At 47.9% G+C, this 286,012-nt stretch overlaps 7 protein-coding genes across 21 annotated transcripts in view; 2 read left to right on the plus strand and 5 right to left on the minus strand.

Annotated features, from left to right (window-relative positions):
- Window positions 1-2,700: 2,700 nt before the first annotated feature.
- RAB11FIP3 (RAB11 family interacting protein 3) lies at window positions 2,701-83,198 on the minus strand. 3 transcript variants are annotated; one of them, XM_074919624.1, is made up of 15 exons: window positions 82,722-83,198; window positions 60,158-60,251; window positions 42,170-42,261; window positions 28,713-28,900; window positions 25,334-25,507; window positions 20,995-21,129; window positions 17,707-17,742; window positions 14,868-14,961; window positions 12,966-13,069; window positions 10,800-10,940; window positions 9,769-9,850; window positions 7,671-7,808; window positions 6,628-6,783; window positions 6,067-6,207; window positions 2,701-5,343 (listed from the first exon to the last, which is right to left on the minus strand). In XM_074919624.1, exons 1-15 carry the CDS (start codon window positions 83,031-83,033, stop codon window positions 5,230-5,232), a joined length of 2,001 nt encoding a protein of 666 aa, XP_074775725.1. In that variant the 5' UTR covers window positions 83,034-83,198; the 3' UTR covers window positions 2,701-5,229. The 3 variants fall into 3 exon arrangements, with proteins under 3 accessions (XP_074775725.1, XP_074775726.1, XP_074775727.1); XM_074919625.1 differs by lacking the exon at window positions 20,995-21,129; XM_074919626.1 differs by lacking the exons at window positions 28,713-28,900; window positions 42,170-42,261; window positions 60,158-60,251; window positions 82,722-83,198 and adding an exon at window positions 27,605-27,717.
- Window positions 83,199-85,681: 2,483 nt separating this feature from the next.
- Window positions 85,682-92,205, minus strand: DECR2 (2,4-dienoyl-CoA reductase 2). Of its 2 annotated transcripts, none has more exons than XM_074919627.1 (9): window positions 92,057-92,205; window positions 91,863-91,931; window positions 91,392-91,443; window positions 89,773-89,908; window positions 89,206-89,330; window positions 88,711-88,804; window positions 88,314-88,418; window positions 87,524-87,712; window positions 85,682-86,759 (listed from the first exon to the last, which is right to left on the minus strand). In XM_074919627.1, exons 1-9 carry the CDS (start codon window positions 92,155-92,157, stop codon window positions 86,725-86,727), a joined length of 906 nt encoding a protein of 301 aa, XP_074775728.1. In that variant the 5' UTR covers window positions 92,158-92,205; the 3' UTR covers window positions 85,682-86,724. The 2 variants fall into 2 exon arrangements, with proteins under 2 accessions (XP_074775728.1, XP_074775730.1); XM_074919629.1 differs by having other exon boundaries at window positions 87,495-87,712.
- An 868-nt stretch (window positions 92,206-93,073) lies between these two features.
- NME4 (NME/NM23 nucleoside diphosphate kinase 4) lies at window positions 93,074-95,536 on the minus strand. Its single transcript, XM_074919630.1, has 5 exons — window positions 95,396-95,536; window positions 93,777-93,907; window positions 93,529-93,630; window positions 93,344-93,456; window positions 93,074-93,269 (listed from the first exon to the last, which is right to left on the minus strand). The coding sequence occupies exons 1-5, from the start codon at window positions 95,484-95,486 to the stop codon at window positions 93,149-93,151; spliced, it is 558 nt and encodes a 185-aa protein (XP_074775731.1). The 5' UTR covers window positions 95,487-95,536; the 3' UTR covers window positions 93,074-93,148.
- Window positions 95,537-98,439: 2,903 nt separating this feature from the next.
- Window positions 98,440-154,610, minus strand: XPO6 (exportin 6). Of its 2 annotated transcripts, none has more exons than XM_074919467.1 (24): window positions 154,197-154,610; window positions 137,589-137,679; window positions 136,111-136,223; window positions 132,809-133,006; window positions 130,011-130,170; window positions 129,524-129,601; window positions 123,853-124,306; window positions 120,295-120,421; window positions 119,405-119,514; window positions 117,028-117,136; window positions 116,177-116,266; window positions 113,901-113,970; window positions 112,015-112,174; window positions 111,223-111,315; window positions 109,640-109,784; window positions 109,035-109,181; window positions 108,061-108,250; window positions 106,736-106,891; window positions 105,332-105,446; window positions 104,660-104,831; window positions 104,063-104,224; window positions 101,281-101,379; window positions 100,098-100,328; window positions 98,440-99,156 (listed from the first exon to the last, which is right to left on the minus strand). In XM_074919467.1, the coding sequence occupies exons 1-24, from the start codon at window positions 154,197-154,199 to the stop codon at window positions 99,055-99,057; spliced, it is 3,375 nt and encodes a 1,124-aa protein (XP_074775568.1). In that variant the 5' UTR covers window positions 154,200-154,610; the 3' UTR covers window positions 98,440-99,054. The 2 variants fall into 2 exon arrangements, with proteins under 2 accessions (XP_074775568.1, XP_074775567.1); XM_074919466.1 differs by having other exon boundaries at window positions 116,177-116,269.
- A 6,849-nt stretch (window positions 154,611-161,459) lies between these two features.
- Window positions 161,460-179,028, plus strand: SBK1 (SH3 domain binding kinase 1). Of its 6 annotated transcripts, XM_074918913.1 has the most exons (5): window positions 167,926-168,040; window positions 169,425-170,123; window positions 175,086-175,288; window positions 175,403-175,605; window positions 176,178-179,028. In XM_074918913.1, exons 2-5 carry the CDS (start codon window positions 169,966-169,968, stop codon window positions 176,958-176,960), a joined length of 1,347 nt encoding a protein of 448 aa, XP_074775014.1. In that variant the 5' UTR covers window positions 167,926-168,040; window positions 169,425-169,965; the 3' UTR covers window positions 176,961-179,028. The 6 variants fall into 6 exon arrangements, with proteins under 6 accessions (XP_074775015.1, XP_074775014.1, XP_074775016.1 ...); XM_074918914.1 differs by lacking the exons at window positions 167,926-168,040; window positions 169,425-170,123 and adding an exon at window positions 161,460-162,189 and having other exon boundaries at window positions 176,178-179,026; XM_074918915.1 differs by lacking the exon at window positions 169,425-170,123 and having other exon boundaries at window positions 167,927-168,040; window positions 176,178-179,024.
- An 11,209-nt stretch (window positions 179,029-190,237) lies between these two features.
- On the minus strand, window positions 190,238-284,707 carry DNAAF8 (dynein axonemal assembly factor 8). The gene is made up of 34 exons (XM_074919564.1): window positions 284,534-284,707; window positions 282,762-282,921; window positions 279,901-280,011; window positions 278,615-279,085; window positions 275,763-275,859; window positions 275,223-275,358; window positions 274,787-274,789; window positions 274,116-274,259; window positions 273,298-273,366; window positions 271,991-271,993; window positions 270,691-271,059; window positions 268,650-268,809; window positions 254,273-254,464; window positions 251,510-251,665; window positions 246,656-246,850; window positions 238,087-238,203; window positions 235,712-235,856; window positions 233,234-233,537; window positions 230,324-230,430; window positions 226,948-227,102; window positions 225,494-225,638; window positions 222,568-222,699; window positions 220,937-221,131; window positions 219,333-219,659; window positions 217,668-217,730; window positions 215,980-216,033; window positions 213,707-213,876; window positions 208,198-208,393; window positions 204,499-204,593; window positions 202,177-202,297; window positions 199,363-199,580; window positions 197,688-197,773; window positions 193,595-193,664; window positions 190,238-190,442 (listed from the first exon to the last, which is right to left on the minus strand). Exons 2-34 carry the CDS (start codon window positions 282,906-282,908, stop codon window positions 190,365-190,367), a joined length of 5,031 nt encoding a protein of 1,676 aa, XP_074775665.1. The 5' UTR covers window positions 282,909-282,921; window positions 284,534-284,707; the 3' UTR covers window positions 190,238-190,364.
- Window positions 284,708-284,890: 183 nt separating this feature from the next.
- Window positions 284,891-286,012, plus strand: part of ANKS3 (ankyrin repeat and sterile alpha motif domain containing 3) — a 19,201-nt gene continuing 18,079 nt past the window's right edge. For 4 of the 6 annotated variants that reach the window (XR_012634584.1, XM_074919000.1, XM_074919004.1 and 1 more), the window contains exon 1: window positions 284,891-284,953. The gene's annotated coding sequence lies outside the window, so the exon portion shown is untranslated. Of the gene's footprint in view, window positions 284,954-284,973; window positions 285,192-285,764 lie in introns of those variants that run through there. The other 2 variants (XM_074919001.1, XM_074919003.1) reach the window with 2 other exon arrangements.

Raw genomic sequence — 286,012 nt, forward strand, 5'->3', positions numbered from 1 at the left:
CCGCAGGGGGTCCCACGGTGTGATGTGGGAGGCTCCCCAGGGTGATGGGGTGCCCCCCCATACCCCTGTGAGCCGCTCAGGGTGGGAGGCATCATCCATCCCCCTCCCACCCCGGCTGCCAAGGGTTAACCCCATCCCAACCCCATGGCGGGATCGGCAGCAGATGTGGAAGGATCTGGAAATCCCTTCTCCAGGCCGGGGTCCCGCAGCGCAGGCTCTGCCCCCAGCACCCTCCCGCCGGCGGCTGGGGCACATTCCTGCGCTGGGCCCGGGCTGGGGGCGCAGCCGGATGCAGCCCCGCTGCCACCGCCTTGCCGGGGCATGTGGGACATGGCCACGGTGGCCCTGGCCGTGGCCAGGTCTTTGGGGAGTTTGAAGGTGCCTGCTGGCTCCCTGGGGAAGGGGGTGGATGGGCTCTCACCAGCCACCCTGTGGCTTTTTGGGTGCAGGGGGGGGCTGGGATGGGAGAACACCCTTAGGGTCACGCCAGGTGAGGGCTGGATTCAGGGTGAGCTGGGGAAGAGCAGCTCTGCTTTCCAGGTGGCTTTGTCCCTCCATGGCTCATAGCGGCGCAGTGACAAGCCCACCGAGCTGGTCAGCGGGGCCAGAGCGTGTCAGGGAGCTGGGCTGGGGGCTCTCGGCAGCCCCCAGCCCCTGCATGCACCCTGTGCCCGGCCTGGGGCTGCAAGTGCCCGGCACCGTGTTCCTGCCGCCAAGGTCAAGAGCAGCTGGGACCCCACCTGCGGTGGCTGGAACCCCCTGGCACCACAACTGGGGCACAAGCCGTGCTCAGTGCCTGCCGGTTTCCCCTGTCCATGGCCTGAGCATCCCACCGTAAGGAGGGGAGAGGCTGGAGCTCTTCAGCGGTGTTCAGAGCTGCGTTTCAGAAGCAGCTCACCTTCCCCGAGGAGTTTCAGAGCTATGAAAGCAAGGTCCACAAATCTCTAACCCTGTTGGAAATGTGTTTATTTAAATGCATTTAATTTTTTAATAATAAATAATAACAACTCTGGGCTGCCGGCAGCTGCTCAGAGGCTCGCTAGCGTGGTGCCGAGCCCCTGCCATGGAAGAGCAGCTCCGAGCAGCTCCAGAGCTGTTCTGAAGGATGCAGAGATCTTCAGGGCTTTTCTGGAGCAGCTTCGAAGAGGCTGGAAAGTTTGCAAGCCATTTAGAGACCTTTTCAAAGGATGTGCAGAAAAGTTTGAGTGCTTCCAAGCAGCTACAAATATATTTTTGAGGAGTTTCAGAGCAGCTTTGGAGCAGCGCGGAACTGTTTCAGGGTTGCTCATGCCTCTTCGGTATCATTTGGAGGGGGTTTAGGGTGGTTTCAAACTGTTTGGAGAAGTTTAGAGACGTCACTGAAAAGTTTTAATGCTGCTGAGAGGTACATTAGAAAGGTCCGGAGGAGTTTCAGGGGCCTTTCAGAGGGTGATAGAGCACTTGAGGCATTTCACAGACACGCAGAGGAGCCTTAGAGTGCTTCAGAGCTGATACAAGATCTTTTTTATGATCCATTTTGAGCTATTTCAAGGAGTTTTAGAAGAGTTTAGAGGGCTTTGAGAGCTACTTCGAACCGCTCCAAGCAGATTTAGCACCTTGGTGCCTTTTAGGGCTGGTTTGAAGGGCCTGAGAGCTATTTGAACAATTCAAGTTCTTCAGGGCTGCCCGGGTCTGTCCCTCCAGAGCTCCGAGCTGTTCAGAGGTGGTTTTACAGCTCCTCAAAGCGACCCAGCACCGCACCGATGCTCCTGGAGGCATTTACTTACCCCATTTCTAGAGTAGCTTCAAGCTGGTGGGAGGTTGAGCTTTTCAGAGGAATTTTTAAAGGATTTTTAAGAGGCATTTAGAGAAATCTTTGTGCACACTGGGGCTGCCTAGAGGGGTGTAGAGCAGTTTGGAGTGCTGCAGAGGTGTTATAGAGATACTCAGAAATGTTTTAGAGCAGCTCAGTGCTGCTCAGAGCAGTTCAGAGGAGCATGGAGCAACTTGAAATAATTTGGGGTGTTTTAGAGAGTTCAGAGCATGTTAGAGACACCTCCCAGCACGCAGCAGCACTGAGCACTTTGCAGCAGCTCCGGGTGCTCCAGGGCTGCTTAGAGAAGTTCAGAGGAACAGCCAGGAATCATCTGGAGGCACTCAGGGAGCTGAGAGGGTATTTTGCACATTAGAGCCCTTTGGGGCGGCTTACAGGGGCTGGGAGGATGTAGAGGGAAGCTTAGTGGGGTGTGGAGCAGCTTAATAGGGTGGTTTAGGGCCTTTAAGGGATTTTTAGTGTTTCAGAGCAGCTGAGTGCTCAGAGGGGTTTAGCACCGAGCAGAAAAGGCAAGGGAAAGCCTCACCTGGGGCAGACCCAAGCAAGACCCTGCCAGTGCTGAGCCCCAGCTGGGCCCCATCTCAGCTCCCAAACCCCTCCAGAACAGCAGGAGGCCCGGGGGGGGGAAAAGATAGACAGACAGGGCCAGCTTCAAAAGTCCCTCACACCCCAGACCCCTCTGGGAAGGCAAAGGGTGAATCCCCCCCAGTTCCCACCTTCGCAGGTTTTAGCTCCCTTTGACCTCGGCCCCTCGGGAGCCAGCCTCCCCCCTCCTCATCCCCCCAGAGTCAGGGCACTCTTCCAGCTCCCATCCAGCCCCCCCCGGATGCAGGGGATGCTCCGACGCTCAGAACCACCCCTGCAGAAAGAACATCTCTGGGCAGGAATAGTAACAGCTTTTAATCTGACAAGAATTGATACATCATTTAAGACAATACTGGTTTTGCCTCTTTTTTTGGGGACTTCCTTCACATACCGGTGGGGAAAGAGGAACATTTTCGGGAAGTACACTTTTTTGTTTTTCTTTTTTTTTTTCCATAGGGACTTTAAAGCATGGTGAATGTGCAAGTCAGTGCTTTGTTTGCTTAAAACTTTTTCCCGGTGCTTATTTACAGTTACAGTACCTCTTTGTGAGCGACAGGAAAAAAGACGATTGTTTGAGAACTGGGGATCCATGATCCCAAGTCGAGAAAGGCAAATCTCCAATATTTATATATTTATACATATATATATATGCTTTGTGTATACACAGATACATTTCTCTCTTCTTTAAAGTATTAAAAAAATGATCAACCTTCATTCTATAAAAATACCTACTCTACAAGATAGAAAAAATTTCCCTCTCCAAGTATACACTGATTTACACCCAAAGCTTCTCTGGAAATGTACATTACGTGGCTTCTTCCCGCGGACTCGGGGCAGGGAGGGGGGTGGATGCCAGGGAGGGCTGGGTGTAGGGGAGGGGGTGTGGGAGCGCTGGGTGCCCCCCTCACCCCAGGTTTCTGGGTCTCGCCCCCACCCCGCTGCGCCTTGCCCAAGGCCACGGGGGGGTGGAGCACCCAGAGGCGAGGTGTTTAAAGAGAGGGGGGGAAGAGGCAGGGTCATGGCAGCAGCGGCTCGGCTGGCTCCAGGTCCCAGCGCAGGGGACCCACGAGCCACCGGGACCCGCAGCAGGGACTAAGGCTGCAGCAGCTGCCACCTCTCCCAGCCAGCAGCACCCTACCGGGGACAAGCGGCGACCTGGCTGCTGTGCCACCGCGCCAGCGTGGGAAGAGAGATGTGCCGCGTGCGTGGAAGCGTTTTGGGGAGGAGCAGGCACCCCAAGGAATTGCTGTGGCTTCTGTTTTCAGGCCACTCTGGCATTTCTAAAACCTGACAAGCAGGAAAAAGAACCGCTTTATGGGGCCCGACACACTACATGAAGCTGGATCCTTGGGAGTCCGCTGGCTGTCTCCTCCCAGGAGCCAGAGGGGAGCTGGGCGGTTAAAGCTGCTGCTCCCCAGGGTCACGCTAGGCCGTGGCCACTTGTGCCAGCAAGCCAAAAGCTGTCCGATGTAAACATGGCTTTTGTTTCCCAGGGAGCTGTTGTATTCTCTGGTCTCCTCTCCCCAACGGCACAGAGATTTCAGTCCAGGCTGACGCCAGGGGCTGATAAAAGAGAGCGGCTGCTCCGTCCCATGCTGCAGCACAGGGAACAGTGGGGAAAGGCGGCAGGAGCAGGCTCTCCCTCCAGGACTGCAGCTATCACCAGCAGAGCCCTGCTCCGGCTGGGAACGGCACAGGCCACTGTCCCCACACCAGGGACCTCGGGAGGCGAGGTGGAGAGCTCAGCCCTCGCCCCTGCAGCTCCCTGGCCACCCTCAGCCGCTGCACGTCCCTGTGCTGGACCGGGTGAGCCAAGGCGGGAGCAAGAGAGGCGGCCAGGACCAGCCTCCAGTGCAAGTTGAAGAGTCACAGCCTTTCCTCCAGTCCCTGCAGGCTGGACAGACAGCACCCGTGTGTCTCAGCTGGGGCCGAGGGGACCTCTCCTCCCAGAGCCGGCTCAGACACCCGCAGACCCCAGGGCCGTCGGCAGAAGAGCCGGGAGCAGGGAGGGCGGCAGCGGAGCCGGGAACACCAAGGCCTGCTGACGGTAGTGAGCCACGGACAGCAAAAATAAATAAGGAGGGAGGTGACAAAGTGCGCTTAGGCCCTGTCCCAGAAACGGCCGCTCCCCTGCCTCTTTCTGCCACAGGCAAGCGAGAGAGGAGCCAGCATGCTCTCTGCACGCAACCCCTTCCCGAGCAGAAGCAGCAGGGCAAGGATTAACTGCGCCAGCTGAATGAGGACATTTGCATTAAGTTAATTTAAAAAAAAAAAAAAAAAAAAAAAATCAAAACCTCTACAAGTCCGGGACATGTTTCCCTCTTTCCCAGATCTGCCCCAGTGAGTGAGTGTGTCAGGGACACTTTGGCAAAGCAGATACTTGGGCTGGACAGGGCAGCAAGGGAAAACATCAGCACTGCTGCTTCCTTCTCCATCCGTTATACCGCAGTTCAGAGAAACCCTCCCCTTCCAGCCCGCGCGGTGGGAAGCTACTGTTCGCACCCCGCGCGCCAGAGGGTCTGACGCCGCTGTCGGGACAGTTCCCAGCTTCACAGGTAGCTTCCTCCAGCTGTCCGTTGCCCGTGTTTCTTCTCCAGGTTCCCTTTCACCCCTCAAAACCAGAAGGGTTTCAAAATAACGGAGTCAGACAACAAAGCCTTGCTGCTGGTTTTCTTTTTCCCTGGTCCGCTGGCTCATTTACCCACTGACCTGACACGATGCTTCCTTGTGCCTTCATCAAGAGCAAAGACGTTTCGGGTCCCTCTTTATCCTCTCAGAGCACCAAATCCAGACCCATCGACGAGCGCAAAGCTGGCGGCTCTCGGCCGCGCTTACTTAACTTCCAGGATGGAGGGGTTTGTCTCCATGATGGCCACGATGATCCTGTCGATGTAATCCTGCAGGCGGAAGTTGATCTCCTCTTGCTTTTGAATTGCTTCCATGAGCTGCAATGGAGGGAGAAGTCACTGCCTGCCACTGCCCAGGGACAGAAGTGGGGCTGCTTGTGGCTCTGTGCACCCACAGAGGTCTCCCCACTTCTTCACCCTGGCCTGCAATGTCCCTGTAGTCAGGGAAAATGCCCTCAGCTGCTGGCTCTGCTCACTCCTGTCTTTCCTCAAGTTCTCAGCTGGATGAGACCCCGGAGAAAGCAGGGAGCATCACATCTCCCTTTGGCCTCCGAAACATCCAGGTGTGTTTCCCCATTTATTGGGGTCTGAAAGATTTAATTCTGGTGCTTTGCACACCAGTATCTGGGGTACAGCCACAAAGCAGGGAGAACACATATTAGAGAAGACAAGATCTCCAGGGTAGGTGTCCCATGTCCCTGGGATTTTAAGACAGCTACAGAGAGACTGCACCCCCCCACCACGCTGGCTGGTCTGTCCCAGTAAGAGGAACAGGGCAGGCAAAGAGGAACTGCCAGTATCAGCAAAGTGGAAGGGAGCAGCTTTCCCTATTGCCAGGCAGGAGGGCTGGTAGGCAGGCTAAGTCCTGCAAGCTCTTCAGATAGTTGCATGGGTACTACTTTACTCATGACAGCTTTCAAGGGAACTTTGGGAGCAAGCTGTACCACAGGCAGGGCCACATCACCTCCTCCCAGGCCATGAGATGCACCAGCCACCCTGGAAAGATTCAGTGTGAGGTAAGCAGTACCTCGTGTCACGTACCTCATCTCTGGAGACCGAGCTGATCTCCGCTGCCAGGGATTCAGAGAAGGAGGCTGAGAAGAGGTTCTTGGCTCCCTGGATGCTCAAGTTAATGATCTGTCCATTCAGTTCATCGTTCTGCTCCTTCAGGTTCCTGTTATCCTGTTCACAACAGACAAACCAGATGCTGCTGAAGCACGTGGTGCCCTCAGAGCAGATGCAGCTGGGGGAGGCAGGGGCTTTCATCCTAACTAGCAGCTCACACGGCACTGGGAGCAGTGCACAGGCTCCTGACTCAGTCTCAGCAGAGCCTGGAGAACCTCTGGAAGCATGGGATGTGCTGGGGAGATCCAGGGGACATCAGAGAAAGTGGCTTAGAGTGTACATGCTGTCCTTCAGAAGCAGCGGCCAACCTCTCCTGTCCCAGGACAGGAGATCAAGAAAGCAGTGGGCTGCCAGATCCACAGTCAGCTCCTTGGGAGGGAGCCCCCGGGCCCCCACTGACCACCTCTCAGTGTCAGGGAATCCCCTTCTGCAGACCGAGCAGCCAAGCCACTTCCCTCCCTGCCCAGCCCTACATACCTGCTTGAGCTGCTTGATCTCTTGCTCCAGCTCTGTCTCCCGTGTCCTGCTGTTGTACTCCTGGAGCCCCATGCTGCTGCTCCTGCCTCTTCGCTGCTCAGCTTCCAGTTTGAAGAGTTGCAAGTGCTCCAGCTGCTTCCTGAGGTCCTCAATGAGCTGCAGCACAAGGGAAGAGGACAACCGAGTGCTACTTCCCCAGCGGCTTGCACTGGTTGTGGCTGGTGTGACAGATGGGAGCAACCCCACCGACTGCTGCGGCACGATTAACAGACCCCTTCTGAGGGGGCACATAGCTTCCCCTTCCTCCCCCACACCTTTAGCAAACAGGAGAGGGGCAGCTACTTAAATACACAAGAGCAGCCCTGGAAGGACTTTGTTGGAGCACCAAAGATGCTGGCTCTGGCTCTGCAGCAGCAGACAGAACGCCCCCCCAGCAAGGTGGGCACCTGCTCAGGCAGCTCCCTCCTGCCACAGTGCTGTGAATCCCCGTCTCAATTGAGTGCTCTCAGTATCACCACAATGACAATAGTTTCCACTTTGAGGCTCAAAGCTCCTTTTCTACCACAATAGCAAGTGCTGATTGAGCCTCCAGTTGGAATTACCAGCTACAGATGCCTGGAAGGGGTTGGATGGGTTGTGTTTGTGCCCCCAAGCACACAGAAGCTGACAGCTCTCACCCCAGCAGCCTCACACTCCCCTCTCCTCCAGCCTGCTAACGCCTGCTGGCTCCACGTGCCATCATCACTGTGTTTCTGCCACAGCTCCTTCACTGCAGAAGAGAAATGGGCCCCCTGAGAATGGGTCAGGGTGGCACAGCCCCACTGTGTTTGCAGATGCAGACACGCTCGGCTGAAATTTAATGCAGGCAAAAGTGACAGATTTTATATAGTTAAGCTGCTGTACTACCTTTCTCTACCCAGGCAGGACCAAATGCTCCAGTTACACCTATTTTTGGAGAGGCTGTGAAGGCCAGCTTCCCCACATAGCCCTGATTTGGGGGCAAGCAGAACAGGGCTGCAGCAGGCAGCCCCAACTCTACTTACCTCCTGTGTTGACTCCTTCTCCTTCTGAAACTGGTGCCTTTCCTGACTCAGCTTGTCCCCCATCTTCCTCTTTTTCTCCTGCTCCTCTGCAAGCTGCATGGTAAGGTCTTCGATCTCATCCAGCAGCTTCTGCTTCTCCTGAAACAACACGAAAGGCAACAGTCACAGGGCCAGACTTCATTCAGCACTGCCAGGGCTCTTCCCACTCGCTCAAGGACACGGCGCACGCTGAGAACCGCAGGGAAGGCTCTTCTCGCTGACGCATTCAGATGCTCTGCCTGCTGGGATTTCATTTGCTGAGGGCTTCAGAGCCCAAGTGCTTTGGCAGCAGCAAAAGCCACACACCAAAATAGCACTGCCAAGAGAGAGGCAATAAGAGACGACTAAAGAATAAATGCATCCAGGCAAGTATCTGTACTTGTGCAGCTCTCTGGGCAGCACGATGCTGGTATGGGACACGGCTTGGGCAAGACTGTGGCCAGCACAGAGGCTACAGGCCAGGAAGAGACATTAAATCATAAGGCTCCTTAGGTCTGAATTTTAGAAAAGCCAGGAACCCACGAGCTTAAGCCACTCTAGGGATGCTCATTCTTGGTTTCAGATATGAAAGAATTTAATCGAGGACTGACCCAAGAAGGAACATGACCAGTTCATGCCAGGATGTAGAACACAAAGACCAGCTCTCCTGCTCTGTACCCTTCTTGTACTAAAAGCTGACTGAACATGTGAGACATCAGGCAAAGCTTGTCACTGTGATGACAACAGCCCTGTGCAGGACACTTCCCTGTACAGCAGCACCCTTCTGCCTAGGACCAGTTCAACCCCTCCCCAGGCTCACAGCTTCCAGCCTGGCTCTCCCTGTGAGGAAGGTTTTGGCTTTCAGAAAGCCAAAAATGCCACAAGACAGCCAACATCGGTGTTGGCCTATGCCATGAAGGAGACGAGGAGCAGCTCTGAGGGGGAGCTCCAGCTGCTGCTGGATATGGGTGTCCTGCTCCATGGAGCAGAGCACCAAAAGCACCACACCAGCAGGAAACACAACTCTGGAAAAAAAATCCTGATTTTGGACAACAGACAGGAGAGCAGCCCATCAGCACGGCCTCTCCTCGGCAGGGAGGGGCAGTAATTGCACCTCTCACTTTTCGTTAATCCCCAACTGTGGAGAAAAGCAGTTCTGAAGACAGATTAAGGATCAAACCCAACTTTTCATGGCTTAAACACACCTAAGCAGAAAATTTACCCTCAGACCCACAGTGGTTTTCCCTGGCCTCAGTGCACTGTGCTTACAAGATCTCGGCAGATGAAGACCACTTCATCGTGGCCACGTCAGGCAGAGTCAGGCAGCGCTCTCCCGCGGGCTCAAACACTGAGAGTGGATGAAATGCCTGAGGGCCTTTGGCTGGGCAGAGAGGTCTGATTTCACTTAAATTTTAATTTTACATCTGCCACAGACATGAACAGAAAGAAAATGCCGCCTTTGTACCAGATGTTACATCTGTAACCCGCATTCTCTCCAAAAATGAGGATCTTGTCCATCGCATGGAGACTGCAGCTCCTTGACAAGCCTCCCCCCGGCCCCGGCCCTGTCAGTAGCTGCACGGCCTCAAATCCTGAGCAGGGGGAGAGGATCTGGGAGATAACATGGCACTTTGAAGACTCAACCCACAAATCCCAGCGAGGGCTTATCTGCCTTGTCAGGACATGCAGATGCAGCATACCTGCTCCTCTTCCTCCCTTGCTGCAGCCGCAGGGATGGGGACAAGCTTCCACGAGAGGGCACGAGTCCCCTCCTAAGCAGCCAGGACAGGGCTGCCACTGCTGCACGCTGCAGCTGCATGCAGGCTGCACTGCCACAGTGAGATTTATTAAGGGTTTGTTAATCCCAGCTTTCAAGACGAACACTGGGAACCCGCCCAGGTAGTGGTATGGGATAGCTCTGGTCCGAGGCAAGGTCTGCAGGGACTGGAAGGCGGAAGCAGCTGATTTGCTCATTACATGAAACAGATCTCACACAGGCCCTTCTTGTAAATGAGAATTTCAGCCCAGAAGCCAGAAACACAGCACTGGCTTGGGCACTCCAAGCACACACGGTCCTCACCTCCTCAAGTCTTTCAATGTTAGCTTTTAAACAAGGGACGCAGGATCTCAGCTCGCTGTTCTCATCATCCAGCTGCTGCAGCCTGCAACAGTAAAGAAATGTGTAAGAAACTCACCCAAGCATCCCAAGTGTTGGTCAAAACATCACTAGGAGCTATTGAAGGCAAGCCAGCGCAGGGATTTATCTTTTCAAAGCAAATGCTGAGACTTCCACTGTTTCTACTCCCAGGGGAGAAAGTGGGGCACCCTCACGACTTCTGGCAAGTCTGCTGTCCAGTGCCACCCCTCCTCAATCAGGCCCAACACTATTCTTTAGGCTGAGGGCTTCACTAGTCCATGGGAAGCCTCAGCACTAGGCACCAAAAAGCAGAGAGGGCTTCAGCTTGACATTCTCCAGGTAAAGTAACACCCTTTTGTCATGGTAACTGTCCTGCAACAAGCCTGGTAAAAAAAACCCTACTGCCTTCATCTTTTATTTACTGCAAGGGTTGAACAATAGCAAAACACATTGTGGAAAAGCAGCAAAAACCCTGTTAAATAAATGAAACCTCTGCCACACCACTTTTTCCTTTGGAAGCCAACAGGCAGCATGAAGTATCCAGGAAACTGTCTGTTGGACCAACTCTTCCCAGATATTTGTCTGTTTCCATGAAGGTGGGAAACATGTCAGCATCAAACATGCTTCCATGTGTCATTCATGGGACAAGCACTAACAATCCACTTCATTCACACACTGTGAGGCAGGCACACGGATAGAGAATGCAAGTGAAATTTAAACTGCCTCAGGGAAATTCAAATATAAAGTCTGAGGGGTCACGGAAGGGCCTGATTTTAGAAGGAAGGTAGGAGAAGTAGCCAAAACTCAGGGGTTATGATGACTTTAGTTACACCTTTAACCAAGTTAAACTCACTGTCTACCACACTTTGTCTCTCCAAAGGCTGCAGCTGCAAGGCAGCAGCCTGTACGTTTATGCCAGTGTGTACGAGTGGGTCCAGAAGACCTGCCACCACCCAGCCCTGCCCCAGCCCCACCTGGCCTGCAGGTTCTCAATCTCAATGCTCTTCTCCCTCTCCATTTTGCTCAGCAGCTCCCTCTGCTTCTTGATCTCCTCCAGGAGTGTTTGGTCAGCTCTCAGCTCCTGCTCCTTCAGCTGTTCCTCGAGAGCATTTGCTCTGCAGAGAGGAGAGAGAGAGGATTAGCTGTTCCTGATGGCTCACCCCCGGCACGCTGCCTTCCCGATGGAGGGATCAGACTCTTTTCCCAGCCCTTCTCCCATCGCACAGCAGAGCTGGGAGAAGCAGACTGTAAAACAGAGTGAACTTTCAGGGAAAGCACACCTATTGTCATCTCAAGTAGCAGGTGTATGAGGGCTTCACTTCATCCTGGAAGATGCAGTGGGAAAGCAACATGGTCCACAAAACCCCCAAGGACTACTGCTGACCAACATGACAGTCAAATAAAATAAGCCAGGTGGCACCTGCTGGTATTGTCTCTGTTTAGTTTTTTTAAGTCTCCAGGATGCATCAAAATCCTTTTTAAGGAGGAGGACAACAGAGGGGTGAAGTGAGGGTGAAAGTGCAGTAATCATTTTATAACACACAGCCCGTGGGTCACAGTCACAGCATCACCCTGAACAAGCTACTTAATTGGAATCTCACAGAATCATTTAGGCTGGAAAAGACCTTTAAGATCATCGAATCCAACCACAAAACCCAGGGTTGTGGTTTCACCTGTAGCGGCCATGGCAGAGAAATCCTCCTTCAGCTGTTTCTAGGATTTTGGTCTCCTTGACCTTTACTCTGCCCTGACATAGTCTTGTTACCCAGATAAAAGACTACAACAGCTCCAATCCTCTTCCTTTTCACTCTCTTATGTCCCCAACAACAGATATGGGATCTGCAGGTCAACCTTCTCTGTGTGCCAGCATAACAGCAATTTCCACACAGTCCTGAGACTGTGACAGCACAGACAGCGGCTGTGTTTGCTCAGACAGGGCAGAAGGATTTTCCACCATGGCCACCTGCCCTCGGGAGCACCGCAGGGCATCACCCGACCCCAGCAGCGGGCTGAGGTTTGCCAGGAGGCTGGGGTGCTGGAGTGTGTGCAATCACTTTGCATAGGCAGGTGGGAAGGTTTTTGCCAGATCAACCTATTCCTCAACCAGCAGTGAGTACACTTGGGGCTTCACTTGATTAAAAGCCGACTGACACTTCCGGGCCAAGCTGCTAAGTGAAAACATTTCCCTTGTTGCAAAGTTTATCAGGGCTTAGAGAAACCTTTGTTTGAACCACTCTGTTCCCTGACATGATTGTTACTTAACAGTCTTACAGCCCTATAGATAAACTCCTGCTGGGTTTATCTGCCAAGGGTAAATATGCTGCTGGAAGAGAGAAGCTTGCCAGATTAGTAGAAGTGATTACATCAAATGGGATTCAAAGGGCTACACCCCAGGCATGATCTGAAAGCAACAGATCAAGGCTGACTGTGGGGAGTGTCAAAATGGGTAGTAGGGACCCTGTTGTACCTTCCACCCAAATCTAATGGGTGAAATAAAGGCCAGAAAGAGTCCATACAGAGTGAGTATGAAGTATATATCCTCCCTGAATTCGGAATCTTTTCGAGAACATGACCCCTCTGCGGTTCTCTGAGCCAACCCCTAGAGCTCCAGAGCTCCACAGAGACCTTTCAGGATGAACATGTGGGGCAGGGAAGCACATTAAAAAAAAAGATATGTAAAAAAAGACCTAAAAAGCACTGTTATAGTTACAGTCATCTGAGCAGAACATTGCATTTGCCATTTGTCCTGGCTGAGCTGTATGCAGTTTCCTGTGCTCCCTGGAACTTGCCAGAGCCCCAGGAAAGCGTGTGTGGGATGCTGCAGCCCCACACACAGCCCTCGTGCAAAGAAGGCAGCCTGAACCCCGGCTGGATTTAACCACGGCTGCCCTCTGCCAGGGTGGGATCGGATCACCGAGGGCAGAGCTGAGGAGCTTTCCTGCTATTTTCTGTCCGTCTCCCTCTCCTGCTGCTGCCTTTCCCCACACGCTCCAGCAGCTCCTGAGCAGCTCGTGCCTGCGTGCGGGCAGGCAGCTGGCCGGTGGGGAAGGCACGGGGTGCTGCAGTACGTGGAGGGGGAAAAGGCCCCACAGGAGACACTAAGCTGCGTTTTGGCTGCGGCACAAGCTGGGCTCCCTTACCTGTGCACGAGCTGCAGGTTTTCCTGCTTGAGGCGGCTGTGCTGCTCGCCGTTAGCAGCTGTGTCCTTCTCCAGTTCTGTCACCCGCTTCTCCAGAAACACCACCTGGGTGACAGAGACGGGGGGATCAGCCACCTGTGTCTAAACCTGCTGGTAAAGGGGCACCAAGAGCTGGAGCATCTCCCCCCACCTCCAGCACCCCGTGCAGGTGCTCCCTGCTGGTCTTGGGGCTGCCTCGGTTTGTTGCACTGATTCAGGGCAGTCACCCCAACACAGCTCCCGGCATCACCTGCGTCACCCCCCTTCCCTACACAGGGCTGCCAGAGCTGCAGGAGCCATCACTGGGGCTTGCTCCTGGGCAAGCTACTTAAAAATGGCTGGTTGCCACTGGACTCAGGTAGCCATGGCTTGATTTAAAGCATCCTTTTAAAAAATATCTTTTTACACCCTGGTTTCTCAGTTTTTGATGTCTCCCATGTACCAAATCAGAGCCAAATGCTTCACTCTTTCCTTTCTTCACACCCTTCATGATGATATCCTACAGGCAGGTCTAGAGGGAAAGACCCCAGTGGGATCACCAGAGCCCCAAGGTTGGGGATAACCACCCGCTGCCTGAAACAGAACTGAAAGACCCTGGGTTCACGGCTATATGTAAATAAAGTCACGTAGGAGGAAACAATGCTTGCTGGTGGGAAAGGATCAGAGATGAGTATTTTCTCCCTGTACTTATATGGGGCTTATTTCAGCTGCATTTGCATTTTCATTCATTTTCCCTAAATAGTGAACAACTTTGAGGAGCAAAGGGGTCTGGGAGTGTCCCTCTACTTCCCACCCAAGCAGGAGTGTGGGTGGGTGGGTAACCACAGAAGGACAGAGTTTCTGGTCCCAAAAATCCCATTTACACCCACAGAAGAACAATCATGAAAGCGAGGCAATTAGGAGTATGTCTGCAAAACCCAAACCATCGCTCTGAAGGGCAAGCGATGTGCAAGTGTATTAAAAAAAGAAACATGCAGAGATACAAAGCCTCTTCCAGAGTACATACATGGTTTCCCAAGCCAGATGCCTTGAAGAGCACGAGTGTTTTATTCAATTTTCAGACTTGGAAAAATGTTGATTTTTAATTTTTTTTTTTTAAAGGTCTTCCATGAATTATATCTGAGTGCAGCCACACACGTATGTATTTCTCTTTCACATGCTGCTCCATGCAGCTCTCTATTCATGATTCCAGAACGAAAAAGCCATTTACAAGGAGCTTCAGGACTGCAGCAGACATTTACACAAGCCACAACTCACCTATCTTCAATCTTCCTTCTTTCTCTTAGCTATTCTTAGCTAGGGGTGCTCAGACAAAAGCTTTCTTGTGCTCCTGCCCAGTTCCCATATTGTCCTATAATGCTTTTCTCATAACACCCCAGTAAAACCCAACAGGACCAGCACAAAACCAGCTTCATATCCCGATGGCACAATCAGCAGCAGCAAGAGTGTGCCAAGGAAAGGAAGTCCTTCTTTTGCATCGGGCAACTTTGCTCATCTCAAAAGCAGAAATTGAGAATGTTTTATTATGTGAAGCAGAAGTGAAAATCGAGCCTGCACACAGCTCCCTGCTCCTCCCGGCCAGCCCGAGGGAAGCCACCCTCCCTGCAAGCAGGGCAGCACGCCCCCACCCCTGGGAGAAGGCACCAGTGACACCTCCTGACTCAACCCCACCCTCTGCACAGTGACTCAGAGCGCTCTCACGTCCATCCCCTCGATGCCGAGGGCTTCCTACGTCCCACCTGCACTGATCTACCCAGGGCCAGCTGCTCTGTAAGAAAAGCTTCAGCCCAGCTCCTGCTGGGGCCTCTCAGAGCATCGCGAGCCACTGCATGCTCCGCAACAGCACGGACAGCACCGCTCTTACCTTGTCCGTGATGTCCTCTTCTGTGCACTCCAGCGTGTCCCGGTAAGACTCCTCCATCACCCCCACAGACAGCGTGCTCGTCTGATGCAACTGTCTATAACAGAGACAAACCACCCCGACCCCCAGCAACATGAACATTAGAGCGAACATCGCAGGACATGGCAATTTCCAGAGACAACCCCTCTTGCAGGATACGGTCCCCCTCTCCGCTCCTCGGCTGCCACCTCCTTTTCCAAGGGGATTTAATAGCACTGCACCTTCTTGGGCTGCAGGATTTACAGCAAAGGATGGTGTGGGCCAGGCCCTTCTTGCCGCCACCAGCTCCAAGGGACAGTGAAGCTCACCACCTCGGTGTGCCCAGGGAACAGGGCTGAGCGGGTGGCTCTTACCAGCTGAATGAACGCACCCTGCGAGGGTAGCGCAGACGTGGACACATGCTGCTGGGACTTCATACCATGATCATGTGTTCTTGCTCTTTGGAATGGGAAGAGATAAGAGCTTGTTCTTTTCACTTTCTTTCTTTACAACGTACCAAGGCCGTGTATTATCCAGCAAAGGATGTGTACTCCACTCTAGCCACTGATAAGGTTAATAAGAAGCAGGGGGGCACCGGGTGTAAGGGGAGGGAGAGGAGAAAACCCCCCTGAATCTCTTGTGAAACACTCCAGACCACATCCCCACACCAGCTGTGACAGCCGAGAGCGAGCTAATCATTAGCAAGGCCTTGCAACACTGGTGTCCACAGCTTTGTGGTGATCTAAAGGACACCCCATGGAAGGGCTGATCTGTGCTTAATCATCGTGGCATCGCTGCAGATCAGCTCCATCGTCTCATGGCACAAGAAACCACTATTGCCACAGGGAGGGGTGGTTGTATTCCAGCTGTGTGAACCCCAGGCAGATGCTGCCTGGAGAAAAGCACTCTGCTCCCCCACTGCAACACAAACGATGAGCAGGCTGATCTACCCTTGAAACCAGCACTGCTTCAAGCAGGAGGTGAACAAGAAAACCACAGTGGTCTCTCTGAACCTCAGTTTTTCCAAGGAATTTGTAATGTGGGCTCTCAAATTTACCCTGCTACACAATATGCTCATGCAAATATTCATGAAGCATAACTGGCATTTACCAAAGAGACCACAGCTGAGTACCAGGCTTATTTTGCATCCTCACCCTGAGTATATATTTAGATTCTAAAGTCTCTGGCACATTTGTCATTTAAATCATGCCAAGCACAACAGGCCCTAAGCAGCTGAGATTTCTTGGCACAAGCAAAACCCAGATAACAAAAATCAGGAAAAGGGCCCTTACCAAAATAAAATCAATTTCCTAAAAGCAAATGTTTTGGTATTATTCCATAATTATAGTATCTGCAACAGAGGGCTTTCTTCGGGCTGATCTTAAGGATCTGGCTCTACTCTGCGGCAGAACCCTGTTATCTCTCATGATCACAAACTAAACTCAACCGCTCTTGAATTAACCAATATTTACTTAAGCCCAGAAGTCCCAGTCTCAGAAAAGCATCTTGCAAATGCAAAGGGCCAGGAGGGCTCAATCTCCCATAAGACAGGACATCTCCATTCCCAAAAGTTTAATTCAAATCCTCCCTAAATTTGCTCTGCCAGACATGGGACAAAAAAACAGTCCTAAAACAGGAAACCTGGGGACAAGCTGCTCCCTTCAACCTTCTTTCCTGACAGTGTTTTGAACAAAGATCTAGAAAGTAAGATGACTGGAACTAGGAAATGTAATATCGAGGACCTGCTTCCTTGCCAGGAGGGGAAATTGTGCCAGGGGAGACTTGCTGACTGCAGGACAAACAGAGAAGGGGAAGGTGTGAGAGCACAGCTGGGAGGGAGAGGCGTACAGAAGCTGCATGGGTCAGTGCAGGGAGCAGATCAAGTGCCAGGGCACGGGGGGATGAGCATCACCCAATGCAAGCTGCCTATTCCTCTGCAGCATTCCTGCTCCGTTCAGAAACATGCAGAGAGAAAGCCAACAACTGCAGAGGGAAATCTCCATCCCGAGCAGGGCAGAGACAGGCAGGACAGTTAAGGTAAGGCTCAGTATATTCTTAAAAGCATGATGACAGGAACAGGAGGGATGGTGAAGTTGGGAAAGGAAAGGGGGCACCAGGCGTCATAGGGAAGGGATGGACCCTCTGCCCCAGTGATTCAGAGCAAACTCCAGCTTTCCCTTGTGTGGTCAGGGATAAAAATGCCCCCACGGAATGGGTGACTGGCATCACATGAGACAGTCCCACAGGACAGAAGCAACACAGTGTTAAACCTCAGGGTGGGGTCACCTGCAGCTGCCCCCCAGGAACCCCCAAAGCCCCTGACCGAGCAGGGAGGGCTGCTCCTGCAAAGTCAAGTGTCAAGAATTACTCTGAGCAAAGTAACACAGAACCAAGAGAGTTGTCTATGGTGGCTGGCTTTTTTAGGGTGCTGCAGGAATCCTTGAGTGGCTATACTGACTGGTCACGTCTTCTAGAGACTCACCATGATGACAGCAGGGATGAGACAGTCCAGCCAAGCATGCCCTTGTAAAGACTCCTCCCCCCTCCACATGCCCCCTCCTAGGGGGAAAGCACCCCTACTTTTGTCCTGGAAGAAATCAGGTTGACACCAGCCTCCAGCTGCATGCACGAGTGAAAAGCCCCCATTTCAGAAAAAAAAAAAAAGCTATGCAGACTATCAGAATGAAACCTGTTTTTCCCCAGTGCTACACAACACGTCCAAGAGTATGACACTACAAGCTTATTTTGATAGTCCTCCTCCTGCAGGGCTGGCAGCCAGCACGGACACCCCTCTCCCCAGGCAGTAATAGGAGCATGAGCTTACCTTGCCACCTTCTTGCTTGAGAGTCTTTTATTTGGACTGCGAAATGAAGAAAAAACAGGAAAGAGTTAGGAGAGCTGAGAGTGGAGAGCAAGGGAAACAGGAAACTGCGAGCACTCCGGGGCACATCCTTTGCGATGGCAGGGCAGCGCCCACGCGGCACACGCCACCCCACAGCCCGGCCACCCCCGGTGAGAGGCAGCGAGGAAACCGCTCACGTACTTCAATTAACAACGCGGCGGCTACCAACCAAATGGAATAAGGCCGCAGGAAACTTCACCCACCGCCTCCAGCAATGGTATCCTCTCACCAGCTGAGCCCTGAAAGCTGATCCTCAAGTGAAGCGCTAATAATAGCGGTGAGTTCGGTGGGCTTCAGCCCGGTGCCCACGGCAGAGCGAGCTCCATCTCCTGCACCCCGCAGCACCCCAGTCCTCCTTCCCCTGACACCCCCCGGGAGCTCCCTGCCCAGTGGCTGGGGGACAGGGCACACGTCCTGCCTGTAAATGGGCCCTTCCATCCTTCTGCACACTGCTTTGCACTTCTCAAAGATTATTCTCACCATTTGGCTCTGGATCACCAGAGAATTGCTGCCTACTTGTAGCTCAAAGATTTTAGGAGCTGTTGGTCATGTCCTGTTGTGGATTTTAAGCACGGGCACTGTTATAATCCCTGGGGAGGGGCACAAGCTCTCCTTAGCACAGATAACTGATGGAGATCACACAGCCCAGCTCCTGTGTGCCTGCGCCAGCTGCTACCATACCGCAGCGGTCAGGGTTTAGCTAATGCTCAGCGTGTTCCATGGTACGTACAGCCAAGGACTGCGTTACCCTGCCCCTCAGGACATGGTTGCAGGCTCTCCCCACTAAGGAAAAAAAGCCTTTTTCAGGATCTGCTACTTGCTAAGATGCTCATTCCAGTCCTTCAGTCATGACTGAGGCAGCTGCACGCTAGTGAAGCAAGCGGGCTTGGATCTCACTCCTCATCTTCCACCCAAACACACAGTGTTGTTAAACAGACACCACCAGGACACATCACTGACACCAAATCATCACTGAACGATGGCAGCAAACACGGCTCTAGCCTGAGAGGAGAAGCAGCAATTGCATTCCCTGGTGCTTAGCTCAGTTTAAAGAAAATAAATAAATAAAATCATCTGGAAGTCTGTTCCTGCCTAGAGCTGCAACAACTAGATTAGTTCTTAGAAGGAGGAATTAAAAATAGCCAAGAACAATTTTCTTTTTTAAAAAACAATGAATGACCAGGGGCTGTTGTCAGGGTTACCAGGACTCATGTCAAAAGTGCATCCTCTTTTTGCACCCCAGATTTCCAAGGAGTGCAAGAGCTGCTGCTGGCCGGGCTTCAAGGACACTCAGCACTCGCCTGAGGGGAGGAGGTCAGGCCCTTGTGTTTGCCAGCAATTGCAACGAGTCACGTATGTCCCCAGCACCGGAGGGAGAAAAAATATTTTTCTCTGCAAACAGCTTATCAAAAAGAAGTGCCGGCACCTGCGGGTCTCTCTGGAGGGGATGAGGCACCACCTCTGCTTCAAGGGCAGTAAAACAAAACATACTTTCACAAAACTGGTTCATCCCAAGCTCACTGTGGACTTCTTCCCTGCCTTCCTGTACCGTGGGCTTGGACAGCAGTGCCCCAATGGGGGACCAGGCTCCCCACCTTATTTCAAGTATAAAACACTACATATGCCCACAGCCTTTAAGAGTGAGTCTGTTACATGGTGGTTTGGCCTTCACCCCAGCTGCACGCATCCTCTGGGGCAGGTATGCTCAGCCTTTGCCTGCCAGGCACGGTGTGAGGCTGCTTGGCCCAGATTTTAGTCCTGTTTCTGCTGTTCTTTCCACCTGCAGTCTAGGACTTGTCCCTTGAACTGGGGGCTTCACGTTGCTGGTGATGCTGGGGTGGAACAACAGTTCCTGCCGCATCCCGCATGCTGCATGGGGACACCTCATCCGCACTGCGGAGAGGGTGGGTCAGCGTGCAAGGGCACCTGGAACAAGTTTCCAGTAAATTGGCACATGGGAAACCCTGAACACAGATGGAAGGACCGCACCTACTCACGCTGAGCCCAAAGGGCTCATGTTAAACCAAACCCTGTGGAATTCCCACTGTGAAACCACGGGATGGGGAAGCCTCCTCTGAAAATCTCATCCATCACAGGAGGCACCAAGGTGTTCGTTCAGCTTTGCAAGTAAATTTGGTATATCCAGGGAAGTCCAGCATTGTTCTTAACTGCATAACCCGAGACCCATCACTGAGCCTCAGAGCCTCCAACAGAACAGGCAACTACTTATCCGAGAAAGAGAAAGGGAGAGAAGTACTTTCTCCATTAAAAAAATTAAGGTCCAGTCCTATTTGTTTTCTAGTTCTCTTCCCATAGCTGTATAGCCCAGGAGAGCTCCCATATCACATTGTCCCTGAAGAGGACAGATAGAGACCAAGAGCATGACCAAAAAACGAGCTTGAAAAAACAGCAGATGCAAGAAGAATGATTATCGTTAATACCACCACCCTTCCACCCACTGGATTGCAAACAGCTCTGAAAAAATAAATAGAAATCCTCCCCACTTGTTAAATCAGCAAGTCCAGCCACTGGCCGATAGACCTAAAATGTTACATTCAAAAACTTGTGAAGTTCCTACACGAAGGCCGCTGTGTTTATCACATCCACCCGGCCAGTGGTGGCACATCGGTGGGCAGGCAGCTGGCAAAGCTGGGTGAAACAAGACTTTACTGCTGCAAAGCAAGAGCATCTACAGGAGAGGTCCCAAGCCACAGAGAGCAAGCTGATGTTTCCAGGTTACTGCTGCAGCGGGAAGACGGGCAGTACCTGCCCTTCCAGGCTGAACCAGCCACTGGGGTATGCCTCCACGCTGGGCACTGCCAGCCAGGAGACCTGGCAGTCTTTTCCTTGGTGACAGAAATACTGTACATGACCAGCTTAAGGCTTCAAGTCCTGATGCAAGGACTTCATTACTTGGAGCGTGAAGAAGCACCCACCACTCAGCAGGACATGCAAAGAGGCTGCCCAGAGCAGAAGGGAAGACTCTCACTGTCTGCCAGCCTCCGTGGCTCGGATTAAAGAAAACTTCTGCTCATCCTCCATAACATTATTACAACCTTTGCCACCTGGAGAGGTTCACTTTGTCTGGTGAAAGCCAATCCCTTTCGCAACCAGGAAATCAAGCAAAGGAAAGCTGTGCAAAACAAGGAAAGTCTTCCCTTCCACAACATCGTTCCCAACACCGGAATGGCCACACACAAGCCCAATTACCTATTCATTTCAAGATCACTCAGGCGAGCAGAAAGATCCTCAAGGCGGTTGATTTGTTTGTGGCACTGGCTACAGTAAAACTCAAATGCTTCATCTGCGATAATGCTGTGCAGTTTCGCAGCGAGCGGATGGGTGCTAGAGAAATCACAAGGGTCATTTTAAGAGGACAGAACAGACAGGGATGATTTTCATCCGTGGCTTCCACAAGCTGAGCGTACATTTGGGCAGAGGAGCTTTTGGTGTGAGATACAAGATTCACAGTTAAAAACTTTAGGGCAGATTGGGTCACCTCCCCCCCCTGATTTTAGAAGCCAAATCAGTCTATATGGAGTTGCTATTCACTAGCAGGATTTCCATCACCCTCCTCTCAGACAGAGCAGCTGAGCTTGGCCCATATTTCCAAACCCCTGTACCAGCTGGCTCTTGTGTAAGACCCTCCCAAGAGCCCAGGGTAAGTGAGATGCATGCTTTCCACAAAGCTACATAACTACAAAGTTTATTTTCTGACGTGATTTTCTAAGAAACCCATCTCAGGAGGCTCTGAGCAACAGTCCTGGTGTGCCTCGGTAAATGCAGACAAAACTCACACACCTCTGGACTGGGCGCTGTGTGCGAGAGCCAAATTCTTTGGCTGGCTGCACCATTTTCCAATGGGATGCTTTGAAAACAGATTTAAAAATCTGTGCTCCTGCAGGCCCTCTGTTAGTAACGCAGAGTCAGATTTTCATTGCAAAGAGCTTTTAAGCTAAGTTTAAGATGGAGGTTGTGATTCAACCTCTCTCTCTCCTACAAAGCGAAGCCCAGAGAAGCTAAGCAGCAGTGTTGCCTTACTGTAGGGAACATCATTTGGCCGGAGGACATGGGGGTCTACAGAACTTTGGGAAGCTAATGGGTGCAATCAGCTTTTCATTTTCCGCTGCTGATGTGGAAAGCTGCTGAGGCATTCACCGACACCTGGCAGAGCCATTTCCCCAACTTGACATGACCTGGGCAGGACAGCATTTGGCCAAGGGATTCTGAACAGCAAAAAGTCTGCTACTTGGGAGCCAAATATATGCCACAAATACTTTTCCCAACATCAGACACGTAAGATTCAGCTGGACAGGAGGCTGGGCCGTGTTGTATAGACCATGCTTTTGTCAAGAAAGGTTGGACTGGATGATCATTGAGGTCCCTTCCAACCTGGTATTCTATGGTACTCTGCAGGAAAACATGCTTCTGGAAGCCACAGACTTTAATCAAAGAAAGGTTAATAGTGAAAAAACAAAGCAGTTCAATAAGACAGACAGGTAAAGGTGTGAGCAAACACAAGCAAGCTTAAAACCAAAAGGCATCTGAAAGGACTAGTCAACCCCATGATACAGATACACACTGGCAAGTCCTGGCCCGGGAGATGCTGAGTGCACGGGACATCCCAGGAGGGGTCACTGACATTTTTGGTGGCAGTGGGATGTCAGCAGCCCAGCCACCCCCAGGGTCAGGCCTCTGAGTTTGTGCTGTCTGTACAGTATTTCCGAGCCCCCTTAGAACAGGTGACTGGACAACAGTAAATGCCAAATTGCTCATCTCTTCCCATTCCTGGAAAAAGAAAGTAATTGAAAAACATTCCTCCTACCCTCTAGGGCCGGTCTGGACCCAGCATAATCATTATCCAGCAGCAGTCAGTTCAGTTGCTCAGGCTTTGCACAGGGTAAGAGGTAAGAGCAGCTTTGTGGCACCTGGAAGAAGTGATGTGCCCTTTTCTGAGCTCTGCCCCCGCGCCTGGCTGCACTGAGCCCCATTCAGTGGGTCTTCCTCACCCCTGCCGGGAGGCAGAAACAGCTCGCCCGGCTGCGTGCTCCCCTGGGCGAGGTACAAACCCAAATCTAACAATAATCCAAACGGGAAAAGAAGCACAGAGGAGAAGCCACAAGCCAGCCTGGCAACTCTTTGGGTGCGTGCAGATATACTTGGCCTCTGGCTGCCTTGGTTGCTTGCCCGTTGAGTGGGTGAGCTCAACCACACTGCGCCTCAGGGCATCCCCACCTACCCCTTGTGGCAAGCTGCCACGCTCTGCGCCATATGCAGCCTTCCTGCCTCCTTCCTCCATCTCCTGGAGCACCGCTTGTCTTCCACAGGTCATCAGTGCTTACTGCCATAGCACGTTAGCAACCAAAATGGGTGCGTGCGAGGAGTTTTTCCTTTCCGCTGCCAATTCATTTCCCACCAGGAGTTGCAGAGAGACTTCTACTGGATGGATGTGCCAGGGAGGAGGTGGCAACCCAAGGGGAGGGATTGCAAACACATGTGCAAGAACTAAGCAGGAAAATGCAAACCCCACAGTGTTCCCTGAAGGCTCTTGGTTCTTGCATTAGTCCTCGGGTGAAGATATGGAGCTGTGGCGGGAAAATTTGACGTTATTCCTGTTTAGAGACTTTTGTAACATGGTTGTGTGTGATGTGACCTGTGTGTAACAGGGTGTGTGGTGATGTGACTGTTTACAAGTGATACCGTTCCTTGTATTCAAATCACAGGCAAAAAAAAAAAGTTCAGCCTGAAGCAGATATATCCTATAGTTCTTCAAGGTTTCATTACATTTAAATGCACTGGGGTGGCAGGACTTTGTTCAGAAAAACAGCATAATCTCAGAGAGCGATCAGCTAAGGACCTGCATGCACGCAATGATAATCCAAGGTAAGGGCTAGACCTGAAAGGCATGAGGAAATCCTCTGTTTCAAACAGACCTGCATTCTTTACTCTGGAGGTTTTGGAGGGTTTATCTGCAGCCTGTCTCCCTAGCAAGCCCCAGCAGCAAGTCTCCAGCAGAAACCACCATGAGCTGCGTGGCCATGTGCCGAGTGAGGCCCTCCTGGCAGAGGAAAGATGCTGCAGAACATGATCTTGTGGATAAGATCCAAAGAGAGAACAGCAGAGGGAAGATGGTGCCCTGACAGAGCAAGACTTGAACACTGGGAATGTAGGCAACCTGGGAGCTCCAGAATGATATTAAAGAAAAAGTTTAACTGATTGCAAAGCTCCTCTAGCCGAGTATTTTCTTGCCAGGAGCCTTCTGGACTCAGTTGGAGGCCCACCCTCAAGAAGAAATTCAAAATGAACACCAAAGCTGGTTTTTATCCAAGAGCACTTTCTATGATGCAGCACCAGCACAGACACACACACTGGGCATTTCTGCACAGTGGAATCAAAGGACAAGCGTGGATGAGTGACGTGTCCCTTCCAATGCAGGGCATCCCACCACATCAAGCTCTGGAGCACTGGTTTCCTGAAGTAATGGGTCCAGCATGCTTTGTAGCAACACTCTTCTATGGAAGATCTAGTTAACATCTTCAAAACTGCTGCTTCACCAGCAAAAAAGGAAGTCAGCCCTGACCTGCAGCAAAGCACAGGTGTGGGGATTTCACAGCAGTTCTTTCCTGTCAGCCCTGTGCAACCAGAATTGCCCAAACTCTACAAAGGGCTTTGGGAAGCTTGTAGAAAACAGACAGACAGCCAAAAAAAAAAAGTGATGACAAGTTTATATTGCTGCAGAAAGTCACAAGCACCTCATTCCAAAGAAAAAAAAGTATGTTCTTGTCTTCAACTCAAGCGTGTGGCTGGCAGGGGCCACTCCTGCCTTGCACATAGAGATGCACTGCCCAAGGCAGCAACACATCTCTGGTGTTATCCATCATCACAGAGACTCTGAGAGCTGCAGCAGCGGATGATCGTCCCAGCTTTTACTTTTTTTCCTTAGAAAGTAAGTATTGATGGGTTTTGTACCATCATATGAGCTCCCTACATGGGCTGGAAGGGCAACATTTGCCTGGTTTCAGACCCTAATGCAAGGAGTGCAGGAAAATGCTACAGCCTGCTTCTTGTTCCATGTATCCCTTAGGCTGTCTAGAGAAGGAAGGCTGCCACAGCTTGTGCAAATCCACTGAACATCATATCAAAGCCAAAAACACAAGCACAAAAGAGAAAGAAAAAAAGTCATCCAACAGGACCAAGGGTAAAGCTGCACAGTAGTTTTCTATACCAGAAAGTTCTGCAAGGAGCCACATCCCTAACAGGAGTGGGAATGTGATGCTGTCCTGGACACATGTGAAATGCAGACTGCTCTTCCATCTGCTGCCAGGCATTAGTGCCTCTGGATGGGAGGATGGGCACTAGACAGAGGTAGGCAATTCCTCTTCGACTTGAGCCGATTATCCTATTGTATCCAAAGTTCGCCAGGAACCCTCTCTTGCAGGCTGACCAGTGTGCAAACCCAAAGGAACCAACTCTCACACACAAAGCATAAGCGAAGACACTAAGCAACTGAAACTGGTTAAAACACTGCCATTGCTGTGCTGAGCGTTACCTGGGAGAGAGGAACGAGGCGCTACTAAAGCTGCTTTCCCCATTACACAAGCTGTCTGAGAACAGATCTGCTTCATTCCCTTCTCCATAATCCTCAAAATGCTCCTCTCCACTAATGACTGTAACGATGGAGTGGCTGAGGTCTGAGCCCAGGGGCAGGTCGTGCGGATGGGATCTGTGGGAACAGAGAAGATGATGTTAGAGGGTGGACATTGCAGCAGTCTTTCCAACTGTATCTAATACATCTGCTTTCCAAGCCATGGCTCCCATTTTGGCAGACTAGGCTAGCTCTTCCATACAGTGGCCATTCACCCTGTGCCTTGAAGGGGCAGCCCAAGCACCACCAGGAAGATGACAGCGATTTCTTTTTTTTTTTTCCCCACAACAAACCAATGTTTTTTCATGCAAGCTCCCCTGGCAGCTACAACACAGGATCTGCGGGCAGTCAGACTTGCAAGACAGTACCCAGGGTTGGTGGCAAGCCTGTGCACAGCATAGGTGCAACCAAAAGCACAGCAGAGAAAGAGCTTAGCATGTCCCAAACACAGCCTAAATATGTTTTGAGTTACGTTGTCAGGCTATGTGCTGGGCCCACGCTTGCTTATTGCTGCATAATCCTATCAAGAGCCCAGTGCCAGGGTTGAACACTAACTCCCCCCTCCCCATGACACAAATCCCAGTGGTTTACAGGCAGCTCCCAAACCTGGCAGCAACAGACCCCCTGGCAAGACAAAGCAGCCCTTTCCCTGCTCCTGCTGCAGAACACTGTATGTGCTCACAACGATCTTGGAGGGGGGAGTGCTGTTTCATGTGCTTTTAACACTGGATCCAGGAGGCTGTACTGTGTTAAGCCTCAGCCCAAACCCTGAACACACCCAGCATAGGTCCTGGGATGTCCTTTGCTTTGGAGTGGACACTGCTCAGCCCAGAAGTCATCATTTCTGTAAGCATCTTTTCATGTGTGCAGCACTGTATGAAGTCAAGCCACACGACAGCATGCACCCACTCTCAGAGGAGTTCCCTGTCCAGGACCACAGAGATTTTAAAATTAAACTGGGGGGAAAAGGCAGTGGGTATTTGTAAGAATCAGGCTGTGAAAGCAGCCCACATGTCTGAGCCACAGGTATGTGTTTTGGGGGGGACTAGCACTGCTCTCCTCTCCAAAATCCAATGGTGAAAAAACCAGATAGTATTATTATAAAAACTGATATTTCAAGGCTATGTCCCCATCTTCATCCACTTGCTACGAGAGATAAAATGAGGGTATGACTAGATTGCTGTATTAAATCAGAAAGAAAAAAGATTACAGATAAGCCATTTATGACAAAACCCTGCAATGTCTGAAGGATTTGCCCTTATCCTGCTAATAAAAGCATGTCAACCCTCCAGTCAAAACAGCAGCAGATCTCTATTTAACCACAGACAAGTCCAGTCCAGCTTGTGGGCATCTGCACATCCTCCTCGTGCACTCGAGAAGCTCCGTCTTCCCACAGCGGGATCCATCAGCAACCCATCCTCCCTGGCAGTGAGTCAGACGCTGCACCCAGCAGACCACTGCCGAGAGCATCGGAAATCTCTCCAGGAATAGAAGGCAGGGGGTGGAATTTTTAACTCGCATGCAAAACGCAAGCCTAAATCTCTAAATTTGGGGCTGTGGTTTGACAAGCACTGTAGAGAAGCAGATCTGATCAGGCACCTGGAAACCCTCAGCCAGGGATGCTTCAGGCAATAAATAGTACAAGTGTTTCATACATGCCTTTTGGGGCTCTGGCAGTTTCAATATCCAGAGTCCAACTTATCTTTACTACACACAGCCTAAATAACCACATAAGCTCAAACCATCTAAGGTATGTTGAGCTTTAACAGCTACTGAAAAGCACTGTTGAAGCTTTGATTCAGTCCACCAGCTGCGCTGGTCAGACCACACTTACCAACTGTCCCCTGGAAGAGCTCTGGGCACTAGAGGTGTAAAACCGTTCTCCTGCCTGGGGTATGAATGCACCAAACCCAGCCCTCAACAACTTACGAATAGACTTCCAGAGGTTTTCATCTCAAGCCTTCCAAATATTTAAGCCAAATTAACTTTTTCCTCGATTATTTTTTTGGCTACCTGGAATTTGCACACATGGAAGCACACCTGGCAACAGACACGACTATGCTTGGACAGAGCACCCAAAGGACATCCGACCTTCTCAAGCACACACTGGGAGTAGCAGGGAAGCCTCAAGAACAACCTAATCTTAAAAAAATTCCCGAAGTTTTTTGTACCTACAGGCAGGTGAATCCGAGGCACGTAATTTTCCCCAGAGGACGAGAGCATATGCTGGCTGCCATGGCCCCTCCAGGACCCTCCGCTCGGTAGTCAGGGAGTTCAGCAACCAATTATTTAACTGTCACTAAGCTGAACGTGCTTGGGTGAGGAGAGTCTAGCTAGGTAATCTCATTTCTGCTCTAATCCACAGCACCCTTTCATCCCCGGAGCCGAGCGCCCGGCAGCACTGACCACTCACCAGATCTGACATTCCCAGATGTGATTTTGGGGTGGGAGGGAAGCCTGGTGCTTTCTAAAAGCAATGGGAGCTGTAAGCACGCACCAAAGCACCAAGCCTGGGTGATGTGTTTTTTGGCCAGAAAAAATTTTGTGCGTTAACAGACCTTAAGGATGTTTCTAGCGGTTTCAGTGCAGACCGGTGCTCTTGGGTCACTATTAAAGGAGTTATTCTCTCCTCTCCTGCCCGCCAGCATCCCAGTTTCACCCTGAAAACCACTTTTCCTGCAAAATCTAGGAAGTGAGGTGGGCCCAGGAGCAGTTTTGCCAGCAGCACTTCAGACCTGGGGAAGATGATCTTAGCTCACGCTTCTGTGCTTCAGGCATGAGTTTAAAACTAGTTATTACAGGAGGTGGTTGTACATCAAAGGGCACATGCATGTTTAGGTAAAACAAGAATACGTTGAGTTCCCCTCCTGACTTGAAAATTATATGTTGCGTTTCTGGCTTAAGTGATAGATTAAAAACTGCAAGTATTTCAGGTGTTTGGATCATCTGAGAACTTATTTTAGAGGTTAAAGATGCTAATGAGGGTACAGAAGTTCTCCCAAGGCAAGCAACAATTAACTCAAAGAGATTGCCAGGCCAAGTGCCAAAACAGCCTACACATGGTGCAGTCTAATTATTATTATTATTATTATTCTTAAGAAGAGCTATTTTGGTCTTGCATGAAGTTACAAATACAAAGAACAAACCAACCAGTTTCAGCAAGACAGACTCAGCCCACTTTATTTAAATCCTCAGGCTGAGTCCCCCTCAGTCCTCATCTGCTCCCAGTTTGCCAGTTTCCTGCCCCTCATGGTGAGTTTTTCTCCTGGCCATTCCCACTCACCCATGCTCTGGCTCCTCAATAGGATCCGTGAACTCCGAGTGCACGGTGGAATCAATGGCACTGTCCGTTTCGACTTCGTCATGCATCTCGTGATGTACTAGTGTGCTGGTGTCTTCATCCGTGAAGGTTTCGCACTCGCTGTACGTGCTCTCTGAGCCCATGTAAGCACTGTCAGTCACCTCATTTGCCTGTTAAAAAACACAAGAGGAAAAAAATTAAGATAGTATAGCTATCCGGTTTCATCACAGAGCAGGACAAAACACAGATGGGGCAGCTAATTACTGCTGCATTGCATTTATCAGCACAGAAATCCAACCTCCTAAAACCATACCCACATCCAGGTGCTTCTCTGTCTCCAGGTCCAAGGACCGGGTGCTGCCCCGGGGTGCACCACAGCCTTTGGGACATGCATGCTTTGCAACAGCAGCATTTGGAAAACAGATTACAGAAATATATATATTAAGAGTTGGAGGGAGATTTTGTTGTGAGCAAGTATAGATTTGTCAAGTCCAGGAGGGATTAACCCACTGCTTACTCAGCAGTTCTGACCACCGTTGCTTTCACCCACTCCATTTTAAGAGGACACGTTATTAATCCGAATTTTCTGCAAAAAACACCATTCCAAACTACCAGTTAGCCCTTAAAGCACTTCTTCCCCAGTCTAGTGATAGGAGGGCACCTTCCATCCCTCAAGAAAAAATAAGCTGGTTTATAAATCTTCATTACAGCATCTATAACTTGCAGGGACTGCATCAGCAGGAGACTCAAATCTCTGCACTTCAGCTAGAACAGCATCTCAAATAACTTGCACTACCTCCCCACACCTGTAACCTGCAGGCTCTGGGAAAGCAGCATGATCTGTTTTTTAAGACACCATCCTAGATCATGAAGGACTGGATTTTCCTCCCGGTTCTGCCCCTTAGGCAGGTGTTCATCTTCGCTTCTGCCTGCTTGCTCGTACGTGTGGGCAGGGATGCTCCTCCCCGGACACGCGCTGCTGAGCCTCAAACCACCCCCATGTTTGGAGGAGAGCCGTGGCAGCACTAGAAGAAACACCCTCCTAAATCAAAAGCTCTGTTACCCGTCAAAGTGCCAGCTCATCTCCCAGCATTTATGGGATTTCCCCAGTGCACCTCAGAATAAATCAAATAATTTTTGGCTCTGGGATCTCAATCGTGGTGGGATCTGTCAGTGTTGGCGCTGAGCTCCAGCTGATCCCCTGTCACCAGAGGTGTCAGGCGGAGGGACGGGAGCCCTCCTGCCTGGCCTTGAGAGAAAAAGATGCTCGTGAAAAGCCATTTGCTCCATCTGAAGTTCACCCAACAGGACCAAACTCGCTCTGTTACTGACCGCACCCCCTCCAGCATGGCAGCAGGGCAAAGCAGCAGCATTTTGAACACAGGCATCAATGTCAATGCAAACCTCTCTTCCTCTGCTAGACAGCACACAGAGCAGCTTTCAGTGCTTTTTCCAAGAACTTTCAAGAAAATGAGATTTCTCAAAGCAGCCGGAAAGAAAACACACAGACATACTGTCCTTGCAAGCTTTTTGAATGAAAGCTGCCCATTCAAAGCAGGGTATGCACATGGCAGGATGAAGAGTCCTGCTCATTGCTGCAGACACCTATTTCCCGGTAGAAGAGCAGCTTTTAGAGCACTTGCTGTATTTGTACAGCAGGAGAGCACCAGACCAAGAGAGACAAACGTCCCGCTGCTGTTGTGTTGCCTTGACTTCACAAATGCTGCTCTTGCCAGCCTTATTCTCCTCTTTCGGGTAAATACTCCACACCCCAAAGAACTTCTGCAGCTTTCACTGGCACGAAGCGGCTCAAGATACAACCAACACCTCATTTTGTTTCACAAATTCCCAAGCTGCCTCAACATGTGTGAGGCCAGAAAGGGATAGCAAGAACTTGTATGGGCACTCTGAAAACTTTGAAGGGATGGATGGAGAACTGCTCAACAGTAGTTCCTATTCTATATGGACAGTGAGGAGCAGAGCAAAGTGACCAAGTCAGTGCCGTGGCTGTGCTCCCTGCTGAGCGCTCTCACCAGCCCCTGTGCCAACCGAGCGCACTCAGCTGGATGATGGAGACAGAGACACAAGAGCCCCTCCTGGAAGCTTGGCTCAGCTTTCACAGACCCACGCTGACCTACAGATACCCGCACCAATTCTAGGAAATGACCCTGAAGTTAAACATGACAAACTTTCACAAATCTGGAGTCTGAAGTCAGCATCAGGAGAAGATGGGGTTGTTCAAGTGAACTTGATTCAGTAGAGGAAAGGCTGCTGTGTCCAAGATCATTCCTAGCACAGAAGAAGACAGCTTTCACTACATTTTGAGATAAAAACAAAAGCCTCTAAAACCCCTACCCACTTTAAAAAGCATAAATCCATCAAGACTACTTATAAACCTAAAGCTAGGGACTTGCTTAAGTGCTTTACTGGATTTATGCTGCACTTCCTAGAAACACCAGTCACAACACAAGCAGGAGGAGGACGAGGGAGATTTGGAAGTGGAATCTTGATCTGCCAGCTTGCTCACGGACACACAAGGACATTGTGCTGTCCCCAAGCTGAGCCCAGCAGGTCTCCAGCCTCCAGAGGATGGCGTGCTTGGGCAATTGGAGTGTTTTTCCAAGCTATTTATAGTGTACACAAAGTTTAGGAGAGGCCAGGCTTCAGCATTTTGGATAATGTTGTGTTGTGGTATCGGTGATGTTTTGCCTTGGGGGGGGGAAAAAAATAAATCTCTAGCCCACACCACTCATCCCCAGCGCTCGCAGCTGCAATCACACTTTGGTGCTGGACTGGCATAGCTCGGCCAGGTGGGAAGCAGCAGGGACCTGAAGCAGCAGAGAGGGCCTAAGAGATGACAACAGCAGCCATCTACATCTGCATGCTTCAGAGGGATATTTTTTGCCTGTTTGAAAGAGATTTAATGCCAAACTGCAAATAACTTCCCTTGAAAGCTCCAAAGTAAATGCTGCTGGGGTTTTTTTGGGTTTTGATTGGGTTTTTTTTTGTGGGGTTTTTTTAAATAAAAAAAAAAAATCCCTTCCCACCGGAACAGCTTAAATTTAAGCATACACTGAAGTATTATAATGAGCATAAAGACAACTATTGCAAAGGAAAAAAAACAACAAAACAAAACACTCCAAACCGTAAGTAATTTGATTAAAAACCCTGTTGTTAGCATCACTGACACACTCAACATGAAGCATAACCAGGAGCTGAACAGTTCAGGGCATCAGTGCCCTCAGTTTGATGATTTATCTATCAGGTTGTTACAAAACATCTTATTGACAGGAAATACCAAGTATGGACTGGCTGAATGAGGGACCAACCTTTTAGAGCTAGAAGCAGCCACCAGAACAGCACATTAACCATCTTTCTTCAGCCACACCAAGAATGTGCAGCAATCTATTTTTTTTTTTAAAGAAAAATATTACCTGTACACAATTTGCAAATTTTCTTTGTATTTAGCAAAGACAAAAAATATTTTTCTTCTAACACTAGCCTAGATGAGGTTTCAAATGCAAGAGCCCTATTAAAATTAAACCTACATGGTCAATAAGTTAAGAGGCAGTTGAAACTGTAAACAAAATCCTTCTCCAGAGCACAAGCGTGGAGAACTTTGCTTTACATTTCATCACAGATTAAGTAACTAAACCTCAAGAAAAGATTCAAGGAGAAGATAGGCACAACAAGGGGACTTAGGTAAGGTATTACCAAATGCCTGAGCAAGCAAAGCAAAACCAAGCCCCCCTGCCCTGGGCAAAGGTGCAGCCGCAGGTCGCAGAAAACTTTATGGCCTCACAAGCAGCTGGTTTGTGCACTGACCCTTTAAACCTCCCTGACAACTCTCTTATTTGGCCAAGTTTGCCTTTCTGTGAGCAGGCAGAAAGTAAACACACTTTTCCCAGGTTAAAAAACCCCATGATACACTTAAAAGATGTCCATGGGGTTGGGACAGCCAGGCCAGGCTACAACTGCCTGGGGGACTTCCCAGGAATGTCTCCTCCACGTTCAGAATGGGGTTGCTGTCACCAGCATCAGTGTATTTTAAGTTTTTATCAGATAAAACGTGCCCTTAGATGCTTCAGGTAAACCTCAGATCTTAAAACTGCGACAGATGCACACACAGAGCCCCTGAAACAGGTTCATGGTTTGACTGAAGTTCCCACAGGCATCTCCCCCAGTGCCAGACCCAGATGCCCTGCCTGAGCGGGACACTGGCTATCCAATGTTCAAAGGTGTTCGGCAAAACACCAGGGATTTGAAAGCCTGGCAGTGAGCCCTCCTGCTTCTAGAAGGAAATATATGGATGAAATCAGCATCGGGGCGACATAATGGTCATATTCACCATATTCTCCCTGATAAAACAGGCGAGACGATCAACCACCTTTAGGAGATTTCAGCAGCAGTTCATCAATTCCTTGAGTAAAGACTGTCTGATTAAGTGTTGTAAAGTGCTGTAAAAAGGCATTGATTAAAAAAGCTGATGGAGTATGAGAAGAAACAAGACTGTTGGGAGTCACCTGCAAAGTCTGGTCAGAGACAAGTTAAGCTTTGATCTGTGACGGACAGAAGCTTTAGCCCAAGCTTTGGTAAGGTGTTGCCTTGGAGAGGGGGGAAAAGTCTGGCTCCCAGAGAGGCTCCCCCCGGGCATTTTCTGCAGGGCAGGTCCCTGATGTGTGCCTGGAGCTGTCCTGGCATCCCAGAGCTCTGCTGTCCTTGGCCACAAACACTGTGAAACTCGGAAAAGGAAGGGAGGGGAGAGGAAAAGGAAAAACAACTCTGTTTTCTCAGCAAGTGTAAGCCTATTTATGATGAACACCAGTTCTGACTGCACACAAGGGGAGACAGACTGGCTACGAAAACCACTCTCCAAAGACACCCTCGCCTGCTGACTGCGGCCAGGGCCCCAGTGCCAGTGCCAGGCTGGGAACACTGCCCTGCCCAGAGCCGAGCCAACACCAGCCCTGCAAACACCTGTGGACCCCCAACACCACATCTGTGGGACAGCCTCTGTCTGAAAGCGGAGATGAAGAGCATCCCCCCTGCTGGGTGCAGCATCCTCAGGGGCAGCCTGAGGGAGACACAAGCCTGCCCAGTCTAGCAGTAGGCAACCTCTGCTTAAATGGGCTTTAAATCACTTTAAAGCCAGAGAGAAGGGAGGTAAATTGTGTATATAGTCCCATGTGAGTCTGCATTAATAAAACCACCCTCCAAAGCCCTGCAGTGCCCCATGGCAGCTCAGCCTCCAGGCACCAGCAGCCAGAAACCCATAACATCACCGAGCAATCCCACACCAGGGGCCCAGCACCAGCAGCAAGGCACTGACTTCTTGGCCACAGTATTTGCCTCTTCCCAAGTATGTGGGCGATGTCTACTTTTCAGAGAAGCCAGGCAGCCTGCACTCAGCCTAGAGCGAAGGCAACTTTGACAACACAGCACTGAGAGTTCAGAGGCTTCTATGCTCACTAATACCCCTAAACCTCAAGGCCAGGCAAGAGAATCACATTGCATCTGTTGGGGCAAATCAAAAGCACCCAACCCAAAAAAACCCACATCAAAACTAAAAAACAAAATCACAAGACACCAGATCTTTCAGACTACCCTCAGCACCCTGAAAGCCTGCAGCTACCATTCCTCTTGGTCCACTTCCCCCAAGAAGACCCAAGCAGAGAGGACTATGAAGATACCATCACATGCACACATCCCATGGACTTTATCAAGGAAAGACCACTCCTAAATATGTTGCACATGCCAGCACACTCGATAAGAAAACAGCAAGCAGCCGAGTGAGGTGGATGCCCAACCTGCCTCTTCCTGGCACCTCCAGGGCTGAATGCCGTCCCCAGGACTGAAGACCTGCCTCCCTCTAGAAACGCAATCCTTCCTCATTTCATGTTAGCACTCAAAACCCACCTGCGGACACATTGCTTCCTCACCCAAGTCAAATCCAGCTCCAGGAGCTGCTGGCTGCTTCTGCAAGGCAGGAGGGAAGCAAAGTCCAGGAGATGCCGGGCGCGAGGCTTACCGACTCAGCACCGGTCCCGAACAGAGCGCCTTTTGTTCCCGACCTCCCAGCCTCCTCGATAAGGAGAGGTGAGCTAACACACACTTCCTTGCCGTGTGACTGCAGCCCTCCTGGTTACGTGAATACCAAAATAAAAGCACGCCTTCAAAGCCCCATGCAATGGCCAGCCCTGCTCCAGGTGCACACGCTTTCTTTTCCCATGAAACTATGACCAATTAAAAAGGTTACTTTTGAAGAGGGCCTATAGAGCTTCCAGGGTTTATCTCATCCTTCCTGATATTTCTGGTGAATATTTAAGTGCTAAATGACAAATTCCTTCCTTATAGCCACAAATAGAAAAATGAATAAAGCTTGTCTTGATCACTAGGGGAAGATCAGGAGCACTTTGCTACTGATAAGCAATTGCAATCACCGTTTGGGTGACTCAGACAGCAATCTGTGATGACAATAACGAGTCATGGGTGATAACTGAGTTTACAAACACACCAACCCCACCGCTGCCCGAGCTCTGTATTGCCCTCATCCAACAGCTGCTTTCTGCAAAAGCCAGTGGAGCCAGTGCCACAGGGTGACCTGATCCGCAGGATCCTCCCCCTCCCTTCCCCACAGCAGCCACTGATGTACAAAGTCCTCAACAGTGCATGGTTTGCCCAGAGCCGTAAGTTTTGCAGGTTTTGTCTTTTTCCATTTCCTCTCTACAGAAACTTCACATACTTCACTAACTCCCTTAGTCATGCCTGTCTAGCATAAACAAACTTACTTCCTTCCATTACGGTCACAAATCTCATTTTCCCATTTTCTCCGGGTTATCCTTGCTCTCCTCTAGGCCACATCCTTCCTGAAGCACAGTGCCCTGAGCAGGACATACTACTCAGCAACACCGACTGGAAGAATCTTGCACCTTGATAACCAGTTGACCTTCTGTGCTGAGTCCAAAACATGCAAGGATTCCTGCTAATGAGCACAGCAGCAGGACAGTTATGCTTTAACCCAAGCTCTCCTCCTTGATCTGTCCAGATCTGCTACTCAACCAAGCAGGTTGCAGCCCTTTTGCTCTCCCAGCTCTTCTGGGTGTGCTCCAAGACCTCAGGGAAGGTCTAGCACCACTGCGAGAAGCCCCATGTCGGATACCCCTAAAGCTAATTAGGAAACCCCAACCACTGCCAGTTTCAATTTTCAAACTCTTATTGAGATGCCTTTGTTTCCAACGCTGCTTGGCCCGCCCGCAGCCTCCTGATGCTGCTGTTCGTGCGCCCCAGCCTGCCCTGTGCTCTGCAGCCCAGCTCCCACATTTCTCTGTCCCATGCACTGCACTTGCTGTTCAAGATAAGGCTTCAAGGTCTTTGTTTTCCAAACTCCTGCCGACCTATTTTTGTGCAAGACAAACACTCCAACTACAATGTTTTCCAACCAGCAAAGAAATTTCTCACCATAATCTTGAACTAGAGTCCTGCTTTCAGGGATATTCATGCCTGATTTACACTCCCATCCTTTCCTCTAAGCAGTACTGAGTCTATACAATACATTAATTTCCTAGGTATTTTCAGGCTTTTTGTTACCAAGTTATCACCACGGACTGATTTTGGAGTTCAGTCCACCAGTTTCAGTAATTTGATACTGTATTTTTTGTACCTGATCAACAAATAGAGACTGATCACCTGTTTGCTGTGAAAGTGTGCTCCGCACGCGTGAGCGGGATGTGCAGCTCCCATCGTCTCTCTGTGCAGAGGAGCAGGAAGGTTTCACGGACAGTGAGGACACTGCTTAGGGCTCCACGTGCTTCCCCAAGGGACAGACAGATGAACAGACAGTGAATTGCATCCATCACATTTCACAGCCTGCAGTTCTGGCCACCTACAAGATTTCGATTGCAGCAGCTATTTATGACAAAACACCAATTCCAGCAGCCAACTTGAAAGAGGATTTGTGATTTTCTTTCATTCGGACACGACGATGCTTTCAGGTCAGCCCTGTGACCAGAAACCTGCTGAGGCCAGTCATCCCTGACAGGGGAACAGCACGGGTAAAGAAAACCTGAGCCGAGGGGTAAAGTGCTGCAGCCTTCACATGCTGCTGTCTCACCTCCATCCTCCCGTCCCCACTGCTGCTGCAGGGGTGCAGCAGTGCTGGCATGGCAAATGCGTTAGGGCAGCCAGGGAACAGCCCACAGGGTCTGGCAGAGCTGGCAAGCTGAACCCCACATCTTCCCTGTCTCTGCAAGCCCCTGGGGCAGTGGGCAGCTCAGAGGCAGGTTTCCTTTGAAGGCTGCAAAGCTTAACCCTGTCTTTTCAGGCTGTCTGGCCTCTACCAGATATGCATCTGCTGGTAACAGTGATATGGAGACACAGAGGAGGAAAAACCTCACGTAAACTGCTGAGGATTGCAAAGCAGGTTCACCACAAGGCAGAAACCACATACCTCAAATACTCTGTGCTCACCAGGAGAGCTCTCTGCATTAGGGGAAGGCAAATATTTTCCTGGGGAGTCTGTAATAAGAAAGGAGGGCTCAGAAAGTCCACTGGGCTACCAGGAGAAGAGACAGTAAGTCTACAGCAGACTCATAACAACCACTCCACGTGGGCTAGCTGCAAAACAGAAGACATGAGGAATGATAGCTGGTGCCTCCAGGGAAGAGCTCCTGCATACCACGCTCTCTCAGGTCCCCTTCGCAGAAACTCTGAGCAGCTGGAGAAATCCAGCAACTTGGATTTAAATTGCCTCACTGATTTTTGCCCTTCAAGAAGCATTAAATTCAATTGATCCACATGAAAGGAAATTCCAGCTTTAACAGAGGCAACAGTTCTTTCAGCAGCCGCCAGCTGTGCCTGCGGCCGGGCAGACTGGAGTGAGCTCACCAGGAGTATCGTCCTCTTCCCAAAGTGCACAAAACTACACGGGGGACCTCACCAATGACCATTTTACTCCCCAGATCCATTCCTATTGTGCTGTACAACTTGTCAGACATTTAGTCAGAGGGGACTTGCCTGGGAGGGGGGGTAAGGCTTGCAGGGTGTCCATGTGCATGCATAGTTAGTGCTGCTGCACGTCTGGTTAGTGTTGCTGTTGTGAGAAAGCAAAATTCCCCTCTTGCGGCTGTGCAGGGCTCAGCGCGACGCATTTTCCTGGCTGCTACCGAGAGGAGCCACGGCAGCTGCCCAGCAGATGGCAACAGCCCTGCGCAAGGCGCACAGCACCGCCTGCCCCTGCACCTCTCACCTGCAGGAGTTTCGGCTGCCCTATTTTGCAGATCTCAAAAAGGGCCTTCCTATCACCTTGCTGGCCCAAAGCACGAGTTCCCGTGGCTAAAAAAATCAGCATTTGCGCTATTTATTGTGCTCCCGGTCAGCCTTTACAGAGCACAGCCTCGCACTGGCTCTGCCTCTCCTCTAGCCCACCTAAGGTTACACATCTCCATGCCCAATCCCAGCATAACTCCAGCAGCACACCAGATTTTTGTAGCTTGCTTTCGTTTGGGGCATCAGCCTTGCTGCTCTGCATTGCTCAAGTGGGCTTATCTGCCCCCAGGAATCAGGGCAGAGAGCCCTTGTCCTTGAGCAAGGCACAGCAGGTATCAGGAAAGCTAATGCCAAATTCACCTTTCCCCCCCTGCAGAGCATTGCAAAGGAGCCCATGTACCTCAGAAACTGAGTCACGAGCTTCATGAGAGCTTGCAAGGAAGGCGAGGATAACTCCTACCTTCCAGTTAGTCAGGAGCAAAGCTGCACTGGCCCAGCCTGGGGGAAGACAGGCAAGGACTCGGGTGTCTCGACAGACAGTCTCCAAGCTCCCTTTACATAGGTTTTACAAAGCAGGGTAGCCAAAAACTCTATCATTACTTTCTGGTGACATTTCTCTGCAGAAGTAGAAAGCAGTAAGCTTGTCATCCAGCTGCCCTGCAACCACCACACTTCCACCTTGGTCAGGGAGAAACACTACCAGGGCCTGCAGGCAGGTAACCCCGGTGAGGTGATGCTCTCCCTGCTCCCGAGTGGGTGGACTGGGGAGGAGATTCCTCTTGCATATGTGACGGTGGAGCTCTGGGGACTGCAACGAGCCCCCTGCCAGCACAGCTGGATGAACGAGAAGCCACGTGGCTGCAGGAACCCAGGCTCCCGCGTTTCCAATCCCCTGTGAGCTGCTGTCTCAGTGGAGCCATGCAACCAGAAATCCTCTTTGAAAACAGTTTAACAGACAGAGCTGTCTGCTGGGCAGACCTGGCAAGGTGCAGCAAGAACCTGAAGCTCCACATCACACCAAGAGCATGGCTGAATTGTGGATGTATCTGACATTACAAAGGTCCCTGCACGAAGTGTCAAAGTTCAGACCTTGCCCCCTTTGAGAGGGAAGAAAACTGGAAGATGCAAGTGGTGGTTCTTCTCTCTGCAGAGCAAACACTCACTGAGACACACCAATACTGGGCACTCAGGGTCTTCCACAGATGTTCAGCTCACTCTGATGATAGCCACCAGAAGAGGATGAGTCACCCAGAAGAGCAACCTTACTAACAAAGAGAAGACATTTTCATTTAGACTGCTTAAAGCACTTGTTTACACTTGTTTGAACAAACATTTAGGAGAAAAGCTCTCTGTCAAGGCCCCAACACTTGTAAGAGCCAAGCACTCAAGCCACTGAAATTTTGTGCTGTTTAAGGGTGACTACAGATGATACACCAAATCCTGTAACTACAATTACTCTCAGTGCCAGGGCACAGCAAATGCAGCACCTCTCCCTCAGCCCACCTTTCAAACATCCTCTGACGAGGAGAAAAGCTAACTGTGCTGCTTCACCCCACGGCCCCTGCCAAAGCACGAGTGGCTCACCCAGTGTCTGAAGTCCACCAGCTGTGTTTTGGGGGCTGAGAAAGAAGTTGTCATGTTAAAGAGACTGTTTAGATGCCTGGTGATCCCATGGAGAGGCAAGTTTTTGAGCTGCATTCTCACCATGCACCAGGTCTGAAATGGGGACGTTTGAGAATACAAGTGGGAGGTCTACTTGGAGGAAAGGCAACACCCTCACTTCTGGAAGGGTTTTTTTCCCCTCCCTTTCTTCCAGGTGAATCCAAGCAAGGTGGAATACATACTGGAAAAGGGCATTTATTCTGTTTTCTTTCTTCAGAGTTTCCAGAGATGCTGCCTCCTGCACCTAAGGAAGAAGGACCAGCTGGATCCCCCCCAGCAGACAGCTCTGCCAGGCAGTGCAGCACAGCGCTCTGGTGAAAAACACTCGCTTGCTTCTCCCAGCGGGTTGCTTTGTACAATGGCTTCTCTCATACCCCCTTCCCTGAAATAGCTCCAGCTTTCCAGGGTACAGCACTATAGGACATGTGGAATAAAACACACATTGGAAGCTCACTGCTCAGCTGAACAAGAACAAAAAACCACGCGCCCCAAGACACCAATTTATTTTTACACTCGCAATGCTGAGCAGTATTTCTCGATCATGTTCTCATTTGCTGAACCTCTACAAAATCCTTGCAGGCTGGAAATTATTTCGAATCATGTATCCAAGACAACAAAGGTAATTCTTCCCCGGCATATTAAACATAGACACCAACAGAGCTCTGATCTTTAGACGATTACCCTGAATTCAGTGTAAGAATCCATTTACATCTTTCTGAAAAGGAGATTTCAGGATTCATCACCTTTTACCTTTGGGTCACCTTGTCGTTTCAAGGAAACGATGGCCCAGCAGCAGAAATACTTCATCCCAGCAGGGCACACACCCAGCTTGTTGGTATTCCTGCCCAAAATAGCTTGTAGCACTGACAGAGCTCATCTATGTTAAATCAGCCCTTAGAAAACATCCCTGCTCTGAATTTCAGAAGACTGTCCCTTGACACAGGTCTGAGGAGCAAAAAGCGAAAGCCCTTGCCTGCACAAGCACTGCAGCCCAGACTGTCACAGCCTCTAAACTGCTCAGCCCAGCGGTTTAAAAGCACATTCGTCACCTTGTACTAGATAAAGACTATGAAAACTCATCTCCCTTCCTGTTTCCTTCTACCCATCCATCACTGGCTTTTGTAACTATTTTTCAAAATGGAAAAAAAAAAAAATCCCTGATATCCAACATGTCCTTGAAAACCTTCTGGGGGAGGAACCCAGGATCACGCGCTCTTGAGGCTGTGTTCATCCGAGCAGTCCTAAGGGAAAAAGCGACCAGCTCAGGGTGACAGTGCAAGTCCGATGACTTGATGGAGAATGGGAGCCAGCAAACTGGCCCGGGAGAACACCCACGCTTGGCTGGGAAATGGGATGATGACCTGGTCAACTGTCAAGAACAAGCCAAAGTGAGAGCTTCTAGCCATCTTAAGTGATGGACCTGTGTTTCTCACCAACATGGGGAAGACCAGTTGCCCCAACACCCAGTTTATCATTAGGAAACTCAAAAGAACAGCTTGACTCTTTTATGAAGAAGTCACAAGGCCAAAGTAACATATTACAGACTATACAAAGCAAAGATGTGTATTTGCATGCAAACATAAAGGAGGCTGTGAGTCCCTTTGCAAGTAACAATTTGTGTGATAAGAACACCCAGCATCACCAAGACAAAAAGAGTCAAAAAGCTGAAGAGGAATGTTTGGAAAAGGAAAAGCAGAAGGAAGCTCTTCAGTCCCCACGTGGGACTAGGAGCCAGCCAGCCCTTTGATCTGAGGGCACCTGCAGGCTGGAGGGCAGGGAGCAGGAATGGAGGAAGCCTACCAAGCAAAGCCCAAAAGCCCATAAACACAGACAACAGGTCACTGCAGCAGCAGCCTCCCTTCTAAAGGGGAGAGCAGATACAGGACATCAGCACAATGCGCTCCTGTGCTAAGGAATACAAAAGGGAACTGAGGGATGGAGGCTATAACTTTAACAAAAGGGAAAAACAACATATCAGATAAGCATCCTTGATCAAGCCCAGGAATAGAGAGAAAAATCTACATTTTTGTCATCTGCTCTGCCTTTTATTGGCCAAACAGCACTGAGTGCCAATATCTGACTGCTCCGCTGTGCCTCCTGGGTAGGCTCCCAGCTGGTACATCTCAAAATCAGGCTCAGGTTCTCCAACCTCAGAAACCCCAGCAATAAGACAAATACAACTGCAGCAGGCACTCTTCCTGCATCGCCCAGAATGGGCACTTCAGAAAGGGTCTGTCTCCCTCCTTCACCTGGGGCACCGTGCTCTGGCAATTCTACAAGCTAAGACAGCACTAGCTGCGAGTCTGCTTGAACACAAATTTCAGCCTGAACAGCACTAAATGCTTGGTGCAAATTCTCTGGGCTAGTCACCCATAAATTAAAGGATTTGTCTTTACTAAGCATTCCTGAGTCCTATCACAGCAAATGCTCATCTCCCCCAGCCAAACCCTCCATGCTCAAGTCTCACACTGTATACAGTGACATTTCCAGGAGTTAACAGTGCTCATACTTGCCTCAAACGTGACAAAGTCATCAAATTCATCAGGACAGGCCGGGGCTTCCTCCTCAGGGGTATATCCCATATCATACAACTGGCTGTCAGGATCTGCAGAGGAAAATAAAAGAGAATCATCAAAAGGAAACCCACACCCTCAAGCAAAGGGCAGCTTCAGGAGACATGACAGCAGCAGGAAAGGAACTCCTTTTGCACACACCGGTGCCTTCAGCTTTCAGAAGGGACCTCTGCTTCCAGGCATCCCACCACCACCTCAGGTGGAAGGCAACTGGGCCAGCTGCTCCCTGGCAGAGGTCCTACGAGGCCCCTTGCTGCTCCGATGGGATTAGCACCTGGATTCATCCCTACCCCGCCATGGTTTCCATTCCTTTTCCTGGTTTCTTCCTTATCTCTGTTTCCTGCATCCTCTTATTCTTCTCCCAGAAGGCTTTAATCCTGCTGTGGGCAGGGAATACATTAGATCTATGTGTGACAGCCAACTACCATGGGAACCGCAGAGAAAGCAGGCTGCACCGAAGCTTTTATCATCTACTGCTCCTCCCGTGGCCAGCCACATCAGGAGCCATCCTCACAGGGGGACAGGAAAATAGGAGGTTTTCAAGGAGATTTCTTTAAAAAAAAAAAAATTACTTCTCCTACCCCCAAACACCCATCTGCAGCAGAGCTAAGTGGCATTTCTCTGAGCCCTTTGACCAAAGAAGAGAGCATACATTCCCCGTGCTCTCTCAAGCAACAGCTAATGCCTGATCCAGCACACGACCTAGATGACAGGCTGGAAACATCAAATCAAAATCAGATGCTGCAGTCCCAAAATAAATAGCGGGCTCAAAACCACATGCCTTGGAGCTGCAAACATCGCGGCACTAGGTTTGTGTGATGTTGATAAACTTGGCCGGGCAGAGGGAGTCATTATGTCAGAGCTCCTAGGAAAGCTCAGCGATCGCCCGGGTTTGGGGAGGGACAGGCTTTCCTTTTACGGCTGCTCGAGGCACACAGTGAGGGCAAAGCCACAAAGCAGGGTCTGCTTTCTGCATCCTTCAGGCTGGTGGCTTCCCAGCAGGCTGGCAGTGCAGGTGATTCAAACAGCTCCCCGACTCGAGTCCAAAGCGAAGGGGCACGTAAGTCGCATGACGTTTTGCTGCAGCCGTGCGGCACAGCCACCAGACAGGACTGTATGCAGCTCCCCTCAAGGGGTATATTCCCTATACAGTCACAGCCAGGGCTTCCACTTTGGGTCCATCTCCAGATATCAAGAAGGCCATTTTTCATTAAGGGATCTCTACATCTAGTACAAAGTCAAGGGACAGAGGGCACAGGACAGAGTAATGAGTCAGGCTTGCAGCAACACTCCTCCCATCCAAACACCCTCCCCAGTGCCTCTTTCAGCTGACCATTAAATGCAAACACAGTCAGGGCCCCAGGAAATACTGGAACCACCAACCTGATGGGTAAGCAGCTCATGGAGGTGGGACAAGCTGAGCACATGGCACAAAGAAACAAGCCCTCCCCAGCCTGGGTCTGGGGCTCCCAGGGGTTAGACTGTAAATCAAAACCAGGCATAAGCCAAATCTCTTTTCCACAAACCAGCATACGATGCTGTGCTCTACAGTAAAGCACTTGGCAGGGTCATGGCTTCAGCAGATGAAAGGTGCTCTTGTTCACAATTTATGACTTCAATATCTCCACTGCTCTCCCCGCTCAGTGCACCGGGCAGCGGTGCTGCTATGAGCTTCCAGCTGCTGGGGCTCCTGCCTAGAACCCTAAGCAAGGCAGCAAAATGCACCTGAAAATGCTGCTGCCCGAGCACATTGCTCAAGGCAAGGCAGCTTCAGGCCACCTCCTAGTCTAACTAATGGGTTTAGCACTGAATTATCTTAAGACTGTATTCTCCCTCTCCTCAAATGTTACTCTGTCCCCACCTGCACAGCTCCATCTGTGGGTCTGAGCCTAAAACTGGGAGTTTTCCCATTAGCTGTCCCTGTCGTTATTCTGGGATTTGAGGGCCTCCTTGCAGAGAAGACCAAGGGGATGGGGACAGCAACCTGCTTGCTGCAAAGCCATGGGAGCACCTGAGAGCAGGTCTCGCCAAGGAGTCGTCTCTCTGCTCGCTTCTGGGAAAACCAAATAGTGCTCCTCAAAGGCAACCCATGTCACACCATCGAGACAGAGCGGACAGCCAGCCACATCTCCTTCTGACTACAGACTGCAGCACGCAGGCAATGGCCACCTCCAGAGAGGTGCCTGGCAGCATCTAAAGAGCATCTAAACAGCCAGATCAGCTCATCAGGACTCAGGCTGCGGGCATGGTGCCCTGGTCCTGTGCCCAGCCAGGGCTCTGCCCTGAGCATGTCCCACCCAGCACGAGCCCCGGTGACAGCTCTGCTCCCAGCAGCCTCCGAGCATGCCCTGGCACAACAGTGCAAATGCTTCATCTGTGGCACATCTGAATCCCCAAGTCGACAGCAGCAGGACTCCAGCCGAACAGCTAGGTGTTGGGCAGCTGCCAGTGCTTCCAGCTGCTTGATCTCACACTTCTGCCAGGCATGGCTGGGTAACCCCACCAGCCTTACTGGTGCCCACTCTGCAGGGCCATCTCCAGGGCTCCTGGAACCACAGAGTGCCCCAGAGGCAGTGGAGCCAGTCACAGGCTGCTCCTTTCTGCATATTCCCATATAATTTCTTTTCCTCCCCCTCCAAGTAGACACACAAAAGCTTCCTGCTTTTCTACAGAGATATTTATTCTGCTCATTCCTTCCAAAAGGACTTGAAAAGGGAGGATTTACAGTCAAGTGAAGGCTTCCAGTTCCATTCAGAAGCAGGGGTATAAAGTGTAGGCAGACCACGCACAAACAGCTCCCCACCAGCAGTTGTCTCTTGCCCAAACTGTGCTCCTGGAGCCTTCCCAGCCCTTCGGGTGTTTTGTGGTATAGAGGTTGCTCCATCTGTCTGCAGAGCACCCAGCCCAAAGAGAGGGTCTCTGCACAGGCAGGGTTTCTTTTTACAGCAAGCTCTGCTGTAAAAAGCAAGGAAAGACCATCTGAAGAGCTCACCTGCACCCTTCCTGGTAGCATGGCCAACAGAAGCCATGGCCAGGAGACTGCACTCTGTGCCTCCACCTCCTCATGCTTCACGTCAGAGAGCAAAGACAAACACCACCACAAACAAAGGTTGACTTTTCTGCTCAATTCACTCCCTCCCCCTCTGAAAAAGCCATATGGTGCTTTGTGTATAGGGAGAGTTGCCATGGAGAGCTTGCCTGCAAGTCTTCCAGCACAACGGGCTGCATTAAGCTTTCAAATTCCTGCCCAAAGAGCCAAAGAAAGCCAAGAGACCTTTGCTGCTCAAGTGGCACTCCCCATGTGAAAAGCACCATCCTCCAGGTGCAGAAGGAGGCCCGTGGTGAGAGCTGGAGGACTCCGTTGGCTGTTCTCCCCACTGCACCGTAACAGTGCAGGAGGATAGCCACAGGCCACCAGCTGTAGCCCCACACAGCCCTGCTCCAGCAGCACATGGTGAGCACAAATACCAGAATTGCCACCATTTTCCCCCTTGGGCCTCAAAGCCAAATCCCAGCTGACATCCTACTCTCCTTCACAACCCCTTCTCCGTGCCCCTCACACCATAAAGCATACCTTCATTTCTTACAGCCATCCCTGATTTCACTTGACTTTTCCTTCCTCCTGAGAGCTGATGTGGTCAGCACCCTTGGAGTCACCTCTTCCCAACACGGCCCAAAATCACAGCTTGTGCTGATGACATTAGGGACTGCCTTTTGTCCTCACACCTGAGTGTCCACAAACAGCTTCTCCTGTGGTTTCAGCTCTACCCATCTCTCCCACAGATAGTCCTCTTAGAGCAGTGCACAGCCAAAAATCTTAAAACTACAAATCAGGCTCCAAGAGAGGCTCCAAGGAGCCTTACTGCCCAACGATCACCCTGAAAAGAGGCTATAAGCTATATGCTAAGTCTTTTCCCAAATTAATTTCACTAATTTATTTGACTGGAATATGTGGGCAGGGTACCAGGCATCTGGGTAAAGCTTTAACTGAACTATTGTGGCAGCACTGTTGTACCCAGGTAATGTGGTTGATGTAGAATTTGCAGAAGTAACTGTAACCACTAAGACCAGGCGTGTGTACTATATCATCCAGTAAAGCTAAAGTGAATTTAGAAAAAAGAAAATATGATGTAAAAAGCAAATTAAGTCTACTATGAGGCACCTGCAGCATCCTTGGGACACCTTCTCCTGCACCTGCCTTGAAGCTTCCTGCTCTCCAGCGCATGCTCATTCAAACCCCACTGAGATCACCACCTTCCAAGCTCATCACATCGACCACACCACTCACTTGGGAGACAGATTTGCCATCACACAAATTTTGCCACAAGTCCAGGTCTGACCAGGCAGCCAAAGCACTTTCTTTTCTCCCCCACATTTGATTTTCTGTGTTCTCCAGTGCTGCCCTGTTTCTTGCTGGCTTATGCCTCTGCACTAAATCCTGTATGTCCCCCTATTCTTAAGATGCCCTCATTCCTCCCAGCATTTCAAAAAAATCACTGTTCATCTACTGCTATGTAAAGCTTCTGACAAGGACCATCTCTGTCCAAACACATCTGCATGCTCTCCCACTGATGGAAGTATTCACTCTCGTCTCTTACACCAACTGCAAGCCAAGGGCAACCTCTGTCCAGTATCCATCAAGCCTCTATAGCCACTGGCCAACTCTGCAGAGCAGCAATGCCAACAGCAGACACACTGCCAGCTGCACAGAGATTCCTCCTGGATGTATGGCATACATGCAGCTAGGGAACAAGCAGGACAGGTCCTGGGCTCTTTGTGGGGGACAATGTGTGCCGAGCTCTTGCAGCAGCCAGAGGTGCACCCTTTGCTGTCTTGTTGTGCTGCTGACAGGAGAATTGCTGTGCTTCAGAAGGGCTCGGATGTGCAGTTGTAACCTGGGCTTTTCAAGAAAGGCAACAGAGCACAGAGCTATAGAAACAGAAGTCCCGGGGTACAGAAGACTCCTGAAATAGATTCTAAGGACTGCTTTCAGAAGACAGGATTGCAGTGAAAAGGCACCTTGAGTGAAGAGCTGTGGGTACAGTAGTGACACACAGGTCAGAAACAGAGCCAGTTTTATTGGCTTCATATAGGAATGACCTAGAAAAACAGAGCCTTTCAGAAGTATTTAAGTCATCTGCCAACGCACACTGTACATACTGCTGCAAGCCACAGAACCACAAACTCAAAGTGATTCGAACAGTATGGATTATGTGCAGCTAACAGACCTGAATTATTCAACGGAGGAATAAGGCTAGGAACCTGCATGAATGACACGAAACAAAAACAGACACCCCCCCCCCCAAAAAAAAAAAAAGACAAAGTTATGGTTAGTTTAAGAGAACAACTGATGTAAACTGAACTTCCTTACTAGGCACACTGCTTGAAAACAAAGGGGCAAGAGACACACAGCAAAGTAGTACAAAGTTACAGGCATTTAGGAGGATCTTGCATCCAGAGTCAGGACACAGAGGGGGAGCTACTGTCCAGTATTTCCAGAGGCAACTCAGGGTCTTGCACCTTCACCAAAGCTCAAGCACCCATGTGTTGTTAGCCCCTGCAGCACAGAGCTAGCACCAGTCCAGCCACCCACCCTTTTGCTTTCCATAAGCGATCCAGGAGTACATTTATAATCTGATGCTCACACACAAAGTGGTAGCACTGATCAGAGCTGGAAAGAGCAGCTTTGTGCTATCTGCTTCTCCTGCAGCTCAACATGCTGACTCCTCCAGAGATGAGACAACCAGCCAGGAGCACTTACTTGAAGACTCATTTTACAAGGAAAAATTATACAACAGAATAACCGAGTGGCAAGCTCAGGCTCCCAAGGAGGCAGTGTCAGAATTAAGGTTGCTTACACAACCCTCATCCGAGCCCCTCTTGGCTAATGCACTTTAGCAGGCCTTTGTTTCCTGAATATCACCGCTCATGGATTGGTACTTATCACATATTCCTTTTGATCCTCTTCCTACAGTGCAGGCCCTCAAGCTTTGTTTAGACATACCATCTAAAGACATAATAAAAATAATTAACTTTATGGTATCCAAGCATTTTGGAAGCTTAAATCTAGCTGCCTTCACTTCATCTCAGGTGAACATTGCTGCCTCCACTGCAGCGATGGACCACAGACAGGAAGCCACCAACTAACACACGGGGAAACTGGTATTGAGTTTAACATATGGGTCCTCGTTTTTAATTCTCAGCAGTTTGAGCTGTCTCTTCAGTGCATGCTACTCATCAAGACCAGCTCAAATTCCTCCAGACTTGTGCCAGCCTGGAACAAAGGCTCACAGCTGGAGGTGTGGAAAACGAGGAGCAGGCTTCTGGCCACCAGCAAGTGGTTCAGAGCCCCTTTGTCACATACCAGCAGAGAAGACAGAGAGACTGAGCCTCCAAAACAGCACAAAATGTCTTGGTGAGGAGACCTCCTGATGTCCTCTATCTCCTTCACTCTAGCTTCTACTTTCAACAACTCTGTATTTCAGAGAAAAAAGCTGGATTTTGCAGCCAACAGCTTTATTCTCTGTTCTGTGAAGAGGCCGAGGGAGGACCTCTTGAAAGAGAGCATTCAACTATGCAAACAACAGAACATCTTAACTTAGCTTCCCAGAGCACATCAGTGTAGACACAACCTTTGGGACATTCAGCAACCAGTCTCTTGTCAAGTATTTGAGTGCACCAAAGCAGAAACTCTTCTAGACGCTCCACATCCAGTCTGATTCAGGCAGGAGCACACAGAAGACAAGCGGCACCTCCTAGGTAAGATGGTCCCGCAAGCAAAGTAAAATTGCAGAAAACCCTGACTCAGGAGCCTGGATGCAGCAGAGCTTTCGACATAGCAGGTAACAGGCAGAACCAGAGCAGTTTCTCAGCTCACTCCTTATAGGCCACTCGCACCAGCTGGGGCACTGGCTGGCTGTCACCATCCCACCATGAAGCTTTTAGGCCTTCCACATCAGCTCCAACTCAAAGCTCCCACATAGAGAAATCAAGGTAACTGAAAACCAGTTCAATCCTCCCCAGCTTATAGCTTCTAATCCTGTGCCTGAGAAATGCCTGCGATGTACTTCAAGCACAGCTAAATATCATTATCAACGCAATGCCTGTGTGAATCCAGGCACAGCTTGCCCGCAGAACCACCCAGGGCCTGGATGCGAGCATTAAAAGAAGCCCTTTCAACACCTACAGCACTTGCAAATCATAACATGCAGACATTAGTATTTGTCATTCAGCATTTGCAGGTCTTACTTGCCATTTCTGTCCCCCTATTAGCAATACCACAAGCTGAGGACAACTAAGGCAAAACTGATGCTAAATGCCTTTTCAAAGCAATCACCAAGTCCTGGTAAGTGATCTGGATCAGAACCACCCACCTGCCTTTGGGCAACACATGATGTACAAGTGAACTGCAAGGCTGGCCAACAACGTACGGACACTTTCTATTCCAGCCAAGGCTCTGACTTCAAAAGCTAAGCTGAAAAACCATTAGTAAAAGCGAAATAGGTATTTACAAAGTGGGCAGGTCTGAGATCAGAGGCTAGGTCCTGACCAGAACTGAGCCTAAGTTTGAGGGGAAAGAAAATACAAAAGAGGAGACAAAGTATACGTGTAGGGAAACTTCTTCCCAACGTGAGATTTCACAGTTCAGAGCCATCTTTTAGAAGTGATAGTTGTGTTGCTCAAAAAATGTCCTGTCCGTTACAGTGAGTGTCAAGCAGCCAGTTTGCCCTCCTGCTGCTGGCCACAGTAGAGCAGTTTGGAGTCCCTATCCTCCAAAGTCCCTTGAAAGCTATGCAGATTAACAGGAAAATGCTCCTCCAGGCTCACATGATTGAATACCCTTCCCTGTTTCTTACCCTAACTCTCAACATTGCCAAAAATTCCCTTCTAAAATGAGCCAAATTGTGTCCCACGCATCACTGAAGGAGACAGGAGCTGTACTTTTTAAGAGTGCTTTTGCTCCAACTGGCTTCTGTAAAAAAAACATTGCCCAAAGAAAAACAAATTCCCAGGAGGGGACTATAGGACCCTATGGGACCCAGGAGGGTACTGTAAGATTGGGTTTTAATCCTCTTTTCAGCATAAGATTCCCCAAAGCAAGGAGGGCGGTGTCAGAGACATCGCACAGGTTGACAGCCCTTCCTGTCACTGGGACAACGCAAATAAATGACTTGATGCAGCGCTCCAAAACCACAAACTACGTCATGCAGACACCAGCAGGGATCATCAGCACTTCATTCAAAAGCCGATTTAATTACTAGGGATATAAACTTATTAAAATGCATTCAGACAGTTTTCAAAGGTTTTGGTAACGTTTCATTGGCTAGAAAAGAATCCACTGCCATTATTTGTGCCTGACCACTCTCTTGCAGATGGAAGGAGGACAGCTGAGGAACATGACTGTATAAGAAGTGTTAGACCTTTTTAATACAGAGTTCAAGATCCCTGAGAAGGGAACCAAGGGGTTGAGAGGTTATAAACATGACACTGCCTAGTTCCTACCACCTCAACAGGAGTGTTTTTATTAGAAGTTGCACATTATCTCTGCTGACCCCTCTAACTATTGACTGCATTAATAAAACTACATGCAAAACAAAACAGGCTTCAACAAGAAGAAAATGGAGAAGCAATGGGAGAACGTGAGTTGCTGACTGCTCTGCTCTGGAAGTCACAAGAGCAGCACAGAAGCAAAGCTGCCCTGCCAGGCACACAGTGAGCTGGGTCCTTTACTGCCATCCTGTCAGTCCCTAACTGGTGAATTCTGCACTGGTCATCTTGTCAGCAGGAGTCTTTATTATCTGAAGAAGAAATAAGCTGCTCAATGGCTAGACAGATTTATAGGAGCAGTCAGGCCGTACGCACTTGGAAAAGATGATCAGGGAGAAAGACATCCGAGGGACACACACCCCAACCCAGGACACATGGCTTGGTCCAGGCAGAACAGGATCGAGATGAAGTGTGCTGTGTTAGCCAGAACACCTGGGAAAGGTTTCTTTCAGTGTGGGGGATGCCCACCGGAGCCAGCCCGCCTGCAGCTCACCCATCACAGCCCAACCCAGCGGCTCTGCAATTAGGACCAATTTCCCAACAAAGCCACATCTCACACAGCCTCTCCTGTCTAAAAGCGAGACCAGGAAATGCCCAAAAGAAACAAGCTTTTGCCACATCAATCTGTCAAGGCGTCACAAGGGTACACTCAGCACACAGTCACAACCCTCCAGGCTGTGACAGAGCCGAGCAGGGCTCTCAGTGGAGCAGAAGTCATAGGTGAGTAATTATCCCTTCATTAATAACACCAGATTGACTGGATTCCTAACCAGAAATGGCCTGACCGCTCTGGCTTACCAGCTGGTGCAGAGGCAGAATAATGGGCTACTTATTTCTGAGCTTGGGAAGCCAACCCTACCCGATCTCTGGCCAGACATTTCTGGTGAGGATAAAGGAGACACCATCTTCCTGGGGAATCCTTCACTCTGGAGCTAACATCCAAACCTGAGAAATCAAAACAGGCAGGACCGAAACCACCACCACCCATCTGGAGCCACCAGCCCAGCCTCCTCCCACTCACTCCCCAAACCGCAGGCTAGCCCAGTCTCCCAAACATATTAGCAGCAACAGATGTGGAACAAAACAGCATACTCCCAACAAAGAAAATAAAACACATGATGGAGAAGTACTAAGACAGCAGATGGATGATGAGAAATGTCTATTTTCTAACTGAAATTGCCTTTGTTTTCATTTTAGTCATCATCTACATAGAAGAGCATGCTAAGAATCACTCTAAGGCTCTAATAAAACACTGCTCTATTTTTATACTGACCATCTCCCCAAGAAAACAGGTAGGCCCTGCAGTATTTTTTCTTCTTCTTTGCCACATAAATTAGTTTTCTTCTGAGCAAACTTAAGCCTTACATTTGCAATTTGAACTCTCTTTATCAGGCTTGGATTATGGGAGTCTAAGCAGCCACCAAAGGCTTCCTTTTCTCCTTTTCTTTACTTCATAGGACACACGGAAGTCCCTTCACTCTGTAATTTGCTGTGATTTGCAAGAGATCTGGCTACACAGTAATGCTTTCCTCTCACAAAGAATTGTGCACAAACAGTGATGCTTTGGGCATTTTAACCACAGGTCAGCTGCTTGCCGCAGTAAGAGAGGGGCAGCTTTGCAGTGCTATGAACTAAATTTCCCTCAGACTCCATGTGTATTTTGGACCTGCAGCCTGTTACACTCCAAGACGGTGACCAGACATAGCAAGATTTCTCTGGCATATGCTTCAAAACATTCACAAAGAAATCTCAAAGTGGGAGTAATGCTCATGCCAATCTCCCTTTCCCAGGGACCCCGAGGGCTGCTGAGCCTTAGTGGCAGTTTTACAGCAGCATGTTTGAGTAATTTCCCACCGTTTTCATCCCAGAGCTGCGAGGAGGTCTATGGACACAGTTTCTCTGACACTTCTGCGCTTCTCCCAAAAGTAGGTCAATGCAGTATGTCATCTGCCACGCTGTTTTTGGGAAGACACGTTCCCTGCTCAGGCATGGCGCTCATCAAGCAGGTCAGCCTCGTCCCTGATGTAACCCTTCACCCAGCTGCCATGTTACAAATATTAGTAAAACCAGTTGTTTACATAAATTAAAAATGAAAACAAAAAACCCCATGGTGACCCAGAAGTGCTCCCCCATCACCAGCATCTGAATCTTTTCCCTAGCATATTATAGCAGAAATAAATAGTGACTTAAATGAGCCTGAAGGCAACGTGGGCTGAGCGGTTCTGCTCACCGCTGCTCCAGAGCTCTGCAGCAGGCCAGGTTTCACAGCCGAGGAACATGTCCTGACTCCTTGCCACCCCAGCCACTGCTCCTGCTTTGAAAGAGAACAAGCAGTTACCCACTCATCCCAGTCTCCCTGCTTATGTTAACGCGGGGAAAGTTTGTAGTCAGTTAACCTTGCTGAATCCTGGCAGCTGCATGGCTAGAGATAAATAGTTTCACTGTGGTGTTTTCGTTCCTGGTTTTGCTTTTAAGTAGTAAATATCCTGCCTCTCAGTTGAGCCAGTTTGGTGTTATCCCTTTCCAGCATGAAAGCATTCCAAACCAGATAAGTGTGCGCATCAAGAGCGCCATGCACTGAGCTCCTATCTCCCCGCTGCTCTCACGGAGGTAACAAAGCTGCTTCCTGCCCCACACCAGCTGCAGGCCAGCGGAGGAGCATCCTCACCCTCCAGTCATGCAGCTTGTAGCTTGCTCCACCAGCAGCAATGCAGGAGACATGGAGGGAGTACAAACAGCTATTAAAAACAAGCTACCCTTGCAGAGGTAGGTGTCCAAGGGGTACAGCTGTCCCCTTGTTTCAGGAGGTGTGCTAACAAAGGATTTGACAATGGGCATCTGAGGAAGGAGCTCCTTTGAGGCTGGGCTAGCAGCTGCCTATGCTGTGCAGCGTTCTGGGGCTGCTGGGAGCAGAAGAACAACTTTTCCCCTCCAAAGATGTAGCATGATGTAGGCTAGAAGAAGAGAGCAAACACCCCAGTGACACCCACCCTGAAGCCTTCTCCTGTGTTTTCCCCTCACCTAGGAACAGCCTTTAGGGATGAAATCTGAGCTGGACTCACACCTGCTCAGTTCTGCATTTGTTTTCACTCACCTTCATGCAGAGGACCTCCATCCCACCCTAGCTCCCCTCATGCCCTAAGCCTTTTGCAGGAGAGTGACTCTGTGCCCCCAGACACACCTGACCCTCTCCTGTTAGAGATGCCTCTGTAGGGGAGGGATGGAGAGAGACCTCAGGCCATTTTGACTCCAGGGTACCACCAAAGCAGCTTGCCTCCATCACAAACTAGCACATACACTAATTCCCCACCCCCTGCGAGCAGGGGAAGTTACACAGACTCAACAGACAACCCTCACACATTTTCATGGGCAGGCCTAGTGGTTTCCAAGACAAGTGTTTAAGTACCACTATTTAAAGACAAAAACCAAGTTCAGTACTTCCAAGAAAGACTTGGCTCCTTCTGTCCCTAGCAGAAGGGGTCACAGACGATGAGCATGTGGACTTCAAACTTAACAAGCACAGTAACTACAAGCATCCCTCTGCACTATAGAGGAGAATCCTGATATGCAAAGAACAGCACTACAAAGAATAGCAAGGGATTTTTTGGTTTTTTGGTTTGTTGGGTTTTTGGCCTTTTTTTTCCCCCCCCAATATACATATACATTTTAAAGTGACATTTAAGTCTTCACTCCTTTCAGGGACAGAATTGGCATTCATCTTCATAAACTCCTTATCCCAACAAGCAGTACATACATAGCACCAAAAGCAGAGCAAGATGCAATGCAAAAAAATGCAGACAACATAATGAGAGCAATTTTGATTTTATTCTTGCTCATGAATCAATCTTGATTTCCCATTCATGGCAGCCCCTATTCCCTGAATGACAGCTGTACACAAAGAGGCATCTGTCCTACCTTCAGCCATCAAATGTGCTGCCTCCCTAATCGGTGATGGTTTAGCCAGGGTTAGGAACAGGCAAGATCAGCGGGGAAAGTCTTCACTGCAGCAATGCTGCATGAATAAGGAGATCAGCAGATCTGATGAGAACGTAGGAAGTGCTCATACCAGTGCCAGATACCGAGTTTAGTCAAACGTGCACACAAGCTCTCCTTCCATCTGCTAAGCTTCAGTGAAGACTTTCCTTTTAAAAAGAAAATGCCTTGAATATTAAATTGGGCCTGGGTACCCCCACTGAGAAAGTGTGCTTAGATGTCAGCAGTAGACTGATGTAAATACTACCATATTTCCAGCATCAGTCTGGAAGAGAGACCACTGAAGATGCACACAAACACAGCCACAGAAATAATTACTGGATTGGGAGTGTGTAAGGGAATGTAAGCTTTGGCTTCTGGAATCATCCCCATGCAACGAAAGCTTTCATTTTGCGTAGCAGAAGCCATCTGCAATGCAGATCCTACAGACGGGGGAAAAAAAAAAACAACCTACACACAAACCAAACAGTGGTTTATGTTACCAGACAGAGCCAGATATCCAACATGCTCTGCACCTTCAAAGCAGATCCGTGTCACCAGGGCAGCAGCCAGCCTGGCTCTCCAGAAATTAATTCAGAGCCACTTTGTGCTATCTAGCAGACTCCTACAAGCACTAAGTGGTTCACGGGCACCCAGAGCAGTGAGCTCAGAGATGTCATCTAAGCACTATCAGATCCAGAGGCACCTCCGAGACGCTGGGTCAGGAAGCAAGCAGCGCAGGAAGGGGAACGCTGCTGCTCCCCTTGCAGCAAGGCTGCAGAGCCCAACCTGCACGTGGGGCGAGCGACGCAGGGATAATTACTCAGCTCTGGTTTTGAGAACTGCTGTGCAGTTCCTTCTCCTGGCCGTAAGCTTTTAAGCTGTAACACTCCCAGCTTTCACCCAGGGGGAGGGCTGGATATGTGCTTTTCTTTCAGGAAATACTTAAATTGGCATTCAGGTACCAGGAGCACACCAATCATTTAGTGACATGAAATGCCAGCTGCGCAAACCACAGCCTCTCCTCCGACGATACACCCATTGAAATCCTCCCAGGGCTGCTCTCAGGAACCGAGTGATGCAGCCCCACAAAGACTCCGACCGACTTAAGTTGACGCTGCTGCCAGTTCCAATTACCAACGGCACAGTGTTTTTACACAGGCTCTTTGCAGCAGCCTGCCCGTGTGCTGCCAAAGCCAGCCAGGCAGCCCAGCCCAAGCGCTGACCGCCCGCCAGCCCTTTATTTGCTATTCAACACCCTGCCCTGCACCCGCCCCAGCCCTGCCTCGCTCCCCAGCTCCGCGCTTTTCCCTTCGGCCTGTCATTTGGAAACCCACCAAATGCCTCTGGTAAGCTGAACACACTCCTCCTGCTAAATGCCTCTTACTCAACCCCACAGGGGTATCTCCGCTGAGCTGCGGCTTGTTGGTTTGGCACAGTGGCCGACTCCTGAACCAGGTGCCCCCCGAAGCTGGCGCTGCCAGGGGTCTCCCCCAGCCTTGCCCCCAGCTTGCTCCTGCCAGCAGCCTGCTGTCCCTGCAAACAGGAACTCGGTTATAGCTTCCAGGTTTGGGTGTTGGCTCTGGAGCTGAATTTTCCATCTTCCCAAATCCAAAGAACTTTTAGCTGAAGCATTTGAAAAAAAAAAAAAAAAAAGATTTCCTCTTTTTCCATCCTCAGGCCTTCCCCTGCGCTCATGAACACATCTATTTCTCAGTGGATGCACTGTCTGCTCTTGATGCACAGAGGCCCCTTTGTTCAGGGATCAGAAGCCAAGGCAGAAGGGATGGACAAGGCCACAAGCTCCAGGAATGCACCTTCCCCTGCCTGACAGAGCAGATATTTGAACTGACACCAACAGTAATGCCCCTACGTGCAGGGGGGTACCTGCACAGAGCCCATTCTCAGCAAGCTGTTCTTTGGAAGACAGATGTTACAGATGTTTCAGCCCAGAGCATGTGCATGGATTACATGACTTGTTCATTATTGCTTTTGAGTTCGAGCAAGAGTATTTGTCTGCTACAAAGAGAAGACAGTAAATATGTCCTCCTGGATGCTGAGAGGCCTCTGTAGAAAAAAAAAACACAGGTGTCTGAAACTTAAAACGTTTTTAAATATCCTGACAAAGAAAGGAATCTGCTTGTGAGCACAACCTTTGTTGTTTGTCTGCATCCAGCTGTGGCTGATACTACCTGTACTTGTGTTTGCCAGCTCTCTCCCACTCCAGCAGCAGCTCCTGCATCCAACACGCAGCAGACTGGAGTTGCCCTTTGGTCCAGGCACCTTAGCTTCAAATTACAGACACCATCTCACTACCACCACTCCCGCTGTCATCTCCTGGCCAGACAAATAAGCAGAGACCTTACTCCTGGGTCTCAGTTTAAGTGACTCGTAAACAATCCCTCACGTTTCTCAGCAAGAAGATCCCCCACGAGCTGTAGCTTCTGATCATGATGAATGTAGCAGTCACGCTGGCTCCCTCCCTATTTCTCTTCCCCTGCAGACTAGAAAGATGTCCTGTTGGATCTCACTGAATGTAGCCAGGTACACCAGGTTGTCCTCTGGCTGTAGATTCTGCAGGCATTACACACTTCATCTGGCTTATTTAAGCATGCTTTATAACATACTCTCCTTCTGCAAATAAATATCATTACTGCCCCCACTACATTATCAGCTTTTCAAGTTTTAGAATACAAGGCTGTAAATAACTCTGAAAAGTGGAATTTTATCATCCCTGACTCACTGCCAGTGTTTGTTCCACAGTTTCCCCCTGTTTTGCTATTTGCATATTACAGAACCAGCCCATCATCCAGGCACCATTCACACAAACTTTAAAGGCAGGCGAACTGCACACTTTGTGGAGCAGGGGGACGACAAGGGATGTCCCAGCAACCACACGAGCAGGAAGGGCTGGGACACAGCAAGTTGTGAGGAGCCAAACCTGTCCCAGCAGCATCTCTGCGCCTGCCTGGCCATGCCTGGGCAGTCCCCTGTGGTCCATGTGCCAGTCTGCTCCTGACAAACAGCTCGGAGCTGGGCCTGAGAACTGAGCCCAATCACCCGCGAGCCACGGGCTCACCACCTCCCATAGAGGGGAAAGCCCAGGGGCCCTCCAGACTCCACCACCCAAGACACTCTAATGGCAATCATACACATGCAGCAGGCATAGATACATACATATACGAGAACCACATTTTCTTATTAAGTCTTCTCTTTGGGAAGGGTAGAAGGCAGACACAATTAGATAAAGACTCTCATTAAAGTCTCAAATCCAGCTTCTGTAGCATGCAAGTCACTTTGCTCTTTCCCTGCCATGGTCAACATCACCTGGTCAAAGATTACAGCAGCAAAGAGATCAAAATTGTTTCATGGCAGCGGAGAGGTGCCACAATGGCTTCCAGTGCCGTCTGAGTGGTTCAATGGTGCTTTGCTCCACACTGCAGGCGAAGGGAAGCTCAAGGAGTCCTAGATCAGCATGTTCCTCAGCCAGTGGGAACATACCTCAAACAGCTGGCTCAGGAATAGGACTGAGGAGTTTAGTATCCTCCCTGGACAGAAGGGCCAACTGAACACGAAAGCAGTTGTAAGGAAAGCAGCTGACTATGCAAGTTTTGCTAGTTTTGTAACTGCACCTTCAGTTTGCCAGGCTAGACCAGAAGAGCTGAAGTCACAGATATTCTCCTACAGAGAGTCTCCAAGAGAGGGGGGAGACAGAAAGAAATGTGGAGCATAGTCAGAAATAAACCCTTACCTACATTAAGACACTGCAAGGTACAAGCTTACATCAGGTCTCCCTTCAGTGACTGACCAAAGAACTACATAGCACCAGAAAATGCAACAGAACTATCTCTGGCTAAAAACAGGCCCAGCTAATTAACAAAACTGTTAAAAAGGACTCCCAGCAGCAAGTATAACCTTTTCTTTCTTCACACAGGGATGACCAATATTGACTGTCTCAACAGCAGCAGCAAATCCTCAAGATCACTTCAACGTGAGCTGGTGAGACTCAAAGAAATTCTCTCTGTACCCTATCCTGAGTTTCTTTAAAACTGCTTAATGCCATGCAATGTTAGAGAGCTCTGCCTTTCTCAACCACTGTAATAAATATGTATCAATCTCTTTCAAGTTTAATAAATAGAGATCCTAAAAGCTTTGTCTGGATCTGCTTTTTCCATTCAATTAATACAACACAATACCAGAGCAATGAATTATTGAAGAGAAATACAAGCCAGAGCTTTCACAAATACACTCTACTCCAATAGCAATTTATTACAAATTAATAGCATGCTGCATTTCTTCCTGCATTATGGGAACTGGAAATCAGCTGCACTGTCAAGCTACACCAGCCATGAAAACTTCAGAGCTGCCATAAAACACTACAATCCTGAGCACAGATAAACTAGGGGGGGGATGGACAACTGACAGAAAAACAGAAGTTACTTCTACTTTGATGGTTTTCTAGTCATGAAACAACGTGGTTTGTATAGGAATAATCAGTCTTTTCACATCTTTGCTTGTATCAGCACTCAAAAGCATGGTCGGTGTGCAGGGCTGACAACATGGTACATGTTCATTGCTGCCTGAAAGCAACACTGAAGTTTAAGACAAGCACTGCTGTGAACAGAACTGATTAATGTGCAAGTATGAGAATTCATATTTGCACATTTAAAGTTGTATCTGCTCAGCAGGAGGTGTCTGATATTTTTCACACCCTGCCCTTAAGGACACACTTGGCCCAAAATGACCCTCTAACAGTCATATTAGAGATGAATCCCAAATTAAAAAAGTATCTTTTCTTCAGCAAAGAAGTTCAAATGCTAACCAGCCAGAAAGATAGTTCACGTTTTCACCAAGTTATCGCTCTGGAAGTATTCGCAACAAGCCCATCAACAGCAACACGGGGATCGTCGCAGGTCTGTTTTGGGGGCCTGTTTAAAGATTACCTACCAGTTAGTGAGTTCAAAGCTCTTGTTTAATGTGCTTCTTGCTAGAAATCATCTGAGCACGCTGATCCTTAGTGCCAGCATTCAGATGTTAGACTCTGCAGCAGACAGACATCTCCAGCAGCGTGTCAGCCAAGAGTTGCTCCTCTGTCAGAGCAGCAAACCCCCACAAAACCATAGGTGAGAGCAGACACCCAACCAGGAGGGATTTTCCCTTGATGGCTTTTCTGTTTCCAATGTACATTTAGGAAGGAACTTTCCCAATAAACAGGAAAACATGCAACCACCACCACAACTGCTGTACCACTTTTATTAAATGCACCCAACCTCTCCCCCCAACACAGAGTAGGGACTTTTCAGAAAACCAAACCCGGTTTGTTTCACCGAGTGACTTAGTTCAGTGTACCCCTATGACATGAAATCTGGTATCTTCCTGTCCACACACGCGGCACAGCAGCAAGCTCACCTCCATTTTTGATAGCTCTGATCCCCCGATGGAAATCTTCGAAGCTGATGACTCCAAGTCCGCTCGGATCAAGATACTTTGTTAGGTCCTTTACCTGCAAGCACAAAAGCAGTGTTACTCAGAGTCCTTTGGGAAAATCGCATCTTCCATCAGAGAAACACCTTCTAACAAATTTTTCATCCTTACAAGAAAAAGATTTGAGCTAATGACAGTGAATTTCTTGAACTGACACCAAACTGTGGCCATTCTCCCTGTAGGGAACATAAGCAATCAGTACAAAGGGTTAATTAATACTTGACTGGTGCTCCAACTACTGCTTAGTCTTGACACATAAGTTAGGCAGTATTTCTTGCAACCCAGTCCTTCTCTGCCAGAGACTTGTTTATTTTTATGTTTTTCTAAAGAGGTTCTATCTTAATTGGGAAAACTCAGTACTAGGCTGCCCAGTAGAAGGGCCCAATTAAGAAGATTCGGTGATAATGAACTGCTCCACGTTATAAATTTAGGTCATATAACTGAAATATTTTCACAATTAGACAATGCCCGAGGGGAAAAGAAATCACGTCAGCTAGCGAGGATTAGGATGCGGGTGCTGGAGCAGGCACACATGTGGAGCAAGGGACAGTTGTGAGACCCAGCAAGGGTGATCTTGGCACTTCAAGCAGAGCAGGTTACAGTTTGAGGGCAAAACTAGAGTCATTCCTCATGGTCGAAACAAAGCCTTTGAAAAGGTCCATTTTGTTCCTTCCTTCCAGGCTGCCTCAAGCCTGCCCTTCAGAAAACCCTTTACACTACTGATGCTTCTCAAACTGAGGCAATCAGACATTTATGGTTGGACTGGATGATATACAAGGTCTTTTCCAACCTTAATGATTTTGTGATATTTTTCTGCTTTAAAAAAAAAAAAATGCAAAACCTCACCCTAAGAGATACCAAGGCACCTTTGTGTATTTTAGAGCCACATCTTTCAGCTCAGAAACAAGCCTGGGAGGAAGCAGGGTGCAAGAGGTGAAAAAGGGAATTGCACATTAGTTCTGTACTCAAAGGCTGCCCGCAGCTCTGCCCTCGCCCTGCCAAACACATCGACCTCTCCTCCTCCTCCAGAGCTGTCCCACAGGAGATCTTCAGGCAGTCTGCAGTACTGGACTTGTTCAGTCCTTGTGAGCACAAGCAGCTGCCTTTGGACTCGCTTGGACGATCTCTCAGTTTTGATTTGTTCTTGGGGAAGAAGACGGTGAATCACCAAATCTCTCCTTCCAGGGAAGGAAACCTCGCATCTAAGAGGAGACTTAACCTCCAGGGGTGAGGAGGACAACCGAGCCCAGCTGTGGTGCTCTGAGCTGCCTGACTCATTATGCATCAGCAGGGGTGTTGGTTTGCTTTCTGTTTTGTTCGTCTTAAACCTAGGTATGTGTTTACACGGGAAAAATCACATCTGCAACATGCTCAGAGCTGTTCACCCATGTGTCCACATGGTTTCAAACATGATGGGGGGAGGCAGGAGATGTCTCTGCTTCAGACATCCCACCTCCCCGCAGCAGCAGTGAGCATGATGCCGGCACAGAGGAAACCACAGGGCTGAGACCATAAAAAAACCCCCAAACAACTCAGCTGTGCCTCTATGGGGCTGTCACAAGAGAAACCCCCAAGCCTCAGCATGGCCCAGACTTGCCACCTGCCTGCTTATGCCATCATGAACGGGGAAGACAACAATACAAGCGTCTTTTCCAGATTTCTGGAGAACATTTTTGGTAGATAGATAACAAAACTGCTGAAGTCACACAGCACACATTGACTTGAATGAGTCAGGCTTCTTGTATGTTAAACAGAGGTATTTTAGACTAATAAAAATAACTCTCAGGAATGTGTTGGCTCCACTTAATGCATCTGGCAGCTTCTGAGTTCAAAAGCTGTAGCTTAATTTGTTATCTGGGTATATAGACAACAGAAATGCAAGTGACATTTAATCAGACTTTATAAGCCTATAAGTGATTATCATGACACACTCTAAAGTATACTTTCTGTAAAGGCCCAGCCCTGACAACACATGGGCCATGCCAGGCCGGGCAGCTCACAGCGCTGCTGCACTGTGGGCAGCTTCTCAGGACCAAGGAGGGTTTCAAGCCCCCATGGCAATACCTCAGCAAGGCACCTCTCCCACACTGGTGCTTGTGCAAGAGACAGAGCAGCTGGGTAAGTATTTTGTTTATGCAAAAGAGCCACCTATGTATTTAAATTAAGCTGTGGGCAGGGGGAAACAAGAGAAATGTTCCTTAAAACTTCACAACATTATGGATACAAACAAACAAAAGCCACCAAAACTGATGAAGCTCAAAGCCCACGGTAGAATGTCTGTGCTGATCCAAACCTGTATTTGCTCTCCAGGCTTAAAAAGAACTCAGACCATTAAATAACCAATTGAGACAACATTGCCAGACTGAATGTGAGTGGCTGCTGACATTCAGAAGAGCTCACTAGACACAGAAAACAAGAACATCAGCCGTGCCTGCCTGGTCCCCCCAGCCACTGCAGGAAGCTATCCAGGGAAAGCAGAGGCTGTGTCCTGTGGGTCAGCTCCCAGTATCTCCCAGCACCCACCATGATGGAGCCAGGGATGCTGGAGCGGGGGACAGGACATCCCTGCCCAGGTCCTTGACTGCCCACAAGCATCTGAACCTACCTCAACCACCCTTGAGCTCCAAGCTCACCACCTGCTCTGTGCAGGAGTGCCTTCTTTTAACTCTTGCAGCTATTTTCTGCTATTTCATCAACTACCTCCCAGTTCTAACACCGAAAGACAAGGCAAGAAGCAAGCGTGATCCCCCTGGACCATACACCCCTCCCCAAGAGGTCCCAGCCTGCCCACCCTCCCCTTGCAAGGCAACTGCTGCAGCCCTTCAGCCTTTTTAACCATGTTTTCTCTTCCCTCCTTTCAGCCCCCCCATCCATTTTGAAGACGAAGGCCAGAACTGCACACACTATTCGAGACAGGGTACATCAAGATCTTGATCAATGACAGGTGTCCTCAGTGTTACTCCAGTACCCCCCTCCCGAGGGGGGTTTGTTCACATCTGAGCTGTCATGGCACCGAGCCACTTCGGAATGGCCAGTGACAGCTCCAGCATCTTGCTCCTGGGTTGTAACCGCCACTTTTCTCCATTTCTTGATTTTGATGTCTAGGCTAAAAACCCTACCTTATTAGGACAGTTGGGAAAAACTCCAAGCATTATAGCTCAAACCATTTAAGATTAGCAAATCTTAGCAGCTATGAAGTCACAGATTTGTTGTTTTTAGCTAAAGACTGATCTGCAAGAGTGGAGTAGTTAACACCGCACTCCTATTAGCACAAAAGCGAAAGTTAACACTCTACCAAACTGCAGAGTTAAGCTAAAACCAGGCAGTTATAAGCTACAGTCACAGGGAGGTGCTGGCTGGTTTTGGACAGCAAGAAATATTCAAAACAAAGGTTTTGCTTAATGTGTAGCTGGTTACAAACTCTTTTGGAAGAAAGCAGCTAGAAATACAGAGCATTAAAGAGTCAAAGAGGATGACTCGTTTAAACAGTCGATTTAAATCCTGGTGGAAAGTGAGAGGTTTAAACTAATTGAAGTCAATCTACCTTAAGCTGAGCACAAGCCTGCAGAAGCAGAACGGGTGGTGAGCCCTGCTGAAGGGGATCTGCTCAGCCCTGTGCCGGTGACGAGGCACAGCCAAAGGTGGAATAAGCTCCTGGCATGAGTCCGTAAGGGATTTCTCCTGGTAAGTGACACACAGACGGAAGCAGACTGGGGAGGAGGAGGAAGGTTATCTAGCATCTCAACAACAGAATAAGAACTACTCATTGCACCAACCACACTACCGCATCTTCTTCTCTATTAAAGAGCTCTGCACACTGGCAGGGTGTTTTGTCTTCCAAAACCAACAAGATTTGCTGCCAAGCAAACTCAACAACAAGCCCTTTCAACCAAGCCACCTCCAAGCACATATGCCAGCACCGTGCCCCACTGCTGTACTGGCTGTTAACGGCTTCCCCACCATGTGGAGCACAAGGGTTTCCTTGCTTTGACACAGTAAGCGACTTTGAGGCTCAGCTATGCCAACAGTGACAACCCCAAATTAACACAAAGGCTTGGCAGCCACACCATGAAAGTTTTCCAGGGAGGTGAGGGATTCCCCAGCTGTGAGTGGCCCTGTTGAGCAGGCTGGAGGAAGAAGAAAAGGAGGCTCCAGACCTTTTTTCTTTATCCTTATGGATGCTCCATGTCTCCACCACATAGCAGACAGATTCAGCAGAACAAAATATCCACTGTGCTTCTGTTAAGTGTTCATCTCCGACGGAGCAAGGGCTGTGCTGGCCAGCTGACACCCTCCTTGTAACCCCTGAACCTGCCAGATCTCCTTCATATTCTGGCAGAAACTAGGCCTGAATCAGCTTCCGAAAAGAAATTTTTTTGAGTGGTGAAACAAGGGCTGGAGATTTCTAGTGGCCACAGCAGTCAGGGACCCCACAAGGAAGAGCCAGTAGAGCTCAGCTCCTGCAGTCGTATGGTATCTCACAGGGGTGATGCTTCCAGCCTAGCCACAACCAGGGCCAGGTCTTGCCCTATGCACCACATCAGCTAGTTATTAGATGATGCCCTACTGAGAGTAGTAGTCACCATTTCAGCACTGCTTTACTCTGCACAGACTCTGGAAGTAAATCCAGACAGGAAAGAGGAGGAATCAATATTGACATATCCATGATAAATATCCCCAAATACTCAAGGCAGGCCAGCAAGCAGGCTGCAGTTCCCACTGAGAACTTGCGCACCTTGCAGTCTCACACATGCTGCAATAAATAAAGACAGATGCTTTTGCCTTGAAGTTTCTCCCTCCTTTCCTTGGAAAGGATTTGACATGTGGTCTCAGTCTTCTGGGTAATAGCACAAGCACCAAGGTAAGTCATGTGGTCTGCTTAACAGGACTTCTACTCTCAGACCCCCAAAGGGACCAATCACATGGTTATGTGCAAGAACCTGGAAGGTGTGAAATGCCTAGAGAACCCAGAGAGCTGTTAGAAAGATGGCAAGAGATATGTTCAGATAAGGAACAACATGCCAGAGACCTACCAAGAGTCTGGTTGAACTGGGCATCTGACTTGGCGTGTTCTGGCCACTTGAGCAAACAACAGGGACAGACCTGCCCATCCAGGAAAACATCCACAAAAACAGTAAGCCCAGTCCAGATTCTGACTGGGTGACTGTGAGGAACTGAGGGAGCTAATGCCTCAACCATTCATTGAACTGTTTGCTGCACTGATATTCTAAGGAGGACCACTAAACATTGGCTCTATTGTGTAGGCTTGATACTCTGTATAAAGGATGCAAGCCTTGCTGGTACTGTACCCTTGAAGAAGAGCTGGAGGACTGGTAAGAGAGGAACATCTGTCCCAGAAGGAGCCAAAGGCAGCAACTGAGGGAAAGGTAAAAGGCGGAGGGGGGGGGGGGATCATGACTGACTCAATTGGACAAAAGGGTTAATGCACCTCATCCCTTCCCAACACATGCACAGAACACATGCTCCACCTTCCTCATCTCTCGTGATAATGAGTCCATGGAAAACCCACCTCTCCTTATCTAGTATGTAAACCAGCCGAAAAGAAACTTAAAAGATGACAGAAAACGTTGCTGGGTGTGCACCCACCACCTGAGACAATGCTGGAACCTGGGGTGGTGATCCAGATTCTTTAACTCTTTCTCTCTCTTCCTTTTCTTTCTTACAGATTTATCAATAAGAGGTCACATTTCTTACTGTCGTTTTTCAAGTTTAAGTTGTTTCTACCAGAAGGAAAACATTTTAACTAGTCATTTGATGTCATTTCACCTTAATTTAACCAGAGTGGATCACAAAACCATTACAATGGTCCCAGTCCAGGTCATAACCGTGACACAGCATGCTTTTTGCTGGCTAGGCCATGATTTTAGCCCAAAACATCAGATGAGCTGTTAACACAACGGCCAGAGGAAGACTTTCACCAGGGAACTTGTTGCCTTACTTTGACCTGCTGGCAGCACCCAGTGCTGTCTGGGGACTTGGAAAAAGCAGCAGCTCCCTGTGAGCAGTCCAAAACACACTGAACATTTCACTTATTAAAAACTATTTCTACAGAAAGGCAAAGGTTTTGCCTAAAAGGTGAGCACTGAGACACTCAAATCAGAGCTCTGAAAGCAACTGCTCAGTGCAAGGGCTGGCTGGGTATCTCAGACAGACATTCCAGCAACGAGGTTGTGGTGAGCAGAGAAAATACGCGGTTTCACATGTACATCCTGGTCGGCTCCAGTTCCCGGCCCTTCCATTGCTGACTGGTGGGCTGGGCAAGCTGGGCTGCACACAAACTCCCTTGACGGGAACCCGCAGTTGTCAGCAAGCTGCAAGGCAGGGACGATGGCAGAGAGAGACCATCCTCCTGCAGGGCTCAAAAGGAGCAGAGCTCTGCTACGGCAGGATGAAACAAAAACAGAGACACCTTGGGCCCCTGACACCTCACAGCCCCCTCCTACAAACCCACACCAGTCCCATGCACTTCTTGTCACCATCTCTATTCATCAATAGAAAATGTTTCTCTCCTCAATGCAATATTACAGGAGATTAATACGTTTGAGGACCCTACCCTTGCCTTTTCCCCTCCAGAAGAAGTGGGAGCCTTTGTGGTCAAATTTAGCCATAGAGCGAGGCAGGACCAGGTAAGGAAGCAGGGTCCTAGCTAGACAAGCTGCAGCTTCAGCATCAGCTTCCAAAGGAGCATTTTCCACCTGGTGCCTTTAAGGAAAGTCTACAGAGGAAAGCAGCCACCCCTTCAGTACGCAAGGACCCTGGGCACGCACAAGGGAAAGCAAGAAACTGCAGCCTTTCACCACCACTGTTAACAGGACCGAAAGATTTCCAAAACATTTATGTAGCTGTTTAATCAGCTTTGCATGATCAAGCATGTTGCATGCAGACATCATTCCCCACCCATCTGGTCATTCAGCTTGAGCACAGACTCTGAAGTAGTACAAACAAAATAAAACTTCAGTTTTAATCTAATGCTGAGCTTTTTCTATCAGTCTCTACTTTTCATTTTCTCTAGCTGGACCACGCTCCTCTCTGCTGCCCGCACACTCTGCTGCTTGGATCTCTGCCCAGCTTGGTGCAAGGCTCCACGCTATGTTAAACATGCCCAAAGCCAGCTTTTATCTTCTGTTTGGCCTTAAAAAAGGCTGCTCAACCAACCTCTCCTCATCCAAAGTCTTTGGACTGTAGCAGAGTCTGGTTTACAAGGACTTGTTTGCAGCCTGTGGTGTCCAGCAGTACTGGGCTTGCCTACGTGGTACTGCCAGTAATGAGGGTCTCGAGGAGGGACAACACCTGGGACAGCAGGAGCAGACCCCTGCCCGCCAGCAGCCACTGCATGTGCCATCACACTTTCTCTGCCAATTTACAACTTGCAGAGTTTCAGGCAAAACAGAGGACCAAAAATGCCCTAAAATCCAGTGGGTCTTGGAGCTTTAAACATAGGAAACTCATTTACACTAAATAGCCAGGTCAAGAGAAATTCTGGGAATACAAGGGCCCAGCAAAGCCTGCTTGACTGAGACAGGACATGAACACGCAGGCACCTCTCACATAAGGCCAACTACCCTCTTCTGTCTGCAAGAAGCCCATATATGCTCTGAACATCTTTTATGTCTGGGGGGAAAACAGTACTGTAAATCACACAATCTCTGAACTCCAGTGGAGAGTAAGCCAAGCACCACATTGGCATAACTGTCAAATAGAGGGGAATTTTAGCTAGTGACACTCTAAAGTGCAGGAGAGGGCTCACACCAGATGCTCTTCTCTATGGTTAGCCAGATCTTTAGCCTAAAGGAGTGCACAGGAATTCAACAGAGCAAGTATATGCCATGTAAAAATCTCTCATGGTTATGCAAAGGGGGATGCAGCATCTCTACCCTCCACATTTAACAGAAGGGTATGAGCTGATGTACTCATTTGTAAAAAAACACTTTGCTCTCAAGGCTAAACCCATCTTCTCCAAGAAAAGAAAAAAAAATTTAAATGCTAATTACAGAAGTCAGTAGTTGTGTTTTTTAATCTTTGGGAAATGTGCAAACACACTGGAACTGCTGAACCTCCTGCAGCCAAACATCGGAGCAGCTGTGCAACCTGCCAAAGACATAGCTGTCCTATACGACCATTCTCTTTAGATCGTGCAGTCGCCAAATCAATGGGTTGCAACATGATCAGCTGAAATGAACTGATCCCTGTTAATGCAGCATTTGTCTAGGCTAAGACCACATCTATCCTCCCTGTGCTGGCTGCTGAGAGAGCATTAACATGCCTACAATGTGAGTGTAACTTAATGTCGCTTCATGCAACATATTTCCCAGAGTGCTGCTGTGATCTGAACCATGGTTGCACCGATCCCAAAGCCAGGTCACACCAATCCCTTTCGGTGCTTTACTTCTGCATCTGCATCAACGTAAACAAGCGGGCTGAGTGGAAGACTGATAACTTGGGATTACACTGGCTCCAGCAGTGTTTATAGGAACCAACTCCGTAATTTGTTAAAGGATCTGGCACTACAGAAAGCAGGCAGAACCGCAGAGCAGGTTTCTATTCTGTTTCAATTACACCTAATTAATAAACCTTTAAAACACCCTCAAGGAGGCAGACCTCATTACAGGCAGAAGCAATGGTCAGTCCTGAGTAAGCAGGGCAAGAGCTGCATCATGTACTTTGCAAGTGGCGGTACTTACCCAGGGCTGCTGCGAGCGTGTTGCACTCTGAGCTCCAGGAGGAGATCAGCAGGCAGATTGTGTCTAATCAAGTCTCCATCTAGGGGTCCACCATAAGCACCACTCAGTGAAGATGCTTTCTGCAACGTCCCTCCCACATCAGTTCACCTGTCCTTGCTGTCACTTCAGTCCCAGAGACTTGAAGCACTGCAGGGCCCTCTGCTATCAGTCTAGTTATCGAAACCAAGAATCAAGACATCTTTCTGAGAAAGAGAAAAAGATTCAGCTTGGTTTAGTCTCATCTCTTCCTGCTCCAGAAGAAATAATCAAACCTACAATTTAACGCAAAAGGGGAATAAGCCTCCTGTGGTTCTACATCAGCCCTCAAGTATTTAAAGAGCTGTAAGGGGAGGGGGATCACCCACAGACTAAGGGAGAGAAGCCCCAGTAGCTCACCGTTTCCTTGAAAGAAACTAAGCAAGTTCCCCAAGGGGAACAAGCTCCCCTCCTTTCCTACCTGCCCAGGAAGACAACATTCTCACCATTTAACACATTTACTTGACTAACAAATCCTCCTTCCGTCTATCCAAGAGAAGAGCTGCTCAGCATGCCACCAACTTTTGATGCATGTCACCTATTTGGAGCAGTTTCTACACCAGTCTTGCACCCAGTCGACTTTGGCCCTAAACCCTGAGGCATGGTGCTGCTCCCCAGCCTCTCCCAGGGTCAGCAGGCTCCTTCTGCAGGCACAGGAAATACCAGAGGAGAGAGATGTGAATACATAACAAAGGAGAGAATTTCCTCCCCAGCAAACTATTACTTCTCCTTTTTGGAAGGGGAAAGAAGAAGTCTCCAAGTCAACCATGAGCCGAGAACAAGCCCAAAACTGATGCAGAGGAGCAAGTCTCCTGCACTTCCCTCCCAAAGCCACTGAGTGCCATACACATCGGGAGCATGCAAAGGGAAAGACCTTCCTTCCAATGCTCAAATTCATCCAGAAGAACAGTGTTTTGGACCCCTCATTCCAAAAAGGCCATTGAATTACTTGAGTGTGTCCAGAGAAGAGCAACGGAGCTGGTGCAGGGTCTGGAGCACAGGTCTGCTGGGGAGCGGCTGGGGGAACTGGGGGGGTTCAGTCTGGAGAAGAGGAGGCTGAGGGGAGACCTCCTGGCCCTCTGCAACTCCCTGACAGGAGGGTGCAGAGAGGGGGGATGAGTCTCTTGAACCAAGGAACAAGTTGCAGGACAAGAGGGAATGGCCTCAAGCTGCACCAGGGCAGGGTCAGGCTGGCTCTGAGGAAGGATTTCTGTGCAGAAGGGGCTGTTGGGCGTTGGAATGGGCTGTCCAGGGCAGGGGGGGAGTCCCCAGGATCCCTGGAGGGGTTGAAGAGTCGGGCTGACCCAGCGCTGAGAGATCTGGTAGACTTGGGAACTGTTAATGTTGGGTTGATGGTTGGACTGGATGATCTTCAAGGTCTTTTCCAACCTAGACAATTCTGTGATTCTGGGAGAAGCCAGAATATGTTTTAAAAAGCTGGCAGCCAAAACAGCCTGAGGACCCAGACCCTTCCTGCCCACCCTCCAAAGAAACCAGAGCAAATCAGTGCACCCAGTCAGACTCTTGGCGCACAGTGTGGAACCAAACTGCAGGGTGTCTTCACTAGCTTACCCATATTCAGCAGTTTGGGTTTTTTTACCTGCTGGTAGACATCCTTCTGCTCTGTACTACATAACAGGCGTGCGTACAGGACATTTTTAGACCAACCCTACCAACTCCAAGGCTTATCTGCAAGCAGCCATAATACCTCTATATTAACCATGGCTCCAGGAGCCTTGTGTGTTCTCAAACATTGAGTATGGCTATTTCCAAACTGTCTATCAATGGTTGTCACTGAAACATAAAAACATATTTAAAGAAACAACTTCAAGGATGGTTTTTGGAAACACTAACAGGAATGTAAGTTACACTGAAATGGTTTTATCCAAATTTAATTGCATTTGTCTCAAGTGTTCCAGATTTTCTGTTGCTATCTTAAGTGTTCAAAGGCTTCAGCAGCAACACTCTACTATGAACACACTCATTTGTTTAATGAAACTTGAAGAGTTTTCTTCCTCCACCCTCCAAAACATCGAAGGCATAGTTTCTAGCTTTTGTTCTTCTAATGACAGAGGAAACCTGTTCTCACCCTTCCAAACACACAGCTCCCAGGCAGGAGACTGCATGAAAGAAAAAAAAAAAAAAAAGAAAAAAGAAAAAGAGAAAGTGTTTGGTGCCAGGTTGCCTCTTAAATAAAATACATGCATTAATGTAGGCTGGAGCCACCCTTAGGGGAAGAGCCAAGCACCACAACCGAAGTCACCCCAGGGTCGAGGCAGGACAGCTACATCCTACCAGAGCGCAGAACTGGGGCAGAAAGCCTACGCAGGATTTCACAGCTGATCGGAACAGACAAAAGCAATTCCATAAAACATCCCAGGAGGTCACAGACTGAGGACTAGGCAGTTGAAAGATACTGAACATTTTGCAGTGCCTGGTGTAGTTTCATGTAAAGTCTCCTGCAACAAAACCAAGTATTTCTGCGATAAGGGCTGTCTGGGTTTATAAATCCAGGACTGCAAGTTTTGCTTATGTTTCCTCCCAACCAGGTTTGAAAGCAGCTCAGAAAATCTCATGGCATATCCCAGAATAAATCGTCTCACTAGGTCAGGAGTCACTTTTATTAACTCACCATCTCCAGAATACAATTTACATGCTATAATCTCTAAAACAAGACCATAATAACCAGAAAAAAGAAGAAACCCATTACTGCCAATGCACAAACAAGCAAACCATGAAAGCAAAGGGCAGAGAGTTGCATCTTTCAACTTGGAAACCCTGGGAATTTGGTGAGTGCAAGAAGCCTCTTGGGCTGCAGAGGTGAAGCCCAGGTGAGAGCAAGACATGAGCCTGTCCCTGATCAGGCAGTTAATATTAGAGGGCTGAGCATGAAAGAACTAACTTGCCTTCCCCAGCCAGACTGGGCCTGCCACACTGTCAAAACTAAGTTTATCATAATACAAACAAGCATGATTCAGAGACCAGCAAAGCATAAAGACTCATTTCTTTTTTAGAAGCGCTTCAAATTATTTCCCTCCTTTTGGCAACCCTTCATGCAGCCTTCAGAAAGGGCTGTTTGTACAAAGACAAGTACACTAAGCAGAAGAGCCTGGGGGGGTGGAAAGCCCAGAATGGTTTCTAGGCTCAGAGGTAGATTCTCAGGAGGAGGGAGAAGAGGTCATGCATAGCTTGGGAAGCCCCGGACTTCAGGGTGGGACTAAGTAACAGGCATACAAGCCTCACCACAACAACAAAAAAAATGACAATGTTGATGCTTCTCCAGCAGCCACCACATGCCCTGCTATCTCACCATGCCCAGCACCCATCAGCTCCTCCAAACAGAGGAACAGCAAGAGGTCTGCATTTTGCTCCCCACGCTCCAGCATGGCTTCGCAGGTCTCTGCCAGGCTGGCAGCCAAGTCACCTGCCCTTCACCAGGGCTCTGCCTCTGTGCTTTCAGTCCTACCTCTCCCACCGGCATCTCTCCTTCATCCGTTACACCTCTGCCATGCACTCACACTGCCACCAACGGATGGATGCTCCACGGAGCCTGGAGAGGTGCAGCACCAAGTCCAAGAGTGAGTTCCCTGCTGCACACCAAGGTCTCCAGCATCTCCCTTGGACCTTTCAGGGCTTCTGCTCTCTGCATCCTCCCCCTGTTCTCCTGCCAACACAGTAGTCCCAGAGCTCTCAGTAGCCAGGAAAGGATTAGCTAGTTGCTGCATCCATTTAGCAAGCATAGGAAAAAAATTCCATAAGGATATCCAAATTATTTTTTTTCATCCAGCTGTAATCTCCTCACACACACAGAGTGAGTGGGGTGAAGACCTGTCACTGCCCTGGAAAAAATAAGGAACGTGGCCATGAGAAAGGGAGGCAACAGAAACCTTTTAATACCTCCGCAGCCAAAGGCGGCAGCAAAAGCCACAAGGTCCTCATCAGCTTTTAAAGCCAGAGTGGAACTGAACATTATTTTCCCATTAGAAGAGTTTCACTTTCAACACAGCCATACTTTCCCCAGGCAGGAGAAGGGCCCCTCCAGCAGCCCCACTGTTTCATGCCGCGTTTGCTCAGGATCGCAGAACCACGGAGCGGCCGTGCGGATCCCGGTCCGGCACCGTGCCCTGTGTCCCGCCACAGCAAACATTCCCTATTTGTTTCCTGCCCTTGACAGCTTCTGTTCTCAAAAAAATTGTTGGTTTGGGCTCCTTTTACCTCCCGCACATTTTTCTGGAGCCCGGTTTCCTATTGGACTCTGGCAAACAGATTTTCCACAGCAATTGGCTCCACCGAGTCTTGCCAGATGATGCAGCTCCCAGCACCAAGTCCTCTCCCCTCGGTTTTACTCCTTCTCAGGGGACAGGAGTAAGCAGGAACAGCCCAGCAGTCTGAGAGCTGAAAATCCCTGCCAGAAGCAGCAGTGACTCAAACTCAACGCTACTGGTATTTCACTAAGGGATACTGTAACAGAGGGAACAATAGGTCTTTTTTCTGAAGAATTATAATGCATTATTAAAAAAACCCAAAATAAATAAAAATCAGGAGAATACCAGGATGCTCACAACATAACCTAACAGAGAGACATTCAGCCTGCAAACAAAGCTTGGTCACCAGCTGTAACCAGCCCTTGTACCCAGGACAGTAATGCTGCTCTTCCCATACAGCACCATGGGACAACCCCAGAGCTGTCACTGTCCCATGAGAGGACCCTGGTGGCCTCTGTAGCTCTGGGGACACACCAGAAACAGGACCCACACAGGCAACACCAGAATTGGTGTCATTTAAGCAAGCACTCAAATTTAGGTCAAATACCACTGCCACCCGATAGCTTGTTTCGACTAAACTAGTTGCCTCAAATAAGGTAATGCTCAGTGAGTAAATTCAGCACGTTGGTATCACCAGTATTTCTATTGCAAGAGGTTTTTTGCTTTTACAACAATAAGGAGCTGGCCAGGGAGAAGCCGTGCTTGGAGTATACCAAGCAGCCTGGACCCCTTCTCCCCAGCAGCCTCCACATGTGTCTCTGTTTTCAGAGTGGTTTTCTCCCTAGAGGTGGGAAAGACCCAGACTAAAACCAGGGCTAAAGCAGGCACCAGCCCCAGGGCGTTCACAGCCGTCAGGAAGCCTCCCTCCAGCAGCAGTGAGCCCCAGTGCAGGGCCACAGCTGGGAGGCAAGGGGCCAGTGGTGCTCCTGCTACACAGCTGCCAGCCAGGACTCTCACTTCCTCACCTCCATTGAGAAAAACCCCAGCCCAGCCCCAAAAACCACAACAGCAGGATACTGCAGAAGTACTTACCACCACTTACGTGGCTTTGATTTTGAGTTCTGCTTATGCTCACTTTCAGCCTGCTTTCTCCCTGTGGAGCAAACGCTATCCACTCCAGCCTGGTGGTAGCAGCAGTTTGGGAGGAAGTTGTCCCCAGTGTTGCCCTTGGTCATGTTTCCTCCTCTTCCCTCCTCCCCCACAACCCACGAGGCCGTTAATAACTTACCCTCTGTCCTGGACCAACTCCAGTAGACACTCTACAGAGAAGGGGAAACCGCATCACAAATCAAATTTTAGGAAGAAGAGACAATTTCTGTCCAACTCTGAGCAATGCAGAAAGTCCAAGCTGGCATTTCCACTGCCCCGTTACATCTTTGGGGCTACTCCTTGGGCTTGGATGTTTCAGGTTCCCTAAACAAGGTTCATGCCAGGCACCAGTGATCTGAACTGTGACCCCCACTATGTGTACAAGAGGATGAGGTCCCTTTGAGCCTGTAGGTATTCCAGTATCTTCCTGCTATCAAACCAAAATACACAAAGATATTAAGAAACTGTGAATTTTATGCCTTATGAAATCCTTAACGTCTCTCCCACTGTGTTCAGATAAAGTCCTGTCTCACTGGGAAGCCTCAGACCTGGACCTCCAGCTCAGCAGCACTGGTGGCAAGCATCAGCCTTCAGCAGCATCCCACATGTGCTTTGCCATCGTCACACAACCCAGCCATGTGTGGACCACCCTGATGCCTCCACCTGTGTCACCAGCGATGCACAGCCCATCACAGCCCCGCTGCCACCAGCAACGCTATGGCACAGCTCAGCATGGACCTCCTCTAGGTAGAAGCATCCTGTTATAGCTCAATTTGAAAGGGGAATGAAAGATGCAATGCTTTTAAAGTGGAAGATGAAGACTGAGAGGAGCTTTTGGGGGGGTTGCCAGACTTCAACAACTAGAGAAGCATGACTGTCTCGCAGATTTGGTTTGCCTAGTTAAGCAAACAGCTGTACTGCAGATGTCATGAAAAAGCTCCATCATGCTGTACACGGAGAATATGCACTACAGTCCGAGAGGAGTGGGAAATACTTTTGACATGTGGAAGCACAAGAGCCACTGAGAGTACAAAATGCACAATTCCCCAAGTACAAATTCACTATCTGTGTCAGCAGGCACATTTTCCAATGTGAACACAGTAGCAAGATCTCAAATCACTACCTAATCCTATTCATCCCTGTGAACACGCCTTCCTGCCAAACCATGGGCTCGGACCTGATGAGTCAGATGGCATTTTAAGCTTCAAGTTGTTAGAGCTCGCTTTCTGCCGCGTCCCTAACCAGCGCCGCACTCCCTGACCACAGCACATCAGCTGAAATGTGCCACCAGAGAGGCACGGCTGCCGCTAAGGAGAGGCTCTCCAGAACCAGTCCGACAGCATTGTACCCACATTTTCCACGGGTATTTGAATTTACACAAACAAACGGAGGCAAAGGCGGGCGGTGTTCACTCCAGGCTCACGTGGAGGAACCAGCCCTGTGCCTTACACCAGAAACCCAAGCAGGATTTGGAAAGGATGAAGCCAGGCAGGAGAAATTGGGAAAAGCTAGAGTCCACCCTCACCCCACTGCCTGCTGTCGCAGGGACTGTACCAGCAGCCTTCTAGTGCTGGGAACACGATGGTCCCAGGGGAGAGGGGAAGCCAAGGGCGGCCCAGCAGAGGCAGATCACCCTGCACAAGTAAAGCTGTAGGCTGTGGCTAATGGGAAGCCATTTGTTTTGCAAAAATTAAAAGCCAGGAAAAAAAAAAGTCTGAGTTCAAAGCGGATCTCATCTAACAGGAGGCAAACGAAAGTCAAAACAAGAATAAAATTGAGAGAAATTATGTAGGCAATTGTTGTAATGACTATCAATTACTGGCTGCATCGAGTTACATAATGATATAAGCAACTGAAATGCTTTGAGAGCATTCAGTTATAAGCAACACCAGGTCAAAATGACTCTGAAAGAGCCGAATCACTATGCTGTGGTGCAGTTTCATATTCCAGTCAGTTAATTATGATGACCCCAATCCAATTTTTATTACTCATAGCCTTAGAAAATATCCTACTCCTGAGAAGGCACAAAGCCTCTCAGGAATTCATCTCTTAGCCACTCTGCCCCACACCATCAAGAAAAACTTTGGAAGAATTTTTGGTGCATAAAAAAACCAACCCCTCAAAAAAATCCTTGCAAGCATTTTTAACAAATAATTAAGAAAACCCCTCACCCTGAAAACCTTTAGATGGGGTCCTTTTCCCTTGCTAGGGCTCCTGACTCAGCCTCTGGCAGAGCTCACCCAGTACAAACTGGCCTCACAGCTGGGGATTACTGGGTGCCACATCCACACCCTACTTCCCTGGACATGCCCGATTTACCCCCTTGCCCACAGCATTTGCCAGCTCCATAAAGGTGGAATTGATGCTTTTTCTTTCTTCTGGAAAGTGGGGGGGGGAAGACCATTTCTTTATTTGCAGAAATTTACTCAATTCCAGAGGAACGCATCTAACTTATCCACATCTGTAATTAAAATAAATCAACACCCTGCTCAGCAATAGCTGTATTCTCAGTCTGAAGGAGAAAGGAAGAATAGAAAGGTTTCTTAAGCAAACTGGTAGCTGGGATAAAATTACCATCACCACCCTCCTCCCAGCCCATGCAGACAAACCATGCCTTTGAGTATTCACAGTCCTGCCAGACTTGATCCAAGTCGGATAAACCATCAATCTGATTACAGCCACAAAAGTAAGTATGAAACATATCAAAAAGATCTGTTTGTCGTATGATACGTTCTAACCCTTCACAGCCACTCCGAGAAGGGATGCCTTCAAGAAGCTTAAAGCCAAAACTCAGCAGGAAAAGCAAAAACCCGGGAGCACAGAAATCATCTCTTTATTGGAGTCTTTGGGACATTTACAAATGGATAAACTTGCAAATTCCATTTTCAGCTAACCGGCAACCACCTCACCCAAAATACATTACGTGAAATATGTTGGCTTGGAAGCATTTTCGTCTCAGAGGGAGAAAGAAAAACTCCCATCTTTGAGCTCCCGCTGAATACAGATGTGTTATTAACGATGGTAAAACATCCTTTGAAGAGGGAGGCAGGCAGAGGCAGACAGCGCTGCGGTCTGCGCCCGGCCAAGCCAGCCCAGTATTTGAGGTGAGGAAGGGCTCATGCTTGAACCAGCAAAACAAACAGGAGCTTTGCCATGAATTTCTATGGTGAAAAACCGGGCCCTTGGTCAAAGCAAGCAAAATATTTCAGCCTCGTTCCTCTTCCAAAACACACATACATGTCCACAGGCACGCTCAAACCTATTATACACCCACAGCATCACCCTCACTTCAATCCCAGCTCCACTTTCAGTAGCAGACACCAGAGTTAAACAGCAATTAAAACCTCCAAAAGGTACAGCAGCAGCAACACAGTTGGAGGCAATTTAAGCTTCACTCACATTTACATGGCCTTTGAATCCATGCAAGATAATTTTAGAAATCTCTTTATAAACAAAGCCAGTATTTCCTCTGTTCAAAGGGTGTAAGAACCCTCAAAAAAATTAAAAAATAATTGAGGTTTCCTCATGACAGTGATCCAAACTATTAGATTTCACAGGGAAGTGGGAGAAGACTAAGAGGAATACGGAGGTTGTCCAAGATCAGGTGCAATGTCAGCAACTCCAGGAGAGGACTATGCTGGAGGTAAGAAGCATTTGATCCAGGGTCTGTATGGCAATTCCCAAGAGATCCATCAAAGGTGAGCAGGAGAAGCAAGCCTGGATTCACAGGGGGGGAGCCACTAAAAAAGCTGTAGTTTGACACTGTCCAGACTTCATTCCACAAAGTAACTGCCAAATCTTGCAGATTGTTCTGTTTAAAAATAAAAATAAACCCCACCATCCTCTGCAGCCACTATATGGAGTGATACCTGCTACCCCCAAAATGCAATTTCTTCTGCAGCACTCAGCTCAGGCTGGGCACCTCATTACAGAAAGCTGAAAAGGTGGTGGGAGGTTGGAAAAGCACAACAAACCTGATAAAAAGCTTCAGAAACCATCACACAAGGAAAAGTTAGTTAAAAGCTGAATATGGAGAGCTCAGCAGAGGATTAACTGATGTGGGGGCAGAGGAAGGCTGGTAGTGAAGGACAGATACTTGAAGGATGTAAATGTTAAAGAAAGCAAAACAAAGCACATTGAAATGAAGCCTGAATTGATCATCAAGAGAAAAAAAAAAGGTTGAAGATCTCTGTCAGCACAGAGGGCAGACACACCACAGAGCTTGGAGCCTTTGAAAATAGCTTAGACAAACTCTGGGACTTCTCTTAATTGAGCAAAGGCAGCGAGAACATGTGGTGCAAGAGGCTTTTCCACCTCCAATTGTCTTCTAGATCAAAACAAAAAAAGGAAAAAAATCCCCAAACAAACAACCCAGATGCCAGCAGGATAGCTTCTCTGCATGCCTCACAAACACTTGCTTCTTCTCTGCCCTGACGCAACCCTGCACTTCTAGCTAGTAACAAATGTAGTGAGAAAAGGCCTGGCCTCTGTCACTGCAATTGGACAGACACAGTGCAACTGTACAACTGGCAAGACAAATTACATGTTTGTTGTTTTGGAGATATTGCACAACGGCCTTAGATTCTGTCTAACACACAGAACTGCAAGACACAACCCTTCTTGCTTTACAAGATGACATAAAAGTTATGTAAAGCGTGCCCCTACCTCCCAACTCACTGTCTAAACCAACCTTACTCCAGTCTTCTGTGCCAGCCTGCAGGAAGCCCTCGTGCTGCCAGAGCTCCAAGGGGGCACCAGATCCCCGGTGAAACGCAGTGATAAAGGGGAGGGGAAGGACACAATAAAAATACAGCACTGTTATAAACTGCCTCACATGCTACTAGTGAGCGGTTGAGAGGTTTTGCATTAGAGTCAAGTAATCCTCAAGACCTTTCCACCCCATATCTTCTTGACAAGTCCACAGAGCGTATAGTGGGTTCAAGCAAGCATTTCACGTGCCACAACAGTTCGTGTCTGACAAACAGCCACCCGTTACAGCCATGTGATGGTCCTCCAGCAATCTGTATCTTCTCTGCTCAGGGCTATTCCCTGTGTAGGGGTGTCATCCCCAGCCGCTGGGCCCTCAACACCACCTTTTCCATACACTTTTTAATATGAAGGTACTGGCAATAGCCTCAATCCCTATTCACTTTTATCATTTCAGAGAAGAAAAAACTGTCTACAGCATGCCTTCATCTCTTATACTCCAAATTTCACTGCCAATACCACAATCATGAAGCTCTTTAAAGACAGTCTTTTGCCAACCCAAGCTACTCAAGCAAAAAACCAAACCAACCCCTCAACCCCCCATTTTTTTACCCATGGTTTTCATCGTGCAGAGAAAAAAAAAAAATCATAGCAGAAATTCACAACCATGTCATTTTTATGGAATAAATGTCAGTTGGTCTCTTTGACATTTAGCTAATAATTGTTTCAGCCAAATAATCTGACAGCACAGAGCTCAGTAGCCCATAAATGCCTCTGGTGTTTTACTGAACGCTAAAGACAACACTTGCTGCTCTCCAGCTCCCCAGTACATGTGGTTATGCACACACATATGCTTTCCTTAACCCTTCAACCTTCTCTGAACCCTTACATGAATCAGCTGGATGCAATGACTTGCTGTGCTTAAATTTTGCCGTTTGTGCCACCACCACTCCATGTGTATCTTCACACATCCACCCATGTGGGCAGAAGCCAGAAAGAAGGAGGGGGGAAAAAAAAAAAAAAAGAGGAAGCAGGTACCTCCTCCTCCTCTTGCTAGGCAAGAGAGACAGTAAGAGGACTGGAATTTGCTCCTCGGTAACTCCCTACCGATTGCTACCGATACCTTCATGAGCCATCAAACCCTGGCACCTCCCTTGCAAGCTTCCCAGCTCCAGTTGCAGTAAAACTTTTCTTCACCTCTTGGAAGTTTCCTTTCAGTTGTCTTAACACCATTTCACCAACTTGATGATGTTTCTACCCTTTAACTTTCACCAGAGCTAGATTTTTGTTTTGCAAAGGACCCCTTCTTGGCCCAAGCTACCTCTGCTTAAAACAAAATAGGTCAAGAAACTTCCCCAGAACTCCTCCCTTTATTACTCTGCTTATCTGCTGGGAGCTTACAGACCCCATCTCCTTCACACTCAGTGTGCCTTCATGCTTTTCTAAGCTGCAGGCTCATAATTAAGTCCTCTTGTATGCAGAGCCATCACCAACATGACTTTCTCTCTTCTGGCATGCCACTGCAAAAAGTCCAAGGCTGCATTCCCTGGGGCGCCCATTACCTGTTGGCTCAGCCCTTGTCACATCAACCTCACAGGGGTGTTCAGCACTTGCTGTACCAAGAGACAGTTGCTCTGCATGCCAAGAGCTAGCTGTACAAGTCTCTTGCTGAGGATAGATGTATCTAAAAAGCATAATGTATTTCAGCACGGACAGCATTACTGGTGGCTGTACTCAGTGGGAAGGAACAAGCAACTTTAAAGGGGCAGCCAAGGCAAAAAGCCTGGAGGTGACCACTTCTAAGCTGGGTCCATACAAACTGGCAGCTTTTAGTGGCACAAAACCTCCCTGGGCATCCTGCTTCAATTTAGCAGAGACTTAACAGTTCGCAACCGCTCCCCAGGCCAAGATCTCAACGTGCTTTACAGGCTTCCTGTCGCACCTTTGAAGCTCTGGCACAATTCCCATGTCGGAACCAAGGCACAAGGCGCTGCGCGGGGCCCGGCCTGGGCTGAGCCACGCACACTGCCAGCACTAACAAATGCCGGACCTGCCTGCCACATCCCTGCCACGCACACACCGTCTGCCTGCCCTTACTTCCCAGGCACCCGAGCTGCTCCGCACTGAAGGCGCAGGAGAGGCGTGCTAAGGTGTAAGAGTCCCCTGGTAAGCTCCCACCGTGCCCCGAAGCCATGGCTGTCACACCTACAGGCCATGAGCCTCCGCGGAGATGCTTGGAGAGACTGGCACACCGGCGCGAACGCCTGCTGCTGCTTTCTCTGCTGCCAACAGCAACGGGGGGACACGCAACAGCACAGAGTGCCCCGACCACAGCAGGAAGATGTAAGACAGAGCCTTTACGCTGAATAAAGCTTCTCTCACCCGGCAGATGCAGGAGTGCATTGCTGAGATGATCTTATAACTCCCTCCCAGTGCCATGACACTACCTGGTTAATCACGCAATGAGGCGGTAAGGCAATCCCGCCTGCACACACAGAGCCCCTTACCAGCAATCATCTGACAACGAAGTTACACAGCTCTACGTTATAGAGGTATTTTCTAAAATAAATTACTCTATCTTTAAGAGCTGCTTTTACCATGAGGACAGAGATAAAAAAACCCTCCTCCACCAAAACACTCCTTCACGCCCGATGATTTGCTTTGTCATGCCGCTTTAATACATGCACAGCAGCTACGGCTCCAGAATTAAAGCAGATCTTGGTGAGACACAGAAACTTTCTAACAATACCTGAACCCCTTAAAAAATAAATTTTTTTTCTCATAGCAAGGCCAGCACAGGCCAACATACAAAATGTCAACAAATTCATTTCCATCCCCTGGTATGCTACTAGAGCTCTCTCCATTTTGGGTCATACCAGGCAGCTTCGAATTACATCGCATCTGATCTGCTGCAAGGAAACACAAGCTCACCAGGGTACAAAGCAGCGGAACAGAGAAGAAAAGGGCATTCAGGATTATCAGAGCCGTGATAAGTGAGGTACTCCCTACTCAGCGTGGTGCCAGCAAGCCCCCGCAGGCACCCTCAACAGCGAGGAGGGCAAGGAGCTGCTCGAGATCCCAGGATCTCGCTGCTGGTCCCTTACAGACGGGAGCTGCTGGGGCAAACCTAAACGTGTTCGTGATGGAGAACAAAGAGAGAGGATGCGGGCTGCCAGCGGCACCGCCGAGATGCTCTGTTCCCAGTGGACGGGGACCTGGGAAAGGTGAGCTCCAGCTTCACCAGGCTCCCTTCATACCTCCTGCATCCATTTCAGTCCACGCATGCCCTTCACCCGGGACGACCCAAAGGCCGGCGATGCAGATGCCGCCCTTGCTCGTGTTAAAGGCTCCTTGGAGGGCTGCTGCCGTCAACACCACCCGCCTTCGCTCGTCACCCTTCCAGCACAGAGGGCACCGCCGAAGGCCCCGCACGGAGGCTCCCCGCCGGGTTACGCCAAGAGCAGTGCCCACAGCACGGAGCCAGCGACTCGCCTGGCGCCCAGCGCCCGCGGCTCCTTCCCTCAGGGACACGCAGCCCCGCGGACACCGGCGTCGGGCAGGTGCGATGGGAGGCCCAGGCCTGGCCGCGGGGCCCCGCGGTGGGCCCGGGTCCGGGGCAGGCCCCGGTGCCCGCGGAGGCACCAGCCTCACCTGCTCGGCGCCGTAGGCTGTGGCGAACTGGACGAAGTCCTCCACGCGCACGAAGCCGTCGCCGTCACGATCCAGGGCGTCGAAGACGGGGCGGAGGCGCGGCTCTGCTTCGGCGGGGCCCTCCAGGGCCGGGCAGCCCCCCTCCTCCGGCGGGGACCACGGCGGCGGCCCCAGGGCGGGCTCGGCGGCCTCAGGTGCCCAGAGGCCCGGCTCCGGTTCCAGCTCCAGCTCTGGCTCCGGTCCCGGCCCGGCCCGCCACGGCCCCCGGGGGAGCGGGGGCTCGGGCACGGCCGCCGGCGGATGCGGCTCCATTTTCACCGGCGGCGCTCAGCGCCCGCCGCCGCCCGCCCCACCGCTGCCCGGCGGCCATGCCCCGCGGCCATCACCCCCTCACATCGCGGCCGCCCGCCGGGGCGGTGCCGGTACCGGTGCGGCGATGCCGGTGCCCGGTGCAGTCCCAGCGGTAGCTCCGCCCGCGCCCGGACACACGGCTTTGTGCGAGGCGGCGCCGGCCCCGCCCGCCGCGCCGCCACCGGGGGCGGCCCCGCCGCCCCGCCCCGCCCCGCCCGCCCGGGAGCGGCGGCTCCGAGCGCCGGGGACACGCGGTTCCTCCCCGCCGTCTGGACGTTGCGGGGGAGGCGGCGGCGCCGAGAAACCAACTCCGCTGCCCGCCCGCCCGCCCGCGCCGCCGCTCCAGGGCAGCCCGCGGCGAACCGCCAGATCCAACCCGGTAGCCGCCGCAGTAGCCGGGGCGGTGACGTCACTCGTCTGCCCGTGCGGCGCGAGGCCGTGCGGAGGCCCCGCCCCTTCTCGTGCGCTGCGCGGGGCGGGCGGGGAAGGGCCACGCGGCGCGCGAGCACGTGCAGCCCGCGCCCCCCTCCGGGGCCGGGAGGGGTCACGGGTCACCGGCGGTGGGGGGGTCACCATTAACCGGGCCCCCGTGCGCCCCGCCGGGGGTCACCGTGCAGCAGGCCCTGCGCGCCCAGCAGCACCACCCTGCCCCGTGCATCCCGCCAGCCCCGCGCCCTTTGTGTCCCCCCCACGCCACACGAGCCCAGCCGAGCACCCCCTCAGACCCCCCGCACCCCCTCGGCCAGCACGGCCGCCGGTCACGGGCACAAACCCCCAGATATATCGACGTTTCCAGCCCGTTACGGGAGTTTGGCATCACCAAACACCGGTTGTGCCCGGCCTCGGCCACCGCAGCACGACCAGCCGCCACCAGCGTCTGCGGCGTGGAAACAGGCACCACGCCCTCGCTCTGCCTGCACAGGCCTGATCGTCGTCCTTCTGATGAATTAATTAACGAGTTTAGGGGTTTACAGCCTGCAGGCTGGGTGCACCGGCCACTTCTGCACTCACACACGCACACGTCAGTGGGGCCCGGGCAGCGTCTGCACCTTCGTCTCCTGGGCAGGGGTGCGGGCAGGTCCCTGGGCTGCCCATGCCCACAGCCGCAGCGCTCTCCTCCGCTCGCTCCCGCACTGCCTGGGCCATTGGGCCACCACCAGCCCCGCAGGACACACTGGGGTGACCCTGCTAATGCACCCGTCCAGGCAGACAGAATTACAACTCCTGGGCATAATTAGCAACAAACGTGATGAGTAAGAGTGTCCCTGGTCGCAGCACCCTTCCCAGCGCCCCACATCGCCAGGCTGCCCAGGGGAGGGATGCGGGGGGCATCTCAGGACAAGCCTGGTTGGGGCATGAAGTGTCCCCCAGCATGGCTTTCCCAAAGCTGGAGAGCCCCAGCACATTCATCCCCAAAAGCCTGAGTTCAGCAGCGTCTGTGGACAGGAAGGAGGAAGAAAACTCCCCGTCCGATCCAGCTGGCGCTGGGAAGGATCAAAACCTCTGCTCCAAATCCTTTTTCTCATCACAGCCATCCGCAAAGCTCATGGGGGTGGGAGGCGGCTCGTTTGTCAGCCCCACAGGCAGAAATCTCCCGGCTACCCCCCTAGGAGACATCTGCCTAAACTGTCCCCTGCAAAACCCCCTCAGCGTTACAATTCCTCCATTCCCAGAGAGCCCAAGCGAGCAGGTTTCCTACCTGCACTCACTGCTGCCCAGGCTGGGCAGGGGTTAACGCACCCGCCGGGCTGGAGAGACAAGCCCGAGGCAGGCTTGGGGAGGTGCACGGCCCAGCTGCCACGTTCCCCCTTCCCACAGTGGCCGCAGAGCCAGGACAGCCCCGAGCCCCCGCGCAGGAGCTTGCTCTCCACCTGGCACCCCCAGCCTCCGCTCAGGCTGTGGCCACCACGGTGGTTTCCACGCGCGGGCAGGCAACGCAGGCAGCCCTGCTTGGCTCCCTCCTCAGCGCACCGGGCAGCACCCGCGCCAGGCGGGCCAGGAGCACCGTGGCACAGCCCGGGCTTGGCAGCAGCTCTGGGGCTGGCTCTCCTGCAGCGCCCTTCCTGCGTGCATCTCTTCTTGCTGCAGGGAGGGTAGAAGCCTCACCCCCCTCCCTGTGAGCGCAGGGCTCTCCCTCCACCTCCACCCCGTGTCACCACGTCACAGCACAAATGACAGATGTCCCCCCCAGAGCCTGTGACGTGTCTCTGTGCCCCCCCACTGCCAAGGGTGAAGCTAAAGCAACACCTCCAGGACGAATCACATCTGTTACTACATGCAGGGACAGTCACTGTCTGTGGACTCACTTGGTGTGGTTAAACAAGACACAGTTAAATACGTGGCCCCTCCACCCTCCCTCAGGGCCCAATCCGAACCACCAGGCCCAGTGGGTGTGGCCACGCACAGGCTTTGCTCATGCAGGAGCGAGATACTGCAGCGATGCTCTGACCAGAGATGTGACTGCCTCCGACAGCTCCCACCACTGCCAGCTCATGGGAGGATGAAGAGGATGAAGAGCACAAGGGGCACAAGCTCCTTCCCGAGCTCCGAGCAGTCAGGGGCTGCAGGATCCACCCCCACACAGGCAAACATATGAGGGGTGTCACAGCTCAGGGTGGCAGTTCTTTACTCGTGGCCTGGAGCAAGGAACAAAACCTGTCAAGCCTACAATCAAGGAGGAAATGCAATCAGGAAGGAAAACAAGCTTCATGGAATTCAGTATAAGCTTAAAAAGTGCCACCAGCAGCAGGAGGCTGCTGGTGAGCAGTGGGTGTCCCCGAGGATGGGCTTGGCTCCAGCAGCCCCGGGCAGAGCCAGTGCAGCCCCTGCAGCTCCTCTGCTCAGGACACTGCTTGGGAAAGACTGAATTTCAGCTAGCCCTTGATTTACCCTCAGCTGTAGTATCCATACAAAAGACAGCATGAGACTGGTGTGACAGACAGATGAGTGCTGGACAGACAACTGGACATCTCAGGCTCCCAGCAGATCCAGGGCTATGGCCCCGCAGCAGAGAGCCAGCTCTGGTGGGATGTGACCTCAAACGACATCCCAGATGCATCTGCCTCGGCTCCTGGGCACTGCTGCCCCATGCCAGCCCCCCCCGGGAGGGTACAGGACCATTTCCCCTGCTGGGGGCCAGCTGGGCCCTTGTTTCCCTTCCAAGAGCTGCCAGGGCAGAGCTGGCCCCAGCATGAAGGCTGATCTCAACCCCAGAGGAGCTTAAGTACTCCCTGCTCCTGAAAAGGAGCTGCTGCTGGGGAGTTTGGGCAGCTCTCAGGCTGAAATGGGGGAGAGAGGAGGAAGAGGATGGTATCCATGGGCAGCACTGCCTTGGACTCAGGGAAGGCCAGGAGAGCAACATGGAGGGAGACACAAATGGACAGCGAACATCACAGCCCTGTGCTGTCCCTGTGCCCTCAGCCACACCGGTGCAGAAGGAAGTCATGGCACAGACTTGGGGGGTGGGGTGGCTTGCTCCCACCCTGCACCCCCAGTGCTCCCTCCCCAGGTGGACGTGGGATCGGCAGCATCACCACCACCAGATCGGAGGCGGCAGCTATCGGCTCCGACTCTGGGAGACGTCGCCCCGAGATGTCCCAGAGCAGCAGCGTTCGGTCACGTTTCTGTCCATCGTTCAATCCCAGGCTGTCCATCATTGATTTTTGTTTGTTCCTGCAGCCCAGAAATCTGCAAGACAGCACGGGGGTGGGTACACAGGCCTGCCCTGCTCGCAGAGGCTGCCAGACAGGACCCACGCAAGGGGAGAAGGGCTCCCTGAAAGTACCAGGCCCCAGCTCCCTTCCTGCCTCCACAGACACACGCAGGCAACATGAGTCCCACGTGCAATTCAACCGCAACACAAGCCACGCTGCAGTAACTTGTGCAAGGAAGACAGGGGAGGCAGAGGCTGTCAGGACTCTGTACCCAATCATGCTGGCACAGAAAAGGGGCATCACATCGCTTTGGGGGATGCTCAGAGGTGTCCAGACAAGCATCTTCCAGCAGGGACAAGAGATACCATGTCAACCACAGGCTCAGAGAAAAGACCCAGTAAGTTCTGCCCTTCCCAAGTCATTCCTAACACTGCCCATGAGATGGTCTCCACGTTGCTCTGTGCCTGCTCTGACTACAGCGTGGCAGTGACCCTGCTCCACCTTTCCAAAAGCAGAGGAAGGTTTGAGAACAAGCATTGCCCAGTTGAGACCCCAACACCCAGCATCTGCCCCCTCTTCCCCAAGGTAGTACAGGCCACACAGCTGCCACCAGCAGGGCAGAGCCTGGTACAGCTACGAGGTGCCCAAGGCACTTGAAGAAGGTGACGCCATACCCTCTGCTACAGCAGCCACACCCCATTGCCACGGGGCAACAGGGTTTCTGAGATGAGCCCTGCTCTAATCCCACGGAGGGGGAAATGCACGTCACCTAGAGTTTAGCAGAGGATGAAGCAATACCCAGCAAGGCGGGGAAGTTGTTGGCAGAGGTCAGCCAGCTCCCGCCATCCACGACCAGGGTGGTGCCCGTCACGTAGGAGGAGAGGGGGCTCGCCAGGTACAGTGTGCTGTGGGCGATCTCTGTCTTGTTCCCTGCGCGCTGGAGGGGGATGGTGTCGAACTGACTTGCTTCCTCGGCAAATCTCCCACCTAAGAGTGGTAGAAGAAAGAGTCAGCTAGGACTGTGGGACCACCTGCCCCTCACCACTGCCTGACGACACTGCAGCACTGCTCGCATAGGGCTTGCTGAGAGCCCCAGGGAACCTAGATGAGATCATGGCACAGCCCTGGGGACAACCCACGGACAAAGGCCTGAGAGTTAAATGATGGGAGCTCAAGCCCAGCAGTGAGATTTGTACTGCAAGTGAGTTCAAGACGGGACCTCAGAGACCTTTCCCAGCCTCCAAAGCTGAACCAGCACTCTGCTGATGGACTGCAAAAGCTAAGTCATCAGGCAAGGCAGCTGGCCAGGCTGAGCTTTGGGGGAGTATGTTGCATCAAGGAGCACAAAAAGCTGCCACTCAATAGAGAAAAATCGGTGCTGTGCAAGGTACTGAGGATGTGGAAAGGGCTGCTCCCCCAAAGAGACATGCTGGCCGAGTCACAGAACAGCCATGCACAGCAACAACGGCCCTGGTCGCATCACACGCTCCATGAGCTGCATGGCACTGGTGGCCCATCACAGTCCCCTCCCCGAGAGAGCCCAGCAAGCCACTGCCGAGACAGAGGCAGCAGTCCCAGGTTGCCTCACCCAGCCGCCGGTAGCCCTCGGTGCCTGTAATGGGGCCTGGCGCCAAGCTGTTCACTCGGATGTTGTTGGGTCCCCACTCCACAGCAAGGTGACGGGTCATGGCATCTGGGAAAGGATTACAACAGGAATGAGAAACAGAGAGCAGAGCCATTCCAGTAACTTTTTTGGGGGCGGTGGGGGGTGACAAAAAGCCACAGAGACTCTGGCCAAGAGCAAAGGGCCCTAGAAGAGCCCTGGGGGAGAGAAAAGCATCGTTCAAAACCCAGGCATGCAGTAACCACCTCAGTTCATATTCGCCTCTCCCAAGGACAGCTTCCCACCCCAATATTTGGGAAGAACCAGCTTCCTAACTGGCCCCGCACAGCTCACAAAGCCCCACCAAGGAGCATTTAGGTACCTATGGCAGCCTTAGCAGTACCAGCATGCACCTGGAGGGCCTGCCCTCGGTAGCTCAGGGTTGCCGTGATGTTAACGATGACCCCACCATGGTCCTGGGGAAGGAAAGGAGATGTGGCGTTAGACAGGGACCAGGGGTCACATAAGGGAGTGGTGGGACAAGAAAGCTGGGCCAGGAGGGTGGCGCGTGGCAGGGCGGTGGGTGGCAGGGCATGGAAAGGTGCCACAACAGTCAGAAGCCCCAGGGCTAGGGACAGGCAGGATTCCCAGTTCCTGCACAGTGGCTGCCATCCTTGGGAGGGAACAGACTGGATCTGAGCAGGGTGGGTGGCAGAGGCCTGGCATCACAGCCCAGGGTACAGGGGTGCTGTGCTTGCTCTCTTCTGCCCTCCACACTTCCCTGCATTTCTCAGGAGCAAAGTGCGGTTGGTTTGACACTAATTCCCTGCCTACCAGAAGCCTCTCCACCGAGTCCTCTGGTTCTGGTTCCACTTACCCGGAAATATTTCTCAAAGAGGACTTTGGAGGTGTTGAAGGTGCCAAGGGTGTCGATATCTATCACTGTCTTGAAGGCATTGAAGGAGAGGGCACTGGCTGGGCACAGAAAGTTTCCTGCAGCACCTGAAGAACAAGCAGTCACGAGCATAGTCAGGAGCGGGCCAGGAAAGATCAGGCAGGTTCAGGGCACTTCTGCAAGAGGGACAGTGAATGATACTGTCTAGGTAGCCTGGAGAGCACTTGGAAACAGCCCTGATAAGAGGATAAACAGCTTGTGGCTCTGGGTGCCCAGCAGCACCGTCAGCCTGAGAGCAGGAGGGTGTTGGTGCAGTGGGGGCCAGGATGATCCACACCCAGGCAAGCACAGGTGGCCACGTACCACAGAGGAGTCTCTGCTTCCTCTAAGCCCGTCCCCTCTGCGCTCCCAGGGGCTGCCCCCACACTCCCAGGCCAAAGCAGCAGAAGCCAGATACTAGGCAAACACAATCTCCGTGCAGGAAAATGAATGCCCTTCCTATCAGTGAGCCTGTGCCAAATCTTCCCCCTGGCTACTCCAGCAGCTCACCATTAATGAGGATGTCAATTCGCTTGAACTCTTTCAGTGCCTCATCCACTGCTGCCACAATGGTTTGGGGCTGCCTGACATCTACGGACAGAGGCAGGCACTGCTGGCCTGTGGCTGCCACCAGTTTTTTTGAGGCCTAGAGGGAAAAAAAAAAAAAGAGAGACTTGAGATTCTTTCTTGGACTTTCTCCTTCAGCGAGAACTAGACCCAGACCTTGTAACAGGTGAGCAAGAAGTCAGGCAGGAGCTGAGAGTCCCTGTTAGCACACAGCAAACAGCATGGGCAGAGGAGAGACCTGCCTAAACCCAGCCTGCTTCAGCCTGGCAGCACCCTGCAGCTAAAGCAAAGCTCCTGCACATCATGTCCCAACCAAATGCCAGGCTAGCCCCAAGGCCACAACTCCCTAAGCCCAGTTATGTCCTTGGCCTGTCATCAACGCAGCACATCCTAAGCAACATCTCTACAGGGCAAGTACAAAGGCTGAACCCTAACAAGGCAATTCTGGCATAAGCTCAGGCATAATTGACCTTTAGATCCAAAAAACATCAGTAGGCAAAAGGGCAAACGCGGACCAGCAGTTGCGAGGCTCTGCCCATGAGGCAGAGTGGGCCAGCTCTGAGGCTCAGCAAGTGCCACAAGCCACCCCCAAGGTGCTAATTAAGAACATGACTCCCCCCAGCAAATTAAGCACAGGGGATCTGCAAACTCAGCAGCAACCCTGCACAACACCCAGCAATGCTCCACGTTCCTGCTCGGGCTCATCAGGCCCTTCTGTGAGAAGCTTTGAGCCCCAACTAGCACATGCATACAATGAGCATCAAAAGCCTAGGCAAAATGTGAAATGACAGCGCCAACACCTCCGGGAGGCAGCCGGGTCACGCCAGCTCAGTCCCAAGCGCTGGTTTGACCTTTATTATATTTCAGTGAAGTCCACACACAGCTACCACAAAGCTCCCTCCCGGCTGCTTTCAGTCCGAGACTGCAGCACAAGTCACAGAGAGAAACAGAAGCTGTGAGCAGCCAAACTCCAGCCCGGGTCAGACACACAGAGGTGGGGGGTTGTTCTACTCAGCCATCTGCAGGGTAGCCAGTCTCGTACAGCTTCCTCAGTCACCTCTTTCCAGACCTGCATCCTCCCCTCTGCCTCAAAACACAAGATAACTGAGATTCTGAGCCTCAGTGTACCCACCTCAACGCACATAACCCTTGGACGAGGGGGTCCTGTCCCACACGAAGCTGAGATTTAAGTTTAACCCTGAGCTTTGCCACTTCCCTGCTGACAAACATTCACCAGTTTGTTTCTTTTTATCTCCCACAGAAAGACAACGCGGTATCTAGAAAAGGTACTCCCAAAGCTGACGGGTGAAGGTTGCGAGTTCCACAGTTAACTAACTGAGCTCCACAGTGCAGTGGGTGAAGCCCACCCTAAACCCGCACCCATCCTGCCCATCACCGCTGCCTGCTGGTGCTGAAGCACTTAAGAGAAGACAGGGCAGCACTGGTAAGCCGTTTCTGCTGTTCCACAACTCCCAGCTCCACCAGAGAACAGAGCAGAAGGATTTCCAGGTGTTCACACCTCTCCCTTCTGCCTGCCTGTCCTGTGGAACCCACAGACTCACCTCTGACACTCGCTGCAGGTTCCGGCTTGCAATGACCGTCCGGCAGCCATGCCTGCAAAGAAGGGGCTGGTGAGGACCACACAGGCCCGGCTCCTCACAGTCATCCCGGACCTCTGGGAATTACCAGGAGCTCAGCCGGCGGGAGGTGGCACAACGCCCTTACAGGGGAGGAACTGCTGCTCCTCCAGGCTTGCAAGTCTCAAAGAGGAGAGTCACAGCAGACTAGAGACCTGCCCCAGCCCTGTGACAGGGCCAGCCTCGGCCTCCCTCACCCCCATGGGCTGCCCCATCTCCTGCCCACGGCTCCCATGAAGACTCCGCTGCCCCCAGCTTCGCACCCCACCTCTTCCAGGCCCCGTTACCACAGTCCCCCAAGGGAAGGGGGGGCTTTTACCGCCGCCCGCCCCACCGGCGCCCAAAGAGGCCGGGCAATGCCACCCCGGGCACCGCCGCCCCGCCAAGCTCTCGCACCTCATGAAGATCTCGGCGATGCGGAAGCCGATGCCCGAACCGCCGCCGGTGATGAACGCCACCTGGCCCCTGGGGGAACAGAGGGACAGTCAGAGCCAAGGCCGCGGGAGGGAGAGGCCGTGCCCCCAAGGCCGCGGCCCCTCACCCGGCGCCCCCAGCGGACGCCCCGGACCCCCCAGCGCCGCGGCACTCACGCCAGGATGTCGGGGCTGAAGAGGTGCCGGTACTCGCGGAGACAGTCATCGGTGTCCAGGTCCGGCGGCGGCCGGGCGGCGGCTGCGGCGGCCTCGGCCATGGCGGCGCTTCCCGCCGCGGGGGCTGCCGGGAACGGCGGCCTCGCGCCCCCCGCGCATGCGCACGCGGCCTCGGGCGTCGCCTGGCAACGGCGCGCGGCCGCAGCAGCGTCCCGCAGCGCCGCCCAGTGTCCCCAGTGGCTCACTGGTGTGTGACACCCCGGTGTACCCGCAGCACCGCCCTTGACAGCCCAGGGCCTCCCCTCCCCGCTCTCTTCCACTCACCTGCAGAGCCTCCTGCTGCCCCCAGGGACGGCCCAGTGCTCCCACAGCTCCCCAGTACCACACCAGTTCCAGCCAGGGACACCCCAGTTTCTCCCAGAGCTTCCTAGTACCTCCCCAGGGCCATGCTGGTGCCTGCCAGAGCTTCCCAGTACTGCCCCAGTACTACCCCAGTGCCCCCTGAGAACATCCCAGTTTCACCCAGAGCTTCCCAGTACCACCCTCGTGCCCCCCAGGGACAGCCTAGCACTTCACAGTGACATCCCAGAGCTTCCCAGTGCCACCCAGGGACATCCCAGTGTCTCCCAGAGCTTCCTGCTACTGGCCCAGTGCTCCAAGGAACATGCCAGTGCCTACCAGAGCTTCCCAGTACCACCCCAGTAAACCCCTGGAAAAACTCAATACAACCCAAAGCCTCCCAGAAAGAACTCAGTGCCCCAAAGGGACATTCTAGTGCTTCCCAGAGCTTCCCAGGACTGCCCCAGTAGCCCCTGAGAACATCCCAATTTCTCCCAGAGCTTCCCAGTATCAGTCCAGTGCCCCCCTGGGAAATCTCAGTGCATCTCAGAGCTTCCCAGTACCACCCAGGCACATGCCAGTGCCTACCAGAGCTTCCCAGTACCACCCCAGTGCCCCCCAGAGCCCCCCAGCACTTGCTGTTGGCATCCGAGGGATGAGACTGGAGCCACAGCAGGGAGCACTGGTGTTTATTGTGGGGCCGGGGGGGTCTCCCACAGCTGGGGCTCCATTCCCATTCTGGTTGGGGCTACCCTAAGGCCCGTAGGTGTAGTCCTGGTCTCCGCTCTCCCAGGCCACTAGCTCATCCCGCTGGAACCAGAAGCCGATCTCCCTCCGGGCAGTCTCCACCGAGTCACTGGCATGGACCACGTTCCTGTGAGGGGACAGTGACGGTGACGTGGCCGTGGGGTCCCGGTGCCGGCCCGGCCCCGCGCTCCGTACCCCTACCTGCTGACGTGCATGCTGAAGTCCCCCCGGATGGTGCCTGCGGCCGCCACTGCCGAGTCAGTGTCCCCCACCATGGCCCGCGTGGACTTGACCACGTTGTAGCCCTCCCACACCTGTAGGACAGGGGAGACCTGAGTCCCCCAGGCCCCCCTGGGACCCCCAACACCCCCATCCCAGCCCCTCACCATGGCCACCAGTGGCCCCGAGGTCATGTAGGCGAGGAGCGCAGGGTAGAAGGGCTTCTGCCGCAGCTGCTGGTAGTGCTTGTCCAGGAGACCCTGGTCCGCCTGATGGCAGCGTGGGGTGACGGCGGGGACACCCGGCTGGTGCCCCCCACTGACACCCCCCTCCTGGTACCCCCCTGAGCCAGCTGCAGGGCTCGGAGAGCAGGGTCCCCCAGGTGGACGGGTGGCAGCTCGGTGGGGAGGGGTACCTGGAGCAGCTTCATGGCCACCAGCTTGAAGCCGCGCCGCTCGAAGCGCTGGATGACGTTCCCCACCAGCCGCCGCTGCACCGCGTCCGGCTTCACCAGCACCAGCGTCTTCTCCTGCAGCTCCGGGGGGGCTGCACGGGGACGGAAGGGCCAGTGTCACCGGGCGTGGGACACAGGCATGGGTTGTGGCAGCAGGACCCCCAGCTGCTCCTGGAGCACCATGGGCTGCTGCTCGGTCCCAGCAGGCAGCGGCTGGCGAGGGGTGACCCCATTCCCATCCCTGTCCCCATCCCGGGCCTGCATCCCCCTGGCTGAGCTGGGCCGGGCAGACTGGTGGAGTCCCAGCAAGGACCTAAGGGACACACTGCAAAGGCCTGACGGGCGTTAGGGACACATCCACGTACAGGAAACACCCTTTAACGCAGCGTGGGCTGGGCGGGCTCTGGTTTCAGCCGAGCACACCGCACAGCCAGGTCCTGGTGGTGGGACCGTGGGTGCCACCTTGCGTGCTCCTGCCCAGCCTCGGGTGCTTCCCCCTGCCCAGAGGCAGCCGGGCACCAGCCTGGCACGAAGCGGGTCCCTGGTCACAGTGAAATTGAGCACTGTGGGATGGAAGGGTCTGGCGTCGTCGCCCACAGCACAGCCGGGTCCGGTGTTGGTGTTACCCACGGCACAGCAGCGTCTGGCATCGCCGTCACCCGTGGCACCATGGGACAGCAGGGTCCTGCATCACCACCATCCCCCTCACCCCACCGCTGGCCCTGCCGGAGCTGTGCTGGCAGGAGGGGACACAAGTCCCCCAAGGGACAGCGCATCCTGTCTGCCGGAGGGGCAGAGGGGACAGGAAGGAGAGGGGACACCAAGCCGAGGCGTTTTACTGCCAGTCCCAGGCTTTGGGCTCCTGTCCTGGGCTGTGAGGCCAGGTCAGCCCCGGTTCCGGCGGGGGCAGAGCGGGGTAAGTGACCCTACAAATTCACCCACTTCGGGTGTTGCTGGACGTGGCCCAGCTGCGCCAGGATCCCACATTGTGTCCCCCCCCCCGCCAGGAGAGCGCGGGGGTCCCTCCATTGTGGCCCTGGGACCTTCAGGGTGGTGCCAGGGAAGCCACCAGCTCCAACCTCTGCCCCGTCCTGGCACAGGGGGTGGGGGGGCAGGAGACCCCGGCTCAACACCACAAACAACTGACAAACCCTGTGAGCCAGACACCCTGCCTGGGGGGCTGCCCCCGGGACAGAGTGACAGGGCGCTGGGGGACCCGGGGGCAGCGGGCACCATGCGGGCAGGATGGGGATGGGAGCCCCAAGGAGCAGGACAGGCAGGGACTGAGGACAGGGTGGGGACGGGGACTTTGTCCCCAGCGGTAGGACGAGGATGGGGACAGGGTGCCCCAGAGGCAGGACGAGGATGGGGACAGGGTGTCCAGCAGCAGGACAGGGATGGGTAGTGGGTCCCCAGGGGCAGGACAGGGAAAGGGCTGAGGGCGGCACCGCGATGGGGACAGGGTCCTCTGGGGCAGGACACGGGTGGGGACAGGGTCCCCAGGAGCAGGATAGGGAAGGAGCCGAAAGCAGAACGGGGATGGGGACTGGGTCCCAGGGCAGGAAGGGGCCATGTCTCACCGGAGCCGTAGCAGCGGGGCCCGGGGGGGTGGCTCAGGCCCGGCTGCCCCCGCAGCAGGCTCCGGGCCAGGCAGCGCCCCAGGGAGCCCATGGCGGGGCCGGAGGGTCGGACCTGGCCGCGGCGGGGCTCCGCCGCCCCGCGGAGGCTTTAAGGGCCCGGCCGAGCTCGGGGACGGGTCAGGTTTCCGTCCCTCCCCTTAAAGCCGCCGCGCCTGCACGGAGCATCCCCCCGCCCGGGGCACCCCCGCACAGACGCCCAGGCCTTGCCGCGGTGCCCATGCCGTGGGTGACCCCGGGGCAGCGCAGCCCCTGCCGAAACCCAGAGCTACTTCATGTGATGGTCCGGGCGAGGGGGGACCCCGGGTTCGCCCGTATCAGCCTGGGGGGGGCTTCAAGGGAGCCCGATCCCGTACTTACCCCCAGCCCTGGTGAAGGGCCACAGCGGTGGCGGGACACCGGGGTGCAAGGCCCGGGGGGGGCGGGCAGAGGCTGCCTCGGCCCTGCTCACCTGCAGCTGTGCCCGGGTGGGAGCCCCGCTCGTTAAAGCATCACTGCAGGCTGAGCGAAGGGGGGGAGAGGGATGAGTGGGCCCCTTCCCTCGCCCCAGTCCGGGCTGAAGGAGGCAGAAAACACAGGGAGTTTACAAAGGAGGGAGAGGCAGAGCCCTGTGCGCAGGAGAGCAGGATGCTCCTCTTAGAGCATCGAGTTTTCCTTCAGGTTGAATTAAAGGGGGGGGGAGCTGTGCCTGCGCCCGCGGGCAGGGCTGCAGGCAGGGGTGGGGGGACTCAGTGCTCTAGGGTCAGGTTTGTACAGAGACCCCGCAGAAACCACTCTTTATTCAGTCTCCCCTATATCCCAAACTCCCAAGACATCACTCAGGAGGGAAGCCCAGTGCAAATAGTGCTGCTAAAATACCTGCAAGTTCTAAACCTTCGATAATTTGAAGGAGACAAGGAACATCACCGCATACAAAGCCATTAATGGGCTATGGGGAGGCTGGTCTTGAGCCTGCATCCAACATCCATTTGACTTCTTGATCCCCATCTCCTGTTTCCTTTCAGCCTCTCCCAGGTGCAAGGAGTGGGGGGCTAGAGTCCCCCCACAGGCTGGGAGGGGACAGGGGGGAGGGTGTCTCAGGACCTGCCCTGCTCAGCACAGCAGCAAAAACATCTGACATGGCTTCTCAGGGGCAGACTGGTCAACGCTCTTGCAGAATAGGCTTGCTGCTGGCCAGAAGCTGCTGACACCCACCCAAAGAGGGGGCTCAGGGTGGGAAAATGCCCCTCTGCAGTGTCTGCTGTGCCAGGGGTGAAGGTAGAGGAAGGGATTTCTTTGAGGAAGATTAATGCAGGCAGATACACACAAACCAGGTGCCCTTCAATACTGGCCCAGCAAGCTGCCCCCACCCCTGCCCAGGGGCCTGCAGCCAGACCTGCACTTTAGGTGATGTCTGGCAGAGGAGAAAGAACTTCTAGCACAAGGGGTGGCAGGTTGGGGCCTGGGCTTTGGCCATCTTCCAGCTGCTGCCCTTGATCAAGGGAAAAACATGTACTTTCACCCTCTGTCAACCAAACATTTTGCAAGAAACAGAAGCACCACCAGCCCAGGGCACCCTGCCGGGAGGGGAGCAGGCCCATAGCACATGAAATGCCCCTATCCCAGTGCTGAAGGGAGCCACAGCCAGGGTGCTTGGTGGAGGACTGCATCTTAAAGGTTTTTTCCAACCTAAGTGATTCTGATTCTGCCACTGTCCCCCACTGCAGTTTGGAGCAGAACTGCTGTGAGGGACCAGGGAGAGGAGGTTTGGAGCCCATGCTGCATTTTCATACACCTAGTCACCACTGGGAAAAACAAGAACTTGGAGTTTTAAGTGCAGACAGCAAGACTGAGTTACTCCAAGAGGTGGCTGCTTTGAACCACATGCTCCTGGTGCAGGTTCTGGCTGGCAGGGAGCTCAGGGCCTTTCACCCTCAGAGGACAGACCATCAGCCACCTTCACCTTGGGCTTCACGCACCCAAGACTGGTTCACAGCCCTCAGCTGCAAGGGCCGTACCTGGCGAGGCACATCCTCAGCAGCCTGGACTCTGCTTCACATGCAACTTGCAACTCAAGCTGCTCACTGTAGGATGTAAAGCCCAAACATCAAACTGGTCCCAGTTCAGGCAGCCTGGATGCAAGGCTCTGTCTGTACACAGGTTATCCAAACAGCATACACTATCTCCAAACAGCAAACATGCACATTGCAGGATTTCACAAAACTAGAGGAACCACGGAGCAAGTGCTCCTACACTCTTAACTCACCCTTGATACCTCCCAGCTGCCCACATACAGCCACCTCACTCAAGTTCAAACCCACAAGTGTTTATGGGAGAACCCCTCCTCCAGGCTTGTTCCCACCATGCTGCCCTTATAACACCAGAGAATTAATGACCAGACTGATTTAATGCTTGATAAGCTGCCCCCTCAGCTACCTGACTACAGACCTCAGGGATTGCATGATCAGAGATTCACAAACCCCACAAAACCTGGTCCTGTCTGACTGGGGGACTGGGATTTTAACCTTACGCTCAGACAACACTATCAGGTCATTCTGGGCAGCAGCTGGCCTTCAGCTCTGGACTCCTATGATGCAGCACCATGGATGTTAGGAGATTCCTGCCTGCAGGCAGCTCTTGGTCAGTTCAGACAACATTCTGCTGGATGGAACAAACAGATCACCACACTGGGTAACAGAAAAAACACCAAGGAACATGGGTGGTAAACACAGTGAGGGGATAGTGGAGAAAGAAGTCAACAGTGGTCAGCACCGGTTCAGTACAGCACCTTTCCAGAGCTGCTGGGCCCACTGGGAGCCTGGACAGGCCACTCCTGCACCCAGGGCACAGGACAGGCAACGCAGGCCCCTGATGCCAGTCCTCTTGCCTCATCATGGAGAAAGGCTGCAGATCGCTGCCTGCACTGCAAAACACGTTTCCATCCAGCAGAAGGGCTTGGTGACAGGCCTACAAGGGAACTAAAAGAAGTTACAAGTTATTTAAAACAACAAAGTAAGCACTTTATTTCCATTAAGCATGTTGTTTTAGTATCACAATGGAATGATGAGAAAACGTTTAAAAAAACCAAAAAAGTCTCTAACCCCCACAAACAGCAGGGAGGTTTTCAAGGCAATTTAAAAACAAAGGGAGTGACAGAAGTGCCAAAACAGTCCCAACATCACGAGACTCCTCCTCCTCCTCGAGCTGGGCAGGGGCAGGAAGGTGGAATGACACGAAGGTACGAATGTCTGAAGTAGTCTTTGGCGCTTCTGCCTCATGTTTGATATGCACATGATCTCTCAAGACAACTCCACAGAAATGTCCAGACGCAACAAAGTGCTACGTTAGTAGAACAAAATCCCAGCGAGAGGACTTTCCGTACAGTTGAGATGCCCTGTGGCTGGGCGTTAAGACACATCCTGCAGACAGTGCTGACTCCAGCTGGGGGCCTTTGGGTTGGGAGAGAAAAAAGGAAGCGTGGCGCGTGAATCCAAGAAGATGTGCCCATGTGCAAGACACCGCGTCCTGCAGTACTGACAAAACCAGGGAGGAGAGAAGGTGGTGGCAAAATGAAACACGGATCCGTTCCCTACAGTGATCAAAACACGAGTCCAGTGCAGTAACTATAGTTTCACAGTTCCAGGGGGCAAACTGTCATTGCAGAGTCTGTAGTAACGCAGGTCATTCACCAGTCTGTGCACATTCTGGGTAAACGATGGCAGATCCTGGAAAAGATCAAACAACACATTGTACTGCAAACAGAATGGTACCTATAAGCACTGTCTTACAGCCGAGAACAGAAAGGAACAGAGAGGGCCAAACACCCACGTGTATTTTCATACATGGGAACAACAGACTCCTTCCTCCAGTCTGAGACCAGGAAACCCGAGTTTCTGCAGCCCACGTGCAGGGAGCAGACAGCTCCAGAGCTGCTCTGTGCAGAGCTGACTACAGATCTGGGCTCTGTTTGTGGCACCAGCTTCTCGGCGTGCAGTCAGGCACTACACAAACGGTCACGACAAGGCCATCTGCAGCATCAACTGCCAACAGCATTCCTGCCAAAGCTCCTGGGTGCCACAGACCCCACAGTGACGGCTAATTTTCCTGAAGAGCAACTGCCTTCTAGAGCCTAGTGACTCTCTCAAGGCTCCTTGGCCTCAAATCCCCATCGTCTCCCATGGGAGAGGAAGCACTCAATGGGCAAGCAAGCTGCAGCACTGCCATGATGTTCCACAGGGAGGTTACAGACCCTCCATTTGCTTTCAAATAGGAGGGGTTTGAAAGAATTGTGGGCCACTGCAGATACTCTGCTGTTGTCTTCACTGTAATACTCAAACATCTGGCCAGCAGCTGGAGCCAGATTTTGGCAAGGATCTGAGTGTCCCACTCTAGAAAATGTCAGTCTACCCCTATGAAAATTTCTTCCAGGAAACATATTCCCTAACTCCCACAGCATTCAGCAGTTTGAGAGATGAGATGGCAGTTCTGCTACCTACAGTGAAAAATCCTTGGCTTGGCATTGCTGAGTATGGAAGCGTGTGGAACAAAGGGCACTGCCTCAAAACACTGCCCTGAGCAGCTCACTGCTGCCTGCCAGTGTTCCAGGAGAAAAACCCTGCGCATCCTAGGAATACTGGCACCCTGCTGCAGCGGTTCCCCTTCTTACCCTGTCCATTTTGAAATTCCTTCCCAGTACGTTTTTCTGGTTCGAGTCCACACCATCACAGCTGGCCAGGAACTCGGGCAGAAAGGCTGAGTAGAAGCCATCAAAGTCCACCGAGGCCATATTGTAGGTTGCAATGCCGATCTCCTCCTGCAACAGGTCATGCGACTTGTGGACAAGCACCTGAAGTAGCACATTTACAAACTGGAACAGCATGGTTGTCCGGAAAATCTTCTGCACAGTGAGAGAAAAGCAGACTGTTAGGAGTCTTCACACCACAGAGGGACCACAGCAGCCAGAACATTGCTTCAGAAGGACAAATTGATCAAGGTCAGACCAGGCATGGCTGAACAGGGCCACTTCAACACCAGCAGCTTCTGAGCTATCAGCAGGGTCTGCAAACTCTTGTGAACACAGAGATAATTTTCCAATCCAAGATCACAAATGGCTACAGTAAACTAGATTAATATCAGCTTTAAAATTAACAGTGAATTTGGCCACACTTATCCTCATGTGTCTGACCCGAATTTAAGCATTTAAGCAAATGGCATCGAGTCCCATTCAAACTTGAGCCAGTTTTAGCCCTGCACAGTGTTCCTGAAAGCCATGGAACCTGGCTAGCTGCCTGAAAGTCTGAAACAGGCAGCTGTTAACATGATGGGCTGTCCTTCACTTGCAACCACAGATGTGAACCTGAAAGCTCTGCTTTCACAGGCCAAAAGGGCAAGACCATGGATTCTAACTTTAATTCTTCAAGACAGCAGCTAACAGGTCTAAATTAGGAGGGGCTGGAGGATGGGTCCTACATGGCAGCGATGGAGACAGCCACCTGGCAGTGACCCGACTGTAAATACTAGATACTCTACTGCTGACTCAGATGGGAACGCTGGAGGAACTCGGTCAGTGTCCCACTGATGATCCCAATTTCTACTTCTGTGTGTGCTCTTTGCTTTCCCTCATTGTCACAGGAGGGAACAGAACAGACTCAGGATCCGTCCCATGCGCAATGCAGCAGTATCAGGGAGGTGGTAACACCACTCTGACCAGCATTAAACACATCAGGATCACAGCAGTCAACCAAAGGCTGTAGCATAAAAGCCCCCAAATCTTGACCTCTGGTTTGTGAGTAGTTTAAAACAAGTCTCAGAACAGCACCTGCCTATGACACTGATCAACTAGTACCCACCTTGTGGTACAGCTTCTGCTTGGTGTTTAGCGTCTCCAGGTAGAAGAGATTCTGCTTGAACAGGTGAATGTCAGGTTGCAGGAAGGACTGGCCAAATGCCTACAAACAAAGCAGAATTGAAGGAAGGGGACCAGTATTACAATGAATATCAGACCTCCCAGGCAGAACACAATTTTCACCCTGACACCAGAACAAACTTCTGGGAGCCTTTGCTGCTTCTCAGTGCAGCAAACTAACAAGACAGACAACTGTCTAAGTTAACTGTGCCAGACCAACAGGAATGAAGAAATTTTAGTGGCAACATGGTCATATTCTTGCAGAACAGTTGCTAAATTGGGTCTGTTGGGAACAGGTGGGCCAAGTTTGCATTGAAGAGGAACACAGATGCTGAGCACAGCTCCCTTGGCAGGCAGTTTGCTTGTGAAGGGTTTGGCTGTTTCTCAGAGACATTACCTAAGGTAGCATGGCAAACGTGAACAAAACCAGAACACATGCACAGGTTTTGTTCTTAATCCAAGTAAGAAGACCAAGGCAACTGGCAGATGCATTTAATAGAATCACAGAATCATGTAGGTTGGAAAAGACCTTGAAGATCCTCCAGTGCAACCATTAACCTCACACTGACCGTTCCCAACTCCACCAGATCCCTCAGCACTGGGTCAACCGACTCTTCAACCCCTCCAGGGATGGGGACTCCCCCCTGCCCTGGGCAGCCCATTCCAACGCCCAACAGCCCCTTCTGCACAGAAATCCTTCCTCAGAGCCAGCCTGACCCTGCCCTGGGCAGCTTGAGGCCATTCCCTCGGGGCCTATCGCTTATCATTTGATTCAAGAGACTCATCCCCCCTCTCTGCACCCTCCTGGCAGGGAGTTGCAGAGGCCCAGGAGGTCTCCCCTCAGCCTCCTCTTCTCCAGACTAAACCCCCCCAGTTCCCCCAGCCGCTCCCCAGCAGACCTGTGCTCCAGACCCTGCACCAGCTCCGTTGCCCTTCTCTGGCCACGCTCGAGTCATTCAATGGCCTTTTTGGGGTGAGGGGCCCAAAACTGAACCCACTCATCAAGGGGCGGCCTCCCAAGTGCTGAGTCCAGGGGTAAGATCCCTTCCCTGTCCCTGCTGGCGACAGTATTGCTGATGCAAGCCAGGATGCCATTGGCCTTCTTGGCCACCTGGGCACACTGCTGGCTCATCAACATGTTACTGCACTAAGAAAGTAAAGATGGGAGCTGGGAGGTTGACCTGGGCATTACAAAAGCAGTAAAGAGCCTAAGGAACAGAATTTACTGGACCCTGATGAACTAGCCTGGTAGACCTGCACAGACTCTGTGATAAAACATCTTTCACACCCTGAACGCCTCTGAAACACTGCACATATGACGTAGGCAGATGAAATAAGTTCTGTGCATAGACAGGCAGAAGTTTACCAGTTGCTGCTTCAAGGCATCACAAATGAAGAGTTTATTCCCCCATACCAGCCATTTATTGTTAAACTGACAAAAACGGCCCAAGTCACTTCAAGACTGAGCCAGCTCTGGACTCAGATCTCTGGTGGAAACCAGTACACAAACTTTTTAGCATCCTCAACACAAAACACTGGCCGTGTGGAGAACGTTTACAGAACTTTAAAGTGTTGTATCAAAACAACATAGTAAAACAAATAGTACAGTATTGTCAACCAACCTGAAGTTAATACCAAGATTACCACATAAATACCTTCTGAAACAAGGCACTCGAGTGAGTTTAGGAATGTCACACTGCTACAGGTGAAAAAGATGCTCAGTCAGCCCTGCATGGGGACCATCTCGGGCCTCATTCACATCAAAAGATGCTCAGATAAGGACAGGCCAGAGGGAAACACCAATACAGTTTATGTCAGTGCAAGAGCTCCCTCTTCACTCGTGTGTCAGAAAGGACCCAGTCTCCAGAAGCCCTCCACGATGGGGCAGCTCTGCAAAAAGTCCTCCCACCTGAGTACCAGCACATGGCCCCCTGCTCCAGCGTTCAGTGCCCTCAGGGGAGCAAGCCCTGCTCTGAGGCTGCAGGGCATGGTGCAAACAGGCTTCCATTTATACTGACACGGGCTGGAGGTGAAGGGCCCCATGCCAGGTACTCTGACAGCAGATTAGTAGGCCGATTTTTTTTTTTTTTTTTTCTGATTTTACTTTAAGTTGCACTACCTGTTTTGGGCACAGTTCTTACATCTACGAACCGCACAGGAACTGATTTGGCCAGCTCTGACGTAAGCAACATGCGGAATACAGTCTGTTATTCTGCAAAATTTTAATTCCCCAACCTGAAAAGATTAGTGCTGCCCCTGCCTCCTCTATTCTCCAGGCTAAAGGCTATAGGATATTACCCCACTGACCCTTCTCTACCAGATCCAACGGTACAGCATAGAACAAGCCCATATATACCAAAAGATATCTTGATCTCAGGAAAACTTTCCTGTACCAATAGTTTGCCCTAGTGCTAACCACAAGACTTGTAACAGAGAAATAAATGGGTCAGCGTCAGTAATATATTTTTAGGTCCAGATGCAAGATGAGGATGGAAAGGAATTAACATTCCTAAGTGCTTGCTTCCCCACGCAGTGAGGCACCGTGCCTTGTGAGCACATCAGCGAGACCACTCTGCAAGTACTTTGATTTATAGAGGTTCTGGAAGGCAAGACCTCACTCAAGATACAGTCTAGCCCCATCACCCCCATGTTTAGTGCACTGCCACAAGTAGCACATGCTCCATTGCTGAAAGGATTCTGGCCAACTGCAGGAATAGCCGAGTTACCTGCATAATGGCACTGAACTGTGCTTCATTCTCCATCTGCTCTTCTGCTACTCCTCTTTGGACACTAGCCAACACACTAGATTTGAAGAAGTACCGCCAATTATGGTGGAGGACCCGGAAAAGCAGCTCGAACAACTCTGCTTTCACATCAGGAGATGAGCGCTAGGAGGAGAAGAGAACAAACAACTCAGTGTCCTGTGCTGGAACCACACGCATCCCCTGGATCCCACTGCTAGCAGCACCCTCTCAGGTGGCTACCCAGGGCAGTGCTTTGCAGCCAAGGTACCAGAGCATCAAAGCATTTCCTCCTAAGGCAGGCACCAAACTCAGCAGCTCTTGGATCATGCTAAGAACACATCACTGAGTTTTGAGTTTTACCTCCTGCTTTGAGTAATTTTAGCCTCTCTTGACAATTCCTGACACAATCCTCCACCCACACTGCTTCCAGTTCCCACTGACTAGTCACCCAGTTTTCAGTGCACAGGGACTGACATTTACAGCTCTTGGAAAGCTAAAAGCTTCATTGCTCCCACACCCCCAGCAACATCTTCCCTTCGAGTCTCCCCCTTCCTCCACCTCGTGTGAGAACAGCCCTACCTCTGCAATGATGGGGTAGACCTGCTCCATGCACAGTGAGATGACACTGGGTAGAAAAGGCTTGAACACTTGGCCTGGCTCTTGTACCACCACTTGCAGTATTTTCAGAAACTTCTCCACCACCCGACAGCCAGTGCTGCCCTCATGGAGGATGCTCTCTGCCAACTGCTCCCTACAACAAAAACAGTCATTGCACAGGAACCTTCTAGAGACCTGCATGTTCACCTAATTTACAGGTAAGAAGGCAGCACCTCTAAACTTAGTCAATTAATACAAGTCAAGTACATCAAGCCACAGAAGGGAGCTAGGCTTTGACTGAGGATTGATAGACCTCCCCTCCCCAACAAAAGCTTGAGTGATAGTTGGGGCACCCTCAGATCATGGGTGTGAGTGAACAGGCAATGCATGAGTCCAGTTCATATCACACACTTCCAAAAAGTCCATGGGAGAGCTGAAATTGCATGATGGCATGTATGATCAACGTGCATGGGCTGAGTCACTTCTGACCTGGAAGCATGTTCCTCAGATTTATTCCTGGGGCATGACAAAAGTTTGTACACAAAGGGGTTAGAAACACGGCACTCTTTAGGAACAGGGACTCACTGTGTAAGCAGCTTACTAAAATAAATCATCCCAAGGGATAAGAAAGAGGTGACCAACACGGGACAATACCTGGTGAACATGTTTAGGAAGGTCTGTATGATCTGCTCAGTGAAAGGCACTCCCATCTGCACCCTCAGTCCTTGAAACAGGGTGAGGAAGAAGCTCAGCATCTCATCTGTCACATCTAAGATAGGAAGAGGAAAGAAAAAAGAACATGTTAACGTAACATACAGTGCATCAATAAGTCTTTTATGTGAGATTTGCTTCTCCTGTACAGGGAACCCCATTTACTCTTGGACATTTAGCAGCAGGGTTGCCATTAGAAACTGAAACCAACAGCCAGTGCTACAGGGCTTAGAGATTGTTCATCCACTTCTGAGAACCGCCAGGGATGACAAGTACAGGCAGCACCAAGCAGCTCAGACCAAACACAATACTACCAGTAAGGCCCTTAGTCTGGTCTGCCTACAGAAAGTGCTTGGAGAAAGCTCTGGCAATGGTCACTTCTTGTACAGGGTTAACAGGAAATACAAGGAAATCCAAAACAACTACACAGCTTGGGACAGCTTGGAGACAGAATCCAGCATTTTTTTTTTTTTCAGGAACTGAAAAGACCCTTCTAACTTCAGAACTCATTTTCAGCACGTGGTTATGCAGTTAGCTGATCAGCACCACAGCTAATTCTTCATCAGTCCCAACACACTTTATTGAATAACCACAGTAAGCTGAAGCTGCTCAACTCCTCCTTCATATAGCCTTTTATAGCCAATAAGTAGCAATTGCATGAGGCTGCTAGCCTGTTCTGACAGCAGTTCATGGAGTCACAGCATCAGCTTGCCGTCTTGGATCCTCTCTGCATTTCAATTTTGTTTTGCTCCCCCACGCCTGCTTCACTGAGAAAATCCCACTCAGCTCCAAAAAGTTTTCCTGGAATGCCTTACTCTTCGTGACAGAAGCTGCTGCAGTCCTGGGCATTCAAGCTACCCTGATGTGACACAAAATGTGGGTCGCTGGCCAGGCAGCAGTCCTGGTTACAACTCAGGAGCCTTTCCTTTACAGGGGAAAAAAAAATATAATCAACCCACTTCATTTGACCTGATCTGATGAGATCTACTCCTCTTTGTCTTCAAGCTTCTGGAGAATGGCAAACATAGCCAGACAGTGTATTTAAAAGTGCTTTTTTTTTGTGCTCAGGATCAGCTCCACTTTGTTTCTCTGCTGAACACAGCACAGGGCATCTCCATCTTCTGCAAGTATGACAGATCTTCGTGCCTGTATCCTAGGTGGCAGAGATCTCCCTTCCCTGTTGTGATTCATCCCAGCCCACCCAGAAGAACAGACTCACATTGCACATAGGCACATCAAGCCCACACACTTCACAAGAACCACCACGATTCTAAGCTGATGGACTTTGGACATTACCAGTAGGTCATAAAGCTACTCACAGCATTAAAACCTGTCCTATGGTTATACCTGACTGATGAATGAAAGCTGGGAAGAGGGCTAGCGAGACCTGCACGGATTCTTGCAGCGACTGATAACAGATCTGTCGAGACTTGGTGGATTCTCCAGAGATACTTTCTACAATATCTTCTAAAACGCTGAGTGTCTGATGGATGATCACTTTGGCTGCAAAATAAGAGAGGTGATACTTCCTCCATGTGGCAAAACTACTCAGACGAAAGAAACAGAAGTTCACACACACAGTAAGTAAAACAACCTACAAGGCAGCACATACACCAAACTCAAGCTGGAATCAAAAATGTTTTTAAGTAAATGTTCACATTTGAAATAGGTTCCATTAGGTCACTGTAGCTACTTGCTTTCTTAAGTTATACAGGTTTACTGCCCTGCAGATACACCCACCGCTCAACTACTCAGGTGCAGAGGCTGAGGGGAGCGTAAGCAGTGTTATTCACAATGTGCTATTGCTAAAGAAACACTAGCCAAGAAAAAAGCAGCACATTATGACAGCAAAACACACTGCAGGTTTCTATTTCTGAAAGTAACAAAATGATACACAATCACTGTATAAGCTAACCCAAATGCTGGGAGAACTTAACTGTCTCAGTTCAACCCATGTGAGCAGTCTGCTGATACTCTTCTTGTGAGGAGAAAAGCACTGTCTCCCATGTGCCCTCCCTGCACACAGCTGACCAGCATGCCAGGCTTGTCAGAAGCTGTGACACTGCATACTTCTAAATAGTTTTTAAAGTAATTCTCAAAAAAACCCCACCAAACCCAAGCAAAAAAGCCAAAACACCACACCCAAAAGTAGTCCTAAAACATGCCCAGAAGCTTCCAAAAGGTCCCTGGATCTCATCAGTTCAGGGCTCTCCTACTCCATATAGAAACCCTCTACAATACTCCCAGGTCCAGAAGAAATTCTTATTTTCCCCTTTAATTTTTTATAACCATAATCTCCATTAACAATGCCTCCAGTCAATGTTTCTAATACTACAGGATCCCAGCATTAGGCTCTTAAGTATTCCTAATGCAATCACTGCTATTCAAAGTTTTATCACAAACTTGATCCCACCTTCCCTGCACAACTGAGGAAGACAATACTTTGATGGAAGAGTTTACAGGCCACCTGGGATGAGAGTGCCCTTTACACACCCACAGAAGAGTCTCTAAAAAAGAAAGAAAATACAAATTGCTCCTTTCCCATCCTCCCCATATGCTAAATACAGTTTCTCAGCCAAAATAATTATTGGGAAAATCAGCTTAATGACATCTATCAGCAGTTTGTACTGCAGCTGTCAGAAGACAAACACACCAAGAAACTTGGTACTTACTGTCCTCCAGCTGCACTTTCCTCTGTGGCAAGATGGCGTTGGATTTTAATTGGCGGTATTCTCTCGTGAGGGCAGAGACTAGGCTGGCGTGGTTGGTGGAGCGAACCGCCCACTGCTGTTCGCTCTCTGGAAGATTTGGCCAGGGCAGCAACAACACATTCGACAGCGCTCTGCACACCAGCACCTGGGCCTAGAAGAAACAGGACATCAGGCAGAGAGACAAGGTTTTACCATGTTTGCAATTCAGTTTTTGCTAGAGCAAAACCCTGGAGCGAAGTGACATTTTACAGCTGTTCAAGACATCAGCAGTGCTCACTGTTTGAGGAAAGAGTTCGATAGCAGGTGAGTCCACATGAAAACTAGCAGCTCTGCAAGGTAAGAGAGAGGCAAAGCTCCATGACTGAGGGGCTGGAACCAGCTCCTGGGTCTGTCAGCCCTTCCCTGCAACAGTAAATCTCTGTTCTTCATATTCATAAACCAAAAATAACAGCACTTTCATTACTGCTTGTCTGGTTTACACACTAAGCTCTATGCTTGCACAGCACTTTATGCCTCCATGCCAGCATACAATACAACCATATCCCAGCCTCCACTGTGTCTTTTCAGTGCTTCTGTAATATAAATACTAACTTGGAGTGAGGTGTGTGAAATGCTAATGTAGGTTTCCCAGAAAACTCTTCCTGTGTGTCAGAATCAATGTGCCTGTACTGTAAAGATGATGCAGAAACTGGGACTGGGTCAGCAAGTGAGAAAGGAAAAAAGATCTAAGAGGTGTAATTGTGTTTTTTCCTTATGCTGTTGCTTGAAATAGATCATTACTGACAAGCTATATCACTGCGATTCCTGGATATCCACAGTACAGAGATAACTGCCACTCCTGTGGCTTTTGTTGATGTTGTACCTCGCTGCAGTAAAATCCGAGGCACAGCTTCCCAAGGACACCTAATCTACATTCTTCAAGTCTTAGAAATCACCTTATCAGGAAGCCGCTGAGCGGAAGTGTCTGTGATCCTGTTGAACACCTTCTGTACTGCTGGGATGCTGATCAAGAACACTGGTCGCACTGTGGTGGCTAAAGAGACTAGCAGGTGGCATGCAGACAGCAGCAGCTTCTCCTGCACCTGAAAGAGAGGGCGGTCAGGCTGCCCAGTAACACCACCACACAGAACCACAGCACACAACACTGGTGTCATGTGGCACAGTGAGCTGCCATTACCAGGTTTTTACAAGTAAGACAGTTTGCAGTATTTATTTGCCAATCAGAGCACAGGTCAGTTCCCTTAATACTGTGGAAGAGACTTCCCTGCTTGCAAGCCATAAAATCATTAGACTGAGTTTATACGTCTCTAAGTTGCTTATTCTTGTATTAGCCTGGCCTAGTGCTATTTAGAGTCGCTCTTAGTCCCACCCTACAGGAGACATTTGCTGTGGCTCTGGAAGACAGACATCCAGCTCTCAGACTGACTGACACCAGGAGCCACAGCGTGGTCCAGAGCAGAGCATTAACCACCTGCCCACAACAGCTCTGCCACTCGAGGCTCTCCCGCCTCCGACGGAAGCCCAGCACTGCCAGAGGTACCTTGGAGCTGATGAGGGGTGTGATGGCCTCCAGAGCGGTGGAGACCAGAGAGATGAACTGCTCCGGGTTCTGCCGATGAACTTCGCTGTAGAACTGGGCAAGCCAGTGTGCGTAGGCTTGCAGCGCTGCCAGGGACTGAGCGTGGCTGTGGGGGAGAGCGCAAGGTCAGATACATACACGGGATAAAAGGTACATAGGCATGACAGCTGCACAAGGACGAGTCCTGAGCACGGTGGGTAGTTTTGACAACATAGCGGGAAAGAATATTGGTATTCTTAGACAAAGATGGCAGCTTTTTCTTTAAAAATTGTTTACTACTATTTTTCTGTCCTGGAACCTGTACATTCAAGGCTGTGCTGTAACTGGACTCACCCACTGCTCAACAGTATTAAGCCAAAGGTATAAATCGATACGGTCAAATTATAATCAGCTGGTAGATTGACTATAACCATACTTAATAATTACATTTTTGGCACAGTGCCATACTAAGATTTTTTGAGTCAGGACATTTCTTTTGTATCATAGAGAGGTGTCCTCCAAATATTTGACAACATACTTTTGTTAGGCTAGTGTTAGAAGAGGGATCATAGGTTTCTTCAGGGACATTGGACAGAAAAGGATGAAAATCCTCACTAATAGATAATGAAAAAAGCCTCCCAAATTATTTTAAATCAGAAGAGGCAAGAGACCACTAAAATAATATAGTCTGCACAAAATGCAGCACTAGTAACTTGGGATTATTAGGAGAAATCCAAGGAACTATACAATGAAATCTAGTGAGGGTTTTCAATGAGCTGCTATACATCCAATTGCAAACTTGAACAAGCCCTTGACATGTATAAAAGGACAACCTTGAAATTCTGCTCACAAAATGCCATTTGGCAGGAAACAGGTTTGTACTACACAGCCCTAGGAACGGAAGGTCTCTAAAAGGCTGTCAGAGTGGTGTTTTGTTACTAGCAGCATCAAAATTTCACACTTAATGTCAACTTCTGGATCGAAGGCATTCATTTGTTTCAGAAATAGCTTGCATAGCTGGAGGGCGTATGTTTGTCCTAGAAGCCAACTGCTTGAAACCATGTACTAGGAAAAACAACTTTTACCTGAGCCATAGATCTGTCTTTAGTAGCAAAAAAAAAAAAAAAAAAATCTATAAACTACAACTGCATACCAACAGTGGATTAATTTCTTAAAATGCCACTATTGTAACACTTACTTAATCATTTAATTACACTCCAAAAGACCTAAGCTTTTACAGCCATTAATACAGGCAGAATAAGAGTTAGCTTTTAGAGCCAATCTAATGGGCATTTTTACTTCTCATCACATGTATTTTTCTTTAACTAACCCGAGCCCATTAATTTGAGGAAACAGTGGTCCAAAATGCTGGCAGCAGCCTTAAACTTCAACAGTTAAAAGAAGGCGCCCTCTTGGTTAGCTAGCAATCCGTGCAGAGATGGGCCAAACATTCGCCAAGCAAGTGGCTAGAGCACCAGACGTAGAGGAGATCTAACAACTCCTCCACCCCACGTAGGTACCGAATCTGGATACAATCCTTTGCAGTGTGTCTGTCTCATACTCACACATCGATCAGGTCAGGTTTCAGTACAGATGGTACTGCAGTTTCGATGTTGTACAGTTTAATCTGGGATCCATATAGCGTTACCTTTACCAACCTGCAAGTGAACACATCTATGGTAATGCAAAGGGACTGTAATATGGATACACACATGCAAATTCGCTCGAACATCTTATCTGAATGCAGCTCTGTGCAAGTCTGTGTCAATATTCAGCTAATATATAGACAAGATTAATTTACTTGAATATAATTTAGTGCCTATTTCACTGTGCGTGAGAAGATGGAACAAGTACGATGTTCCTGCATGGAAATGAGAAACATAACCAAGGCAGCTGTGTAAAATCCTGATTTTCTGTAATTTTCAACTGTGCTAATTAAGCTTCTTGGAGAGGAAGAATTGAATGATGTCTGTCTTTCAGTTTTCACAGGTCTTTTCATTTAGGAAAAGAGATTTTGGTGATTTAGCTTTGAGAGACACAGCTCTGAAGTAATCAAACTCTACACCTCATTTCACTGCATCACAGATGCTCGAAAACAAGTGCCTCAATCTTTTCAAGTGAATGATTTTATTTAATCTCTCCTATTAGTTATTTCTTTGGTTAAGAATTTGCAAAGTTATCGGGGAAACTTAGCACTGATGAATGTGACAAGATTCTGGCCACTGAGTTCTTCATATCACAATTTAATCTTAACAAGGGGAAACAGAAAGAAACCTTGGTTTTCACACTCCCTGCAGCGGTGACAGTTGCATGTTGCACTGGTGAAGGGACAAGGAAACTCCCCCTCCCATACCTACCTCTCCACCACTGTAAGAGCATCATTGAACCTGGCAGCAAACACATCCCCAATGAAGTATTCTGCTAAACGACCAACGGCCTGCAGCAAGGAGCTCAGGTCCCTCAAGGAGCAGTGCAAACGGCGGCAATCATTCTCTGCAGTGATGTTCAGCCTGTGACCTGAAATGACATCATGGGTCATTAGAAATGAAGTCAAAAGACCTGAGTGTAAAATCACCACTTGTGCTAGCAGCCACTGACTAAGAGCCTAGCAGTCTGAACGCTCATACTTTAAACATCTTGTGCGAGAAAAAACCACGTAATCTCGTGACTAATAAATACAGCTCTTCGGGATGGGAAACCTAATTACAAAGCTACAGGAAATGCAAAGTTTATTCCGATTACATTGCAAGCATTCCTCTTAAATTAGCTCGGCAGTGGGTCACAGTTCAAATGGGAGCACTGTCCAAGTGACTGAAATACTCAAACTGGGTAAGACAAGTTCAACTTTCCCATCTGCCACAATTCATAATCCTCTTTAAAGGTTGAAATGGATGTTGCCAATTATTTCAGCCTTTTATATATTTCTATTTGACAGTAATAATTATAAAAAAAGGAGCCTTTTTGTTTATCTGTTGACATCAAAACACAATCCCAGCTCTTCAGAGAAGGTCACTGCCATACTCCCTCTGCTGGATAGAGTGCAGTAAGTCTTCCAGCAGCAGAAGCATATTTGGACAAGAGTATATTTGCTTCTGATATGAAACTAAATAACACTTCACATTTCTCAGACATGAGAAACATGATTTGCTAATCTTACTACTTATGCAATTGTCCTACCACTTGGTTGCAGATGCCTGGTCTCCCAAGTGGTCCAGACCTTTTACTAAAAAAGCAAACATGTTCTGAAACACCATGTTTCAAAGAAAATCTGATTTTCTCTTTCTGCCACCCATATTTAATCTCAGATTAAGTTTTCAGCAACAAGTTTGCCATTTTGTACCATTGGCACCAGCATATTATCAACCAGTTCTGAATCCTCAGCTGCATCTGAGCTACTTCTCCTGACCCATCAGCTAAACAGCCAGTCCACATGACAGCTTCTAATACAGATTGTTGCCACAGCAGTAAAAACCTACACATTGCTTATCCTACGTCTGAAATGATCCTAAAATTGGAAGTATTTTTTCCTGAACTGTCTATACAACAATTTCCATTCTGTCATGTATAGTAGTATTAAAGATGTAATAGACTCCTTCTTTGGTATAACCAGAAAACTTAAGTGTAATCCTAGCCACAATCTCCCCTCAGAGATCTCACTACTTTCCTTATATCACAGGAAGGAACAAACAAAGCTATGCTCAGGCTTTTTATTCAGCTGAGAGCACCAGTATCTTTGTAGATTATATGTAAAGACTCCTGAAAGCTAGATAGGTCTTCAGAAACTACTACTACATCCTAAATGTTTAACCTTCTCACTGACTCACAATGGTTTTAATTCAAGACTAAATAAAAATGCAGCTATGGTGGACAACTTCACACCAGATTTGAGCACAAAGCAGAGAGGAGCACAACCTTTCTTGAAATAAGTTTTAGTGGGAGGAAAAAAGTAACCATTATCCATCCATGATACTGTAGTATTTGATGGTGCATAGCTGTTTTTGACACATATGGTATCTTCATTTCGAGTGCTAGAACAAGGGAAGAACCATGCTAATTAAAAAAATAAATTGCATTATCAGACTTTTGTCTGCTGTTGGAGTTTAACTACTGAGCCGTTAGACACCATACACGTGTTCAGATTCTCATTGGAATACAGAAGCAGCAGCACCAAGGCAGGTCTAGAGTGCTTTTACAATCAGCTGTTCAAAGAGTGAGCACTGCAGAGCTGAGCAGGGGTTATTACCTGTCCCCGAAGTGACCACAAACTGCTGGAGTCCTAGATACACTTCCAAGTTATCCTGCAGAACTGGAAACTAGAAGAGACAAGAAACAAGCGTGATTTTGGGGCTTGACAGACAACACCCCAACTACTTGGTTAGAGCACAGTTTTTTTATTTTTCCCTATTGGCTTCAAAAAGACATTCGGAGAAAAGGCAAGTGCTAAGTTCTGGGCTGATTCTGCATGTCACAGCTTCTCATGTCTTGATAGTTGTCATGAAAACAATAAAGATCACCACCCTGAAGGCACTTCTCTGTGGTAGCTCTCCTTTTCCCGCAAATACCAGCAATCAGCCTAACAAGATAATGGTCTGACAAGTGTAAGTGATGGCACAGCACTAGGAATATACCAACACAGACCAAACAGAGCAGAGGAAAGGCAGAGCTTGGTAAGCAGGAAGCCTGCACTGCACCCACCTCACCTGTAAGTATCAGCTTCTCAAAATGCAGCTACCAAAATATTATTCAACCAAAGAAGTTGAGTTCAGCGCCTCTGTAACAGAAGGGACATACTGCAGCACTCTGCTGACAAGCTGCAGGCTGCATCAAGAGCAGCTGAAGCCCCGTGGGGAAAGCGGCCATGGGAGCAAACACCACAGTCCTGGTCCGGGAACAGAGTGTCAGCCTAATTCCATCACTCAGCACTGAGGGCAAACGTGCCCAAACCTGGTGATACTTCAGCTGAGCAACAGGTTAGGCTGCCATGGGGGAGTGTACTGTGCACACAGACTAGGAAGCCTTCTAGGCAGCTTCTAGCCAGCCAAGCTACTTCAATGATCCAACTGTATTTGTGCTGTGCCTAAATGCATTTGTACACATACAGGAAAAATTTGCATACCGACCTTTTCCTTGTAGACATCCCATCAGAGAGAATATTTTGCCAACACTTTCAGTCTGGCATTGTTTTACTTGATTTCTATTGGCAAAAGTCACCACATTTGAGGTGGTTGGTTTCAAGAAAGTTGATTCATCTATCAGCAGAAGGAACTGCAGCTTTCATTGTCCAGCATGGGACAGAGTAATGGCAGATGCTGTACACCGTTTTAATTATTTGATACTGAGAGACTAGTCACTGCATTCAACAGCAATGCAGACTACATGTGAAATGGCTTGAGAATCTCACAGATTATCCAGTATACAAGAATGAACTAATGCAGGGCTCAAGAAGCACTCACTATCAAGTTTATAACATGCTGTGCCTAATTAACAGTTGAGCACCTTTGTATAACTGCAGGAGGAGAACTATTTAAAAAACCAGATAGTCTTCCTCATGTTAATGTGTAACTTTAAGGAAGCCACATGCTCTTCACCATATGACCCATATGCTCACTGAAACAGCTGCTCCATTTGTCTGCCACCACACTGCAGAGGAACTTCTACTTTTGTATGAGGACTACTTTGTTCACTACTTCAGAGTTTCTACTAACAGGCTTCTAGTGCTTAGCTCAGCCAGAATGTTTCTTAAATAATCATTTAAAAAAGCAGTTCAGGTCAGGCATCTTCTGCCTCCGCAGCAGCTCAATTTTCTCTGCTTCTTGGGAATATGGTTCAGAGGTCTAGGTATGCAGTAACTCCAGCAGAATTAAACTTGCTTTGAGATTCCACTGCTCTTACTTGCCTTTCTTCTCACCCAGAGAAAAGGCACTGACCACTCTGAATTTTGGACTTGAGATGTCCTCCTCAAAAACCATTATAATGCTACAAACTCAGACAAGTTTTACACCACTGATTCTAGCAGCAACAGTAGCACTAGCTGGAGAGAAGCACTAACCTGTGTTTATCAGATACAATTCCCAATTGTCTGAGGCACTCTTCAGCATTTATATCTAGCCTTTCATTTAAACAAAGATTTCACTCTCCTTAAAAGTCTAATAATGGCACTCATCCACCCAATTCAGTGTTGCCTCACAATATAAAGGCCAAGATAAACAGCAGTGAAGGACTGCTGCCAAATGCTTACACTTTGAGAGATGGAAATTTCTAAAGAGCTTACTTATGTCCAGCAAGTAGCACTCAAGATGCTCACTGAATAATTCTCTTCAGACACACCAAGAAATCTGACAAAGCCAAAAAACCCAAGTTTTTTTTCCTTCAGTTTCTGGTCTCCCCTTACCAAGATTTTGATCCAAACTCAAATTTCCCTATTTTTTTGGCACCATGGCCTCTACCGAGCAGCTTGCAACAAACTCCAGCAGCTGGTGCTCATTTCATATTGCACTTTTAGTCTGGATAGCTACTTACTAGTGTGGAGAAGGCATGAGTTGGCAAGAGCTCCATGACTTTTGCAACCACTTCCAAGCTCTGGCGCAAGTACCGCTGCCATTCAGTCTGCTGCTACGGGAAGAAACATCAAGGTAAGCACAGCACTTTGAGGGAAACAGGTGGCTTTCTGTAGACCAATAGGTCTTAACTGATGCTTGGGACTAGCTAGCTCCTTTCCAGAACTTGGCTTTTGCAGACACCCAGACACTGAAAAGATACCGCTCTTGTGATTCTCATGTGCTGTTAGACATCTGATGGAGAATAATCTTGCCAACCCATGCTTTGGGTGCATGTGCGTATGTTTCCCTGGAGCGATAAGGCACAAGCATTCACTCCTAAAGCACAGTTACTGCTCAGATGACAAGCACCCATTACTGCAGAACAACCTGCCCTTACAGTACTCTGGCCTCAACCATTTTGGCCACTTAGTTCACTTCTACATTTATCAGTATTGAGGTGATGCTTATCCATACTGACACAGAATAAATAAGCTTAAACAAAAGCACTAACAATATATACAACTTAAAGCTTTTGTCTCAGATATTTCAGCATTTAAATTCCACAGCCACCAGACATGGACACCTAATGCCTGTGAGAATCAGAATCTAAGTATCTGTATTCTTCTCCCATAAGAACCAGGTTAAAACAAAGGTCATATCTTTTCAGTGTGACTTTAAGCTTTTGTCAATGGCATTTCAACCTGCTTTAAACTTCAAACCCCACACAGAATGAAGAAGCAGCTGTTCAGATGGGAAAGACATTCCAGGTGTTATGAGTGCAATAGTTAATATCTGGACCTGTAGTTGTCCGTGTTCAACTCTGTTCCTTACATCATCATCCAGTGTCTCGTCATCCAGCTCCTCCAGCTGTGCCTGGTTATACCTGAACTGGATTCGATTTAACACCTCTGTCAGCAACAGAACCAAGGCATCTTCGTACCTGTGACCATGGAAGAGACAGGGTAAGAGCTTGATTAAATGATTCTGCAGAGATTGCTGTGCCCACAGCCCTTTCAGCCACGGAGATATGCAAAACAGATGGCAGTTTAAAGTGGCCACTGCAAAGAGCCTGCAGCACAGTGTGACACGTTTGCTAAGGGAACAACAAGGAGATCCTGGGATTAAGAGTATTATGTCATTTCAGGTCACAAGCTACCTGCACAGAAAGAGCCTCGGTAATATCTGATAACCCTCTACCTCTGAAAGGGAAGGAAAGAACTGTTCGAAATAGAAGCAGCCCAAAACAGGATAGGTAGGAGTGGCTTGCCAGGAATAACAGCAGAGGTACATGAACAGGAGGCACCAAGAGCCTTTTGTTGCTTAAGCTTGTCCTCAGCAGCTTGCCTGGTGCTCTGCTTTTTGGGCAGTAAATGAGACACAGATGAAACAGGGCAGAGTTACTGCTGCCTGCCTCAAAAGGGGACCTCTCCTGAGGCTATTTGTTCTGTTATCCTCTTTCTCTACACTGTTGGCCACAGAATTCAAGCCCTTGTCCTCTGAAACAAAGCCAGAACTTTTTCTACTTGTAGTGTAACACTAAAGGCATGTCACTGAAAAATATCTTTTCATCTCAGGGTACAGAGCACAGCAGAAGACCCTCCTTCTCACTGTTCACCTAAGAATAATGCCAAGTTGCTGGTGACACAATGCCAAAGGATTTTAAGGGGGGTTGGTTAGATTGCTTTAAAAACCTACTTTCTCAAAACAGCTGGAGTCCAATGCAAAAGTCATGCTCTTCCCTAGGTGAGATCAGGTTGGAAAATCAGGCATTATCATACACTAACAAATTCAGAGCACAATGCAATCTAAGTGTCAGACTAGTCAGCTGCATCACTAGCTAAACAGCTGAAAGTTCTCTCTGCAAGGTGGCTGAATTACCATCTTTTCTGTAATCAGATGACATAACTCTGGATTTGGCAATTTATCCAGTAGTAAAAGTTGTAATGTGTACAAAATGCAAAGTTTATAAACCACAGAAGAGGAAACTTCATCTGCACTCCTGTGGTGCAACTACTCCCAGATTGTCAAACTGCAGTGTTTACAAGTCTGAGAGCATGCAGGAAGCATTAGCTGTTGAAGCTGTCACCAAGGATGGGTAGTTCTGACAAAACAATACAAAGCTTCTACCACTTATATGCTTTTTAAACTTGTTTTAAAGTCCGACATATCTCCTAGAGACAGCTATTGTTTGTTTCAATTTTCTTCATAACAAACCATTTGACACAAAGACAATACACATGACATGCACATTAGCTAGATGAAGGAGCAAAACTCCAAGGCAGAGTTCAACAGCATCAGGCAAAGAGCAGCAAATTAGAAAGAAATTAGAACAAAGCTCAAACGCAAATACCTACTACTTGAGAAATTGAAAAAACCACAGTTCCCATGCTGAAAGGAAGAGAGCTGTCTGGTGTAAGCTAGTTCCACATTTGTTCTTTGTTGTTACGATGCCAGGCTGTCTTTCAAAAACCTACCACTTGTATTTAGTGTGCCCAAGGGAAAGAAGCTTCCTTCTGCGCTCAGCAGAACATAATATGGCACAAGCCATGGCACTTTTAAGCCTCCAAAACTTGAGTCAAGATACCAGTATATTCACCAGATTTTTAAAATGGCAGCAAAGGGACTTTTGAAAAGAGCCACTCATTTCATGATACAGCATCTACAAAGGAAGAGCTGCCAACCACTGTTCCAACTGATGCTTACCTCTGCTAGTTGTGTGTAAGTAGAACTTGTAACTTCCAAACACAGTCTCATCAACATTTCTCAGAAATGCACCCTCCATTTAAACAGGAACTTTAAAATCCTAATAAAAATTTTCCTCATTCATTGATTAGTTGTATAAGCTGTGTGAACACTTAGTAGGGAACTTACTCTGCGACCTCCTCCTCTAATATGAGCTAAAATGTGCTCTAAAATTTGCTAAAACTTGTTGCAGTTCTATTTTAAATTGCAAAGCTTTCTTCTTCTGGCTGCTAGGTTCACACACAACATACATAAGTGACAATTTTTCTACCCCAACTTGCTCAGTTTGAATTCTTTTGAATGACTGAAATGTTGACACTTTTTATCCTTTACGATTTTAGAGAAAGAGAGGACTCAACCCCATGTGAAGCTGCAGTAAGCAACAGCTTCTTTCTCACAACCCTTCCATGGTGACCACGAAGCCTCTTTGCAGCTGTCACATTCTGACAGCTTCCTGACTGCTTACCTGTTGAGTACTGCTTCTTTGTCTGCCAGACGACTTTTAATTTTGCTAGTCAGATAGTCCAAGAAAAGCGTCCAGATGTCTAAGCAAGAAAAGTAACCCTCATGGGTAGGCTGAAATACACCAAAATTCACAATGAGTATCATGAACTATGGCAAGATTGTTTTTCACACAATGAAAATGAGTTAGCATGCACTTCAATCCATGGGAAAAACTTCTTGTTTTATTGAAACATTTCTAGATCACTAGAAAGATTTACAGCTGTCAAAAGATGATCAAGAGCTTCTGCACAATGTTGGGAATCCAGGAATTATAAGGCTGGTGTGAGCATTCACTCATCCCTTGGCTTACTGCATCAGCTTCTGGCATTTTATAAATCTGCTTCCTTATTTCATATGTGGGGGTAAATAGGGCTGAGTCACATTGTAACAGCATCTACAGCAAGGCAACATGTACCAAAAGCCACAGGGCTTTTTTTAATCCTAAACCTAAAAGTTACAAGGAAAGCCTCAGATACAGTAAAAGCAGCAGATTCAGGAGAAAGAAAAGCATCCCCATTCACAAACCAAACGAGTTAGTGATATTTTTCAAGACAACATTGTCCATTCCAAGGACTATCAAAAAAATAAAAGCAGAAGCAGAGTTCAACACCAGACAAGTTGCTTTTGCAAGGTAACTAACTACACGTGACCCCTGTCTCCCACTAAATCAAAGAGCCAATTAAGCCATTCCAAGTCCCCGGCACTATTGGGGAAGCGCCAGTAAGACAAGTTAATGGCTTTTTTCTGGACTAACTTTAGGTATCAGCTTCACTGGGGAAAACAAGCTACCCTGCTGTGCAGGACAACACAACAGAGAACAGTCTGAGGAAGAATGATGTTGCAGAGCTGTACCTGATGAAAAGTGTATTTGAACAACAGTGCCAGAAATTCAACCACAGGGAACTGGGAGTAGGATTCAATTCTTCGTAGGTGGACACTCACAAAGAGACGGAGAAAATCCGTAAACTTCTCAATGTAGCTACAAGGGAAAGGAGAAAACACAACTGAGAAAACATGAAGAATGCCATAAGGGAAAGCAAATTCATTGAAATAGTGATAAAATTCATTCAAAATCCTTTCATTAAAAAGAAAGTTACAATTAACAGTCAGTAGAACAATTAAAATATAAAGCCCTGCAACAATTACCTACAGGACGGGCAACCCTTCATTCCATTAATACCTGAAACAGCAGAAAAAACAGTCTAGTCAAAAGCAACTTTAATATTCAGGTCAATATAATTGAGTTCAACCAGGCCTGCAAATAAGCACAATCCCCCCCCACCCTGGAGAAATAATTTAATAGCAAGGGTCACTTTACTGATGTAGATAGGATTAGTGAAATAAACTGTACCACTGAGGAATTCAGCTGGAAGCAAGAAGTTAGCAGGAGTTAGCAATACATGTGTTAAAGTTACATGAGGTAGTGGGAGAGCTATGGAGTTGAGAGCTGGAAAGGACATTTTCTTCTGCCATGCAGATCAACTATCCAAAAGTTCCTGAACTGAACCCAGGCTTTTGTGACTGAATTAGACTATGAAGACAAATCTTTGTCCAAAGCATGGGACTACTCAATGCTTGGGACTGTACAAAGTGAAGGTCCAAAAAGAAGCCTGCTACCAAAATTTCAGGGAGTCCAGGAAGAATGCAACCTCAGCGAAAGCACTGAGGGTTCTTGAATACACAGCTGCGGAAAAATTACAAAGATCACAGTGGGTTAAGCTTTTTTTGAAGAAAAAGAACATGCCCTGCACAACACAAGCTTCATCAAGGCAAGAAATCATTGTCATATCCATCTATACAGAAAAGAGTTAAATACTGCATCAGTACACAGGACCGATGCATTGCAGCATCATATCCAAAGAGCAAGAACTCCAGCAATCCAACGGCAAGGCTCTGTGCAGAGAAGTCCATCCTTCCCATGCAGCAAGAGCTCTAAAGTGCAAAAGTACTTCAAGTTTTAAAGAAAAGGCTAGGCTTAGCAAAGTTTCAGACACACATGAACAGTCTGGTTTTACTACACTGCCTTGCTCTTTCCTTCTGCAAGCTTTATTTGGCAGAGGGGAACCCCACTCTTTCTAATGAAAACCCTCTCAAGACCAGAAGCATTACCAGCTAACAAAGAGCTGCAGTACTACTGGTTATTATGAGCCTACAAAACCACACAATACTTTTGAGTATGCAAAAAGATTAAATTTCCTTTTTATTTGGCACTGCCTACTTGACAAGAGATCACTAAACATACCTGATCACGGATCAAACACTTCAAAAGTAAAGCTAGCAAAAAAATAACAAGTCCAGACCCAAAAACCTCCTTCATACTTCACATTTTTATTTTTTAAAGAGGCTCTGATCCAAGACCAGTGAAATTCTTACTTGGCCCCTAGCTTTCCCAGCCCCAAAGCCCCTTCTGCAACCACCAAGCCATTGCTTGGATCCTTACTAGCCATTTACCGTATTTTGGGATCTCCAAGTTAAAGCCAAACACAAAACAGAAGACAGTTTAAGCTTACTCTTTCTGGACTAGTTTGGCAGTACCAACTGTTCAAGACTACACTGATTTTGTAACAGAACCAAAAATAGCCAGCACAACAAGAGGAAGGGTAAGAACCGGCTCAGGTCAAGCAGGGTCTTGAAGACAGCAATCTACTGAAGTTAGTTTCTTCAGTGCCAATTTTGTTCAGGATTTTGTTAGTCCAAGCCAAGATGACACTTTCACGTGATAAGTTCTTTAGGTTTGGAGATAAAAGTATAGCTATGCCCTTAAGTGACAGAAGGAAAATCCTCACATCCTTTTCCACAGAGAGGACAGTCAGCTTGGGGAAAGCTCAACTCCTCCAGAAGCCAGCTAGATTTTTCCAATATCTTAGATCTCTATTTTGGATCTTAGCAATGAGTAAAGAGGAATCTCACAAGTAGAGATACCAACAACCTCTGTGGATAACATGTCAAAACAACAGAGCATAATGCTATGGCAATACCATCTCTGTGAAGGCCAACAGAGCAGATCTTCCACAGCCTTGCCAGGGGAGGCTGCTTGCTGATGTTTTCCATAAAAGAAAGAATAAAGCTAAGCAATGGATTGGGGGTTTCCAAGAAAGCTTTTCTGAAATCCAGAGTGTAACTCCTGTCTCTCTGTGTACATATCTTGTATGCAAAGGTGGCATATTTCTACACATATTATTACTAGGAAGTGAGCGATACTGAAGTCAGAGCACGTTAGTAAGAAAATGAGCAAGTAGAAGTTACTGTTCAACAGAAGTCATGATTAATCTAGATTTACCATCCCAAAGTTATATGTGTATCTAAAGATATGGAAAAAGGGAATTTTACATAAGAAAAAAAGCAAGTAATCTCTCCAAACAGACCCACAGTTCTTTCACTAAATTAGTTTTTTCTTGAGTGGATATGAAAAACACCAAACTCCCCCAAAAGCTCCAAAGCCTTGCTGCTTCATCTGGCAACAGAAATTTTATACGGCAGCACCAGAACTTTATTTCCACCATCATGTATGTGCAGCAAGACACTGATCACATTCACACAGTTGTGACCTATTTGCCAACATCAGCAGCAGCCCACCAGCCTTCCCATGGCAGCAGGTCTGCAATGAGAGGCAGCATCATGTCAGCACCTCTTCCACCACCCTGCCAACATGTGGATTCCACCACTCAACACAACAGCAAGACAAGTCTCACTTTCTCTCCTGCAAGTGGGAATAGCTGATATAAAAGAATCAAGCTGTTTTAGGCAACAAGGGTGGTAGTAACTTTCTGGAAAACAACGATACACAGCCTCCCGAGATGCTGCCACTTCCCTGCTGTCAAGAATCCAGACAGCTTCTGTGGTGGAGCCATTCACCACTGCCGTGAATGGAGCTCTCCAAGCTGTCTTTCGGTAGTGTTTAAAAAAGTAAAAATAAAAAAAAGCAGCAATCAGTAATCTTCACATCTCAATGAAGGGTAAGAAACTACTTCTATTTTCTTTCAAGTCATGACTTGCAGAATATCTACCCACTCTTTGTATGTTGGAGTTTAAGCAGAGAAGGCAGATACCGACCACGAAAGGGAATACTGCAATGCCTTTACCTCACTGAGCCTCTTCTGTTTTCTGTTACAACTGAATGAAGGGCAGGTTCAGCTCTTGTGCCACCTCAGACCTGCAGTCAAACAGTAACGAACGGGGGAAAGGGGAGGAAGAGGACAGGAAAGAATACAAACCTGTGCCACCACGGTCCCTTAGCAAACTCAGCCCCTTACCAGAACCTTACCTGTGGGCACCTACCTTTCTGCCTGTCTCCCCCAGCACAGTACTCTGAAAAAAAGGCGATTAGACACACCATGCATGACCACAAAATAATAAAGACAGTCCTTTAGAAAGCAAGAGGCCCTAGCACAGCTGTTTGTTTGCTCTTACCTTTCATCCAGTTCCTCTAGCCGGCTCTTCACTGTATGGGCATTATTCTCCTTGGTAATCTTCTGCAGGAGGTAGAAAGTCTGCTGGAACATCCGTAGCAAATACTCTTCGAACTCCATAGGCACGCAGTTCTTAGACATCAGTTCATTGATGCAAGACATAGCCAGGACACCAAGTCGGCCACGCTCCTGTCCCAACACTGAGTTCTGACTGCTGCCATTGACAGAAGACATCTTCCGAACGCGGGTGTCGCAGCCAAAGCGAGCAAAGTGGAAAATGGTGGTGAGGAGTGATGGGGTGATACTAGTAGACAAAGGGATCCAGCTGAAGAGGTGTGCCAGGCACTCCAGTGCCAGGGAACATATATATTCACTTTCTGTATCAAGGATGGGGATTGGCTGGTTCAATAATTTGGCTGCACTGGGACTCTGCAACAGGCTACTTAAAAGGTCACCTAGGAAACAAAGCAGACATCTGCATTATAAATCAGGGCAACTACCTTCAAACGGTGCAAATGCCAGCCTTAGCTACAAAGCAAAAGTCATCAGAGCCTCTGGCACTTCAGCAAGTTGAGTACAAAGATTTGTCCAAGGTGAACTAGCGGTTTTTCTATTCAGGAATTTTCTGAAGTTTTGTTCAGATCCCATGTCAGATCAGACCAGACGACCAAACAAGCAAAAGTTTAAGAAGCAGCTTCACATGGCCCTTCTAGCCTTACTGATTGCTTCTGCTTGGATATGACAGCTTGTGGGTGATAGAAGAGCAGATGTTCTGAGTCCAACCAAAATACACTGTATATCTAGTATACAGTGCCTCTTCTTAGTGACCAAAAGCCCAGGGCAGGCACAGATCCAATTCCCCAGCCTCCAACCACTCACACTGCAAAGGTTTCCTGAGCCAGGTGGGTCTGAAGGATTCTGCACAGCCTCAGGATTTATCTTCCACGACTTTCTCCAGTCTCCAACTGAAGCCATATAAACTTAATATTTGCAACATCCTGCAATAGAGTCCCACAGCTTAACTACACATTGTGTAAAGATGGCTTTTGTTTGGAAGGTTCCTACCTCCTGTACCCAAACAGGGAAAAAGAAATAATCTCTCCCCATTCACTTTCTATATGTCACCCAATCGGTTTCTATTGCAGTGTCTTGCTCAATTTCTCTAAAAGAAAACAACTACTTTTCTCATTACTTACGTGGAAGCCATTCTATACCCTCAATCATCTTTACTGCCCTATAGAGCTGTCATTTCTACTCTACACCTATTGATATAGGAAGACCAGAACCACAGCCATTATTCAAGGTGTAGATTAACCTTAATTCCATACAGCACCATAGCAGATACCTATTTTTGACTGTTACTGATCCAAAATTTTTGTAGAATGATCTGGTGTAATGCTCAGAAGCTAATCCTGCATACTGATGGCAAGTTTGGAGCCCATGACTTGGCATGAGTATTGCCCTCCCTGATCAAATGCAGGCTATACTTATCTGCATTGCGTTTCACCTTCCCTTTTGCCCAGAGACACGGAAGATCTTCCTGTGGGTCTTCAGCTATACCTTCTCTCACCATTCTGACCACCTTGGTGCCACTGGCAAGCCTCCTTGTCCCTTTACTGAGCCCTTTTCCCAAATCTCTACCAAGTATGGCCACAAGCACAGTCCCAAGCAGTACTCCACAGGTGATCTCCCCCCTCATGGCAAGAGGGGACCACTTCCACTTACCTTTTATCTCCTCCCTTCTAACCAATTAATCAACAATTCACAGACTCCCTTATCCCTGATGACCTTTGCTTTCTCAAAAGCTTTTAGCAAGAAGCCTTGTTGAAAGCTTTATGGAAATCTAAGAGGACACCACCAGCTAGGCTGCCCTTCCCCACAGAAGCTGCCCACTAACTTGCAGGTTTCCACAGACTACGTGCTGAAAACCTATTCACCTTCTCCAGGTTATTCAATACATTTCTCCTCTTGGAGTACAAATAGTCTCTTCACCTTTAGAAATCCACAGGCACTTGCTATCTTTCAGAATTTAAAGTTCTCCACAGAAAATCTGAGTAATTTTTTTTGAAAGCGAAATGACCCAACACACTAGTAGTATGAAAATAACAGGTATGATCTACTGAGCTATTTCTAAAGTACTCAAAATTATGCATGATGAACACACTCCTCTTAAGTCTCCATTTTTCATCAAGATCTGTGTCTTACATCACTAAATTCATAACTCCCTACCATACCTTACTGTTGTCTCTTTCTCCTCCACTTCAGAAATTTAAGGCTACTTCAGCTGAATTAGATAATCGTGCACTCGGTCTTAATATTAAAGCAGCTCCCATGGTAACATTCACAACTACACATATGCCGCAGTGCAAGAGCTGTTTGCATTGTGCTTTTACAGAAGCAGACATGCTTCTTTCAAATGTCCACTCCAAATTCCACAAAAATCAATGAGAAGCAGAGATTCTCATTTTTTAATCCATCAACACCAGGAACCGTAAATTGGATCCCTGTAACTCGCAGCAGTTGGTCTGAGTGCTCTGCATCCAGTTAAATTACTGAAGTTTAAGGGATTCTAAGCTATAGTTGTGTCTTTACAAACAGGTGATAAGTTTACAGGATCAACTGCATTCACGCAAAAGGAGAAAACTTTCAGGGAGGGGCTGGGATCAGGCTATTCTGCAGAAGTAAGCAGCAGCAAACATTTTTGTTACTCGTTTGTTAACCATTCGTGAGTGAATATGCCTAGGGAAGGGACTCCTCACCTGAAAAGCTACAAATCATGCAAATACAACATTTGGAGGCTGAGATATTACTGCTGAGTAAATTCTGTACAGATGCAATAACTGAAATGGTTCCAACATAGGACATTATCAAAGCTCTTTTGCTTAAGTGGTATGAGAAATGAGTTTAACATTGTCTTCAAGTGCTATTTAAAAACTATGCAAGACTTGCAAGTAACAATTTCACTCTGCTTCCCTCTGCAAAAAAGGAAGCATAGGTTTTCCAAGTTCCTGAAGAAATTTTGGCTCGGACAGAAGATATTAAACATTTATAGGGACTCTGAAGCTTATTTTGCCTTTTGGAACACCTTTAATTTCACCTGAATGTAAAGACATGGTGGTCTCATCTAAACAACAAAACCATGTATCAGCAGTAAACAGGAATATTTTACTGTATGAATGAAACTCAAATATAACAATATGTGTGCAAAAAAAATTGTCAGATTAAGATTTCACAAATCTTAAGGATATAGAAACAGTAACATCTCCAGCACAGAATTTAATGGCAGTTTCACTAAACCCATGTTTGTCCCATAGTTCACCTTCTAATCATGCATTCATCTCTGCCTGCAAATAAAGGCCAGAAGATGTGCCATGCCACAGCTGCCACTTGCTGCTACCAACTTGTGTGTCCAGCTTTAAGCCCCATAATGTCTCCATGTTAGAAACCCTGCCAGTGCTCTTACTCTACTCTGTGAATCTTTCAACCAATCATCTCACCAATTAGTGGCCCAAGGAACATTTGGTTAATCAAGAGAAAAAAAGAATCCTTCACGAAACAAAGTAAGCAAGCAGTGGACAAGAGGGGAGTGCTCAGCACTCTTCTTTTTGGACTTCAAGAACCTGAAGCACAACCATTTTTAACACGGAGACAGTAGTTAAGGTAGAGCACAGGAAAAAAAAAGCAAGAGAAAGCTTCAAATAAACAAGTTTACACAAGCAAGATCAAATGAAATTAGGCCTAAACTTCTAAAGGAACTGTCAGTGTAGTCTTAATTACTAGCAATTATCTTGAAAATATGCTGAGAAGTTAGTTTTCCCTGAAAGGGGAGAATGGAAAGACCCAGAACAGAAATGCAGTGTACTTTCACTTTGAGAAATATGATCTAAAGTCACGAGGTGAATGCACGGGTGCGCTGGCACAAGCATCATCCAGTGATTCACTGAGGAACTGAGAAGACATCTCAAACAGGCTTCCACTGACAGTCAGCCCAGAATGTGTTCCATTAGTTATATTTTTTTTAATACAAGTCTAGACAACAAAACTCGCGTTGCATCAGAGTTAGCACCTCAGAACAAACCAGCATTAAGTTTTTTCCAATATAACTCTGGAGCCTGCTCTGCACAGTGCAGTACCACTCCTGCAGGCATGGCCATGGATGTGCATTAACCAGCATCTGCGAGTGTGCGCCTGGGCTCCCCCAGCAATTCAGCCTGGTTTGTACAAATACAGCATCATTCTTGGCCCCTGAGGCACTTGCTACCAACAGCTGATACTAACATAAATCAGCTTTTTACCGTGCAAGACCCCAATCTTACTGAACATTAAAGTGCTGAGGCTCCTACTGCCAGGGTGGGTGAAGCTGGCACTCCTGCCCACTCCAAGCAGCAAGTTCACTCTTGCCAACTGATAGTTTTGTTCTTTTCTGTTAATATTCTTCCCCCACCCCCAACTTTAGCTAGCTACAGCAAAATCCACACACCCTCCCCAAAAAACAAGGAAATATTTCTTCCCATTTAAGTTTGTTTTGTACATAAATATAAAAGTGTCTTAACCTCTTCTACAGGAAAGAAGCACTTGAAATTCTGCCCAAACTTAAATGTGGAAGTTTTAACACTAACCAGAACATTACCAAAAGCTTATCACAGGCAGCTGTCTAAAGCTGACTGGTGCAATCTGGCCACAAGGAAGTGATCTGCAACTCTCAATTAACTGTTTAAGGTCTGAAAGACAAGTGAGATAAAGGTACCTCATATAATTTTGTTGACTCACAGAACACACTACACCAAGCCCAACCCGGCAACCGTATGACCCTGGAGAAAGCAATATCAGATACACAAGTGTTTAATCTTCTCCTGTATTATTACAGGTTTCCAGACCATAAGCCCTTCTTTTCCTTGTTAAAAGCAGACAGCCAAGATCAGACAACATACTGATTTCACTGCATCATGGTATTTCTTCTTGCTTTGTTTTCCAAGAAGGAGGAACTAAGACACCACAATCTGCTGGACAATGCCTGGGTGAGGTGAATGTAACAACAACCCATGTTAAATCATGGCACAAGATAAACTGGCAGCCATCAAGATCAGTATTATGCCTGGGGTGTCCCCTATTTAGCCTTAACAGGGTCACTGAAATGTGTGCCAAGGACATAGAAATAAACCCTCTATTTTAAGGGTAACTAAGAAATATATATGTAAATGAGTTTATATCAGAAACACACATGCAAAAGACTAACAGGAATACGTAGAAGAAAAACTTTTACAACATACATACACACAAAGTCCTAGCCACTTTTTTTTTAAATGAAGTTAAAAGCCAGAGTGGAGCAAAACAGAAGCCTTAATGTGGTTACAGCTGGAATTCATAGTGGACAATGCCAACCCACTGACACTAGAACATTTTGCACTGACACTTCAGAAGTTTTTTTACCATCTGAGGACTACAAGAAGCTATATGTGCACTTTTCAATGTGGTGGCACTTTTAGTGAGCCCTGCAGTGGGAATTGCTTCTTTATGTAAGGTTTTTCTTTCTGACCAGAAATTTGTTGGCCTATAAAAGATCTAAGAAAACGTTATTACAAGAGGTTAGACAGAAAAAAAAAATAATCTATGACTGATATTGCAAGTTTAAGTAGATGGAAATATAATCTTGTAGCTTTAGCCATCCTTACCACTTTCTCCTGAAGTTGGGGATGGTGGTGGAGTGGCAGCAGTAACGCTGTGCTTGTCCCAGATGCTCTCCAAAATACCTGGCCAGAGAGATATTTTTCAGAACAGCCTGCTAAAAGACAGATTGATCTGACAAACACACTGGAGACTGCAAGAGAACTTTGGCAGAACACATCTTTAGTGCTCTGACAGTGAACACTGTCTTCTCTTAGTGAGCCCAAAGAAATTGCAAAGTGCTTACACACACAATCTCATTCTCTCTTCATAAAGAGGGGGACATAGGTAGCTATACAGCTGCTCTGCTATACAAGCTTGTTTCATAGCAAGCTGACCCAAATGCCTACGGGTAGAGTTGAGCATTCAGACTGCACAAGCAGCCACCACATCACCCACATGTTGCTGCACTGAACCCAGAATGGGCAAGCTTGTTAGCAGCTTCAGGGTGGCAAAGGACATTTGTTTCAGCACTGCAAGTGCAGTAACTCATACCTGTGAGGAGCCCAAGCACTGTCTGCACCTGGTCTAGAAGCAGCTTGCGTAGCTCTTCTTTCCGGGCTACACTAAGATCTTCCCGCGGACATGCCAGTTCTTCTGAAGTAGTTTTCAACATGATCAGTCCCAGAGGAGTGGTCACAGGAGACTGAATTAACTGAGAAGAAACAAATGAATGCAACATGTGATGATAACATTCTGCAAAACTATCAACTGACAAACAGGGGATTAGGACACTATGAGCAGTTTACAAGCTCTTCAAGACTGAGGGAGTATCAGTTCCCACAGTTTGTAGTGCTACATGTTGAAGGAGAACTGCAAATATTAGATTTTCTGAGACATTCATCTACGATGTTGCAACAGTTCAAGTACCATGGGAATCCTTGGGGTTTCAAGAGAGCTTTCATAATGTCATTGCACACATTCTCTGTTCCAGCATGTTTACCAGTAACAGTTTGTTCCTTCTGTTTACTGCCTTCTGCTGACATCACCACTTCTGAGAATTGCCTCAGCACCAGCAGTTTCACCGTGTAACAAGGCTGCCACTGCAGCCACGCTCAGGTCAGGAGCCTACACCCTCAGCCAAGCAGTTTCCCATTAAAAAGTCCATCCCTTCCCATCCAAAGAACTGCAAGCCAATACCTGATGAGACAGGAACACAGCTAAGGGATACAACCTCTCCTTGCATCTGTATTGCATCTCAAACTGGAAATCATGTTTACTCTAAAAAGAGTGACTTCCACCACAGCCAGAACACACAATAGGACCAGAGAAAGCAATGATTTTTGCCTTCATTAGCCACTGGGATATTAAAGATATCCAAGTGGGGCAAAGTTTTATTTTCAGCTGAAATTCAATGCTGCTTTTCTCTGTTGACCTGGAACATCCAACAATTTATGCATTACTCCCTCTGGGAGAAAAAGCCTAAAGCCAATCACAATTACTACAAGTAAACCTTGCAGTCATAAATTCTGTAACACAGCCGACCTCAGTCCTAATCTCCTTGACTCACCAAACTAGAGACATGCTGAGTTAACACTGCTAAGGCTACACAGTTTGGTGAAATATGTGGTGGGGAAGAAGCTCATCTAAAAGCTCTTACTCTACATGAACACTGACTTTCAGAAAGGAAGCATAACTATACAAGAGCAGATAGCTAAAAAAGAAAATTAAATGAAATACACAACTCGTTAGTAAATTGCAAAGAGACTTAACATCTCTCAGAACATTTTGTAAGAATACCAAGAAGTTCAGCAATAACATGCACCAGCACTTCAGTAACGTTAAACAAACTTCATACCTCTAAAAAAGTAGCACTTTCTATGTATAATTATTTAGTTTGCATAATGACAATACAATAGTCCCAGTTCCTTTTCTTTTCTACCCCTCCCATGGCTCAATAAAAGTTTTAGAGACTACTTAGGGTACTGGGATACAAGTTAATGCTAAAGAATCAAGCAGTTGCTTGAAATTATCTCAGAAGTCTTGAGGACTCATCTGCAACTCTAAAAAGCAAGTCATTTTGCTCCTGTGCTGCTACTCTTTATTTTGAGGTCTTAAAGTTCAGTATTGGTGTTTTTCTTCCATTTTCTCTGAACATTTTAGGAAGGTGTCTGCTATAGAAATTTATTTATGGGAACATTTCCCTCTGAAGCTCAGCTCACAAGGAGAGGCTTAAGGAAAAATAGATACCCAAAGCGGGCTCTGCAATCACTTAAAATAATCTCCAAAGTGCTTGAAAAGCAAGTAGAAGCTCATAAATACAATTGCATATCCAGGTGAAACGAAAGCCAAAATGATAAGTGTAGACAGGGGTCTCAAGAGTACTTATTGCCAAATTGACAATTCAGGAAAAAATTGCAGCATGTCACACTACATGATTACAAAAAGCTATCTGAAAGAGATTACACCAGTTAGTAACAAGCTCTGTATGCCAAGTCAGCATTTTTTAAATTTTACAATTAATACTAGATCCATTTGTCTTAAATAACCTCCTGACACTCAGGGATTTTTTTTTTTTTTTTTTAATAACTGCCCTGTGGCTTGTCTGTGGGCATAGCTTCATTCAAACCATGTAATTATGTCAGGAGAAAAAGGCTGTGCAGACCTTCAGTATACACTCAGTTAAGCCAATTATGAACAATTTTAAGAGAACTGGAAACAAAGTACTCTTAGCCAAAAGAGGAGGTTTGCACCAGCCTAGTTAGGCTGCAGCAGCAGTGTCCTGTTAGCCTGGCTCAGGCTTTACTGTGAAGATGCTGAATTACAACCACATTCCAAGTAAAGGCAATGTCTCAGCCAGGATCCTCAAATACATACTCTAGTCCTCCTGCAAGAACCCTCTTAAACACAGCAACAACCTTCCATCAGTGACTTTACATGATGAGGTGCCAAAGATTTTAGGGTACCTTTGGCTGTTAGGTGAAAAATCTCCAACAGTCACATTCAGAAACTTCACTTTTGAGAATCATCCAGTGATGCATTCACAGTTTCACTGACTTTTTTCTTTCAAGAACAACCCACAACCCCTCCAGTTTCAACCACTCCTAAATATTTAAAATTCAAAGTGCATTTGATACTTGTTGCATAGTATAGTTCCTTTGTCAAAAAGCTTGTTACACTAGGGAAAAAAGTGTAACATGTAGGAAGCTAAGGGTTACTTACAAAATTAAACAAAGAAATTTAAGAAGCAACTTTGTTTTTCATGTAATTATTTCATCTTTGTCACTAGGCAAGGAAACAAGATAACATTTCTGGTAAAATGAAACCAAGAGTTCTCTTTAGAAACTTCTTACCTGCAAGATGTTAGTGAAAAAGTCATGGTAGAACATTGGCCAGTCTTGCCGGCCAATATCCACAATGACTTTGCAGAGTTTGTTCCTGATGAAGTAAGGCAGAGTTTTATGGTGAGCTAGAAGGAGCTTGGGCAGGCAGCTGCGGATCTCCATTTTGTCTTGAGATGGGACCCCAAGCCACATCTTGTTAATTAGGTTCTGGAAAAGAAACAGACCTCCCAAATGAGCTCATCTTGGACATGCTTCACTGAAGTTAAACAGTGAGAGAATGTCAACATGCAATGCAGGGACAAAGCACCAGGCAGAGGAGCTGCTGCATCTTATGCCCCAGGATTACCCTGTAAAGGAAAAGGCTGTAGCTTTCAAATCTATCCAGGTCTCTCACTGACCAAGTCTGGTCAGTTAAAAACTTAAGCACCTATATTTGATGCAGTTCAACCTCCTCTGCTGCCGTGGGCAGACCTGCAGATAAGGAAACAAGCCAGTATTAGCAGGTCGAACAGAAGATGTTTCTCTTTTGTCAGAGCTCTGACACAGGCTTGCTGGGCAAAGAGCTGAAATTTAAGATGCTTGAAATTGCTCGGCAGTCCAGTACCAACCCTGACATCTTTAATAACATGTAGAGGTGAACGTGTGCAAACTAAGTTAGGCAGAACAGGAGCAGCTTAATAGAGGGCACTGCCCTACATCACAAACTTGGAATAAGCTTTGCTGCCTAATGGGTACTCGGGCAACCAAAGACAGCGATGGCTCAAGCTGCTGAACAAAACTCACTGAGCTTGTGTCTTACAAGCCACACAGTGTACAGGGATGAGCTTAACAAAAACCCAAAAAAACCACCCCCATCACAAGCATATCAGATTTGCAGAAGTCCTCCAACATCAGAGTTTCACAAAAGATGGGTTTCAATGCCCCAGAAATTACTACCATTATCTCTTTGAATACACCACCATTTCTACTAATTGACAAGTGACAGCAACCAGCACGTTACCATTTAAACTAGTTTTGGGTCAAGCAGAACTATCTAGCATGCATATAAAGGGTTTCCACTATCTTTAACCCTGGACACCTAGATTTTCCCTCTAAAGGGGGAAGCATAGCCTTGTATGAATCAGGGAAAAAAAGAGGGGAAACAAGTTTGGTTTTAGATGACTCTGATGCCACCCAGGTCCCCTGAAACTAAGCTGGAAGGTTGCCGCCAGGGTGACTGCCTTGCAGTGACAGGGCACCACTTTAACAGAAACCTTTTAGTCCACTTAAAGCCAGACAAAATCCGTAAGGCAACAGAGCTGCAAATTGCTTCCCTACCACACTACGATCCCATTTAGGGGCTCTGAAGCATTAGGAGCTGAGCCTCTCAGGATAACGGAGAAGGCCTGCTACTGAGGCAATGTCTGTACCCATCTGAAGGCATATAGCTTGGAGAACCAAAAGCAGGAGATACTGCAAAGGGTTTTTTGCAGAAAGTGGAAGATTATTTATAGTCAAAGCAGATCCAATTCGCAGTACAGACGTACTGTACACAGATATGAGTTCAGTGTAGAGGTACAGAGGTATGTTTATATATTAAGTTCCTCAAAGAAATTGCTTTTTGAGTTCTCACAGAAAAGATCCAGAAGTGTTGTTTAAAAACCACAACGACCCAACCAAGTGAGAGCTCCTCCATGCAAGTTCAGAACAAGAGTTTCAGAAGCCCCAATAAAACCGGAAGATGCTTCAGCTTTAATAGTCATGCTTTAACGCTCGCTGAGTTTTGTTCTAATCATTTGACCTGAAAGTGGCAGCTTCTTCCACCTGTGAAATGTTTTCAGTAAGATGCTCTATTTTCCAAAAGCAAGAATTGAAGTCAGTTCATCTGGAAGGGGGCCATGAGGATTTTTTTTCCAGATCCAATGTTCCTAGACATTCTAGAAAATACAACATTCTCAGGAAGTTTTGGGAATGATCCTTGTGTTTATACATACACTTTTACTGACATTCAGTACTCACAGACAGTTGAAGACTGATGAAGTTGCAACTATGACAGACTACAGCTGTGAGGACCAGTTGAATGCACAGCACTACAGTAGTTAACTTGGGAAATTGAAGCTCCTCAATGGAGAGATCCTAATCTCTCAGCTGAGCTGTGGACTCATGTCTCTTACTTTATACTTGAACAGTGATTTCTTTGTTCCACTTAGTTCTGGGCACAGTTATTTTTTGCAGTACCACTTTTTTTTTCCCCCTCCAGAGCAGCAGCAATCAAACATGTTTTCCTCCTCATGAAAATCAGTTTAATTATTGCAGGCTGCAGTGTGACACCCATCCCCAGAGCATGGAACAACTCTCATACCACTTGTCATGATTATTGCTTTTTGAGAGGAAGGCAAACCAGATTCAGTTTGCAGATTGAGTCCAGACTCCCTGTGCAACCTCAGATAAATAAAGTGAATATTTTAAGTGAAGAAGTCAACAACAGCAATGTGGATGATCTGTCAAAACAACACAACTTTTAAGAATAGAGCCGTTTGCTCTATCTAAAAAGTGGCCTACTGGCAAAGGATATAAACCCCCTCTGATTTAGGAGCACAGCTCAGACTGCCAACCCAGCCAAGAACACAATGCAAAGGTCACAAACAGACCAGGGTGAGGGGTGACATTGACCAAACCCCAGAATATTGTTAGAGAAAGACTGCACTGGTCAATGAGAAATCAGCTGATAAAACAGAGCTGTTCACAGAATACTTCTGTTTCTTCCAGCAGATACACAAATCAATATTTAGGCTTTTAACCATAACTTGGTTCTTTTATAAATAGGTAAAGAGTGGGACGTGGTCTTCTAAAACAGACCTTACCTGTCTACAACCAGCACATAAGCTTGCAGGATGCAGTTCAAGAGCATCAACCACAACTATGAGATGTCAGAAAAATAAAAGCAACTTTGTCTTCCCCCTTAGCATTAAAGTTTGCAGTAGCTAGTATCAGGTAATCATGTACATTATCTCTTACCATAAAAAGAATATAAAAGCAATAACACTCTTAAAAGCATTGTGCGGAAAACTCAAGCAGCCTCTGAAACTGTAGGTAATTTGTACTTAGAGAAGCCAAGAAATTAATTCTTCAATTTGTGTACAAAGATTCATATTCTCCTACTCTTAGCCTGCCATTAAGCAACCTCTCCAGGAGAGAGCAATAAAAGCACCCTTTATCACCGTACTTACTAGGACTGCCATTTTAGACAAACATTTTCAAATAAAATCGATTGCCATATAAAACTGCACCAGACAGAAAATGCACTGAGCAGGCAACAGTACACATCTTACCTCAAACACGGTCAAACTGTACATCATTACATAGTCATTTCTTGTACTTGACAGGAAATACAGACAGAATCTCCAGGCTCCTATCTGCTGGGCAAAGTTATTCAAAAGCTCCTCTGAAAAAAGAAAAATATTTTAAAATGACATTAAAATTCTTAAGCTATAGACAAATCCATAACATAATGTATACTGATAGCACAATAACACATTGAGTATGAAAAAACCACCATGTTCAGGGAATGACTCAACCTGGAGGAGGGAAAAAAATAAAATCACACTCCTAATTATTAAAAGCAATCTAACAATAGTCTTTAATGAAAACAAAATAGGTATGTCATCTTAGAATACAGTTTTGACATAAATTTACACCAGACCAATAGCTGAATATTAAAACAAATCACAAAAATTATACTACAAGCATTAATGTTTTATCTACAAAAGTCAAATGTTGGGATACCAGGTCATTGTGAAAGACGAGGAGTACCTGAGATCACACAGAGCATTATAAAACACCCTTGTTTTAATCCAATTGCTCCAAGAGCCATTGACTTTGCTGTAGGTCAGCATATCAAAAACCTCTCCCAACACTCAGGTACAGGATTTGGTCATCTCACACCAAGTGACTACATACCATACGGTATGGGAAAGCTGCAAGGGCTGTTTCACAGGCTAGTCTTTTAAGCTTTAATCAATTGGTTTCTTTCCTGCAACTTAAGCAGGAAAACAGGGGATGTCGAAGGCTTTTACCTTTCCCACAGCAGGAGATCTCCATAATAGGTAAAAAAAAAACTTGCCTAGCTGCTTATTCTTTATTTTACCAGATTTCTGGGAGAAGTATTTCATGCTGATCATACTTTTGGCGCTGAAGTTAGAGATGGCAGAAGTTTGAGAATAAAAGCAAACTGCCTATTTACAGCCCTTAACCACAGATGCAAGAAGCTAATTTAGAGCACCTATAAGATCTCTGCTGGTTTTCAGAAAGACATGTTTAATAACACCGGCCAAAATGCAACCTCACTGTTTATTCCTACTTGTCATTTCACATTAACTAGAACCATCTTCTGCTTTCCCTTCTTAATGCTGAAAAAACCTGAAGTTCATGCTTCATCTCTAGGCAGAAGGTAGAGGTTTTCTAGGACATGTAATTCAACTATGTACAGACAGAAATAAACCCATAACATCCTTCTCTTACCCTAACCAACTTACTACCCTTAATAAAATACTACATCTCCATGCTCCCAGTGTTAAACAGTTATTGACATATTAATTATCTATGGGACTTGCCATGGATTCTCCGAAAGCCAAACCTATGTAAGCCTTTACTGCAAGTTCATACTTAAGTAGGAGAGGCTAAGATGCCAGCATGAGATCAGATAGAGCACTTTCATCCGCTATATTTAACATAACCAAGTCACCTCTGCTGTGGCCTGCAGGCAGCAGAAAGCAAAGGGGACCATCCTTCAGAAGTGGCATGAACTCACCTATCTCGCGTTTCCGCTCATTCGTTGTGCAATTGTGGAAAAACTCTGTCATTAGACTCTCCAAAGCCCGTAGCGAGGCCTCTTCAGATGCCTGGGAACAACAGTTAAAAGGAAAGAGTTAAAACTAACTTCCACTCTGACTTGCACTCAAGAGGTTAGTATCATTCATGTCACACATGGACCCAAAAACCAATAGGAGCTCGAAGTCCAGGTGGAAGGCAAAATAATTGGAATTTAAACTGCTCATCGCATCAAGTAGCAACAAGATTTGTCCACAGCAAGTGAAAGCTTTGGACATGAAGGACCACTTCCTCAGCTGCATTAACTAATGAAAACAATACGAGTCATTTCCTTTTTTTTTTTGGCAGCATTTAGCATTTTTAAGTTAGCTTGTCCTTGTTAAATAATTCTCACAAATACAGCAAGTTCAGGTGAAGATACTCTCAGGTGTTTAGAGATAATAAATACAGCAATAGCACGGGCAGCATGAAGTTTGAGAGGATTCCTGACACCTATCCTATCTTTGCCTTGGTGCCACTGTGACATGCTGCCAACCTCCAACACCAAAGGTGCTCAGGAAGCAGCAGCTCAAAAGATTAAGAAATTTCCAGCACTCTGAAAAGCAATATACAAGTATTCAGCATTTTGATTCAAGAACATCCCTCCATCCCCAAATTTAGCTTTTATTATTGGAATTCATAGCTCAGTGTTTGTAAGTCCTAAAAAGACTATCAGAATTCGTATACAGCCACTGCAAGGTTACTATAGTTTTGCAACAATCTGGAGCTGGGATGATTTTATTCTAGTAACAACTCATCACCGAGCTTAGCCTCTCTAGCTGCACCACGCTTCCCTTAGTCTAAGCTGGATAACGGATAGCTTTAGAAAACAGTACTGCTACAGTATGGACCATGCTATTAGTCATTCCTCTAACGTTTTCAGTGCATGCTATCAATAATACATGCATCAAGATTCAAACCCCGACGTTCCTCTGCACAGGAACACAGTAAAACATTAAAGAAAACTGAAAGTTCCGCCTCAAAAAAAATAAAAACAGAAACAAAAACCAAGACTGGTAGTCTTCCGTGAAAAGATGAACAAGCAAGACAACTTGCAGGAATGCGATAGGCTTCTGCTAGTTCCCATTTCCATGTACAGCAGTTTCCCCAAGGACCACCACAGGGCCAAGCAGCAGGAGACCCTCCTCAAACAGCCTGGGCTTGGATTAACCCCCCAAGAGACCTGACAACTCAACAGCATGGGAAGACAAATTCAGCTCTGCTGTCCAAACAAATGGAAATGGATGCTCTGTAGGACACCATGCATTTTCAATTACTTAAAGAAATACTGAATTTCATCCTACCTTTCCTCTTCCTTCCCCCTTTTCCTTTTTTTTTTTTCTTTTTAAAGACCTGCTCTAGAAAGCAAAGACTATTTTAGCAAGAAACATTGTTAGTGGGAAATTGGCTTGAAATAACCCACAATCAAATCAAAGCCACTTTGCCAGCTTAAGCAAGATCAAGCACCCATTATCACTTTTTAATCCATTTATACATGGTTTCTGCAAACAGTCCCTTGCACTGCAAACTTCCCCTTGAAGCCAGCCCTTCAGCCACCAGTCTCCTCCTCCTGCCAGTCACCATTTCCCAGATAACAGCAACACTGTGGATAAGAGCCTCATTAAAAAAAAAATAAAAAAAAATTGTGGAGTCCTCAATGCCATTAGGATATAACCACACTACCATTTCTATGCATTTCTTTCTGGGACATTGCACACTGTTGCAAGTTCCTCACAACCAGATCCAGACATACATATCCAACAGTTTCATAAATCCCTGCAGTTTACTTCTCTGCTGCTCAATGCAGAGTAAGTCTCACCAGCAGTTTCTAATGCCAAACACCCAAAGAAGAGTTTCCAAATGTTGGGCCAATCAATTAGATACAAATCCCTCTGTAAGAAGGACTGTTCTCCCACTCCACCCTCACTTCAATTTACGGAGAAGCGTTAGCTCTTCACAAAGGAATTGCAGGGCTCAATCTTTTTCATATAGTTAATTCCATCCTCCTTCAGGAATAGTAGCTAAGTCTTTTTTCCCAAGATTCAAGATTTATTTCCTACTTTTGGAAATAAACTGCAGAGTTCTCATAAATCTTGAACAACTGACATGCCTTTCACCAATTTGAAACTGCCTTGGCACTGAGATTTTAAAGATCACAGAGCATACTCCTAGGCTCATGCTTAATCTTTTATATAAAAACACCACCACCACAATGTTCAACGTGTCAAAAGCAAAGAAGAAAACAGAGAGCACAACACAAGCATTTTATGTAAAAAGCCCAGGCTGGCCAGAATCCAAGGCTAACTTGGGCAGCAAGAAACAGGGTGACCTCAGAGATTGTTTTCTTCTCTTATTTGCCTTCTACTGGCTGTTTCAGAGGTTTGGCCAAATGAAGGTGCGGTCGCATAAACTGCAGTAATCAAAACCCAGCCTGCAACAGGCTCTGCAAAGGCCAGAGCCTCCCAGGTCTTCCCCCAGATGCTATCTGATGGCCACACCAAGTGTACCCCCTTCTAGTTATTGGCAGGACTTTAAAAGGTAGAGCAGGGTTTTGCATTTGCTAATGCCTCTGGGTGTTCCTCAAGTTAACCATTCCTGAAGCATGATGTAATCACCCACCTTTCAAGCAAAGGCTCTGATAACTAGGTCACTGAGATAACGAGGACACATGATGTTGGAGAACTGCAGAGGAAGTTTACTGTACCTATATCCAGACACCCCAGAAAGTAGATTATCCACTGCAGCTGTAATAAAAGTAGAGCTGTTTGTAGGACCTGCAGCTGTACCCATCTCTAATATTTCCAGCTGCACCTCAGTATTATTGCTCACATTATTATGCAGTTTGCTTTCTTCTAGGGCTTGGTGTTTACTCTACACTGAAGAACACAAAAGTATCACCAGGATCTGTGAACAGAAATGCCGATGAATCCTGATACCAAGCAGCAACACACAGACACCAACAACTGCCACAGTCCTACACAGTCCAGACAAGATCAAACCCCATGGGCAGTCAGCACCAGCAGCACTCATTTCACTTTCTGGTCTGAAATTCAGCCATCTGGGTCATATGCAGATTTCATTTTGAAAGGTTTTCCAAGGAATGTCATGAAGTCTGGACCATCATTAGCAGAATTTACTACAGACTTTCTGGGTAAGGGCTGGCCATTTGCCTCACCTTCATGAGGCATTACAGAACAGTCAACTATTAAATCAGAAATACTTCTCACTCGTTTTCACAAATTGTAAAATCTGACCTCTCCACCTACAATGTCTCAGGCTACTCAGGGCTCAATCAAACTGCCAGGAAATGCAGTTTGCTCTCTTCACTCAAGCATTTAAGAAAAAAAATACTCAGTTCCATGAATGCTATTTGCAAAGCAGGTCATGTGAGCTTTTTACCATGAAAGCCTTTGCAATTCACTAAAAATAGTAAAGATTTGACATGCCACCATCCACACTACCTCCACTGCTTCCGATTGCCCAAAATGCTATGGTTGAGCTCAGACCTGCAAGCTACCACCAGGAGGACCTCAGCTGCCAGATTCATCAGATCCTTCAGCCAAAGATGACATCCTCAGTCACAGCCTGGTTAGGTGAACAAGTCAGTGATACATGAAAGTAAGTAAGTAGGTCTAAATGCTAGTGCACTAACAGCTACAGATTCCTACATTCCAGTAGGACATCTGCATTTTGACCTAGAAATCGTTTCCAAGATAACATGGAGAGATGTGTCATAGCTGATTCTCCCCAAAATAGGTGCTGTTACGTGCTGCTGTGCTGCATGGATCCCGCAAGCATCAGGTCTGCCCCAAATCTGCTGTTTGTGGACTTGTTACGGATCAGCGTGGGAGAGCGTCACTGTCAATCTACATCCTTACCATCCCCATTTTTGGCTCCTTAAAGTTTGCTAAGGGTGTTTCATTAACAGTTATCAAACTAGAGGCATGTAGCTGCTTACTCATACCATTTATCTATGAACTCCAACCTTTAATAGCAGTCTCATACAACCAGAAAAGTGACAGATTCACAGCTGAGACTATAGCTTTCTGTATTGACAGAAATGATATTTGCTACCAAAAACTTGCACATTTGAAGACATTCTTCATCGACCAAAGAAGGATCTATAAAACCTGGATGTACCAGCTGATTTCAGGGCTATTGTTCATTTTAAGATGCAAGAGCCATTAACTGATTTCTGTTGATCAAGGAAAAAAGTATTAATGGGTGCTAACTTACTGCATTTTAGTCTGTTCAAGCTCCAGTTCAGTGCACCTCAACGAGGTTCTAGAGAAACAAAATCTTTGCACCTTGCTGCTTAAACCAGGACTCCATAACAAGTTCGGTTTAGCCTGTAGCCTGTGACTAAAGCATTCAGATAGGACACGTTACTCATCCAACTCTGGCAAGTAACTGTGGAACGATTTTTAGATTGCTATTTAGACATTGTGCATTTACTTCAATAGAAGATATAACACTAATTTTCATTTGCATAGTACCCGATCATTCTGGAAAATACAAAAGTGCTTTATAAAGCTATTTCAATTTTCTCCAAAAGTGCGTTCATTTAGAGTTCACTACTTATCTTTTTACTTCATTTTATGTTCTCTAAAGCTATTGTTCCTTTTAGAGGAAAGCTTCTCTCTAATGCTTTGCCATAAAAACACAAGCTGTTAACCTTTTAATGTTTGCTATTAACAGCTCAGTAGAGCATCGATCATACAAATGATGCTCTAAATACAGCAACTCAGACTGATGACGACTGTAAGAGGAGGGTTATGTCTGTTGATTTTTTTCTAATGTGTTTGGAAATGGATATCGCTCCAAGATAAAATTAAGGTAATCCCTCTACAAAGCTTTTTTTAGTAAGATGTTAATTGCAGCTGCAACATTACCAATGTGACTTCAACCATCCTTCAGGCAGCACTGGAACACCTTCCTCTGACGTGGAAGAATGGATTTTACACCACACTGAACGTTAAAAACACCTCCTTCGGTGGCAGAAAGGAAAAACACTTGCACCACTGATGGCAGAAAGGAAAAAACAGTTGCACCACTGAACCCCAGACGCCCTCACCGCAGATCTAAACCCCCTTCAACATCTCTACTCTTTAAATAAAGAGGACAGGATCTCTTTCTGTTAGGGAGTTGTTATTCACCACCCCTCTGCACCCCATCATGTTCTGAATTCAGACACCCACTCTTGTTCCATCCCTCCCTTCAATACCTGCACTGCTGAAGCACTTTCCACACTGTATCTAACACCTACCAGCCCATAAAGCCTCCCTACACCATACATCAATAGCAAATGGAGATCTTTCATCAGCACAGCCCTGGCTGCCTAATTTTTTTGAGCCTGCTTCTACATCCCCTTCCTACCCACCATATCTCCTACCATCACTAGTGCAAGACACAGCCCAGCACAACTCAGCCTCCTCCTGGTTATCAAGGTTTAGATCTTATCAGATTTTACCCAACTTTGCTAAAATAAACATCAGCTACATCTACCAGCTTGTGCTTGTAATGGGCAACTCTTCCAGGAGAGGAGGGACTGCAGGAGAGCATGCAGTGTGAAACCTTGTTGTTCGAAGAGTTCCCAGCAGGAATTGCTATAAATCCACCAACAAGCCAGTCCACAGAGTTAAGAAAAAAGAAAAATCACACACCACAATGGCAGCTGCTAGTATAAAATAACTCATCACCCCGCCTTTGCTAAATTACACTGCCCCATCCTCTTCTACCTCAGTCTTCTGCTTCCAATTTTGTGCAGTTACTTAATAGTACAGTTATACACATACAAATACAAACCACTGCACTTCAGCTGCTAAATTTTCTTCCATTATTTTTTTGTGTTATTTATTATGGTAGATAAATTTTTAAGGAAACTCAGTCAAGACTAATTTGATAATACACATACCCAACATGCATACGTACTAAGGTAGTAATTTACTCATTTAAGAATTAACAGGGTGTCTTTCAGAGCCCCTCCCTGCCTGAGCCCTAACATAACATGATAATGAACATGTAAATTAGTAATTACACTCTCAGAAAGATTGTAGGTCATTTCAGGCTTGCTTGCGTGGGCCACAAAAGCCTCCCTTCTGCAGCTATCAGCAAAGCACAGATATTATCACCTCAGTGAACGCCTGGAACAGCCTTGGGTCACTCGAACTGAAGTTCATGAAAGAAGTTCAGTATTATTTTTAGCAACAAAAGCAGAATTATGAAGTGTTTTTTAAAAAAGTTGTATGACACCCAACACATCCTCTAGAAAGGATGAATGCACACTACCAAGAGGCAGAGCTGTGCAGCTCAAAGGCAGTATTACCACATTTAATCATTTCTAACTAATGATTTTAGAAGTCCGGGGTTTCACACTTATTCCCAAGGTCTCCTTATCAGTAAATTACAAGACAACATGCGTATCCTGCAACATATGCGCTCCCCGGCTCTATACTGCTGATGATATCAAGACACAGTCTTTATTCTCAGTTTCCTTGTTGCATTTCAGAGATGTTTTTGTGGTTTAATGAACCGAAACTCGACTCGGCTTCACTCTGTGCTTTGAGAACAGTTTGGGTTCCTGGTGCCATTTCGAGAGATCTCCTGACTGCAGAATACATCCCGCTTATCTGGTTCATTTGTTTCAAGGGCCACAACTTTCACAGGTCACTAATAAGACAGATTTTGCATACTCATTTTTGTTACACCACAACTTAAGCAAAAGATCTACTATAAAAATAAATTACTGTTCTACCTCAAGGCAATTGGTGGAGGAAAAAAGGCACTATGCTACTCTCGATCTCCCTGCTGTGATGAAGCTGATGTCCAGCACCAGAGCTGCTCGAGGCCCTTCTGCCTGTACAACTGATCACTTTAGAAACCCCAGACTGCATTTCAGGAATCAATGTATTTTATTTAAACATCAGCTAAGGACTAAAAATGACCACAGGCTGAACACTACTTCATGGAACAGGCTGCAGAGAGCCAGCAGTGATAACCTGATTTCTTGAACAGTATAAAGAGATCATCTTACCTGTAAATACCACCTGCTACACAAGTAATCAGGCACCTTTTTGACTACCTAAGGGATCTTATTTCTTAAATCTTCTTGTACAGGCAGGTCTGGCTAACCAGGCTTCAGGTTTTAAGGTTGAACTTTGACTAACAAGCTCAAGTGTCCACGTTTGATTCTTTTTAAATCTATAACTCTTGACTGACAATGAAGTCCAGTAGCCAGTGTGTCCTCTACCAAGCATTTCACATTCACTTTGCTGTTTACAGAAGATACTTGTTACATGGAAACACAGCAAGCATAGAGGATTAAGATTCAACACCTAGAAATTCTCTTAGAAACCCACTGAAGGAATAAAACAATCATAGCAAGCTGGCATAAGCAAAGTAAGATTTAGACACAGCACTGTTAGAAGCCACACTATCGCTGAGGACGAGCGCAAGAGCAATTTATGGGCTCCTGTCACCCAGGGAAGGCGGGCTGGTCACGTGCCAATTGATTTATTGTGGTTTAGCTGCTGGAAAAAACTTAGCAACACACTATTTCCCCAAACAAGTAGTTGCTAAAATAATTATACACAGATGAGAAGCGTGGAAGCATCTGAAGCAGACTACTCGAGATAGATATTCTGGATCATACGACTGCATTATCACCATAGCACAGGGGTCCCAGGTGGCACTTTGGACGTAGGACTTCAGTTTGACAATCCAGCTAGTCATTAGGGTTTCCTCAGTAGACATTTGGTTCAGACAGTTCTCAGCTGCTGTTCACTTTTCAAGCCGCCACCACCACTGATAGCAAATTTTCAGTTTGAGTGTTATCAGAAAAAACAAGCCATGAGGTCAAAGCATTCTCTTCAGATGGACACCTCACGGGGCTGATCATCTGTCAAGGGTGGTCAGCTGGGCATGAGCCACTTTCCAGATGCTAAAATACTGCAAGGTGACTGTGGTTCTCTCCCAGACTAGAGTAACTTAAACTCTTCCAGTGAAGTCTAGAAACTTGCACCTCTAAAGGGAACAGCTTTGCAATCTCAGTGTGTGGGTCTGTCCTTTCACCTCACATCCTTTCTTTGCCAGGTTCCACAGTATGTGCCACACTTCAAAGGAGTCTGCAACACCTTGGATGGAGATCCTGCCCTTTCTTGTAAGGAAATGCTCGCGCAGGAGCTCCAGGACAACCTCGGTCACAGGGTACAAATCACTTCCCTTTTCTCTGCATAAGCAGACGTAGGCTTGCACAAACAGGACCACAGGGCTGGTCGACACAAATGCACGCAACTTAACTCATTTTGAGACAACACTTCCCCTATCGTTTTAGGTGTATTAACCTGAGTTTTAAAAAAGGCAGTTGGGAAAAAGATCTCAAGGCACAAGTATGTTTGGACACAAATATGTTGGGGAGAGTGTACTTGTAGAAGCAATAAGAAACCCCTAAAAAAATTATTTATAAAAAGGTGTTAGGAAAAATGCTTGCATCTTACTCAAATGGTCCAGATCAAGCAATAGATGAGCAGCAGCATGTAAAATGAACTTATGAAAGGTACAAAGTTTGGCCATTTTAGTTCAAGTCAGTTTTAGAAAACACACCTATATTCAAGTTTTAACTGAGCCTTCCTACAAAGAACACTATTCTTGCTCTTACAGAGGGATATCTGACACAATGTTAAAAAGCTTGCTCATCATCACTTGTTCAAAGCTCCTTTGACCAGAGAGGAGAGTAGAAAAAAAGATGCATAAGTGATAGGAGTCATCATCCTGGCATGCTTGCATATGAGCACTAAGCTATCCAAGATGCATTAACAGATTTTTTTAAAACACTTCAAATCCTTTACTGTCTGCAAAGCCACAAATAAGCCCTCATTTATCTGAACCTACAGACAACTCACAGTAATACCTGGACACACTCTTTGAGTTGCAGTTGTTTGCAATCCTAACTTAAGGAGTTTCTGAAAGTATGCACATATGCAGAGCTGGAAATGGAAAGCACTAGGACAAGTAAAAGAGAAAGCAAATGTAAGAAGAAAGCAATTATTCAGCATATTTCTTAAAGAGGCACTTCTATTCAGATGCAGCTCCATCTACAGAAAGGCAAACTCCTGCTGAGATTTTAACTGCACTGGCACATCCCAGCTGCTCATTTTCCAGGTAGTTCTCCAACATCCACTCCTGCCTGGCAGGATCATGTCCACCAGACTACACCAAGTGACATCAGTGCAATGTTTATGGTAAACTTGGGAGAAGGATTATACCCACTATATTAGCCCAGCCAGCCCCAATTTCCAAGGATGTATGATTACACTACACAAAAATAAGATATTTTAAGACTCTCACCCCTGTCAAAGAAAAGAAAAAAGATTGAGACATTATAAGTTTAATTCCTGGCAAGAGCATTAAAATTTGTGTTGGGCATTTAAGAGTGTATAATGAAACTATCATGCATAACACTTACCATGGGAATAACTCTGCAACACTTTAAATGTTTCCAAAGGAAACATGCACATGGAGAAAGAATATCTAGTCCACTTAAAGAAAAACAAGATGATATCTGCAATGCTTCTACACTTGGGGTATTTCACAACAGCACTCTGCTTCTCACCCTTGCATCTCCTATGGCTCTGGATCAACCATCGAGTACAGCCTCCAGGGAAGGTCACACATGGCTATCAGCTTCCCTGGGACCAGGGAGGGGGGACTTCAACAGGTTGACGAGGGGCTATCATCCTCCCTGGGACCCGGTAGGGGCTTCGATGTGCCAACATGCGGCTATCATCCACCCCAGGACCAGGGGGGGCTCCAATAGGCTGACACACAACTAGACTTTGGTCAACATGACCCAGCCCACTTCAAGCCCCAGCAGGAAACAAGAAAAAACAGCTGAAAGTTTACTGCAAGCTGCTGCAAAGCAGCCTTTTTCCTCCTTCACCTTTGCCCCATCACAAGCTATTTCTCGCAGCCTCCTGGGTTGCTGGCAGGAGCAGAGAAGCTGGTGCAGCCCCAGACATGGAGAGGAGCAGGAACAGCCTTGCTACTGAGCACCTACCTCATACTTGCACAACAGAGATTATAGGCCATAGATCACATCATCCTTGCTCTTTTTTTTTTTTCCTCTGTGTTTACAAAAAGGTGGCCAAGGAATTGTAGAAAATTCAATCTTCTCTCCATAAGCAAAGGAACAGGGGGAAAAGACACAAATCTAACCACTACAGAGTAGCTCTCTCTACTGTATCCCTTCCAGACCTTGATTTTAAACACCCTGTTCTCCGATGATTTTAAACACCCTGTTCTCCGATGATTTTAAACACCCTGTTCTCCGATGATTTTAAACACCCTGTTCTCCGATGATTTTAAACACCCTGTTCTCCGATGATTTTAAACACCCTGTTCTCCGATGATTTTAAACACCCTGTTCTCCGATGATTTTAAACACCCTGTTCTCCGATGATTTTAAACACCCTGTTCTCCGATGATTTTAAACACCCTGTTCTCCGATGATTTTAAACACCCTGTTCTCCGATGATTTTAAACACCCTGTTCTTTGACACCAGCCACTACTCCAGGAAAACAACCATGGAGACAAACTTCAGTGGAAGAAACCTCCCTCAATCCCAAAGAAAAGGACTAGTAGTGTTGCAGTGCAAAAGAAATCTGTTCTGCTTTTACCCATTGAAGCAGGACAGAATCAATCAAGCACAATGCACATTTTTCAGATAAAGTTATCTCTCTTAAGGAAAAAACTCCACTCTTTCCTCTAGAAGGCTGCATCCCCTGCATTCAACGCCAACTTTGGCGTCCTGACAAGCCAGTATACAAAACAGATGAATATGCTCCTTTCTCAAAAGAGGGGACAAAAAGGAATCACGACAATCTCTCTTGGGAAGAAATTCATGCTGCAATTAAAGCTGTAATAAAATATTAAGTCAAACTGCTAAAAATACACATAGACTTGCAGACCCAGGCACAAACTTGGAGATGCTGAAACAAATAGAAGATAATTTGGAGCATGAATGCAAAGTGCTGGGAAATGGTAAAAGAAATGTAATTCTGGGCATGACCCCCATCAGAGAGGGATCAGGGAGGATTAGGGGGAAAAAAATTAAGGAATCTGATGTTGCTAGAAGAGCCCAAAACATTTCGGGTAGAGTGAAATCTTCCTATCCAGTCACGGTAAATAGAAACCAAAAAACTAGATAAAGAAAGCAATAAAAGATGTATATGTGTGTGCGTGTAGGGAGTATGGTTGGAAAAAAAGTTGCTTCACCGCAGAAACACCTTTCACAAACGTTAAGTGCTGCTGAGCCCAGGCTGAGAAGCTGCACCATTCCCGACCTTCCAGGGAACCCACTCCACTTCTGAGCACAGAAAGAAACCCCCGGGGCTGCCTGGATGAGTAAGCAACTTCAGCAGCAGCGGGAGAGAAAGCCAACAGCTACACACTTTACCTCTATAAATATTCTAAGCATTTTATTGTGACAAAACAAAACTGGCAAACGCGTTTTTTCTCCAAAAGTAGAAGACTGCCATGTTAACACCTGGGATGCAGCAGTGACCCAGGAAATATCTGCTGACTGATAAAGGATAATGATTTGGAAGGATTTTAGGACACATTATTCTAGCAGCCATCACCTATCAGTCTATACATGTAAAAGCTACTTTTAAAAAATTTTGCATATATCATTATTATTTCTTAATGGATGTTAACAGCAGCTCCCTGATCAGTCTTCCCTGATCTAAATGGCAACACTTAATAACATGCATTAAAATAACCAAACACCACAAATTCCTCTGAGCTTTTAAGTATCCACACACTGAGCGATCCCTTTGCAGCACCAAACCCCACTGCATGAGCTTAGTAGTACATGCCAGGTTTGAATGCTTTTCTACTATAATAACCTCAACAACCAACATTCATCTATCAGCAGATTGCCATAATCATCATCTAACAGAAAGAGGCTTTTCGAGACAGTTTACTAGACCTTAAGGCTCAGTAATTTTGCCTTAATACCTTTTGGTCCATCTGGAGACAGTGCAGCCAACATTTAGCTACGCAGGTCTTTGAAATATGGCATATGTACTGTAGTTATAGATCCTGAAAGGTATTGTGCATAACCATTCCACTAAATTCACTGTTTTCTTCAGAGAAAAAGCTTTCCTTCTGGGGGAAGCATCCTTAACAGCCACCCTCGAGACCAGCTTTCCTGCTACACACTCAGTTCTGATTCCCCTTTCTTCTAACTCTGCCAAAAGGGACACACAGGTTCAGGTTTCACCCAGGGCCACCACAGGCAGAGCTACCCACCTGGCCATGCACCACATCGTGCTGTGCTCCACAGGTACACAGGCTTTGCTGTGTATGAGGAAATAATAAACATGTCAAACAGTTCACCAGCATTTAGTCTCAGCTCCCATTTAGTGATTTAATAAAGCGGGGATAATAAAGGGGCATAGAAAATCATTACGTGACCTAAAGGCCAAAAAAGGAAGACAGATGTTGGAGCTGAGGCTAGAACCCTGAAGTTCCCATTCTCTTGTTTCTCTACCCACTAAAGCGAGTCAGAGTGGTTTTAAGAAGTTTACTTTTCTTTTTAAACTACGTACTTTAAGGGGATATACAGAAAGCTGACAGAACTTCACACTATTACACCACAGCAGTCTAGTTTTGATGCAGCACATCAGACAGCAATGGAACTGGTGCTGTCTGGGGGAGGGGACAACACACTCCAGCTCCCTCTTGGTCTCTAAAACCTCCCCGTCAAGCAGAGGCCACCTTGTCATGCAAAAGCGCTTCCTGCCTGCCCTAGCACAGGCAGCGTGCTCAGCTTACCATCTTCTTCTCCATCTCTTGTTATGGGAAGACAGCCCCATAGGTCACCTGCTTCAGGACCAGGCAGCAGCAGCCCAAACATGACTTAAGTGTCCCTAGTGCAACAGGGCAGGCAGGCAGAGGGTTTCTGCAAAAGCAAGAAGCTGCTGCTGCCTCCTGCCACAGTGTCCTCAGCCACCTGCACAATAGACATCAGGAGTGGTTCCAAAAACACAGGACTGGTTCACAGCCCACAGACCTGATCCAGCCTTAGTGCCACCAGCTCAGCCATGCTGACATACATAATAAACGTGAGCTATTTTGGTAATTCAGCAGCAAGGTCCTTGGCAACCAAGAGTGCCAGAATAACCTATGGCTTACCAGCATTACCTGGCTAGGTATGCTGCAATCCAGACATGCTTTATTCCTTAGGAAATGGAAGGATTTAAACTACCATCAGGTCTCCAAAGGAAGCTTTAATCATAAGAAAATGACAGCACTTACTGCTAGAAAAAAAACCTGGAAGGTGATAAGAGGGCCTGTAGAGTAAAAGCTAGGATGCTGCTGTGGAAAATTTAGAAAGATTCAAGCTCCACACACCCACTGCCTGCTTCCATTTTTGCAAGCTATATTTGCTTCACACAGAACAGGGACACAAGCTTCTTCAGATCTGCTGCTGCTATTGTCTGCTTCCCACTTTGCTACAGATTTATGAGGTCTAGTGATACCTGAAAGAAGCGTGACTTGTTTTGTAACTAAAGCCAAATGTTTCAGAAGACTGCAGTTCTCTGACTGAAGGGTTGATGTCATATGACATCTTTAAATCTGATACCTAACAAACAGCATTTCCTGGAAGAAGTCCCTTTTCCTAAGCTGTTCTTCTACTTGCTGGCAGGATACAAATCCCACAAAATTGAAGAATACATTCACTATTAGGTAATCACTTGACTTCCAACCTCACATGGGAGTTATGAACGCACTTGCCAGGTGAGCGGTATGCTCAGGAGACCATAACTGAGCTCAGAGTTTCAGAGATGGTTAATCTTTGCTAGTGGAAGCAGAAAAAAGGTGAAAGAATAAGCGATGAGACAAATGCTTAGTTTATTTGGATGCAAAACACAAATGCATTCAAGGACTAGTTCCACAAACAATATTTGTTTTGAAGCTGTTTGCTAAAATAATCTAGAAATATCCTAGAAGTTGACTAGGAAACCATATTAACCCTTTGTGGTCTATTAAAGAAGAGAAAAGCTCCAAGAGGCCCACCCTAGTGCATAAGTTGGAGCTAGTTACTCTGTGTTTAGAGAATAACTTGACTTTACAGACATCCACTTGAGAAACCTTTGGTTTACAATACTCTATTTTCTCTACAAAAGATACCACATCATCAACACTGACACGCCTTTTTCACAGAAAGCCACAAACTGGATGTTCACAAACTGGAGTTCTTGCTGCCCAAGAACTATTTAGCAGACACGCAATGTGCATTAGTAATCCAGCATGCCACAAACATGTAATAACCACCACACACAGTACCACGAGAAAGCTTTACACAGCAGGGCTGCTCTTTATGAATACCTCAAAGCAGAATGATTCAAGCTTCCTGTGAAACTAAATAGATTTTTAATGGTGACGTAAGATTTCTGAGCCATTACTGGCATCTAAGCACACTGGACTGGCACCTGTTATACAACATGTGTACAGTTTCTGAGCCCACTGCACATCACTGGTTTCCCCTCCTGCCTTTGCTGGGTGCTCTGACTTTACAATTTGTTCTCAACATTCCTCTCCAGCTAATCAAGCTCTAACTCGTTACCGCTCCCATTGCTTATTCCTTTCCAAACAGACCCAATTCAACTTAAACTAATAAAATCTGCTTCCACAAGTCTGTATTTTTGACAAGAGTTTAATTATGTTTTCTTTTTTCCCAGTATGCCTTACAGCATCTCATCTTCACACTTTTCCAACTGTTTCCAGGAAGAAGGGTACACTAGTAGCAGAACATGCCCATCTGTAAGCTCCAAGGAAATGGGAACATAAGGAAAATCTTGCACAGTAGTCACATGAAGAGTTACAACAGTAAATTCTGCAGCATAGCCCAATGACTGCTTCTCAACTTCCAAAGCCAGTACTCAGCTTGTAGCTGAACCAAATATTGGATGTTCAAGGCAAAAAACAAGGTGTAATTCAGCAGGCTAAATGTTCATCTGTATGAAGGTAAAGGAAGAACTAAGTCCTTTTGCCACCTGCAATTATTAGCGTACACCTGACACACAAAACTCTAACCTTGTCCCACACACTGAGCTACAGCTTGTTATATATGACTGGTCTACCAAATTCTCTGAACTCAACCACAGAATTTATGTAATTTCTTGAACTTGGAGTATTCACTAAGGAGAATCCACCTCAAGAATATCATCCTTTGTTCTAGCTTTGACTGAAGCTAAATTCAAAAAGACCTGTGACATGTGGCAGAGTCAGGTGTCCATCCTGAGCAGGCAGGTACATCCCCCATGCACATAGATCCAGTAGTAGCAGGCTGCTACTTGTATTTACTGAGGAGACCACATCCCACCCCAACAGACACCATACGTAGTAGCAAAGCCTCTCAAAGAGACCAATGAAAGTCAACTTAAATGGGTTACAGAGCACAAGGTTTCAATAAACTACCAAGAGCATATTAAGAGCACATCAAACACTGTGCAGATGTGATTATTTTGGCTCTTGAGTGAAGATATTCCCAACTGCAAACCAAGATCCCAATTTTCTGAAAAGGGGTCCAAGGCCTAAGCCCACATTATCTAAAATAGCTTAAGCTGGAAAGTGGTTGAAAACTTGATCACTAACTACTGCCTTTGCCCAGTGGGACTCTGGGTGAGATAGGCTAGGAGGCAGATTTCCATGAGCAGATCCAGGGCTGCCAAACACATCTCACTACTTACTGATCATGTTTGTGGCTTCCCTTTATCAACCCCATAAGTTTGGGGATATAAGGTTTCCCTGCAGGTAGGAAAAGGGAAAAAAAATAAGAACAGCAGTTGTTACTTAGTACATCGCTGCCAGCGCTTGGTATGGCGATAGTAAGCAACATCGTGACGCCCTGAATACAGATTTCCACCTAACAGGCCTGCAAGCCTGATTGTGTGGCACCCAATGGATTAAAGATGTCTTCTCTTCCTTCTTATCAAAAGCAAAAAAGATTGTGCAAATCAAAGCATGCTGTATCTCAGCTCCGTATCTCTCAGTAGGATTGCACACAGCTTTGCTGCTGCAACGCAGCTGAAGACCAGTATCTACAGCACAATTAAATAACACTCTGCACAGCCAAAAAATCCAGGTCATTTCTGCAGCTTATCCAAGGCTAAATTGGTGGCAAGCAAGGCACGTCCACAGCTGGCACTGGATAAAACCTGTGATTCTCGGTACCCTCTGGCACAAACGCTCCCAGGAAGAATTTCAACCTTCACGACTTTCTACAATTTGTCACCACGGTGGTTCTGAGGGCAAAGGCCGCCCCTAACACCCGCAGGCCCCTCAGCCCCCAGCGGGACGCTGCCCAGGCGGCTCCCTGCTGCAGGCCCCAGGCCGCCCGGTCCCCACACCGGAGGCAGGCCCTGAGGGCTGGCGGGCCCGGGACAGGCCGCAGGCCCCGCCGGAGCACAGCAGAACCCCCCTCACCTCCCCGCCCCGGGGGTTCCGCGGCGGCGGGGCTGCCCCGCTCCCGCCCGCACTCACCATGGCTGCCGGCGGCTCCCGCGGGGCGGCTCTAGGCAGGACACCGCGCTCCGCTCATGTCATGGCCGGCGGCGGCCGGCGGCCGGGCCTCCCCGCCCATGCACCGGCGAGCCCCCGCCGGCCGCAGAGCCCCAGGCACCGCAGGCGGCCCCCCTCCCGGAAAGCCGCCGCTACTGCTGCAGCCGCCTCCCAGCCCCCGGGCCTCCCCCGGCCGGCGCGGACGGGGAGCCCCGGGGCGCTGGGGAAAGGCCGACGGAGAGCAGGCCCGCGCGGGTCGGGAGGGCGCGGCGCTCGCCGGCGGAAGGGAAGAGACAGGCCGGGACAGGAAGAGAGGACGGGGAAACCCGGCGAGGCGACTGTCGGTGCGGCCGGTGGCTACGCCAGGCGCATCCTGCCGCGCACCGGGGAGGCGGCTCTGCCGGCCCCGCCCCGCCCCGCCCTCCCGCCGGAAACAGTCGCCCGGCCCCTGCGGCCAATCGTGGGCGAGGCGGTGGCGCTGGCGCATGCGCAGAATGCTGCTGCAGGCCGCCTCCGCCATCTTGGAGACGGGCGCGGTGCCTCGCGGCGCCGGGGGAGGGCGGGCAGGGAAGGTGCCCGCCCGGAGGTGCGTCTCGCCCCGCCCCTGCGCGCCTGCGCATGCGCGAGAGGCGCTTCCCGCCCGGCAGGAAGCGGCGGCCGGGGCAGCGCGTGTGCCCGCCCCTTGCCCGCGCGTGTCAGGGGCGGGGAATGGAACAGACGTGTGGGCGGGGCTACGAATGGCCACGCCTCTTGAGGCGGGGCTTGGACGCACCCAGTTTCCGGCCGCCGGCCACAGGAGAAGGGCCCCGCGTTGCCTGGCAACGCCGTAGGGCAGCCGCGGGCCCGGGCCCGGGCCTGGGCCTGGACCTGGGCCTGGGCCTCCACCCCGGCCCTCAGGACCGCCTGCGCTGCCCCCCGGCTCCTCCCTACCTCTTAAGAGAGTTACACGGGTACAGGGACGCTGTCTGCATTTACTGGCTTCGTGTCCATGTAACGAATTAAATAATTCAAATGAACTGGGGTGGGGGGGAACCCCCAACCTTGCAAGTCTTTGTCAGCAATGATAACAAAGCTGCATGGCGTAGAAACCCGTCCCTAAACACCTATTCCCACCTCCCGGCTTTAAGTCAGACTGGGGGTCTTTGTGGCCCTTGGTCTTCCAACGCCTGATGTGGCTGGGAGCGAAGACAGTAACAGAGAATCAGAACAGCAGGTGAATTTAAAAAAAGGAAATCCAACCCTTAAATGCTGTCTGACAAAAGGAGCTGGGATTTGTCAGAGCCCCAAACCAATGAAGTTAATACAGATCAGCATACTTCTTACAGTTCCCAAACTCTCCTGTGGCATTGTCAGTTACAAGAGATTGCTGAAATCGGTGGCTTAATAGGCTTTAGAGGGGACAATATGCATATGGGAATATTGCAAATGCTTGCAGTTACATTAGAGGATTAAACAAAACAAGAGAGAGAGGAAAATAAACCCTCCATGGGGGTGTAACTGACCCTGAGGCTCAACAAGAAGATTATGGTCAAGCAGTTTCGTGTCTTTTCCATGACAGATTTTCTTCCACACTTTCAGCAGAGCTCTGATCCCACGGATCTCCATCCTGCTCACCCCGATCAGTCTTTCTCCCTGTGTGAAGACGCTGTTCCTGGGCCACACAGGCTGACAAAAATGAAGGAGATGTGCAGCTTGCAGCCGAGCAGATATTGCCTGGCCACACAGGAGATAATGTCTGTTTGCTGCCACGTGCTGATGAATTACCATATGCACCCCCAGACAGAGCACCGTCTCCAAAAGCTACCTCTCCAACCCCTCCAAACACCCTCCAACATTTCAAAAATCTCTCCAACATCTCCAGAACCTCTTCAATGCCTCCAAAAACCCTCCAAAACCCATCCAAGACCTCCCAAATCTCTCCAACATCTCCAAAACCCCTCTGACACCTCCAAACATCCTCAACACCTTCAAATTGCCAGGCCAAGCTGAGCTACATGCCATGCCCGCCAGCGTGTTTAACAGAGAGAGGATGGAGATGCCTTGAGACGCCACCTCAGCGATGGTTACATCAAGATATTGCAGCTGCACTGGCAGAGGGCAGGTTACCATGGTGACCATTAAAAGGATAATCTTATTATCACCATTTGTTATTCTGACAGGGTTGGTTGCTGACACGTGCTCCAGGGTGCACATTGCTGGCCAGGGAAAACTAGCTGCTGGACACAGATCTGCTGAGCCGTGTCCACCTTGCCTCCGAGGCCATGGAGACCCGCTTCTCCCACTGCTGTGTCTTCTGGGTGGGGTTTTTTTTTGGCTCTCCAAAATAGAAGCATCTCCGCATCTCCAGCTCCCTGGACTGGGATGGGAGGGATCTGGCGTGCCGCAGGCACAGGGTAAGCTGATGGGGCCCAAAAGAAAGAAGATAAACCTTCTGCCAAACTGCCGGATCCTTTCAGGGAACTTTTCTCCTCTATTCCTACTTTCCCTGCAAAACCCAAGGAGGTGGAACACCTTTTAGCACAGGGTTTGGGGCTGACAGTGAGCTCTGAGCTTCACAAGCCTTTCTCCCTGCTTTAGAAACATCTGCCCCAAGGCAAAAGGTGTCCTTGTGCCTCGCACAGGAAGTAACAGGTATCCCACGAGACAGCCTGGTACCTTTTGGTGGGGTTGGTCTGGCTCAAAACCAGGCGCGAGGACCATGGCTACTACCAGCACTGCTTAAGGATCGTGTCCTGGGAACGCTGCAGTGCCAGGCTCCCAGCCTCCTTTATCCCATTTCTGGGGCTCTGCCTATGGCTGGAAGGGCCATTTCTTAAAGAAAATAAATAGTCACCCTAACCACTGACTGTCTGCAGCCCTTATGTTCTAATTTGGCATTCCTCCATCTGGTTCCTAAAGAGGGAAGCAGCAAGGCTCAGACTATGAGCTAATCAGCCCCAAGATGGGAGAAGCCATCAGCCTTTTTTTTTTTTTTTTTGTAAGTTTATGTTTTAAAAAAAACAGGAAGAAGGAAAATACCATGGAACTGAACGGCTGTATTGTGAGACCAAGGGAACAGAATGCGTGAAAATTATTCATTACTGCATGGTTTATTCCTCAATTTTTACTATAAACATGCACAGAAATGCACTGAAACGTGATTTGATGTCCTCTTTTCAAGGCCTCCTGCACAGCTCCAGCCTTGGTTCCAGCCCATTCAATCACACATTCAAATATTCACCACTTTTAATTGCTTTATTCCAGTTTTTCAGAGTTTGGGTTTTGCCTCCAGGATTAGTCAGAGCCTAACACTTCACTTTGCATCCAGCCACGTATCTGTTTCCATCTCCTTTTATTGTTCCTACCACAAATTGAGCTGTAACTCATTCCAAATGCTATGAGCATCTTACTACCCTGCCACCTAACCTAATTTGATGAAAAGGGTTAAACCATATTTTATAAGTACAATAAAGCAACTTTGAAATGCAAGGGGAAGTTTTGTGCAGCAAACCCCAACCACTCCCTGTGTCTCGCAAGTGGCTTGGCAACAAGTTTGCTTATTTAGCAAGCTATAAAAAAATACAGCAGGGAAAGGCCTTGAGTACAAATACCTGTGGAAAGTACAGATGTGTGTAATTAATACAAAAAAACCACCGCAGCCCACTGTTCCAGGGAAGGGGTGCTCCTGAGATGCCTCTCCCCATGATGGGTGTCCTTCCTCCTCTGCCGGCCGTCGCTCAGTGCCAGCTGTGGGCACCCGTAGCCGGGTGTCCCAGGGGAGGAGAGTGATCAGCTGGGGCTGTCACCCCTCACCGTCCCACAGCCCAGTTGGGACTGTCTGCCCCAGTCAGGGTGGCTGTGGTGGACGAGGTTCTTTTGTGGCCACTGTGGCTCCTGGCCATTTCCTCCTGCCTCCACTCCTGCTCTGCTCTGCACCCTGTCGGGATTCATCTGGGACTATTTGGGTTCCCGGGTGCTGTGTTTTCAGCACACTGATGGTATCACTGGGAATGGCTTCCTGATCCCCATTGAAGGGCAACTGCTTCACGGTCGGGACAAAACAGGCCCACAGGGCCAGGGCGCTGAGACACAATGGGAGGTCCCCAAATACACAGGCATGGGGAAAGTGTGGGTAAGACCATGCTTCAGACAGGCCTTGCAGGTCTGGTGTTTCATGTCTATTTGAAAAGGAGGCCTGGAAATGTATCCTGGTGTCCAAATCACCCCTTCCAACAGCCTTGGAACTGGAGGAGCCAGGTGGGAGCGGCAGCAGGCAACCATCTCTGATAAGACTCCACTTGTGTTATAGGCAGGGGAGAAAAGGACTCATTTTGGGCTGTGGCTTTTTTTAAACCTACACAAAGTTTGGAGTCTGTGCCTACCTTCTTCCTAGACCTCAAAAAACCACCCAAGCAATGCAACAAGATGTTCCAACCTGCCCTCTGCGCCTCTCCCTGTTCTCAGCCTCCCACAATTTTGGGAGGGGACCAGCAGAGGTGCAGGTGGCAGTGGAGGAGGACGGTGGAGCTTGGGCTCCCATGGGCAAGGTCCCACCCCGAGGGGTCCATTACCCACCACGAGCTTCTGTGGGGCATCCACCAGGAGCCACATGGCCTCTCGGTCCCATGCTTCTGTGGGTGCTGCAAGGCAGCTAATAGTTTTTGTTGCGCTGGGTGTGGTGAGGGGGGAGCAGGGTCCCATAAGCCAGGCACCGCTGCACACCAGCAAGGTCTCCCCTTCTTCCAGAAAGTGTGGGGTGGAGGAGGCTGCGAAGCCACAAGCCATTAGGGGCTCCCTGGGGCTGGCCACACTAGCCTCTTCCCTTCCATGGGAGACCAGCCCTTTTTCTCTGGGTTTCTACTCCTCTCTGCTCTGCCCATTAGCCAAGGCATTAAATTTTAACATTTTTTTGTTGCTCCTTGCAGCGTGTTCCTGGTGAGTGGGTGCCTGGGTGGGTGCCAGAGCCCTGGCGCCGTACCTGGGGGGCCTAGGGGACTGTGGGAGTCTGGCTGTGGCAGGGGTACCCTCCTGCATCCCGTGGCCAGGAGAGGGGCTCCCCTGGTGCCGGACACCTGAGGGATGATGATGCTTCTCCCAGCTCCCAAGGACCAGCATCACCACAAACACACTGCACAGCCCCCTTGTCCTGGACAGATGTCCCTGCCGGCTGCCCACGTTGGTGGGGGGTGAAAAGATGACACCAACTCCCGACAGCTAGGCCAGCACCCACAGCATGGCCAGCCCACAGGCAATGCTGCCTGCAGCCTGCCTGCTCCCACATCACCTCTGGGTGATGGGCAACCGTCCTGTTACTCAGTCCTGCAATTCCCCATGTCTTGCAGGAGCAGCCCCCTACCCTGACTGCCCACCAGCTTCACCCCATGCCCCTGCCTATGCCCCCAGCCCTCGCAAAATTCCTAGTATGCAGGAAATCAGTAAAAAGCAAGGTCTGCTTGCAGGCACAGTGCACAACATGCTGCTCTCAAGGAGGTTTTTGCTGCCCCACGGCTCCCTTGGTGCAAACCCCCCTAAGGAGAGTGCAAAAGGGACCTGTTGCCCCCACCCTGCAGCACAAACAGACCCCCAGCCCCTCTTTGCTGTAGGCCTCCAGTGAGTGCCCTGGGCAGCTCCAAGGACAACACAAGTCCTTGAAGCTCCTTGGGGTAAAGGGCTCAGCCTAAAGGCAGGAGAAATGCTCAGGCTTGAAATAGCTGATGGAAGTGGATGGCTGGAGGATGAGTCCTGCTCTGAATCACGAAGCTCCTGCTGCTCCTGGCCTTGGGCATCCTGCGCATGTAATATGCTGAGCACAGCCATGAACATGCACACACATACACCGACCTCAGCCAGCACCCCCGGTGAGCACACCCACAGCTGTGGCAAGAGAGCACAGGCAGCCAGGCTTCTGCCCCACATAGCCCCAGGGACAGGTCTGCCCCATCCCCGCTGGCCGCAGGTGCCCCAGGCAGGTCCCCTGGAGGCAGGTCTGAGGATGTGGATGTGGGGCTGGGGTCTCCACTGAGCCCTGGCCTCCATCCCGGCTTGGGACCAGCATGGGGCAGCTGAACCCCATCCGCACTGCGAAGTGTGGGTACCTTGCAGACTCACGTGTGGGACCATCTAGTCCAGCACCTTCTGGATGCATGGAAGAAGGTGATGGAAATGAGTTTGGGATAAACCACCCTCCAGGTTGGGTCCCCCTCTCTCCTGGAGCAGCTCTGCAATGAGGACAGGACCCACGAGCAGCATGGCCAGGAGCTTCCTGGCCAAGAGAAATTAAAAAGCCATTGATTTTTGCCATTAGAGGGGGTGTGGCTGGAGCTGATGTGCTGCAAGCAGAGCCATGCACTGAATAATTCACAGCAAGAGATGACAAAGCCCGTGGTCAGGCTGGGGAAGCCTCTCCTATCCTCCCAAGGACGGGGCCTTTGCTCCTGCCCCAGGGCGGTGGGGTAAGGGACCAGCACTGCTCTCGGTTTCAGGGACCTGGGGGGCATGTGATGGTCCCCGAGAGGGTCCCAATAGACAGGGAACAGCAAGAATCCGGAGCTGCTCAGCGAGGGCAGGCTCCATGTGGGCGAGGAGGTTCCTGACCGAGCATGCTGCCCCCCCCCGAGGTGTCCTGGCTTGTCCCCAGGAGTAGCCGGACATTGCTGGCATGGCTGCCCTGGCTTGCACCTTGAGGCAGGGACACCCATCGTGGGGCAAAGATGCCCCTCATGGGGCAGGAACAGCACTTGTGGAACAGGGACACACTTTGTGGGGCAGGGACACCCCTCACACGGCACCACCATGCTCCTGCTGTGCCCAGCCAGGCCTGACACTGTGCCCTGACATACCTGTCTGTGCAGTGGGGAGCAGCCCCCCTGGAGTGGCTCCCAGGCCACCTTCTCCATTGCTGGCAGGCCACAGGGCACCCATGGGCACCCAGGCCAGAAATCCCCTCTGGGTTGTGCCGTGTCCCCCATGCCAAGCGTTGTCCAGGGCAGAGCCTGGAGAAGTAGGATGGGGCGCCGGAGGACAGAGCATGAGCTTCTCAGTGACAGCCGGTGCACTGGATGGGCGAGCTGAGTTTGCCAGGTCTCAGCTGCGGCGCTGGCGAGCCCCAAGGCAGCAGCCTGGAGCCGGGAGAGGGCAGCTGGAGCCTGGGCAGGGCCGGCAGCGGCAGCCAAGGAGTTAACTTCCCAGCCTCACTGCATGAATCTGGAGCTATTAATACTCGCACGCTGGTTTAGCTGTCAGAGCGAGCGGCTGCTCTGCCGGTGAGACAAGCCCCGCGGAGCCACAGCTCGCCGACAACACAACTTTCCTCCGTGAGCGCGTGGGGCTCTCGGCCCGGCCACCTGCCTGCCAGACCCTGCCAGACTCTGCTGGATCCTGCCAGACCCTGCTGGACCCCACCTGCTGCAGGCCCCTGCGCAGGGGACACTTTCCTTGGCAGCGCCGCGGGCACCGTCCTCTGCGACCACCACTGTCCGGTGCCACATGGGCACTGGGTGCCGGAGAGGGGCAGCTGCTTCCCCTGGCCTCTGAAGCACCACAGGGCTTGGCCAGGGCCTCATCCTGCCCTGCTGGACCCCTCGGTGTGGGCGATGCCAACCCTGGTTCCTGCCCACACCCCCTGAGGACTGGTGCTGCCTCTGGCCAGGCTGCACGATGGGTGCTGGGGTGGCATTGGGCATTGCTGGCCTCGGAGTGAGGGTGACGTGGGACATGGCACAGCCCGGCGCTACCTCCATTCACGGTGAGGAGCCAGCACCGGCACTCAGTCCGGCCGCGTGAAGGGTTTCCTGACACCATGGCCCTGGGCGGGCGAGCGTGAGCCTCCAGCCGCTGGCGGCACTGGCGAGGGGGAGGAAGATGCCAACACCTCTCCGGCGCTGCCTGGCCTGTGGTCCCCCTTGCCCAGGCACGGTGGCCGCCGGAGTTGAGCAATGGATTCCTTCTGCTTCGTCTGCTTCCAGAAAGAGGAGCTGCAGCCCCTGCACCTGCACAGGTCAGTGCCACGGTGTCTGGTCGGGCAGCACGCTGTTGGTGGGGACACACGGTGAGCCCATGAGGGATGTGGGAGCCCAGGATGGAGCTGAGCTGGGGGGGTGATGCCTGGCATGATCACTGCCTGCCTTGGCCGTGCCAAAGTTTCTCTTGGAGCAGACGCATCCTCTCCTGGCCAGAGACTGGGGCCCGGCGCTGTGCCGGGGAGAGGCTGCGTGCACAGCACGTGTGCGCATCCACCATGTGCTTCCCTGGCGGCAGCTCTCCCGGGCACGGGGTGGGTGTCCTGTGCTGTGCCGTGCCGAGTGGTGCTGGTGTGCCCATGGGAACGGGGCTGTTGGCAGCAGTGTGTGAACCCTCGGCATCCTGGAGCCGTCCCACCCGCTCCTGCTCACCCAAATGGGGGTCCCTGGCTGGACTCTGCCCCCAGGGCCTTGCTGCTGCCCCTGGGGCCGAGGCTAGCTGGGGGATCAGGGCAGTTGGGGGTCCCCAAGGAGGGCCACAAGGCTCCCCAAGGCCTGGCCCTCCCAGCAGCAGCACCAGCGCTTGCCTCCCCCCCTCCCCGAAAGCTCTTCTCCCGTTGTGCTGCTGAGCGGCAGCCAAAGCGAATGTGCCGGTGCCGGAATTAGCCAGGCAGCCGGCAGGGATGTGAGGTGTGAACGCCGGCACATGGTGTGCCCAACTGCTCCTCAGTGGCACCGAGCCACTGCCAGCTCCTGTCCCGCGCCACCAGCCTTGGGGCAAAGCTCCCACCTTGCCACAGCCAGGAGCCCCCCCCATAAGCACTGGCTGCCCACAGCAAGGTCTGGGGGGGTGGTGGTGCCAGGCTGGGGGCCAGGCAGGACTGTCGCTGGGCTGTGGGCACGTGCCAGTCCAGGCAGTCTGTCCTTCCTCCCAGCATGAAAGAAGCTGTAGGATTTGTTTTGCTGTAAATCATGTTTTTTGGAGTCTCGATTCCCGTGAGTCACTGCCCACGAGCTCAGCACCGGCTGGGAAGGCTCCAGGAGGTGGGAGGGGGAGGGACTGGGGGACCAAGGGTGGGAGAGGGCCCTTGGGTGTAGGTGCTGCTGGCTGCAGAGGAGTGTGGAGCATCCCTGGGCCTCCAGTCTTGCAGCCCGACCCAGGGTTGGAGCCGACCAAATGCATCCAGCCTGTGCTGTGGCACAAGTGGCACGAGTTTGGCATTTTCAGCCAGGGAGGGGTGAGCCCGCAGTGGCAGTGTGATGGCCGTCAGGACCACCCCTCCCTGAACGGGGAGATGGCAAGGGATGGACACCTGTGGCTTGGCCCCAGAGACTTCTCCCTGTCCTGCCCTGCTTCAAGGTGGGCTGCACTGGGTGGGGCTTCCCAGCCCCCAGCAACCCCCTAGCTGTCACCAGCCTGTCCCCCCCAGCCTTTCCCTGGACCTGCCTCAGCCCGTGGGGACAGGGCTGCCATCACCTGTCACCTCCAGCGCAGCAGCTACCAGGGTGGGGTCACCCCAGGTGGGGGGGGGGGGGGCGGGGGGGTGTGCAGGCAGAGGGACCCACCAGGTGCTCCCCACTCTGCCACTGACCCACTGCCTGGCCCTGGGCCTGTCACCCTGAACCGGTGGGAGCGTGTGGGCCCACGCGTGTGGGTGCCGGAGGCAGCGTGTCTGTCCCCGCAGCCTCGCTAGATGGTGCCAGGAGAACGGGCTGCGAGCGGAGGCGGCTGCGGGTGCGCGGTGCCAGACTGTGTCAGGCTGGCCGGGGTGTTGGGGTGCCGAGGCAGGCCCTGCGGCTCTCCCTGTGCTCCCAGGTCAGTCCTGCTGGCTACTTCGACCCCCCCTTGGTGATGGAACGGGAAATGCTGCAAGCGGGAGCTGTAGGCACAGCTGTGCTCCAGCCCCCGGCAGCGATTCAAGCTGGTGTCTGTGGCTTCAGACCCAGAAGGGGAATGGGACAGTGCCATGACCCTGCCACAGCCCCAAGTCCCACCTCCCCCATGAAGAAACACACTCTGCTTCTTCTCAGAAGAAACTCACTCTTTCGTTTCAACCCAGTAGCTGAATAGTCATCATTATGCTCCAGAGTCAACACCACATCCAAGCTCCGTGCAAGTGGCTGCTGGCACGTGGTGCCACAGGTGCTGACCCAGCCTGTGCTGGGGGGCCAGCATGCAGCACACTGTGCCTCCCTCCCGGCTGGCTTGGGTCCATCCTGTGCCCCCCAGGAGCACGGGATGGGGTCTGGGGGGCTGCGGGAGGAGAGGCAGCACCCCACTTGGCGTGTCCCTGCCACGCAGTCGCGCTGCAGATTGTGCCCCGGGGCACCGGGGCTGCATCTCCTCCCCGACCTTGAGAGCAGCTGCTGGGAATCTCGTCCCGGCAGCCCCAGGCAGGGCTGGCAGCACCCTGCTTGGGGGGACCACCGAGGTGGGGGGCACTTAGCCCCGGTGCTCCGGGAACCAGCTCCCACCAGCCCCCTTTCCCCTTGAAATCCCCCTGGCTGGGCGCTGTCCCCGGGGACCAGGGGGGGCACCCAGGCCCCCCAACATGGGTCGAGCAGCCCCGGCCACCTGGAACGGCGAGCGGGCAGCGAAGGTCACGGCGGCGCCTGCGCCGAGCGGCGAGGCTGGCCTAAGGGCAGCGGCAGGGCAGGGAGGCTCGGGGCTCCGCGGGCGCTGGGGGGAACGTCCAAAAGCCGCTGGGAGACGCCGCCGGCTGCTCCCGGGCTGAGCGCTGAGCGTGTCCCCTCCGCTGGCGCTGCGGCTCCCAGCGTGCTCCGCTCCCGCGTCCCTCCCGCGTCCCTCCCGCGTCCCTCCCCGCCTGCTCCTTCCCGGCAGCCCCGCCGGCAGCCCCGGGCAGCTTTTAGCTCACGGCACCGGAGCGTGACCGGCAGCGGGCGGCCGTGGCACCCCGACCCCCGTGCTCTGCGGGGCACGGCCCTTTGGCTCTCACTCTGCCCGGGGGTCCGAGTGATGGTGAAGGGACCAGTGACCTTCTTGCTGAATTTGGAGGGGATTGGGCTTGTCAGAAATATTTTGGGCTTTTCAGGTAATTTCCCCACCACCCGCCCTGCCTGAGCACATCCCTGTGGCACGAGCCAAGATATTTCCTCTCCGAGCAGAAATCCCGGGGGCATTGGTGGTCCCTTGGGGCGCCGTGGGCTCACCGCATGATTTGGGATCGAGCTAGGTGATAAACACGTTTGTTCCGGCTCCTTTCACCTCACAAATCTTAATTAGTTATTAATATTCTCTCAGTGCTTTGAAGACCACAAGCTCAATGCAAACATTAACTGGTGCTATTGGTGTTACTATTATTCAATCTGTGTGTGACCCACGTACTGGTGATGTGTTGGTCTGCAGCCTGGCAGCTGCAAAATGAGCCACGGAGCCCCCACGGAGCCCTGCTGAGCCCCACGGAGCCCCACAGAGCCCTGCTGAGCCCCACGGAGCCCCACTGAGCCCTGCTGAGCCCCACAGAACCCTGCTGAGCCCTGCAGAGCCCCACAGGACCCTGCTGAGCCCCACGGAGCCCTGTCAGAGCCTGGCTGGTCTCTCACCGACAGCTCAGCCTCTGTGTACCTGGGGCATGGCACAGCCCCGTCCTCCAGCACTGGGGCGGTGGCACCGGGAGCCAAGCCATGTGTGGGGTGCACGACATTGTCCCTGCAGCCCCCCGCGGCCCCCGGGCAGGCTCCCGGGCACTGGCACCTCGTGCCTGACCTAGAAACAGCCCCGAGCTATAAATAGGGCGAGTGCAGGAGAGCTCAGAGGCGCCGCTCGAACCGCAGCGAGCAGGAGGCTGCGGGAGCCAGGGAGCCGTGGCTGCGGGACGGCATGGCAAGGGCAGGCAGGGGACACGGAGACACGGGGCCTTGTGCAGGTGCCATGGGAAGGGACACGGGGGGAACCCACTCCATCCCCAGCAGCCGGTGGAGTGGGACGCGCGAGGATGGCCGCGGTGGCTTTCACCATCCCGTGTCCTGCTTACGCGGCAGCACAGGGATCACCCCAGCTCTGCCCCATCTCCCACACCATGCCGGTTCCCGGCACCTTCGGCCCTAAGCTGCCACCCCTTTCCAAGCCCCACAGCGGCTGCTCTGAGCACCCCTCCAGCACCCCTCCAGCACCCCTCCAGCACCCCTCCAGCACCCCTCCAGCTTGCCCTTGCTGGGTCACCAGGCTCCGGTGATGCAGGGGTCAGCATTTTTCCTCCCGTGCCACACGGATGCCCCCGTGCCCGTGGGGATCGTCCATCATCTGGAGCTGTGGTGCTGGGAGCTGTGGCAGGGACTGGTGAGTGGAGTGGGGATTGAGGGGACTGGCAAGAGCTTGTGAGCTGCAGCTGCCTCTCCCGCTGCCCACACGCAAGGCCGGCGATGTCCCGTGTGGCTGCCGGATGGGAGAAGGGTGGCAATGTCACAGGAGTGCCTGGCACCGAATTAAAGAGAAGTGTCAGAATGTGATTCAGCCTCTTGTTTTAAAGTCATTCATAAAAAGACTAATTGCTTGGTGTGCTCGACTAGAAGTGGATGAGAGCTGTCAGTGAGTCAGTGGTGAGGGCTCCCCTGCCCGCCCGGCGGCGGGGGGCTCGGGTGCCAGTGGGACGGCCCTGGTCCCGGCAGAGTGGGCACAGCCAGCTTGCACGGCCCACGCGGTGCGTGGGAACAACCCGCCGTCCCCCCTTGGAGCGTGGGGCAGCCCCACAGCTGTGGGCCGGCTCAAAGCGGTGTCGCAGAAGTGAAGGGACCCGGTGCCCAGCTACGAGCCAAGGAAACCCCAAAGTGAGTTGTGGCGTGTTTAAAGCATTCCCGCTTGGCCCGGGTGAGTGGAGGAAGAAATCCGGAAAGACTGGATGTGCACAGGGATGCTCCGAGGAGCGTGGTGCCTTCCTCCAGGAGAGCTGCCGTTGTCCCCTGAGCTGGGGGTGCCCGGGAGCTCCCAGTGCCCGGTGCCCGGCGCTGGCATCGCTTGCCGAACACGTTGCCAAACTTTAACGAGGCTGAAAGGAAGCTCGCGCGGCGCGTCTGCCTCGGCCGTTCCCTGGCGCGGTCCGGACGGGCCCGCCGTGGTGAGCGCGTGGGGGGACGCCGCGTGTCCTGAACGTGTTTGGGGTGACGCCTCGGAGGGGCGAGCCCGCGACACGGTGGGCATCACCCGCGCTGAAGGGGAAGAGATGCCAAGTGGCGGGGGGTTCGGGGGGAGCGGGAACCGGCCCGCAGCAGGATGTGGCCCCTCACAAGGACATTCCCGGTGGCGAACCCCAGGTGTCCCAGGCTCGGGCTGTGGGCATCCGTGTTGCTGCCTGCAGTGACGAGTGGGGTGGGGACAGGGTGAGGAGCCCCATCCCCGCGTGGGGAAATGCAGAGGGACCTGCCCCAGCCCCTGCTCCCCGCCGTCCCCCCCGGGGGGCGGCTCTTGGGGCCGAACCCCGTGGTACCGGAGCCCCGAAGGCCAGCGGGGAGGCGGCCCCCGGCTCCTGCCCCGGTACCCCCGGTAAACCCACCCGCAACCCCCGCGTGGGCCTGGGCCGGAAGGGTGCGGGTGTTGGGGGAGGGGTGGGGGGGGCACGGGACCGGGGAGCCCCCCGCATCCCCGCCAGCGCCCGGCGCAACGGTGGCGGGGCCCCCCTTCTGCCCCCCCCTCCCCGGGGCGGTGCCGGTGCCGGGCGGAGCGCGGGGCGGGGCGGGGGGCGGCGCTGCCCTGCCGGGGGGGGCGGGGGGCGCCGCGCTCCGCTCCGCTCCCTCCGCTCCTCCGGCGGCGGCGGGGCCGCGGCATGAGCCCGGCGGTGCGGGCGGAGAGCGGCGCGGCGCGGCCCCGCGCGGGGGGCGGGCGGCGGCGGCTCCTCTCCCGCCGAGCACGGGGCGCGGCGCCTCGCCCCACCGGTAAGGCGGCGGCGGCGGCGGTGGGGAGGGGAGGGGGCGCGGGGGGCGCCGCCCGCTCCGGTACCGGCCCGCGCCTTTGTGGCGGGCGCGGCGGGGCCGCCCTTTTGTCTGCCCGCACGGTGCCGGGAGCGGCGGAGGGGGGGGGGGGGGGGGGACACGCGGACGATCGCGGCGGCGGGTCCCCGCCAGCCGAAATAACCATCACGGTACAACCGGGGATCCGGGATGAATGGGGGGGGTCGTCTCCCGCCGCTCCCCGCAGAGCCGGGGGGGGATCGCCGGGGCGCTGCGGGTGCCGCCCCCGGGGGCTCGGCCACCGCCCCGGCAGGAGCGCGGGGTCCCGCCGGCGGCCGCCCCCCCCCGCCCCGCCGGGTCCCCGCTCCGGCCGCTGCCACCTGCGCCCCGGCCCGGCCCCGGCCCTGCGGCGGCGGGGACAAACTCGGGGCCGGAGACGGAAGCGGCGTGAGTCACACTTGAGAGGAGTTTGTGCCGGAGCGGGGCTGGCACCGTGGGCCGGGGGGGGGGGGGGCGGTGGGGCGCCGGGGGGGCTCGGAGCCCTGCGCTGGCCCCGGGGCCGGTTTCCGAGGGAGAAAGATGGTCCCGGTGGATTTAGGTGCGTGGCGGGGGGGGTGGCTCTGGAAGGATGCGCGGCGATGGAAGGCGGCTGGGAGCAGGGGAAGGGGAGCAGGGAGGGGACAGCGGGCGAGAGGTGGCCTTGGGGGCAGCTCAGGCCATGTCCCCTCGCCATCTCCCCCCAGCAGTCAGTCCTCCCCCGGCCCCCCTCGCCGCCAGCGCGGGTGCGGGTGCAGGAACCGGCCTCCAGCCCGCGCAGCCTCTCGCCGGCTGCGGCTGGGGAAGGGGGAGCGTGACCCACTTTCCTCCAGGTCCGGCCTCGCTGGCGCGGTGGCCGCGGGCGGGCGACACCAACCGCGTGTCCTGCAGCACCTCAGGGACAGGCGAGCGGCGCGGGGGGCTGGGGCCGTCCGCTCTCGCCGCCCCTCAGCGCTGGGGCTGGCGTTGGGTGTCGGCTGCCCGGAGGCGAAGCCTCGGCCCTCGGTGCCCGTGCGGTTCCGTGCCCTGCCCGGGGTGCTGCGGGGAGGGGGAGGGAGGCTGCCTGGGGGGACACGGGGTCGGGGAGAGGTGGGAGCATCCCCCTCGGCGGAGGCCGGCACTGAGGCAGCAGGGTTCCAGCAGCTCCGGCCATGAGGGTCCCGCACGGGGCCGCGCGTCAAGGCTGTGAGCCCCTCGGAGCGGAGACGGGGCTGGTTTTTGCAGCGGGGTGACGCGCCCCGCTGCCCCCGAGAGTGAGAGGGGCCGGCGGGCCCTGCCCGCGGGGGCCGGGAGGGCGACGGGCAGGTGCCGCTCGGGGCGTTTGTCTTTGCAGATCCCAAACGTGCGATGCTGCCGGCGCTGGTGGAAGAGTTTTGGGAGGGAGATGATGACAGGCTGATGAAACCAATCAAACAATGAAGTAATCATAAATCCCCGGTGCCGGCGGCGAAGGCAGGAGGAGCTGGAGGCTGGAGTAGCTGAGGTCCTAACGAAGCCATCCTGCTCATCAGGAAAAATCTCGGGAGGCCGAAGCGCTGAAAGGCAGCCAAGGTCCTGCTGTCGGGGGCCGATGGACGGAGACGGCGTGGTGCAGATGAAGGCAGGGAAAATCCTGCTGGCAGCACCGGGAGAGCAGTGTGGAGGGCCTGGAGGATGGCGGCAGGAGGGGAGAGCGGCGGCTCCCTGGGGAGTGGCTACCACACATCCCTCGGGAGGATGGCGAGAGCTGTCGGAGGAGAGATCCCGGGTGCTGCTTAATTTGTTCTTCCCAAATTCGCCTGTGAAACCTCAATCCTGAGGCCCAAGGCTGAAGAAGCTTGTCACAAGCTCATGGCCAGGATGGGAAATGGTTCCCACTGTGGGGAACACTACGGATGGGTGTGATGGGGCCTGACCCTGCCCGGCAGCTGAGACACCCCACTGGGAGAGCAGCTCCCACCAACAGGGAGCCCGTGCGTTTTGGGCTGTTTGTCAGCTTTGCCAAAGCTGATCTTGGTGCTGGGCAGGCTGCTCCAGTCCTGGCGAGGCGCTGGTATGAGAAACTCCAGATAACTGGGAATTCAGTGCCATCACTTGGAGAAATGTCCCAAACTGAGAGCGCTGGGACATCACGGTTGCTGCGAGTGCTTTGATGAAGGTTTGGTGCTGGTTCAGGCTCGTGGTGCAAGTGGCGCTTGAGCATTTCCCAGCACTTCCCCACTGCCACGGAGCCAGTGAGACAATACGGGAGATGGGCCCCATCCAGCGCCTCTTTGGGGGGTGGCTGCTGCTCCTGGTAGCGGGGTGCTGCCAGAGGGGCTCTTCTTGAAATGCTCCCTGCCTGCAGCCGCTGGGCCGTTCTCCTGTGCCGTGTGTGACCAGCCACCTCCTGGCCATGCTCGGCTTGTCCTGAGCGGCTTTGGACAGCCCCAGGATGGTGCGTGGGCAAAGGGACCCTCTCCCCTCACATGTTTTGCTGCTTTTGGTCGGGTGGGAGGCAGCGGCCGGCCTGGGCAGAGGGCCGATGTGGCTGTGGGATGTCCGGCACAGCGGGTACCCGTGGCTCGGAGCCCCCATGAGATGCCTGTTCCCTCCTCCATGTCCGTGGAGACGTCGGCCTTGTTAGGCCAAGGTGTCTTTGGAGCCCTCCCTGGGTGCTGGCGCACCACTGCCCCCGGGAAGCTCAGCTAATAACGCCTCACGCCGGTGCGCGGGTCCCAGCGGCGCGCGGGAGAGGAGAGGATGTCCCCAGAACGGGGTCAGGCGGGAGCGGAGGTGGCGGAGGCTGGAACTGGAGCGGGGCACTGGGAAGCAGCGGCTCGGCATGGGGCACAGCCGAGGCACCACCTGCCCCCCTCACCCCGGCAGCACCCGGGGCGGTGCCAGGGGTGGGGGGGCCGGGAGCAGGCACAGTCCCGGCAGGGCCAAACACTCGCTTGGAAATGACTTTGCCAGCTCAGCGGGTGGTTTAGAGAAAATAGGGGAGGTTTGGGAGCCAGCCAGGGTGCGGAGGGAGTGAGCTCCCTCCCAACGGGTGCTCTGGCCTCCAGCCTGCCAGGCTGGGGGGGGAGTCAGTGTTAACCGCTAATAAGGAATGCCGATTACACCATCATTAACGAGCACGCTGCTGTTGTAGTGAGCATCACAGCGGTGGGAGGGTTTGGGGTTGTGGGGGGGGAAATCAAAGCTCTGCAGAATACACGTGGTGCAGCTGGGGCACCCGCAGGGGCAGAGCAGCGTGTGCCTGCGCCCGCCCCGCTGCTGGGGATTTCTCATTTCCCTGCTCTCTGAAGAGAAATCTGGGTCCTACAAGACCCTGTCCTGCATGGTTTTACCCTTTATGTTCTCAATTCCTTGCCCCGGCACAGCCCAGGGTGTGAGTTGTGGCCCTTCGCCAGGGTTCCAGCGTGCTGCCTCGCTGTAGAGACCCCTGTGTTGGGCTCAGCCCAAACCACTTTTCCTTTAACCCCACTCAATAACCGGGTTGTTTTCCTGACTTGTCAGTCTCTGACAGGGCTGGAGGGGACTTTTTCCCCCTTCCCCTCTTAAATTTTAAGGAGCTGCTGCTCCAGCAGCCTCCTCTGCCAGGTGCCTGGGGCAGCTCTCCCAGGCGGCCTCTGCTCCTCTCAATGAGCTCTTAATGAGTTTGCAATTACTTATTGGCAAAGCCGATGCGCCCAGGGCTGGGTGTGCAGCGGAGCGGGATGCGGAGCAGGGGAAAGCATCCCCTTGCAGGGAGCAGTGGGAGTGGGTTGGAGGTGCTGGCCCCTGTGCCCAGTGGGATGCTGGGCTCTGGATACGGGATGCCACCCTCGCGGGAGCTGCTCCACGGTGTTGGGGATGGAGTCGGGGAGGTTTGGGGAGCGGAGCGGCAGTTGCCGACGGAAGACGAGTGGCTGCCTATAAATACCTGCCAGGGAGCAAGGAAGAGGTGGGTGGATTATCCTTCTCACTCAATGAGATAAATGGTTCTGAAACTTAAACAGAGAACAATTTTAGTCTGAATAGTAGGAGAAATGGTTCAGGATGTGGAGATGATGGCACAAACCACCTGCGGTGAGTGGCAGGGTCCCAGTGCCGCTTGGCATTATCTTTGCTGCCCCTTTGCTGTTGCCCAGGGTCTCGTGCTGCAGCACTCAGCTGGGATGTGCATCGTTCCCCCCCGCTTTGAAAAGCTCCTTCAACAACACCCAAAACAACTGAGCCAGGCGGTTTTGGCTTCCTTCGGGCGCGGCGCTGGCTCCTTTCCCCCCCGTGCTTCAGGGCTGAGCTGTGGAGGCGGGAGAGGAGCTGGTGTGCTGGGAAAAGGCCCCGTTTCTGCTCTGGTTTGACCTGATGTGACATGCAGCTGCACGGGTGGTTGCGTTGGCATGACTGGCATGGGCCGAGGACGTGGGACCTCAACCCTGGCCATGCTGGGCTGGCAGCATCTCTTGTCGTGCTGGCATGGGCGCCCCATCCCCCGCCATCCCCATGAGTGTGCAGAACCAGCTGGAAACGAGCCCTCGCTCCCTCTCCCTGCTTCTGCCCCACTTTGCTACTTACATCAAAACCAACATGTTTTCAAATGTATTTCAATTTTTAATGAAATTTTCTGCATTTATGCTTTTTTTGGCCTTGGTACGTTGGTATTTTGGCCACCACCCACTGGTTGGTTTTCCCTGGGATCGGTGTTGGCTCTGTATTCCCCTTCGCCTTGACATTGGGGTGCATTGCATCGAGCCGGCTGTAGTGGGGGCACCGTGGCAGGATCCCAGCAGTGCCCGTGTCCCTGCCAGCGTCCCCAGCAGCACGGCCCCATGCCTGCCCCGCCAACCCGCTCCCCAGCAGGTTTGCCTGCTCCGTAAAGCACCGCAAATGCAGCAGCCGCAGCCCTGGCGTGGCTGTGAAAGCCGGGCAGGTGGCAGGCGGCAGGCAGGGGACCTGCTGTGGTGAGACACCCATTTCTGATGGGTGGTTTTCAGTTGCTGGTCGAAAGGGGCTGCCTGGAAAACCCAACAGGTTTAGCCAAGGGAAAAAGCGAGTAGCCCTTGACTTGGAGAGCTCTTTTAAGCAGCCCTTCACCTCCTCTCTCCCATCCCACCAGCAGGTTTTTTTTTTCTTAAACCCCAACTCTGCTGACTTGAATAATTGCCTTTCAGCACTGGTTAATTAAGAGACATTGACAAGCATGATTGTAAGTTCAAGTGTAGACAGAGTTCTTCTTGCAGGATGCTGGGAGCTGTTTTTAGTCATGCATCCATCGAGCTGCTGCGCTGATCCACCTCCACCTCCAGCACCCAGACACTGAAATGGTGCTCCTCTTCCAGGAGGCCAATAAAACACTATGGAGATGAGCTGCTTTGGAGATCTTATGAGTCAAGCCGTTACATTTTTGGAACATCATGATGTTGAAGTTCCTTTTCTATTTTTTGCCCAACTTCCCAGGGAAAAAAAAAAAAAAAATTAAGAAGCTGCGCTCTGCTTTGGGATGAGAGACAGTGCCAAGGTGGAAAGAAAGGAGGGAGAGGTTGGAGATCAGGCTTGGCCTTGTTGGGAAAGGGCTGGGAGGATCCTTGTGCATCAGGCAGCACCCTGTCCCCGGGGTGCTTTGGGGGCACCCATGGGGCATCCGGCACCTTTTGGGGTGGCTGCCGCAGCCCCTGCATGGCCATGGCATGGGGCTCAGCCCGCGGGCATCACCCGGGCTCCCTCCCATGGGGGTGGCTCGTGTGCACCCTCCAGCAGGGCCGCTCTCAGCCTCTGTCTTCAGCAGCCGTGGGCTCGCTGCCCACGAAACACCCACAGCTGCAGCCGCCGAGCGCCTGCGCTGTGTCCCCGGCTGCCCGTGTTCCCGGCTCTGTCCCGGTGCCCATCAGACCCCCAGGTGCCGTTGGTTCTGGAGGCAAGCAGGATTCATTGTGAGCGGGAGGTGTTTTTTTTCCCCCGGTGAGACGCTGCATTAAAAATCTAAATATAAACCAGCGCCCGCTCGACTACTGTCCCATGATTTTTGTCAATTATCTGCTACAAAATCAAAAGCAGCCGGATTTATCTGCTGAGGGACCCACCGGCCCTGGGGGGCTCGTGTCTCTGCTCGGGGCTCGCTCTGCGCAGGGTGATGGTGCTGCACTCGCGTGCACTTGCAGCGTGGGGTGGCTCGGTGAGGTGCTGGGTCTGTGCTCTTGGGGATGAGGGAGGGCGATGCAGCGTCCTCAGGGCATCAGAGGACACCCTGGGGTGGTTTCGCTGCAGTGGGGTGGCTGAGTTCAAGCTTGACACTTGTTGCGGAGATGGCCAGGGTGAGGAAAAACTGCTGCTGGTTTGTTGGGCGTGAGGAACGTCAGTGCTGTCCGTGTGTTGTGGGCCGGGCTCTGCACCAGAGCCTCTGGTGCCCTGGTAGGGGAAAGCTGAGCGTCGGTGCCGATGGATGGGCAGAGGCATATGGCGGGGTGATTTGCTGCAGAGCAGCCAATGTGTCCCGCTCGGTGCCTGCAGCATGGCCCTGACCCCGCTCTGGAGCATCGTGGCTTGCAGGCAGGCTTGGTGCTGGAGGGGGCTGCAGTGCTCTGCAAAGGCAAGAGGGGACAGGACCGGCTCCTGGGGTCCCCACTGGGGACTGTGGCAGCAGTGGGGAGCCCCAGAGGGTCTCAGCTCCTGTCCTGCGCAGTGGCTGAGAACACACCAGGGCCGAGGAAATGTGTGTGTGTGTCCCCACGTCCCTGCCCTTCTGGCTCTGCCATTCCCCAAGCCCTCACTTGGCCCCCAGATATCCCCCCAAGTTGGAGGCACAGGGGCTGCTGCCCCCCACAGCTGCCCCTGCAGAGGCTGGAGCATCCTCTCCAGAGCCATTGGGCTGGTGGCCTCTGGGAACAGAAGGGTGGCACCCAGTGGGTGCTGCTTGGCACCGCCCCAAGCAGCCTGGCGTCTCTCTGCAAGGTGCCATGCTCCCAGCTCCGGGGATGGGGTGGGATGGGATGGAGTGCAGTGGTTTCGCAGCACCCACCAAAAGCAGTGACGTGCCTCTGCCTTACAGTGCAGCCATGAGCGCGGGTTCGATTGAGCAAGAGCCGTCGCGCAAGCTGGCCTGCTGTGGGGTGCCCCTCATCACCGAGGACATGCAGTCCCTGGCCATCCGCACCCTCTCGGGCACCGACATCAGCAAGCACTACGACCTCATCCGCGAGCTTGGCAAGGGCACCTATGGCAAGGTGGACCTGGTGTCCCACAAAAGCACAGGTGAGGGGAGTGGGGAGGGTGGGAGGGCACAGGGGACACGGCCGTGCTGGGAGAGGGGTGCCCAGCATATCCCAACCATGCCCTGGGTTCACCCCCATCCCTTGTCCACCGCAGGCACCAAGATGGCCCTGAAGTTCGTCAACAAGAGCAAGACGAAGCTGAAGAACTTCTTGCGGGAGTTCAGCATCACCAACACACTCTCCTCCAGCCCCTTCATCATCAAGGTCTTCGATGTGGTCTTCGAGACCGAGGACTGCTATGTCTTCGCTCAGGAGTATGCCCCCGGCGGGGACCTCTTTGACATCATCCCGCCGCAGGTGGGAGCCCCAGCCCCTCCCATGGGAGCCTTTTTGGGGTGTAGGGGTTCAGTACGCCCAGGGTGCTGAGCAACGCTGCTGCTGTGCTTTGGTGGCTGTGGGGGAGGGGCCCCACACATGGGGACCTGTCATCCCTGTATGGGTCCACCCCAATACAAGCACTTACAAGCAAGTCTGGGACCCATCACCCATCCCTTGGGTGGCCTCAGACCCATAACCTGTCCCTTGAGTGGCCTCAGGCCCATCACCCATCTCCTGGAGTGGCCCAGGACCCATCACCTGTCCCTGTAACGGTCTGGGACCCATCCCTGGGGTGGCCTGGGACCCATCACCTATCCCCTGGTTGTCTTGAGACCCATCCCCCACCCCCTGGAGATCCTGAGACCCATCACCCCTCCTTAGGGTGGCCTGGGACCCCCCACCCATCTCCCTGCCGCAGAGAACACCCCAGATAAAAGCAGCCGTGCCCGCGTCGGGCGTGCACTGACGTACCGGTGTGGCGGTCGCCAAGCTGGGGGGGTCACCGCGGGGTTCGGTGACGGGGGGCTGACGCCGTGTCCCCGCGCCCACAGGTGGGGCTCCCCGAGGAGCTGGTGAAGCGCTGCGTGCAGCAGCTGGGCCTGGCCCTCGACTACATGCACAGCAAGAGCCTGGTGCACCGGGACATCAAACCAGAGAACGTCCTGCTCTTCGACCGCGACTGCCGCCGCATCAAACTGGCCGACTTCGGCATGACCCGCAAGGTGGGCTGCCGGGTCAAGCGCATCAGCGGCACCATCCCCTACACGGCGCCTGAGGTTTGCCAGGCCGGGCGGGCGGAGGGCTTCGCTGTGGACACCAGCATCGACGTCTGGGCTTTCGGGGTGCTTATCTTCTGCGTCCTCACAGGGAACTTCCCCTGGGAGGCGGCGGCGGCTTCCGACGCTTTCTTCGAGGAGTTTGTGCGGTGGCAGAAGGGGCGGCTGGGGGGGCTGCCCTCGCAGTGGCGGCGCTTCACGGACAGCGCCCTGCGCATGTTCCAGCGCCTGCTGGCCCTCGACCCCGAGAAGCGCTGCGCCGTCAAGGAGGTCTTCTACTTCATCAAGTGCGACCTGATGGCCGAGGTGCGGCGCCGGCCCTCCTACCGCTCCCGCAAGCACGCTGGGGACAAGCTCCCGGCCGGTCCCCACCGCCACGAGGCGGCTGGTTCCTGCACCCCCGCCCCGCTCAAGAGGACCGTCCTGACCGAAGGGAGCGGACCCCGCGGCTCCGAGCCAAGCGCGGCCCCCCCGGGCACAGCGAGCAGGACAGACGGACGGCAGGACAAAGGCAAAGGGCAGATGGTCCTGGCCACAGCAATAGAGATCTGCGTCTGACGGTGCCGGGGTGGCACGTGGTGGCCACCCGTCTGTCCCGGCCTGTCCCCCGGCCCCAGGGACAGGGATGGGGGGTGCTGGTCGTGGTGGTGGCACGAGCCGGGACCAGGCTCCGGGTCTCCCAAAGCAAAAAAAGAAAAGAAAAAAAAAACGAAGAAGAAAAGGACAAAACTGGTTGCGCTCCGTAGCGCTGAGGATGCTGATCCCCCCCACCCTGCCCTGGGTGAGGCCGGTGGCGGGAGCCTGGCCAAGGGCACCGCTCGCCGCCAGGGAGGACATTGGTGCCCCCGGCTCCTGCCGTGGTCACGCTGCCCTCTCCGAGGCTCCCCCCTGGGTGACACAGGGAGGGCTCTCCCCATACGGGCAGGAAGAGCCAGGGGGTGCTGTGTGGGTGGGGGGGTGCGGGGCAGCCAGCACCCACCGGCTCTCCCCCACCCCGTGCTTGGCCCCTGGCTGGTGCGGGGGAAGGCCGATGACCCCGCACTGTGGAGGAGGCCTTTGGGGAGGTTTGGGTGGGTGGTGATTTGCCCCCTTCCACCAGTCCCTGCCCCGCTGGTGGGGCACGGGAAGGGATGGGGAGGTGGGCGCCGGGCCGGTGAGGGGGAGCCGGGGGGGTCACTGGCAGCCCAGGACTCCCAGCAGCCCCAGCTGCCTCCCTGTCACGGGAGGTGCTGGCAGCCATCGATGTAGCAAGTGTCCCTGTCTGTGTGTCGTTGTGCGTCCCAGCCACCACCGCCGGCAGCCCCTGTCCCCCCGCCCTGCCCCTCTGGAGGGACCGGTCCCCTCCCGGCGGGAGCTGTGCTCTGGGCTGCGGTGGCGGCCGCGGTGCCGCCTGTCCGGCAGGTCGGATGCTGGGGGCTGAGCTGGCTCTGCCGTGGTGGTGTCCCCTTGTCCCCTCCGCAGACTTTTCATACCCAGAGACTGGAAAAGGTGGTGGTGGGGGATCTCCAGGCTGGTCTGCACAACCTGGGGTGCAGGGCAGGGGGCTGCGAGCGGCCTCCCGATGGCCCCCATGGGTCCCCGTGCTGTCCCCACCACCCCTCCTTGCTGTCACCCCTTCCCCAAACCCCGGTTACCCTCCCCTGGGGCTGGCGGGGAGGAGGCAGTGGGGTAAATCCCCCCCGGGGCTGGCTGCGACGAGGCAGGGTGGTGGCGGCAGGAGCCACTGGTGGCCCAGTGGCCTCTTAGTGACAAAGTCATGGGGGGTATGTGGGGGTCACAACTCCCGTCCTGGTTTCAGGCACCCAGGGCAGCGGAGGGCTTACCCCGCCACCGAGGTGGGGAGGCTGGGGGGCACCCCGAGGTGGCAGCGCCCAAGCCCTGGCAGAGTTTGGGCTTCCCTCCCATCGGGTGGGTGCCGTGGGGACCCCCCTGTCCCCCCAATTCCCGCACAAAGGGCTATAACGCTATTCAGCAGCAGCAGCAGCAGCAGCAGCAGTTTACACAGCAGGCGGGTGCCCGGCCGGCCCCCCCGCCTCCGCCGCTGCCCCCCTGTCCCCGTGGCACCCACCCCTGCCCGCCGCCCGCCCGCGGTGCCAGGGCCGAGGGCTGGTTTTAGAAGTAGCATTGCCCCGATGTAGAGACGCTAGGCGCGGTTTTTTCTCCTTTTTGCCTTAGGTCCCTCGATGTCCTCGATCTTTCGTGCAATAATGTAGATAAGGGATCCCGGCCGCCCCCGGGAGGGCTCGGTTGTACCTCCCCGGGTGGTCTGTCCCGCGGGGGGGTGCCCGGGTGTGATTTCTGTTCCTGTCGAGGTCGCTGTGTCGGTAGGTTTGTCGGGTTTTTATTTCCAGTTCCCTCGGCTGTCGGGTTTCGGACCTTCTTCCCGTAGGAGAGGCTGTAGTGTCACAGACGTTACCTCAGTTTGTCACTGTTGAAAAGGATTAAAAAAAAAAAAAAACAACCAAACACTAAAACCGTAAAAAATGACAAAATGCATAGTCATAAAAGCAACAAAAAAATTCTCAATGGCGGTGAAGACTTTTTTTTTTAAATAAAACAAACATGATGCTGCTTGTGCAGCCGTGGGCGGGCAGGGGGCTGCCTGCCTTTGCCCTGCCGTGGCCTGATGCTTGCTGCCCCCCAATTTCACCCCATCCCCCCATGCCCGGCTGCTGTGGCCACCCCGGGGCGGGAGGGAAGGGGCTGTGGGGCAGGGTGGCAGCACCCATGGGTGAGAGGGGACCCGGCTGCCCTCAGCGTGGCCCCCTCCAAACAGGCAGGGCTGCCTGATGCCAAATGTATTCCAGCCACGTCTGCAGGCTAATTTCAATTTCCTGGTAATTATGCAAATGAATGTGGATTTAATTAAGGGCAGATTTCATTAAAGTCTTCTTGGGGAAATGAGAACAGGGTGGGGGAGAGTGAGGAGGAGGAGGCAGGGAAGGAAGGATGAAGGCACTGCCTGCCCTGGAAGATAAATGGCTGCAGGGGATGCCGAGGGGATGGATCCCTTGGGCACGGGGGTCCCGCCTGTCCCTGCCAGGGCACCCCACTGCGGGGGGCTCCCAGTCCAGAGGCGGGGGGCTGTGGGGGGCAGGCATGGAGCCTGGCTGGGGGGCAACGCCCGGGACGTGCCACGGGGATGCAGCAGCGGCTCCTCCGGCGCATCCCCGGTCCCGCTCCGGGGCCGAGGGCAGCGGGCAGCGAGCCCTCCTCACCCGCCGGCTTCAGCAGCGAAGGCTTTCATCTCCTTCCCCTTCCCATCAGGGCAGGGAAAGCATTGTTTTGATGCGTGATTTAATTTTTTCTCTCCCCCAGCTAAAAATACAGATCTGTCCATGCCAAAAGGTCTAGGAAATCAATGTCATTGTCACCAGGCGCTGGCTGGAAGGACCCTCCCCTCCCCGATCGCAGACAAAAAAGGAAATGCTGCCATTTGACGTCTTTGAAATGAACCACTCGGGTTGCTTTCAGCCAAACTGTCTTTAATTCAAAGTGAAATGGCTAATTTTATCCCAGCAAGGTCGGGGATGCTGAGAGCCTGTCAGCGCTGGGAGGGCGGGGGCTGCTTGTCTCCAGGTGAAACCTTCAGACCCAAAAAACATGGCAAAAGCGGCAGCTCAGCAAAGCCACTGCCTGCCCGCGTCCCCTCCGCGTTTGCTCCTGGGTTTGGTCGTGAAGGCGGCCACGCCGGTGCCGCGGCTGCTGACCTTGGGCAGTCCCCCAGCAACGGATGAGCAACACAGGTGCTGCTCCAGAAGGAAGTAACGAATAGATTTGTACAGATCCTCGAGCTGGCCGCACGGCCGGAGGGAAGAGGCGCAGGGTCTGGGTGTGAAAACGGTGTGGGTGCGGGATGGGTGCGGCAGGTCCAGCTCCCCGTAACAGCAGAACCCTCCCGAGCCGCGGGGCGGGGAGGCCAGGAGGTCCTGGCGGTGATACTCAGCAAAGTCTGCTTGTCTCTAATATCATCCAGCCCCTGATTTCTGGAGCTGAATTCTCCCTTTTTTTGCTTTGAGATGCGAAGGGAGTCACCGCAGCCCCAGCTAAAATACTGGAGGTTGAGAGTAAAAATAACTGAACGATGCACTTGTTTGGAGATCAGCGCCAAGCCAGCACTGCAAAAAAACCCCAAACCAAACCCAACCCCAACCAAGCCCTGTAAAAGGTAATATTTTGTCACCCAGACATGGCTTCAGCTCCCCTGTGATTCGGGGGGGGGGGCTGCAGGACGAGCTGTGAGGGGACGCAGGGTCCGGGCTGCCGGTGGGTCCCCCAGCCACTGCACGGAGACGTCGGGGTGACGTGAGCCCGGCATGGCGGGAGCATTCATTAAATGTGCTTCTTAGGGCTGATCCGCTTTCAAGAGTTTCTAAAAATAGCGACAGCACGGAGCTGAGATGGGCGTTGGAAGGAAATGTGACTCATGTGCTACCCAGCACCCGAGCGAAATCGGATGGGCTCGAGGCCACCGTGCGAAAGGAGTCACCGGAGAGGGAGCACAAGCCGCGGCCCAGGGGTGCGCACAGGCACGGGGTCTGCGGGAGGACACTCGAGGGCATCCTGATGCCCTTTCTGGTGGCCACAGAGTCACCCATGGAGGGGATGCAGCTCAGGCTCGTCCCCTGCCCGTCCTTTCCACAGGGCCCCTCTGCTCTCTGCATTCCCATCCCCAGAGAGATGATGGACAGATGTCAGTCAATGCCCTGCAGGGACAAGCTGCTGGAGCCAGGCAGAAAAAGCTGTCCTGAGGTGGGGAAAGGTCCAGCCCTGTGCCGTGTGAGATGGTTCAGAAGGCCACAGCTGTCGGCAGAAGGGAGAGGTGACATTGTGTGACAGATCCAGCCACCCCGAGGCACAGGCAGAGCAGAGCTGGCTGCGCCTCCAGCCCCATCCTGCCCCCTCCCCTCACAGCCCCTCTCCCCGGGCAGGTCCATGCTCGGTGGAAACAGCCCCGTGAGCATCCTGCAGGGGAACAGCTCTGGGCCAGACCCTGCCGGGTGCTGACTGCCTTTACTCCAGCCTCAGCCGGCCGGGAGGATCTCGGCACAGGGTAGAGGAAAGCAGGAGCCTGCCAGCGTCTCCGACTTGGCTGTGTGCTCCCTGCAATGGGTTTGGACACATTTTTTCACCTGAAGGTGTTTCTTCCCATGGAAAACGCTGTAGTTTTCATCAGGGACTTTTTGCTGGAAAATGGGTGGGTTTGCCAGCTTCGGGAGGATGGGGGGTTTGCTGCAGTTTTGGGGTGCGGTGAGGTGTCAGCGCCCAGGGGAGGTGATGGGGAGCACGCCCAGCCCTGCACAGCCCCCCACCACCCGAACGGCTGGGTTATGGGCTCCAGCTCAGCAGGCCTCCCGCGTTGCCATGACAACTGCAGCATCCCAGCTTGGCAAGGACAGGAGATCTCCACCATCCCCAGCACTGCCTTGTCCGGACACGGCTCAGGATGCCGGCACAGGCAGCACCGCTGCCCTCACACCCAGCGTCACCTCAGGGTGCCACAAGCAGCACCCCAAGCCCACGGCTGAGCGTAGGGTGCTATTAATGCTGCCCCTAGGTGCTGGTCCCTGCTCCCTCGAATTTAGACCCTCCTTTACATCCCTCTGAAAGCCACAGGGCTGGCAGCAGTGCAGGCTTTTGCTTTTCAGGGGAGGATCTGCCGGATCAAACCCCCTCTGCAGCCAGGCAGCGTGTGCCGTGACGGAGCCGATGCACAACCCGCTCGGCTGCAGGCAGGTCTCTCCCCCAACCACCGGCTGCAGAGCAGCAGCTCCTGCCTGTGCCGGCTTCCCTGGGTCCCACCCGGCAGAGCACCCCTCCATACGACATCCCTACCCTGCCCCCAGATCCCTCCTCTGCTCCCTGGGGGGGTCGGGGCGGGCAGCAGGCTCCCGGGTTGCAGACCCCGCTCCCCCAGTCACCCTGGCTCTACCTCACGCTAATTAGAGCTTCATCACAGGCAGCTCTCGCTCTCAGCAGCCTCACAAGACCTCAGCTCTCAGCCTGACGAGATGCTGAGCTAAACCCTCGCTGACATCGGTGGCACCAGGCTGAGGAGAAACTAAGCTCCTCACCTCAGAGGCTGCTTCACCTCCAGAAAGGTCTCATTTGAAAAGCATTAATACAAGATTAATAGAGGCTTTAATAAACAGTGAATCAACTGCTAATGGAGCCCAACTTGTAAGCCATCTGTAACACCTCAGGGGCTTAAAGGCATTGAAAACATGTCTGGGACATGCTTACGATGGATGTTAATCACCCTGTAGTCCCAAAGACACCACACCAGAAAGAAACTTTAGGAGAAAAGATTGCGGATGAGACTGGGACCCTGCTGCGTCCCTCCGAGGCTGCTTTAGAGGAGGGTTGATATATAAGCGTTGCCCCCGCCCTGCACTGGCATGAAAGCAGGCAGAGGAATTGGGGTCACCCTTGTGCCCCCGGGGCTGGAGCTGGGTCAGGACTCCACATCCCAGCTGAAGTGCAGCCACCCCCGTGAAAGGGCACCCGCCACAGTCACCGAGAGGGGCTGGAGGGGCCATGGGACACCGCTCAGAGCAGGGCAAACGCTTGGGTCCCCCTCCTAGGGCTACACCGCCTTCCTCCTGAACAGCTTTTCCTTGCGCCGGTCAATCTTCTCTGCTCCCAGCACTGGATAATCCCAGACAGGGATGTAGATCACCTCCCTCAACCTCTTCTCCAGACCGAGGAAGGTCCAGCTTCCTCAGGCTCTGCTGGACTGGCTCCAGCTTGTGACACGTCTGCAGTCACTCAAGGGACTGACCCTTCCCCAGCCGGGTTTGAGGAGCACTGCAAGGCCCTTTCACAAGAGCCAAGGTCTAGTTCCAAAGCCCTGCTTGCTCTGGCCAGGGCACTACGTTGGCTCGCTCTGCAGAGCTCCTCAGCCACACCTGCCCTCATGGGCACTGCTTGCCAAGGCCGGCCAGGATAACTTGTCTGTGGCGGGACTGACTGCCTGGCCCACAGGGCGCCTGGGACACTCCCTTGGCTTCCAGTCCAAGTGGACTTCAATATTTGGAGGCTGCCAGACACGCTGGCTGAGAGACTCTGGAGGCCGGGCATCAGAATACAGGTTCGTTGAGAAATTCAGCAGCAGATAGTCAGAAGACAGAGGTAGTTTAGAGGTCACGAGCTTCTTGCTGGTCCTTAATTTGCTTCATAACACCACTGTTCAGTATGCTCAGGGCCATGTGTTCGGGTATCTCCCTTTGGGGGAGAGGAGCAGCTCTGCAGAACCCGGGGGCACTTCAGTCAGCATCAGCTCCAGCCAGCTGCAGCAGACCAGGAGTCTGTCTGCTCGCGGGGTCAGGAACTGAACGGCATCTTGGCTGGCTTCCAGGCTTGCCGAGGGAGGCTGGGTCTTGTGGAAGGACAGGCATGGGGTCAGAGACTGGAACCAGCACAACAGTCGCGTTAGTTTTACAGCGAACTCCTTGCAGCATGAAGTATCCAGCTCTGGGTCATTACCCAGCTTTTGACTGGAGACAACCTACAGCCATTCTGGGGAGCCATTTGTTCATGGCAAAGCCTCCTCTGCTCTACCAGTCCACAGATCTGCCGGTCTGAACAGCTGCTCCACAGCTCTCAGGTAGCCGTTCACTGCTCAGTCTGCTTTTGGAGGGTGTCAGCATCTCAGGGCAAAGCCACAAACAGCTCAGGGGCTTCTGCCAGAGCTCTGGGAAAGATGAGTCCCACACCCAGAGTCATTGCTCAGAGCAGGGGAACACGGTGGTCTTGCAGCAAGAGCTTCACAGCCACATGAGTGCCTGGAGCCATCCGTGCAGCACAAACTAGGCACATTCTCCAGGGCCCCGGCAGCGGCTGCCAGCTGAGAGCAAATGTCCAGCTGAGGCAGAGGGGCAGGGACATCCATTCTGCTCTGCTCCCTCCTTCCATCTCTAAGTCAATTGAAGAAGTCTCCCAGATTTCAGCCCCAGACAGGTCAGCCAGGACACCGCAGCATCAAGATCTCCTCCATTAGATCAGCACTGGCAGTATAAGAGGGTCTGCCACATCGCAGAGAGGAGCTCCAGTCCAGGTGAGCCCACAGAAGGTGCTGCCAGCGCTGGTCTCCTGCATGACCCAGTTACAGCCATTCAATGAGCTCCTGGCGCACCGGGCTGGTATTTCTGCCTGAGCCATCCACTGTTCCAACCAGTTTAATTACCCACATCTGAGTCATCCCCAGCCCTGCTTTATCAAAGCTCGCAGCCTTGCAGACAAACCACCCTTTGTGCTCCTCCAGCCCCTGTCAATGGGGAATTGCCAAGTACCAATTAATCAGCGGCTCCTGCTGGGACGGGCCTGGGAGATGGTGCCCCAGGAAGATGGAGACCAAGGAATGGAGAAGGGCCACTGCCAGCCTGATGGGACAGGGCTGGGACTAGAGCCCAGGTTCTGATCCCACCCCAGGAAGATGATGGGGAGGCACATGCTTCCCCCAGCAGGGACCAACCATCACCCCTGCCATATCACAGAATCACACAATCACAGAATGGTTTGGGTTGGAAGGGACCTTAAAGACCACCCAGTTCCAACCCCCCTGCCATGGGCAGGGACACCTTCCACTAGCCCAGGTTGCCCAAAGCCCCGTCCAAACTGACCTTGAACCAGGGAGGGGGCAGCCACAGCCTCTCTGTTCAACCTGTGCCAGTGTCTCACCACCCTCACAGTCAAGAATTTAATCCTTATATCTAATTTGAATCTTTCAGTTTGAAACCGTTACCCCTCATCCTGTCCCTACACCCCTGAGTCCCTCCCCCCTTTCCTGTAGCCCCTTTAAGTACTGGGAGGCCGCTCTAAGGTCTCCCTGGAGCCTTCCCTTCTCCAGCTGAACCCCCAACTCTCTCAGCCTGTCCTCACAGGGGAGCTGCTCCTGCCCCTGATCATGTTCGTGGGCTGCTCTGGTCCTGCTTGGGCAGGTCCGTGTCCTTCTGCTGTTGGTGCCCCCAGGGCTGGACCCAGCACTGCAGGGGGGTCTCAGGAGCGTGGAGCAGAGGGGGAGAATCCCCTCCCTCGCCCTGCTGCCCACCCTGCTCTGGGTGCAGCCCAGCACACGGTTGGCTTTCTGGGCTGTGAGCGCACGTTGCTGGCTCGTTTCCATCCACTAACACCCCCAAGTCCTTCTCCTCGGGGCTGCTCTCCATCCACTCCTCGCCCAGCCTGGATTTGTGCTTGGCATTGCCCCGACCCATGGGCAGGACCTTGCCCTTGGCCCTGTAGAACTCCATGAGGTTTGCATGTCCCACCTCTCCAGCCTGTCCAGGTCCCTCTGGATGGCACATCCCTTCCCTCCAGCGTGTCACAGCACCACGCGGTGTGTTGTCATTGTCAAACTTGCTGAGGTGCCTCGATCCCACTGTCCGTGTCCCCAACAAAGATGTTAAACAGCGCCGGTCCCAACACCCACCCCTGAGTAATGCCACTTGTCACCCCCCTCCACTTGGACATTGAGCTGCGACCACCCAGCCAATCCCTTACCCACCGAGCGGTCCATCCATCAGATCCATGTCTCTCCAATTTAGAGACAAGGATGTCGTGCAGGACAGGGTCACATGCTTTGCACAAGTCCAGGTGGATGACTTCAGTTGCTTTGTCCACCAACACTGTGACCCCATCATAGAAGGTCACCAGATTCGTCAGGCATGATGTGCCCTATCCTCATGCTGGACTCTGACCTCACTAATGCCCAAAGCATTTCAGCTCTCTGGCATGGCCTGGTCTCTTGTGTGGTGGTCCACCAAGCCCTCTAGACACAGAGACACCTGGAAATCCAGCGGCAGCAGTTCTTGACCAAGAGAGAGGTGCTTATGGCTATGCCACCTACAGCAAGGCAAGTATTTGTGAGCGTGGGAAGGGTGGGGCCAAGGTCATCCTGTCTGGTGAGGATGGCTGATCGGGGGACACGTCCAGTGGGTCCATCAGCTCCTCCTTCTTCCTGAGCCAGCCATGGGCCTCTGGAGATGAAAACCAGTGCCCAATTTCTAGGCCATGCCGACGAAGTTCACGGGGGGGGGGAGGGCAGTAAATCCTGTTTGCTGTGCAGTGATTTTCAGGCTGGCAGGTCTGAGCGGTGATGTGAGACATTCCTGGTGCTCAGCAGGGTTCATGTGCATAAGGCTGGAGCAGAAACAGTTTTCTGGGGTGAGTGTAAATGTGAAGAAAAAAAAAAAGAAAAAGAACTATGCTGGCTCAAATCAAATCAATATGTTGGTGTTAGGGGGTTGTTTCATTTCCAGGTGCCACATTTTCAAATCTGCTTAATACAGGAGAAATAATGTTGATGGGGAACAGTGAAGTGACATACCCGCAAGTTTTGCTCTGAAGTGATTACTTTTATTTTGGGTTTTTCCTTGTAATTTTAATTCATGGTCGGGGGGCAGGGGGGAGGTACATGTGCGGAAGAGTCAGTTTGGCCGGATTGCAAAACCTCTGAGCAGCTAACGGGTCTGCGCTGGTGGCTGAAAGAGCTCTGGCAGAGGGATGTCACCCACCTCTCCCGCAGCGGCTGGACACCAACCTGAGGCAGGGCCGCCTGCGGAGGGGCACAGCCCGAGGGTGCTCACGGGGATGAGCTGCTCTCGCAGCTCCTCGGCAGAGCGGAGCAGAGAGGGGATGTGTTGCCAGTTCAGCTCCTCCACCTGTGAATCGCACGGTCACGTGCGTGCGCCTTGCTCAGCGCTGATAAGGGAACCGTTATGGTCCTCCTCCGCTCACCTGGCTTGCTATCAGTGTCCTGCTGCTGCTGGTGGCAGGCAGGTAGTGATTTTTAGGCCTAATTGATAATTAGTTAAATCTGTCCTTGGCACAAGGGGGAACGCAAGGAGCCAGGAAAGCTGTGACATGCGTGTGGCGCTCTGCCTGTGCCCGACCTAGGGAAGAGCACCCAGCACCTCTGCACCCTCGGGACACCAATTCGCTCCACGGCGGAGCGAAGGGCTCACGTGAGAGCTCTGGAGCCCTCAGCGCGGCGAATAAATATACCTGATGGTGCTGGGGCACAGCAACGAGCATGGGGAGGGGAGCTGCTCTGCACCCCGAGGCACTTGTCTACTGAACAGAGGGGATGATCAGGCTGGAGCACGCCGGGAAAATGGAGTTGGGCACCGGGCACTGCGCTCCCATCTTTCTTCTTGCAGGACCCTAAGGAGTTAACACAAAATGCCACCTACTGTATTTTATCTCTCCTCCATTGAGGCAGCTCTGACACTGGCAGCAGAACAATGCTAAATTCTGATTAGCTCTGGTTTTCCAGCATGAGGGGAGGCACAAGAGGGTGGGGAATTAATACTATTCTGCATAATTTTTAATCTAAATTCCATTTCTTTTCTTTTCTTTCTCTAGGAAGCAAACAATCTAGGGGGTTTTGTACTCAATTTCTTGCTTTCATAATCTAAATGAATTGTTTGCAAGTAGGAGCCAGCTGCAAAGCTGGCAATCTCCGATCAAATCTGCCTTTCTCCTAGTTCTAGCAATCATTAATTTGCTCCTCAGCTCTGATTAGCTAATCCTGGCTGCCTTGTGGCAGTTGGCAGGGAAGAACAGTGTGTGAGCTGCAGCTCCCTTTGACGAAGCTGGAGCTGGCGCCGGGGTGACAGGATTGATTTCTGCTGGGTCCGCGGCGCTCCTGGTTGTCAGCTCTCCAGAGAGGAGTGGGGTGCTCTGAGAGGAAAGGCTGGCAAGGTTATTTATGGAATCCTGGCATTTTGGAAATATCAGAGGACGATGCTTTCCCCTGCTCTGTGCAGGGCGTGCTAGTTTGTTACACTGAGACTAATTAGCTGGGCTTTAAAATAGGAATCGAAGACACTGCAGCAGCCTCTTGCTCAAAAATATCTGGGTGCTGCCCCATTTTTACAGTGTTGCTGGTGTGCCTGGGGGATGTGGCAGCAGTTACCTCAGTTTCAGAGATGGGAAACTGAGGCACGGAGTCTCTGCGTGCTGGTGGCTGGAGGCTCACGGAGAACACGGCACAGCAGCAGGGCTGACTGGAAGGGGATATGGTACAAGGTGCCTTTTGTGCCAGGCCCTGGTGTAATTACATGGTGAACCAAGAGGCATGGTCTGAACTCCTGCCACCAAGCTCAGAGAGCTCCTGCCCGCTGGCAAGCCCGGAGGGAACCAGGGGTGTCCGAAGGGGATGTCACCTCTCCAGGCTGCCTGCCGCCAGTCACCAGAGCATCACCTCCTGACACCCAGCTCCCCGTGATCCTGTTGCTCACAGGTCTGAGGGCCCAGGCGAGTCGGACATGGTGCTGGTGGCCCATGTGCCACTAGGCTGGCTGGGTGCAGGGGCTGCTGCTGGCCCCACGTGCCCCCTCCTTGCACGTAGCTCTGCAGGCCTCGTCTTTCGGCTGCTATCTGGCTGCATTTTCTTCCAACACGCTCCTTTTTCAGATCAAATTCCCCAAGTGCTGGGGGTGGATCCTTTTAATTTTCATTTGTTTCGAAGCTGTACACGGCTTACAAGCATGACAGAAATGCGCCTGGAGTGCAGGAAATGGCCTACTTAGCTGCAGGAGCAGAGCAGGCTTTCCCGTCACGCGAACTCCCAGGACTCCGTCCTCCCGGGGGACCTGGGCAGCTGCCTGCTTCCCTCACGGGCACATGTTTCTGGAGCTTCTCTTCAGGAGATGTTTGGTCCCACCATAAAGCCTGTCCAGGCAGGATGGCACCAGGGAGCAGAGGTTTGGAGGGTACTTCCAAGTTGTGATGCCAAACTGTTGTGCGAAGTCGGGGCAGGCCCCTGTCAGCTTTAAGGTAGCTTAGAGAAGGGGAGGGACTGCGTTAGGGCTATTTGAGGAAGCAGAGCTCACAGGGCCAGGCCTCTAACAGCTTTGAGACTGGACACTTTCAGCCTAGTCTGAAAAGGGACGGATCTCTCTCAGATCTCACCATCTGTATGAGCTAACGGCTGGGGAGGAGGAGGACTCACACCAGGCTCTTAGGGAGGGAAAGGCTGTGCACAGAAGTGGTTCACCCTGCCAGCAGCACCCTGCTCTGCCTTAATACCACCTGGAGAATGCACAGGGACTGTTCTTGCTATGTCTGTGATGTCTGGCACTAGATGTAAGCATGTCTAACCCTTTGCCTTAGCAGGGCAGATAGGAACACGAGGTGTCCTGGGTTGAGACGAGTCTTCCCCAAAGGAGCTGAATTTGCCCAGTGGGTCCCAAGAAGACTGAGGACCTTTGTATTAATGCCAACTTCCTTGCCAGAAAGCTCATAGCAAGGTCTCAGCTGAGGAATCAGCTAGGATCTGCTAGGATCAGCGGCTGCTGCAGAAGGAGGAAGAGGCAGGGTTGTGTGCCCACGAGAAGGCAGCGCCTGGGGCTGGGCAGACAGCTGGTAACAGGGCTGCCGGGGCAGAGGCGAGTGAACATTAAGCTGTCCAGCTTTTAATCTTATTCAACAGCTCTACCTGGTGTACTGAATTCTCCAGGGATCCAACCTTCCCTCAGACTGTTCCCATTTTATTTACTGTGGTTTTGTCTGGTTCAAAGAACACGGTAGCAGCAGAAAATGGAGTCTCTCCATAATGTCTTTGTGGCCTGGCGAAGGTGGAGCCCGCAAGCACCTGGGAGAAAGACAGCAGCGAACACCTGCCCCTGCATTTGCTTTACTTCCAGAGTTTCTGCTAGCCAGAGAAACCTTGATGCCCCTGCAAAATGATGTCCAAACCTTGCTCCATAAACACAAGCAGCTTGTCTCTGAATGTATTCCACTAGAAACCACAGCTACAGTTCAGAGATTTGTTCTTGGGCACTGATCCTTCCTCCCACCATTCTCATTTATGTTACTGATGCTAATACCATAAATCAGACTTTACGTTTTAATGACAAATATTAGTGCTTTTAGAGGCTGGGAGTCCCCTGTGTGTCCCTCTGCACAGATACCCACGGTGGCATCCACTCATGGGCTGCTTAGGGGCCTTGGCCATCTTGGCTAGGGATCGTGGGATTCAATTCGGTGGATGCTCTCAGATGTCAGGGAGTCGAAAAGGCAACAGAGCAGCTCTTCAGCCTGGGGAGAAAAGAAGGAAGGGGTTGAGGGAAGGCTGTGATTTCTGTGCATCACAAAGAAACTTCTTTTCAGAAGTAGGTTTTTCATGACTGCTGCAAGCAGGCAGCACAGCAAGGATGTTCACCAGGTTGAATTAATCCCAGCACAGGGGTGGCTACGAGTGTCCCACAGCAGGGAAATGTCTGCTATAGTTGTGACCACTGTTTGGTCATTCTCAAGACTCACATTTTCAAGGAACTGAATAAAACCAATAACGTGCAAAGTGCTGAGTGTGAAACCTAACTTCCTCCCCCTGCTGCTTTGCCTCTCCTTCCCAAATCTCGCTCCTGGGCAGCTCTTTGGCACGGCTTCTGCAGAGCTGGGGAGGCCAGCTTAGCACCAAGGGCTTTGGGACCAGTCTGTAATTCTGACTGTGCAAATGAACACCATGTTCCCCTAAAGCATTATACTTTACATACTATACAAATGCTGTGCTGACAGTCCACCCCACATAGCCTTCAGGGCCCTCCTCCTGCCAGGACTCTGCCTCTCCTCGTAAGTTTTTAGGTCTCTTTTATAGGACTCCAGCCCATCTGCCTGCTGCTGAGGGGCTAAGGATCATGCCAAGAGTGTCTAGGATGTGTTTTCCCTGTGTTGCTTTGCTCCAGTCCCAGGTTTCAGCAGTCTCTGCAGGGAGGGAGATGCCTGAGCAGCCATCGTGGCTGTTGGCAACAGGTTCAGGGCTCCAGGCAGAGTGATTACCGCTGCCTGCCAGCGGAGGCTTGACTGCACACCCCTGGGCTCTTCCTGAGGAACCTTCATGCAGAGACTGTGCTGTCTCCCTGCTCTGACACGCTAATGGTGGCAGGTCAGTGACATACTGCTCCATCACTGAGGGACAGCCACCCCAGCCTCACAACCACGTCCCAGCCATGGTGCAGAGCTGCATGCGAGGAGAAACTGTTCAGCCACAGGACATGCCAGCCCTGAGGTGGAGCACAGTGCTCCCTGGCAGCGCTCTCATCGCTGGGGAGGTCCCAGCCTGGGTAGGGACCATGTGCGGGGACATCTGTGACCACCTCGTATGGGTTCAGTGGAAGTTCAAGAGTCCCTAATGGTGGCACCAACAAAATATGGCTCTGTCACTTGCAGAGGTGAGCTGGTCTGCGGGTGCCCAAGCTAAGCCTGCACGGGGAGCAGGTGTCTGCAGGGTCACTGAGTGAGCATAAGGAACTTCCAAAGCATGAATTCATCTGCTCCTAAGGCAGATGTTTCAAAAAGGGCAGGTGAAAAGTGCTATAGAAACACTTGCTTCTCTTTGTGACTGCAGAAGGAGGCCAGACAACTAGCCCAGATGCAGATGTTGGCACTGAAATAGTCCACATTAGGAAAGCTGATTTCTCATCTTATTGCCTAGTCCCAAATCACAGAGGGAGCAAATGTGCAATTCCTTTTCACTTCCACGGCTCAGCTCCACCAGTAAATGCTGCAGCTCTGCTCAAACCACAAGGATTTGAAATCCATGTTCATTTAACCCTCCTGAACTTTGCCTGATATCATGTTGTTGCTCATTAGCTTTGACCTGGAAAACCTGGCTGGCATTTCATAAACTCATTAGCAAGAGATCAGAGGATCGAACATTGCTTCTAGGGACACCCTTTGAGGTACGGTCATTCCCTGGCGAGCTTGCTCCTCAGATCTCACTCTGCGATTTCTAGACCTACCCTGAACTTTGGAGCAAAAGGCCCATTTGAAAATCAACATTACGTGCTGCTGTGCTTCTTCTAACGCACAATGAGGAGAGTTGCACCCACTGCTGGCCCAGGACTAGACTCATGAACTGCTGTGAGTAGCCCATGCTTCCACAGTGCTGGAGGGATTTCATTCAGTGGCCCAGGCTGACAGAAGCAGGGAGAAGGGCTGAGCATATTTGCTTTTTTCTCTTATCTATTACAGAAAGTACTATAAGCCTCTTTCTGATAGGCTGATTCCACACAGCCACGAAGCAGAAGGGATTTTATGTCAGCCAGAGATATGTAATGTCCTTTTCAAAGCAAATCAGAAGACAGCCTGGACTTGCTGCCCTGTCACATTACTTGGCAACAGCCTGGCACCCTGGCAGCAGTAAGCGCTGTGCTGTGACAGCCTTGCAGCTATGGCAGGGCTGTGCAGACAGACCTTCCCAGGCACTGCAGCACGTACAAGCCCAGCTACACCCCGGGAGAACTGTATTGCACCCTGGGGAAAGCTGCTGAAAACAGCAGCTGTACAACTTCTGGGAAGTTTGGGGTAGTTATGCCTGTGTTAAAAGCAGGAACACAGACTTCAAAGAGGGCTCTGTGTCTTTTAAGGCTCAATCCTCAGAGCACTGGTACTGAAGGCAGCAGCTCTGATATGTTATATGAGGTTACAAACACACCTCACTCTCCTGCTGGGTTTTTTTGGGAAGCAAAAGGGATCCAGAGGAGAGGCTTGTCCACTTGCGACCATTTCTCAGTCTCCTCAGTTCTTTACACCTCCTAGCCCTAACTCTTCAGGCACTGCCTCTTCTGTCCAAATCTCTTGCTTTTTTTGTACTGAACTTTGATGAATACAGCCAAAGTTTTAAGGGTATTTATGCAGTTTATTCCCATTATCTGCCTACGTGTCTGGAGCTTAGTGTTTCCTTTCATGGAATGAACTACTGAGAAAATATTCAGCCAGCCCATCCCTGGAATGGCTAAGGGCTTAATTTCTCCTCTTCCATTTGGATTTGGGCTTCTGAAACATAACTTCCCAAACATAGGACATGTGCCAGCTTGGCAGTAGAGCTGAATGAACACTTCCTGTCACTGATTTTTGACAAGTATCACAGATATCTTACTAACTGTTGATTGCTCATAAAAAGTAACTGACATCTACAGAAAATATTGAATCTTTATCAAAATCTCCAAATATTTTGATTCATAAGAGTGCCACAGCTGTAATCTGGAAGACAGTTTGACAGAGTTTTGGTCCTACCTTCCACCATGTGCTAGGCTCTTGTATAAGCCAAGGCTTGGGGCTGTCATGAGGCACCACCTCTGTCTCATACAAGTTAAAATTTTCTTCTAAAATTCAAGCACTTTTGACAAGCTTTATTCATCACAGGGGCACAAAGCACACATATCTGTACCATAAACTTCTCTACTTGCCTGATTCTCATTTTGGGGATAAAGGAGATGCTGCACAGTGTCCAGGACTGACTGCTTCTGCCAACAGGCACTGGGGGTAAAGAAAAATAGAAGCAAGTGTTACTTTGCCATCTAAACCATCAGGGACTGCAGATGACCTAGCTTTGAGGAGGACTATGCTCTGTGCAAGCAGCTCTGGCCATGTGCATCTGTTACTGAACTTCTTTACACAGACAAATCCTGGGTTTTACAAAGCTTTGTATAAATGGATTTGGATTCTTAAAATATAAGCCTTCAAACAAACACTAATGACCTGTTGCATAATGGGGTCTCTGGGGCAGTGGGAAATACACATAACTGTTGATAGTTCTGTGCAAGGGTCTTTTCTCAACAAAGATAATCTGTGTGTTTTCCCCCAAACCAAGGACTTTCTGAGCTGCCTTCAGCAGCAGGGTCTGCTTTACCAGTCCTTGTTTTGCTCTGGTCCACCTCAAGCTACACATGAGCTGACCACAAGACACATTAAAGAGAAATTAAAAGGCAAGATACAAATTTCAAAATTGCCTTTTAAACTGACTCCATGCACACTCAGAGTCCTAGGCTTGAAAACTCTTCAGAGGCTTTGAAAACCACTCCCTGCTCCCTGCCTCCATCTCCAGGTATTGTGCTTGGCAACAGTTTTCCCTTCAGTGGTTTTCAACAGCTCCAAGATTTTACATCTCATGTATTCTTTTTTTTTTTTTTTTTTTTTTTTATTTCTACACCTCCTTTCCCTCCAAAGCTCCCAGAGATGAGCTTCCTATAGGGATAACATCACTCCCCGCTAACAGCAATTAACACTTGGTAAGAACATTTCATCAGAGAGAATAACATCCAGCTAAGTCCCTTAACACTTGACTTTTGTTCTGATTGCACTACATTGTCTAAAGCTGGGAAGGTATAAGGCCTACATTCCGATTTTCTTCTGATGCAGCGAGGTTTTCAGCGTGCTTTAGTCAGTACAATGTTAACTAAGTGAGTTTCTAAAGACAGTGCTCAATATAGTTAGGTCCTAATAATCTTACGGGCATCTGAAAGTATTTTTTAAAAGCTCAAATAACCATAGAGGAGCAATCACTACTAAATCAGTATCACCTATTAAGGCAGCTAAATCTGGTTTGTCCTGCATAAAAAGCAGAGCATGCCTTTCTTCCAGGAGTTGCTTTGAATCTACTTATAAATTCTTCCCTCTGCCACCCCGCAGCTAGGAAATCTGGCTGTAAAAACAAGTTATGACAGGGAAAATTCAAATGCTTTATACAGGAGATGCAGGCAGCCGGATGCTGACAGAACAAGAAAGGTAAGTCTCACATCATTTTTCCTTGTCTGCGGATAGGATTGTGTCACTTCCTTCTCTGGATTCCACCCCCCTGGTCCCCACTGCTCTTAGGCTGTGCTTCAGCTTCCCCTCACCTCTTCCAAACACTTACTTCACTCTGCCCTATGAGTTACCCTTGGCACCCTCCCAGATTCTCCCAGATTCCTACTTTGGCTCCACTCTTGGCAGTCAATCAAACTCACAGGCTGCTTTTGTGCCCCCACCTGCATAAATTTGGTCCCTTTCTCTGTTCTTCCTGCCCTTTGGTGCAGAAATAATGCCTTTATAGATGTCCAGAGAACAGACAGAGTGGGCGCTGCTGCTGCTGAACAATAATCACTACACAGTTATGAGGGTCTGTGTCTGTCTTCAAGGCAACTGCTCTGCACAGCACATCCTCCAGTGACTGAATGTCTCTCCTTGATGTGCCACTGCTAGAGCTGGCTTAGGAAAGCTTTAATAGGCTCTGAACTACGAGCAGTTATACTACCAAAGCCCGCATTGTTCCTCTCAACACCTGATTCCTCCTTCTTATCATAGCCCATCTCTGACATCATATCCCAGGCTTCCATACAGATGGCAACGTTTCCCCCCATAGCACAAAGCCTAAGTAATGTGGCTCAGCTGTGAATCAATTCCCAGGGCTGTAAAATAATCTCTTATACCATGGTGCTTCAGCAATGCAGCTGAAATGCAGGCCAGAACCTGTGCAGTATTGGAATCTTGGGCCATGGCAGTAAGGGTGAAATAAATACACAGTGATTTACTCCGTACAAGAAAGGTCACGTGGCTCCTGCTGATAGAGTCATGTGTAATTAACCTCTGATGTTATTTTGAAATGTTTATAAACCAGGCAATGAAGATGTCTTAGCATGAAGTGTCCTTATGAGACACTAGTTAAGTCAGGCTGGGTTTTCAAAGATACTTGCAAAGTTGATTTTGAACAACATGATGGCTTATGATACACTAAGGGTATGAGTTTACTGCTGGCTAAAGCTGATCTACCTGAGGACCACTGCCTCCCCTCCTCCCCATCCTTGGGCACACCTCGCTGCCTCTCCCTTCCACAAACGTCATCGATCATGAAGGCAAATTATTTTTTTTTTGTAGAGCTGGTTTTAAATAGCTACATGATCATTAGTTCTGGCACTGGGGTAAGAGGCAGAGTGGAACCTGCCATTCTGGGAGTGCCTCCTAACAGCCACAATTTATGCACACGTATTTTGCAGTTCAGCAAGGAAGTTTTTCCTCTGTACAGACAGCCATACTGGCACAGACCAGCATGTGGGGTGAAAGATACAGCTGAGATGGGCACCTGTTCCTCCTCACTTCCCTCCCAGCCCCTCAGCTCACTGTGAATGGCAGTGAGAAGCCACTGCGAGGTTTGCTCTGGGGGTGCTGCCTTGAGACTGGCAATTTAAAAATATATCAAGTTAAACCTACAGAATAGGGAAGCATTGGGTTGGCAGCTGATCTTGTTATGCAGCACCCATGACTCTGACAAGCAAAAGCCTGGGGAAAATAAAGACGTGGGGGACCTTGTATTGGCTGCCAGCTCTACTGACAGCCTCTCTCCCAGAACTACTTTCAGCAGTGATCTCTGGGGTTCCCAACAGCTCAATTTTTTCCTGTAAACCAAGAAAAGAGTGGGAGAAAACTCACTAGAGAGGTCTTGAGTATCTTGCTCTTTGCTTCCCCTTAGTGCTGTACCTTGCAGGGTGAAAGGTTTAGGATGTGGCTCCCAAGCGTGTGATTTTAAATGAATGGGAGCAACGTCTAAATTTTGTCATTAGCTTAAAAACATTTTTGAAAAGTTACCAGCGAAATCTGTTCCAATTATTCTTCCCAGGTGTGGCCTTGTGACCAAGCACCATAACATTTCATCAAAGTATGAGAATTCCAAGGTGACTACAAACTCAGATGTTCAGATTTGATCCCCTTGATGCTTGTAAACTCCAGAGTCCTTGAATTCCTTACTCCTGTCCCATTGACAGTGTTATCTGGAAGTCCTCCAGATGGTACAGACAAAGTCACAACAGTCCTATCAGTGTGGCTGCTGGACCACTATACCAAATGTGTCAGAAAAAAGACTCTCTTGGCTTCCTTTCCCAGAAGAAACCATGTGCGTGAACGACACATTGCACTGCCAAATACCAGCCCTGTGCAAGGAAACTTGCCCTCTGGGGAACAGTGGGTTAATTGGCCTGATAATCATTCTATTTCACTAATCAGTCCCCACAGAGGGGTTCTGTTTGTTTTACCACGCATATACCTCCTCTACCCAGCATTTCTGGTGATTTATTTAAGAGGCTGATTTTTGATTTTGCTCTCTGGCATTTAAGTATTTTTTTTTTCATAGAAAACATGGAATCTGCCAAGATATTTCTCCTAGGAATTTTATTGATTCAGCAGGTCTAATCCCAATGTGAGCCCTTATTTCAGAGAATTCCTTGTATTCATGGAACCACTCCCCCAAGCCTCACAGACAGTCCAAGTCCTTAACAAACAGCACAACTCAGTATTTAAGGTCCTGAGTACAGGACACATGACTTTGAAACTGGGGAACACTCTGAGGTACTGACCCACTAACAACGACATAACTTAGGAAGAATGGGTGGCCTTTGGGTGGCACCTGACCTCATGGGAGTCATTTGGAAGTGAATTACAGAGAAGAAAGTCAGCTGCCCTCCTTCAGATCACACGCTCTCTAGCAGGGGGTTGAGACAGTGCCGGTAAAGCAATATTGTCCTCACTTACCTGTCCAGCAGGGAGTCAAAGCAAATGACCGCATTGTCTCGCTGTGCTGCGAGCACCAGACAGAAACCATCCATTAAGAGGGAACACTACAAGAGAGGGAAGAACAGAGCTTTGGTGTTGCTATCCACTTAAATGTCCGTAAGCCTCACTGATGAACTGCTGACAGCACAGATAACTGCTTGTGTGCTGTGTGAGGGGATGAAAGCCACAAAGCAACAGACTCTTTCAAACTGAAAGAGTATCATGTCTGAACTGCTAGTTATCCCGCTCCTACGGCATACTATTATTCGTGTTCCTTTCTCTCAGAGTGAAAATAAGCAGGTTACCTAGGTGTGTCATTCAGTCACCAAGTCTGTTGGAAGCAGGAATACAGAGATAACTAAATGTTGAGATATCGCAGCAGAAATACTTATTATTTGAAGGAGCCCATCTCCCTTCTGGCAGGGGAAAGCAAATGCTGTAATGTTCACCTTTGGCTCAGTAGTGCCAGACCCTTCTGGAAACACGCCAGCTCTGCCCAGAGTAATTCATCTCCAACAGGAGGAAGTGTTTCCATCACCAGGAGAGCAGTGCTGCTGCCATGGCTCTCCTTCTCACACGCTGATTCGCTTTGTCCTTCCTAGAGAGCTGTGCACATTCCCGCGTGCAGAGGGATGGCATCCTCAGGGGAACCGCAGGAGAAGAAAGTAGTGCTTAGACTAATTGGATGGTAGATGTAATTGCTATTCTGTACAGATGTACTTCAAAGGCATGCTGTCAGTTTAAAAAATCACAACCTGAAAAGATCTTACCTGCGCTTATTACAGATAACACCTAAGACTCTTACAATTGAAAGGCTGGAAGCACAAATGTTTGAATTTTTTCAGAAGGACTGCTGTGTGTCTCTGACAGCCCTTTGTTGATTGCTACTTCCAGTATAAGTAGCTTCCCCCCTTATTTACTCTGTGTTCCTGACAGTACTTTCTTGCACATTCTACCTTAGCATTTTACACTAGTAAGGTTCCTGAAATGGTGGGCTTCCACACCAAGTGCAAAGAGAAAAACAATCTGGGCCAGATACTCTGCTGATGAAAAGCAATGTGTCTGCTCACCCTAGAAGCACATCTCATGCTTGTGCCTTGTGAGCACTTGCTCAAACCCCACACTGGACTGCGGATTGAGCTGTCAGCACCAACTAAATGAGAAGCAAAATGAAACCTCTCCCTAGACTCCAGGGCACAGCTCAAAAAGTGGAAGGGTTATTTAGCATTGTAGAAAAGGATTAACAGGGTGCAATTAGAGAAAGGGAAAGAGAAACCGTATTTATATGGAAAAACAAGGGAGGATACAGCAGCAAAACATACAGAATAGCAGCAACTGTGCGCCAATAGGTGAATGGAATAAAATGTTTAATGGGGATGTGCCATTCACGTCAAAGGATACGTTCACACGTAGTGATGTCCAGGCTGGGTGTCAGTGAGCTAGTGGAGATACAGGAACACAAGGTAGGAACTGGCTAGCAAGACACAATGCCCACATTACTTACTAGTGGTATTAGAACTCAGATGCAGTGCTGTGCTAATACTGCTAAAAGCAAGTTTGCTCAGAGCTAGCCTGGATATCTTAGCACAGCATGGCATTAGAAAGCTCTTCTTTTGTGCAGAGGAAGAAAAGCACAACTCCAGCTGTTTCATACCTTTGCTGAAACACTGCACTTTGCCCTGCTTAGTGTCTCAGAGATGCAGTGAGCTTGTGGTGCGTCCAGGACAGTGAGGCGTACTCCAGTCACTGTGAAATCTTTGCCAATAAGCTGATCAAGCAGTTCGACATAAGGCGGGTGCTCTGAACCCCGAAGGATTATCCCAGGCAATATGAAGCAAGTGGTTTGGCAGAGGTTACCAAGCAATGGCTGATCTGATGGGAAAAGATCACAACACAACAGATGCTTGTTTTACATCTACCCCCCCCCCAACCGTTAGCCCTCTAATTCTTCCCTGTCACAAAGAAATAACTGGAAGACCAGAAGCACTCAGGCATTGTTATATCGTTTAGGATGCTCACAGATGCAATTGCTCATCCTGAACTGTCAAGCTGCTGTATGCCTGCATGTACGTATCTGGAGATCACAAGACAGCAGTAGTGACCCCATTTCAGGAGTCAGACAAGGACAACTGCTGGTTTGCTACAGGAGATACTATTCCATTAAATTTCTTCCAAGCAAAGAAATCTGTTAATCCAGCTGCTTTTATAATCCAAAATGTAATATATAAGACTTAATGTATTTCATATTTTCCTCATGATAAATCTGTCTGTCCATTAGGCAGCAGCTTTGTGATAATTATTTGCTGAGAGGTTTCTTTGTGTGCAAGAGCTACCTCTAGTGTTCAAGACGAGACCATAAAGTGAATGATGTGTCTGGCTTGCTGGAGGCGCTTACTATATTGTGCCTGACAGTTCAGAGATCACGTGTACTTGCTTTTCCAGGACAGTAACTCTTTGAAATACATTTTCTGAGACACAAACACATCAGGGCTGTACAATGGTTTCCTTTTTACTCTGCTTAGACATCTTCAAAGCAAAAAGATCCTCACACAACAGGAAATCAGGGGCACATATTTTGAGATTTGCTCCCAGCACTGCACTGTATGAAGCTTGCAGAATACCTACAGTCTCTCCACAACAAGCTATTTTATTTTATTTTCTGCAGTTTCTTCTAGAAATCAAGAAGTGCTTCAGCACAATAGATCTGTGCTACAGGGCCTGGTCCTTTCCCGTTGTCCAGTAAGTTGATGGGGGAAATACCCTGCCTGACAGCAATAGCAACATAGGATAGTTGGACTGGGAACACCTGCAAGTCTCTTCTCACTGCAGCTTTGTGCTCTGAACATAGCTTGAGCTGACATACCCCACCAGAAACACAAGGATGTGCTCACATCTCCACAGCTACCCGGACGAGAAGGTCAGACAGCTACATGCAGAACAGCCAGGTCATCTCAAAAAAGATGCTGTTACATACACACGGCTGCTAAGCTCTTGTTTCAGGACTCATACAATGGCTTGGGAATGTCAGTAGTGTTGCAAGATAGGCCTCACCCCTCACCCCCAGGCACCAGCTAAGTCTTAAACATTCATGCAGTTGGTCTTGAGTGCATTAGTGTGCAATGTAAGAAAAAGAGCTTGCCTGAGGATTTGTGATTTTTTAACAGTCATGAAGCATGTGTAGGGCACAGCCCAAAGCCAGCATAAGACAGTGGAAAGAAATAATCGATAATGACACATTGGGAAAAATTCTCCTTCAGAGATCCCCTACAAAAAAATGACTTGGTGCCTACCAAGCAGCTACGCTGTCACTGAGGCAAAGGCCTTGACTTACCACTGTCTCTTTGCACTCGTACGTGTGCTGTCTTGTGCACTTGCTGGTATGGGGTCAATGCCCTAAAGTCCTGTATCAGTAAGGTGGCATCAAGAGGTGACAGTCTAATTCTCCAGCATTTTTATCATGCTCCTCTGCCAGTCCACAAGAACCTTGTGGTTTTACTGCTGGGATTAACAACCGCAGCAATCAGGTGTAGTGCAGCAACATTTTCTCAGCTGCCCACCTTCCTGCTTGCCAGTCACATCAGAATTCAAAGTACAGGAATTAGAATGACCCGGTTCCAAACAAGTCTGTTCCCCAGTGAACACCACAGGGATGCTTTACCTGGTCACTGCTTGTTTGTAAAGGCTTGGGATCAACCCACAATACCCAACATGGAAACATCCCCATGTGTTAGTTACATCTCCTGACATAAACGGTGCCGCACCCCAGACTGTGTTGCATACATGCCTATCAAGTAAAATCAACAGAAAAGGCCCAGGGGAAGTGTAGGCATCTGAGGGAACGGAGATGGGAGGAGCATCTGAGGGACCTGCCAAAGCTTCAACTTCAAATCAAAGTCAGACCAGTGATAACTGGAAATCATTTTGAGCTGGCAGCTGTTCAGCAGCTAGTGGGAATTGAACGAGAACTCAGTCCAGTTCCTGAGTGTTAGATGGCCACACTGCCAAAAGCACTCCCTGCATAAACTGTTATTTATCTACTCAGAACAAAATGTCTCACAACTGCCCATCCCCACGGTGTCTTGGCCTCTCCTGTGTCAGGTATTTGAATGGACACGCAAACCACCATCACCAACCTGGTGTTGAAACATATTGTAAAAGTTCAGCAGAGTATGTGCACTGCTGCTTACCACTAGCTGTGTTGACAGTGTTTATTCTTTTGCTGGTGATAAGGTCAGCACTTCTGAACAGCCCTATATTTCAACCCATGAAAGCCTTGGCAGTGGAAAGGCCTGGCAGGTAAACAGTTAAACGGCTGGACTCCAGTGGAGTTGTTCTTTGCAGCTCAGAGTTGTCCCTCCCTTCTGAAAGGACATCAATACCAAATCTTGCTGCCACCAGATGGTTTGACTTGCTGTCCAATTAATCAATAACAGTCTCAATCTATAACAAGAGTTACACATTTCCTTACCAAGTCTGCATGGTTCCTCAGAGCCCAATAAATTGAGTTGCCCTCCTGTTTCACGTTTTATGATCTTGCGCTGCTTGCTGATTTCCAAACTGACTATGGGGTCACGTTTCAGGTTATAGATCTGTGGGAGGGAGAGGGAGGCAAGTTATGCGAACACCATTACCTGATCAGGAAGGATAACACTTCTTAAGTATTGATTCAAGCAAGCTGTGAAGCTTTTGTTGGTGTTGTGTAGTTCTGTAATTGCCAGCCTAGAAAACACCTGCTTGTCTAGAGATACAAGAACATTTTGCATGCATTCTTTTTTTATTATAGCTTAATTCAGTACGGCATCTTGTCATCCTTTTAAAGGTCCCGTATCCAAACATCTTTCTAAGGTCTCTGCTCCCAGCTTTTCAAGGCCAGAAACTCAAGGACTGTGAGTGTCTGTCATCTTTATCCAGTGCCACACTGGTGTGTAGTGACTCCCTTCTGTCTCTGAACTGGCACATCCATACGTCCCAGCACAGCACAGTCATGATGCTCTGGACTGAGCTGCAGAGGCAGAGCAGCCATGTTAGTGAAGCATAGTATAGATGTGGCCACCTGTTTCCAGTTCCAGAACTCATCTCCTTGGACTAGGAGAGGTGGGTCACCTCTGTGCCACGTGGACAAAGCATTGTTGGGCATAACCCAATCACTTCAAATTCTGGTTTTGAGAAGATGATCAGACCAGAAATGACACACAAAACTAGTTGTATAGAACATATTGTTTCATTTCAGCCACTGGCAAATTACAGTGGCTTGAATCAGAGTGCAGCAGCCACACAGTGTGAAGGGCCAGATGAGCAGGAGCAGGCCACACCAGTACTGGTAGGCTTCTTGGCACTACCTCCGGGGCAAGCCAAGAGGCAAGGGCCTGAGTCTTTAAGTCTCTACCTGCAGGAGGGGGGCATGCAGGCACCCAGCGGCTCTGTAAACTGCCTGTACTTTATAGCATGAGACAACCCCACCCGTTTCATTGCTGTGCCCTGCCACCTCTACTGGCAGGGCACAAGGGACAATACCTTGTCACACAAATAGGGCAGTGCTCCACGACATGAGCACGTGGATGGATACAGACTCTGTGGGAGACATTCAGCAACTAGCCAGTTACATTATCAGTGGTCCCACTTCATCCCCATTACAGAATCACAGAATTGTCTAGGTTGGAAAAGACCTTGAAGATCCTCCAGTCCAACCATGAACCCCACACTGACCATTCCCAACTCCCCCAGATCCCTCAGTGCTGGGTCAACCCAACTCTTCAACCCCTCCAGGGATCCCGGGGACTCCCCCCTGCCCTGGGCAGCCCATTCCAACGCCCAACAGCCCCTTCTGCACAGAAATCCTTCCTCAGAGCCAGCCTGACCCTGCCTGACCCTGCCCTGGGCAGCTTGAGGCCATTCCCTCTGGGCCTATCGCTTATCATTTGATTCAAGAGACTCATCCCCCCTCTCTGCACCCTCCTGGCAGGGAGTTGCAGAGGCCCAGGAGGTCTCCCCTCAGCCTCCTCCTCTCCAGACTGAACCCCCCCAGTTCCCCCAGCCGCTCCCCAGCAGACCTGTGCTCCAGACCCTGCGCCAGCTCCGTTGCCCTTCTCTGGCCACGCTCGAGTCATTCAATGGCCTTTTTGGGGTGAGGGGCCCAGAACTGAACCCACTCACCGAGGGGCGGCCTCACCAGTGCCAAGTCCAGGGGTAAGATCCCTTCCCTGTCCCTGCTGGCCACGCTATTGCTGACACAAGCCAGGATGCCACTGGCCTTCTTGGCCACCTGGGCACACTGCTGGCTCCTGTTCAGTCGGCTGTCAGTCACCCCCCCAGGTCCCTCTCTGACTGGCAGCTCTCCAGACACTCCTCCCCAAGCCTGTAGCGCTGCTGGGGGAATTCCTGAATGTTACATGAGAAAAGCTGGTAAAAAAACAGCCTCTGGGCCAGCTGTGTCTTAGTAATCACTGATGATGTTGCTATCCCTCCCCGTGACCTGCTTCCAAAGCAATGTTGACTTTATCTCGGAACCTTGCTTCTGAAGTATGAGCCCCGAGCCCTCCTGAATTTGCAGCACAGGTTACTGAACAAACATGTCTGAAAAAGCACTTTTCCACCGAGACTGTCTGGGTCAATGCAAAGTTAGCACATCGTGGTAGAAACATCCACAGGAGAAGGAAAACTTGGCAGCTGGTGAAACACAGCAAAAAAAAGCATTATCTAAAGCATAATAGGAAAGAAGTCATGGGATAGCAGGGCCAAAGCCATTGCTCTGACACAGCAGGATACATCTCAGGAAAGGGCAGAATCCTACCTCTTCCTCCTCTAATGTCTGACACTCGGCACAGCACAGCCCTTCTGGGAAAAACAGCTTCATATCCCGGACAGCTATTTGATAGGATTTGGAGCCTGAGAGATAAAAAACAATGAGAAGATCCTCTCAGGCCATGAATTAAACATTCTCTAGACTCACACTCATCTTTCTGAGAGATTGATGATGTGCAACTTACTGAAGTAATTGCTTTAAAGGCCAGCTGTTCTGTACAGTAATAGCAAACATTTAAAACCATTATATTTAGAATAGTTCCATTGCCTTCTTGGTATTTTGATTCTGTCCTATTATTGCTCAGCTGCTTCTTCATGTAAACAAGATGACTTCTATTTCCTAACAGTGTAGTCAAGGGAATCGTGTTAAGGAGCCTGTGAAACTCTTCAATACCAGCTCCCATCCCCCATTGTTGTTCCCTTGCTTCTGGAGCACATCAGGTTGGTTTTACTGAATGGGAAGGAGCTACTAGTTAGTAAAGCAAATGTGCTTAGCAACAATAATGCAAGTCCCACATACGCTGGGGGCTCTGATTTACAAAGAAATCAGAATTAATGAGAGACATCGCTGATAGCAGTGTATTCTTCTGCTCATCTGCAGTCAAGAAAGGAAATTGAGACTGGAATAGATACAGAGAAATAATGAGAGGATCAAAGAAGGAATGGAGAATTACCTGAAGAGTTAAAACTAAAAGACTTTGGCTTATTTGACCCAACATAACACAAAGCTGAGAAGGAATCTGATTTTTGATAAACACATCAGAATAGAAAAGGTCAGAGAAGAAAAAAGAACTACTTAAAATTAAAATACAGGTATTGGCACAAGAACAAATGGATACAAACTGTATATGACTATATTTAAGCTTGAAAATGTAAGATTTCTAGCTATCAGAGCAGTGAAGTTCTGTAACAACCATTCCATTTGGATGGATGCTTATGAAAGGGAATACATGATGGGGTTGTCTGTGAGACAATTAACTGAACTCAGTGACTTGAGAGGTCCCTCCAGGCTTAGCATCTGAATATTTCCCTATAAAGCAACAGTGTTATAAAGCACTACTCAGAATGTTTTGATATTTGTGGGTGGAAAATGTTAGAGAAGGAAAATCTATTTCTGTATAACTGGAGTTCAGATAGAGTGTCAATGTGCTGGCACAGATCCATGCTCCTGGGATACAAATACACAAACCACAAATATCCTCTGAAATATTACCACCTTTGCAGGCTACCCATTCAAAAAATCATGTCTTACTGCTCTTAGAGCACTCAACCCTGTTTGAGCATCATAATTCTAAGTATTGTATAGTCAGAGTCCTTAATGCAGTAGTTTACAATCCTAACATTGCATAAGTCACCAGTGTATAAATTGTGCTGGATCCTTTATGTCAAATCTTTTTTGTTTAAATCACTAACACCATTACAGAGAACACAAATGCTCCCAAAGCTACCAACCTTTTACTCTCACTTTGCTCAAGGTATAAGACTGTGTAAGATGAATGCGTAAAAGCTCTCTGGGTTCAAGCAAAAGCACTATACAATGACTTCATGAGACGCAGAAGAAATGAAAGGAGTGCAGGTTTACCTCTGCAGCTGAGCCTCAGAATATTTAAACTGCATTGCTTAGTTCAGTGGTATCACTGGAACTTGCTCATCTTACTCGAATCTCCCCAGTCACTTCAGGAGGAAACACACACCTCTAGTTTGCTCTACTTCAGCAAGGTGGCATTAACTAGAGATATTCCTCAGCTGGAGCAAAACTGAGAAAGCTTAGTATTCCCCTCTAGGAAAGGAAGATGGTCTTCCACAGTCTCCCAAATGATTACTCATGCAGTGCTTAAGCTCTTCCTGCTTAACCTGTAGGTAAATGCTTCATCATTATTGGAGGACAAGCCTTTGGATGTGCAAGGGGTATGAACACTCCTTTCCTTATGGACAGACACCCCCCTGGCATAGCAGCTGGATCAGATTCTTGAGTCAGAGTTAGTGAGTATATTAGATACAGCTGTACCCATTTTCCTTGACTGCGTGCAAGGATGGCTTTGGGAGCCAGTGATACAGCTGGCTCCAACATGATGCACAAGCTGATCTCAGAGGGCAGGTGGTAGCCAGCAGGTGGTTCAGCTCTGTGCTTAGCCCAGGCTTAGAAGGCAGCAGGAATCTGCAGGGAATCCCTAAGCAGGCATCTGGGGGTTTCTCTAACACAGTGAGGTCTTTGTGACTCCCAGAGAAATACAGGATGAGGCTCAGCCTTTCTTGCTAATATAGACTAACTGAGTTATGCTAGGGATGCTCTAACTGTAGCATGGTTATCTTAGGTTTTGGCTATATATTACCCATTCTTAGCCATGACTGATGAGTTCTCATTCTCAAGGCAACCTGGATACACAATCCATTAATCTTAAGAGCAAAAGCAGCAGGGGCTGATAGTGGAAAAATATTGGCTGAAGAGCCCTGACCATTTATTTTGTGTAGGTAGATCCTACACTTCAGTTACTCCCACAAATGAGATCCTGTGAGTAACCATGGTGAGAGATGTCTCTCAGTTTAGTCTTGGTCCTAAAGATATGATCATATCTGATAAAAATGGTTCTACATCAAGGGGTTCATTCTCTCCCCCAAGCTGTATGTGGTGGCCACTTCATTCCCTACCAGTTCTCCCCAGAAGACCACTTGATATGGATGAAAAGAGGGAGTGATTTGACATCACAAATAGGAAGAGCCAAATAATCCAGTGGATCTTGACAGAAAAGTTCTTCTGGAACCTAAAGGCATACAGTGCCTGCTAGCTCACCTGTGTTTACAGAAACTCTTGTTTTTGTTATTTTTATATACCTTTAACTACATATAGCACAAACAGTACCACACTGAGGAAAAATTTATTCATGGGCAGTGAACTAACAATGCTTAATTCCTTATGAAGTTTTGAATTACATCCTTCCCTCTCTGTGGCAATAGCCCAGGCCCCCTCCAGCAATGCTCTACAGGCTGCTCTCTCCAGCAATACTTCCCCTTTTCCCATGTGAGCTATCTCCCATCCCACCCACCCACCCAACAGTCACCCTGCAACATCCTAGTTCCCTCCCTGCTGGCAGATGAACTGTCACTGGTCCAACACACTGAACTGGTGTGCTGATGTGCCAGCTGGCAAGAGCCTCTAGGAATGGAAAATAGCTGAGTTTACCTGCTTTCCTCAGTGAGAGCAAATTTTGATCACCTCTCTCTAGCCAGTAATTAATGTTTGAGATGTTACAGGAACTCAGTGTTTTGGAGTCTTTTATCCCTCTGTGAAATCTGGTTGCAGTTGGCCAATGGGTTATGAAGTTATCAGGAGATTCAGAACAGATAGAAGACAGATGGGTTCTTGGGGATAATTACAAAATAACCAAGCTAAAAGTACAAAATGACCAAGCAGTGAAGAGATCAAAGGAACTCTGTTCTGATGGAAGACAGATCTAGGGCTGTTCTGGGAAGAAACCTTTTTTTAATATATCTTCTGGGAGAATATTTCATAGCTTGAGATACACTCATCTCAGCCACCAAGAAAACAATGAAAGCTTTCTAGGGAATAATGGTCTCTATTGCCTGCCAGGGCTGGATCTGTGTTGACAGTGCAGGAGGTAACAGGACATAATGTATTTTTTCCATTGGCATATCTGAGCCTTTGGACTTTTCTTTTACAAAAACCTACCATAAAATCCATTCTGGACTGTGCTGATGCCATACTGAGCCCTCCAGAGGAGTGGATCTAGTGCTTGGGCTAGTTTAGGATCCTCTGGCCCCAGTAAATCTATCAGCTTCTTCACAGCATTTGGCCTCTGAAGACACAGCACAAGTGCAGTGCCTGAGGTAAGGTAGGTACAATGAGCTTCTAAAACAGCAGGATCCTGAAAAGAAATAACAGAGGCAGAACAGGTTATGAACAGTGTTGGCAAGAGCTGGGTACATCCCAACTTTCCTTTGGTTAGACCCATCCCTGTTGTAAGCAAGCAGATATGCCATTACTCCTTGCTTTTGCTCCTCTTTGTAATGTATGTGCTAGTGGTTACTGCAGGCAAATCTTTTTGAGTACATACCATGGCCACCAAGCCAGTATCTGCTGTGACATCTACAAGGAAATTGGAGGTCTAGTTTCCCCACCCTGAGTCCACACAGAGCTAAAGAAAAAGTAAAGCACTGAACTTAAGCCATAGCAGCTTATGGTTTTAGTCCCCATGGTCATAGATCAGCCAATTGTAGTTTTTACACACACAAACAACTTTAACAGTAATTTCCTAAAATCTTTTAGTAAGAAAGAAAACAAATTCTTATTTCTAAAAGACAGAAAAGCCTTGTGCTGTGTCTTGTTCTGCATATCTCTACACGCTAGGTACCAGAGGTGGAGTACATTTTTGGGGATAAGGTCAAAACCAAATTGCTACTCTGCACTTTAGTTGTCTACTGCTGACCTTTTAATTTATGCAATGCCCTTTTCACTTTACCTTCAGTGTGACATATGGATAGGGTGGAAGCAACGGACATTAGCAATACTAACAGGGTCATAAGTGCTCTGGGATAAGGAGCCACATTTAATTCTTTGGTTGATATAAAATGATGGATTACAAATACCAGAACTTTTCTTTTTAGATTCACGAAAGGAAGGACCCACACCCCCACCCTGCTACTAAAGCCAAGCTTCTCCCAGAGGGTGGTATAATTTCATACACCAGTTAGGATCAGGACTGCAGAAGTAGCGAGCTTAAAACAAGGAGGCTCCGAACACAGTACTAGATGGGGGCTGAAAGAAAAGAGTTCACTCTCCCAGCTTTGTCACTGATGCACTGTTCTCCATGACACATTTCTCTACCTTTGCTTCTTTCCCAAGTGCGGTCAGTTCAGCCTGTGACCACTCCTGAGCAGATGTAGCTATGCAGGTCACAACACCATGGGATCTTTATTTTAACTAAGGATGAGTGGTAATGATAACTAACAAACACTGCACCAGTGAGAAGAGTCTGATTTGCAGGCTGGAGACAGACATAATGATTGAGGAGCACAGGGAAAGGTCACAAGTGCCTGGAGCAGAAGGCTACCAAGGGGCAGCAGAGCACTCACAGCATAGCTGACTGTTTTAATTAAGCAAAACCTTGGAAAGTCAGGCTTGTTGCAGATGTCTCCACTGAGTGTGAGGTCAGGGTGTCCATAGCAGCTTGCAGGCTGCCTCCCCCTACCCCCTTTATCTTAACAAAGCGGCAGGAGCACCCAGCTCTGCCTCCCTGCACTCCACAGTGTGGCGACACCCGTGCTGCAGAGAAGGAAGCTCCATGCCAGCGCTGTATGTTCTGTGCAGCTTACAAACAACAGCGGTTTCAGCTCGCTGGCTGAACCAAGCCATCGTTATTTACTTTTTTCCAATTTTTGAGGAAATGAAAACAAGAGGGAAAAACACTATTTGATTCAGGTGAATCACATCATTCAGCCCCCTAAAGGTTTTAATTCCTCCATTTTTTAATCTTCTAAAAGCACTAGAATATGGCTATTCTCTAGATAAAACGTTTCGAAAAGAAAATCCCATCATTTCATTTAAAAATATGGAGATAAAATACTTCAGGGCCTCTTTCTCTTTTCTATCATACGAAACCATTCACTGACTTTGACCCAAATCTTCTCTCACTCACATTCCTCCTAAACTGCATAAAAATAAGAAGTAGGCTATAAATTGAAAACCATTGGCTCAATCCTGATATTCTCTCCTGTATTCTAAAATGCAAAATGATCCATGAGAGCCCCTCTATTCTTAAATTGGTTAGTTATGTAAGGGATTTGATAAGAGTTTCTCGCACCCCAAGAAAATACAGGGCAAAGGAAACCCTGGGGATGTCAGTCACATCGCATGCCTGCACTTGTGAAACCTACAGGAAGGTTTCCGAGGCTCTCCCGTCATAAGAGAGCTCTGTTTAGATGAGGATGAAGAGTTTCAGCAGGTCATAGTATACTGCAAAATTCTGACATTCATTCAGTTCTGTATAATACAAAATAAACCCTTTTTGCATCAAAATTTGTGTTAGTTCAAAAAATATGTATATAATCCACTTTTCTAAGGGCCTTCTCTTTGGGAGATGAACACCAGTGATGATGACTCCATGAAAATTTTCAAAAGGACTGGATATAACATATATCAACGTTCACACATGTCAGAAACATCTGCAACAGAAAATGTTCATAGGCACAGTTTCTTTTAAACAGACCAAAATAAATGAAATTATTTTGTTCAAGAGCTTCTAAACCAGCGCTTTTAAATCTACATAACAAACCCCTTTTGTCCCTGAGAGGACGGTGTTTCTAATTGCGACCAACGGTGTCAGGGAGTCAAGGTGACTCCTTTCCTTCTGATAGATCCTCACATCCGCTCGAGACTCTGCCAGCCAAATGATGCCTTTATTTACATCCTGCCTCCGCACCGTCTTCAAACCGTGTCCTTGCTGATACCCGAGCAGCTGCAGCGAGATTGCACATGTGCGGCTGACTTGAATTCAGTGAGCAATTTTGTTGATGCACACAGAGAGGAAGTTCCAGCTGCGCACTGGCTCTGGAGGACTAACGGGATTAAAAAGCAGCAAAATTCTCCTTCTGCCTCTGCCGTTAGAATCACAAGATAGGACTGGGAGGGAATCCGTCAAGGTATTGAGTCCAGTGACCTGCTACTGCAGGCAATCATATCAGGTAATCCTCAACAGAATGATCAGGTCCCACTGTAAAATCAAGGTTTTTAGCTGTCATCCAAACCTGCAAATCTCTGCAGGACTGGATCTGCTGGATAAGTGCAGAAAGGAGATACAGCCTCCACAGGCAGAACTCCCTCTGGGAGCAGTCGCTTCTCAGTCTGAACACAATCAGGTCGCGCTAGGAGCTGAGAAGACAATGTCAACTCTATTTACCTGACCTTTATTTTTTAAAACTATTATTAAACCTCAGATAAAAAGTACTATCATCCTGTGATTAGGTAACCTCAGCAAACAGCAGACCAATTCATTATTTATTCTGTGCCAAAGGCCAAAAACTACTTTGAAGCTGAATGTTAGTTTTTAAGTTGAAAAAGCAATCATGTTTCTGAAATCATGTTGCTAAGGGTATTTGTCAACGTGCATGTAAATAATACATTTGAAAGATGAAGGAGATGCTAGGTAGTCTTGCTACCAGTGAATAAAACCCAAATCTGCTGTTAAGTACGATGTACACAAAACAAACTGGCATATTGCGGGCACAGGGGAGTTTTCTAGAGATTTTTGGAGACGGATTTTGGATCAGGGTCCAGGTGAGGAGGAGATAAAAAGCCCTGGACAGAATTTCTAGAAGGGTCACACACACTGGCTCCATGTTCTTCAACAGGAGATGCTAAATTTCAGCAATTTTCTCCCGTATTAAGAGCCTCGCTTTAAAAACAGCACTGTATTTCATTGTCCCCTAAACTGAAAAACAGATCAACAATGAACATCACTCCAGTTCAAATGCTTCATATGAAATTCAGCTGGGAAAAAATAGTTCTGCCCCCACCAGCTGCCATTGTAACACTTACAAGCTAGATTTTCAAAATAACCCAGTCTCTGAAGCATGCTGAGGCTTTTTTGAAAATCTACCTGCTTATGCTGGGAGCTCAGCCTTTTTCAGCCCTCACGAGTGAAAGATTTTCAGACGTGTTCTAAAAATGAGAAGGAGCCCCTGTACAGCAGAAAGCATTTCCTGCTGTCCATTCTCCCCTGCCAAAGGCAGTCTATTACCTCTGCTTTCTCACTTTCAAAATCTGTTCTTTTTCCCCCCCACAAACAAAAACTCAATAGTCTGTAATATTTAAATTCATTAGTCACCAGCTCTTCAAGGAAACTAAATCAATGCTCAACAGCTGCTCTAGTGTGTTAGAAAACTCCAAAAACAAGTAGGAAAATTTTCATGAAACAACTCCTCTTCAAATTTACCCCACATACATGTACATGACTTGCCAAGGTAGACATTTTGATTTTTAAAAATGTTTTGTGTTTCAGATGATCAACTGAGCGTTTTTGTATTTAGCTGTATGATTAAAAGCCCTATTGGAAAGCACTTCCCCATCAATTCTAATAGCCCCTATATCACTCTTACCAGTGGTCTGTAAATATTTAAAAATCAAATGCTTGTGCTCCATTGCTTTGCTATCATACAGAAGGTATTAATTGTTCCTGATTGATGGTTATGTTAGAGCACTGTCCTGGCATGTTCCTGTCTGCTTCTGGAAGACTCTGAAGAGTTTCTACAAGAGAGTGCTATAAACTCTCCCAACTTAACCCAAGAGCAATATTGACTATAAAGTCTTGTTTTCTATAAAAGTTAATTGGTTAAATGTTGGCATGAAAGCAATCAAATAACGAGGATTTTTTTTTCCCCCCCAAGGGAGAAAAAAAAAAAAAAAAAAAAAATCTAACCCCTTTAAATTGTTTCAGCTTCCTGGCTTTCACAATATCTTTATACTCATCTCAGGATATTTCAGGATGAGAAAAAATAATTTTTAATGCTATATAAGAAACATAAATCTATTTTTAGCTAACAAAACCCCATAATGCCCCATGATTTAAGAACCCTCTTTATTGTCTGTTAGACATTAGAAATTACAGTAACCCCATTTTCTCTCTTTGCAGGTCATTTTTACAGACTCTTGAACACAAGCTCCTGGAACAGAGATTCAGCTATGCATGTGATGTAAGGTAACAGGGCTCCAGGGGTATATATTCTCTGGCAGTTCAAGGAATGTTTCCCAGTACCCAGGTTTAAACACATGGGAGGAAATTCAGGCACGTGTGCCGGGGGTGTGGTATGCTCACTAGATGTGCCCTACCTGGAATGACCTTGGGGAAGAAAGAGAGGACACCTGTTTCGCAGTTAAAGAGTCTGCATTGCAAATTAGCAACTGAACAGATTCCTGGGAGGTCTGTATTGCCTATATCCTCCAAACTTTTAGTTTAGGAAAACCAGGTCTGCTTCTTTGTGGCATGCGATAAAAGAAACCGTCAGCATGTCAGCTTTCTTTGTGTCTGACACCGGTACAGATCTGATTGTTCTATATAGCTCACTTCTAACAACTCGGAAATCCCGGATGGGAACTTTTGTTTTTTTCAGGAATGGATTATTCACTAGCTAACATACTTCCCCACTCTAAACCTAAGCGTACCACAGATCTTTTCTTAACAAACCTGTTTCACTTCGGAAGAAAGTAGTCCTAAGGCAGTGTCTGGTTCCAGGTTTATGTGTTTCATCCCAACCACACGGAATTTTTCTAGGTCTAGTTTTCGGAGGATCCTTGGAAAACTACGGCTCCAGGCACCAGGTTTGATCAGCAGCACTGTGCAAAGAATCTGGGCTCCTGTAACAAAGCACAGTAGTGAAACCCAAAGCCACTCCTAAAAACGGAGGTAAAACTTGCAGCAGTATTTGTTTACGAACCTGGACCCACATCTGTAGAAAAGAGTTATCTAAAAGCTGGCATGAAGTTCATAAAAATTTGAACAAAACAAGTCCATTAAAAACCCTGTGCATTTACGATTTTGGGGGGTTTGTTTTGGTTTGGTTTGGTGTTTGGTTTAAAAATATATCTAAAACAGTCTAGGCTAGATTTTTTTTTTTCTTTTTTTTTCAGGAAATCTACTCCGAGTCCAAAAAGTTTATGCTGCAGGTCTGTAGGATAAGACTCAATCCTTTATATTATATATGAATGTTTTAAGAGGGATAAAATATTCCCTTTTACATTTTTCATGTGAACTGTAGTGATTATGTGATATAATCCTTAAGGCAGCTATTAAATTCTTATTCCTCACAGTTTATCTCAGTGTTCTGTATCTTTCTGTTAGAGCTGTTTCGGAGAGGTGCGAACAAGTATGACAGGTCCCAATTAATGTTATAAACCTATTATGAATAGAATTGTGTTTACTAAAATTGAAATTTCAGCAAAAGCTCCTTGCTCCTGACAAAGCCCTCCCAGCAGAGCTGCCAGCCAGGTGCGGCACTTGGTGTGCTATGAGAAACAGAAAACAAAACAGACCAAGATAGTTTTGCTGTCTGATGATACAAAATGTATTAAAAGGCAGAAAATACATAAATATAATTTTTAAATGACAGCATTTTCAAATTATTAGTTTCGCAAATCTAAAGTACCTTATTACTAGGAATATAGTTAAGATTTTATCCTAATAACATCCTTTCAAATTTTACTGGAAGCTGTTGTGTCAGAACCAGTCACCCAGGACCCATTAACTGCTGGTGCCTAACCATGTCAATTAGCATGAAGCATGAGGTAACAGTACTGCAGACTGCTAAAACTGATCCATGATTACCTGTTTGTGTACATAAAACGTCATTTTATGTTTCCTGTACAGCCCACTACTAATTATACTCATGTCGATGCAACAAAGCATCAACAACGCTACATGAATTTTAATGCACACCGTTATTTTCAAATGGCAAGAAGCGTGTTCCTGATTCATAATAGAGAAATATGGGATCAAAAATAAAAAGGAAGATTACTGCCCCTCCCCACCCCACTCCCCCCATCGAAACTTAACCCCTATTGTGCAGGGAGCCATCCTAATAAAGATTTGCTATTTTCTTCACATCATTCTGGAACAGAAAGGTTTAAATGCCATAGCAACAGCCTGCAAGTGCTGAAGCAAGCTGTTCGGATCCACTCAGCTGCTCACATGCAGCATGGCAATCTCGACTGTATACCATTACATAAGTGTTCATTGTCCTGAAGATGTTTTACTTGCCATCTGCTATGTTTCTGGGCAAACATTCTCATTCTTGTGGTATGTGAATCACTACATGCTGCATATTTACATACTTTAGACACCTCAAGAGGGATTTGTCTTATGTCACTTTGCCATCTTGGTTTGGTCAAAGACAAGTATTAAAAACAGGTGGGACACCTTGCCACCTAGAGTAGGTTTTCTCTCCTTGGTAATTATGTGACAACAGCTAGAGAAAATACCACTGTCTATCAGTGAAACAGTCTATTGACCGTGATTTACCAGAGGTGCCTGTTTGGCAGCCCTCAAACATTCCTGGTTTTCATCTCCAGCTCTGGCCTTTCCAGTTTTGCCCAAGATTGCCTGGTATGTGTTATGCTTTTCTGCTTTGTAATATTTTTAGATCCCTTCCTCATGGCAAATGATTTTTTCCCTCAAAAATGATTACATAGTTTTGATTTCATAGTGTAACTGTGAAAAATACTGTTTACTTTATATATTATTTATATACAATAATATGTGTGAGGCTTAAAATAAGTGTAAACTCTAGAGAAGCAAATACCAGATTTCCTGGCATGCTTAGAAAAGAGTGCATATCACTGCCTGTATTCAAGCCTAAGGAAAAAGTTAGTATAATACTTTTGCTTATTTTTGGCTGGTACATCTAGTAGTTAGTTCCACAAAGTTCTTATCAAACCACATTTTTCCATTTACTCTTCTCTCACCTGTTTGCAAGTAGGTAAACAGTGATTCTGCAGGGCATCTCTGGATCTCTTCCACTAAATAAGCAAAGCAGACAGATTTGAGTAAGCAGGATGCATGTTCTGGGACAGTAATTTGAGAATCTTGCCATCATCTCTACATAATGCAGCCAGCATTGCTATGACACACTTATTTTGAAGTGTTATATTGGGACATGCGTGGCTTGATCTCAGACATTCAGATGTATCGGGACACATATGTATGGGAGATGTCCTACTTACCACTTCTCCTGTAAGATCAACAGCATATGCTGAAAAGGACTGCAAGTACTAAATCATGATTCTTGATTCCTACCTTTTCTGTGTATTTCAGGCAGTGGCTAACGGTGGTTTAAGCTACCTTTGTGCTCCCACTATTTCACAGTCAAGTTAGAAGCTGTCTTGTATAAGTCCCAGAAGCTCAGGTGTTTTGTTTAACGTCCTCTCCAGTGCCCTTAGAAGCAAAATCGGGTTGTGTATTCTGACTACACACCTACTGAGCCCAGATATGTTGTTCAGTCCTTTCCTCAGCTCTGCTGATAGAACCTCACTGACATTCCCCAAGCAGCCAGGAATGACCACTTCAGTGGCTCTTTATAAAAGCAGAGCAGTATAAAAGGAGTCTGGTGAGTCAGAACTTATGACAAAAGCCTATATAAAAATGTTTCCTTCAGTCTAATGTAAAATCTGAAGTGATCTGGAGAGGTGAGGAAAATTTAAGGCACTTCAAGGCACATGTGAACTGAGAAGTTATCTAGGACTGGGGTGCAATCAGGAGAAGCTTGCATCAGACTGATAAAGGATTTCCTTTTCCAGTGATTGGCAAGTTTAACCAGCGTGACATGCAAGGTAGATAACAGAAAACTAAAATCTGTTAATCAAAATGAGATCACCATTCTTTTGTATTTTTTACTGTCTGAAATCCACGTAATTCTGTTTCCCGGGTCAATGTATCTGGAAGGTACCTAGCCAAAGTGTCCTTTTCTTTTAATGAAACCTTTTTCTCTTTCCACATGTCTGTATTTTATTTTGCTGGAGTAATAAGAGTATATAGAGGGTGGAACTAGTTCCAAGATCCTTGTCTCATGACTTTTTAGCTCACATCCTCACAGTACCACTTTTTTTTGTAAGTATTGGGGTTAATTGAAAGAACTACTAGGATCTGAGAGTTCCATGGTGACTTGGGTAGTACTGTAAATGACAGAGTCCCCGTCTGAGACTTAGGAAATGTGCATTCTGCTCTAATTTCTGTCACCCACTTGTCAGGCAGTGCTGATCAACACATTTCACCTCTCTACGCTTCAATAATCCCTCTGTAAAACATAATTAAACTCATCTTGAGATAGACATCTGAAAAGGGCTACTAAAGAGCTGACATTAACTACTCCTCTAGCCTACATTTCCACACCAGTCCTAGAGAGGTCATCCAGGCATGCCCAGAAGGACTGTGTAGAAGAAAGGCAATACTATCACCTTCCCTGAGTACCAGGTGGACCTATCTGGACTTTTCTTCCTAATTGCCTGGGATTATGATGCCTAACCAAAGGTTTACTAATCCCATTTTCATGACTCTGACAGAGGACACAGAGTTACAGTTTTCTTCAATCTATTTTAAGAGTATGAAATTATTTGTTTTTATCCAAGAGGCAATTGATGCATACTTCTGGTCTTACCGTCAGCCCTGGACCTCTTGCCAGGTGGTGGCAGGTATTTCATAGCAGGGCGGTGTTCTGCATCTGGAAAAGGAAGGAGATGTATTTTTATGGATTCACAGATGGGGGACCTTCACTGTTTTGGGGTGTGTGTGTGTGTGACAAAGGTGATTTTATTTAGCAGGGGAAATGGCAGATGTTTTACCACTTGCAAAATACTGAAGAGCTGTTCTCTAGCACCAAGACCCCTCCATTCCTCCCACAACAACAAAAGCGGAGGAAAAAGGTAACAACCTTATAAAAGAGATAGTGAAGGATGCTGAAGTCATGCTTCAGCTATGCTCCTTTGTTCTGGACAATGGCTTTGGTGGGAAAGGCTGGCACTGTGATTACAACCTCCCTCAATAAACTGATCTCTCAGTTCTGCTTTCCTCTTATCCTGCTTTTTGGTCTCAAGAGAACTTGAATGAAGGGCAGCAATGCATAAATTCTTATAGTTTTATACACTAACTTGGGATGTCTGGTGCCTTCTTTTTTGAAGGCCTCCTCTTCTTGGTCTCCAATCTCACATAAAACACCCACATAGTTCACTGTCAAATCTAATATTTTGTGAGTATCTTTTTCCCAACACCATCACATTTTCTTCTTTCTGTTCCGTAAAGCCAATTTGTTACTCCGCACTACATAAGCACTGCGTTTTTGACACAAGCATCTAAGTTTGTGTTGACAACAAAGGACCTTTCTTCTCTGTGAAAAGATAGGGGAACAGCTATAAATTACAAAGCATGAATGCACTTATGGAACTGCGTCACTCCTCAGTTGATACACAGTGTTACCACAGCCTTGATTTATCTCTGCGTCTGAATAATCAGAACTTGTCAGGCTCAGAACTGTTTAGGTTTAGGTGTGAGGAGTCAGGCTTCCCCAAGAATGGAGGTGATATGCCAATATATTTCACATTAGAAGAAAACAGTGGGAGCTCATAGTCTGCTGCTCCATAACATCCAATATCAGTAACACCATAGTCTGCACAGTGATTTAGTTTAAAGAGGCGTGGCTATACATTTCTTGCTACAGGAGGAAACCAGCAGGTTTACTGTGCTGAAAGATCAATGCTAGCATATATCGCTGAAGACTGAGAAGCTTTTGACAGCAAAGGTCTCCATTCCTCATGAACTCTTCATTCTCGTCTAGGATAAAAAGAAATTCTCAAGAAACCTGGTTTCCTCAACTCTTGCAGATTGGTAGTACCTTTGTTTCCCTGAGTAGAGGAACAAGGTTGGGGCATCTAGCCTCAACAAATTAGGCACAGCAATTAGGTGCCCACATTTAGGTGGGATAGAACTTGGTCTCTGTTTCCCAGTTTCTTCGGAGACAAAATGCATAGTGTTATTTACTGATCCTGCCAACTGCTGTAATATCTATTTAGTATTTATGGAGTACCTTGAGATCTTCAGAAAGGCATGAGGCCATGCATAGCCGCATTAAATTAATAGGCCAACTTGTAGATGACCTCAACTGGCTCCTGCTGATTTAATATCCCTCATCATTATTCAACCAAGCACAGAATTTAATACCAAATTATTATGTTTTTCAATGGCTGAGAAAACCCCATAGCAATGGATTCCTTTGTCCATGTTCAAAAAATTCCCAAACACCTTATACCTGAGGATGTTATAAACTTACCAGTAACAAAATCTGTCTCTGTGAAGAAGAGGATAGCTTGTCTGAACGTCACCTCTGGGGTCATGGCCATTATTGTCTGTAGCTGACTGCCACTTTCGCTTGGCTTCTCCCTGCACTGCGTTAATCTCTCCAATGCATCTGCAAGAACTTTGAAGGCATTGATCCGCCGTAATGCACACACAAGGACTGGGTTTGACATTAGTATATCAAGGCTTCTTTGCCAGTAAGTATCTCCAACCTCAAAAGGGGTTATTTCTCTGGCCTGACGTCGAGTGAGATGGGGCAACCACTTGAGACCTAGGAGCTCAAATCCCAAATCGGGTCCTTCTGAAAGTCAAGAGAAAGGTGTTTAGCATCAGTTGACAGCATGTGTTTCATAGAAGCTGTGCTTTCTTTTGGAGACAAGTGTTCTAAATTCACATTGATTTTTTTACTAGACACCAAGTTCCAAAACTGCTTTGGCTTTGCCCCCTGTTGCATCCAAAATGGACTGTAATGCAGATATAGAAATACACTGGGAAAAACCACAAGATGCAAATGCTAGGAAATTACATTACAGTGAAAACAAAAAATGGGCTATCTGGGAAATCAACAGGGAGCCACAGAGAATAAGTACCATGATTTGATTAGAGAACACAGCTAATGGAGAAGAGTTGAAAGGGAAACACTGAGAATACACTGATAACAACATGGTTAGGCACAGTATAATCCATAATTATAGATCCTTTACCACCACTCATAACATTCCATTTTAAACTATATGCATTATAGTAATAAGCTACAATTTAATGCTGACTTGTCTTTAAAGCAGTTTAAATGTTGTTGTGTTTGTAAAGTAGTCTTACTTCCAATGTAGGAAGATATTTAGGGACTTAATCCATGAATGTTTGTTGCTGTAAGTTTCTGTCAGCTAGAATCTCCTCCTCACCTACCACGATACAGAACTTACTCCATAGCATTGTTTCAAGAGAGTAGGATATAACAGCATAAAACAGGGTTCCAGACTTCTGCCCTTTGTTAGTACCCTTCCTGTATTACACTTCAAATAAATCTATCACCAAATTATATAAAATCATCATCCTGATTAGCACTTGACAGCACTCCTCATGCATTTGTAAACATTTAGTGCGGGGGATTGTCATTATCCCTCCTGTGCCCATGAGGAAACAAAGTGTGAAGCAGTGAAGAGTCTTGCTTCTGATCGCAAACAACGTCGTGGACAGAACAGAGTTTGTGACTTCTGGATTCCTGTGGCTGTGCCCCAGTTACACAGCTGCTTTATCTCCCAGTACTTAGGGAGAAACAATGCTCTGGATTACATAAAAGGCTTAGTAAGCCTAAGCACATCTTTGAACTAATTTGACACTCTCTGAAGAAAATTATGCCCACCTGAGCTGTCTGCAATATGAAAAGTGGCCTGACTCATGACTAACTAGCCACGATAAATTCTTCAGTTCTTTAGGCAGGTAAACAAAGAAACCTGTCCTCCTTCCTGAGACCGCTTTCACCACATTTTTCATAATGTTCCTGCTATGATAAAAATAGCTAGACAGGATAAACTTTCCTGACCAACTTTTACAGCCTTCCCCAAGAGCTGGGATCACCTGCACTCCAAGACTGATTATTGGACCCAGGAAGAAGGATCTGGTGAAGGAGCTCTCCGGCACTCTTCACAGCGTCCATTCCAACCACTGTCAGCATGACAACTTGCTCCATTTCAGGATCAGAAGCATATGTTCGATTGCAGAAAAGATCCAGAGGAATGTTACGGGGCTCTGGCACAGCACTAAGGTTTCCTCCTACCCAGAGAGATCATCAAAACAGAACTAGTTACCCCATGAAAACAATTCTCAAGTCTTTTTTAGTGTGAAGGAATTGACTAATTCTCAACTGAGCAAAGGCCAGTGCCTTACTCCTCCTCACATGGCCAGAAAGAAACATGCATGAGGAGCAGTATCACAGCAAACCCTTACTAATTACTCACACTCCTTAACTGGAATTAATTTTTGCCACATAAAGAGACTCTATTCAGTGGTAATTTTGATATCCTTATTCACACCATTAAGCAGAGTTGATAGATCTATACCAAGATGATTTAAGGCATCAACTTCAGATTGATAACTAATGACTGACTTCACATTAAATTGATACTTCATTTAGCTTTCTCGGAGATTACATGGCATACAGTTGATGGCTAACTGGGGATTGTTATAATACCACGCATATATCCATGGTCCTACTGGGAACAGTATAGTCTGCAGAACCCCAGCCCCTCAGAAATATATGTTTGATTCCATACTGTTTCACTACATTATTATTTAAGCAATTGTATAGATTAACATGTATTTAGTTATTCCTACATCTTAACATTTTAGAATGCTAGAAAGTGGTGAATAACATGCATTTGATTATTATTTTTCCTTGTGACTTAGTGTGAATTTGGTTTGGAGAATAATATACTTCAGTTAAAATTCCTGATATCCAAAATTTAAAATAATTTAATTAGTTAAATAAAACTATATTAACCTGCTAAATACATAAGAAAACACTACCTGTAGTTAGTGAACTAAACATCTGATAACCATGACCTCCAAGTGTATAGAACTAACAGGTTGAAGACTCTCCTACCCATATGAGTCATAGATTTATAACAGAAAACACATTTACTTGCTTTTTCAAATCCTAACAACTTCCTACTTTGAATGAATGAGTTAATGAAGTGAATCCAACTGTATAAACTGAAGAACACCTGAGTAAAATGAAAGGAGAAAGTACCTTCTCTGCACCTATGTAAGAACTACAGCTGCCAACATTATCACTTTAGCAAATTCTACTTTTACACACTTAACCACCAATTTATCTCATTTTAATATTTTGACTTCTCTTGAAACTGTGGCAATAAATATGTATTGATTTAATATTAATCTTTCAATTATGGTAGGTTTAAGGCTTAACTGGTTATTATCATGTCACATTTAAATAATTTCTTTTTCCACATATTTTAAAATTTACATTAAAAAGGTATTTCCGTTTTGTTTTTCTATTGATTCTTCTGTTCATTACCCAGCAACAGAAGACATCCAGTGAGAGCTACTATGACTGATGGACAGCAGAACACTAAATGAGTTATTATAGACAAGCATATTCCTAATGTTCTGATTCAGGTAAATCCCCTAATAAGGTCGTCAGACCTTACCAAAGCCAGAACGATGCATTTCTCATAGCTTTGACCTACCCAGTGTGTGCAGCAAAGTCTCAGTGTAAGGAGCCACATGCAAACACACAGAGGGGTCCAGCCCAGCAGGGGCAGGCAGGCTGTTCTGCCCGTTGCCAAGGAGGCCTTGCTTTGCCAGTTCATTCATCAGTCCTGTGCACAGAACAAAAGAAAATGTGAGGAATACACAGCTCTGATGCAGTCTAACATGAAAACACCCTTCTTATCAAATGTTTTGATTCATCTGACCACAGTCACATTACAGAGACATTAATGTGGGTCAGGCTGAGCTTACCTAAGAGACATGAAACACAATTTAATCATCCCTTCTCTCCCAAATGATGTTCGCTTACAGCAGGGCAAGTAGCTGATGAAAACTGAGCTTTCTCCGAGACACCTCCGCATTGTGACCAGCACCCCAGTTCCTATTACCTTCTAACTTCTGCTGTGAACTGAAATGTGGAACAAATGCACAGCAGGTGCTACACAGCGCTTGAATTATAGTGTCTTAAATAAGTTGGTGTCCACAAAGAAGAGAAGTCACAAATCTTGAGCCCAGTGCTCAAGTCCAGGCCCTCAAGGTGCAAGGCCAGTGCCCTGCACCCTACGCAGCACCACACATCCACAGAGGTGTTGCTAGGATTACAGACTGGAACAGAAACATCATGTTCTGCTCATGTAACTCCCAGTCTGGAAAATACCTGATTCCATGCCACTTTTACAGACACAAAGTGCTTGAAATTAGCAGTCTTAGCCCTCCAAAAGGCTGGGCTATGCACAGGCAGTGCATTAAGCTACTGGCATACAGGACACCCCCACAATTGGTTCAGCCTTCTGTAATAATATTTCAGACCACAGTTTTATTACTTTGTATACATTTGATTGCTTTCTACCATACAAGCCTGTCAAAAATTTACTGTTGTGTAGCATGGGAAATGGACTATTTGCACTAGAGGCTGATGGCAAACCTCAGACATCAAACGTAGCACTGACAAGAGATTTGAGCTCATACCACGGACAATCACCTATCTGCTTTTCAAAATTCAGGTGGCATGAGTAACCAAAAAATGCGCCATCACTGCCACAGCAGCATTACCTGCTGTTTATTCAAACTCAGTGCACAGCAAAAAGTAAAGCTTGGGCAAAAATTTATGGTGTTTGATCCTCAAGACAGAGGTTCATTACCCAAAGACATCTATCTATCTGCTGTATTTCAAGAATGATTGCTGAACTTTTCCCTGTTTTGAAAACTCAACAGTGTTCAAGATGTTGAAGGAGTAATTGTTTTTCAGGGTATTGATTACAAATGCAAAACTTCTTAGTGTTGTATTTACTCTACTCAAATCCTAGTGCTATTTACAGTTCCCAGAGGCCAAACCAAAGCTTATGTGGCAAGAATGTCAGCTTCCCCTCTCCGGGGCTCTGGAACAGGGAATGGGGTATCTCTCTGGATCAGTTATGAGGCAGACACAGAACACATGGAAAGAGGCCTTTGCAAAATCTGTCTACAAACAAAGGAAAAAAGTCCACAAACGAGTTCTCTACAATGAGGGAAAATATTTTATTTTCTGGAATATCCTTTGTTCCAGTACCCACTTATATATTTCTAGTGGAAATTTCCCCATGCAAAACATGAACACTGTAAACAGCATCTGTGGCACTCTGTGAGAAAAGCAGCAGAAACTGTACTACTTTAATGAGCAACTTTCCTTGGGTCTACAGGCAGCAGGTGACACGGTGCTGTAATTAGTCTGCCATGATTAATCCACTGTGTCTGTATGTGTTTTCAGAACATTCTGTGATAGTCTCAGGAGAAAAAGCAGAGGACTTTTTGAATTATCATTTTTTTTCTAAACCTCTAAATGTTCTTTTCTATTGTGGATAGATTAAAGGAAGCAGTCGGGCAGTGGATGAATGTCTCCACCATGAGCTATTTGTGGTGGTGTTAATGGAGGGGTCAGCAGCAGTGACCCTCTTCTCTCAGCAGGGGTGTCTGAAGGGGAGGTTGCAGCAAAACAGATGCAGGAATGGACTCTCCTGCTGCAGGCAACATTCCCGCTGTCAGAGCAGGAAGAAGCAGGCAGAGCAGGTTCTTTGTTCCGCACTGATCACTGCTGTTGCCTGTGATCTTCCCCACTTGAGACCAATTTCAGCTCATCCTTAAGAAAACCAAATAATGCTTTTCCCGAACTGGAGCCTCAGACAGATACTGATTCAAGTAAGAAGATTTGGGGCAGCAACTTATCTGGTTTTTAGCAGTCCCTACATGTAAAACAAGTTACGGTTCAGATGCTTGGAAGTCACAAGCCTGCAGAACTCAGGGCTGAGGTTGACAGGATCAGATGCTATCCTCAGGCTCAGTGGCACATACGTGTTTTTGCCAATCTACCTCTCTGTGCAGTGAGAATACTGAAGAGGAGGTTATTGCCCATTATGGAGGTGTACAGTGGGAAGCCAAGAGACAATGCCCACAAATTCAAATAGAGGAGATTCCAACTTGACATAAAGGAAAAACAATTCCCCCTAAGGATGGTCAAACATTGGAACAAAGGCCCAGAGAGGTGGGGTTATCTCTGTCATTGCAGATTTTCAAGACCTGACTGAAAAAAAGTCCTGAGCATCCTGATCTAAATTCATTGAGCAGGATGTTGGATGAGAAACCACTGAGGTCCCTTCCAACATGAATTACTCTATGATTCTAAGTTCAAGAGGACTTCAGTGCTAAAGATCAAACAACTGACAAAGATCAATCTGCTCTGTTGGATTCACACTAGTGGCTAATTTATGTGTTGGTCTGGAGATACAGATGGCAAAACTATCAGGCCCTGATATTGTCCATAAATATTCCCTGCAATGTAACAGGTATGGTTAGACTGTTGAAGTTTAGCTCACACGCACTGAAATGCAAACCTTCTTTTCCAAGGTTGTTGAGCAGTGAAAGCATTACCTTTTACCAATGCAGGAATGTGATGACTAGCATTCTCCTTTCTTAGCAACAGAACGAGACAGTGCATGCGTGGTTCAGTAGAGAAATCTCCTGTTGCAGAACTATCAGGTGAACTTGGAGTCTTGCTAGGGCAAAATACAGCAATCTGAAATAATGAGAGACAGATTAGACTACTAAATCCAGATGTAATCACTATAGGGATCAAGCAAATATTTAAGTTACAATGACATAACAAGATACAGCTCACCAGCTGAGCCACAGTAACTTCCAATAACTGGGTTTTCATGCATTATCTATTCATGAGACAGAGAAACTTAATTTAAACCTCAGGGGAGAGGATTAACATAAAAATGTTCTTCCCTGCAACTGGGCTGGACTAAAACAACAACTCAGCTGATATGTGGTACCACCATAGGTTACTCATGAAAAAATGATCTTAGAGTCCCAAATGAAGGGATGATTTTTCAGAAACATTTAGCACTAAACAGCACATTGAAGCAATAATGCTGCTATTACCTTCTTCAACGGCCATTTAGGATCATGCTTCAAATATTTGGCTATTTGGGCTGTAGCATTTCATAAATAAGTTATGTTTATTCTACAAAATATTATGGGCAGCAAAAGTGTTATTCCTCAGGCCTGATCCCAGAACAAGCAGAAAAGAGGGGCTTTATACACAGTTTAATTTGCAAAATGATGCATTTCCCAACTGACATAGCAAACAACCCTAAGCATGATAATTTAAAGGAAGGGGTCCACTCCTTTGTAAGAGAAAGCATCATATGATTCCTGGGTGATTTATCATGTAAGAAGTGCAGAACTGGACTTCTTGCATATGTTAAGTTTGACTGAAACCTTGCCTTTATGATTATTGCCGTTTCCTTAGGCTGACTTGTCAAAATGCCAGCTGCACTCTAACTCAAATCTATCATCATGTCAGACAAAGCTTCAGAGAAGACAAAAAAAAAAAAAGTTATTTTTGACAACAGGAAGGCTCTTTTTGCAACCCATCTGGAATATACTAAACTAGGGGACTTTTTGCTGAAAGGCCATAAGCGGTCCCAGAGAGAATGCGAAGTACATAATCAAACATCAGTCTGTCAGATGAAGACTCTACTCCTGAATACACATTTGCAGATCAGAAATTGATATTTTGGTTTATAAGGCTATTGCCTGCTCTTGCTTATTTTGAGATCAATGGTAAAATTAATGTTTGCGTTAGTAGGAGGTGGCCTGATTATGAATTTACACTTCTGTTATCAGTAAGAGGCTGAGGCCTGGTGGGATTTTCCTACTAAAGGAAAAAACAGCAGTGAAGGTAACCAGAGTACCACTGACAGAAATACAGCTAGTAAAGAGAGCATGGGCTCACACATCCATAAGCTCAGAGCATAAGTAGTTTCAGAACACCTGGTAACCCAAGGTATACAACTTGGGTGTGTTCTGTCCAGTACCTGACTTGTTGTCATGCTCAGCACAATGGCTTGCTTAGGTGAAAGCTGCAGCTGTCTGATTCCTTGCAGAACAAAGCCCCGATGGGTACAGACCGAAAGCACATTACAGTATGCATGAGGAGATACCACAGGTGACACCATCAGAAAGATGTCCCCTAGATCAAAAAGAGGTAAGAAAAGCAGCATATTATTTCCACAGAAGCTGTGGTATCAATACAAGGTAACTCTTACAGTGGTTAGTTCCAACTCGAAGTGTATCCCAAATGGTGACACTGTATTTTACGCTTTATTTGCTCTAAGTCGTAATGATTGCTACTGGAGGCCAACCTAGAATGGAAAAGCTTATGGCATCATCGGTAATATCTTTATGAATCATCTACTCCAGATAGTCTGTCTCATCAGGTCTATCTAACTAGTTATGAGCTACTCATCTATCTTTGAGGTATCTGTGCTCTCAGTTCACGCACTAGCTGTGCGTCAGCCCCTGCCAGGCTGTGTTTGAGCCGTTACCCTTACGGCTGGCAATCTGACAGCAGCCATTTCCCTCAAGGACTAAAGACCTGATAAGCCTGGCCACACTGAGAGTAACTAAATAAGGTCAGCAAGACCAACTGGCAATTTGTCCACTATAAAGTGCATGAAGCAACCCCAACCATTCCTCTCTGCTGTTATTGGTGGTCCTTCTCTGTAGCTAGCTTCTACAGTCTTGTTCAGCACTACCTTCTGCTTCCTCTTGCCCCTTCTTTACTCCCATCTTTAACCTTCATCTCAGAGCTTGCTTTGAGGCATGGGCTCCTGAATCTTTGGACTAGCCTGTGATCATGACCTCACCTCCCTCTTTGGTTTGGTACCATCTGTGGCTTCACAGGTTCCTGTCCTTGGCTCTCATGACAGTGGTATCAGCCTGCTCTCTCCTACCTGACTCTCATCCACTAGGTTTGGCTGCTCGTGCTCTCCCTGTATCACTCAACCCCATAGATGGTGCTGTAGAAGCAACTGGAATTTACATTGGGTTAGAACCTTCAGTTTTTAGACTTGTGTTCTCTAAGCTGAACCCCGAGCTCACTGCCAACAAGGTAGCAACACATGCTATGAGCAAGATCAGGAGAAAGAGCTTGCAAGACCCCCTGAGCAGTTTCTAAGCCCCATCTTTGGTACTATAGGACAAACTCAAGACTTTTCCCTAAAGCCTCTGATCTACCTGAGGTCTTTGCTTTGTTCTAATTTTACCTTGGGTCTCTGCTTTTACCATTTTCTTCATTATTACACCATCCTAGTCCTAATATAGCCTTTTTTTGGTACACAATATACATTCAGATCTCCATTACCTGACAAGAGTAAGCTCTGAAGACAAATCCTCAGTCTCATTTCTATGTGGGTTTTGTCTACACTGTCCTGTTAATTTATCTTAACTCTAACCAAATGATATAATGGGGTTGGAACTATCTTAGTCTCTGTGCCCCAATTACACTTGGTTTTGGGGGTAGGACTAGCAGCTGTTAATGCTTCTTTTGGTTCTAAACTTTCCAATATGGATATCTGTCCCCAGAAGAATCTGACCAAGGCTCAGCTTGGTAGTTCAAAGCAACAGCAAGAAAATAATGGAAACCTTCTGTTTATTACTAAGGATGATACAGACAGAGTGTTTCTTTGCCTACAATTTCTATTTGATGGCTTTGATTTTGCAGGCTTTGAGTGAGACTGACATTAGTGACACATTCATTATATATGAACTGTCAAAATCTAGGGTTGCAGGTAGTAAGACTTTGGTTCCTCTCTAGTTGGTAAGACTTTTAAAAAAACATTTTCATACGCACATATCCCAAATCAACAAGAATATCTCCTAGGGTCAGTAAAACTTTGATTACTAAGAAGGGGCACATACACCTGGTAGGAGCTAGAATATATTTGTTCTGCACACTCTGCGTGGGTATACCTTCCTGTCTCCAAGAAAAGCTGTTGGAGACCTGAAGGAAGAGGTCAGTGAACGTTTCCTTTCCTTAAAACCCCAGACAGTGTCTGCTCCCTGACTAGATTTTCAGCTTCTCTTCTGAGAGTCATGATACAGATATCTATCTGAGGAGCAAAGCTTGACAGTGACTTCCTGAGCCCAAATACAGATGGAACGTGGTGTGGTGTAACTCAGCAGCCCACATCAAATGTGAATCATTAATGGCCATAAAAGGAAGAGGAGGCAGAAAATGTGACTCATTCCATCAGTAGCAACCAGCTGCCATCAATACCAATCCCAAATAACAGAGCCAATGGCTGTCTGCCAAGCTACCTGAGTTAACATGCCCAGTTATATGAAAGAGTATATCTCAAAAGGTGAGACTTTTTGTTCTTTCTCCCTTCTCCATTTTCTTTGTGTCACCCTCTCTGTCACTTTCCACTCCTTTCATCTTTTCAGTTTATGCTTTCATTCTTTTCTCATATGTTATTTTCTTTGGCAATATAATTTTCCATGTCTTCTTTCTATGTCAGTACAATCCTGCTTTCCTTCTGCCATCTTCTCCGCAACAGCTGCTGAGCTTCCACTCTCCTCAGGTTTAGGTTTTTTTTTTTTCATGTGAAACTATCTTCATTTGCGGGAGTAGAAACCAGACAGCAATGCTCTAATAGCACTGTCTAAAAATCACTTGCACCTGAGATCTGCAGTGCCAGGCCCCACTACAGAAGATTGTCAGCACACTGGCCTTCGACAGCAGACACCCCTCTACCACAGAGATCCTTCTTAGCCAGCTGTAAGGCCTGCGTGCCTTGGCAGGTTTCCCTTGAACCCAGTCAGCTTGCTGCTAGATAGGTACAAATTCAGAAGCTGGAAGAATATTCCTACAAAGGGAAAAGAGAGTTTTGGGTGGAGCCAGGTGATAGCCAGTTAATATTAGTGCCATGAAGTGCTTTCCTTTCTGATTGTGTGGTCAGTCCTGCCCTGAATGAAGTCTTAACCATTGCATACCCACTATGATTATATTCAGCTCTTCACCAGTAGAGGTAGATGATCTCCAATCAGATAAACATGCAGTTTAAGGATACCGGTAGGTCTTCACATGACTGTTTCTTTGGTGAACAGGCCCCTGTGTGCAGAGATTTCCTATGGGGCGGGTTTTTTTGCTTTTTTCTATTTTACCCTTCCGTGAAATCTAAGCAGCCTACAGGACTCTAGCAGCTACTCCCATGAGGAGGATGAGGTGATAACACTCCTCTGTCACTTCATTTTAGGCAACAGTATTTCACTAGAAATTCATTCCTGGGTCTAGAACTGGCCAGGTCACAGCACTGAGGCAGAATTTCCTGAAACAGGTGGGCTGGAGTAAGGCAATATTGCCAGTGAAGGAGAACAATAAAACCTCAAGATCTATTCCCTAACACTGACCTTTGGTAGTTGAGACAAGCATTGCTGGAGATTGAGACAGCACCATGCCCTGGAAATCAACCTTTTCTTCATCTGCTTCTGCCCTAGATGATGAAGGACTCTGACAGCTAAAGAAAAGCAATAAATATTAAAAGCTGTTACATCAGGTTCTGACTCAAATCTACTTTCTGCAACAAACCCAGGGCCACAGAAGCTTCTCTGGTAAAACTGCTTTACTGGAAAAGCCATTTCAATCCCTTGTCCGTGACATGAGCGGCATCAAGGTCTCTCTAACTGAAAATCTTTTTATATTACTCCCCCCCGAGGCTCTCTGCGTTCAATTAAAAGTAGGTAATGCAAAGTAGCCAGCTTGGCAAAGAGATCTGGGAATCAAGAAATATGTCAGGCTGTATTACCAGAGCTTTTCCTACCCACAGATATGTCATAGTTACTATTCACTTTTGGTTCTTTAGCCTGAGTTTAATCAGTTTTAAAGGTTCATGTTGGGCAACAAGCACAATCATGTCTGGCAGAGATGTTCATGCCAGTGAAACCTCTACAACATTCCTGCATACCCAAAAGGTCCAAATCACAGCACAGTGAACATAAGGTGCGGTTCTGAAAGCTAGGGACTGGCAGCAATGCAAACTGCAGCCTGTGAAACAGTTTGGCTAGGTCTGTGAAGTGCAGGCTGCTCAGGCAAACCTGCCTGCCTCATCCCAACCTGCCTGCCTCATCCCTTGCCACCACTGAGTTGATTGGAATACATCCTACTTGTTCACGCCCAGGAGACCACAGCATTTGCAAGTATAATCTGAAAACTGCAATCTGAGTTGCAGTTTGTATTCTTGTCTCCCAATGGACCAAATTACCAGCATTAGGAGAAATACAAGTGCATTATTTAGAATGTTGTGCCACTCTGGACTGTCTAAGTTATACCAAAGGAGCAGAATTCATCATCTTTGTAAGAGGAAAGAAGCATCCCTGAGGAATATAAACAAATAGATAAAGAGAATGAAACTTTTCCAAATTGATTTTTTTCAAATCTTAAAAGTAAAAATGATGAGAGTCACTGTTCGTGGCCAAGCAGAAATGAACTCTGACACACAGTCCCTCCGCAAGCATCGGATTAATTCTATATGGGTGCACTTTGCCACTCTGCAGAAAGCACCAACAGGACTGCAGACTACCTCACCTCTAGCCTGCTGCCACTGACACAGTGTGCCACACTGCACCCAGCATCCAGGGTCAGAAGGGATCTTTAAAAACCTGTCCAGAACTTGCTGTTAGCAGGGCCCTGTCTTTCTGCTTTCTGCAGGGTAGTTTCACCACAGCATCATTTATTCAGTTCAGCAATATTAAAAGGAGATGCCCAGGGCCTGAAAACCCCAGTGTGAGGCTGGCATCTCACATGATTACACAGGTCTGCGTGACAAGCATGCCAGCCAGGGAGAGGAAAAATATAGTTTGATATTCTCCTGGTTGGTGGTAATTCCTTGAAGCCCCAAGCCAAATCTTTTCATAAAGCACTGTAAAACAAATCCTTCAAGCCACGGATCCTATGCTTGGAACAACCCCAGGGGCATCTTTCAGCAGCCAAAAAAAGACACGTGCCTCTTTCCTTCCCTCTACAGGCCAATCCACTCTGATCCTCCAGAGGAAAGGGACCCCTGAGCCTAGCAGAGCCCTTCGTTTACACACACGGGATTAAATGTGCTTCCTGGGTCCTTAGGTTTGAGTCTCTGTCCAGGAAGTTGCAAGACTGTCAGGAAGGGAAGCGATTGTTTTGTGCTGTAGAAAGTACTCATCTTCATCAAGGAAAACCTACAGAGAAGTTTGGTAAGAGTGCTGGGGAGGAGTGCAAGAGTCCAGGCTCCTGGTGCAGCCTTCCCTCTGCCTCTCTACAGGTACAGATGGTGTGCAAGGGCTGCTCAGTGCCACCTTCCACAGAGCTGCTGAAGCTTTTCTTTCTGCCCCTCACCCCTTTCCCTCAAACACCTCTGCTCTGCTGAGTAAGGCCAACAGCAGGCATCCTGGCAGCCTAACAGCTTTAAACCAAGCAACTTTAAGATTAAAAAACATTAGGTAAATCCATTTTTGTCCAAGATAGTCTAAATAAGACTTTGGGAGCTGTAGTCCCCCTCCTTGTAGCACTACACAGCAAAGCACATAGGGTCTAGGTTGCACGATGGATTAATAGATGCTTAAAAGCCCAGTTCCCTCTGCAGCCATACCCAGACCCACATGACAGCGAGATTCCAAACTCCTGAACCTCACTTGTTCCCAGCACTTTTTGGCACCCTATTGCTATGCTATCAGTTCCTAAATTGCATTTCTCATGATGATTGCACAAGTTAAAAGTTTATAAGCCACCCTTCATTTTCACACACTTCTGTCATAATCCTCCAAGAACCTTTTCCTTCTGAAACCCCTTATCTCTAGTCAACTGATATGGAAGGGACATAGAGCAAAGCTAGATCAGGCTTTCTAGCAAAGGGCCACTCAGTGGTACACACCCTTGCAGCCCTTTTCCAGTTCCAGGGACAGCTGGAGGGGGTCTCAGATCAATCTCATCAGCTTCATCTGGGACAGAGGGCCCAGGAGCAGGTGCTGCAGGTGTATGAACTACAGGCCTGCCTACCAGGGAACAAGTGATGGGAAGCGACTACAAGAGTCCTACACCTCGAGACATCTGTTATGTGCTGCAGAAGAGACAGTCCCGTGAGAGAGAGACTTCTGCAGGCTGTAGTAACTGGTTTAGAAATAGAAAAGCAGACAGATTGCTCCTGCTCTGCACTCTTGTTCACTGAGACCTTTTAGCAGAAGACCAATACGTAAAGACAAAGCACGCCAGCTGTCTGCCTGCCTGGCCGCCGTGCCACACTTTGCCTGTGGGAAGAACCATGGTTCAAAAACATCCAGGGCCATCACCTTGCTGTGTCGTTGCACTCCAGGATGGCAGCGTGCAGTGCTGCATCAGCAGCTCTCCCTCCAAACCAGAGGCACAGCTCCCTGTGCATGCAGCTGTCCCCGAGGGGCAGGCAGGCGAGAGGCTCCGCTTGGCTCCTGCAGTGGATGGCATTGATGGAACTGCAGTCCTCCATGCTCGCCAGCTGCAGGTCACGCAGCCCGATGAGATCCTGCAAGGTGCTACACGCTTTAGGCCCTCTCACACCTAACGCCAGCACTGGTGGCACCTTGCCAGTCTTTGAAGTATAGGAAGAAGGCAGCTTTTCTGTGAAAGACAAACATATGTGTGACCAAAACATGCAACAACCCACCCCAAGGTCATTCATTCCACTCAAATGTCCTTTTCAGATCTGTCATAGCCAGACTTCATCAAAGTAACCTACTGGTTCCCTGGCCTGAGGGTGATATGCTGGCAACCAGCTGCATGCTTCTGCCTGATAATAAATCTGAGATTATTCAAGGTAGGCTGTTAAAGAAAGAAGAGTTGGTTGCCTCATATTTGCTGTGGAAAGGAGCGTGCACAGCGCTAGTTACTATGGAGCAGCTGGTACACTAGAAGTCAGCACTTCAGCTTCTTGTGCAGTGTGTGTTCATGCCCACAGGGAAGGCTGGGGGATTGAAGGGGAGACAGGACAAGAACACGGGCCTGAGGAGAGGGATGTTTTCTGCAGTTTTCATTAGATATGGGAAAACAGGGAAGGGGATCACAAACTGGAAATCTGTGGACTTCTTTTCTAGGTTATTTCCTTCTGCCTCAAATACAGATTTTGTACTACATTGTAAGATGACATATCCAGGCAAATTATTTGATTAGCTATCTTGATTTCCCTGCCAGGACTTGAACTGTGGTTTCCCTATTTCCTGCAACAACTCTTCCCTATATCTCTGGCAAACTCTTTCTCCATGTCGACTGTCAGCATAGTTGGGGTCTAGTAAGTAACACCAGAAACAGAGTAAATTTGGCTCCACTGCAGTTCTTACTGGAGATGTTAGAAAAAGAAGCAAGGTGTGTCATTTTCTTTCCTGAGGTTTAAAAGCATAAGCATATTCAATTGCATCATTTGTTGCATAAGAATCAGAAGCTGGAACATAAGTCTCCAGAGCAGGTAGATAATGGAGAAACTGGCTGTAAATATTTAAAATAATCATTTTAAAGTTTTTAGGCTAAGGGTAAAAATCTATTTTACAAACTTGCATAGCAGTTCTCAGCTCAAATGAATTGTCTCTTCATAGGAAATGTTCCTAAATAACGGTGCATGGTACAGTGCATTGAAGCAGATCTGCTGCCTGTCACCTCCTAATGACTGGTGATTTTATGGTTTTCTTATTCATTTCTGGAGTCCTCTTTCATTTCTCCAGCTATCAGTATGAACGTATTACGTGCATAGCACTGAGACAACAGCAATCCGATTTCTAAGGCAGTCTGCTCCTATTGTTTTCAAATCTAAAAAAGGGACAGGGAGACTGGAGAATTTTTCTCCGATTAAGCTGGTCTTCACTCGCTTCCTGCCTGAGGAAAAGGAAACCCATTTCTCTCACTCTCAGCCTGCCTGTACCTTTCTCCAAGAGAAACGGATTGCCTGTATTTGTGATGTGTCACTTACAAACCTTCCAGGAAAACTTCTTGGCTTAAAAGAAAGTACAAGCCATACTATACTGCAGAGGTTGATCTCTATCCTTTGCTGCTAATGTAACACCTGTTACTTGAGTTATATTGCATTAGCAACCAATAATATTCCATACATGCTTTAAGTCAGGCTTCATTATCTCTATTTCACAAATGGAAAAAAAATAGAGACTTGAGTTGTAGTTGCCACTATTTGAAAACACTGGTTTCTAATGTTAAAGACTTAGTGATTTGAGTTCACAGACCCACATAACTTTTGTTTACCTTATCTTCTTGGTCTCCCATCTTAGACCATCTTCTCTGAGCATGTGTGACATTTTGGTGATGGCTTATCAGCCAATGCAATTACAGGGTGCCCATGCTTCTGAGTCCTATAGGCAATGGGATGGGAGGAATTGTGGAAGGGGAGCCTGGATTTTCTGCAGCTAAAACCTTCAGGAAAATCTGTGGGAACTAATTTAGTATATTTAACTCACATGAGTAACTCTGGAGCTTAGGGCACTGTAATCTGAGAAAGACTGCTGCAAAGGAACAACTACTAAAGTGATTTGAGACACAAAAATGTATCAAGGGTTAAAAATTCAACTCATGGATATTCAATACTGGGAACAAAAGGAAAGAAACAGCCCAAGATCTTTTATCATAATTTCTTTTGGAAAAGATAAAGGAACTGATAAAGCAACACTCATGTAAATCTGATACCCTCTCCCCCACAGCACCATGTCACTCCTCACCTCAGTCCATTTACAGATCATTGCCTTCACCTCAGTATCATCACATGATGGAACCCTGGCAGGAAAACTAGACCTCACCTGATCTAGAGAGCAGCACATCCTGCTGAGGATAGAGCAGGCGGAGTCCACAGATATCCAGACCCGAACTGAGTACCAGCTGCAACATGTGATGGGTAGCTAGGGGACTTTGGAAGAGAGTTTCAAACAGCAATACCATGGCAACCTGAACAGCAAGAGCACATTGGAGAAATGAGCCAACACTTCGAAGCCCTCAGCAACCACACAGCTGTATCTCTTCTGCTCACCTTTAGTTCCCATGCTTTATCTACATCGTAAGAGCTACAAAGAAGCTTTCTTCTATTTTATGTTTAGGTGCAGTTCAGCACAGTAGGCTCCTAGCTTCAGATTGAATCATAACTATGATAATTATGATTGAATATTTCTGCTGATAAAATTGTGCCTTTTGTCACATAAACTTACTATTAAAAACCTGCAAGTTCTCTGGGGCAGAGACTGAAGTGTATCATTTCTGCTGTTTAATTTCACATACTACAGAAAGATGGTTAAATAATAATAGACGAACTGGTTGTTTCTTTATACATACAAAAGTGCCATAATCAACATTAAAAAAAAATACATCAAAAGGCAGACACATCACTGATACCATCCCAAATTTACATTTTGAAATCTTCTTTACCAGACTAATCCAATTCAACCCATCCTGCATGGAGGAAGACATACATGAACACATACTGAATGTCTATACCCAAAAGGGAAGCAAATTATGATTACTTTCCCATCAGTAGAAACATATTGTTTCAAAAAGCAAGTGCTTTATGAGAGGAAGTTGTGTGGTGCTGTGGGTAATAAATTGTCTAGCTGTATATCAGACAAGCATGATTGTACTGGCCTCAAATTTGTACTTGGTGCTCCTGGAGGTAAAGCAAGACAATGCTATCCCCAGCAGCAAGCTTTATGGCTGCAGTGAACGCCAAATGAATTAATCATTATTGGACACTTTAAATGAAATGCTACTCCCCCATAAACACATTATGAGGCTTATACCATCATGATAAATGAAGATATAAATTTACTCAAATCATAAAAAAGTGGTCTAATTAGGAATAAAAGCTCTATTTCTTTATGTTTGTCTAGCTCAAGGTCTCCTGATATTAACCCAATATTCACAGCAGCCAGTAAGGAAGTATTTTTCTGTAGCTGCTAAGAGAGTCCCTGGGGCTTGGCAGCCTGGGCTTGAGGCCAACTTTGATAATGCAGCTGTCCAGCACTGAGAAACCTCAGTAACTGCCTGTCTCCCCTTTGCTTCAGAGCCAGGCACTTGGCTTTGGTCTCCAGCTGAGCCTTCTTGGAGGTATGGCTTGGCCCAGTCTCATGTGTCACTGATTCTGGCCATTACTCTAGCTTGCTGACTTTCTGGCTTGGCCTTGCCACTACGGACTCTTGGCTGACCTCAGTTACAGCTGCTGGACCTGCTCTGCTCTTCTTGCTTGGGTAACATGGGACTGCACCCTGCCTGCTGGCCCTGCCCACCTTGCTGTTAGTCTCAGCTCCTGGCTCACCTTCCATCACAGAGCACCCTGCCCTCGCTAGGGAGGTCTGTACAGACCCACTAACAGCACTCCTGAGGCACGTGGAGGAACTGTAACGAAGACATGAGGCATTTCCCAACTACGCCATACACATTCAGCTCCTAACCGTGGACTTCAAGCATCTTCCAGGAGCAAGCCTGGTACTCTCAACTGGTCAGGCTTGCTGCGTGTTCAGGAAGAACTTAGTATATCTGCATCTCCACGTATCAGTTCTAACAGGAACCTGAACTCTGTCAGATCAAACATGTTATGCTTTGTGTTGCACAAGAGCTAAGAAAGGCGAGTTACCACAGTTAACAAGTTATTGTACATGGGTAGAGGTCCAGTACATTTTGGTAGGCACTCCTAAACAGAGTTAAATATGAGTGAATTGAAATTACATTAATCTTCTCTTCTTTGGGGTAAACTAAGTAGAATTACTTCCTACTTCTTCATACAACACGTACACAGTTGCTGTAGGTCAGGTAGGTAGTACCAGAAGCTTCAGAATTTTTTTTAATGTTTCTGAGCACGTTTAAAAAAAAGTTGTGTTGTATATTGGCTTGCAGTCAAATGGTTTCAGGTTATCAAAATTTTGTCTACTGTTACTGATTTGCACCTGGTTAGCAGCAATTTCTTCAACCTGCACATTTCATAGTTTAATCTTCTGTGGCTCAGAGCAATCAGCACATCAATACTGATGACACAAAATACTCAGCTGATATATTTAGGTCTGAGGAGAAATACTTCAAGATCAGTATTTGTACCAAACCTCAAGACTGAAATATTCCAGGTCACTTAATTGTCTCTCAACTTCCCACATCATCCCACAAGTCAGAAAGGAGTGGTTTGGGGTTTTTTTACCTCAGTGTCTATATCTCTGCAAGCCTCGATGTCGCTGCTATTAGGGAAGTATTTTTCATCAGTTTCAACTGTCTGCCAGTAAAATCCATTTGGCACTGCAAACACCTTCTCCACTGCCTGAAATGCACAAAGGACACCTCTCACCCATATATCATCTTGATCCCTCAAAATAAAGGGCTAGGAAAAAAAATAGTATTTTATGGTTAGAGAACACATAAGGATGCACATTAGTGGATTAAACTCATTAGTCCAGTGTTGTTAATCCATTGTTTGCTTTCTTACAACCATGCCACTAGGTCCAATTAAGTGATATCCCAAGAATATGAATCCACAAGTGCTTCCTGAGACACTGAACATTCCCAGGGTCCAACCCAGTGACCCTCCAACATGCAGAGTACCCACTGACATCAACAGGAGTTGCATGCAAAAGGCACCACAGGGTCAGGCGAGCAGCCTGAGACCTTGGTTCTCCATGGCTGTGCTGAGCATCCAGCAGAAAAGGGCTTTGTTAAAGGAACACACTAATTAACTAATCAAACAGAAGGGTAGGGAAAGAATTGCATGAACTCCCACATGTCTGTAACCAAAATAGGACATTTCTCCCATGCTCATGTCATCCCAAGTGACACATATCTGTAAGTCTTACTGTGCCACATACTCACGGACAGGCAAAAAGGCTCTGGCATTTAGGTCACAGCTTTACAGAAGTGTAGCGATTCTCAATCTCAGACATTTTTTGTTTCTCAGACATTTTCTGGGCAGCCAAGTAAGCAAATTGTCTAAGTGCAAGTTTAAGGATGTGTCACTCATGAGAATTTGCTGTGACTGCATGCTCAGTAAGCAAGGCCATAGTCCAGGAACAAATGCAGCTTTTGAAAGTCATGTTTGTCAAGTTCTGGTTTGGGAAGAAGTGATGTTCTCAGCTATGCCAATATTGAACATTCCAGAAATATGGATGCATTTAGGCAGAGTTCACAGTGGGCAGGATTCATTCCCAGACTGATAAAAAATAAATTAAAAATTGTCACTTTTGAGACAGACTCAGGTGGTGTATCTCAGAGTAGCTTCACTATTTTTAAAGACTTTACTTTGATTTACAGCAGTTGTTAATCTGTCCTCATCTCGTGGACACACCTTAAAAGGAATTAAATTTAAAAGGAAATAAATTCCAGCATGGTCTCATCAGGGATTTTATCATGGACAGAAAATGGACTAACACTGCATGAAGAAGCATTCATTCAGGATTATGAGATACATATAATGCTGTTTAATTGTGTAATCACCTGAGAGATTTTTTTGGTGCTGCTTGGAAAATGATAGGCATGTTGTATCATTCTACAAATATTTAAAAACAACAACCAGAAAAAACTATTTGAATAATATTAAAACCCCTCTGACACCTGCCTTTCTGCTTCAGTAACTTTTTGTGTCTTCTCCTTCCTCTATTTTCTGTGCTTTATGAGATATTTGCTTAAAAGCAGAACTAGGGATTTCAATATTAACCCAGTTTCAGTCAATACAACTACACCAAACCAAAAGTTCAGTGGATTTGTCCATTTCGTCCTGCAATTCAGACTTCACCAGTTTCCACTTGTTTCCAACCAACCTCCAGCCAACACTTGGTTGCTGTGGAAAATATCAGAGGAAAAGCGAGAAATTGTTGATTTAAGGAAAGAGAAGATCTCTGTTTCCAATGTTTGGTGCCAGTTCCTGCATGCAATGCTGGCACAGTGCAGTGAGCTCAGACAAGCCCTACAAAATGGGAATGCAGCAAGATGCCAGACTTCTATTTATTCAAGCTATTCCTTAAAGAAACCTCAAGTCTATGAACTTTCAAGAATAAAAAGAGGGGGAACAACCATGGACAAACCACCTCCAGCCTACATTTCCATAGAAAACTTCATTATAATCATCCAGCCCCAGTTAGGACACAGAGGATGCACACTGGGAAATCCAAGGTAAAAAGCTGAACCTTTAGGAAGTACCACGGTGTAAGCCGTGGATCAGCTGCGATCCCAGATGCACTGCCGCATGGTCAGGCTCTCTCCCCAGAGAGAGGGATCTGGCAGGGATCTGGCCACCCCTGGGAATCAAGGCCTGTGGGAAATTTGTTACTGTGATCTGTCAGATTCTGTTTTCTAGCAGCCAAACCTAATAGGATTTTACAAAGCAGCATAGAATGAAGCTTGAAAAGTCTTAGTTCTCCCACAAAATCCTTTTCCTCGTAAGAAAATACACATAGATGGCTGCAGCATGACAGCCCCTGTTTTGGAGAACTCCTGACACTGCCTTTCTATGCAATGCACAGGAAAATCAGTAAGAAAACAACTTTTCCCATGCATGTAGGAGAAAATTGCATCAAGTCAGTTTTTATAATATTGAGATGAGCCCTATTTGACATATAATGCAGGGTGACTCTCTGCGGGCAGTTGTAGGACCATGCTCTTATTGAAATAATTGTGGTGATTTTGACACTATTGATCTTTATGATACTTTGGTGTTACTTTTAATGTTTCATGAGAATTGTGTTGGTTTCACCTTAGGGCTGGTTCCTCTCTTACACCTCCAGCAACATTACAGTATCTGTAAAACTTCCGTGCAAACACAGCAGTTCAGAAAGTCTCTCCCAGGCTAGCTGATACATCATCTCTGAATGCTGACCTGTCTGTTAGCAGGGAAAAGAGGAGACTCCCTCCCCATGCACCGTGCAGAACGGTGAACAGGCAGTCCAGCCTCTGATACCTACTTGGAAATGCCTCTTCCATATGGCTCTGCAGACTCAGAGCCCTGTAATAATCTCAGGTCTCATGGTCAAGGCATTACACCAGGGAGGAAAGGTACCCTGCAGTCAGCCAATGGCAACTACAGCAGCCTCAGGGATGCTGTGACAGGCTTCAAAACCCAGAATCATTTAACCATAACCATTTCCATGACTGTGTCTCCTCCATCCCACCCCGAGCTGTAAGAAAGCAGGGTTTCTTACAGCACTGATAACCTCTCCATCCATATCACCATGATCAGAAAGAGCAGGAAGGGAGAGCATGTCCATAACCTCCCATTTGTAGGGGATTTTTTGTCAATTACCCTTTTTGTTATTTGTTTTGGGAGACAAATTCTGATTTCTGCTACTTTCAGACTCTGGAAAAGACCACTTTGTACCATAGCTAGGATTGATCATGCACCAGTTTTTCAAAAAGCATTAAAAAGAAACCCAGAGCTACTGCTTTGTTTCAGACCATATTACTGAGATGAAGCCAGACAGTTATGGGAAGGAAATTCACAGCAGAACAAAAATGTGTTGTAAAATACTGAGCAGAAACAAGAATAAGCGCATTTTAGAGAAGACTGGAGCTGCGTGCAGCAAGACCATGAATATTTAAATGTCATACAGGAATATGACCAACGCCAATATCTCTTCTTCTTGCTTACAGTGTATTCTGTTCTCATTTCCGACAACAAAGAAATAGCTTTTGTTGTCAGATGATCTAAGAGAGTCTTTTAAGTTCCAGTGAGTCTTCTAGACTGCTTCCCAGCCACAGCAGGAAAACAGAAACTGCATGAAGAATTTCGATGTACTCCACAATCTCATCTCCCCACATACAAGGTACTTTCCAATGCAATGATCTGCTCAGCCATTATCACTGTGAGACAACACCCAAATCCCTTGAAGAAAGATGCTGCATCCTCCACTACCTCCACAGACAGCTCGTAAATTTATATAACCTCACCCTTTCAACTCCACTGACCGCATCAGTGGCAGCAGAGGAAGCACTATTCCCACTCTAGCAAAAGCCTCAATGCTAACACACAGCCAAGGCTAGTGTCTGATGTGATTCACTGAATCGTGCCCCTGAATCAGGCAGCATTATTCTCAAACTCTCTCCTCTCCCTGCTGTCACGAACCCCAGTGCATTAGCACAGTATTGCTTGTGGAATCCAGATTAACACAAATTTGAATTTGTTTCCTGCACATCTTCCCTCCCTACTGTGCGTGCTCACTTCAGATGGCAACAGAATTTAGTATGGGAAATATGGAAGCACAGTCAGAAGATCCCAGGCAGCAAAAAGGCTGTGGATAGAGAGGGCTAATTAAGAGCTTTGCCACTGAAAATATGCAGTTCTGGTGACTGTATTTAAGGCAGTTTGAACACATGTCTCACTTTCCCTTGTCCCCCTTATGGACATGGAAAGCAATATCTTAAAACACAGAAGAGAAAGGATGAGATAACTTCCCCCTGTCCTGTCCATCATGCACAATACTAATGGCTAAGCACATTAGCTTGATAGCTCTTTTAAGCTGCTTTTTCTGGAATAATTAGCGATGGTCACAATTTAAATGTGAACTATCGAATTTCAGGAAGAATGAAAAACTATAATCTTTTATTCCTCCCCAAGCTATGCCTTCATCTTTGTGCCAACTCTGGTAGACACCATTGTATAGTCCCTGCTCCTCTTAAAGGTTGGGGTTATTTAGTTACAAATACCAATGACAGTCTGAACTCCTGGCCCCACTAAAATCAATGACAAACTCCAGTGGGCCTCATGAAGCTACAGCCATGCAGCTATTCTGCATCTGCACCTATGGATCAATTCCTGTAAATGCATATAGTTGAGGCCCCAGGACAAGCGTCTCATACCCACGTGGAATCAGCAGTTAGATGACATGCTCTTGTCAAAGCTGTTGATACAGCTTTATGAAGCTGCACAGCAGACTCAGGGCACCAGACACAGGAGACCTGACCCTTAGCACCAACTCAGATTAAAACAAGACACAAGGAAGTTTGGAAAGCAAAGGGCAGGATGAACCTGTCCTTTTGAACCTCCTGGTTTACAATTTACAACTCAAGCTGCTGGACTTAGCGGTTGGCACCTGCCATGCTGCAAGCCTCATCCTGCTGGGCCTGGTTTGGGGAAGCAGATGTGGAGGTGTGTTCTGGGTGGTTTATCCCTCCCTAATACCCATTTCAGCTGCACAACAATCAAGTCTTTCAAGATTTGGCATCAGGCTCTGCAGAAGCTTTGAAGGAGGAAAGCACAGCCCTGAGCCATACACTAAATGTGAGATCTTACAGCAACATGTGGATCAGGTCTAGCAGCTGGCCAAAACGTGTTGTGCTCCAGGTAGCACAGTCTGTGCCCTCCATCCACAAAACATTACATGGCTTAGCTTAGGTACTGCTGCTTCTCACACAGCATGAAAGGGGAAAGAGAGAACACACAGGGCACTAACCTCAAATCAAAACAGCACAACTGCCAACACCATGAGGTGATGACTGAACCACAGTATACCACCAGCTATTACAGTTTGAGATGCATGACAGGCAATGCCCACACAGCCAGGGGCCTAAAGAGAGCTGGGTGAAAAGATGATGTGATAGTAACCAGCAGTTCTCTGAGGAAGCCTCTCATTAGCACTGAAGTTAAAAGAAGTTGTAGTGAAAGACAGTGGAAGTTGCTGAAGCCACTCTGCAGGGCTAAGGCCATGATGCTTGGCAATGAAATAACATCGCAGCACTCAAACTCTAAAGCTCAGAGTCTTCTTGTTGAGCCCATGCTAAAACAGATCTGAAAGATTCCCTGGAAATGCCTCTCGCTCCCTCTTCAGAGACTATACACAGAGTTAGGGCAATCACATATCGAAATTAGGTGCCCTAAGTGCACAAAGTAACAAGTGATGCATTTGGGCTTGCTTTTCCACAGCATGAAACAGTGATTTATAATTTCAGCAGCAATGCATAGCTCTTCTGCTACATAGTTATTTCAGTCTTTGAAAAATTTTTGCAACTTTCAAAGCTTGTGTGTATATGTGCACATGTAGACCTCCTGGTAACACAGTTGCCATCAACTCTCTAGCAGGGAAATCCCAAAAGTCTGAAATACCACATTAGAGAGAACTGCTGTACTTTCTGCGAGTCCACTCCCACACATCAAACTTCCTGTTAGTTCAGTCTGTGCTGTTTGAAGTTTTTGGCAGCATTGAAGTTACACACTGGGGCAAATTTAGCTCCCTGGACCCAGTTCTGGAATTCTTATCTATGCTTAGCCAAAATTCCGTTTTAAAAAAAAAAAAAAAAAAAAAAAAAAAAATGGAGCTTTGCTTAAGTGAAAAGCAAGGAGGGATCTTTGTGTAGACCCGCCCTTAATCAGTATTATTTTCTCAAAAAAGAAACCAAAAACCTTGTGCTGGAAGTCAGCAGGGAAACTAACTAAAGGAGCAGCAAGTAGGGAAATGATCACCAGGAGGTGCAACAAGATCAGTGTTCTGGAATTAAAAGAAAAAAAATCTCATCTACCTTGACTTAGGGATGGAGGTTGCCCTTCTTTCTTGAAACCTCACTGACACAATCACCCATCCAGTACTGCTGTGCCCTGACTCCTCTGTCATGGCAGGCACCTGTATAGGTTGGGAGTTCAAGGAGATGCTCTGGAAGTTCACCAAAAACATGGTGAGTGTTAGGGGTTGCACCCTCTGGGCAACTGAGAGAGAGCAAGAGAAATCCAGTGTGCCTTAATGGAACAAACATGCAGAGGAAAAGCAGCATCAACACTGGCTACACATGTTGTCTGCATCCCTAAGGTTAATGCTCACATCCTAAGGCTTAACAGGAGAAAGTATTTTATTTTATGCTGAAATGAAGAAATCCTCTTTTTGCTGACAAGGGACATTGCAGTTAACTTCCACAGGGATTATTTAACTTCTAACCTAACCTGGGGTTTTAATGACTGCATTGTGAGTTTATTCTTCATATCAAAGTGAATTACTGCAGGTTAATAGGCAGTATGCATAGCATTAGTATGAAAGCCTCAAAGAAAAATAGCAAGAGCAAAGCAATCTGTTTGGGGCCCAGAACAGACTGAAAAAACACTAGACCAGTTGACTGAAAACAAGACATTGGCTCGTGCACTAACAATGTGCTTAAAGTTGATTACAATTACCGCTAACAATTGTTCATAAAATCATACACAGAACTAGTCAGTGCACAGGCAATTTCACCTGATGTTCCCTCTCCCTCCACCCCTACCCATTTGTTCCATCAACCTGTCAGGATTTTTTTCTCAGACCATAAGCTACCCAGTGCAAAACCAGGTATTCACTGCATGCTTTTCCAACATGTAGTAGCAGGTTCTTTGGTCTACTTAGTTTTGTTTACACCACCTCAAAATAGATATATAAAAAGCAAGCATGGATCACTGGCTTTGTATGAAATCTTCAAACCAATGAAGTTAAAAAAATCCAACATTGAATTTCCTATGCAGCACTTTTTGGTTGTATTTTAAGGACACTTGGGAACATTCTCAGTTGGTACCACCTTGTAAAGCTTCAGGGCAGGCAACAGGGTTAGCTGCTGCCTGCTGAGAGTCTGGCTCATTGAGCCTTGCTTTGAGAAGTCAGCCTTCCTGCTTAACCACAAGATATATCTATCAAAAAAGCCATGATACAGGGTGGTCTTAGTGTAATTCAGGCCTGGGAACCTGGGTGGAACAGAGCATTTGACCTTAGGAAGAGAACATGGTCTGTAAATTGACTTCAGCTTTGCTATGGCATCAAGGCAAAGATCCACCCCCAGATAGTGCCTGCTATCTTGCTGTTCAATTTCTAATGATTTATAATTCCCCTAATAAGGGATTTGCATAAAAGCCCTGACTGTTTTAAATGATGCCTTATTTTATGCCTTAAAAGTGTACAGCAGATTTATCTTTTACCAGTACGTCAAACTGCTTTATAGCACTTGCTTCTACTTGAAAGCTACAGTGACTGCAAATCAACAACACTAAGCCTCCTTTTCCTCCACAGAAGGGATAAACCTTTAGACAAATTGCTAAGTGCACTGCTAAGCCCCTAAGCTTTCATGGCATTGATTCTCACAGAGTAATAGTAATCCCCAAACCTGGTTGAAATTGCAGAAAAGTTCTCATACTACATTATTTTCAGAACTAAAGTTCACTGTGAAGCAGAATTGCAGTTTTCACCATTCCCTGGAATTGTGTCTCAAGGTTTGTTGATTTAGAAATACTGGGAAAAGACCATGATTGTTGAAAGACTGGTGATGTCATGGCAAAGAAATAAGTAGAACATTCCCTCAAAAGGTATGAAAATCTGGTCATAGTAAGTCCTCCTTTGAAAACCTGGTCTAAATATTTACACTAAGGTAGGACAGGCTGTTAAAGGCCTAAAAGCAGTGTTTCATGCCCTCAAGGAATAAACTTCCCCAATAAGTACAAAGAATTCTTGTAACATTTCATTCACTTGAATATTTGTTATGGAGCACTTGCTAATCTGACAGAAGTGAAAAAGTTAATTATCATTCTACTTATAGACAGCATGAGGTAAATGTTCTTGCAGACATCTCCAGGCAGGCAAGTGATTTTAAGCACTTGATTTTAAGAGGTACTATGTCCTTGTAATCTCATACACTTCAGTGGCAATCTACACACCTTAGAAGCATTTGTTTTCAAACTGTTTAAATCCTTAGCTAAAGCAAATGAGAATACCTGTTAACACTGAAAGAACAACAACTTTTACTGGACCAAATGAGAAAAAAAATTACCAAGCATTTCTGTACCATACCTGAGGATCAGGGTTAACAGCAGTGATGCAACTGAGTAGGACAGAGGGAATTTCTGGAAGGAGTGAACACAGCTGGTTTTGGAAGCGATTGGCCAGTTCTGCTCGCCACCAGATAACATCTGGAAGCCATGTACAGGCTAGAAATGCACAAATCTTCTGGTAAAAAATGGATGTTCCTTGTAGACCTTCTTTAGTCTGCAAAGAGTCAATTGTTAAAAAGCATTGATGACGGCCTCAGGAACATTCTGTTCTGTACCATGTAACTGTAGGAGTTCTTTCTCTGCAGCCATCCCAGCCTCGTGCTTCACACATCTGCCATAGAGCTGCGCTTCAGATTCTCCAAACCAGACCCCTAATGTCACACCCTTTGGCCTCCCTAACCATCACACCCTTCATCCCTGCAACCAGAGTTGTCTCTCACCCACAGAACACACACTGCTCCCACAACCCTGTGGGGTATCACCCCACAAAGACTCTACTCCCAGGCCCAAAGACAGAATTGAAGGCCCTGATGCTGTCGGGATTCCTGACCCAGCAGATGGGACTTGAGAGCTGGTGCTGTCTGCAACAGCCAGTTACAGCCATCGGCTGTGTGAAGGGCTCACCCCGTGACACATAGACTTGACTCAAAGTGCCCCTTGGTGAACGCACTGGGGAGATTAGCAGCACTGCCCTTCCGCCAGAGCTCTTGACACACTCAGACTGCTCAGCCAGAAAACCACCACAGATGCTGACTGGCAAGTTAACAGCAATCTTCAGTTGGTTGCAAGACACTGATGTAAAATAACTGGCTCATGACATCAGTCAGCCCACAAATATTACTCCAAAGCAGATTACATACCACACTTAGAGGGAGAAAATGCCACAAACAGGACCATAAAACAGCCCAATATAATGAAATATTAATTTGCAGAGGCTTTCATGGGGATAGAAAAAAAGAATTATTAATTTCAAGATCTCTTAAAAGATTGATGCTAATATGAATATTGATACATTAATATTGAATACTGCACTGCTAAATTACAGTTTTCCATCATTTAACCTCTCCTCTAAACCCCTTTGTTCTTCCAGGTTGGTTCTTAATTAGCAGGACTTTCAGAGAACAAAATTGGTGACCTCAATATGACCCAATAAGAAATTAACAGAATCAACAATTATGCAAAGCATCTTCTCTACACCAGCTGTTATTGCACTCAGAAATTATAGCTCAAAGAGGAAAAGGTCTACAAAAAAGCCCCAAATCTAACGACAGAGATTGTGAGCTCTTCTGAGCCACCACAGAATTGTGAAGTGATCGAAGCGTACTGACAAGAACCACGTTGCTCTGCACAGTGCTAGTGTGCCTAATTGAGAATGCTTAGTAGATTCTTAGAAAGCATACTCTGTACAAATCTAATTCCCATCAGACATGCCTGTAACTGCAGCTTGTCTATCAGCATGCAAGAATTACAAGAGGTGAGTGTATAAGCGTTTGTTCTGACAAGTCAAGAAAGCAAAACCATGCAGGGATGTTCAAATTTGCCTCACTTCTATCAGTTGTTTGGAGGAGGACAGAAATAAAAAAAACCCAACAATGTAAACCCCCCCAAAAAATGACAAAAATGGGAGGAAACACAGCAGAACCACTTGATATAGGAATAGATGACATCCTAGTTGAATAAACCAAAAGGCTTATTGATCTCTAAGAACAGGAGCTTTTGCCTTGAGAAACCACTGATACGTTTGTATTCATAACCATTAGACCTTGGGATGGAGGAAAAAGGTGTGACAAACAATAAAAGGCACAGAGATGACAGTGAAGTGGCCAGTAAATAAAAAGTTGATAGCTTAGAGGTCTGGAATGTAGCTCAGCTCCAGTTACTAGTAACTGAGGAAAAAACCTAACACAATCAAACTAAAACAACAAAAAAAATTCCAGCAAGAACCTATAGTAACACAAATCTAACAGGCTGCCTTGGTCCAGTTGTCAGTGATGAACTGCACCCCATCATTGGAGCTGTGACTCCATAGCCCGCAACAAGCCACAGCATCAAATAACATCAAAGCCAATGAGATGGACACACTCAGCATGTTCAATCACACCAGGGTGAGGAATTAACAGGGAGGCAAGCAGGGGAATGTGAAACCTTGCCTCATTGATACAGATAGGTCCTTTAGGCTCTCAGACTAGCAATCCAACGTCTGCTGTAAAAATCATATTCTTATTACTACCTGAAGAAAATCCATGGATATCCATCGTTTTACTGCTATTATGAGATATGAATACAGATACACAGAGAAAGACAGGCATTTCCCTCTTAGCATCAAGAGGCACAAATCTGTACCTAATAAGTTGCAGAGTCTTGTACATACCCATCTTTGTCACTGAAAATGGTGTCTGGACTCTGCTCCTTAAGAACATTAAAATAGCAATCTGCCATAATGTTTCTGGTTAACATTTACACTGCTTGGTATGACTTTTTTACATAATCAAAAAAAAAGTTACTAAGATTTCCCTACATTCTTATAGCAAATAGCCACAACAAAACTGTCTGGCAACCCAGCCATATTTCAAAGGTAAGCCCTGATAAGTGGTTCTCTTTGTGCCCACAGGAGAGAAAAGGAACAAGGGCCCATAAGTGCCACAACAGAATTTTGTCTTCTGATTCAACTGTTAAAAACTGTACATTAACACTACGGTGAGAGACTGAAGACTTCAGTGTGAAGGGTAAAATCTACCACATTTCTCTCCAACAACGGTTGAAGCTACTCAAGGGGAGGAATGTTGAGACAGGACTAGTTGCTGTTGTTTTCCTTGTCTCTGCCGCAGCTGACATTTCTGAAAGACTTTTGTTGTTCCTATCAGCTTAGATCTCTGCTGGGGAAAGCAGCAGCTTTACAACAGCCTCAGGAAAGCAAAATTGACAAAAGTCATTGTTACCACAAAGACATAGAGTAGAGCCTCTAATGAGAGGAAACCTGTTACACATGGTCTTGCTCTGAGGATCACCGCCCAAACTCCTGCTATGTTTGCTGCTGTGCATACTAGCTGAACTCAACAGCAGCATCAGTAACTGTAAATGAGGCATCGGAATAGCATTTACAATTTATATATGGACTGGAAACGCTGTATGGCTTGTTCCACAACTTGTGATACAATCCTTCCCAACTCCGATCAAATGTTCAGAGCAGCCTGAGCCTGCAGCTTCAAAAGTTCATTCAGTTGCATAACACTGGATACACATTTTGAGCATACTCAATAATTCTGATGCTTTGGCCAACCCCTCAGCTGAAGTCAGCAGGGAGCGACAAGGCAAGTGGACAGAAGGCAGGACAGTCTCTGTTTCTCCATTATTTTTTTTTTTCTCCATAGAGCAAACACCTTGGATTCAGTTGCCTTGGCTAGAAATGAACATTAAGCCCTTGTCTGGCCTAGCAGGCCAGTTAGTCTCATTTTCTCTGCTGCTTCTGCTGACAGGTGCTCAAACACCAACAGAAAGGTTGCTTATTGTTTTGGGGTTGGGTTTTTTTGGTAATGACATTTGTTGTCAGCATCAATCATTGACTTGCAGGAGCACTGGAGCCACAGCTGTCATACTCCGGGCTTTATGATACATCATAGGAAATTTAATCTTTACTGCTCACAGGCAGGCAGCTGCAAGCGAAGGATGCTTGCTGCAGCTGAGTAAAGGAAGCTTAAGCAGGTTTTTAAAACACATTTACACCTCCTCTTCCATTTAAACTTCACCTGAAGGTGTGACTCGGATACCTGGGGGCTGCCCTAAGACCACCTGCTATTGGGTCCTGTGGGGTCTTTTCAGCATCGAGGAAGTGTCAAGAATTAGCACATCAATTGTCATGTTCCTGTTAACGTTACCAGGGGTGAAGCAGGCAAAAATAGAGTAGGAAATTCACTACCAGCTCGCTAAAGCTGCAAGTATTGCTTTGAGCCACCTAAGAGAAACTCACCAGCCTCATCAGAGCACAGGGCCAGCATCTCAAAGGTTATTCAAGCAACTGCCCCACAGGAGATTTCGGGTACAGAAGGACTGATACTCCCCAGATATACCTGGGAACGTTTTCCAGCACGAGTCAGCTGTACTGCTTAGGTAGGATAGGTATGTATACCAGTCAAGAGTAGGAATAATACCTAGAATGTTGTCTCCAAAAAAGAAAAGTTAACAAGGCAGAATCAACAAACTAGAGCCCAGAACTGCTCTTTCACAGCTCTGCTGTTTTCAGGACACAAGTTCATACCATGCCCTGCATTACACTGTGCCACCTACGTGTGCTAGATGTTCAGCCTGCACGCTAGACCTTTCAGCTTGGCATTTTATTGCACAGCACAGACTCTGTAGTCTACCAGGGTTGAAGGAATGGAGTCTCAGGTTCTGCCTCCAGGCCCCAGCTCCCGGGAGCTAAATAGCAAGACAATTATTTCCTCTTGTGGGCCACACCCTTCACATGGTTAAAATATAAGAGGAAAAACCAAAATACATGCCAAACATATGTCTCCTCTGAATGCAGTCACATTTCTGCACTGTGGGGTTACAGCCACCAAAAATATATTAACAGCTAATGAGCAGTAGAGACAAAAACTACGCCATAGAGAGCTGGTTTCTCATCTGCACATAATCTAAATTCAGCATAACTGAGGACAGCTTGAGTTGGCAATTAGCTGTAAGCAATCTTTCAGTTCCCACAGTACTGGGCTGTTCCCCCATTCTAATTTAGAGCAGCACTTATGCTGCTCTATACTGGCTCAGTGAAATTTGATCTTGAATTGGCATATCTGAGTCTGGTCCTTAGTAAAAACCAGTGGTAACTGCCTATGGCTGTTGTGCATGACTAGCAAGTGTAGATGCTGCTACTCACTTTTATCTTCTGGATGTTGGTGCTGTTCTGGGCTGAAGCCTCATCTGCTGGTGTTAGACAAGCATATAGGGCCAGGCCATCCTCCTGCCAGGCCTGCTGCAGCCCTACCACCTGAAATGGAACTTTGGGTCCATCTTTCATTTTCACTGGAGGCACCTGTAAATCCATTTGAACATAATTTCATTTTTAGATGGCTGTATTTAGAGACTGAAAATAACCCTTTATCTTGCTCTCTTGCTTTTGACTAGAGCCCCATAATGTAGAATAATCCAGGGTGCACTCTCACTTGATTAGTGGATTAGCTGTGGTTTAACCAGTAGAAAAATCAATAAAGACCAAATTAAATAGGAATAACATGTAGGTTTTGAGAAGTCATAGGATTTATTTTCTCAATGAGGACTTGCAAGCTCTGACTTCCACCAGTTGCACTATGTGAAAGCAAAAACTTGTATTAGTGCCCTAGTCTAGCAAGAAATGAGAACAGAGTCCCTGTCAATGCTGTACGGCATGTTCTTGTCACAGTGGTACCATGTGCTGCCTTTATTAATGATAATGAGATCAATCCAAACTGAGTTCAAAAATCAATGCTAAGTGATTATGCATTCTGAGGTGCTAGTGCAGCCTTCCTTAATAAGCCTTTGTTTTCCCTGTGAGTGATCACTAATAGCCAAAACCCCATCAGCCCCTCTCTAGTGAATACACCTTTCAGTTAGACTGAGGTGATTTCTTTTTGATGGATTTTTTTGTGTGCACGTGTGTGGGAGGCAAACATTCTCTTTTCCAATATATATATTTGATCCAAAACAAGAAGGGTAAAAAATTACTTTTGCCAACCCCGAGACAAACACTGGACATCTCTTATTGTGAAGATCAGTTTAGTACCAGAGACAGGATTCCAGTAGGACAGACCATTCATTGGCTCATAAGGCTCCTCAAAGTCAGGCTGAAACATGATTCACTTTAGTATACAGACTACATGAGAAACTTTACTACAGGGTAGAAAAGAGACAGGAAAGATACCTGAAACAGACTGGGAAGGCACTGTGGTGCTGCAAAGCATCCAGAAACCTGGGTAGCTGGTGAAAGAGGGCAGAAGGCTAAGGGAAAGGCAGACACAGGCAATCAGCAAAGCCATGAGAAAGGAGCAGCAGCTATGTGAAGCAAAGATGCTTGAACCAGATCACATGAAGAGACATGCAAAGAGACAGGCAAATCTGAATTACAGGACAATAATTCCTTCCCAGGGTTCTGGTGAATACAGAAACCACTAAGTCGTGTCATGGTTTATAACATCACCATGAGCTCTAGATGGATTAACAACTCTGTTTACTGTATATATAAGCCAAAACTCTTTATAGTGAGATAAATGCCTTTAGAAATACATTCACAACATAGGGCCTGAGAGGATTTTCAAACTGTTGCATAGGTCAGCTGTATCACTCAAAACAGCACTACCAAGTCCTTGAACACAAGTTTCACAGGGGAAATTCTTTAGCAGCTCTGCCACTGGGGATTGCTTGCATCTGGAGGATCATGCTCTCACCTGGTAGAAATCAGCATAATGCCAATGCAATCAATAAAGATATGCTGATTTACAGAAGCCAGGAAGCCAGTGAATCAGTGGAATTACATAGATAATGACCAGATGGGAATTTGGTCTAAAAATCCCTCAAACTTTCCACTTTTAATAAAAGAAATGCAGGCTTTGTCATTGCTACCCAACAGCTGTTTGAGAACCTGCATGAAATAAAATTGGTGGATTTTACTCCAGTTTCTCTTGGGCACAAAGTCCATCACATTTGACCCTACAGTCTCAGTAGAGCAACCCTGAGCTCTGGAAGCTGAGATAACCTTTCAGGCTTGGAGACAGCTGCTACAAGTCAAAGCTCAGGTTTTTTAAATGGGAATAACACAAGGGAAGAAGGCTGACACTGCAGCTAGTCATGAGCTAACTAGTTTCTGAATGAAAGATTCAGAATCTGGAGCTGTTCAAGTGGCAATTTTCATTAGCACTGAACTAACATTAAAGAATGTTAGCAATGTTTTAATGGAAGTGTGAACATTATTAACAATTAATACTGTTTAAGTGGAGTATAATTTTAAAGCCTTGTGCAGGCTGTCCACTCAGGGTGAAATCTACCTTGAGTGCATGGATTGGTATTGGTATGCCAATGTCCTTAACCAGGGAAAAGAATGAGGCCAACATGCAAGGTGGGGAGAAAAAATACACGTACTTGTTTTCCCTTGGGGAAAAGGCTAATATGGAGTGAATGGGAAGAGTGAGGAAAAGGTGGTTTCCCTAGAGGAGAAAAATAAGTGATCCGAAGGACAATTAAGATGAAACAGACCCCACTTGTTTATAGCCCTCCTGACTATCAAAAGGATCTATTCTTAATTAGAACAAGTAGTAAGAAATAGGCTCCTGTGTCCATTTGCTTCCTTTTCCAAGGACAAAGTATAATACTTTGACAGCCCTCTACTTCCAGTAGTTGCTTTTGACTGCTGCAAGTCTGGCTCAACAGTTTTCTACTTTCTGTGCCCTGTTCTTCATAAACTACAGACACAATCCAGCTTCCACTGACATCAGCAAGACATTTATTTACTGACTTTAAGGTGAGTTAGAACATAATTTCCCCTTTGTTCACTGTTTTGGAGCTGTTGGAAGAAGGACGTTTCAAGAATGATTATATATTCACCGGAGGGCAAAACACAGCCCGAATCATGCAGAACCTTCTTTTTTGCACTGTCACTGCACGTACTCACCAGAGAGAGAAGCCATGTCACGGGGGCCTGGTAGATGCTGGCTGCTCTCAGCACCATGGTAGGCACCTGCCCACCACACTCCTCTGTAGCTACTTGGCCACAACTTGACAGCCAAATGGTCATAAGCAGCACCTCATTTTTCATACTGTGTGGTCTAGGCAATGTGTCAATATCTGGCAAGTAAGAGGCTTCCTGTCAAAAAAAAGGATGAAAATGGAAGTAATTTGGATTACTGGAACTGTATTCATCATCATGAATGAATTACCTTCATCACCATCACAGGAGGGACAATTAATACCTAGTGAGCATTTATCAAAGAGGAAGCATGAGTCATAAAAGCTAGGTCATTATATCAATGACACCTTCTTGAGCCCTTCAGTTTTTCTTGGAGAGCTGTCACCTGGGTCTTCATTTAGTCAAACATTGCTTGGTGAATGGAAGATTACATGGTCACAGCTGGAAATAGTGTCATTGAATTTATTCTGTATTCTTTAAGATTCAGTGTTTTGGCTTTTTTTTTTTTTTTTTAATCAGTGAAATGCCTTCAAAACAAGCCTGATAAAGTGTCAAAACTTTCATTATTTCCTGCTTCATCTAACATACCTCATTTCACAGATGATGTTACATTTAAATGAACTCATCTCCTTTCTTTACTTTAGTACTGACACTTAGTTATTTAGGATGCAAATTCCCTCTCCTTTAAGAGACCTGTTCTTTAAGAAACAACCTCAAGCTTGAACTATGGGGTTATAGTTTATGGGATCTCTTTTGTTCTTCCAAAGATGCAGTAGCTGCAATTAGCTGGCTTGCTATTCCTATGTTTATTCAATCTGCTGCCCCTGACATTTCTTTTGTAATTAAAAAGCTAGTCCCCAAAATCACAAAGATTCTCCGGTATACATAAGAGTATTGCTCCTCAACAGTTATGATCCTTTAATAAGGACTCTCAGGGCCCCCTCAAGACATCCTGAGCACACCACATGTTCTGCAGGCATGGACACACATTCATTGTGCAAACAGCTGTAGCTGTTTATGTGGTTAACTTTTCCAAGCTACTTGTTACAGCATTGGCTGAGGACCGTGCTCCCCACTGCAGTTAGCAAAGTGCAACATCACTGCCTTTCCTGTACATGTCAACGCAATCAGCCAACAGACTAAGCTATTAAGGTGAGCATAATTAATCTGAAATAATCTACCATAATAAGAGACTAGCAAGCACCTCTTAGTGTGAGCTGATCTGTGGAACACCATAGGAACACAATGGGAGCAGGAGGGTGCTGAGGAACAGCTAAGTTATTATCTTTTCAGCTGCTCCACATAGCCCATAATGAGGATGTCTGCCCATACCTTTACACTGAATTAACCTTAATTTGATTTACCTGAATTTACTTTGGAAGCAAAGTAAGCTAAATCCAATTAAAGCCACTTTAATTCTGAATTTAAATGTTCACAAAAGTGTTTAATAACTAATCCACTTGACAAGTTAATGTAGCTTGACTTTTGTGCCTGTCCTCAAAATAGACAACTCCTTAAAACGGTTTTAAAAAGAATATACTAATAAAAAGCCACAAGCAGATCTATTGTGTCATTCAGTGTTTTGGTGCCAAAATAACAGCCACAGCACTGCCTACAAGTACCAAATAAAAATTATATTAGTAATAAAAAAAACATCATGCAAAAGTTTCTGATGCTGCAGATCTGCATTACTAATGTTACCGTAGTCCTGGGGAGCTAACATAATTTGTCAGGGCTTTGACCCTACCACTGTAATTCTTTGAGGAAGAGGCCTTAAAAGAAACTTGGAGACTTTCAGGAAAAGACACCCTTCTTCTATATCTGATATTGGAGAAATGATTCTTCCTCTGAACAAGGGTGTGGGGATCAGTGATAGGATGTAACTCAAGAGCTGAAGATTAAAACAATCTCAAGTAATGCTTCAGCAGGAAATTTCCAACTCTTCCAAATTTGCTTGGCCCAGAAGCAAGGGAAAAGGCTCAGTAGGTTTTCTGACCAAGACCATCTACAGATTCTACTTATTAAGGTTCTTTAGGAGAATGAGTGAGGTTTTGATCAATCCCTCTCCTCCCTCTGCCAGCCTCCTTACCCCAACAAGAATCGAGGCATAGAAGAACTTAACTAATTTCAGAAGTATTAAGGCAAAACAAAAAAGGAGCTAATCCTACTTAATTCTGGGCAAGAACTGCTCAAATAAAATAGATTCAATGCTTTCTGAGTATACCTTCCCATAGCATTGCCCAATTTACCCTAGTCTACATATGAAGAGAGTTCAATTTGCCTACATGTTACACTGGCCTTTAGTTATGGCAGTATTAGATTATAAAAACCCCTAAAATTACACAAATGCTAGGCTATTTTTGGTTGCTCTGGCTAGAATTGTGCTGTCAATCACACACAGGCTTGCAGCTGATTGTCATCAAGTGCCAACAATCACCATAGAGTAAATAAGATAAAATTTCCTATTTCTAAAGTGCTCACTATTTTATTTTTGCAATTACAATATTGCAACTTACAGCCCTTCAGTTCAATATTTCAACCACCTCCCCACCATTCTGGCCATCTTTCTTTACTCTAACAAAACAACAGTGAACATATAAGCAGTAACAACACTAAACAGCCAAGAAATAACCTCTCCTCAAATCCACACCAAAAAAGAAATGAAGAAAAAGGAATTGCAAGACAACTTAAGGATACCCATATATTCTAGCCTTCAGCTACAGCGGTGCTGAAGTTACACACACAGAGGCATAGCCCCGAAGAAAACTACTATTCATTAAAGAAAACCAACCCGGTACTGCGAAGGCATCCACACAGACAGTCATTAAAAGAGTGGCATTTTACCTCCACGTTATTTTTTTAAAAGCAGAACTGTTTATGATCACAGCAAGCTGAAGCTTAAGAGATACAAGTTTGCCAGCCAAGATTAATGTCATTTTGTTTCTAATAAAATAGCTCTAATTGGCTAAATGATACTTGTGTTGATGGTTTTTTAAAAGACTAGTTGGCATTGCTTTTACTACGCCTTCATACTAAATTGGACAAACAGCTCTGTTGCCCTAAAGCTGGGAAATATTATCAAAACTGTAAGAGGCTGGAATGACCAAGTAGCAGTTTAGGAGCCAAGAGGGCCAGGTGGTGACTTTGCTACTGGTTTCCAGCTAGGTGCAAGGCTGATAGTAAGTGAAAGCAGCTGCTATCAAATGCTGTTTGGAAATCATACTACATTACAGTTTTGAAAAGTTCATTTCACCACTCAGACCCAAGAAAACAGCACGTGTTTCCCAACAGAATCAGCTCACCCAGTCTGACAGTTTCTCCCCGTGGAAAGATAGGTCAGGGAAAAGACAATTTTTTCTTTTTATTTTTTAGAGATATGGTCTCTCTTTTACAGGTAAATAAAATTTCAATATTTCCTTTTTATCACCTTTTCCAATACTAACTAAAATGATGCTAAGACTGAAGCAAGGTATCATATTCAACCAAAAAACCACTACCTACTATGTTGAACAGACCCTACAACAGCAAGAGCTAAATCAAAACAGCCACTGCATGTAAAAGGAAGATAAGTTATACTTACACAGTCTCCTCCTTCTTTACTGGAGGGGGGTGAGGAAGGGGGAAGGGGAGGAATGGAAGAATCTTATTCTCATTGGCTAGAGGCTTAATCAAAATAATTGTTTTCAGCCATGTCTAAATTTATCCTTCTATGTCATCTTCACCCTAGCTTGGATCACAGATTTAAGAGGCAATCCCTGATGAATGGCAAATTACTGACTGCAGAAGTCTTTTGCCAAATGATGCATCTGCTGTATATTTGTAAATGTGAGCTGATTTCTAGGTGCTTTAGCAACTCTAGCTAATTTCTTGAATAAAAATTCTATACTCTTATGCTGAAATAGCTCTAGCATTGCATGTTCATGCTTCATTATAGACAGAGCTCACGCTACAAAACGCAAGCATGTTGATTACGTGTTTGTATATCTATTTTCCACGCGGTCATGTTGCTAATGTAGGAGAACAGATAGTTAGGACACATTTAACAATTCTGTCCATCTAAGGCAAAGTAGATAACACTCTTTCATGTCTTCTAAAAATTCTTGCATTAGATGAAGACATATTGGAAATGTCAAGTGTTTGTTCATTTTCATTCTGTGGGGAAGGAAAAATGATGACAATGCCATCTGTTAGATTATTTGAAATTCGACATTAAATTGTGGAATAAACCCTGAAACCATTCAAAGAACTGCTTTATCACTGCAAAGTGGAAACAACAGATAAGAATGGGGAAAGTATCTGCATTTTCTGCATGCAACTGGCAGAACATACTGTAATTAGGAAGGCACCATTTAATAACAAAAAGGAGAGTACAATTGATGTTAATGGTCTGAATGGTCTTTCTGTTAATGCATTTTTGTACTAGGTTCACTCTCTGTAGCACCAATGGCTTTCTGAGTATCAAACATGCTGCGGTTATGGATCTGAAAAATATGATGATGGCAAGATGTTATTGAAATTTTCTGATCTGAACTGAGCTTCAGATTGCTAAAATAGAGGAGTTATGATCCTTCAAAGAAGGTAACTCTGCCAAAGTAAGATTGCAGGAATTCAAAGAGCTGTGTAATGGAAGCATTATTTGCTATGATCTCTGTAGTTCTCCAATTCAGTTAGAGCATTACATATCATGTGAGACTAAGCTAAAAAAAAAAATCAAATTTCTTTGCTGAGAATTATCTTGTTCTCGACAATTATTCTTAGTCTTGGGCATGAAGAATATAACCTTTCCTGATTCAGAAGAAACCACTTTTCCAGCTCTGGCAGCATGAGTGTGCTAAAGCTAGACAGTGTATTTGCTGGAGCATAAAGAGGACAAGTGTCAAAGAGAAACATCAGCTCATCAACAGAAATTACTGAAAATAGGAGTGCAGTTCAGATGTGATGCACAGAAAGGAAGTGAGCTCTGCTTGGCATGGGAACCAAGGACAGCAAAATTCACTTTGTATACCTTTTCACGTTGTGCCAGCTGAGCATGGTCAACCCCAAGCGCAATTTAAAGTAGCTTTATGGCCACCACAACACTGGCAAACAGCTAATGATCACTTACATTTCTGGCTCAAAAATCCTTCCTAACTCAAATAAAGAGATGTGATGTAGTCTGAATTACTCTATGCCACTTCTGCATTAGCCTGCATTAAGGGAGTTCTCAACTGCTTCAGTAGAGTTAACAGCTCATCTGTGTTACCAAAGATATGCATAACCCCTCTGACAAGAGCAAAGGATCTGGCCTGTGGAATACATTAGCAGAGAGACACTGTGTGGTCACTCACTACCACACAGGCAGAAAAGTATTTTTGGCCCAAAATTCAACATACATTTATTCTGCTATTTGCAGGAAACAGGATAACTCCACAGCATCAAACATTTTCTCCTGAATAAAAAGAATCTTGTAGATTAGTGTGCTCACTGTCCTAGCCTGCTCACTTCTTGTTCTGCCAGTACGCCTGGCATGAGTACCCAGCAGTGCCCCCACCATGCTGTCCTCTGGTATACGCTGGTGTGTCTTACTGTGACCTATTGTTATTATTAGAGAGTTTTACACAAGCAGCTAATATTCTTTTTTGGACAATACCTTTCTGGTCAGTCTGAGTTCACTAGACCAGAATACTGCGAATGAAACAAAGCATATCTTTCAGTCAGCACTAATAGGCAAGCAGTTAAAGCAGCGATGACTTCCTTGATAGAATTGTTCTGAAATTACTTCATTAGAATATAGAATGTTCTAATTAGTATTTAAAGTCAGCTAGGAGAGCATGTGTCAAATACCAGCCTAGTTTTCAGATGACTAAGGACCAACATAATTCTAATGTTCATTAGAACACAGAGCATTCATGTGGTTGTGAAGCATGTTAACTAACCAAAACTGTTTAAAAATGGGTTTTTTTCCCCCAAATATGTTCAAGAAACACTGTGTAATTTGAGGCCACTTAACAAGTCTGAGTGCTGCTAAGAAACAGTCAAATAAGTGGCACAAATAACAGGTAACAAGCAGCTGTTTTACATACAATTTCTCCTTTATTTTATAGCGTCATAGAATATCTCAAGTTGGAAGGGACCCATAAGGATCACTGAGTTCTGACAAAGGCTCAACTCCACAGGTAAACAAAGGACTGCTCTGAAAATTGAACTAAAATTTAAAGCAAAGTAACGCTGAATCCTATTTGATTTTGTTTGCTGAGATATAATCATTAAAAATGAGAAGTGCCTTCTCCATGATTGTTGTTTACACTACAGTAACACTTAGAGAGGCTTAAAAGGATTCATAGCCTTACTGTGCTGATGTTCTCAGCACATGTAACAAAAAGTTCCTCCTCTAATGAGCTTATACTCCTGGTTAATGAGAAGTAGCTGAGGTAAGTAAAAGAAGTTTAAATACTTACACATTTCATGTGAACACAAGACTGGAAATCAGGAACTTTTGCCTCAGTCCTGGCTCTGGAATGGAGTATTTCTCTGTGAAACTGTAAAGTTAGGATAGTATTTTCTTATCCTAGTCCCTGTCTAGCTAGATTATCAAAAGCCTGTAAAACACTCTGAAGAGTGTAAGATTATCAAGAATTTTTCCAAATTCATCTCTATTTCCTTTCTTTACACTCCTGAAAAGGTATTGTGGCCTCTAAAACCTAAACAGTAGTATCTGTATCTTCCATAGCATTGTTCATTGGCTCACAAATAAAACATGTGATGATTTCCAGACCCACAGCAGGGAAGAAAATTGTACTCAATCGCTTTGAAATGCTGTGATAGAGCACAGAATTGGTCCTCAGCTATCTGAAATCTAGGCTGGTTATTTGGCACATGCCCGTAGCTGGCTTTAAATACTGGTGAAATGGCTCTAGTTTGATATTCAAGGAGATTTACCATATACTTATCAACTTGGGTGAAGACTTACTTTTCCTGGGCTTTAATCTACCAATCTTTTAATGTATTTCCCCATATACTCTATGGAAATCCTCAAGAAAAAAAAAAGGGGGTGGGGTGGGTGGGGTGTGTGTGCAAACTCTGCTCATCTGCTTTATTAGGAAGTTTTACCAGAGATCAAGTGGCCTGCTTTTCAAACTACCAGCTCAAGTTTATAAGTGGACTGTGTCCAGCTCTGATCTGCATCCAGCTGCAAAATACTATGCAGATAACCCTTCAGACCTGGGAGTTCTCCAAGGCAGTAAATATGGGGGTGGTGATTCTGAGAACTAAGTGCTTACAATGTGCACTGAAGCTTGTGGGAACTCCAGCTGCTTGGCACATAGCTGGACAAAGCTCTGTGGTTTTAAAATAAAAATAACTGCATGATACTTCCACTCTATAAGCTCAAATAAATCCTTGAATTCCATTCCCTGCCACTAAGAATAATGCTTCGATAATTATTATTTGTGTAATAATGTGTTTACAAGTTGTGACCAAGCTTATCCCCCAGTGTGTTAAGATTTGGAACCATAGTCCAACCTAAGTCATAATGCTAAACAAGAAGGTATAAGAAAAACTAGGACTACAGTTTAAACTATACAGCTTCTTCAACAATAGGTATGGCTCTGTCAGACAAGCCTGTACATCCGCTTCGAAACACAGAGGGACAGATTCAGCCTCCTTCCATCTACAAATAGCATCACTGATCACAGCCCTGAGGTGAGGCCAGGAGCTGTGAATTCTATTCTGATTCCAAGGATGTGCACGACAGAAAGTATTTATCTGTATAATTAAACGTGACTGGCATTTGTTCATATGCACTGCAAACTTATGGTAGCTATTTCTTCTGACAACAAACACAGGACCTGTCAAAGAGCAAGTCCTGAAGAGACAAAAGGTACAGAAATGGTTTTCTCTCCCCCTGCCCTCTTCTAAATGAGAAATAGAATTTAGCCCATGGACATTTTACATTATTGTCTTCAAGTTTAATCTGAACCATCCTGCTAATGTGAATAGAGGAGTATTTAGGACCTCTACTGGCAGCAAGTTCATGCATGTAATTCTGGAAACTATATTCTTTTTACTTATATTAACTTTTCCCTTAAGCAACAGCAATGAATGTTCTCATCTGCCAAGATAATGTGTAAGTATATTCAAGAATAAGCCTAAACTCATTTTAATCACTTTAAGATAAGCCACGGAATATAAAGGATTAAATATTTCACATTTTCCTGGGGCCATTTCAAACTCCAATCAGAGAAACAGCACTGAAAGCAGTCATTTCTTTGTCAAGACCTGACTGTTCGATTCATTCCACAGCTGGGAAGTGCAATGGACAAAGGTGGGAGTCCCTCTGAGACCATCAGACTGGGTCTGCACACGAAGTTTAAACGGAAGGTTCTCTATGGCTTTTGGGTGGTTCTGTTGCATGCAGTACGGAAGTTGAGTTTCCTGGTTCTGAGCATATATGCAGCAGTTTGAGTGAGAAACCTATTGAAGCACACAACAGGTTATTAAAGCAGGATTAATGTATGTCATTTAACTGCTCTGGTTGTGTGAGCAGAACTACTGACAAGAGTCATCAGTCTGTAAAGTTTCTGACGCACTTTAATTTTTTGCCCCGAGAGTGCCAAAACACACACTTCCATAACATCTCTTACTCAGAGAACCCGGGGAGCAAGCAGTCGGACTCTGCCTGTGTAATGGAAGTTGTTTATAACAAAGACATTTAAGGCCTAGATCCTTAGGATAGATCTGTGCCACCCTGAGCCGTGGCAGAGGCAGCAGCAGTCTCAGCTCCTCTGCCTTGCTGACTACGGCCAAGCAGACCATAAACCAGCTAAACTCAACCTAAGCATAAAGTACTGGGACAACAAATCCCCCCCCGTTTGCTTTCACTGGCATCAAGTGGGAAGATGAAGAGGAGGCCAGAAATACAGGCTCTGTGCCAGCTAACAGTCACCTATGCTAGAAAAACAGTTTCTTGGGAACTTCCATGCTATTCTGAATCCTGTGTGCTGGACTGGTGGTACAAAGAGGAATCTTGGCCTTCTGTTTTTGCATGCTAAATTTAACTACATCTCTAATTGCCTTAGTTTATTTTTAAGCCTTTCTTGAGTTGAGGCAGCAGGTTCATTAAGTACAAGAGATTTTAATCTTGTTTCAGGAACTCATTAAATACCTCGCTGTAAAAAAAAGGGAGGAATGCAGGGGCCATCTGCTGGCTGTTTGGCACATCACTGCTGGCCACAACCCCGCAGAGTCAGTCCAAGAGAGTGAGACCTAGAGTGAAGCACAAGCCAAATTCAGCTCTGATGTCAGAAAAAGATTTAGTGTAGAAGTATTTTTCAATTTTTACAATTAACGTGTGTGGGGGGCGTGTTTGAGCTATAGTAAAATAGTAGGGGCAAATGCTGGGTTCAGTTGTAAACGTTGGGTTGCTTTGGTTCAGTGTAAATGAAAACACTTGGGCACAGGGTGATTTATACTTACAAGATCAGTTTTAGAGTAATACAGATACAGAAGAATTCAGTTACTGTGTCACAAGATCATTATAACTGAAATAAGATTTTACAGTTTTCCTTGCCTTCTCCAAATATGTATATTGCACCACTTTGTTGGAGATAAATAGGCATTTCTGTAAGAACTAGCACAACACCTATTCCTTTCATAACTGGTAGATCAGGCCTTTGTATATTCTTTCTATTGAGACATGAATTTCACCTTCTTACAGTTCTTTTCCTTTATGCATTTTCCACACTGCAATAAAAAGGGAGAATTTTTAAATACTGCTTAGGACATGACCTAAGTGCATTCATGTAAGCAGCTCCACAATGGAATTGGTAAAATGCACAAGCAGGATGGTCCAGCTGGTGAACTGCTGGGTTGGGATCTCAGGACCCACAGTCAGTGTCCTTGAGCAACCCTGCGTGCTCAGGTAAGATGTAAGAAAATGGTAATTTCCAATGTTGATGCCAACACTACTGCCTTAAAAAGACCCCCATACAATACTAATGGAAATCACAGGCACCTATTTTAGTAAGACAGGTAAAGAATCAAAAGCATTTTACTGACATCAGTGCAGATCAAGGCACCTACTACATAAAAAAAAAAAAACCACCATAAGGGACCAGTAATTGAACTAAAAATATTTCTACACATTCAGGAAGTCAATCTCTACTTTCAGTCATTCTGCGCTAATCCAGGGTAACTGTCACAGTCACTGAACATGCAATGCTTCAGCACTACTCCTGATGGTAAGTATGATCCAGAAGTTTTGTCAGGGCTTTTCCTATAGAAGTGATATCAGATCAAAATGAGAATAAGGCTGTAAAAGAACAAGGAATATTTTGACCATAGTATATTGTTAATGTTAGCTTTGTGGGAATGCAAGTGGAAAATCTTTTGGTTGAGAATTTTACCTGACATCAGTAAGCTAAATCAACGGTGTATTAATGCAAAAAAATCTACCAATTTTGACAGAAAGGTTATAGAGTCTAGTTTTATGAGAGGAAAGAGAAAGTATCCTCATAACATATTTGTTAAGCTAGAATGACTCGGTTGCATGCCTGAATGTTTTTGTTTTGTAAGTCAGCTGTAAGGCTAAGCTGAAATAAGATGATGATCATGGTAATATAATTACTAATACAAGGTTAGTCAAAGTGATTGTGTAGCCAAGAAAAATTAGATGCCTCAGTATGAGTCAACACATGCATTTTCCAAACAGTTTAGCTGCACAAGGTAGATAAAACCTGTTTATAAGGTACTGGTAACAAGGTGGTTCCTAATAGCTTTCAAACTACATTATCTTGTTCTGCCACATCATGATAAAGCAATAAAGGTAGAGAGAATCAAGCTGAAGCCCTGCTGAAAACATCCATTTTGTCCCAATAATAAGAGCTTAATAAAAGTTAAATACTAGTTGCCATCCGTTAAATCAATTCTATAGCTGGATGTAAAGCATCTGGCCATGAGCACCACCCCCTGCAGCGGTTTAGCTGCCTATGTTCAAGGCCAGTTCTAACACAAGCTCAGGCATGTGACTTCAGAGAGTGCTGTGAAAAGAGCTGTGTGAGGCTGCTGCTGGGCCCTTCCCCTTTCACTTGGGAGCTGTGTTTAAACTGAGACACTTGCCCTTGGTCCTTGACTGAGCTACACCACAGCTCCACCTCTGCCTGGCCTCACCTCACTCATCTGAACCCAGCCCTTAACCAACTGATTTGACTTTGTGGCTTGACCTCAGACCTGCTTCATCACTGCAAACATCTGGATGATCACAGGGCTGCTGGCTGACCCCGCGTACTGTCACTGGACCCAGGCCTGTCTCTGAGAACTTTCTGGCCTTGATCTTGGACCTACCTCATTACCACAAACTTGCCAACTGGTTACCCTCAGCAGACCTGCTCTGCTTTGCTTGTTTGGGTACTGTGGGACTGCACTCCTTGCTGGTGAGGTCTCTGCCCCTGCCCTGCCTTGCTGTCACCTGCAGCTCCTGGCTTGCCTTCACTTACAGTAACCTGCTTGTGCTGATCCCTGACATAAAACTCAGATGTGAGCCTGGCAAAAGCAACAGTTACTATCTGGATCCCATCTAATGGGAATGTAACATAGAAATCAACATTAGTACTAAGTTACTCTATCACAGTATGCAAGATAAATGAAGAGACACATCAAACTAATTTCATTTTACACCTTCCATTTAACTGGTTTACAGCGTGCAGCATTCCTTCTCTGTCTCCCTTGTCAATAACACTTACTCTGCTCAAATACTGAAACAAACTCTATGTACATTATTGAAACTATTAATTCAGTCTGACCTTACAGCATGGATCACATCACCACTCTGCTGGCTTTCAGATGCTTGAGTAAGTTCCAAATTGGATCCAAAGGTTAAAAATGTAGTTAAGGGGCCCATTTCCAAAGAGATCAACTTATGCCAGTCTCAAGTTTCACTGAAAGTTTGGGTGGTGGAGGGGAGCAGGAAAAAAGAAGTCATTAAAGAGACCATGTTCTTCCATGCATTTTTAAAATTAAGAGGTGGGCCAGATTGCAAAAGTATTCAGACATTGAAAGACACAGACTTGACAGGCAGAATTCTTAGATGAACCTGCTGATTTCCAGGGGAACTTGGTACTTGCATGTCTTGAAAATACCACTGGATATCAGCCCCTTCTTTAGATGCTGAAGTATCTCTGAAAGTTAGTTCTTAATTTCCTAGTTACCTGCACTGTTTTGAAATTGTTCTTCCCAAACCCGATTCTTATATTAGTGCTTCCCACAGAGTGAAGCTGTGTACAGAGTTTGACTGAACTAGGTTAAGGAAAAAAAAAAAAAAGACAGCAGCATTAAATCTGAATTTCACTGCTTTTAAATTTTAGACAAGCACTCTAATGTAACCCTAATGCAGCTTTTAAAATTTCCTTTGCATTTCCTTCCCAGTACCTCAGCTACAATAATAGCAGTTTCTAAACTTTCCCTTGGATTATTATTTGATTCAATTATTTATGTACATTATAGATGGCCAGAGGAATTCTGGAAACCATGACAAGTGTTCCAGATCTGAACATCTATCATTGCCAAAACAAAAGACTTAAAAAACAAATTTGAAAGTGTGCTACTCTGTCAAATACTGTGGTTCATTCTTTGAATATACATGTTTATATATAGATATTAGATATTTTCACCAAGACACAGCTGCCAAATTACAGCTTCTTTAGTTTTAAGTGTCTAAACGTTCAGGTTTTTCTGTCTTCCTATGTGCAGCAAAGGAAAAAAGAAAAGAAAAACCTGATCTAATGCAAAGAAAAAATGCTGCTGTCAAGATGAATTTCAAGTAACCTTATAAATGACTGTTGTATTTGATAGATGATGCTGATACATTTTTCATTCTTAATTTTAATAATGAATATTTCTGAAGAAGAACTAAGAGCAAAGCTGCCCACAGAACACAGTTATTATGGATTGTGCTGATTTTGTTTCTACCAACAGTGCATCATAAGTCCAGGGAGGTTTCCCCTCAAGCAGGCTGTCAGTTAATCTAGGTACCAGTTAGCTGTTCCTACAGGCATCGGGAGCCAAGTAAATCCTGGGCTGGTTAGCTTATGCCAACATCTATGATGCCGTGACCAACTGGCAGTAACATCATTAAATCTATTACGGGCATATTTACACTGCAATTCAATTGCAGCAAGACTCCAGTGTAGATATACCCTGAGCTGTACTTGAGAGAAACTACATTACCCAGCCGTTATCTTCCTTTTATTGGCTTCAGTGCAGCAAATATGGGAAGTGACCAAGATACAGAACAATTCAGCAATCGCTCAGTGCATTGTCAGGAATGAGTTAGCAAGGCTTAAGCATATTTCTGATGAGCAAGTTAAGTGCTGGATCTTATTAAGGGCTAACCGGAATTTGGTGGTATCTCCCAGCAGACTGAGAAAGGAACAAGGCTGAAGACCAGATTCACCTTTGTACCCTTCAGAACACAGCTCTGTGCAGTGTATACTGTCCTTGCCAAGGCAGGGTGACAGGGAAATTCAGCTGTCTGTTAGTCCTTTGCTTCTCAGCAGTGATTAATCCAGTGTTAAAAAAATATGCTTTCAATCTGCAGAAATACAGTAGTCGATTGCTTACAAAACAAAGCTGAATGGTCCCTCCCCCAACTTAGGGCTGTAAGGTCTTTCAACTTTTGCACTGACAGAAGAGCTTTGTTATTGCTATTAGCCCAAGTAAGTCATTTGGTGGATTCATGGACAAATTCTGGAGTTTCTCATCTTTTACCTTCTCAGCTGGCCTTGTGTTCAGTGAAATCAGGGCAAGGATGAATAAAGACTACATATACAAATCTTCTTAGGAGGAAAAACAGCCATATTTTAGGCTCTGGGAAAAATCAGGATAATTTCATACTCCCTTAATCAGGACATCAGCCAAAAGCAAAACCTATTACTAAACCCACAGTCCTCAAAGTCTACCCACAAAACTGAAATATAAAGCTACTAAGGGCTGACAACCAGACAGGACTCTGCATAGGCTTTACTTTAGAATTGTGACAGTAAAAATATTTTTTTTCTAAGAAGTTATGAAAAATCATGTGTGAAAGTCTGGCTCCTGTGAAGTAGATGACACTGAGCCCACTGACCTCAAGCCAGGACTCCTGCCACACCCCGACACGTCAAACCTGGTGGGCAGCTGTATGGGGAGCACTCCCCGTACAGGAAAGGAGAGAAAGGTATTATTAGCACAAGAGAAGAGCTGTGGGACTCCTCATCTCATCAGGTAATGGCACTCCGTTACAAACAGATTTTAAATAATGCAATGAAAATTACTTTTTGGTTCTAGGATCACACTTGCATTTGGCCAGGAAGCCATTCTGAAAGAGACAGTCCTACGCTGAACTACTAACCATGTGGAACAAAACAGGGGTTTTCTCTGCCATGGGCTGCTTTCCAGTAACTGACTGCTGAGGCTGCAGTCTCTCCAGCTGCTCCTGGAATCTGCATCTCCTGTGTCTCTCTTTCATCTGTTCTTCCTTTTGGGATAGCTCTTTTTTACTTTCTTCTGTCCTGAAAAATACACAGATTCTGCTTCGCTTAAACTTTTCACTTGGGAGAAAAAGCACTCTCGTTCATCTGTTTGCATTTCATTTTTCTTATATTTATACCACACACTTGAGGGTGAATCATGACATGAAAGGCTAAAATAGATTTAGAAAGCACTTACTGTGTTTGTGGGGGGACACAAGAACTTGTCATTGGATGAAATCATCTCTCAAAAAAAACCCAACCCACCAAAGAAAAGGAGCAGACCTCAAACCTCTGATAAGTGGTGACAACCTATTTGGAGACTGGAACTCCAGGAAGCAGAGGCGTGTTTGTGATGTTTCACTCCCCATCTCCACACCAAAATTGTCAGTCTAACTCTGTTTCCGTTCCTATCTGCTACAACACAGTGACATGTTTGCCCTAAATCAAGGCCTCCCATCTTTCCATATTTTGATGTGTGCAGAAAGATTTCAGCTGCCATTTCCATGGGAAATATTAAGTTCAATTTCTTCTGAATCTTCAAGCCCCAGGGGCCCCAACAATAATTAGAATAGCAAGAAAGAAAACTGAAATTCATTAAAGTCATTGTAAGCTATTACTCAGCAACAATAAATAACCCAGATTCTTGACAAGCCATGGTCTGCCATTTATGTGACAGGCTAACAGGTTGACAAAATGGAGTTTTATAGAACTGATGGAAGCAATGAGCTTTAATGTCAGGAATCCCATAGAGAAAAAAACCATGCAACCAACCATCTGCCATTTAAACCAAGTACACAGTAGCTGAAGTGTCCGAGTGGCAGGGCAGGCAACTGTTTAACAGTGAAAAAGTAATAGTCTCTAGAGCAGGCAGATTCTAATTCTTTCAAGGGCTCATATGTCAAAGTCAAAATGTTAAATTTCACTCTGAAAATAGCAGGCAGAACATAACCTTTGAAAAGTCAGTATAACGGAGCTCTCCCAAATAGCCGGGCAGGTGCATAAGGCAACCATCTGATTTCACTTTAAAATTAGACCTTATGCAGAATACACTACATTAAACTAAGCCCAAGGAGGCAGAGGCCCAAATAACTCTGCTATTTCCTCAATTGATATTATTCTTATTCCTCTATTTTTAAAGCTTTCCAAGATATTCCTGTGGTATAATCCATTCCTCATGGGTGTACTTTGTTCCTCTAAGCTCTTGTACTTTTCCTGATGTCAAAGAGTCAGATTTGCTTTGTTTGGGAAAAAAGTTACAAGGAGGAGTCAAGATACCTCTTCCAGTTTGTAAAAGGGTTTTTATGCTGAGAAACAGGATAAATTATTTTCCATACCTCCTGGGAACACAACAAAAAATAAGCTTAAATTGAAGATTGGACAATTTAAATTAGACTTAAGGAAAAGATTTACAATTGTAAGGATCATTAATCAGCAAAATGTACTAGCTGGGGAGTCAAGAAATCCTCACCATTGAGGATTTCAAGACCAAGTTATATAAAGATCTGCCAGAGAAAATTTTTACCTCACTCTCTATTGATTTTACCTCACTCTGTATTGATACAGGGAGACAGACCCTTCCAGACCTATCTTCTATGATGCTATGCTTAGTAAATCTCAGTACATAAAGGAGATCAATACTGCATTATCCTCCCCTTACACAGAATAAAACTAAAGACAATGGCTAAATGTACTATGTCAGAAGTGCCCTAGCATGTCTAATCCCAGGCCAGTTCACTGATCTGCTAAGTCTGGCTGCCTCTAAAGCTTTAAGCAATGGCTGCCAGGACTGGCTGTCTTTCTAGGTAACAAAACCATACATCCTTTTGCTCCAACTTACACACTGGATAAGTAAAGTTCTTTAATTTTAGACAATTAGATAAGCTATAATCAAAATCACTGACAACTTCTCTTGTATGATACCTTGGCAATTCTCCTGTAGTTAGAGGAGACTCTGAAGCATTTCCTGAATTTTGAACCTTCTCAGTTTCCATTTTGTTTTCTTTTTCTATGTCAGCTCCATTGCCCCCATGGCCTGAAAAGAGGGTATTTCTTGTCTCTGGTTTAAAACTCATTAGTTTCCTGGGAATCAATTCATTTGTCTCTTGCCTCACTTTAAAATATTGGTTTTGACTTATTTTAGAGGAACCTATCTCTTCCAGACTTTCTGGATCCTGTTTTATGCCTTCAAGTTTTTCAGCTGGGGTAGACATTTTACTAAGAACCTCTGAGGCTTCTTTACGGGCTAAATGGAGTTGTTGCAGTAGCAGGCTTTTCCCTGAGCAATTCCTCCTGTGAAGAAAATAAAAACCAGATTTAATCAAGATAAAGCATTATATGAATAAATTCAAACCCTGAGGAATTTCTCATATGAATGACAGCTCAAAACAAGGACTGGGCATCTACACAAATAATAGCTCTTGGTAATAGCAGCACCAGCACACAGGCAACACAAAACACCACAGTGACAGAACATGAATCTGATCTTACTGGTAATTTACTGACCCCTTCTGCATTTCAGGCACAACACACACCTACTAGAAGAGTCCTGAACAAATGTAATGTTGGCACACAAATTAGAGTCTACAGATTTTCATCCCCTTTGGATACGGGGGTTGGGATTCAAATACATACAGAAGAAAAGTTCTAATAATTTTCAGGATTTTTGTGTGCTTGGCTTCATTTCATCCATGTCTCCTCCAGGTTAATGAGACTGCAAAACTGTCAGCAACCACAGTATTGTGACAGTATTCTGCTGCGAAATGGCCTATCATGACATCATGGGCAGATATGGTTATTCCGTCTTGCAGTTCTGTTCAGTGATGAGTTTCCCAAGTCATCTGCTACAGGAAGATAACCATCAATTTGTAGCTTATCTGGTGATTATGAGCAAATAATATACCTTATTTTAGTGGCAGCTGAAAAGTACACGGACTGAGCAACAGATGGAGTTGGATTTTAATGATGTGGTTAGGTGGCCTGTATGAGAACACAGCATCGTACTGCTGTACTTAACTAAACTAAACCTATACTTCTCAGAACAAACAGATGGAGAGTATTCTTTCTCCTTAAGGATCTCTCATCTCCTGCCACCATATCCAGAACCATCAAAGCAACATTTAACATCGATGGCTGCATTAGTGGGTATACCCAAGTAGTGGTAATTTTAGGAGAGCATCATGTACTGGAGAGCAGCCTTATGGTATAGTGCTAGAGATGGCACCGACTACCTCAGCACTCCAGGGGTAAACCAACAGCATATCTTCTAGGCTAAGTGCCTGCAGATCAAGACAACCAACCCTCTAAGGCCCTAATATGGAGGTATATTGTACTACAGAATATGTAGCCATTTAATAATTCTATCCAGATAAGAGTGAAGCTGGAATTGACTCCTTGTGAATGAGATCAGAATCTTGCCCTCCTGAGACCATGAGGCTTTCTTATTTAGAAACAGAACTAAATAACATTTGCCAGGCATTTCATTTGTTCTTTAGCAACACTAAAACGAATCAAAATCCAATCAGCTAAGCTCTGCTCTCCATCAGTCCAGATTTACACTGATGCAACTTCTGCATTTGCATCAGTGCCAGCGAGAGCTCCCCAGGCATCATCTTGTCCCTGCTTTATACTGGCTTTGGATTAGATGTTCTAAATTATATTGAGTGTTCAGGCTCCGTTCCTTGTCAAATCATTTATTCTTTCAAACCTTTAAAAAAAAAAAAAAGAGTAATTGGCTGGCACAACAATACAAATGTTCTGCTTGTCCTCTGCACTGATGTAATGTGAACTTACATGCATCAGACTTCTAAATGTAATCCAGAGCATAAATGCAGTAAGATGTTTAAAGCTTCATATATCTGCGTCACATTAAGCATACATCTAACAACCTATGGGTATGAATCAAGCCCTGAGTTTAGCAACAGGAAATGGCTGGCATCTGTGCCTACTGAAGAATTTACAGTTTAGGATTCCATCCATCACACCCTCTCCTCCTTCCCCTCTTCCTCCCCCCTCCAATTAAGGAGAATTAAGAGCATCCCTGCCCACACAATGTATTCAATATTCTCTTTAAATCAACATCTATTCTATTATATTTTATTATTTCTAAAAATAAAGGTTTGTCTGAGTCAACTCCTTACAACATTTTCAAAGTTTGGTTCCGAGTCATTTAAAACCAGTTCTCATGTCATTCAGACAAGTCTGGAGAAAGAGTCAGGTTTCCCAGCCACTCAGCTCTACTCTGTCTTTTGAGGTGTTTCCATGCAGCTGTACAGGAACAAGGCGCTATACTGCCTCAAGGATCAACAACCATTTTCTAGCTTCAGTATCTTTACCATGCAACAGAAAAGAGTGATCTCCTGGGGCCAGATTGAAGCACTTTTATTACTGTTTTTTTTTGTTGGAAAGACAAGGAATGGAGATATTTCAGTACATGAGCTCTCACTCTTATCACTGTTAGGGCAATTATTTTAGTTTCAGAAAAAGTGAACACCGTATCATTTGAAATAGGCTCCTGGTAAAGAATCTTACATTCTCCTTTCTGCTTGGTCCTTAATTGTCATAGTTTCTTCTTCTTCTTCAGTGGAGCTGTCGCTTGCACTGTGAAACAAGTTAGACCATATTAGTTAACTCTGTTCCAACTGGATGTTGTCTTTTCATCATTACTAGGGTGCAAACTTAGAATTATTATAAAAAAAGGAGAGAAACTTTCAGGGAAGATCTCCAGGTGTTAATGGATAGTTCTCCACATTATTACTCTAACAAAAAAAAAAAAAAAATCAAGCAACCACATCAAAATGTGTTAGCTGTTTATTAACTATTAACTGTTGATTAACTAATTAGCTCTTAGGGAAAGGACAGGTTTGCCAAAACCTGTTGCAGATTGAGGAGAACTTGGCCTCCCGTATCTGACTGTAAGGCCCACTTATCACACAGGAGACAGAAATCAGCACCTACACTTGCTTGCCAGGAATGTAGCCAAGGATGTCCATTTTGTACACAGTGCTGTCGGAACGCTAGCCCGACTCAGACTGCAAGCATTGCTTTGCAGTCACTGCCTGCTCCTTTATAGATGGAAACTTTCTCAGTGTTATTTCCTGGGATGATTTGCGTGTCCTTTCTGTGCTGCCTGTATCCCCACATATTTACTTGTCCTGAGACAAGTTATTCTCTCCTGAGAATATGTCTATGCTCAGCCAGGGGATGTGCCTTCCCACCAAGGTCACAGCGGTGTGGAAGAAGAGAACACTTTTAAAGTTACATTTCATGAGTATGAGATACAGAGAAAATGTTTCAGTTTCCCCACTTTTTCTTACTTACTTCTCAGTAACAGTGAAGTCAGAATTTACCTTTCTTTCTCATCAGGGAGTGTTACTGACTTCTGTGGATTAGCATCTCTTAAATCTATGTACACAGTTACAGGCTCTGGCAGGCGCTGTAATATCACGTCCGTCCTTAGAGAACTTCGTGAAGATGATAGCAAGGCAACATCCCTAAGTATAGAAAACACTGTTTCAGCATGTCCTCTGCCTTATCCAGACAAGAAGTCCTGCAGGGCGTGGATTATGATCAAAATTGGATTGTGAAAGGAGCTTTGTGCTTGGCTACTGTACAGATTCAAACTGTGCTTCTGCCTTCTGCCTACTGTCCACCACCTTTCAAAGCTGAACTCAAAGATTCAGCTTCCCCTGAGGAATACAGACCACAGGCAGCATGATGAGGGATATTTAGTTCCCCGAAACTGATGTCAAATCATTCTGTAGAACAAAGGAAAACAGTTATGGTACCAAAGAGCTTGCAAGTTTTAAGAGACCAGTATCAATCTGTAAAAACAGGTCCCTTTTTCCTGTCTCCTTCAGCAGTTCTATTTTATCCTTCAGATCATACAAAATGCAAATCATCTTCGTGGCTCTCCCTGCTCTGGCAATGAAGGTACTTCCCCTCTACAGGTTTGTTTCACTATTGTTTCCTCTGTGCTGCCACCATTGATGATGTTCCCTCTGAAAGTCTGGAAATCCACTTCCTTCACACAGAACCCTCCAAGATGCACTGACATCTCCACCAATACCTACAAAAAAATCATCCTGTATACTTCAGCAAAACTGAGGTACCAGTAAGAGAAACCAATATCCTAGATGACAAAAAATGTGGCCATGATAATTTGCTTAGCCTTGTCTTCCCACCTTTCCCATTTGTCCCAAGTGTCTGTTAAGGTCTAGACAAAATTGGTGGTTGATGGAGAATGCTAAAGTGGCAGGATACTGACTGCTTATCATTAGATGTACATGAGTGACTGAGTCTTAGTTTTTCCCTTTAACATTCCTGTCTGTATGCCAACTATGAGATCAGTTTTCTGCAGAGGCTACGGAGAAAAGCACATACAGAACACCACATGTTTCCAGGTATCCCTATTGGCAGTCATGATTACCTGGGGTATATGACAGACAAGGACCTACTTATTCTCTTGCTGTTCTTGAGAGGAGAGCTTGGCTGATGGCCACCTGCAGTGTGGAGACACCATCCTGGACTGCTGGGCACACAGCGCTTCTAGCTTTTCCATGAGATGATTTTCAGACCTACTCCTGAAGGTCTCTATGGAAGAGGAACAAGAAGAATCACCAGCTGTGGTCTTCTGCCACAGGATCACCCAATATATATCCTTCCCCCATTTTCACATTGTCCCTTTCTCTACAACCTGTCAGAAGGGGAGGGAGAAAGATACTGTCATCTGGCTCTAACTCACTTCAAGCCTTCATCCATCTTGTCTGAAACACTCTCAGGCCATGACAGGTCACAAAGCATTGGTTTCAAGCTATGAAAGCAAGATGAAATCTTGCGGGAAGCTAACTAAAAATATTTTATAGAAGTATTAAAAACCCTACTATGATTACAACACTCAAGATGATGCTGCAGGGAAGGACTTAAACACAGGAACCTGAGTTTTATTTATTTTTATACACTTTCAGCAAAGTTGGTATTAAATTTAGTAGTGTTACCATGGTCTGCTGAGGGGAAAGCAACTTCTGCATGAGTGTTATCTTTCTGCTGCTCCAGCTCCTCAAGAATCTTGCCTGGATCCCATTTCCCAGTATTCTGAAAGACAGCAGAAATGTGATGGAAAATTCACTCCCATAGACTGCTACAAAATAGAAGTCCCTTTGACTTACATTCTTTGTAGTAACTGCATCAGATTCTTCTGGCACATATGAATACACAAAGAGCATGGAAGTTCACCTTACCTATCTTCAATACTACGCCACTGTCACTTGCCAGTAGATGAACCAGTGTGTCACTCTGGACCCAGCTGCTTCAGCATGAGCCTCAGCAATTGGCATGACTAACAAAAGGTTGTTTACTGCTTGAACACGGCTCGCCTCCCATCATTGCCAAGGCTCTGCACGTCTACCATAGCCAAGGGCAGTATAATTACTAAGAACAAACAGTAAAGGACTGACCAATGTTCATTCAAATGTAACAAAGGAGGAGTAACTTCTCCCTCCCCACTTAAAACTGCAAAGATGTTTCTAGAATGGACTGAACTGACAGCTCCTTAAAAGGAGAAACATTAAGTCCATCCTAAATATCCACTCAACTTGTCGCACCATGAGCTGGGACAGAACTCGTGTCATGTCCTCCACATGGCTCAGTCTTCCACATGCATTCACATGGTGAAGTCTTTCCAACAGCAAGTACTCCCCTTCATCTCTCAAACTCACCAACAGTACCAGATCCCCACATTTTTTTATTTCCCTCTGTCCATCTCTCCAAGTAACTTTCCTCACCCCTTCCCACCTCCAAAAGATGATGTCCCTAAATTACACTGCCAGGTTGCTTTCAGCAGTTCCACAAGGAAGAGCTGCAGTGAAAGGAATGCATTTACTGTATCTCTTTGGACAGTGCATCTATCCAGCTGCTTCATCTACTCTGCTGAGGCTTTTTTGCTGATAATCATGAACCTTTTTGATATAGGCTACAGAAAACCACTCGAGATAGTAACACAGATTAAAAGATGGCCTGATACAAGATGAAGCATACATATTCTGATCCTGAGTAATGCTGAGAACTTCTCACCGCCACTAACATAAGAAGGACTTTTGGGTTCTTAGTCCTTTGAGATGAGGCCCACAGCCTTTTCCTCCTCTCCCTCTAACTTCCGACCAGGGCAAATTCCCATTTCTCTAGGTACAGTCATCATCAGCTGTGATCCCACAGCTGTTTATCCCACACTGAAGATAGGATCATTAAATTTGTTGCTACAAGTCATAGACACTGGCTGAGGGTACACTTGCACTGCACGCTGCTAACGTATGTGTGAGAACCAGTCTGCAATGACTAAAGTTCACATGCATTTAAAGCATTGAATATTATTTGAAATGAAAATTTTAAAATATCCACATCTGTCTGAAATAACATCACCAGACTTAGAAGTACTGTGTTGTTTGGGTTTGTTTTTTTTTTTAAAGGAAGGTGGCTGTCAATTATGACAATTATGTCACAACTACAACTAATATACATTTCATACGATGACTCGAGACCTTTAGAAAGACAGAAGCAGTCTCCAAAACAAGCAGTTTCACCTTGTTGAAACCTCTGTCATCTATCTCTCCCACTTAAGAGAAGAGTCTCACTCTTCCCTGAGCAATAAATCTTCACACATACCTGAACCAGAACTATTCTAATACTACATGTTGCAGGTGATGAACGGAAAAAGCCTGTTGAGTCACAAGGTGTGGTCTCTCACACCAACACAAAACTAATACTGGTTTGACAATGGCATTGAGATGTATTGGTCTGGAAGAGTGAAGAATGGCTGACAACTGAGCTTACTACAACAAGAACTATATCACAGGTCAGTACAGGTGCTGTATACAGCTTTGCCCTCATGGTATGGCAGTGAGAATACACTGAGCCTGGTCTCAGTACTCACCCAAAAGCATCAAACCTCAGTTCAATGAAGTCAGTGATATCAAACAGGTTCTGAAAGGAAAATCACACCTCCTGAATTAACAGAGCAACTGACTCATATGAGGTGAGATGGGAATTAAACCTTGAACCACTTGTAAAAGGTCCCCTCCAATAATGGCATGGTTAAATGATGCAGCACAATTAAAAAACCAGGCATGCTTTGCCTATACTAGAAGAGCTCTAACATCAAAGGGGGGTTTTTTGTGTGGATGAAAGAGGAAAGGAAACATCTGTACTTTGATTCTATAGAAGGCTTTGAACAGGAATATCAGGTTCGTGTTCTATGCTGATTAAGTCCAATGATCTTAAAAATCAATATGGGAAGTAGGGATCTATAACTACAGTACTGAAGAGAACAATCTCTCCACACTGGGGCCACGTACCAGTTAAGCACATGAGCTGGTCACCCCACAGACACAAGCACCTGCCTTTGGTGGAAGGGATTTAAGACTTCAGGAACAACCCTAACCACCTTCTCCTCTCCAGCATTACCACAGTGCTACAGAAAAGAGAAGATGCTGGAAGCTGGAAAGCTCGCTGGTTTAATGCAAGGTCCACCTAGGAGCACAGAGGTTCCCGGCCTTCTCAAGGGACAGATGTTGTGGTTGGCTCTCCTGAACAAGACCACAAACCATGCTGCTGACCCACGGCTTTGGCTACCATTATGGACTTTTAGCGACAGCCCTGAGAGCTTTTGGCAGCTTGTATAGTACATGACCCAACAAACCCCAAATTCAGGGCAACAATGAAAGCAACAAGGAACACAGTGGCATGTGCAGAATTTGGCATTTCAGTTCTTTATTTTAGTAGGATTCTGGAAGCAACACACTGTGTCCTCTAGCCCCCAAGCAGCACTCCCCAAAACTTTGTCTGGGCCACTTACCTGCAATGACAAATGGGTCAGTTCTTGAAGATGAACATCTGAGGAGGTTTCTTCCTTCGCAACTCTTTCTAGACTGTTGCTAATGCCAGGTGAGGGAGGCTTGACATCTAGCTCTTGGTGGCCTGGTGACAGCTCCAGAATTATTTTGGAGAGTATCTTTGTCTCTATCAGATTTCTTCTCTCCTTTTCACTGTCCAGCTCTTCCATAGACAATGCTGTATTAAGCCAAGTGTTCCCTTTTTCCCTGCCCAGTTCTTTCTCTTCAAGGTGATCTGTGGAATCTGCAAAAGACTCTTCAAGACCAGCTCCCTTTTGGCTTGGAATTTCTTCAGTATGACTGGCAAGACGGGAAGTCTCATCTTTAATCACTTGTACATCTTTTGCAATGACTTGGGCACCATCTGTTTTTTTCTGAAAGCCAAAACTTTCCAGATTTCTGTTCCAGATCTCCCATGGGTGTCTTTCTGTTTCCTGGGTTTGCTACAGGTAGAGAAAATACACACATGCAAAAAGTCCTATCTCCCTAAGCTTTGGAAGCTGACAATAAACCAAAACAAAGTGATTGAAATACAGCAGCTCCAACTCAGACACCATTTGGAAACAACACACACCATATTCGTTATGGAAAACAGTAAGACTGTTTACTTTCTAGAGACTTTAACTTCCAGAAGTGCTAAACATCCTTGAAATTAATTTTCCTTGCATCTGCTTATCATATGACATTTCTTACACCAAGATAAACAACTGGAAAAAAGCAGCACAATGTTAGTCTTCCCATGATGCAACAGCAGGGTCAGCTGGCTCCTCTTCCAGCCTCCTGTGATGCCTAGTCTTCATCACTGCAGAAGCAATGTAGTAATTTTATATCAGAAAAGCTATTCAGAGGATAAACTTCAAATTATCCTCCTTACTACACTGTCCTAACTTATTCTACATTTTCTAGATACATAAAATGGTGGCTGAAATGGTTTCATACCCTTAAAAATTTAGGGGTCATTGCACAGTGTTAGTGCACAGAAGGAAAAAAAAAAAAAAACAACAGTAAAAAGACAACAATAAAAACTTCAAGGAGATAAGACGAAAAAAAAAAGGTCTAAAGTATCAAGAATAGAGAAAACTTTAAAGGGTCATTGTATAAAGAAAGATCTAATCTCGAGTGGGAGAAGGTAATGGGGACTATGCTCTTTTATCACACAATTCAGTCAAATAAGTCACATAACAGCAGCTACCCACACTGGAGACAACCAGAAGAGTGGGGTTACAGCCTGCACACAACAGTCAACAACCTGCATGTTTGAGTCTTCCAAGGAAAACTCCATCAGTTCTGACAGGTCAGGAATTAAGTTTGGCTGTTCTCTCTGGAAGATGAAAAGCTCCCCATCACTCTCACAATCAGACTGCAAAGAAAAAAAAGAGAGATTAAATAAGACTATAATACACACCTAAACATCTCTTTTGCAGTGACAAATCCTATCTTGTCACCACTCGACTGAAGTTCAGAGACAAGGATTTTCTCTGCAGTTGTATCTTCACTAGACAGTCTGATAGCCCAACACTCAACCTAGGCTGTCTTGTAGCAGCCTAACATTTGAGCAAGCTACAATGGTAAAAACCATGAAAAACACTGAATTACCATGGAGGTTGATGACTAATGTCCCTCTGAGCAAAGCAGTGACAAAAGCAGGCAAGTTCTCTAACTCTCAAGTGATTCTTTGCACTACCTCATTCACCACCGCAGAGAAGCAAGAGCAGGGCTGCTCCCTAAGGGAAGGGGAGCTGGGAGGGGAAGCACATCAACAGCCTCATCAGGCAAAACCCAGTCCCACAGCACCTCAGAGGAGTAAGTAGGACAGACCAGAGGTAGTGACCACACTGAGTCAAGAACCCAGATCATAAGGCAATACTGTGGTGATGAGGCAGGTCAGAGATCAAGACTGAAAGCCAATTCACAGCTGAAAGCCTGGATCATACAGGACTGTAGCTAGAAACCAACACTCCTCCAACACAGCTCAATAAGTGAAGGCCCATAGCTGAGCTTAAATAGAGCTGCTGGGCGCATGGGTGGGAGTCCCAGCTGAGGCTGGGCAGGGCCATGAAGGCTTATTATTGCAATCAGGATACTGACATTCACTATTCCAAATGCAAAGCAGTATCTAAACTTGGTACGACAGAGTTTAAATAGCTTTGAAAATCTCCTTTCTGAACATAAAATATGCATTTGAGATGAATCCTTACGCAGAGACACTGAAGTGAGATTAAGCACCAGCTCAGCAGTCAGGACACAGATTTCCTGCTTGTCCCTTTGTTTTGCAAATGTACATTTTCAGTAACTCACACTGCAGGGAATTCTGTCTGCTGTAATTAATTTTACTTAACAAGAAGCAAACTGCAAAAGAACTTCTTTCCTCTTAGTAAACTACACATCTGGGTAATGAAAGTACTTCAGGGCATAAACCACATTTGTCAGTGCCATTTTCGAATGCAGGAGGCCAGCCCATTGAGGTTACAGATCTCAGATGCATAAATGTATCATCTTCACACAAGTGGAAGCTGCTCGGACAAAGGTGCAGCACTGGAACTGCAAGCTCAGCAGACTACTGTTTCACATTAAACAGGAGAGGGATTATACAACCAGATCTTTTGAATGCAAACTAAGGGTAGCATGTAAGTGCCAAATAGGTTGCCTCAGTTCCTTCAGCAGGAAATTTTTTCCACATGTAATAGAAACAGAAAATTTGGAGACTGTTTATAAGTAAAAAATGTTCAATGTGACTTAGAGTAAGAGCAGTACTTGGCACCAAAGCTATCTCTCTGTCTTAACCTTATTGTACACTTACACAACAAGAGTGCCTAAAAATAACTTCTGAGTGTTGGGCCTTAATCTATACTGTATAGACACATAGTAAAATCCAAAGGTTGTTTTAAATAACTGAAACAAAATATAGGTAGAGAGGAACAGAAACAGTGAGGCAATCTGTCCAAAATGTTAGTGATAGAAGGCATGGTATCTGTACCAACACTTTATCCACTAGATCATACTACTTCTGATGGTTGATTAATAACAAGTAATAAATACCCCATGCAGACATTTCTGGCTCCTTCACTACTCACAAGACTCCCTTTGTATCATTAAGGGCCACACTAAATTAGAACAAAATATATCCTTTAAGTGTTCCAAAATATTTTTTCAAGTTTATATGCTTGAAAATTAACAAAATATTCTGATTTGGACAAAAGGTCACTAATAATCGAGTCTCAAGATACATTATCACCTTGGAAAACTCAGTATCAGAGCTAGCCTTTGGACTAGAGAGGCAGGCACTTTTATTATTTCCACGAGATTGCTGCTGTCCTGTGAACAGAGATCTTCAGCAGCCAAGAGGCAGCCTATCCCAGACACTAAGGCCCAGTAAGTAAAAAACCCGATAATGGTGCAGAATACAGTGCAGTATCTATCAGTCTTAAGCTTTATATTAAAAGGTTAGTGGCATTATGTTTCTTTGCAGGTAGAACTGAAGCCCAAAAAGGCAACATGGCTTGCAGATTCACAGGCAGGAAAAAAAGCAGAATCCAGGACTGAAGTATCTGCCACATGCTTTTTCCAGTGAACCATAAAATCTTCAGGAATATCACTTTCCTGTGTGAACCAGAGTCTTCAGGAATATCACTTTCCTGTGTCCCTCATACATAGAAAACCATACTAACAGGCCTACTGTCTGGCAAGTACATTAATGGAATAAATAGCATAGAATTCTCAAGCATGAAACCTTATATTTCATTTAAAATCAACAGTATTCTTCTTTCATACTGTATTTTTGACTGAAAAAAACAGGAAGAAATGTGGGCTTATTATGCAAGATGCCCACTACCCTCCTCTTCCCAACCTAGAAATACTTATTGTCTGGAGAAATCAGTCCCATTTTCAGGTTATGAAGAATACAGCAAGATGAGATGGCAATTACACTTTGACAATTAGAAATAATCCAGAAGGCTGTGGATTAATGCACAGTGTTACAACAGTCAGAACAGGTAGCCCATCAGGGATACCATACTAGCTGCTCAGAAATGCCTGGCTAAGGTGACCTTCTCTTCCTTTTGAGAGATTTTTCTAAGACAGTGAGAAGCAAAGGCAGGGTCCAGTGCTTACTGTGGAGGTGTCAGAGTCCAGAGATGGCAGCTGATCTTTCACTGCAGCAAGTATGGCTCCCCATTGAAGTGTTCTGCTACTCTGAACAGGAGCTGCAGGAGGCTCAGATGGATGCTCTGTATCCTCACTTTGCCCTTCTGAGGCCATTCAAACAGCTTCCCTTTGAACAAATGAAAGATGAGCTTAAATACACCTCAAGAAAGAACACAAGGGATAACATCAGTACAAAACAAGAACAAAGCATGTGCGTTCAGGGTCAGCATAATTCTCAGCACTCCCAGGGTTTTCACTGTCAGCAGTGAACGATAAAATCTGCATTTCTGGAATCATTCCTTCCCACCTGAGTTCAGAGGGCTGAGAGTTTTCTGCCTTGCTCACCATATACACGCATAATTGGGGCCACATGACAGGCAGTTTAGTCCTTCATTTATAAAGAATTCGTCAGGATTCTTAGCCAGACTGACTTGTAACTGTGTTCTCAGAAAAGCACGTTCAAACTGCCTGCACAGAGAGGGAGAAACTCAGGAAAGGCAAGGCTGACACCTCTGCTCTCAGTTGTTTTTTACTCCTCTTCCCTATTTCTCTTATGTTGCCCTGCTCACTGCTCAAATGATAAAATAATTTGTTTGCTTTTTTTCACTGCATTTGTATAAAAATAGCTGACAGTAGACACACTCTCGATTTTTAACCTCTCAAAGAGTTTATAAGGCAGACTTTTTCCTCACGTGTTCCTTCACGTACATGAGGAGTCGAGACAACACAGTAGTGACTATTGCTGTACTCCCAAGTTAGAGAATTAATATTCACAGAAAATTGCCGTTTCCTGGGGAATCAAATGTGAGAGTAAGTACTTTCTCTTCAGCGAGAAAGGTTAAGAGATTTGTGACTGTATGTTGTTCAGTATTGATATAACTTCATATGATTACACTGTCACTGTTATTTGCAGTAGCATGTACCAACACTCCTCTAAACACACAGCGAAACTCATCTCATGCCCTGGGAAGTTTACAACTTGAAAAGCACCTTTGCAAATACTTCATATGCCATATGCATACAGTGGCAGCTTGGTTCATGTGGGACAACCACTGAATCCCCTTTAGGTAAAAGGGAGGGAAATGCCCAAGGCTGGGGTACTACGCTCTGACAGAAGTAGAGGTTGCTGAGGGCAAGAAAAGTCATGGGAATAAAATCAAACTGCCGCTCCTTCTGCCAGTTTAAGAGGTCAGTCTCCCAAGGTTAAGTGTATCAGTCATCCAGCATCTTCTCTGGGAGCAAGCAGTGCTCTGTTTAAAACAAAGGGCAGACTTGTCAGACAGCTCTAACACCACAAACACTTTCTGGAGAGCTTGGGCCAACCAAGATGTGAAATCCTGAGCCTCTCCATGTCACCAGAAGTGATGTTTCCTGTCACGTCCATCTCAGGAGCCTCGCTGCCTGGGTGCAACACCAACGAGGGGGAGGTCAAGATGCAGGCGACGGTGGGAAACAAACCTTCGCTTCGGGGCGGTGTTCACGGGCACGCAGCCCGCCGCAGACCTGGGGACGAGCTAACCGTGCCCTCAGCACCGTCCCAGCACACCGGCAGGTTTCAGGACCCGCGGTGCGCGGCTGAACCCTCAGAGAAGCCGTTGAACCACCAAAATGGCGGCCCGGGCGGCGCACGCGCACCTGCGCCCCCGTCGCCACAGCAACTTGGCCAGCGGCCGCCCGCGCTCCCAGCCCGCCGTCCCGGCGCCGCTCCCCGCCGCGCAGCGCCCCTTCCCCTCACTCACAGCTCCCCCCGAGCCTCCCCGGCCTCAGCCGGGGTCCTGGCAGCGGGGCAAAGCGGACCCACACCACTTATAAGATGAAGAAAAAACAGCAACGACGCAGCTCTGAGGCCCGCGCAGCCGCCGCCCCGCCCGCCGTGTCACTTCTGGTACCGTCCCCGGTACCTCAGCCACCGGCCCGCGCCCGCCCCGCCTGATAGAACCGCCCGCCCTCCCGAGGGGACCGAATCTCATTGGCTGGCCTTCGCTCCGCCTCCTCACAGACGTGTCTTGTATTGGCCCGGCGCCTTAGGGGGCGGAGCCTCCCCTTCCGCTACGGAGTCCTATGGGCTTCGTAGTCGGGAGGCTCGGTGGGAGGAGGGTTCCCAGCACTCCTTGCGCGGGCGGGGCGGCTTCCGGTGGCAGAGCTCACCGGGCGTGCAGGTGAGGGGCGGTGGGCCCTGTGGCGGGCCGGGCCGGTGCCTGTTCTCCCTCCGGTGGCTGTGGGGAGGGCTAGTGCGGGCCCAGCCGCCTGCGGGGCCGTCCTCAGCCGCTTGCTGGTCTTGGCGGGCCCGTGGTCGAAGCGGTTCTAATCCGCTAACTAAGGTCTACCGGCCCTGGCCTACTCCGCCGCGGGCCCGAGGTCGACTTCTTAGGAGGGCTTTGGGGGAGCTGCGGCTCGGTAAGGTGCAGGGGTAACATGCTTAGAAACTGTTTTGCTGTGACACTTCTGGTAACAGCCACGTAGTTAATCGTCTTGACAGCTACAACCGGGCTTGCTCCTCTTTAGGCTTATCGTTGAGCGAGGAGGCTGGCACCGAGTCCTGGGGGCAGTGCCTTGTCTGGCGTAGCCTCTGTTCTGCAAGTCACACTCCCTAATGCGGCTGTTGATGTGCTTTTGTGCCTCTTGCCTTGTCTTTTTGGCAACGTAGTATGTGCCTGAGAGTGCCAGGCTTGTGGTACAGATGAAGAGCTTGATGTCTTTCTAACAGGCATGTGTAGGATTGAACCTGGGTGTTGTGGGTCTTCAGCTGGAGTTTGCTCTCCAGGGATAATGTCTCTCAGACACCACTTTCTTGGGAGACCTGATGTGGTTCCTACAGCTGTTGTGTGTGCCTATCTCTGGTCAGTCAGCAGACAATAGTAGTCTGAAGATGAGATGTTCTGGCTCTGGGAGCACTTCTTGTGACTGAGCTGGTAACAACTATTTGTATCTATAGAAGGATGTAATAAGGCTTTTTATTTCCTCCAATAGGTTGTTGCTGAATTTAGTGGAGATAGAACTAAGTCAGAAGCAGAAGTTATCAACCTTGATGGCTCAGTTGGAAGCTCCAACAACCTCCACACTTGTGCTGTCTTGGGTATTTTGTGTCTTTTGGGACAGGAAGAGCCATGTGGATGTTACCGGTGCTTGTGGAAGAGGATGTGAGAGAATGGATTTAGCAGAGACAGTGCAGCTTAATGGTGCCTGATGAGTGGTGATTAATGAGCAGTGTTGGATTT

The sequence above is a fragment of the Athene noctua genome, chromosome 15 (genome assembly GCF_965140245.1).
Source record: "Athene noctua chromosome 15, bAthNoc1.hap1.1, whole genome shotgun sequence".
NCBI classification, from domain to species: domain Eukaryota; kingdom Metazoa; phylum Chordata; class Aves; order Strigiformes; family Strigidae; genus Athene; species Athene noctua.

Coding starts and splice junctions, on each gene's coding strand:
- RAB11FIP3 (XM_074919624.1), bottom strand. CDS start 83,033: ATGGAGCCGCATCCGCCGGCGGCCGTGCCCGAGCCCCCGCTCCCCCGG. Junction 25,508..28,712: donor ATTGAGGAGCCAGAGCATGG/GTGAGTGGGAAT, acceptor CTGTTCCCACAG/ATCCCATCCGCACGACCTGC. Junction 17,743..20,994: donor AGTGATCTTGAAATGAATAG/GTAATTGGGCTT, acceptor TTCATTTCGCAG/TCCAAATAAAAGACTCTCAA.
- DECR2 (XM_074919627.1), bottom strand. CDS start 92,157: ATGGCCGAGGCCGCCGCAGCCGCCGCCCGGCCGCCGCCGGACCTGGAC. Junction 91,444..91,862: donor ATCGCCGAGATCTTCATGAG/GTGCGAGAGCTT, acceptor CCTTCTTTGCAG/GCATGGCTGCCGGACGGTCA. Junction 86,760..87,523: donor CAACTTCCCCGCCTTGCTGG/GTATTGCTTCAT, acceptor GCTGTCTTGCAG/ATTTCTGGGCTGCAGGAACA.
- NME4 (XM_074919630.1), bottom strand. CDS start 95,486: ATGGGCTCCCTGGGGCGCTGCCTGGCCCGGAGCCTGCTGCGGGGGCAG. Junction 93,908..95,395: donor GCCCCGCTGCTACGGCTCCG/GTGAGACATGGC, acceptor GTCCCCGTGCAG/CCCCCCCGGAGCTGCAGGAG. Junction 93,270..93,343: donor TTCAGCATGCACGTCAGCAG/GTAGGGGTACGG, acceptor GTCCCCTCACAG/GAACGTGGTCCATGCCAGTG.
- XPO6 (XM_074919466.1), bottom strand. Junction 136,224..137,588: donor TGAGCGGAAACGCGAGATAG/GTGAGTTCATGC, acceptor TTCTTTTTTCAG/AGGAGCTTTTGAATAACTTT. Junction 124,307..129,523: donor CCCAACTTCAGGAGAAAGTG/GTAAGGATGGCT, acceptor TTTGTTTCCTAG/GTGACCTTTTAAGTAGCCTG.
- SBK1 (XM_074918913.1), top strand. CDS start 169,966: ATGGGTGTGATGGGGCCTGACCCTGCCCGGCAGCTGAGACACCCCACT. Junction 175,289..175,402: donor GGTGTCCCACAAAAGCACAG/GTGAGGGGAGTG, acceptor TGTCCACCGCAG/GCACCAAGATGGCCCTGAAG. Junction 175,606..176,177: donor TTGACATCATCCCGCCGCAG/GTGGGAGCCCCA, acceptor CCGCGCCCACAG/GTGGGGCTCCCCGAGGAGCT.
- DNAAF8 (XM_074919564.1), bottom strand. CDS start 282,908: ATGGCCTCAGAAGGGCAAAGTGAGGATACAGAGCATCCATCTGAGCCT. Junction 225,639..226,947: donor TGAGCATGACAACAAGTCAG/GTACTGGACAGA, acceptor TCATTATTTCAG/ATTGCTGTATTTTGCCCTAG. Junction 222,700..225,493: donor CATTCCTGCATTGGTAAAAG/GTAATGCTTTCA, acceptor TTCTGTGCACAG/GACTGATGAATGAACTGGCA.